General features: G+C 42.8%; 1 protein-coding gene, 1 non-coding gene and 1 pseudogene across 2 annotated transcripts; all 3 read left to right on the top strand.

Moving 5' to 3' along the window:
* The first annotated feature begins 46,144 nt into the window (after positions 1–46,144).
* LOC124550780 (potassium voltage-gated channel protein eag-like) lies at positions 46,145–275,242 on the top strand. Its single transcript, XM_047125504.1, has 14 exons — positions 46,145–46,174; positions 46,917–47,340; positions 108,663–108,866; positions 116,222–116,226; positions 149,038–149,290; positions 156,089–156,285; positions 165,876–166,028; positions 199,561–199,778; positions 214,699–214,924; positions 227,368–227,466; positions 254,922–255,110; positions 268,186–268,263; positions 268,318–268,472; positions 275,074–275,242. Exons 1-14 carry the CDS (start codon positions 46,145–46,147, stop codon positions 275,240–275,242), a joined length of 2,400 nt encoding a protein of 799 aa, XP_046981460.1.
* Positions 152,395–152,512, top strand: LOC124551642 (annotated as a pseudogene).
* Trnat-ugu lies at positions 196,371–196,445 on the top strand. Its single transcript has one exon. It is a non-coding gene; the product is annotated as a tRNA-Thr (tRNA).
* Positions 275,243–288,358: the final 13,116 nt, after the last annotated feature.

Raw genomic sequence — 288,358 nt, 5'->3', positions numbered from 1 at the left:
ACATTAGTGTGACTTGACCACGTACTTTAGTACATTACGGTGTTAGTTAAATACACTCCTTGAAATGGAAAAAAGACACATTGACACCGGTGTGTCAGACCCACCATACTTGCTCCGGACACTGCGAGAGGGCTGTACAAGCAATGATCACACGCACGGCACAGCGGACACACCAGGAACCGCGGTGTTGGCCGTCGAATGGCGCTAGCTGCGCAGCATTTGTGCACCGCCGCCGTCAGTGTCAGCCAGTTTGCCGTGGCATACGGAGCTCCATCGCAGTCTTTAACACTGGTAGCATGCCGCGACAGCGTGGACGTGAACCGAATGTGCAGTTGACGGACTTTGAGCGAGGGCGTATAGTGGGCATGCGGGAGGCCGGGTGGACGTACCGCCGAATTGCTCAACACGTGGGGCGTGATGTCTCCACAGTGCATCGATGTTGTCGCCAGTGGTCGGCGGAAGGTGCACGTGCCCGTCGACCTGGGACCAGACCGCAGCGACGCACGGGTGCACGCCAAGACCGTAGGATCCTACGCAGTGCCGTAGGGGACCGCACCGCCACTTCCCAGCAAATTAGGGACACTGTTGCTCCTGGGGTATCGGCGAGGACCATTCGCAACCGTCTCCATGAAGCTGGGCTACGGTCCCGCACACCGTTAGTCCGTCTTTCGCTCACGCCCCAACTTCGTGCAGCCCGCCTCCAGTGGTGTCGCGACAGGCGTGAATGGAGGGACGAATGGAGACGTGTCGTCTTCAGCGATGAGAGTCGCTTCTGCCTTGGTGCCAATGATGGTCGTATGCGTGTTTGGCGCCGTGCAGGTGAGCGCCACAATCAGGACTGCATACGACCGAGGCACACAGGGCCAACACCCGGCATCATGGTGTGGGGAGCGATCTCCTACACTGGCCGTACACCACTGGTGATCGTCGAGGGGACACTGAATAGTGCACGGTACATCCAAACCGTCATCGAACCCATCGTTCTACCATTCCTAGACCGGCAAGGGAACTTGCTGTTCCAACAGGACAATGCACGTCCGCATGTATCCCGTGCCACCCAACGTGCTCTAGAAGGTGTAAGTCAACTACCCTGGCCAGCAAGATCTCCGGATCTGTCCCCCATTGAGCATGTTTGGGACTGGATGAAGCGTCGTCTCACGCGGTCTGCACGTCCAGCACGAACGCTGGTCCAACTGAGGCGCCAGGTGGAAATGGCATGGCAAGCCGTTACACAGGACTACATCCAGCATCTCTACGATCGTCTCCATGGGAGAATAGCAGCCTGCATTGCTGCGAAAGGTGGATATACACTGTACTAGTGCCGACATTGTGCATGCTCTGTTGCCTGTGTCTATGTGCCTGTGGTTCTGTCAGTGTGATCATGTGATGTATCTGACCCCAGGAATGTGTCAATAAAGTTTCCCTTTCCTGGGACAATGAATTCACGGTGTTCCTATTTCAATTTCCAGGAGTACACTGCTGGCCACCGTAAATGCAACACCAAGAAAGACAAGAGGTAGCACAACAAAATTTATTTTGTAGATAACATGTTGACCAAGTATCAAATGATTACGTTTACAGACGTCTGTGACATGTGCTTCCTGCCAGAATCAGTAGCCAGAGTAGCCGCCATTGTTGGAGATCACCGCTGCCACACGTCTCGGCATTGAGTCAAAGAGACGTTGGATGTGTTCCTGGAGTACAGCAGCCCAAGCAGCTTCCACACGTTGCCAAAGATCATCTGGTGTGGCAGCTGGGGATGTAATCTGGGTCACTCGTTGAGCAACCATGGACCACATGTTTTCTATCGGCGAAAGATCCGGAGAGCGAGCCGGCCAGGGAAGCAATTCAATCTGGTTATTGACGAAGAACCTTTGGACAATGCGTGCCACGTGTGGTCGCGCATTATCCTGTTGAAATATGGCTGTGGCCGAGCCCTGAAAGTAAGGAAGGACAACTGGCTCCAGCACCTCGGATGTGTAGCGCGGGCTATTTAAAGCACCGGCAATGCGTACTAGAGGCGTGCGAGAGTAATATCCAATACCGCCCCACACCATAATAACCGGTGCAAGACCAGTGTGGCGGTGCATAATGCAGCTAGCCGGCCGGTGTGGCCGTGCGGTTCTAAACGCGTTAGTTTGGAACCGCGTGACCGCTACGGTCGCACGTTCGAATCCTGCCTCGGGCATGGATGTGTGTGATGTCCTTAGGTTAGTTAGGTTTAAGTAGTTCTAAGTTCTAGGGGACTGATGATCTCAGTAAGTCCCATAGTGCTCAGAGCCATTTGAACCATAATGCAGCTGTCCAGCATCCTCTCTCCACGGTGTCTCCACACTCGAATCCGACCATCGTGGTGCTGCAGACAGAAGCGTGCCTCGTCAGTGAAGACAACGTCATTCCATTGTGCCGTCCACATCCGTCTGTCATCACACCATTGGCGACGGAGACGTCTGTGGTTCTGCGTCAATGGTAGACGAAGCAATGGACGTCTTGCGGACAGACCACTCTGCTGTAAACGGCGTCGAATGGTACGCGCAGACAGTGGATGATGCGTTACAGACGCAATGTGCTGTGCTGTGGTTCGGGATGTCACTGAGCGATCCGTCACTGCCATGCGCACAATTTGCCTATCAGCACGTGCAGTGGTGCACCGAGGTGAATGCGATCGACCACGTCGGTCCGTCGTACCCTCCTGCATCCAACGGTCACATATCCGCATTACAGTTGTCTGGTTTCGTTCAACACGACTAGCGATTTCTCTGTATGATAATCCACAATCTCGGTAAGCCACTATCCTTCCTCTGTCGAACTCGGATACTTGATCAAACGATGTTCGCTGTTGTCTACGAGGCATAACTGATCGTCTTGTGAAACAAGCACGAGGTAAACACACGTGCCGAACGTACACTCGTCGAAATCGCCAAGCCTTAAATGGCGCTATGAGGTGGCGCCACAGGCGCGCGTGATGTGCGTCTGCGCTGAAATTCTAATCAGTTGCATATCTCATCGCTGCAAACCCATGGTGTAAATTTCACTTGATTCGGATGCTTCCTTCACTGTGTTGCATTTACGGTGGCCAGCAGTGTATAAATAACTTTGTACAAATTGCATGGAACTGCTAATTAAGGAGTTGTACCGCGATAGCGTTGCTAACATAGGTTCTGCTCATTTACGGACTTCCATCCTAAATGGTATCTGGCAGTAGTTACTTAGCACTTCGTGACTCAGCTGGAGTGGATTCACCAAATTCAGCGCTAAGAAAACTTCGAAAAGCAAGTGGATAATAAAAAACTGGCTCTGAGCACTATGGGACTTAACTTCTGAGGTTATCAGTCCCCTAGAACTTAGAACTACTGAAACCTAACTAACCTAAGGATATCACACACATCCATGCCCGAGGCAGGATTCGAACCTGCGGCCGTAGCGGTCGCGCGGTTCCAGACTGTAGCGCCTAGAACCGCTCGGCCACTCCGGCCAGCCAAGTGGATAATAAGCCCTTACTAAACTGCGACCAGCAACAACAGTGATGTACACTGATCCTTCATTAGTTACTGTCTTTCACTTGAAGTATTACTGTAAACAGATGATCATTTGCCTCCCTTTTTCGAGTAAACACTAGTTTCTAGTATGAGCAGGAAATATTTACTCTAGAAATAATTCAAAAGCCAAGATCGCTTAAGTACTGTTTACTGGATAACTGGTTACAACACACTAAAGGTGGCATCATCGGATCTGAATGTAGGTTAACATTTATAAACCATTTGGATATAACGATAAACCAGCTGATATAAGATCATTGTCACAAAAATTAAGAAATAACTGCTCTCGTACTTATTCTTTTCCATAAGATATGTAAATCCGAAGTCAGAAGATAAAACTATTTGCTACATGACGGCGGCTCGACTGACAGCGGTCATCACAAAATGATTTTATATCAGCTGGTCTGCCTCATGTATCGTTATATCCAAATGGGTTATAAATGTTAATCTACATTCAGATCCGATGATGGCGCCTTTAGCGTGTTGGAACCCGTCATCCAGTAGACAGTACTTAAGCGATCTTGGCTTTTGAATTGTTTCTACAACAGAGTGATCGCCCCACTACGCACTGCGTCTTCACTGCAGAATATTTACTACGATGACACAGAACATTGTGACTACTTGTGAGGTTTCCCCCGTTTCGAAGGGTATTTATTTTTTAAAATTTTACGTTTACTGAAATTCGTGTGATATTAGGCTATTGTTGTGGATTGGCAAGAGAGCCAACCCACTATGAGAGGAAGCCGAAAGGCAGGCGTTTCGGCTCACGCAGGCTGGCGTGAGGTCTGGAACAGGACAAGGAAGTTAGACTTTAGCAAAAAAGGACGTAGCTGTTGGAATACTTAACTTTAATCCGTAAATGGTGAATATCGCTCTTGACGGTACATGTTTTACAGCATCAATAGTCACTGGTACTGGCGCCTTGCTAGGTCGTAGCAAATGATGTAGCTGAAGGCTATGCTAACTATCGTCTCGGCAAATGAGAGCGTAATTTGTCAGTGAACCATCGCTAGCAAAGTCGGCTGTACTACTGGGGCGGGTGCTAGGAAGTCTCTCTAGATCTGCCGTGTGGCGGCGCTCGGTCTACAATCACTGATAGTGGCGACACGCGGGTCCGACGTATACTAACGGACCGCGGCCGATTTAAAGGCTACCACCTAGCAAATGTGGTGTCTGGCGGTGACACCACAGCTATCATCACGCACAATTCCAGAAACAATTGCGGAAGTGCATGAAGTCTTTCATAAGGAGGAAAGGCAGACAATCCATGAAATGAAATGATCGTACGGCATTGTTGGCCAGATGACCGCGTGCGGGGTGTTCGGCCGCCGAAATTGCAAGTTCTTTTTAGCTGACGCCACTTCGGCGACTTGCGAGTCACTGATGATGAAAGACACCCAACACCAACTCATCTCGAGGCAGAGAAAATCTCTGACCCCTCCGGGAATCGAACACGGTACCCCGTGCGCGGGAAGCGAGAACGCTACCGCAAGACCACGAGCCGCGGATAGACAATCAATGATGTTTGTGAAACAGTTGGAATTTCGTGTGAATAGCTTATAGGAGGGGCATTCAGTAAGTAATTCACCCCTTTCTCCCTCGGCCAATTTCGGTTGAAAAAATGCGGAATTTGTTGTGGGACATCGTGGAATATTCTCGCTTCAATCCCTTTAGTTTTACGAAATTCCGATAGATGGCGACACTATACATAGCCTCGAAAAGGCGTCTGTGACGGAGATGCGAACCAAGCAGAAAGCTGTCATTGAGTTTCTTCTGGAGGAAAACCAGAGCATCTCAGATATTCATAGGCGCTTGTGGAATCTCTACGCAGACCTGTTAGTGAACAAAAGCAACGGTGAGTCGTTGGGCCACCATCGCAACAAGGTCTCGCAGACCTGACCTATCGCCATCACGCCGGCTGGCCGCACAGTGCTGTGACTCCCGCAGTGCTGGACTTTAGCTTATTCGTCATCACAACAATGCAAATGAATTTCTCCTTCTCCGTGGTAACGCGAGGCTTCATACACGTCTGTGCACCCGAGAGGGGCTCACAAAACTTCACTGCTCTGTTCTTCCTAATCCACTCTACAGCCGGATTCTCGCACCTTACATCTGTCTGGCCCAATGAAGGATGCTTTGCGTGGAAAGCAGTACGTCGCTGATGGGGGAGGTTATTGTGCAGCGAGACTTTCGTTCCGACACCGGCCTGTGGAGTCGTACCACGTGCGCATACAGGTCCTCCCAGTAAGTTGTCATAAGGCCGTTGCACTGAACCGAGATTATGTTGAAAAACAAAATTTTGTAGACAAAAGAGTGGGGAATAACGTGGTGTATTGGAATCCTGATTGGAAACAATTTGCCTTCAGAAAAAGAAGTGTTACATTATTTATTGAATGCTCCTCGTAGTGTATGAAGCTACTAACAATTGGCATGAAGCTACGTGACAGGTGTGTGAACTGAGTAACTACAATACTTGCCGAAACATCGGCTACAGTCCGTAACAACTCGTTTTCTTACGTGCATAGTCATCTACCAGTAAACCTCTAACCCCTGATTCTTTAAAGAATCGACTCCCATGTTTAAAACAGCTTCAAACAACTGATTAATTTTAAATGAGTTAATGTGTTAAATATTTGACTTTAAGCATGTAAGCGAAAGGACTTGGAAGAGCAGTTGAACGGAATGGACAGTGTCTTGAAAGGAGGGTATAAGATGAACATCAACAAAAGCAAAACGAGGTTAATGGAAAGTAGTCGAATTAAGTCGGGTGATGCTGAGGGAATTAGATTAGGAAATGACACTTAAAGTAGTAAAGGAGTTTTGCTATTTTGGGAGCAAAATAACTGATGATGGTTGAAGTAGAGAGGATATAAAATGTAGACTGGCAATGGCAAGGAAAGCGTTTCTGAAGAAGAAAAATTTGTTAACATCGAGTATAGATTTAAATGTCAGAAAATCGTTTCTGAAAGTATCAATATGGAGTGTAGCCATCTACGGAAGTGAAACGTGGATGATAAATAGTTTAGACAAGAAGAGAATAGAAGCTTTCGAAATGTGGTGCTACAGAGGAATGCTGAAGATTAGATGGGTAGAACACATAACTAATGAGGTGATACTGAATAGAATTGGGGAGAAGAGGAGCTTGTGGCACAACTTGACTAGAAGAAGGGATCGGTTGGTAGGACATGTTCTGAGACATCGAGGGATCACCAATTTAGTATTGGAGGGCAGCGAGGAGGGTAAAAATCGTAGAGGGAAACCAAGAGAGGAATACACTTAGCAGATTCAGAAGGATGTAGGTTGCAGTAGGTACTGGGAGATGAAGAAGCTTGCATATGATAGAGTAGCATGGAGAGCTGCATCAAACCAGTCTCAGGACAGAAGACCACAACAACAACAACATGTAAGCGAAAAAAGTGTAGGTAAGATTTGAGATCACGCCGAAAGGTTGTCCCCAAGTGCTCCTATTACGAAACAATGGATGAATATATTCTGGTTAATTTGCTCTTCATTTTAAGGAAAATCTGCTTTTTCACCGTCTTCAGTGTTTATGACGTCATACCTCTTGAATTTTGTGCCGTAGAATGATATAATTTTGCAAGTGCAGTCAACGGTGTATATGGATAGCGTCTTCAAACTGTGTTGTGAGTAGAGTCAGCAGTGACGAAGTAATAAATTAAAAAGTCATGTCTGATACTGAAGTCTGACTGCGTGAACAGGGAAAACATAATAGGCGATGAACTTTTTGCCTCTCATCATTTTGTGAGAAGTGACAGCAAGAAAAAGTATCGCAAAGGTTTGGAATTACGCGTTAAGTTTGTTGCGAGTGGCTAAGTGCTCACGTTGCCAAATACTGAGCGAAAATAGAGAAAGTATTTGTGAGCCGTTTGTTACGCTTCTTCAAGACAAACACATAGTTTCCAACTGCAAAACATACTTGTCTTATTCTGTTACTCTTTTAACACAAGATTTCAACTCTTAATGAGTAGAGTATGACACCATGTAATTTTTTAAAGATTCGATCAACAATTACTCGATTATCGAATTTCAAATTTTTGTTGCCCCGGGTTACTTGTCTAACAGTCCCTGAGACAACAAAAGTTTTCAGTGTCTGATATAATTATGGACCGATTTTAAAAACATTCTTTGCTGTCATACCCTACTCGTTAAGAGGTATAATCTCACGTTAAAAGTTTTTAACAGAATAAATGAAGTATTAAGGTTACAAATAATATCTATGTCTCCAGGAAGTGTTAACTCGAGGTACGCAAAATACTCAGACTATATTCATTATCTATTTAAGAATGAGAGCACTTTAGCGACTTTCGATAAACTTTACACGTAATTTCAAACCATTTCGAGGCTTTTTCTTGCTGACACCCTGCGCAAATCAATGAAAGAAAAAATGCGTACTACGTTTTCGCTGTTCAAGGATTCAAACTTCCGATTATGGCATGTTTATTAGTAATAGTTTTCGAATGTACCACTTCATGTACCCAGTTATATTATAGTGAGATCTGGTGTTATGAGTGTGGTGTAGTGGTTAGCGTCCCTGGCTGGCATGTAGCATGTTACTGGTTCGAACCCAATCACAAGCAATTATTTGTTATTTCGTATTTATCATTTCTGGAAGGTTACTGAAATATCTTATTTTTGTATATGTGTATTATTCGACGGTCGAATATATACTACCATTTTGGAATATTTGGTATTTTGTATAAATATCTGCACTCTCCATAGAGGACATCAGTTCTGTTCTGCTGTAGATTGGTGTTCTTAATAAACGTGATTTCAGTGGTAAGTGTTGTGTTTCACTAATGGCTCAGCTTTCGAATTTGGACGTGAGTGTGGTTACAAAATGACATTTGCCAGTGGAGACGTCGGGTACTTCCAATCATCTAACCGAGCGAGGTGGCGCAGTGGTTAGCACACTGGACTCGCATTCGGGAGGACGACGGTTCAATCCCGCGTCCGGCCATCCTGATTTAGGTTTTCCGTGATTTCTCTAAATCGCTCCAGGCAAATGCCGGGATGGTTCCTTTCAAAGGGCACGGCCGACTTCCTTCCCTGTCCTTCCCTAATCCGATGAGACCGATGACCTCGCTGTCTGGTCTCCTTCCCCAAACCAACCAACCAACCAATCATCTACGCAACTGAGGCTCCAATTAGGCAGCATAAAAGCCGTTGCCTACGCAGACAGGAACAAGAATACCTATAGTACATCGTTCCAACGATCAGACTTGATAAAAGAGGTCATAAGTAACAAGTACCGGCCCTTCTGGTGATGACGTCACAACGACAGAGGACCTCATCATGTGGTTCCAACAAATCGAGGTAATGCAATAAAAAGAAGAGTCGGACGAAAGATCTATGAACGTCTACCCAATGTCGTCCTTACCGCAGTTGTGGAAGAACACCATGAGTTCTCCTGTTTCATGCGCCAGATTAGATTAGATAGTATGGGAAGAGATACAGCAGTTTATGGCATCCAGAAATGCAGGGGTGAGTACGAAAGTGACAGAAACCTTGACTATCGACCCTACACTTCATGAAGCTACAGAGAAAGTCAAGGAAGAGGTGAATCAGTCTTTAGCACCAATCTCCACCACCAGCAGAATTCGCTGTGATGAACGAACAACTCGGCCAACTTGAACGCAACGCCGCCGCTGTCAAAGAACAATCCAACATCCGACCAACGACGTACAAACTACTCCTTCAAGTAAAACACTCCACAGAAGAACAGACATTTGCAGGATGGAGGACAATACGCCAGTCTGTTTTCCCTGTGGACGCTATGGACTTGCCGTGCACTACTGCAGAGAAAGAAGATTGTTCGACATCAACAACCGCAACAGTCTGCCAGTCATCTGCAGACGATTATAGTGGACCTGCAAGACAAAGCTCTTCGCTATACCATGGACGAGGTCGCTCTCCAATGTGCCGGTCCTTATTGCTGTAAAGAGGTACCAGGTGGGGGAGGGGCACCGATGATGAAAATCCTCCATGGCGAAACAATCCAGGCGCTAATCGACTCAGGGGCTTCGTTTTCTGCGGTGCATCATCAGCTAAGGAAGACTATGTTCCGTGATATAAGAGCGCTTGTGTTGAAGGTCACAAATGGGAAATATGTCCAGCTGACAGGAATATGTATTGCAAGGATAACTATCATGACAGAACACTGCTCTCTGAATTTATCGTTTTAACAGAATGTAGTCGTGGTGTTATTCCTGCATGAAGCTTCGTATACAGTTATAGACCGCAGAAGATCAGAACTTCAGCTTGATGAAGCTATTCCAATAAGCATAACAAAGATTGCCATTGTAGACGCTGTTATCCCACACATTGCTAACGAGAAGAGTTTCAGCTGTCAATGTAAATGCATAATTAAACTGTGAAGCTTTTGTCAACTGGAAAAAGCTACTGAGACTCGCAACAGAAATCTACAGGCTTGTGACAGCCATAATCCTTGCGGATAGTCAAGAAGAACTTTTCATATCTGGCAGGAGCAGCCGTAACTCATCCAAGGCCATGTGTGTAATCAGTCCAAGAAGTGTCATCGACGAAGAACCGTGCAATGCTACCACTACAGACAACCCAGGGGAGGAAGCTACTATAGAACTACCAATAGGATCTGGTCTGACTAAGGAACAACGTCGGTGAGTGATTGTCATCCTGCATTAATTTTCGGATGCTTTCGAATTCAGAGTGAAGAAAAGACAGACCAAACGGTCCATGATAGAACAGCATATCAACACTGCACATCACTCACCAATTAGCCAGTACTCATACGGAGAGTGAGAGTTGAATGACAGACAGTGTGGGAGGAAGTGGTGAAGATGCAGCTAGGTGGCATCATTTAACCTTCACTGTCCTCGGTCTTCTCAGGTGGTCCCTGTAAAGGAGGAGGGTGGCACATGGTGATTATTCGTCGACTACCAACGACTGAACAAAATCACGAAGAAAGACATCTATCCACTGCCAAGCATCGATGACATCCTAGACTGCCTGAAAGGGGCAAAGTATTTCTCACCTATGGCAAACCTAGACTGACCGGAAAAAGACAGCCTTCATAATGGTTCAAATGGCTCTGAGCACTATGGGACTCAACTGCTGTGGTCATAAGTCCCCTAGAACTTAGAACTACTTAAACCTAACTAACCTAAGGACAGCACACAACACCCAGCCATCACGAGGCAGAGAAAATCCCTGACCCCGCCGGGAATCGAACCCGGGAACCCGGGCGTGGGAAGCGAGAACGCTACCGCACGACCACGAGATGCGGGCACAGCCTTCATAATACCTGATGGCCTCTAACAGTTCAAACTTGCGGCTTTCAGACTATTAATGTTCCGATCATCTTCGAACATAAGATGGACAGTCTGCTTCGAAACCTTAAATGGATGATGTGTCTTTGCTATCTGGATGACACGGTCGTTTTTTCGAAGGAATTTGAAGAATGTCTAACCTGAATGGCGGTTTGAAGTGTATTCAGCTTGCAGATCTCTGCGTAGATCTGAAAACGTGCCTCTTCGTCGCCCATGAAACAACTTCCTTGCGACGGCTAGTGAACTGGCGATGGAGCCCCTCCTGATGTAATGAGAATAGCAGCAGTCACAGATTTTCCAATTCTTCGCCACATTTGCGATGTCAGAAGTCTTCTCGGAATGTGCTTGCGTTACCAGCGATTCATAAAGGACTTCAGTACCAATGTAAATCCCTTGAAAGAATTACTGCAGGGAGACGCCAAATTTCCATGGAACGAGGCACCAGTAAGATCTTTCCTTGCCCCTATGGAAGCACTAACATCTTCTCCAGTTCTAACATCGTATGACTAGAATGCTGAGACAGAACATCATGTTGACGTTAGCATTTCTATTACAATTTCTGGGAGGTGCTGAAAAGGTGACAGCTTATGCTTCCGGAGTACTCTCAAAGTTCGAGAAGAACTATTCCACAATAGAGAAAGATTGCTTTGAAGTTGTTTGGGGCATCAACAAGTTCCGGCCACATTTATTTGGCAAACTATTCACGTTGTGGTGAATCACCATACTCTGTGCCCAGCTGACTAGTCTGAAGGATCCATTGGGTCAAATGGTAGGACGGCCATTGAGGGTTCAGGAGTATAAGGTCACAATGGTGTACAAAAACAGGTACAACCATAAAGGTACTAACTGCGTTTCACGCAGTCCTTTGGCAGAACAGTAGCATGGGTGCATTAAATGACATTGATGTTGAACAGGAGGAAGATCCAGCATTGCTGACAACCATATAATGGATGGTGAAATTGACCAAAGGAGGATTTCAATAAATAAACGAAATATTGTAAAACTCTGATCTAATGAAACGAAAATGACTGCTCGTCTTCCATCTCATCTGTGGCTACTGATCCCGAAGTATTTTCATGACATTCCAACAACTGTTCATCTGGAATTGATGAAAACTTTAGACAGAATCAGACACAGGTATCACTGACCAAGTATCTAAGGATCCATCGTACACTATATGAATCTCTACAAGAAACGCCAAAGACGAAAGCATGTGCAGCAGTTACCTCTGAGGTATTTGGTACCTCTCCTGCCTGCAGCAACACTATTCCATATTTCGCCCCTTGGTGAGGTCCGCAAAGCCGACAAATGGGAATCGATGGATGATAGTCTGCACTGACTGCCTCACCCGCTATGCTGTCATCAAAGCTGGACCAGCTGTCAAAGTTCTAGAAACTGCTTTCCAGACACGCACCTGCACTATGAACTGTGTGATATGTTGCAGTATCCTGATGATAGATGCCAATGTGTCGAGGGAAAACGATCTTCATGGAGGGGTCGACAAGGTCCTCAAGGATAGATGCATACTTGTGATGATCAATTGTACCTTCCAGAATGACGAAATCGCCCAGAAAGTGCCATGAGAATATTCCCCAGACCAACACTCCCTTTTTCAGCCTGGACCCTTCCGACAATTGTTGCACAGTGTTTCACTTCAGATGTTTCGGGCTGTACACGTCAATGGCTATCTGTATGATGGAGGAAAAAAAGTGATCCTGCTGAAAATGCCACCAGCTGCCACTCAGTTGCATTCGTCACTAATGAACAGCGTTGAGCATGGGCGTATCAACTAGGCACCTGCTGCAGAAGCTTATATGCAGTAAGTTTGCTGAACTGTTGGCAGCCACTTGATTCCTCTGGGCAGTCAGTTGCTCAACATTTGCACATCTATTTATCCCTACACATCTCCACAGCCATCATTCACCTACGTTATCTATTGCCTGTGGTTTAACACATTTGCATCAACTCCAGTTGTGGACAGCGTCATTTTTCCATGCAAACATGGCAGCACGCAAATAGTTTACAAAGTCAGGCATTGCGGAAATGCTTCCACCCTTTGTCCAAAAGCCAATGATCGCGCCCCATTTGACATAAGATAGCCCGCCGTAGTGGCTGAGCGGTTCTAGGCGCTAGAGTCTGAACTGTTGGCAGCCACTTGATTCCTCTGGGAAGTCTGTTGCTCAACATTTGCACATCTATTCATCCCTACACACCTCCACAGCCATCATTCACCTACCTATTGCCTGTGGTGCAACACATTTGTATCAACTCCAGTTGTGGACAGCGTCATTTTTCCATGCAAACATGGCAGCACACAAATAGTTTACAAAGTCAGGCATTTCTGAAATGCTTGCACCCTTTGTCCAAAAGCCAATGCCGGCCGCGGTGGCCGTGCGGTTCTGGCGCTGCAGTCCGGAACTGCGAGGCTGCTACGGTCGCAGGTTCAAATCCTGCCTCGGGCATGGGTGTGTGTGATGTCCTTAGGTTAGTTAGGTTTAAGTAGTTCTAAGTTCTAGGGTACTTATGACCTAAGATGTTGAGTCCCATAGTGCTCAGAGCCATTTTGAACCAAAAGCCAATGATCGCGCCCCGTTTGACATAAGATAGTCGGCCGGAGTGGCTGAGCGGTTCTAGGCGCTAGAGTCTGGAACCGCGCGACCGCTACGGTCGCAGGTTCGATTCCTGCGTCGGGCATGGATGTGTGTGATGTCTTTAGGTTGGTTAGGTTTAAGTAGTTCTAAGTTCTAGGGGACTGATGACCTTAGAAGATAAGTCCCATAGTGCTCAGAGCCATTGACATAATATAGATCGCCCCATCCCCCAACACGCTTTATATACTGCTAGCGCACTGTTAGTGCCTGCCGTCTGTGAGTGGGTATTGCAAGTTGACATCGAACATAGGCAATGGTCCAGTTAATGTGACTGGACCATGTAGATGGAGAATTACTCGAAAAGTTTACGTTTCAAATACATTTATACGAAACAGGACAGTATTATTTTTGTTTGTCCATCCTTCTAAACAAAAGTTTAAGGGCCTTTGACCGTTCACTTATGTAATAAAATGGAACCATTACAATCGTCCTTACGATGTTATTTATTACATAGCTACCACTTTCGGTGCTTCAGTGCACCATCTTCAGATCTTAACTGACGTTTTGGAGGTTAACTCCAATCGCGTACACGGCCAACATCTATGAACTGGTTTTGGCAAACTACCTTTGGTAGCTGATGGTTTTAGACGCAACACCGTTGTTACAGGTGGTCTGCGAAAACCAGTTCACAGATGGTGACCACTGATGAATCGTGTATATGATTGGAGTTAATTTCCCAGTATCAGTTAAGGCCTGAAGATCGAGCACTGAAGCACCGAAACAGGAAGCTGTATAATAAAGGACAGCTGTAGGTGTTCCATTTTATTACAAAGGACAATATTTGAACCTGAAGTCAGTGGCGGGTCGCACCCACATGTCTGAATCAGTTTCCAGTACTAATTACTGCATGTCCTGTATAAACATTCTGCACTTTGGCACCTCTGGGGCCAGCTCTACTCTTGTGGGCCTCTCGTGTCACTTGGTCCTTAAACTGACACTCGAGAATGCCTGTTCTTCCCATGCACTCCAACTCTAGACCAATGTCGCATCTGATGGCCCACAAATCTGAGTATTACACGATTCAGCCAACCAGCCAAATGGAGACCCACAATAAGGCTCCTTTTAAACTCTGCCAGATGCGAGCAACATCGTGTCACTTAAGTACGCAGCATCTCCATGCCCCTCACATAGGTCACTCAATATCAAACACTATTCATGGTCCTTATACACCGTATGAGGCCTGAAAACAATACGAACAACGCTAATGCAATCTTGTGGCCATTCTACCTGTCACACAGAATTGCAACTCTCATTAATTACATATCAGCCGATGTTGCGCATGTGTATGAAGCTACATTGACATCTGACCATGTCTACTAGGTGCTTCACTTTTTGGCATTCAGTGTATATCAAGAAGATGGGGCCATATTTTTATTCATAAGGAAGTTTCGAAATTTCAAATTTCGCTCTCAGATTTTTGTAGATCAATTTGTAGTTATTAATGCAGTTAAGGTAACAACACACGTTTTGATGGAAATACATTTATTAAACACTGAATAAATAAATAAAATACAGCAGAAAACACGAGTGTTTCAGCACGTGATAAGGGCGGGATCGGACTCATTCAAAGAAAGTCATTCACAGATAAAACACATTTTTCACTTATCGAAACTCACCAGTGAAATAAGAAAAAAGGTATCAGAGATTCATACTCTGCAGCGCTAATACAAAGTGGAACATACATTTTACTGTTAGGATTATTAATACAACTTCACTAACTGAAACGAATTGTATCTCCATCCATTCTTGAAGTGTGCTAACGAAACAAACCTACTAAGTTCTGAAGTTGTTTGCCACACCGTAACGCAGGCATAAAGGAATGTTTTGGTATGCAGTGCTTTCAAATGATATATTCCATGATAGTATGTAAATAAACTGAAGTTTAAATTCTTAGGTGGGGATAATAGAATATAAAAATAGGCAAGGTTGTGAATGGGCAAGAAGACCCTTTAAAAACAAGTAACTGTAAAGGTCATGCTTGTGAATAGCAGTGACTTGTGTTCAATGCTGACAGTACAATATGTCACTCAGTCAGGAATGTTCATACTCTCGGTGCGACATTGTGTCACTTTATGAGGATGCCACTATCAGAGACGCTGGATCTCAGTTACATAAATTATCTCCAAGCCACTGTATGGTGCATAGTGGAGGGTACAATTAAGCATTGCTAGTCATTTTCTTCCCTGTACCACTCGCAAATAGAGTGAGGGAAAAGCAACTGTCTATACATCTCCGTATGAGCCCTAATTTATCATATTTCACCTTCGTGGTCATTCGGCGCAATGTATGTTGGCGGAAGTAGAATCATTCGGCAGTCAGCTTCAAATGCCGGTTCTCTAAATTTTCTCAATAGTGATCCTCGAAAAGAACATCATCTTCTTTCCAGGGGTTACCATTTGAGCTCCTGAAGCATCTCCGTAACACTTATGCGTTGCTCGCATCTACCAGTAAGAAATATAACAGCCTGCCTCTGAACTGCTTTGATGTTCTCTTTCAGTCCGACATGGTATGGATCCCATACACTCAAATAGTATTCAAGAAGAGGTCGTACCAGCGTCCTATATGCAGTCTACATATGAATCACACTTACCTAAAACGCGCCCAACAAACTACAGTCCCCACATGCTAGTTTCATTTCATAGCGCTTTGCAACGTTATGCCCAGACATTTACATGACATGAGTGTGTCAAGCAGGACACTAGTAATACTGTATCTGAAGACAACATAGGCCTTTGAGTTCCTGGCATGTGTGGTATCCCCTGTGAATGTGGTGGTATTTATGTACGTCAAACTATTCCCACTGTTGCTGAGCGTTGTGTAAAGCATTCACAGCACGTTGTTGTTGTTGTTGTTGTTGTTATTGTTGCTGTTGTTACTGATGTGATCTTCAGTCCAAAGACTGGTTTGAGGCAGCTCTCTGTGCTACTATATCCTGTACAAGTCTCTTCATCTCCAAATAACTACTGCAAACCACATCCTTCTGAATCAGCTTACTGTATTCATCTCTTGGTCTTCCTCTATGATATTTAACCCCATCATATCCCTCCAGTACTAAACTGGTGATCCCTTGATGTCTCAGAATGTGTCCTATTAACTAATTTCTTCCTCTAGTCCGGTTGTGCCACATATTTCTCTTCTCCCCAATTCTATTCAATACCTCCTCATTAGTTACGTGATCTACCCATCTAACCTTCAGGATTCTTCTGTAACACAACAGTTCAATAGCTTCTATTCGCTTCTTGTCTAAACTTTTTATCATCCATGTTTCACTTCCATACTTGATTACACTCCATAAAAATGCCTTCAGAAAAGACTTCCTGATTCTTAAATCTATCCTAGAGGTTAACAAATTTCACTTCTTCAGAAACACTTTCCTTGGTATTGCCATTCTGCATTTTATATCCCATTTAGTTCAACCAAAATCAGCCCCTTTGCTACCCACATTTCGTAATCTAATTCCCTCAGCATGACCTGATTTAATTCAACTAAATTCCATTATCCTCATTTTGCTTTTGTTCATGTTCCTGTTATATCCACCTTTCAAGACACTGCTTTTCAGCTGCTCTTCCAAGACCTTTACTGTCTCTGAGAGAATTACAATGTCATCTGCAAACCTCAAAGTTTTTATTTCTTGTCACTGAACTATAAATTCAGTTCCAAACTTTTCTTTTAGTTCCTTTACTGCTTGCTCGATGTAGAGATTGAATAACATTGGGGATAAGCTACAATCCTGCTCAGCTCCCTTCTCAGCTACTGTCTCCTCTTTATGCTGCCCAACTCTTATAACTACTACCTGGCTTCTGTACAAATTGTAAGTAGCCTTCCGCTCCCTGTATTTTACCCCTGCCACCTTCAGAATTTGAAACAGAGTGTACCAGTCAACATTGTCAAAAGTTTTCCTTATGTCTACAAATGCTAGAAACGTAGGTTAGCCGTTCCTGAATCTATCTTCCAACATACGTCGTAGGGTCAGTATTGCCTCACGTGTCCAACATTTCAACGGAATCCAAACTGATCTTCCCCGAGGTGGGCTTCTACCAGATTTTCCATTCGTCTGTAAAGAATTGGTGTTAGTATTTTGTCGCCGTGACTTATTAAACTGATACTTTGGTAATTTTCACACCTGTCAGCACCTGCTTTCTTTGGGGTTGGAATTATTATATTCTTCTTGAAGTCAAAGGGTGTTTCGCCTGTGTCATACATCTTGCTCACCAGACGGTAGGGTTTTGTCAGGGCTGGCTCTCCCAAGGCTATTAGTAGTTCTAATGGAATGTTGTCTACTCCTGGGGTCTTGTTTTGACTTAGATCTTTCATTGCTCTGTCAAATTCTTCACGCAGTATCATATCTCCCATTTCATCTTCACCTACGTCCTCTTACATTTCCATATTTCCCTCAAGTACATTGCCCTTGTATAGACCGTCTATATACTCCTTCCAGCTTTCTGCTTTCTCTTCTTTGCTTAGGACTGGTTTTCCATCTGAACTCCTGATATTCATACAGGTCGTTCTCTTTTCTCCAAAGGTGTCTTTAATTTTCCTGTAGGTGGCATCTATCTTTCCCCTAGTGATATATGCTTCTAAATTCTCACATTTGTCCTCTAGCAATTCCTGCTTAGCCATTTTGCACTTTCTGTCAATCTAATTTTTTTATGATTGTATTCCCTTTCACATGCTTCCATTACTGCATTTTTATATTTTCTTCTTTCATCAATTAAATTCAATACCTTTTGTGTCACAGAAGGGTTTCTACTAGCCATGGCACATTACACAGACCGAAACTGAGAAGTTGGCCGTCGGTGAACATTGTCTAGGAAATGGGCATAAAATAAAATTTGAAAGGATTTGAGTTTTGCCTCAGACACCATTCTATAGTGATTCTGTTATAAAAGAAGCAGTCGAAATTAGAATAACAGCAATAATTTTAACAGAGACCAGGGGCACACACTTAGTAGTTGTCGAAATCAGTGTCTCTTTGGATAATGGGGATGAAATCGTCTTCCAAAACCCTCACGTACCGTTCGGTAGTCACCGTGCCATCGAGGAATGTCGCACCGACTATTCCGTGACTGGACGTTGCAACACCACACAGCCACCTGTTGAGGGTGAAGAGGCTTCGTGATCGCGAAGGGCGGATTCTCAGTCCCCAAAATGCGCCGATTTTGCTTATTGTCGAACTTATCCGAATGAAAATGGGCTCCGTGGCTAAACCATACCATAGTAATTCCCATCATGTCCCGCGGCAAATGGTTCAGAAGTTACCACAATTTTATTACATGTAGGTCAGTAATTATCGCCCTGTATCACTCACAATCGTGTTACCCGTTACACACTGCCCAGTGACACCAATGAGATTGATGTGTTGGCAGAAGAGCCAACACCGTATTGCTAGAGGAGGCCGAAATGCACGCGTTTAAGCTCACGCAAACTGGCGTGAGGTTTGGAACAGGACAATGTAATTAATATAGCCAATAAGGTACGTTGCTGCTGGAATACTTAACTTTAATCCATAATTGGTGTACATCGCTCTTGACGGTACATGTTTTACAATCTCAATATTAACTGGTAATGGCGTCTTGCTAGGTCGTAGCAAATGACGTAGCTGAAGGCTATGCTAACTATCGTCTCGGCAAATGAGAGCGTATTTGTCAGTGATCCATTCCTAGCAACGTCGGCTGTACAACTGGGGCGAATGCTAGGACGTCTCTCTAGACCTGCCGTGTGGTGGCGCTCGGTCTGCAATCACTGACAGTGGCGACACGCGGGTCCGACGTACACTAATGGACCGCGGCCGATTTAAAGGCTACCACCTAGCAAGTGTGGTGTCTGGCGGTGACACCACAGAGATCACCACCTATGTTCGCTGCTAACGTACTACGACCACTAACAGACGGCAGTTGGCAGCACTAACAGTGGTAGATACATGAAGCGTGTCGGGGGGACAGTCGTTGTGGCAATGCATCCGACTACCAAAATAGCTTGATCATTACCTTTCGGGCCAAGGGTGGAAGCCTTTCCAAAAACGCTAAGTCTGTAAATTGTACGCCTGCCGCCGTGGTTTTTGATAGCGCCAAAACTGGCGCCGAGGCATCTGTGGTTCAAAATGTTCAAACGTGTGCGAAATCCAATGGGACCAAAGTGCTAAGGTCATCGGTCCCTAGACTTACACACAACCTGAAGTAACGTATGCACGAAGTCGGCATTCCAAAACATCCCAAAAGTGTTCTATAGGATTCAGATAAAGACCCTGTGCAGCCTAGTCCATTACAGGAATTATTGTCGTGTAACGAATCCATCACTGGCCGTTCATTAAGAACAGGTGCTCGACCATGTTGAAGGATGTTATCGCCATCCCTAAATTTCTCTTGAGCAGTGGAAGGCAAGAAGTTGCTTAAAACAGGCCTGTGCTGTGATAGTGCCATGCGAAACAACAAGGGTTGAAAGCCCCCTCCATGAAAAGCACGATCACACCTTAACACCACCGCCTCCGAATTTTACTGTTCGCACTACACATGTAGGCAGATGACGTTCACCCCGTATTCGGCATACCCACACCCTGCCACCGGATCGCCACATTGTGTACCGTGATTCCCTCACTCCACACAACGTTTTTCTACTGTTCAATATTTACGCTCCTTACACCAAACGAGGCGTTGTTTGCCATTTACCAGCGTGATGTGTGGCTTATGAGCATTTGGCGATCTGCGCGCCGGATGGGGATGAAATGATGGTGAAGACAACACAACACCCAGTCCCTGAGTGGAGAAAATCCCCGACCCAGCCTGGAATCGAACCCGGGCCCCTTAGGATGGCAGTCCGTCACGCTGACCATTCAGCCTTCCGGGCGGACTGTTTCTCCTCTGCCCAACGGCCTCTGCCACCAGGACAATGCAACGTATGACTCAGATCGCGAGGTGTGTACGTGGTTCGAAGAGAACCAGAATGAGTTTATCGCACTTCCCTGTCCACCAAACTCCCCAGAGATAAATCCAGTCGAGAATCTGTGGGACCACACCGATCCGGCTGCTCTCGCCATTGATCCTCAACCGAGAGACGTAGTGCAGCTGCCGGCGGACTGGGGTCGGTATGGTTCCATATCCCTGCCAGAACGTCAAGACAGTCTTCCTGCATGTATCGCATCGGTCCGAGCTGCAGAAGGTGGTTATTTAGGCTTTTGACAGGTGGTCCTATTAATGTGACTGCACAATGTAGAATCCCTTTTTCGGATTCCTAAGAGTGGTAGTGAATCATGTCTTGATCCTTCTGTCATGGTCTGCAATTTAATCAGTTGGAGCGAGTAATGTAAATTGGAGAAAGCAGAAATACGTATTATGTTGACGAAAGTATTGATAGGTAAATTAAGAATCTGTAGGTACAGAGGATGAAACTGAAATAAAGCTACCAGCAATTGAGATCTTTCACTCACCGTTTTACCCACGAATCCTGTTGTGTATTTTCCTTCATTTCTTTGTGTTCTTAAAACAGACACACACTCACAGTACGGAAGACGGTAGGGTGCGCAGGGTAGCTGAAATGCATCAAAGATTTTGTGGCAGGAATCAAAAATTGGAGAGAGAAAATATTCTCTTTATTCCTAAGGGGAAAAGTGGGTTGGATACTGATTTTGCAGTTGCAGAAGATGATAAAGGGACGTAATACTCATTTTGGATCTCTCAATAATTTTTAGAAGGTAGCAGGAAGTAGTCTCTATGTCTCTCCTCCAGTTATTCTCTTCAGTTTCCCTCTATCCTACCTTACACTTGTCCTTGATTCTCGCAATTTTTCCTGTGAACTAGGTGTTTCAGCAGGTACTGCGCATCAAGCTGTTTATCGATTTCCTTTCTTTCTACATTTTGTTGGAAATATTAGAGTCATTGTCAATACGAGTCAGTGACAGACATTAATGATGACCGTGTGGCTGCATGCTAGACCACTGGTAGAACAGTCTTCTCCTTCCTACCCTGATGAGACTACGAATGTGTAATATTAGAGATCTCTGCGGGCAGTTGCCATTAATAATCCCCATTTTTCGGTCTGTTTGTAGCTACTGATGTGCTTCACTCTAGATTCAACATTTTTCCCATAAATTTCTTTCTGAACACACGCACGCGCGCACTCACACTCAAGAAACACACACACACACACACACACACACACACACCACACACACACACACACACAGCTAGCCGGAGTGGCCGAGCGATTCTAGACGCTACAGTCTGGAACCGTGCGACCTTAGGTTAGTCCTTAGGTTAGTTCGGTTTAAGTGGTTCTGTTCTAGGGGACTGATGACCTCAGCCGTTAGGTCCCATAGTGCTCAGAGCCATTTGAATTTTGTTAAAAGCACGACATCGCCTGCAGCGCCTCTCCTGACACCGGGACGATACCGGTTGGACCCTAGACGACTGGACAACCGAGGCCTGATTAGATGAGTCCAGATTTCAGCTGGTAAGATCTGTCAGTAGGGTTCGATTGTGGCCCAGATGCCGCGAAGCCACGGATCCAAGTTGTCGACAAGGTACTGTGCAAGATGGTGATGACTCCGTAATTGCCGTCCGGAGTGGCCGAGCGGTTCTAGGCGCTTCAGTCTGGAACCGCGCGACCGCTACGGTCGCAGGGTCGAATCCTGCGTCGGGCATGGATGTGTGCGTCGTCGTTAGCTTAAGTTTAAGTAGTTCTAAGTTCTAGGGGACTGATGACCTCAGATGTTAAGTCCCATAGTGTTCAGAGCCATATGAATTTGAACGTAATGGTGTGGGTTGTATTTATATGGAACGGACTGGATCATTTGGTCCATCTAAACCGATCAATGGATGCAAATGATTATTTTCGGCTACCTGGAAACAATTTGCAGCACTCCATGGACTTCATATTCCCGAACAACGATGCTGCATATCTCAAGACGGCAATAGTTCGTGACTGGTTTGACGAAATCCCTGGACAATTCGAGTGAATGATTTGGCCACTCAGGTCGTCAGACATCAGTCTCATCGAAAATTTACGCGACGCAATTGGGAGGTTAGTTCTTGCACAAAATCCTGCGCTGGCAAAATTTTCGCAGTTATGGACGGCTGTAGAGACGGCATGGCTCAACATCCCTGCAGGAGACCTCCAACGACCAGTCCATGTCAGGTCGAGCTGCTGCATTACACCGGGAAAAAGCAGGTCCGACATGATATTTGGAGGTATCGTGAGTTTTGCTCGGTATGTATATATACGGGACTGATTAAGTCTCTCCGCAGTGCCGTATGATTGTTAGCCGCGCGTGCCGTATGATTGTTCGCCTGCCTGGGTCACTTCCCTTCAAGTGGACTCTCCCAACGTTCCACTGTTTCGTTTATCTCAGCCAGCGTCAGTAGTATCGTTGGTGTTTGTCGCTACGTGTTGACGTGAATTTTAAGTTTAATTCCTTTCTTCCTTTGTTTCGTTTTTGTCACTGTTAAAATGCTAACCATTGAAGAACGTGTGTTTTTAGTCGAACAAGTATTTAAAGCTGGCGGTAAATACACAGTTTCAGTTCGTCAAACATTTAATTCAGTTTTACCCGGACACAACACTCCCACATCGCGATACTGTGCGAGATTTGATTAACAAATTTCGAAGTACGGGTTCAATGACAGATGCACCGAGAAGTGGTCGTCCTTGCGTTTTGTCTGAGGATAAACTAATCGAAATATCCGATAAAATGTCCATGTGTCCGAACATGTCAGTAAGAAAACTCGCCCAGGAAATCGATGTTAGTTCAAAACTGGTTCAAATGGCTCTGAGCACTATGGGACTTAACGTTAATCTGAGGTCATCAGTCCCCTAGAACTTAGAACTATTTAAACGTAACTAACCTAAGGACATCACACACATCCATGCCCGAGGCAGGATTCGAACCTGCGACCGTTGCAGTCGCGCGGTTCTAGATTGAACCGCCTAGAACTGCTCGGCCACTGCGGCCGGCCTCGATGTTAGTGTCGGAACGGCCCACACAGCTGCAAGGAAAAAATTAGAACTTTTCCCATACAAAGTGACAGTCGTGCAAGAACTGGAAAATACTGATCATGGCAAGAGACTGCATTATTGTCAATGGTTCCAAAATTTCGCTCAACAAAATGAAAGGGATATTCTTAATGAAACGTTTTCCACTGATGAGGCGTGGTTTCATTTATCCGGGTACATGAACTCGCAAAACTCTCGTATGTGGAGTATTGCAAATCCATTGTGTATTCATGAGGAACCACTTCATTCTGTGTAAATAGGAGTTTGGATTGCAATTTCTAGACGTCGGATTGTGGGTCCCATATTTTTCAACGAAACAATAAACTGACAATGATACTGCAGAGATATTCTGTACTCATTCATAGGAGAACTTGTGTTAAGTGAAATATTGAACGATTATTTTCAACAAGATAGTGCAACCGCTCATACAGCTCGCGTTTCAATGTCACTGCTTGCTGATGTTTTTGGTGATCGCATAATTTCACAGGGACTTTGGCCTTCACGATCGCCTGACCTAACACCGCCTCACTTTTTCTGCTGGGGTGAAGCGAAAGCAACTGTCTATAAAAACCGTCCAGAATCCATCGATGAGTTGAAAACCGTAATATCCACTTTAACTGCTCCTGTTACAGAAGAAATGTTACGGCTTGTGTGTGGAAACATGATTGGACGAATAGAGTTGTGTATTCAACAACAGGGGGGACATTTTCAACATTTAATGTGAAAATTTGTAAGTAAAATGAATATTAAATAAATTAATAATTTGTTTTTCACTGAGTTTCATTTCGGTATATTCACTGCGGCATACGGCACGCGCGACTAACAATCATACGGCACTGCTGAGAGACTTTTTGAACATCCCTTATGTTTGTAACGACTCACTGAAAACGACATGTTCCCATAACAACACAACAAATATTTCCAGCTCCTTTTATAGAAATTGCATATAGTCACATTTGCACTAATGATGAACGATAATCAAATATGCGTTGGAACAAAAACTTACATGACTTAATTAATGAATTTCTGTAAAATAATTACAGTACAGGGTGTCCGAGAAGTCTTTCGCTGATTACATAAATTGATAACTCAGACTAGAAGTAAGATACAAATATGAAACTGGTGTCTAATTGTTTACAAACTATCTAGGTTTTTTTCACACATCAGTAAACTTCCACATGAGCACCCTTGGTAGCACCGTTGCCGCAGGGTTTCAAGATCTGGTACACGTGTTCGGTAGACCTCGTCCTTGACATAAACCCATAAAAAGAAGTCTAATGGAGTTATGTCAGGAGAGCGTGGAGGCCAAACCGTTGGCCCATCACGACCAATCCATCGCCCAGGGAAGGTCATATCGAGATAGGCACGGACGTCCAAACCCCAATGAGGCGGTGCACCGTCTTGCTGAAACAAGACATCGGAGTGATACTGAAGCAGCTGAGGAACAGCATACAGTTGCAACATGTCCAGATACACTGCAGATGTGGTGGTAGCCTCAGCGAAGAAGAATGGCCCAATAATTCGATCGTGCATAGCGCGCACCAAACATTCACCTTTGGACTGCCTCTGGTGCACTCCGTGACCTCGCCAGGGGGTTGTGAACCCCAAATGCGCACATTATGGCGATTCACTACTCCACTGACAAAAAAGGTCGCTTCGTCGGAAAAGGCAATTCGTCTGAGATAACCATCATCGTCCTCAATACGTGATAGCATTTCGACCGCAAAGTCATATCGACGTGTACTGTCATTGGGCAACAAGGCTTGAACGATTTGCCCTTTGTATGCACGAAGCAATAAACGTTTGTGTAGAATGTCATGGCGAGAGCTTTTTGGCATCTGTAATTCACGTGAGGCCTTGCGCACCGATTTCTTCGGACTTGGCAGAAAAGACTGCCTTACAGATTCCACCTTGTCTGTTGAGGTTCTTGGTCGACCAGACCTCGGAAGGTAAGCAACCGATACTGTGTTCTTGAACTTCTCATACCAGGCTTTAATGCTCTTGACATGAGGTGGATTCCTTCCAAATGCTGTCTGGAAGTGTCTCTGCACTGTGGTTAGTGATCGCGTCTCATGGTACCACAGGACACACTGTGGCTTCTCCTGATTGGTTAACATGGCTTCTTGGGCACTGCACTTCATCCACTACTTACGTACTGCGAACCTAAAACGGAAAAAGAACTTTGGTAATTGTAAACAATTCGACACAAGTTTCATATTTGTATCTTACTTCTAGCCTGTAATCAGGGAAAGACACCGAGCGAGGTGGCGCAGTGGTTCGACACTGGACTCGCATTCGGGAGGACGCGGGCCAATCCCGCGTCCGGCCATCCTGATTTAGGTTTTCCTTGATTTCCCTAAATCACTCCAGGCAAATGCCGGGATGCTTCCTCTGAAAGGGCACGGCCGACTTCCTTCCCCATCCTTCCCTAATCCGATGAGACCGATGACCACGCTGTCTGGTCTCCTTCCCCAAAACAACCAACCAACCAACCAGGGAAAGACTTTTCGGACACCCTTTATTTGTAGTACATGTACATTAAAAACGTCGACCTTATACACTGTTCGGCCACATAAATGCGACCATCGTTCGAAAGCCTGAATCACTAGCTTTTGCAGGCCAGACTGCTGCGAGATGTGTTGGCGGAGAGAGTGCGGGGTTCTGGAAGGTACGGTCAGGGACGTGGAGCCATGCCGACTCCAGTGACGTGGCCAGCTGCACCAGATTTCTCAGCTGAGGATCCATGGCCCGAACAGCCCAGTCGGGGTGGTCCCACCGGTTCTCGATTACGTTTAAATCCGGGGAGTTTGGTGGCTAGGAGAGTACGGTAATCTCATCCTGGGGCTCTTCGAACCATGCGCCTACACTGCGAGCTGTGTGACGCGTTGGATTCCACTGCTGGTAGGTGAGATCTTGCCGAGGAAAAGTAAACTGCATATAGGGGAGGACATGCCCCCGAATGATTGATGTTTACTTTTGTAATTATGAGATCAGCCAGGGAGTGCCATGAAAATATTCCCCAGGCATCAACACTGCTCCTTCTGGCCCAGACCCTTCCAAAGATTGTTGTAGGGTGTCTGCTTTTGCTCCGATGGAACATGAAATGTGATTACCTGAAAAGACCACCTGTTGCCATTCAGTAGATGTCTAGCTGTGGTACTGGCATCCAAATTCTAGTCTTCATCACTGATGAACAGCAACCAGCATGGGTGCACTAACCAAGTGCCTGTTGACAAAGCCCATATACAGCAACTTTTCCTGTACTGTCGCTGAGGAGTCACTGTTGGTAGCCCCGTGTTTCATCTGGATCGTCAGTTGCTCAACAGTTGCACTTCTATTATCAGTAAACTCTTCCGGGCTAAGTTGCCGTGGTCGATCTGTAGAACTTCTTCTCCCTGACGTTTCGTTCTCAACTACGGAGAACATCTTCCGAGGTGAGTCGACGACTGGCTGCTAGGAGCTGGGGCCGCCGCTTATATAGAGATCGTAGGGGGCGCCACCACACGTCACATGGCGTCGATGTGCAGCTATCTCTGGCTATCGTCTGTTCTCTCGATTGCAGGCAATCGATTGTCACGTGATTGATGCAACGTCGACCGCCATATCTTATCCAATTTTAATCCTTCTTCTTTACGATTAAAATTGTATTGATGTTCGTGGATTTCAATTGCCTCTCTATACATACGTGTATAATAGTGCGACGTCCTCGCTAGCACGCTTGTTTCACCAAATTTTATGTCGTGATCTCCATCCTTAAAAACATGTTCCGCTACTGCCGATTTGTCGATATGTCCCAAGCGACAGTTTCTTTTGTGCTCCGTCAACCGTGTATTGATGCTTCTTTTGGTAGTTCCTATGTAAACCCTGCCGCAACTACAGGGAATTTTATATACCCCTGGGGTGGCTAGGGGGTGACGAGCATCTTTTGTTGATCTTAGGCATTCACTAATTTTCTTAGTAGGTCTAAAAATGGTCTCTACCTGAAACTTGGCTAGTACTTTTCCAATGCGATCCGTGATATTATGGATGAACGGAAGAAATACTTTTCCAGCTGATGGTTGTTGCTGTCTCCTATTTTTAGGCATTTTTCTATTTGGATGAAGTGCTCGATTAATCTCGTTTTTTGTGTAACCATTTTTCGCAAAGGCCATTCGTAAATGATTTAATTCTTCTTGTAAGTAGCCTGGTTCACAAATATTATTGGCCCTATCCACTAGTGCTTTTATGACCCCCCTCTTTTGCCTAGGGTGGTGGTTTGAGTTCTTATGGAGGTAGCGATCGGTATGTGTACCTTTCCTGTAGACCTTATGGCCTAAGGTCCCATCCGCCCGTTTGATAACTGATACATCCAAGAAGTTAAGTTGTCCATTCTTCTCCTTCTCCATAGTAAATTTAATCTTTGGGTTGATGCTATTTAAGTGTACCAGAAAATCATTCAAGTCTTCTTCCTCATGATTCCATATTACAAAGGTATCATCCACATACCGATACCACTTCGAGGGGCTTTTTTTGGCCGACTGCAATGCTTGATGTTCAAAATATTCCATGAATAAATTCGCTATTGCGGGACTTAGGGGACTTCCCATGGCTACCCCATCGATCTGTTCATAAAATTCACCATTATACTGAAAATAGGTTGAGGATAGACAGTGTTGGAACAAGGCTACTATATCAGTAGGGAACATATTGGCTATATGGGAGAGAGCTTCATCAACTGGAACCATCGTGAACAAAGACACTATATCAAAACTGACAAGTATGTCATTAGGACCGACAGTAATTTCCCTCAATTTCTCAATGAAGTGTAGAGAGTTTTTAATATGACTCTCAGTTTTGCCTATGTGAGGTTGTAACAAAGAGGCAAGGTGTCTGGCTAGTCCTTGGGTAGGAGCTCCAATTGCGCTGACTATTGGTCTCAAAGGAACATCAGGTTTATGTATCTTTGGTAATCCATATAATCTCGGAGGATAAGCCTCCGTTTCACAAAGATACTTTTTAACTTCTGTAGGAATTGAAGACTGTTTTATCAGACGCTTGGTGGCATTCAGCACATTCGTTGTGGGATCCTTTTTCAACTTCTTGTATGTGCTGGGTTCCAGGAGATCACTGATCTTCTTGTGATAATCCTCAGTATTCATTAAAACAGTAACATTTCCCTTGTCAGCGGCAACTATAATAACATTCTTGTCTGCATTGATCTCCCGCAATGCCTTCCTTTCCCCTTGAGACAGATTGCTGCTGGGTGGCTTAGCTTTGCGTAATATCCTGGAGGTTTCCATTCTAATTTCATCAGCAGAATATGATGGTAACTGACGAATTCCTGCCTCTATATTAGCAATAATGTCCTCCACAGGAATCTTGGATGGAGTTATTGCAAAATTCCCTCCTTTAGACAGAACAGAAAGTTCTTCCTTAGACAATTCTTTTTCCGATAAATTAATAACCGTTTGGGAATTGTTTGGAATCGCTGTTTCCTGTCGACCCTCTTGTAGACGATCAAACTTATCCTTCTGCCTATTGGAAGACACTTCTGCACTAATCTCCATAGATCTAAATGTTAAACTGTCCACTTTGTTCCAATGACAAAACTGCATAGTATTGCTAATAAGTAAATGAAGATTTAGCAGTTGGCCATCACATACCGCCAGTCCTCGTCGTGTCTGATGTATCCGCTCACGTAGTAATGCCAGTTCCATACGAGAATAAATACGGTTAGCTTGTGGCGAATGAAACATTCTTCTCACTTTTAAAAACTTGGGAACTATACCGGTATCACGACAGCGTAGCAGAAAAGTGAGTGAGCAAAGTTGTTGACCTTTCTTCTTGCGTAGGTTCTCCAGTCGTCGTACCCTAGTTGACATTTCCTCCCCGTAGAGGCGTCGAAGGGGAGAAGAAGTTCTACAGATCGACCACGGCAACTTAGCCCGGAAGAGTTTACTGATAAAGACGCCGGCCGTGAAAGCCTACATGGAATGAGTTGCACTTCTATTCGCCAGTACAGATCTCCACAACCGACTTTCACCCCTGTCATTTGTGGTGGAACACAGTTGCCTCATCACTGGTTTTGGACAGCGCCATTTTTCCATGCATGGTATAGTTTAACCACAGCAGCACGCAAACAGTTTACAAAGTTAGCTGTTTCGGAAATACTCCTACCCTTGACCCAAAAACCAATCATCATATCTTTTTGGATGTCAGATAAATTGCTCTGCTTCACTGCACTTTTATCCGCGTCCCCCTGACATGCTTTATGTACCCTCCACTGTTAATGCTGCCACCTTCCGTCTCTGAGTCGTCATTTCACGTTGACTTCAAACATAGGGGGTGGTCACATTAGCGTAACTGGATCGTGTATATGAGAGCTTCGCATCAACTGCTAGAAAGCAACGTGCTCCTAAAAAACTATTTCCGATTGATGACAATTGTATGTAGTCATAGGAATACAGATGCGCGTGCCATAATACACTATTAACTACTTGAAAAATGGTTCAGATGGCTCTGGGCACTATGGGACTTAACTGCTGAGGTCATCAGCCCCTAAGATTACACATTACGTAACCTAAATTATCCTAAGGACAAACACACACATCCATTCCCGAGGGAGGACTCGAATCTCCGCCGGGATCAGCCGCACAGTTCATGACTGCAGCGCCCAAGACCGCTCGGCTAATCCCGCGCGGCTATTAACTACTCCTCTCTAAAGTAAGTTATAATTCTCCTACACCTGATAGCAACGCCACCGTGTTGAATAATGCTTTTCGTGACGCCACAGGACGTCGTGTTACGACTCAAACTCTGCGCAATAGGCTGCATGATGCACAACTTCACTCCGTTTTGCATTAGCTCGGTTCCGAGAGTTCCGGAACCTGTACAGAATGATGGAAAGAGATCAACATAAATATCATTTCCGCCCATTTTATTGCTCATGAAAACCACACATTGCACGTTGTACCACCGTACAGCGAGACTTCAGACGTGGTGGTCCAGGTTGCTGTACACACCGGTACCTCTAATACCCAGTAGCACGTCCTCTTGCATTGATGCATACCTGTATTCGTCGTGGCATACTACCCACAAGTTCATCGAGGCACTGTTGGTTCATGTTGTCCGACTTCTCAACCCCGATTCGGCGTAGATCCCTCAGAGTGGTTGATGGGTCACGTCGTCCATAAACGTCACTAATCAATCTATCCCAGGGATGTTCGATTGGGTTCATGTCTAGAGAACATGCTGACCACTCTAGTCGAGCGATGTCGTTATCCTGATCCTGAAGGATGTCATTCACAAGATGTGCACGATCGGGACGCGAATTGTCGTCCATGAAGACGAATGCCTCGCCAATATGCTGCCGATATTGTTGCACTATCGGTCGGAGGATGGCATTCACGTATCGTACAGCGGTTATGGCGCCTTCCGTGACCACTAGAGGCGTACCTCGCCCCCACATAATGCCACCCCAAAACAAGAGGGAACCTCCACCTTGCTGCACTCTCTGGACAGTGTGTCTGAAGCGTTCAGCCTGACCGGGTTGTCTCCAAACACGTCTCTGACAATTGTCTGGTTGAAGGCATATGCGACACTCATCGGTGATGCCAGTCCTGAGCGGTCCATTCGGCATGTTGTTGGGCACATCTGTACCGCGCTGCATGGTGTCATGGTTGCTAAGGTGGACCTCGCCATGTACGTACGGAGTGAAGTTGTGCATCATGCAGCCTATTGCGCAGAGTTTGAGTCGTAACACGACGTCCTGTGGCATCACGAAAAGCATTATTCAACACGGTGGCGTTGCTATCAGGGTTCCTCCGGGCCATAATGGGTGGGTAGCGCTCATCCACTTCAGTAGCGGTACTTGGGCGGCCTGAGCGAGGCATGTCATCAACAGTTCCTGCCTCTCTGTATCTCCTCCGTGTCCGAACAACATCGCTTTGGTTCACTCTGAGACGCCTGGACAGTTCCCTTGTTGAGAGCCCTTCCTGGCACAAAGTAACAATGCGGACGCGATGGAACCGTGGTATTGACCGTCTAGGCATGGTTGAACTACAGACAACACGAGCCGTGTACCTCCTTCCCGGTGGAGTGACTGGAACTGATCGGCTGTCGGACCCCCTCCGTCTAATAGGCGCTGCTCATACATGGTTGTTTACATGTTTGGGCGGGTTTAGTGACATCTCTGAACATTCAAAGGGGCTGTGTCTGTTATACAGTATTCACAGTCAAACTTTAGGAGTTCTGGGAACTGGGGTGATGCAAAACTTTTTTTGATGTGTGTAGTCTACCTTGGGATATGATGTGTTCTTATATTAAATTCGTTAGTGATACTAATGCATCAAATGTGTAATGCTTCCATTCCAGTTAGTTAAATATGACGTACGGCCGAAATAGTACAATCGTACGTCAATCATCACAAGTATGGACCATTGTCACAATTAAGATTCTAGTCCCAGAGCTACCCAGCGAGAATAAGGTTGAGTGGTTTACTGCATCAGACAAGATGTGATACGATGCCTGAGCTTCCACCACATTAGGAAGGTATGAATGTAGGCCTATGAACACAGATGTTGTTATCTTTGAGAAAGGCAGTGTTCACAGAATACATTTCGTGAAGATATAGAGAAAAATGCAACACTTGGTCAGCAAGAATGTCGAAATGAACGTCCTGGTTCATGTTGAGAGTAAGCTGAGTCTGTGGATCAGAGTCGTGGTAGAGAGTACAACTCCCAAAGCTTAACTGGACCAACTCTGACCGAACTACGCCCTCCACACATTGAGGGGTAAACTCTTCACTGAGATGTCAGTACACTCGACGCCTCCCGTCATTTAAAAAGAGGCGAAGTGGCGACTCTTCAACCACACTAGACGCCACCAGTCACCTACTGTTCCGAAGTGCAGTTATTATAGTCATTGGTACCATAATTTGTACCCACTTCTGTATGTTAGTTGGTGTCTTTCTTTCCATCTAACAGTCTTTCCGTATACAAGGTCGTATCTGCACCACTAAGGGGACTATACCTGTCAGTACAGGCTTCCCGTTTTGCGTGCACATGTCCACACTCCAACACCTGTCCTGCTGCCCAGGCGAAAATAAGCGTTAATGACTTGCTCTCGATACGCGTTGTTGAAGATGCTACTCAGCCTAAAAACATACTACTCTTAATAGCTATAATTATTAGTGTGCAAATGACGTACATCTACATGATTACTCTGCAATTCACATTTAAGTGCTTGGCAGAGGGTTTATCGAACCACAATCATACTATCTCCCTACCATTCCACTCCCGAACAGCGCGTGGGAAAAACGAACACCTAAACCTTTCTGTTCGAGCTCTGATTTCTCTTATTTTATTTTGATGATCATTCCTACCTATGTAGGTTGGGCTCAACAAAATATTTTCGCATTCGGAAGAGAAAGTTGGTGACTGAAATTTCGTAAATAGATCCCGCCGCGACGAAAAACGTCTTTGCTTTAATGACTTCCATCCCAACTCGCGTATCATATCTGCCACACTCTCTCCCCTATTACGCGATAATACAAAACGAGCTGCCATTTTTTGCACCCTTTCGATGTCCTCAGTCAATCCCACCTGGTAAGGATCCCACACCGCGCAGCAATATTCTAACAGAGGATGAACGAGTGTAGTGTAAGCCGTCTCTTTAGTGGACTTTTTGCATCTTCTAAGTGTCCCGCCAGTGAAACGCAACCTTTGGCTCGCCTTCCCCACAATATTATCTATGTGGTCTTTCCAACTGAAGTTGTTCGTAATTTTTACACCCAGGTACTAAGTTGAATTGGCAGCCTTGAGAATTGTAGTATTTATCGAGTAATCGAATTCCAACGGATTTCTTTTGGAACTCATGTGGATCACCTCACACTTTTCGTTATTTAGCGTCAACTGCCACCTGCCACACCATACAGCAATCTTTTCTAAATCGCTTTGAACTGATGCTGGTCTTCGGATGACCTTACTAGACGGTAAATTACAGCATCATCTGCGAATAACCTAAGAGAACTGCTTAGATTGTCACACAGGTCATTTATATAGATCAAGAACATCAGAGGTCCCAGGACGCTTCCCTGGGGAACACCTGATATCACTGCAGTTTTACTCGATGATTTGCCGTCTATTACTACGAACTGCGACCTTCCTGACAGGAAATCACGAATCCAGTCGCACAACTGAGACGATACCCCATAGGCCCGCAGCTTGATTAGAAGTCGCTTGTGAGGAACGGTGTCAAAAGCTTTCCGGAAATCTAGAAATACGGAATCAACTTGAGATCCCCTGTCGATAGCGGCCATTACTTCGTGCGAATAAAGAGCTAGCTGCATTGCACAAGAACGATGTTTCCTGATTACGTATCAATAGATCGTTCCCCTCGAGGTGATTCATTATGTTTGAATACAGTATATGCTCCAAAACCCTACTGCAAACCGACGTCAATGATATAGGTCTGTAGTTCGATGGATTACTCCTACTACCCTTCTTAAACACTGGTGCGACCTGCGCAATTTTCCAATCTGTAGGTACAGATCTATCGGTGAGCGAGCGGTTGTATATGATTGCTAAGTAGGGAGCTATTGTATCAGCGTAATCTGACAGGACCCTAATCGGTATACAATCTGGACCTGAAGACTTACCCGCATCAAGCGATTTGAGTTGCTTCGCAACCCCACCCCTAGGGTATCTACTTCTAAGAAACCCATGCTAGCAGCTGTTCGTGTTTCAAATTCTGGAATATTCCATTCGTCTTCCGTGGTGAAGGAATTTCGGAAAACTGCGTTCAATAACTCCGCTTTAGCGGCACAATCGTCGGTAACAGTACCATCGGCACTGCGCAGCGAAGGTATTGACTGCGTCTTGCCGCTTGTGTACTTTACATACGACCAGAATTTCTTCGGATTTTCTACCAAATTTCGAGACAATGTTTCGTTGTGTAAATACTGATGTTATGTTGTTCCGTACTCTGTCCTAAGTGATGAATAAAAATATCTGCACTTGTATATCTAAAATCTTGTAAGTGCTGTTTGGCCCATTGACGACATTCATCTTTATGTGAGGGGCGTTCAATAAGTAATTCCATACTTTTTTTCTGAAAGCAGGTTGTTGTTTATTCAGGATTCTAAAACAACGTATTAATGCACGCTCTGCTGGTTACAAAACCCTATTTTGCAACATAATTTGTATTCGATATGACAGCCTTACGGCACCTTACTGGGAGGGCTCTATGCCCGCATGGTACCACTATGGTCGACCTCAGAGCGTACGTCATGATGCATCAGTGCGTTCCCCGTCATCCATGTACTGCTTCCAGTGGAGTGCGTCCTTCATTTGACCAAACTGATGGAAGCTGGAAGCTGCGAGATCCGGACTGTAGGAATAAAGGTCCAATGAAGTTCTGTTAGAGGAATACACCTCATTTAATAACAATAATACTGTGATTCTTGAGTTTCTCCGGGGGTATTTGATAATCAAAATATCCACGGGTATGCTGCCGGCCTATAGTGTCCAACGGGCACAATATTTCGGCGATCATACATGTCGCCATCATCAGGTGAACTGACGGACTGAGCTCCTGTGAACGTGCCGGCACGTTCACAGGAGCTCAGTCCGTCAGTTCACCTGATGATGGCGACATGTATGATCGCCGAAATATTGTGCCCGTTGGACACTATAGGCCGGCAGCATACCCGTGGATATTTTGATTAACAATAATACTGATACTAATAGTGTCATTCTGACATACTCAGTATGAAAATTACTGAGTCGTAAACCAAATACCTTTTACAACAATTGAGGTTCCATGCCTTACACTGAATCAAGCACAAGCGAATGTGTAACAGCGAATGAGAATTACCTCTGGTATAAGAGGATGGAACGTAAGTTCCGACTAGTTGCGAAATGGAAATCACAGTGAAAATTCGATGAATCTTTGCACAGATGTGTCGAGCAGTGTCACTAGTATGCCCATAGATCATGTCACATCGTTTGTCACAGTTCTGAGTCTACAGTGAGCATGGAAAGATTCCTAGAAAATAGCATCTCCCACCAAGTATGGGGGCATGGTGAGAGATTTCGCCTGATATCATGCAGCCCACATAGCATAACTGTCACGCGTTTCCTTCCTCATGACAATTCTCGGCTGCACTCTGCAGGGACAAGGATGCTGCTCCTGCAACGTTTTCGATCGGAAGTGTTCATTCAGCTGCCTTATAGCATGGACCTGACTCCTGAGTTTCACCTCTGCTCACATGAACCGCTTGTCTCTGAAGATATTTTGGCACAGACAACGAGCTGTAGATCAGCGCAGAGAATTGTCGGAAAGCACCGGCGGCTGCCTTATATGGCGAGGGTACTGGGAAGTTGGTATAACGCAACGACAAACGTCCAAGTCGGAGTGGAGACTATGTAGAGAAATAGGTGGAAGGTGTAGCTAACTCTTCTAAATACAACACTACTGATTTTCACAGTGGTTTCTATTTCAAGACCAGTCGGACCTTACTTTCAGAATAGTCCTCGTACCTGTAAACGCTAGGCATGCGTGAACAGATGGCACCCGGGGCTCGTTCAGCTCGCGTCCGCTTGTGTTCGCTCGTCTTCTGCTGGTTATCGGTCTCGTAGCGCTCCTTCACAGGAAATTTGTGTCCTCTCCGCTTCTGGGCCAGCAGTACAGGAAGCTTTCGTCTAGTGCCTTGTCTGTTTTTGTTGTTGTAGACATGGACTGCATAGGCAGTGGGGTAGTCTAGAGAGAATGTAACGTTGCTGGTAGAATAATATAGATACCATATGTGCTTCTGCGATTCAAGATATCCACAGCACCTATACCGAAAGAAATGAAATGTGACTGGTAGAAAATTGCAACCACTAAATCCAATGGTGGGCAGGGCGAACTTATTGAACAGAAAAAAAATATTAGTTCAAAAATTGATCAATTTACTGCAAGGAAAGTAAATGAAAAATACATTCTGATATAATAAAAAATTAAAATCACATTTACATTGATGTAATACACCTATGAATAGGACTGTTTGAGTACTACATAATGCATTTGATTCTGGACTTCCCAGTGCTACTTTAAAAGCAAGGTCAGTAATTAGTAGTGACTCCCTTGGTCTCTTTTTCCGTACCAAAATTTTTCAATGAGGATTTAATATTAGAAACAGACAATGAGTTCTTTTTCCGTATTTAGCTGAGACCTGCGAGGTGTGTTCAATAAGTAATGCAACACATTTTTTTTTCTTAAATCAGGTTGGTTTTATTCGGCATTCCAGTACATCATATTATTCCTCATTCTTTTGGCTACGGAACTCTATTTCTTAACATAATCTCCTTTCAGAACGACAGAGTTACACCACTTTACAAGGAAGGCGGGTATGCTCACATGGTATCATTCTACTGATCGACGTCGGGACCAACACCTTGATGCATCAATAACCTCCCCATCATCCACGTAATCCTTCCCGTGGAGTGAATCCTCCATTGGCCCAAACAGATGGAAGCAGTAAGATGCGAGATCCTGGCTGTAGGGTGGATGAGGAAGAACAGTCCAATGAAATTTTTTGAGCCCCTCTTGGGTGCGCAGACTTGAGTCTCACGTTGCGTTATCATACTGAAGGAGACTTTCACTTCAATTTTTGTGGTGACGAAGACGCTGAAGTCGTTTCTTCAGTTTCCCGAGGATAGCACAAGACACTTCCGACTTGATCGTTTCACCATGATGGAGTACGTCAAACAGGATAACCTCTTCAGTGTCCCACAGGACACTGGCTGAGGATGTGGCTTTGAACTTTTTCTTCGGAGGAGACGTGGTGTGGCGCCAGTTCAGAGATTGCCGTTTTGTTTCTGCTTCGAGTTGATGAACTCGTGTTTCATGGTCTGTGTCGATATTCGACAGAAAATTGTCACGATCAGCTTCGTGAGGCGCAGGCATTGCGCACAGATGGTCCTTTGTTGCTCTTTATGGTGTTCTCTTAGGTATCGAGAAACCCTCTGGGCACACATGTCTGAGTACCCCAACTGGTGGATGAATATATCAGCACTACCAACTGAGACGTCCAGTTGCGCAGCGAGGCGTTTGTGATCCGTGGATCACTTCGAACGAGACTGTCAGCTGCAGGACTCACAGCTGTGAGGGTCATCTGTGCGGAGTCACTTGCGCGCCACGAAGCTGATCGTGACAATTTTCTATCCAATTTCGGCATAGGCGATGAAACATGAGTTCATCCTCCGGCAGGTTTGAGCGACCTTGTTGCGTTGATGACAGACGCCTCACCCAACGACCAACCGCGCTTTTCTTCACTGCCAGGTCTCCATACACATTCTGCAATCGCCTATAAAAATCCGCAATGGTCTGACCTGCTGCCAAAAGAAACTCAGTGACAACTTTCTGCTTGGAACTCAACTCCATTACACACACCCTTTTAAAGGCTGCTTCATGAGACTATAAGGGCTGAAGTGGGAAAATTTCAAGATTTTCCACAAGAAAATCAGGACTTTTTTTTTTCAACCGAAAATGACCGAGAAAAAAATGTGATATTGCATTACTTATTGAAGGCCACGCCTACGAAACAAAAATGGCTTTGTCCGAGATACACGACTCCTGATGTCTAGTGAAAGCATTTCCCTTTGCAGTGCTCGCTCGAAACCTGGTTGTGATGGACCTACATTCACTGACCGCAGCAATGGCAGTTGGATCTGAAGCAGACTATGACTGACGAGGCGTGACACTCGTCTGCGTTCCCTACCGGTTAGGGTCTTTTTACTGCCACTGTTCGTACGCCTTCCTACACCAGTGTGTGTTTACAACAGTTCTTGTAGACAGGTTTGGCACTGCTCGCTGATACACCAAGAAATCGAGCAACTTCATTCACACCGTCGTCATGGGTACTACCTAACTTGAGAGCTCCTTGCTGGCATTTTGTCGTGTCCCCGCACTTCACCAGCATGAATTGCACCGGTTGGGTAATAATACGGAAACACAGAAAATATACACCACATTACCATGCCTAATGCGGTGTAGAGAACTCGGTGGCTTTCAAAACGACTTCTCGTCGTGTCGATATGGATAAGTACAGGTCCTCTATGACTTTGAAGGGTCTGTTACTCCATTCTCAAAATAATGGGAAGTTGAGGTAACGATGATGGGGATGGCTAGCGATTGCTCGCGCTTCTGTCAAAATGAGACCATAGAGCACAATATTATTGAGGTCTGATGACTGTGGTGGCCAGGAGAGAAGCGAAAATTCATCCTTGTGCTCACAGAGCCAGTCCTGGAAGATTCGATCTTTGTGAGCAGGGGACCTGCCATCTTAGAAGACAGCATCTTCATTGTGCCATTGGATGGAGCTGATAGCCAAAAAAGGTCACATAATACGACCTTGCAGAGTAATCATAGAGTCCTTGTTGGAATTCAATGATATTTCTGTTCAAATCATCACCGATACCATTCCCCCTGCCATGTGTCACTGCTGGGAAGTACACTCAGCCACAAGTTGGAAACAGCGTGAAACAAGACTAATCCAACCAAATTATTTTCTTACATTTCTCCAGTGTCCAGGTTTTATGGCTTCAGCACCGTGTTCTCCTGTTACGGCCATTTCGTCACATGCGTGGTTTTGGAATTCCAGCTCGCCTTTCAGTTTCAGGCAACGGCCTTGCCGCTGTGGATACATCGGTTTCCGTGAGAACACCAAAGTTGAGCGCTATTGGGTGTGGCCGGCACTTGGATGGGTGACCGTCCGGCCGTCCATGCGCTGTTGACATTTTTTGGGGTGCACTCAGCCTCGTGGTGTCACTTGAGGAGCTACTTGACCTAATAGTGGCGGCTCCAGCCACAGAAAACCATCATAACGATCGGGAGAGCAGTGTGCTGACCATACGCCCCTCCTTCCCGCATCCTCAACTGAGGATGACACGGCGGTCGGATGGTCCCGATGGGCCACTTGTGGCATGAAGACGGAGTGCTTGCAGTTCCCAGCTTATAGAGCTGCCTTTGTATTGATACGGTGCTGGAAGGGTTCGATAGTGCGACTTTCAGTTCTGAAGCGACATTTGCAACTGTCGTCACAGTTCGCTTTGATGGACGTCCTTCATGGTTGTACCATATACACTATCGACCGCGTTATGACTTAGCTTTCCTTGTATGTGTCATAAATATTCGATATGTATTTACGTATTACATTGTTTTATCTCGCTCCGGAGTTTGTACTCTAGTGGTAAAAAACGCATGTCTACATAGATTAACTGTGCAGAGAAATGCATGCTTCACATAGTTCAAGGTTCAAGCCGTGGATTTTTTTACAAAAAATTATTTAAGAGACAGTAAAGTAAATTAGACACTCTTATGTCTAAGGTGGGCAGCAGTCTTCGGCTATTTGCTGATGATGCTGTGGTGTACGGTAAGGTGTCGGAGTTGCATGATTGTAGGAGAATGCAATATGGCTTAGACAATATTTCTGGTTGGTGTGATGAATGGCAGCCAGCTCTAAATGTGGAAAAATACAAGTCACAACGAATGAGTAAAAACATCAGACCTGGAATGTTCGGATACAGCATTAGTACTGTCCTGCTTGACACAGTCAAGTCGTTTAAATATCTGGGCGTAGCGTTGCAAAGCGATATGAAATGGAATGAACATCTGAGGACTGTGGCAGAGAAGGCGGGTGGCTGACTTTGGTTTATTGTGAGAATTTTAGGACAATGTGATTCACATGTAAAGGAGACCGCATATAGGGCGCTGGTGCGACCTATTCTTGAGTACTGCTCGAGTGTTTTGGATCTGTACCAGGTTGTATTGAAGGAAGACATTGAAGCAGTTCAGAGGTGGGCTGCTAGATTTGTTACCGTTAGGTTCGAATAACACATAAGTGTCAGGGAGATGCTTCACGAACTCAAATGTGAAACCATGGAAGGAAGGGGACGTTCTGTTTCGGAAACACTATTGACAAAATTTAGAAAACCGTCATTTGAATCTGAGTGCCGAGCGGTTCTACTGCCGGCAACATGCATTGTGCGTAAGGACCGCGAAGATAAGGTACTAGAAATTAGGGCTCCTACGGAGGCATATAGATAGTCATTTTTCCCTCGATTTATTTGTGAATGGAACAGGGCAGGGAATGAGTAGTAATGCTACATGGTACCCACTGCCACGCACCGTGAGGTGGCTTGCGGAGTATGTGTGTTGAAGATGATGTTCCTAAACGTTCACTTTCTCAAACTCTGGATGAATATAGTCTGGGTAATTGGCACGCCTGAGTTACGGTGGCTCAAGACATGTATGCAGAGGATAGTATTTTGTGCATATCCGTTATCCTTGATTAAGAATAAAATTGTTTATCAAATGTTTATGTTTTAAATCCGTTTGTTAGTTTAAAATGTCTTCAGGGGGTTGTATTGTGCGTATGTCGATTTCTAGCTCTTCAAGTATTATACAAGTAAAACCTTTAAGTAATATTTGTAAAATGAGCGTACTAGAGATAGAAATCTGCATACACACAACACAGTTTTATTGAATTCCTAACCAAACATAATGGATAGACACAGACTAATACCGCCAGACGTGTGGATCGCTCGTTTCACAATTTCCGCAAACTTGTCATTTTGACGTCACACACAATATCGACGACCGCATGATCGGCTATCGACTATCGTTAGCATTCGATACGGGCATCTCACAAAATTTCATGCCCGCGTACCGGACGTTTACAAAAGCACGTCTTCTTGGAATGATTTATTACAATTATTGCTACAGTATAATATCACGTAATTATTTATCGACGGTTACTGCCTTCATATGAGACTGCTCACTTAGGAGTGAATTATTATCGTCAAGTAATTTACAAATTACGAATGAAAAAGGCTTGTTTTATAATTTGCAGTATGCCGTTTCAGTGTAACGGAGAATTGGAAATTTATCACAAACATATCACTATCATTATTAATTGTCACTTCATAACGCATCGATGATACAAGCCTTAAGACAGAATACGATAAGCAAGGCGGAGGTTAGCATGGCATGGTTTTGTGCAAGCGTAATGAATATCGTCGTGCTATCCGGTGTCGTAAGTTCTTGTTTCGCATTCTGTTAACATGGAATGTTTTCCATTCTAGCGTTTTAACACGTTCTCTTACTCTCTTATGAGTGTAATACAAATATGTTCTGCAATACTGGATATTATTTATATTCAGTCTGATGTTAGAAGGAAGGATGAAATAAATTTTTAGCGATTTCGAAGTATGTGGTTAGTTAGGAACTTATGAGGGCATCTTAAATTTCTGAAACTGAAGCGAGCAACAACAAAATTCAAATTCTTCCTTCACACAAATATTTGGTTCTTTATTGCCGAATATGTATGGCCTCTCGAGTGTGTGGTTAGACAGGAACCTAAGAGGACAGCATAAATTGCTGCGAGTGAATCGAGGAGCAGTAATATTAATATTCTCCCTTGTCATAAAGTTGATAGCCGATCATGCGGGCGTCAGTATAGCGCGTGACGTCAAAATGACGTCACGTTTGGGGGAGCTGTTGTGAAACGAACATTACCCCAGACACCTCGATTACAAAGTCATACATACAGACAGAAATTATGACAGCAACACATCATGGCAACTGCAACCATATAGCATATTTAGCCAACTGCCAATCTCTAAAATCTGATGATAAAACACCGAATTATTAAAATTAAAAGAAAGGGCCGTTAACAACGGAAGCAAACCACAGCACAGCTTTTATAGTAAGAGTCTTAAAACCTATACCACGTCGTAATACAGTACAGTCACAGCGACCATTGATGATGTATGTACGTAGGAACAAATTTGTAATTCTGAAAATGTGATGAACCAACTTTATAATAAAACAGAGAATGTTAAAAAATGGTTCAAATGGCTCTGAGCACTGTGGGACTTAACATCTGAGGTCATCAGTCCCCTAGAACTTAAAACTACTTAAACTTAACTAACCTAAGGACATCACACTCATCCATGCCCGAGGCAGGATTCGAACCTGCGACCGTAGCGGTCGCGCGGTTCCAGACTGAAGCGCCTAGAACCGCTCGGCCACAAAGGCTGGCAGAAAATGTTATGTGACTGGTAGATCGTCTGAAGATGGATTCTAGCTGAAATGAATCCATCGTAATAAATACATCTTTAAACTACTACAGAGGAAATCAGGATTTTATTACCTAATATCCATTACCTTTGTTTTCCTTTTATTGTTGTTCGTCTTATAATGCCTCTTTCAAGAAATTTAGGAAGTTGAATTACTGTTTCTTTTAGTGATGACGGGTTTTGATCTGACTGGCTGATAATCTTCAGATCTAGCGTTTCGTAGTACAGGGATATCGAACATATACAGAAGAACAGCACGAGTGGCCACAGGACTGTTTGACTCCAAAGAGTCTGTCACGAAAATGGTGAGAAAGCTAAATTCGCAGGCTCTTGAAGTTCAACACTAATTATCCATCCTTAAAAAATTTCAAGAACCAGTAGTAAGTGAAGAACATGAGGATCCACTCAAATTTATCCAAATGGGAACAAGATTCTAAAATTGCCATTTTTATGTTACTGATTCGATGTCTGAGGATGTGACCTTACCCAAGAACTAAATGTGACATAGATTACACAAAACGTATTGTACCTCAAACAACTGATAGGCATCCACCGAAACTTCATAAGTGGCTTATTATCATACCAAAATGGTAAGCATATTTTATTAATACCGTACATCTTTTTATACGCTAAACGTGAATATGGATGCCACTATTTTGATTCAACGATCGGATATTACATCCTTATGATTGCACCCAACGTATTGAAATAATCTTTAATAACATATATATTTCATCATAAAAATAAAATTTTGGTTTTGGTTGAAAATAAAAATTCTAAAAAAGAAAAAAGTAAGGACGACTGAGAAAATCCGGTTGGTTAGCAATATAAACAGTCAAGAAAAACTGCCAAATTAATACTCCTGAAAAAGTAGAACGAGAAATACACTTTTAGAAACACTGATAGCTCTGAACCATGCTAAATCTGCGATTTAGTATAATCGCAGGCAATTATTACAAGCAATACGCAAAAACTTTGATGAATTCTATACCGCCAGAGGGTTGGGTTAGGTTGGGTTGGGTTGGGTTGGGTTGGGTTGGGTTTTTTGGGGGAAGAGACCACACAGCGAGGTCATCGGTCTCATCGGATTAGGGAAGGAAGTCGGCCGTGCCCTTTCAAAGGAACCATCCCGGAATTCGCCTGGAGCGATTTTAGGGAAATCACGGAAAACCTAAATCAGGATAGCCGGACGCGGGATTGAACCGTCGTCCTCCCGAATGCGAGTCCAGTGTGCTAACCACCGTGCCACCTCACTCGGTTATACTACCAGACTTCAGAAGAAGGCAAGTGCTCCTCCATCTTGACATCTATCCCTGCTCAATCCCCACCGCCCCTCAGCACCTTACAGAAGCCCCTGGTGGAGATATATTCAGAGGCTACTGCTGTGTAGGTTTGAAGGCAAGATTAGTGTGATTACAGCAGGCACGGAGGCATTTAAGGAATCATTATTACTGCGCTCCATACGCCATTGGAATGGGAAGGAACTCTCTGCCATGCACTTCGCAGTGGTCTTGAAGCTTCTGGATGAAGACAGACAAATTAGATAAAAGGAACATAACTGCAGTTTCCTTCTAAACCATCTTAGTCAGGTTTCCTCTAATGATTCGTACGACGATTTAGTTTAAGATCCATTGCAGCCTATCATTTCCAGATTTTCAAATTGACACTTTCTAACAGCACTGCACAGGTCCGATGGACACTATCTGATCAAAAATATCCGGACACCTATTAGCGGACATCAATATGGGGCATGTCCACCGTTCGCGTTTGAAACGGTTAGAACTCTGCCCGGAACACACTCAGTTAGGCATCTGGACGTCTGTGGAGGAATGGCAGCCCAGACTTTCTCAAGACCCTAAAGAAGGAAGTGCAGTGATGTTGGACACTGGGTTCTGGAGTGAAGTCGACATTCTGATTTATCCCAAAGATATTCCATTGGATTCAGTTCAGGACTCTGGATTGGTTGGTTGATTTGGGCAGAGAGGACCACAGAGTAAGGCCATTGGTCCCATCAGATTGTGGAAGGAAGTCGACCGTGCTCTTTCAGAAGAACTGTCTTGGTATTCGCCTGAAGCGGGACTCTGGACAGGCCAACCCGTTTCAGAAATACTGTTGTCCACAAATCATTCCATCATACATGTTGCTTTACGACATGCTCATACAAGCAATCATCGACTGAACTCTTCCTCCGCTGTATGCAGTACGCAATTCTGTAACATATATTCATATCCTACTGCGTTTAGTGTTCCTTTAAGAACAATGTTCAGTCTGTAACCGCGTGACCACTACGGTATCAGGTTCGAATCCTGCCTTGGGCATGGATGTGTGTGAGGTCCTTAGGTTAGTTAGGTTTAAGTAGTTCTAAGTTCTAGGGGCTGATGACCACAGATGTTAAGTCCCATAGTGCTCAGAGCCATTTGAACCATAAGAACAATGAGGGTACTACACTCTCATCACGATAAACATCCCCAAGCTTTAACACCAGCTCCTCTGTAGTTAACTTTTGGCATTGGACCAATGGCAGGCAACATTCTCCGGGCATTCGCCAAACAGAAGCCCTTCCCTCTGACTGCCTCTGGGTAAAGCACGATTCATCACTCGATTCCAGCCATCGATTGTCCACTGGCTTCGCTCTTCACACCACCTCAAGCGTCGTTTAGCACTGATTATGGAAATGTTTGCCTCGTGAAGAGTTGCTCGAGCGTAGTACCCCGCCATTTTTTAACTTCCTACACGAAGTTATGGTAGCACTTTTGAACTCACGAGTTACTTCTTCTGCTCATTTCAAACGATTTCTTAACAATCACCATCCGCAATGGTGGACGGTCGCTGTCCATCAGATATGAGGAGTGCCTGGTCTTGCTTTAGCTATGGTTGTTCCTTTGCGTTTCGACTTCACATTCGCATCATCAGCAGTTGACATGGGCTGCTCTAGAAAGGTTTAAATGTGTCTGACGGATTTGTTACTCAGATGACATGTGATTAGTAGCCCATGTTTGATGTCAACGGGCCCTCCTGATCGACACAAAAAGTGGTTCAAATGGCTCTGAGTACTATGAGACTTAACATCTGAAGTCATCAGTCCCCTAGAACTTAGAACTACTTATACCTCACACACACCCATGCCAGAGGCAGGATTCGAACCTGTGACCGTAGCGGTCGCGCTGTTCCAGACCGAAGCGCCTAGAACCGCTCGGTCACCGACACACAATGCTGTTATTGCTCCTCTACTGACTCTCCCAATACTGACCGCTTCCTTTTACCTGTGTATTGGCGTGTCCACCCATCTGGTTGCCAGTTCCACATTACACAGGGGTGTCCAGATACCTTTGATCAGATACTGTATGTATGTAAAAATGGATAAATTACATAAAACGGAAATACTAATATTTTCTTGTACACAATAGTGGCCGGGTTTCTTCTGATGATGCATGCTAGGATTTCGTTTAAGGTCGACTGGACTCCATCACTTTAGAACTGACAGTTCATAAAATATTTTTTGTAAGCACTCTTGTACAGCCTCTGTATATTTAAAGAATGGTACCATGACACCACCAGAAGCTGGAGTGATGTGCGTTTGTTTACGGACAAACCTTTCTGGCGAAGTAGCCATCTTCATGTCATCGATACAATTGTATCAAGTTAAAGGAAAGTTTCTTGACAGCAAGGAACCCTATTCAACAAGATCTCTTGCTATTTGTGACTTGAATACAGCTGCTTTATTGGGAAGGTTTGTGTGCAAATAAATACACATCACAGCAACTGTCGCTAGTTTCATCATCCCATTCTTTAATCTTTGTGAAAGACTGGGGAAGGCCACATCAAACAACTTTGCTCAGGTCGACTATGCAAGATATCCTGAATTTGATCATACAATGAAGGGCTTCACGACCAGACAGCTGCTGGTGAATCTTATCGGTTGAGCAGTCGTGCTCCATGAAACTTTTTCATTCCTGACACTTCGTCAGCTTCAGCTGGTCCATCTGAGTTCTGCCGACCTCTGAAGATGTCCAGCGAAGCTCTGTATGGGACGTCGCCAACGAAAAAGGTTCATGACTCACAACAAACATATAGCCTGGAAGATTCACAAGCAGCTAGGTCCTCATCTGCCCCAACACTCATTCTCTGAGAATGATTACGACTTTGGCTACTTCATCCTCTAATTGTGCCAGTTTCCCCTTCACGTGCTACACACCTTCACAAAGCACACACATATACATATACACACGATAGAGATAAGTGGTTGACCCGAGAGCTGGCCGGGGCCCCGGGCAGAGAATTTCCCCGCGGACAGTGGTGGTTGCCGCTTGTGCGCAGGGCATCGGCAGCCTGTTCAGTGCGCTGAAGGTGGTACGCCTGCTGCGGCTGGGCCGCGTGGTGCGGAAGCTCGACCGCTACCTGGAGTACGGCGCGGCCATGTTGATATTGCTGCTGTGCTTCTACATGCTGGTGGCGCACTGGCTCGCGTGCATCTGGTACTCGATCGGGCGGTCGGACGCGGACAACGGCGTCCAGTTCTCGTGGCTGTGGAAGCTGGCCAACGTCACGCAGACGCCCTACTCCTACGTCTGGAGCAACGACTCGGGCTCCCCGGAGCTCGTCAACGGGCCGTCGCGCAAGACCATGTACGTGACGGCGCTCTACTTCACCATGACCTGCATGACCAGCGTCGGGTTCGGCAACGTCGCCGCCGAGACCGACAACGAGAAGATCTTCACCATCTGCATGATGATCATCGCCGGTAAGTCAGCGCTGCCTCTTTCTTACCTCTATCACAAACTTTGAGGTATTATTGATGTTGTGGTCTTCAGTCCTGAGACTGATTTGATGCAGCTCTCCATGCTACTCTATCCTGTGCAAGCTTCTTCATCTCCCAATACGTACTGCAGCCTACAGCCTTCTGAATCTGTTTAGTGTATTCATCTCTTGGTCTCCCTCTACGATTTTTACCCTCCACACTGCCCTCCAATACTAAATTGGTGATCCCTTGATGCCTCAGAACGTCTTAACAACCGATCCCTTCTTCTTGTCAAGTTGTGCCACAAACTCCTCACCAATCCTGTTCAATATCTCCTCATTAGTTATGTGATCTACCCATTTAATCTTTATCATTCTTCTGTAGCACCACATTTCGAAAGCTTCTATTCTCTTCTTGTCTAAACTATTTATCGTCCACGTTTCACTTCCATACATGGCTACACTCCATACAAATACTTTCAGAAACGACTTCCTGACACTTAAATCTATACTCGATGTTAACAAATTTCTCTTCTTCAGAAACGCTTTTCTTGCCATTTCTAGTCTACTTCGACCATTGTCAGTTATTTTGCTCCCCAAAATAGCTAAACTCCTTTACTACTTGAAGTGTCTCATTTCCTAATCTGATTCCCTCAGCATCACCTGACTTAATTCGAATACATTCCATTATCCTCGTTTTGCTTTTGTTGATGTTCATCTTATATCCTCCCTTCAAGACACTGTCCATTCCGTTCAACTGCTCTTCCAAGTCCTTTGCTGTCTCTGACAGAATTACAATGTCATCGGCGAACCTTAAAGTTTTTATTTCTTCTCCATGGATTTTAATACCTACTCCGAACTTTTCTTTTGTTTCCTTTACTTCTTGCTCAATATACAGATTGAATAACATCGGGGACAGGCTACAACCCTGTCTCACTCCCTTCCCAACCACTGCTTCCCTTTCATGTACCTCGACTCTTATAAGTGCCATCAGGTTTCTGTACAAATTGCAAATAGCCTTTTTCTCCCTGTAGTTTACGCCTGCCACCTTCAGAATTTGAAAGAGAGTATTCCAGTCAACATTGTCAAAAGCTTTCTCCAAGTCTACAAATGCTAGAAACGTAGGTTTGCCTTTTCTTAATCTAGCTTCTAAGATAAGTCGTAGGATCAGTATTGCCTCACGTGTTTCCATATTTCCACGGAATCCAAACTGATCTTCCCCGAGGTCGGCTTCTACCAGTTTTTCCATTCGTCTGTAAAGAATTCGCGTTAGTATTTTGCAGCCGTGACTTATTAAACTGATAGTTCGGTAATTTTCACATCTGTCAAAACCTGCTTGCTTTGGTATTATTATTGTGCTTGTTAAGTGATTTATTAGTCTCTTTTATATCTTCAACATGTAAACTGAAAGTGTGGCGACTCGTTGAGCAAGGGCGGATGTCTAAGGCTTCCATTCAGTCCCTTGTTGACCAAACCGGTGTCGCAGTAGAACATAGCAAAACCAAAGCCGAAGTTTTAAATTTCACAAGAGAATCGTACAAAAACACCGTCATTTGACCAATGGACAGACTCGTGTGTGGATGACACAGTAATAAGCATACCTGCTGTAGCGAAACACCTGAAGGATTTTTAGAATGAGATTTTCACTCTACGGCGGAGTGTGCGCTGATATGAAACTTCCTGGTAGATTAAAACTATGTGCTGGACCGAGACTCGAACTCGCGACCTTTACCTTTCACGGGCATGTGCTTTACCAACTGAGCTACCCAAGCACGACTCACGTCCCCTCCTCACACCTTTACTTCTGCCAGTATCTCAGTCTCCTGCCTCCCAAACTTAACAGAAGCTCTCCTGCAAACCTTGCACAACTAGCACTCCTGGAAAAAAGGATATTGCGGAGACATGGCTTAGCCAAAGCCTGGGGGATGTTTCCAGAATGAGATTTTCACTCTGCATCGGAGAGTGCGCTGATATGAAACTTCCTGACAGATTAAAACTGTGTGCCGGACCGAGACTCGAACTCGGGACCTCTGCCTTTCACGGGCAAGTGCTCCACCACTGAGCTACCCAAGCACGACTCACGCCCCGTCCTCACAGCTTTGCAGCAGAGCTTCTGTGAAGTTTGGACGGTAGGAGACGAGATACTGGCAGAAGTAAAGCTGTGACGACGGGGCGTGAGTCGTGCTTGGGTAGAGCACTTCCCCGCGAAAGGCAAAGGTCTCGATTTCGAGTCTCGGTCCGGCACACAGTTTTAATCTGCCAGGAAGTTTCACTGTATTTTTTTTCTTCAACAATTCTTTTTTGAACATAATGGCAATTACACGCACGAAAGAATGGTGTTTTATCTACACACCCAATTTTCCACGTAATCTTCATCCAGTTTTATGGCCTTCCTCCAGCATGAAACAAGGCTGTGTATGACATGTCGGTACCAATCCTTGTCCTGGTGGCGGAGCCAGTTTTTCACTTTGTGAATCACCTCCCCACCGTTCTCAAAAAGTCTTCCATGAATGGCATCCTTTAATGGCCCAAACAAGTGGGAGTCCCAGGGAGCTAGGTCAGGTGTGACAGCCGTGGCTGATCTCCCCGACTGTTGCAAAAATTTGGAGTTCCGCCGGACCGCCTTCTGATGACCTCACCCTCCGTGACCAGAGACTAACTGTACGTCTGCCAACAGCAAATGCTCCAAAGACTTTGCACAATCATTTGTGAATATTCCCCACAATTTCTTTCTCTACAGTGAGAAATTCAATCACGGCACGTTGCTTGTAACGTACATCACCTACGGACGCCACTTTGGAACTGTCCTGCAGCTACGCTATCTGTCGGAAGTGACGGAAACTTTGCACGCTTACTCAGGGACTTCAGATAATACAGACGTAACGTTTCGCAATCTTAGCATTGTTTTCGGCTGAGAAAAGAAAATGTGGTGCATTACTTTCTGGGCAACCCTCTTAAATCACCAGGTCCGGATGGAACCACGGTTCTATTGTGCAAAGGGTACTCTATGGCACTTGCCCCTCACCTAGCTTGCACTTATCGTGAATTTCTCGCCCAGCGCAAAGTCCCAAGCGACTGGAAAACAGCGCAGGTGACTCCAGTATATAAAAAGATTAAAAGAATGGAGCCACATAATTGCAGACCAATATCCCCAACTTCGGTTTGCTGCAGAATCCTTGAAAATATTCCCAGTGCGAATATAAGGAGACTGACAAGCTTATGTCCACGAATCAGCGTGCTTTTAGAAAGAATTGATTTTGAGAAATTCAGCTTACCCATTTCTCACATTGTACACTGAGAACTGTGGATGAAGGGCAACAGGCAGATTCCATATTTCTAGATTTCCGGAAGGCATTTGACACAGTGCCCCATTGTAGGATGTTAACGAAGGTACGAGCATCTGGAATAAATTCACACATACGTGAGTGGCTCGAAGACTTCTTAAGTAATAGAAGCCCGTATGTTGTCATCGCCGGCGAGTGGTCATCAGATACAAGGGTTTCACCTAGAGTGTCACAGAGGAGTGTGATAGGACTGCTGCTGTTCTCTACATCCATAAATGATTTGGCAGACGGGGTGGCCAGCAGTGTGCGGTTATTTGCTGATAATGCCTTGGTGTACGGTGAGGTGTCGAATTAGAGTGATTGTGGGGAGAGACAAGACGACTAAGACAAAACTTCCAGTTAGTGTAATGAGTGGCAGCTAGCTCTAAATGTAGAGAAATGTAAGTTAATGGTGATGAGTAGAAAGATCAAACCTGTAATATTCGGATACAGTGTCCTACATGACACAGTCATTTAAATATCTGCGCGAACGTTGTAAAGAGATATGAGATGGAATGAGCATGTGAAAACTTTGGTAGGGAAGGCGAATGGGAGAATTTTAGGAAAAAGAGGTTCACCTGTAAAGGAGACCGCTTATAGGACGCTGGTGCGACCTAGTCTTGGTGGTGGTGGTGGTGGTTAGTGTTTAACGTCCCGTCGACAACGAGGTATTAGAGACGGAGCGCAAGCTCGGGTTAGGGAAGGACTGGGAAGGAAATCGGCCGTGCCCTTTCAAAGGAACCATCCCGGCATTTGCCTGAAGCGATTTAGGGAAATCACGGAAAACCTAAATCAGGATGGCTGGAGACGGGATTGAACCGTCGTCCTCCCGAATGTGAGTCCAGTGTGCTAACCTAGTCTTGAGTACTGCTCGAGTATTTGGGATCCGTACCAGGTGAAGGAAAACATGAAAGCATTTCAGAGGCGGGCTGCTACATTTGTTACCGGTAGGCTCGCAAAACACGTAAGTAGGAACTCAATTGGGGATCCCTGGGAGGAAGGCGACGTTCTTCTCGACAGAGAAATAGATCTTAAATTAATTTTTCCCTGAGACATTTAAGTCTCTAATTTATCTAGGATAACACTGGAAGCTGAAGAAGTGAATTAAAATTTGCGCTACGGCCGAGACTGTGTGTTCTTGTTTACTAGGCACATATGCCGACCATTACACCACCACAGCATTATGGTCAATATAGCTGTACGAACTACCGAAGTTAAATACTCTCCCCAACAAAAAAACTAATTCACATCTCCCCTTATATTGTCACTATTACCAGGGCTCTCCGACATTGGAATAGCACCCCAGAGTTTGTGTTGGGGGGGGGGGGGGGGGGTATTTGTCTTGGGTAGTTCGTGCAGCTATGTTGACCATAATGTTGTGATTGTGTAATGGTCAACATATCTGCCTAGTGAGTTAGAAGACCCGGGTTCGAGTCCCGGCCGCAGCACAATTTTTAATTCACTTCTTCAGCTTCCAACGTTACTGATGAGAAAGTTTAGAGAACCAGTATTTGAACATACATTGCGTGTAAGGATCGCGAAGATAAGATACGAGAAATTAGGACTCAGAGAGGGATGCAGACAGTCGCTCCATTTGGGAGTAGAACAGGAAAGGAAATGACAAGTTGTGCTCAGGATATTCACCGCCACGCACCATACGGTGACTTGCTGAGTATCTATACTAATGTAGATGCAGACGTTCATGAAACTGGCCGAAAATGACAATTTTCAATTTATATTTCATTTATTACTGGAATTCATGGACAATAATTTCCGATGAAATCGCATGCGAAGTGCCTGAAAAATAATTACACATGTGGTGCGACCTTCCTGTCACGCCCACTTTTGGAAGCAACGCATCAATCCTAGCTCGGTGAACTACGATTCTGAGAGTTGCATTCACACGGAGAGACTTCAGAATTCTATCCTGGATCCCATTTACAGGTTTATGAGCGATCCTAAACTTCTAAAAATGTGTGTTCACGGCAAAATTCAGTATCCAAATGGGTCTCTGAATGCACTCATATAGAAATGATGCTGTAAAAGCACATTTTCATCTGCTACAGCTGTCAGAACTGCAACTTATGATGCATTTCTTGTATTTAGTGATAGGAACATAGTAAGGGTGAAGGTGTCAGAGAGAATGGGCTTTGAGATAGAAAAATTTACTCATCTTGAGAAAAATAGACTCACAACTGTTTGTTTTTAAATTTTGTACTTTTTTCTCAGAGTCTGTTAAGGCTATAATTATGACATTTTGCACACTTATTTCTATAAAACCAATAAATGTTTCAACAGTAAATTTTGAAGTTCTGAGTGTAAGCTGTGATATGGGACAAAGTGCTTGGAATTTTGCATGAATTTTATATTATACTTGCAGAATTTTAATTAAAACATTATTAAAATTCTGCTGTTCGATATATTCAAAAAACCTCAGGAGAAATCTCACTATATGCAATGAGATTAAACAGAGAAAATTTTGTAGAAATCTCTTGAATTGGTTCTGAGAGAAAGGTACATATATTACTCTTTTAAAATAAAGTTTTTTAAATCCATAAAAAATTCAGAATAGATATAATCCAAGGAACTTAACAGTAAATGTGTCGATTTCTTGTAGAGCAAGGTACGAACTCTACATTGTCGTATCTTCAAAATTGTGGATTTGGTACATGTTTTAAATAGTGTGTGTTTATCATGAAAGGCTCGCCTTAAGACAGTGGAATAGTATTTGGGACTACCAAAGTGGACTTGTCTTTGGGACTGAGTGAGCAGGAACAGAGGTATTTGCGTTCGGGACTGATGAAAGTGAATATGTCTTCAGGATCAAGTGACCAGGCGCAGAGGTTAAGGCACTCAATTTGTTTTTACGATTGCTCAAAGTGGATTTGCCTTCAGGGTTGTGTAAGAAGGCACGTATAGTACAGAGCGACCCAAAAGTCCGTTGACATTTGAAAATTCAATACTTCACGGAATAGTGTAGACAGAGAGGTAAAAACTGACACGCACATGTGATATCACATTGAATCCAAAAGAATCTGGACAAAACGATCAATAGATTGCGCTTCATATGATACAAAAGCAATAATGAGAATAACAATTGATTTTTAACAACTACGATGTTCTTTATAAGAAATGCTCAACATGTGGGTCGTCATTCATCAACAATATCCGTAGTCGAGGGACAATGTTGTGAACAGCATTGTACAGTATATCAGTAGGTATGGTGAAAAATTGCCATCGGATGTTGCCTTTTAGCATTCCTAATGATGTCGGACAATCGTGGTAGACTTGTGATTACAGGTAACCTCATGACCAACAATCACATGGATTGAGGTCTGGGGACCTGGCAGACCAAGCATGATCAAAGCGACAGCTCAGCAAGCGATCCTGATCAAACGATGTGTACGAGAGATCTTTCACACGATTATTAACATTGAGTGGAGCGCCATCCTACACAATAGTCGATCCTTCAAGAAAATGCTTATCAACCAGGCCAGGGATGATGGGACTCTATAACATATTGGCATATCTCGCACCTGTCACACAGACACAATTCTCGTCACATGGCACCACTAATGTGTACCTGTCCAGTGCCACATGGTGACCAGTTTTTGTACTAGTTTCCGGTTTCAATTAAACCTCATTTTGTTTCAAACATCTGTGTCAGTTTTTTCCTCCCTACCTATGTCGCTCTGTGAATTAGTGCATTTTCAAATGTTAACGATTTTTGGGTCACCCTGTATTTGTATCTGAGACTGTGTGAGTTGGATCAGTACTTAAGGTACTGGACTTGAATTTTGGATATGGTTAGCAGGTAAAAAGGCACAGAACTTGAATTCAGGCCTGGGTAGTGGTAGAGTAAGGCAGGCGCCAGTCCATTTTGTTAGTGCGGGTTGCCTACATCCAGAGCAGGTATGCATTCAGGGGAAAACCTATTTTTCTCCTTTGATCTACAGGTACTTAACCTATTGTTCTGCTAAAAACGTTACGTACCTGTCAATCAAAGGAGAACAGTAGGTTTGCCCCTAAGTGCAAGTTGTAGAGCAAGGTAGGTGCCAGTCCATTTTGTTAGTGCAGGTTGCCTACATCATGGCCAGGTATGCCCTTAGGGGCAAACCTATTATCTCTGTTGATTGACAGGTACATAACCTTTTTAGCAGAACAATAGGTTAAGTACCTGTCGATCAAAGGAGCACAATAGGTTAAGCACCTTTCAAGCAATGGAGAATAACGGGTTGGCCCCTGAGTGCATACTTGCCTCTGATGCAGACAAAATGGACTGGCACCCGCCTTGCACTGCAGACTGGCGCCTGCCTTGCTCTACTACTCTGGGTAAGATGGAGCAATGATTAAGGGACTGTATATGCATTCTGCATTGTGTGAGTAGGATCAATGAGTAAGGCACTGCGCTTGTATTTTGCACTGAGGAAGGTGAATTGGGGACAGATTTAGTAGACACACTGATTAAGGCATTGGACTTGTATTTGGCATTCAAGGAGGTGTTAGTGGTTAACTCATTGGTCATTATTAAGAAGTAAGTGACATCCAGCGGCAGCTAGGGTACTCCAAATGTGCTTTAACTGAATGAGCTTTTCACAGACAAATTTCCTTAACGTCTGTGAAAAGAAGTTTGAAAACGACAGCCCTGACAGTCGCCACATGAATGGCCTCATCCAAATCATTGCCAGAAGAAATATTAGTCATTCCTTTAAAAGAGCATGCAGGATCTCCTTGGAGTGATGTAGATAATGCAAAACTGCTCTCCTCCAGCTCTGATATAAGACGTGGCAGTGAAGAGGTATGTGCCAGCAGGTTATACTTAGTGTTCCAAGTGCTGCAGCATGGGTTGTATAAGTCGCAGGACGCTGAAACGTCATATGTATGTTCATTAACTGGTGCTCTCACGTACTATGCTGAAAAAATTAATAGCTCTGCTTCCTGCCGCCAAGTGAAAATATGACGCTGTAAGCTGTCAGAATGTGAAACGTTTCCTGTTTTGATTCCGGTATACTGTTTGTTGCTTGGTGACATGTTAATTTCTTTTGTGAAGCAACTGTTGATGTAAAGGGTTAAGAAGGTGAAAGTTTTCCATACAAAATGCACTGATTCTTGAGAATAAAGAGCGTGCACTGCTGGTGAAGATGTTTTACCAGAACAGCAGCAAATAACGCGCTGGAAGAAATAGGTGCAAGAGCTGAGGGATGTGGTCCATTCCCATGGCAGATTTTGATGAAGCATCTGTAGCTTTAGCTGACTGTGCAGCACATCCCTGAAATTGTGCAGCCAATACTCTAGCTGTGTCATGGGAGTTGTGTATTATTTTACACTGGTATCCCTACAATATGCAAAATGTGCACCAAATGAATTCCCAAGGTAGGCTTCAGTACCATGACTTTGCCTTTGTTTTTTGACACGCTTGGAAATGGGTGACATGTGGCTGGGGAATGTTGTTCGGATGGACGAGGCTCATTTTTACTCTGCACAGGCCATGAATGCACAGAACTGTCGCATATGGGATTCTACTATGTCACATATTGTGCAAGATTCAGAATGTGCACCAAGTGAATCCCCAAATAGGCTTCAAGGCTGTGACTTTGCTCTTTGTTTTTTGCCATGCTTGGAAGTGGATGACATGAGGCTGGGGAGTGTTCTTTGGATGGACGAGGCACATTCTTACTATATACATGCCATGAAAACACAGAACTCTCACATATGCCATATGTTGACGCTGCACTCAGTTTATGTGACTGCATGGTGTGGCGTCATAAGCTCCTTCATTCTCAGTCCGTTTTTCTTTGAGGAGACGAAACGCGCACATTACAAGAACTGCCTTGTGCAAAACGTAATTCCAGTTAAGCGAGAACGCAACTGTGTCCACATCAATGTTTTCAGGCAGGCTCGGTGATACTACATATTGATCGCCAGGTGAAAGAGTTAAATCGAGAAATCTTCGGCAACGACCAAGTCATCTGTAGGCAATTTCCAGATGTTTCGCCTTCCAGATCTCCCTGCCTAAATCCATGTGATTTCTGGTTGTGGTGATAGCTGAAACATCGTGTCTGCCAGGGATGTATCTGGACTCTTCCTCATCTGAGGGATAGCATGCAATGGCATATTACTCGGATTACATCAGATATGCTGCGAGCAACTGTCAGCCATGCTGTTCTAGCGTCCCCCTTCCTAATCGGCCTAATGGATTGTGATATAATTGACCGTGATCGCATATGCCTAATGAAATTTTACAATGGGTAAGGCTATCATTGCCGAAGGAAAATAATACCGATTAGTAGCAGGAAAGTGTACAACAGATACTTCTGAAGGAGGAACCTATTCTAAACCTGGTCTAAATACTGATAATAAATTTGAAATGGGTGGAATCAAGTGCAATCACTCACGAACCACACAGGGAGAAAAAGGGTACCACGTAGTATTTAATACAAAAAAACACTCATTAGCAAAACAAGGATACTTAAACAGTCGCCAGCCCACTAGGGCAATGAATATCCAGAATCCTAATAAACGTAATAGCAAAGAAAATTAGGCAAATAATCACTGGCATGGCAACAGAAGGTTGTCACACTTTTCACAACACAACAGTTCACGAGGAAATACTAAATGAATCAGAAAGCAGTGAGCTTGCATTTGCTTAATCTGAAATACTAAATTTTGAAAGCAACGTTAAAAAAATGGCTCTAAGCACTATGGGACTTAACACCTGAGGTCATCAGTCCCCTAGACTTAGAACTGCTTAAACCTAACTAAGAACATCACGCACATCCATGCCAGAGGCAGGATTCGAATATGCGACCTTAGCAGCAGCGTGGTTCAGGACTGAAGCGTCCAGAACCGCTCGGTCACAGCGGCCGGCTGAAAGCAAGGTTAAATAAAGTTGTTGGTTAATAAAATAAAGGACTGTAACAGAAATTTGTTACATGAAAAATGATTTTTAGTAACCTCAGAGTAACTGTGGTGTGCGTACTGTGAGACCTTCGGTACACACACCATCAGATTATTTGACTTGTCGCTCTAACGAAGTAGGCGAGTGTCAGCAATATGTCTCATGGTCTTATCGTGGCGTGTTTATCTTCTGCCGTTAGGTCAGACGATAGAAATGCCACTTGCACGCTTAGAGTAGCAGATTGACGGTGACCAACTTTAAACAGAACTTGATTAATTTTCACACACATTTACTGAAATAATAACAAGCATAAACATTACTTAACTTGATTCTCGATGCTATTTACAATTGACAATCTGAAGTTCCTTTGCTCTTGGTACGTTAACCTTATTCTCACATATTTCTGATACTTGTCAAAGTGTCTATACATTTATCTTCATGGTTATGTACAGGAATATGGTAATCTTATTAGGCACAGACTGAAACTTGACTATAGACTGGTATAGACTAATGCAGACTCGTACAGACTGGTGCAGACAAATGCAGACTGACTAATCGGAGGTCTGTACCTCGAGCGTTCAGGTATCACTGCGTGAGTGTGACCCGCGAGGAGAAAAGCTTCTACGTTAGCAGCAATCTCATTGGCTGCGTTACATATTAATATGTGGATCGGCGGACGCAGAATTTGGTCCGTCTCTAAGGCAGTGCCATCTTGTAGTGCGGAGACAGACAAGCGCTGTGCCTGCGCTGTTGTGCTTAGTGAGGCGTGCTCTAGTGGCAAAGTTGTGTACGCGCTGACTACGCAGAACTATGTACACAACAGTAACTTAACGCAAAATTTGGAAAAAGGCGAGCAGTTTACTTTCAGTTATTGAAATTTATTTTACTTTTAAAATAAGATCAATAAAATACCTATCAAGTCAGCAGAAGTCACTCGCTAAGCTGGATACAAAATAAATGAAACTCCGCGCTCTTAATTTGTGCCATATCTTTAGCTATTAGTGTTGCCAGTGAAATTTTACGTTACTTTGAGTGAAGTTAATAGTTCAAATTGCAAATCCGTTAAGCTTCTCTTACACAATACAAGAATGAACAGTCACTGAGGAAGCAATATTTAGACTGCAACTGGTCATTGGCAGACAAACAAAACTGGCAGTAAATAGTTAATCAATTTTCACATTTCTGCGACACTCGGTGATTGCATGGAAAGGGAAGCTTGGACACATGAGGGCAATGACACCAAAGGAGCCCTACAAGTTTTAACTATTAGAGGTTATTATTCAAGAAAGTTAGTCAAAGTCTGTGAAAGAAATGCCACTTGGTAATGCCTGTACAATATTAGTTGTACTGTCATAGTTAACAGTCTAACGATGTTGTACTCTGTGGACGACGAAAAATGTAGCTGACGACAGTGCTGAGCTGCTGCTGGTTGACAACCACGAGTCGTCTCCAGAGCTGCGGATGATTATGGGACAGGCAGCAGCTGGGATTGCAGCCTCCTCTGCCTGCCCACTCTTACCGTGCTCCCAGTAGTTGCAGGTTAACAAAAGTAGGTGCGCCTATGTTGGCGCGATCATAGCTGCACGCCGCTTCCGCTGGAGCACCCAACAAACACTTCGACATACTTTCATGACTCACGCTGCTCTACTTCCTCTCTGCTCGCTGCGCGCCAGAGACTCTCCGTACGCAAAGATAAACAACGGCACAGCTACTGCCATTTTGTCGTTGCTATCAGCACGCTTAAACAAAGTTCCCTTGTCTATGACCCAGCAATTAACAATATTTACATTATAAATACAATCAGTTATATACATTCACAAATCAATGCATTATTACGTCCATTACGTATTAAATATAGTTTATGAAATAAAGCTTTCAGATTCAGAATCGGCAGTATATTACAATTTATTACCAGAAGGAGTATATAGAGGGTCTATACAAGGGCGATGTACTTGAGGACAATATTATGGAAATGGAAGAGGATGTAGATGAAGATGAAATGGGAGAAATGATACTGCGAGAAGAGTTTGACAGAGCACTGAAAGACCTGAGTCGAAACAAGGCCCCAGGAGTAGACAACATTACATTAGAAGTACTGACGGCCTTGGGAGAGCCAGTCCTGACAAAACTCTACCATCTGGTGAGCAAGATGAATGAGACAGGCGAAATTCCCTCAGACTTCAAGAAGAATATAATAATTCCAATCCCAAAGAAAGCAGGTGTTGACCGATGTGAAAATTATCAAACTATCAGTTTAATAAGTCACAGCTGCCAAATACTAACGCGAATTCTTTACAGACGAATAGAAAACCTGGTAGAAGCCGACCTCGGGGAAGATCAGTTTGGATTCCATAGAAATGTTGGAACACGTGAGGCAATACTGACCTTACGAGCCGGCCAGAGTGGCCAAGCGGTTCTAGGCGCTACAGTCTGGAACCGCGCGACCGCTACGGTCCATTTGAACCATTTGATCTTACGACTTATCTTAGAAGAAAGATTAAGGAAAGGAAAACGTACGTTTCTAGCATTTGTAGACTTAGAGAAAGCTTTTGACAATGTTGACTGGAATGCTGTCTTTCAAATACTAAAGGTGGCAGGGGTAAAATACAGGGACCGAAAGGCTATTTACAATTTGTACAGAAACCAGATGGCAGTTTTAAGAGTCGATGGGCACGAAAGGGAAGCAGTGGTTGTTATTCAATCTGCATACTGAGCAAGGAAACAAAAGAAAAATTCGGAGTAGGTATTAAAATCCATGGAGAATAAATAAAAACTTTGAGGTCGCCGATGACATTGTAATTCTGTCAGGGACAGCAAAGGACTTGGAAGAGCAGTTGAACGGAATGGACAGTGTCTTGAAAGGCGGATATAAGATGAACATCAACAAAAGCAAAACGAGGATAATGGAATGTAGTCGAATTAAGTCGGGTGATGCCGAGGGAATTAGATTAGGAAATGAGACACTTAAAGTAGTAAAGGAGTTTTGCTATTTGGGGAGAAAAATAACTGACGATGGTCCAAGTAGACTGGAAATGGCAAGGAAAGCGTTTCTGAAGAAGAGAAATTTGTTAACATCGAGTATAGATTTAAGTGTCTGGAAGTCGTTTCTGAAAGTATTTGTATGGAGCGTAGCCATGAATGGAAGTGAAACATGGACGATAACTAGTTTAGAGAAGAGGAGAATGGAAGCTTCCGAAATGTGGTGCTACAGAAGAATGCTGAAGATTAGATGGTTAGGTCATATAACTAATGAGGAGATATTGAATAGAATTGGGGAGAAGAGTTGTTTGTGGCACAACTGACAACAAGAAGGTACCGGTTGGTAGGACATGTTCTGAGGCAACAGGGGATCACAAATTTAGCATTGGAGGGTAAAAATCGTAGAGGGAGCCCATGAGATGAATACACTAAGCAGATTCAGAAGCATGTAGGTTGCAGTAAGTACTGGGAGATGAAGAAGCTTGCACAGGATAGAGTAGCATGGAGAGCTGCTTCAAACCAGTCTCAGGACTGAAGACCACAACAACAACAATTAAATGGCGAAAAATTTTGGATGGTGCAGATGGTATTTTATTTGCTTTTTCGGTGTTACACTGTCTGACGGATGCAACATGTTGCTGAATCAAGGGACCATATTGAACACTTGATCATTATCTTAATAAACATGCTACAACAATCATTATTAAAGTGTTTCATCATTCCTCTCTTTTTCCTGCACCCACACCACATTCTGACTGCTCAAAACACTACGTTTTCACCTGGTGAGAGAATATTATTTTTGTCAGCATACTCCCGCGAGCGCACTGACTAATCAATACACCTACTGTGTTCCAGCATCCTGCAAAGTATACAGGCCACACTGCAGCACTCATAACTCACTCAGTTTAATTGTAACTACCCAGTACGTTCCAACTGGTTGCATACAATCAGAAATGGGCACAGGTCTCTGTGAGGAGCAGAATGGGAGAGGAGTTCTCACGTATGGACATACCCATGGCCACCCTTTGGCTGAAGAAGCCTGAGTTCATGGTGTAAGAACTCAAACTGCCCAATATGCCTTCAAGGAATGATATGCCACTTGCAGCCAATTAACATGACATATGAGCGCTGGTCACTAAAAGACCCTAATAGACAGGTACCAGAGATGAGTGTCACGTCTTGTCAGAGGCATTCGGTTTCAAACCGGACAGGGATTGTTTCTGCCAGTGAGTGCAGGTAAGTCGCAATGAGTTCCTGAGCGGACACTGCGAAGATCTGTATGCAACTCACATTTGGAGTCCAATACCTTTCGGAAGACCATTACTCACATCAGCACATAAAACTGGATATCTTCTGTGCACAAAACAACAGGGAGGCATGCAGTGTGGTCCAACAGGTTGCGATTGTGTGTCTTTCCAAATTATGCTAAGTATGGAATCCACCAAAGACCCAATTTGACCGAATTTTATCACAGTAAATGTGCCGGTAAGCCCAGTAAACCGGTATGGAAATTTTAATTCTAACAAGGCTTGGGTAACGGCTGTAAATTTAAGATCTGACTGGCCATCATATGCACCAGAATTGGAATCCGCCGAGACTGAAGGCGCTTTTCGGGGTATCAGTATCGGCTCTGGAAAAAACAAGTGATCATTAGGGAGCATATCTCTCGCCAGGGGTCGAACTCGTCTATAAATGTGTGAGGCGCATAATACCCTACAGTCTGGTTGGAGTCCAGCCAGAGAGCATAACATCACAGAGTCTGAATAACGCATCCGGATCTGTTGTCGAAATATAGTCCATAAAACTGAATCAACAGTTTAGCAGTACCCGCAGAAGCACACCATCAGTCAGTCACATCGAGGAAAGCTGGAAAGATTCATTCACATTTATTTATTTATTGTTCAGCTGCTGTCTTCTACCTGTTGAAGCCCGCAGCTTTCCTGAGTTCCTTATCCCAGCTATCAGGTGGCCTCCCTGGTAGTCTTCGTTTTTCTCTGGGATTCCACTCTAAAACTGATTTTATCCATCTTCCATCCTTCGTTCGTACAATATGAGCTGCCCAGTGCCATTTTAGCGTCTTAACTCTTCTATAAAACGGGATGTTTGTCGTGTTTTCCCATCTATGTCCTTGCTATGTAAGACAATTCCTGACTACTGAGACTGCTATTTTTCGTTTGGTGCTGGCTGTTCCTTTCTGCTGATTTATTGGGCACTGCTACATCCTCTGCTAGTTGTGAAATACCCCTGCATCCGCTGTATGTTATCTCACTTATTGGTTTTTGCAAGGGATATTTTCCGGAACAGACTTACTTCCTGAGTCCACGTGTGGCTCGTTTTATCATTCCGGTTGCCCATGCCCTTTGTTATATGTATGTAATGCCTCTCATCTCGCCATCTTACGTAATTATTTCCGACAAGCTGCCCGTTTCACCTAAGCTGGAAAGTTCCTTGGGGGTGTGGATATGCTTTTTCCCCCTTTTTGCCGTCCTCATGATGTTCACGATGCAAGTTGTCCCTCATAGATCCATAACACGGTGTTGGATCCTTATCACACAGGATTCAAGGAGAACACTGAAAAAAACCGAGCGAGATGGTGCAGTGTTTAGGACCTACACAAGGAAAAATGAAACGTCGTGATAAAATAAGAGAAATCAAAGATCTCCCGAAAAATGTAGGTGTTTATTTATTTGCACATGGCGTTCGAGAGTGGGATGGTAGGGAACAAATCTGAGAGTGGTGTTATGCAACCTATGTCAAACATATACATGCCATTGCAGAGGAATCATGTAGATGAACACTTCAAGCTCAGACTCAGTGTATATGAGATTCATATCTACCTGTAATGGAGGGAGTGCAAGGAGCACAGCAACATATTCATGGTTCAGGAGACAACAGGTGTTCTTAGTATGTGCAGCGATGAAGAGCAAAATTATGTTTCATACCTTGAGTTACCTGGAGCAAATTGTGTGTAAATCAAAGAGCATTTTGCAGTAGTGACCATCCGAATGAGGCAGAGCAGTTCTTAAGATGCTGACATCATATTCGGTAGGATGAAGTTTCCTTTCTCCAGCCACCCTGATTTAGGCTTTCCGTAGTTTACTTAAATATTTTGAGGCAAATGTCGGGATGGTTCCTCCATCAAAGTCAGGGTCGACTTCTTGCCCCGTCCTCATCAAATCATATTTGTACGAGAGATGTTCAGTAAGTAATGCATCACTTCTTTTTCTGCAAGCAGGTTGGTTTTATTCAGGATTCCAATATATTACAGGGCGGCGCACGAAATGTGTTACCAATTGTTTCTTTTACAATTTACGACGCACATTAGATATCCCGCTGGGGTCTCTATAGCAGCACCAGCAGAGCTTGGAAAAACAAGTAACTTACGAAATGACGTGTAATTCACGATACTGCCGCTAGGAGACTAGTAAATAGCAATGACTGACAATGGAACATTGACGACACAGCAACGATCGGCAATTGTGTTACTTTTTCATGACGCGAAAAGCCTTGTTGTGACTCAGAGGCGCTTTCGACAACAGTTTAACGCACGATGGGTCCCTTGTAAGAAGACCATCCACAGGTTGTACGATAAATTTGTACAGGAAGGAACAGTATTGGAAGCGAAGCGACCTCGGCCTAAGCCTGTTTATTCGCCGGAGAATATTGAAGCGGTACGAGTTGCTGTACAGAGAAGTCCCGGGAAATCGTGTAGAAAGGCAGCAGTGCAACTGGGAATATCCAGACGCTCCGTTCAACGCATTCTTAAAAGTGACCTCCATACGTACCCATACAAGATGACCTGTGCACAGAAGCTCACTGAAGAACACAAGCAGCAGAGACTACTGTTTGCTCAGTGGGCGGAGGATACGGAAGAAACTCTCAACAACGTTTGGTTTTTAGACGAGGCGCATTTTCATTTAGACGGTGTGGTTAAAAAACAAAATGTACGCTTTTGGGCCACTGAAAACCCACAAGCGCTTCATGAACGACAACATTATGCTCCGAGGATTACAGCGTGGGCAGCAATTTCCAGTCACGGACTTATTGGACCCTTTTTCTTTGAAGAAACTGTGAACAGAGAGCGTTATTTGAGCATGCTTCGCAATAGCTTCATTCGACAACTTGCTACTGCCTTGCACTTCAACACGCAGTGGTTCATGCAAGATGGAGCAAGGCCACATACTGCAAACACTGTGTTGGAGTTTTTACACGAGCATTTCGACATGCGGATCATTTCACTCAGGTTTCCAGGTCGCTTCAATGGCGGACAAAATCGGCCCCCCAGTAGTCCAGACCTCAATCTATGTGACTTTTTTCTTTGGGGGTACCTAAAGGAAAATTTTTTCCAGAAACGTCCACGTGATTTAATGGAGCTCAGAAGACTTATTCTTCAAGCTTGCAGTGAAATTACGGAAGACATGTGCCGTAGGGTAATCACTAACTTCAGTGTTCGTTTGAAGGAAGTTAGGAAACGAAATGGTGGACATATTGAGCATGTGCTGAGTTAGAACAAATCTCCATGGACGGCTCTTCATTGTAGTAAATGTTCCTTTCAGATTGTATTGAGATCGAAGTTTATATTCAAAAACAAAATGGTAACACATTTCGTGTGCCACCATGTATATCATTCTCCACTCTTTTGGCTACAAAACCTTATTTTTCAACACAATCTCCGTTCTCCTCAATGGTCGACTGTCCCTGTCAGTCAGTCTATGGGGACTTCCTGGTCTCGGTACAGCTGTGGCTATTCCTCAGCATTTCCACTTCACAGTCACATCACCAGCATTTCAACTTGGGCAGCTGTAGAAGGGCTGAAATATCTCTGTCACTCAGGTGACATCAATTGACTAATCCATGTTCCCCTCCTCCCTTTATGTGGCCGGGGCAGCTTGTCTTCATATGTACGTGGAGGGGTCGATTCGGCATTACATAGAGGTGTCCACAAACTTTCAATGAGGTAGTAAAAGTAAACCGTATGTGTATGGGAAAGTTACCCATTTAAGTTGCTGTCCACTGTACAGAACGACATTCTCAAGAGTGTTCTATAAAATAGTTCTGGCGATGTGTGATGTAGCAGCCCTTTTTCTGTTTTCGCTTTTTCGTCTAATAGGTGAAAGTTTGATTTTATTTTTTACACATTGAGTGTCATTGAAGGGTTTTACTTTTATTTAATATTGTCTCGGCCAAGTATCAGTTTGATTACTTTTAAAACCCAATGTTAAACGTGGGTCACTACACGTATAGTCTTCCCAACTCTGAGAGAAAAAATCTTTAGTAGCTTTACTATCAATGTTTACAGAGGACGATACTTGAACCTTTCGTTCAATTGTTTTAGTTACGAATCGCTAGTTTGTTCTTGGCATAGATCACGTAACCTTAACGTTTATTAATCTAAATTAAATTAATGTTCAAGACTTGTATTATGTTTCAAATTAACAACGTCAGTTTATTGACAAGAATTATTAATAAACAGGTTCACTCGTACGATCTCATTCAAAGAAGTTTTTTAATTAGATGTCTAAGCAGGATTCCCGTTAACATCAGAGATGTTAGATAATATCCTGTCACTTTTGGTGAATAAGTCATTTCTATTTAATATCCGCAAACTGTCATTAACTATGATCAATAGTCGCGTGAAGTCAAAGTTTCCCATTATCACAATTCAAAGTCCGAATCCGCTTACAATTCTCAATTCAGTAAAGCGTTTAAATATTCACACGAATTGACATTAAAGCCAAAGATATTACTATTCACCTTCCCGTTTATCTAATCTGATAAATGTCCAAATTAAAGTCTTGAATTGACAATCCTCAAAAACAATCTCGTCACGATCTATTCTTGATTCCCGTTTAATAAAGTCCCAATTATTGTTCTCTAAAGCTGTACGTCCTAAATAACTTCCGAAGTAGAACAGACTAGAGACTGGAGTATCGTAATTACAACGTATGGCTATTTGTACGCTAATAAACACTATCTTTGGTGTCCCAGACCTACGTTCTGTGACTATAATATTGATTTTCTTACGTATTGGAATTTTAATATTTTCTACCGTTTTTCCCCCTTCCCATGTTTCTAAAAATTATAATTAAATTTTCCTTTTCTTTTCTTTTGCTTTCTATACTAGATATTTCTCTCTATTTGTTTTTTATTTATTTTTCGTAATTACTACTTGTGGAGGGACTTGGGTCAATTTGTGAATTGATATTTTAAGGATATGGGTGCTAATTTGGAAGCTACTTTTGTTTTTTCAACACCGAGAGGTGCTGTGAGACTTCACATGCTTCAATTTTAAGGAGAATAAATTATATAACGGCTGTAGCGGCTACATTGTTCAGACTTCCATAGCATTTTTTATAATACAAATAAAAATACAGGAACGTATTCCTCAATACTCTTTACCACCTTTGTGATCAAGACAAAACTATACTTTCATTCTCGGCACATTTCGGTTTAATGGTGGCGGCAGCTAGACACAAAACAGTCGTGGCCCGAACTCTCAAGCGGAATGCACTCAAAGGGCAGCCGCAAGTGAGTGACGTCACCAGCCACAAGGCATTCGAGACAAAGCGAGCCAGTCCGCGCGGCGGCTTCTCCATCGTTCCGCGTTCGACAGTGCTATAAATGAAAGTCAAGGCGTGCGGCAGATTCAAATTACTATTTTGTACAGAGCTTTATGAGGAGCCGATTGTCGGGTGATTTTTTATTTTGCCTGAAGTCTGGACATCGTATGAAATGTCGCGAAAATCCAGACGCATCCTGACCATATGGCAACCCAAAGTTTTATGTATGGTAGACAGCAGATTTTATTTGCTCCTCGTAAATTATTACTACATATGTTGTCGTTGTGGTGGTCTTCAGTCCTGAGACTGGTTTGATGCAGCTCCCCATGCTACTCTATCCTGTGCAAGCTTCTTCATCTCCCAGTACCTACTGGAACCTACATCCTTCTGAATCTGCTTAGTGTATTCATCTCTTGGTCTCCCTCTACGATTTTTACCCTTCACGCTGCCCTCCGATGCTAAATTTGTAATCCCTTGATGCCTCAGAACTTGTCCTACCAACCGATCACTTCTTCTAGTCAAGCTGTGCTCTTCTCCCCAATCCTATTCAATATCTCTTCATTAGTTATATGATCTACCCATCTAATCTTCAGCATTCTTCTGTAGCACCACATTTCGAAAGCTTCTATTCTCTTCTTGTCCAAACTAGTTATCGTCCATGTTTCACTTCCATACATGGCTACACTCCATACAAATACTTTCAGAAACGACTTCCTGGCACTTAAACCTGTACTTGATGTTAACAAACTCCTCTTGTTCAGCAACGGTTTCCTTGCCATCGCCAGTCTACATTTTATATCCTCTCTACTTCGACCATCATCAGTTATTTTGCTCCTCAAATAGCAAAACTTCTATACTACTTTAAGTGTCTCATTTCCTAATCCAATTCCCTTAGCATCACCCGACTTAATTCGACTATATTCCATTATCCTCGTTTTGCTTTTGTTGATGTTCATCTTATATCCTCCTTTCAATACACTGTCCATTCCGTTCAACTTCTCTTCCCAGTCCTTTGCTGTCTCTGACAGAATTATAATGTCATCGGCGAATCTCAAAGTTTTTATTTATTCTCCATGGATTTTAATACCTACTCCGAATTTTTCTTTTGTTTCCTTCACTGCTTGCTCAATATACAGATTGAATACCGGGGAGAGGCTACAACCCTGTCTCGCTTCCTTCCCAACCACTGCTTCCCCTTTCGTGCCCCTCGAGTCTTATAACTGCCATCTGGTTTCTGTACAAATTGTAAATAGCCTTTCGCTCACTGTATTTTACCCCTGCCACCTTCAGAATTTGAAAGAGAGTATTCCAGTCAATATTGTCTAAAGCTTTCTCTAAGTCTACAAATGCTAGAAACAAAGTATTAAATAAAAATGAAATAGCCGGCAGTTGTGGCCGAGCGGTTCTAGGCACTTCAGCCCGGAACCACGCTGCTGCTATGGTCGCAGGTTCGAATCTTGCTTCGATCACGGATGTTTGTGATGTCCGTAGGTTAGCAAGGTTTAAGTAGTTCTAAGTCTGACTGTTCCAAGAGACTGTTTCCAAGAACTGTATTTTAAATACAATTTTTCCGTGCATTTTCTTGCTTTGAGGGAAGCAAACTCATTGATTGTGTTAGTGAAGTCAAGGTACGAGAAGTATCGCATTCTGTCGCCAACACAGTTAAATTTCATTTGAGCTAGAATAACAACAAAATATCTGATACATAAGAAAGGCCCTCTTCTAGCGAGATGCTTGAGTAATACGGGGCAGAACATACATGGAGGTGACAAAACTCGTGGGCTAGCGATATGCTTATATACAGACGGCGGTAGTATCGTGAACACCAGATGTGAAACGGCAGTGTATTGGCGGAGCTGTCACTTTTACTCAGGTGTTTTACGTGGAAACGTTTCCGACGCCATTACGGCCACACGTAGGCAATTAACAGACTTTGAACGCGGAGTGGTAATGGGAGCTAGAAGCGTGGGACACTCCATTCGGAAATTGTTAGGGAATTCAACATTTCGAGACACACAGTGTCAAGTGTGTGTCGAGAATACCAAAGTTCAGCCGTCACCACAGACAACGCAGTGGCTGACGGTATTTGCGTATAAATTTTAATGCTGCACTGTGTCATCAAAAGTATCCGGACACCCCCCAAAACAAAATGGTTCAAATGGCTCTGAGCACTATGGGACTCAACTGCTGCGGTCATTAGTCCCCTAGAACTTAGAACTAGTTAAACCTAACTAACCTAAGGACATCACAAACATCCATGCCCGAGGCAGGATTCGAACCTGCGACCGTAGCGGTCTTGCGGTTCCAGACTGCAGCGCCTTTAACCGCACGACCACTTCGGCCGGCCCCCAAAACATACTTTTTCATAGTAGGTACCTTATGCTGCCGCCTACTGCCAGGTATTCCATATAAGCGACCCCAGTAGTCATTAGACATCGTCAGAAAGTAGAATGGGGCGCTCCGCGGAACTCACGGACATGGAATGTTGTCAGCTGCTTGGGTGTCACTTGTGTCATACGTCTGAACACGAGGTTCTCACACGCATGAGCATCCCTAGGTTCACTGTTTCCGATGTGATAGTGAAGTGGAAACGTGAAGGGACACACACAGCACAAAAGCTTACAGCCCGACCTCGTCTTTTGACTGTCAGGGACCGCCGACAGTTGAAGAGGATCGTAATGTGTAATAGGCAGATATCTATCCAGACTATCACACAGGAATTCTATCGCATTCGGAAGGACGACGGTTCAATCCCGCGTCCGTCCATCCTGATTTAGGTTTTCCGTGATTTCCCTAAACGCTCCAGGCAAATGCCGGGATGGTTCCTTTCAAAGGGCACGGCCGACTTCCTTCCCTATCCTTCCCTAATCCGATGAGACCGATGGCCTCGCTGTCAGGTCTCCTTCCCAAAAACAACCAACCAACCAGGAATTCTAAACTGCATGAGGATCCACAGCTAGTACTATGACAGTTAGGCGAAAACGTGGATTTCATGGTCGAGCGGCTGCTCATAAGCAACACATCACGCCGGTAAATGGCAAACGACGCCTCGCTTGCTGTAAGGGGCGTAAACATTGAACGCTTGAACAATGGAAAAACGTTGTGTGGAGTCACGAATCACGGTACACAATGTGGCGATCCGATGGCAGGGCGTGGGCATGGCGAATGCCCGGTGAACGTTATCTGCCATCGTGTGTAGTGCCAACAGTAAAATTTGGAGACGGTAGAGTTATTGTGTGGTCGTGTTTTTCATGCAGGGGGCTTGCACACCTTGTTGTTTTGCGTGGCACTATCACAGCACAGGCCTACACTGATGTTTTAAGCACGTTCTTGCTTCCCACTGTTGAAGAGCAGTTCGGGAATGGTGATTGCATCTTTCAACACAATCGAGGACCTGTTCATAATGCACGGCCTGTGGCGGAGTGGTTATACAATAACATCCCTGAAATGGACTGGCCAGCATAGAGTACTGTCCTGAAGCCTATAGAACACTTTGGAATGCTTTGGCACACCGACTTCGTGCCAAACCTCACCGACCGACATCAATACCTCTCCTCAGTGCAGCACTGCGTGAAGAATGGACTGCCACACCCCAAAAAACCATCCAACACCCGATTGAACTTATGCCTGCGAGAGTGGAAGCTGTCATCAAGGTTGAGGGTGGACCAATACCATACTGAAGTCCAGTATTACCGATGGAAGGCCCCACGAACTTATTAGTAATTTTCAGGCAGGTGTCCGGATACTAACGTTCCGTGAAATAAGCGCAGAAATCAATGTTGGACGTACGACGAACATATTCGTTAGGACAGTGCATAGAATGGTAGCAGACGACTGACGTGAGTGCCTTTGCTTAACAGCACGACATCGCTGCAGCGCTTCTGGAGTCGTGACATTATCGATTGGACCCTAATATGACAGGAAAACCGTGGTCTGGTCAGATAAGTCTCGATTTCAGTTGGTAAGAGCTGATGGCGGCCATCGAGTGTGGCGCGGACCCCACGAAGCCGTGGACCCAATTTGTCATCAAGGCAGTGTGAAACCTGGTGTTGGCTCCAAGTCATGTGGGCTGTGGTGACGTGGAATGGGCTGCGCCCTTTGGTCCATCTGAACCGAACATTCACTGGAAATGGTTATGCTCAGCTACCTGGAGACAACTTGCAGCCATTCATGGATTTCATGTTCCCAAACAACGATGGAATTTTTATAGGTGACAACACACTATGTCACCTAGCCAAAATTATTCGCGATTGGTTTGAAGAACTTCTGTGCAGTTCAAGCGAATAATTTCCCCATCCAGATCGCCCGATATGAATCCCGTCATACATACACGGGACGTAATCTAGCGGTCATTTCGTGCACAACATCCTGCACCGGCGACACTTTCGCAATTATGGAGGGGTATAGGATGAACAGATAGAGAAAGTGTATGAGGATATTGAAAGCGTAATGCAGTATGTAAAGGGGGACGAAAATCTAATAGTCATGGGCGACTGGAATGCAGTTGCAGGGGAAGGAGTAGAAGAAAATGTTACAGGAGAATATGTGCTTGGGATAAGGAATGAAAGAGGAGAAAGACTAATTGAGTTCTGTAACAAGTTTCAGCTAGTAATAGCGAATACCCTGTTCAAGAATCACAAGAGGAGGAGGTATACTTGGAAAAGGCCGGGAGATACGGGAAGATTTCAATTACATTACATCATGGTCAGACAGAGATTCCGAAATCAGATACTGGACTGTAAGGCGTACCCAGGAGCAGATATAGACTCAGATCACAATATAGTAGTGATGAAGAGTAGGCTGAAGTTCAAGACATTAGTCAGGAAGAATCAATACGCAAAGAAGTGGGATACGGAAGTACTATGGAATGACGAGATACGTTTGAAGTTCTCTAACGCTATAGATACAGCAATAAGGAATAGCGCAGTAGGCAGTACAGTTGAAGAGGAATGGACATCTCTAAAAAGGCCCATCACAGAAGTTGGGAAGGAAAACATAGGTACAAAGAAGGTAGCTGCGAAGAAACCATGGGTAACAGAAGAAATACTTCAGTTGATTGATGAAAGGAGGAAGTACAAACATGTTCCGGGAAAACCAGGAATACTGAAATACAAGTCGCTGAGGAATGAAATAAATAGGAAGTGCAGGGAAGCTAAGACGAAATGGCTGCAGGAAAAATGTGAAGACATCGAAAAAGATATGATTGTCGGAAGGACAGACTCAGCATAGAGGAAAGTCAAAACAACCTTTGGTGACATTAAAAGCAACGGTGGTAACATTAAGAGTGCAACGGGAATTCCACTGTTAAATGCAGAGGAGAGAGCAGATAGGTGGAAAGAATACATTGAAAGCCTCTATGTGGGTGAAGAGTTGTCAGATGTGATAGAAGAAGAAACAGGAGTCGATTTAGAAGAGATAGGGGATCCAATATTAGAATCGGAATTTAAAAGAGCTTTGGAGGACTTACGGTCAAATAAGGCAGAAGGGATAGATAACATTCCATCAGAATTTCTAAAATCATTGGGGGAAGTGGCAACAAAACGACTATTCACGTTGGTGTGTAGAATATATGAGTCTGCCCACATACCATCTGACTTTCGGAAAAGCATCATCCACACAATTCCGAAGACGGCAAGTGCTGACAAGTGTGAGAATTATCGCACAATCAGCTTAACAGCTCATGCATCGAAGCTGCTTACAAGAATAATATACAGAAGAATGGGAAAGAAAATTGAGAATGCGCTAGGTGACGATCAGTTTGGCTTTAGGAAAAGTAAAGGGACGAGAGAGGCAATTCTGACGTTACGGCTACTAATGGAAGCAAGGCTAAAGAAAAATCAAGACACTTTCATAGGATTTGTCGACCTGGAAAAAGCGTTCAACAATATAAAATGGTGCAAGCTGTTCGAGATTCTGAAAAAAGTAGGGGTAAGCTATAGGGAGAGACGGGTCATATACAATATGTACAACAACCAAGAGGAAATAATAAGAGTGGACGATCAAGAACGAAGTGCTCGTATTAAGAAGGGTGTAAGACAAGGCTGTAGCCTTTCGCCCCTACTCTTCAATCTGTATATCGAGGAAGCAATGATGGAAATAAAAGAAAGGTTCAGGAGTGGAATTAAAATACAAGGTGAAAGGATATTAATGATACGATTCGCTGATGACATCGCTATCCTGAGTGAAAGTGAAGAAGAATTAAATGATCTGCTGAACGGAATGAACAGTCTAATGAGTACACAGTATGGTTTGAGCGTAAATCGGAGAAAGACGAAGGTAATGAGAAGTAGTAGAAATGAGAACAGCGAGAAACTTAACATCAGGATTGATGGTCACGAAGTCAATGAAGTTAAGGAATTCTGCTACCTAGGCAGTAAAATAACCAATGACGGATGGAGCAAGGAGGACATCAAAAGCAGACTCGCTATGGGAAAAAAGGCATTCCTGGCCAAGAGAAGTCTACTAATATCAAATACCGGCCTTAATTTGAGGAAGAAATTTCTGAGGATGTACGTCTGGAGTACAGCATTGTATGGTAGTGAAACAGGGACTGTGGGAAAACCGGAAGAGAAGAGAATCGAAGCATTTGAGATGTGGTGCTATAGACGAATGTTGAAAATTAGGTGGACTGATAAGGTAAGGAATGAGGAGGTTCTATGCAGAATCGGAGAGGAAAGGAATATGTGGAAAACACTGATAAGGAGAAGGGACAGGATGATAGGACATCTGCTAAGACATGAGGGAATGACTTCCATGGTACTAGAGGGAGCTGTAGAGAGCAGAAACTGTAGAGGAAGACAGAGATTGGAATACGTCAAGCAAATAATGTAGGACGTAGGTTGCAAGTGCTACTCTGAGATGAAGAGGTTAGCACAGGAAAGGAATTCGTGGCGGGCCGCATCAAACCAGTCAGTAGACTGATGAACAAAAAAAAAAAAAAAAGGATCAGTCGGCAGCTCGTGGTCGTGCGGTAGCGTTCTCGCTTCCCGCGCCCGGGTTCCCGGGTTGGATTCCCGGCGGGATCAGGGATTTTCTCTGCCTCGTGATGACTTGATGACTGGGTGTTGTGTGCTGTCCTTAGGTTAGTTAGGTTTAGGTAGTTCTAAGATCTATGGGACTGATGACCATAGATGTTAAGTCCCATAGTGCTCAGAGCCATTTGAACCATATAGGATCAGTGTTTCTGCAGGAGATTTCCAATGACTTGTTGAGTTTACTCCACGTCTAATTATTCGATCATGCCGGGCAAAAGGAGGTCCGACAAGAGATTACGAGGTATCCCTCGACTTTTGTCACCTCACTGAAGTTTTGTTTCATTTGAATACAGGAGGTTTCAAGCTAGGTGAAATAAGTATAGCTGTTTAGGGGCACAATGACTAACAACTCCCTTAGAATTATTAATCAGCCAGAGAAAGTTTATTCATGCACGCTTTCTTATTTACGCATCAGATTGTAACAGTTAAAAGTAGGGAGCAGCAAGAGGACTGGCTGGAGGGGCGAGTGAAAAACTTGTCCCCACCACTTTTTTGCTTGCATCTTCTCGCTACAATAATCGAAAAGAAACGGTAACGTTCGGAAAAATAGCATATTTGCTTCATCACTCGCTCGCCAGCCTTCGATGTCCTACAATGCCGAACGACATAGCAACAAGATTTCCATTGTTGAACATGAGCAGCTGTGTGAATGAAGCCCACTGTTGCCACATAAATCACGTTAGCAACATACTACGATTTGGTAGTAGTTTACTTTTATGATATAACTAGCTGATTACCTGGCGTTGCCAGGGTACGTATTTATTCCAATCTTCTATTAGTCCAACTCCTCTTCTTTCCTTTCTCTGTCCAATCTTCGCTCCCCTCTCTCTGTACATCTCTTCCTCTTCCCTTGTTCATTTCCTCCTCCCCTTCTCTCTGTCTCCCTCTTGCTGTCCGTCTTCTCTCCGCCCCTCTCTGTCCATCTCTTTCTCTTCCCTCTCTGTACATCTCTACATCTCCTGCTCCCCCCCCCCCCCCCAATCCTTCACTTCCTCCTACTTGTCTCTGCCCATCTTCTCCTCTTTTTCGTTCTGTGTATATCTTCTCCTTCCCCCTCTGCTCATCTGCTCCTCTCTCCTCTACATCGCCTCCTCCTCCCCTCTTTGTCTGTCTCTCTCTCTCTCTCTCTCTTTCTCTTCATCTTTTCTCCTTCTCTCTCTATCTATCTACTCCTCCCCCCTCTCGCTGTCCATCTCTTTCTTCCCCTCCTCTGTCCATCACTTTCTCCCACACCTCTGTCTCCCCCATCTCTGTCGATCTCTTCCTCTTCCCAATAAGTATATTCCCCTCCTCCATTCTCTGATTATCTCCTCCTCCGCTGTAACTGTGTCCAATTCCTCCTGTCCCCTCTCTCTGTCCATGTCATCCTTCCCCTTTTCTCTCCACATTATCACTGCTACCTGAGTACGAGGTTGCTAGTTCTACCACAGTATTTCTTTCCAGACAGTAAGCAGTGTGTGCACCATTCATGGGTACAGGCATATGCCTGGGAAAACCGAACAGTTAAAACCAATGCCGGCATTTTAGCTTTGAATAACCGGTATTTTTCGCTATCGTTTGGTTTCAGTTATAACAGGTGTTTTCTGTTTTTACTTATAACAGAATAAAAAACCGAAATATCTTTAAGCCACAGCAGCAGTGCTAATTGTTTTGGTTTTTAAATAAATCTTCTTTTGAAAAAGGAGAAATTTTTTTTATAAGATTTACATTTGTTTGAAACATTGCATCATTATAGAAAACGGAAAAAGCAATCAACGCAATTTCAATACTATGCCGACAGAAACAAGCAAGAAACACATGGCAGAAGAATTGCTTCAGCATTTCGCAGACAGTGATGTCTCTGTTGCCATGTGTCGTGGCTTGAGCTACGTGCGTGCGTGTAGCGTGCAAGACTTGCCCCTACCTGGTCTATGCGACAGTTTTTCGCCGTCTTCGCCGGACATCCGTTGTATTGCTGGATGGCTCCAGTGCTAGCCTGGAAATATTTCTGTGAAGTGACCTAAGAAATGGTTCAAATGGCTCTGAGCACTATGGGCCTTAACATCTATGGTCATCAGTCCCCTACAACTTAGAACTACTTAAACCTAACTAACCTATGGACATCACACACATCCATGCCCGAGGCAGGATTCGAACCTGCGACCGTAGCGGTCACGCGGTTCCAGACTGAAGCGCCCAGAACCGCACGGCCACACCGGTCGGCCGAAGTGACGTAAGAATGGAGTACAGTAGAGTCCCGTTAATTCGAACTAATTGGGACCGGACCTTGTTTGGATTACCGAATTGTTCGGATTAGCTAGAATTACGGTGACGAGTTTCTAGAATTAAGTATTCCAAGCAGATAAGTAGGTACACCATGGTAACACATGCGAACAAGCGCGGGAACAATGGCTCACTCTCACTCCCTGCCCTTGTTGTTGTGCATTGTTGAGACCTTTGTAGTGTCTGAGGTCAGTGCACTGCCAGTTGGCTCGCAAAGCGCTTGGTTATGTTAGTTATCGATCACTGGCACGCGTAACAGTTGTATTGTATTCGTTCAGGTGTAGTGGTGTACGTATTTTCGTCATGAGTAAACGGAAACATACAACGTTAGCTCTCAAAGAAAAACTGAATGCTTTGAAGTGGATAGACAATGGTGGGAATGTATCTAAACTGGCAACGGAACTGGGTGTTGGTGTAGCAACCATTTGTGATTGGAAGAAGAACCGAGTGAAGCTTGAACAGTCCTGTGCAACGTCTTCGGGAAAAACACTCGAAATTCGGCAGACTTTGAAACAGTCCAAGTACGATAAAGTAGATGAAGCTCTTTTCCTTTGGTTTACGCAGGAAAGAGAAAGTGGAACTCCTATGAGTGGAGCACTGGTTCAGGAGAAGGCTGTTTGCTTGAACAAGTTAATGAATGATTCAAATGGCTCTGAGCACTATGGGACTTAACATCTGAGGTCATCAGTCCCCTAGAACTTAGAACTACTTAAACCTAACTAACCTAAGGACATCACACACATCCATGCCCAAGGCAGGATTCGAACCTGCGACCGTAGCAGCAGCGCGGTTCCAGACTGAAGCACCTAGAACCGCTCGGCCACAGCGGCCGGCTAATGAATGGTAATGAGTCTTTTAATGCGAGTACGGGTTGGTTGGACAGATTCAAAAAAACGTCCTGGAATCCGTCAGCTAAAAATTACTATAGAGAAGCTTTCTTGTGACCGTGATGCAGCGAAGGAATACTTAGGTTAGTTTGAAAAAATGATAAGAACGGGAAACTATTCTCCCAAACAAATTTATAACGCTGACGAGACTGGCCTTAATCTTAGGGCATTGCCAACACAAAGCCTGACATCAAAACCAGAAGACCATGCTCCTGGTTTTAAAATGTGCAAAGACCGTGTCACTTTATTAGCGTGCAGCAACGCTGCTGGTAATCACAAGCTGCCTTTAATGCTGATCGGCAAACTTGCTGGGCCCAGAGCGCAACATGAAGTCCCTATCGCAACCAGAAAAAAGCTCTGCAGTTTCGTTTTCAAGCAACTCAGTGTTCATGACATATCGGTTGAACTACGTGTGGAACAATAATATAATTTTGTAGGTACATTCAGCGGCATATGTGGATACTGTCTGTGAAATGTGTTGCGGATACAGTTTGTAGTAAAGAAATAATACAGGGTGATTCAAAAAGAATTCCACAACTTTAGAAATGTGTATTTAATGAAAGAAACATAATATAACCTTCTGTTATACATCATTACAAAGAGTATTTAAAAAGGTTTTTTTTCACTCAAAAACAAGTTCAGAGATGTTCAATATGGCCCCCTCCAGACACTCGAGCAATATCAACCCGATACTCCAACTCGTTCCACACTCTCTGTAGCATATCAGGCGTAACAGTTTGGATAGCTGCTGTTATTTCTCGTTTCAAATCATCAATGGTGGCTGGGAGAGGTGGCCGAAACACCATATCCTTAACATACCCCCATAAGAAAAAATCGCAGGGGGTAAGATCAGGGCTTCTTGGAGGCCAGTGATGAAGTGCTCTGTCACGGGCTGCCTGGCGGCCGATCCATCGCCTCGGGTAGTTGACGTTCAGGTAGTTACGGACAGATAAGTGCCAATGTGGTGGCGCTCCATCCTGCTGAAATATGAATTGTTGTGCTTCTTGTTCGAGCTGAGGGAACAGCCAATTCTCTAACATCTCCAGATACTGTAGTCCAGTTACAGTAGCACCTTCGAAGAAAAAGGGACCAAAAACTTTATTGGCTGAAATGGCACAGAAAACGTTCACCTTAGGCGAGTCACGTTCATACTGAGTAGTTTCCCGCGGATCCTCAGTGCCCCATATACAGACATTGTGACGGTTGACTTTCCCGTTAGTGTGGAAAGTTGCTTCATCACTAAACACAATCTTTGAAACGAAAGATTCATCTGTTTCTATTTGAGCAAGGATAAAATCACAGAAATCGATTCTTTTAATCTTATCAGCTGCAGACAGTGCTTGAACCAATTTCAGACGATAAGGTTTCATAACTAACCTTTTTCGTAGGACTCTCCATACAGTTGATTGTGGAATTTGCGGCTCTCTGCTAGCTCTGCGAGTCGATTTTCCTGGGCTGCGAACAAATGCTTGCTGGATGCGTGCTACATTTTCATCACTCGTTCTCGGCCGTCCAGAACTTTCCCCTTTGCACAAACACCCATTCTCTGTATACTGTTTATACCAACGTTTAATACACCACCTATCAGGAGGTTTAACACCATACTTCGTTCGAAATGCGCGCTGAACAACTGTCGTCGATTCACTTCTGCCGTACTCAATAACACAAAAAGCTTTCTGTTGAGCGGTCGCCATCTTAGCATCAACTGACGCTGACGCTTAGTCAACAGCGCCTCAAGCGAACAAATGTACAACTAAATGAAACTTTATAGCTCCCTTAATTCGCCGACAGATAGTGCTTAGCTCTGCCTTTTGTCGTTGCAGAGTTTTAAATTCCTAAAGTTGTGGTATTCTTTTTGAATCACCCTGTAAATTAAAAATTCATGACTGATGCGGATGTTGCGTCGAACTTTGTTCTGTGACGATTGTGAGCGAGAAGAAGTTGAATAAAGGTTTCAAATAAGGTGTGAAGTTGGTTGCAAGTCACTAAGTGCTCTTATTTTCAAATACTATATTAAAATAGTCTGGCTGTATACACGACATGGACTACACTGCTTTGTCGCCAACAACTCCTGTGATTTAATGGTGGTTCTTACTCCCACATGAAGTCTTTCCAGACAGTTAAGTGATGTACGTATGAAGTTTGGCTGAAATCGGTCCAAGGGTTTAAGAAGAGAGGTCGAACATACGTACATACACAGCTATATATGTACACCAGACAACAGAGAGTCCATGTTGGAATATCAACATTATCATGAAAAGGATAGACATCTACTAACTATAAGAGAGACACGTTGAGTTGCAGGCAGGCATGGCGGAAAGGGTTTTGATCAAAGCAAGAAAAACATACACATTCACACAAGAGTTTCGATCAGAGGAAGAAAAATATACACATTCGCGCAAGCAAGCATGCTTCATACACATGAGACCAGTGTCCAGGCTCTAGTTGCAGCGGCCAGAGATAGCAGTTGTGTGTGTGTGTGTGTGTTTGCTAAAGAAGACTTTGACTGAAAGCCCGTATGTAACGTTCTTTTCATCAAACCTGTCTGCAGCTCAACATATCATCTTTACATTGAGTAGCAATCTATTTGGAATTTTGGTGGGAATTTAAAAAATGACGGGAAGTTCTTTGTCCTAGGGCTCTGCAGACGGCCCATTCCCATCCGTCACACTTCAAGTTTTTAAGAAACTGTGTCGTTTTGGAAGAAACTCGAGGGAAAAGCCACTTGTAGTAAGCAAAAGATAGGCACACGAGGAGTGGGAAAACTTACGTACCTCTCCCACTTAATTCTTTAACTGTCTTGCTTTCTCTTTTTTTTTCTTTTTGGTCAATTTTAGCGTCCCCTCTGCTTCCTCCTTCTACCCTATAGGCGGGCATTTCGAATTTTGTCAGGAATTTAAAAAATGGCAGGAATATCTTTGTCCTAGGGCTGTGCAGACGGCCCGTCCCCACCCCTCACCTGGGAATTAGCGGATAGTTAAGAAACAGCAGAGCCCAAAGCCCTTTCTGGGATTCAAACCCCAGTCCTTCTAGCAGACGGAAAGTTCAAGTGCACCCCCCCCCCCCCTCCCCGAGCACATGGAAACTGTATTGTCCAGATGCAGGAGATGAAGCTGAGGTTGATAAACTGAAGTAAAGATAGGTCCTAATTACATAGTTAATCATAAAGATCAGTCTTAAATACAGAACTGTATGCAGAGCACTCCACAAGGCGTACCTAAAATCGCAATGGAGTTAAAAAATTGACGATGCCTTACAACTTTTGTTATCCTGCTGGGAAAAAATTTCGCAATACCACTTGAAACTAGTGGCAGACATACTGAAACTCTACCCTTCACCTAAAAGCTGGCTGGACAAAGGCTGGAATGAAGGTACCATCGTTATTTTTTAGCTGGAAATATGTTCGACTGATGAGATGCTGGTGTTGGACAGAGAAGAGTCGAGTCAGTGTATTGCCTGTAAGCACACAGCTGAGGAGTGTATCTATCACTGTTTGATGTCAGAGTCCGTTACATACGCCTCCCGCTGCTGCTTGACAATCAGCCTGCAGCTCAAGTAATCGAATACACCCTACCACAATTGATGAAAAGTGCTACACTGTCGTAATTACACATTGAAATTGTTGTGAAAGTAACCAGCACCCATAATCAATACATCATAATGCAACACATGCACTGGGGACTGGGGAAAATCGTTGTCCCAAGAGACTGCAACAGGAGAAAAGGGTGGGAGCTGAATGCCCATTCTCCTCGATGTACGTTCACGAACTGTCGAGATTAGGGCCACTCTTACCTTCCACCATAACTCCCCCTGCCTTCCTCTATTCACCGTAGATGGGGATACAGGCTTCTTCAAATGTCCAGTTGCTACCATTTCCACACGGTGTCTATGTTGAACGCAGCTTCCTACTAATCTTCAACCGGCAGAGCACATGCGTGTGTGGTCAAGGCAGTGGCTCTGTGCTAGCACAAAAGGCCATAGCGTTCTCTGAACAAAGCGTGATAAATGACCGGCACCTTGAGTACAACTTGCTCATTCATCTAAAACGTAGCCGCGCCCTGGCCAGTCCACAGCTGCCTCGAGCAAAAACACACACACACACACACACTCACACTTTACCCCCTTCCCCACCCACAACTGTATGCCTTTCTGCGGTAGAGAACACTTTTATTTAATGTCAATGCATCTCCTGTCAGCGAGCATCTGTCAAAAAACGAAAACACTACCGCAATGAAAATAAATATCCTCTAGATGCAGTACATATTCTTTTAGTTTTATGAGCAAAATTGGTGTAGTTTTTATGTTCGACTGCACACCACTGTCATCAATTACATATGACCAAACTGCAAAGTTCAGAGTGATTTTATAAGTTTGATGGATAAAATTACAAGGCTTGAGAGCATCCTTCATGTTGAAATCAGTGTCTGTAAATTCTCATGTAAATGTATATTACAAACGTTTTAGACATGTGAAACAACATTACAGAATAGAGCCTTGGTACCATTTGCTCACATGCCAAAAATATACACAGTCATTTTATATTCAACAACAAGAAGCTGTAATTCAAGAGAACATCACTGTTTCGTGCACTATGGCATTGTACCAGTGTGATGCTATATTGCATTTGCATTTACGAAACAAATAGTGAGAGCATGTCTTGTAACAGAAGCTCATAACATCATTTAGTAGAGAACCCTGTAGGATTCCTCTGATACATTGAAAACAGATAGCATATGTGTGATAACACCTGACAATTTTTGCTCCATAACTCGCCTCTGGTGACTTGTACTTAAAGTTTCTGTTATCCAGCAGATAATCATTTGCAATAGCAGCTGATTCTTGTGTTCTAGTTTCGTAGGTAATTTGATCATCACAGCATAGCCGGTTTCAAGAAATCTACGTGCATATTGGAACAACACTATCATTTCTAGGTTCCGCAGTGAGCTGTAGTTCAAGTGCTATCCGCTTTGTAACTAGTGTTTATGAAGTATGGAATAACACAGGACTTGCAGTAACACGCATTTTTAAACACACAGTTGTGAGGATAATAATAAAAAAGTTTTGATTCCATGAGAATACAAGCAGTCAATTTCTATTAATTTTATGAGCAAATTCGGTGTAGTTTGATAGCATTATGTGTGCTCAAATTACAAATTGTCATCACAAGGCAATTACATTCATTTTAAACATATGAAATACTGAACATTATCAGTCATTTAGTATGTTCGGAGCTCTCCTCATCGTTATTTTTTAACATTCAGAGTAGGTAGAAAATTATGAACTATCTGAATTCAAACTTTAACAAGTCATACCACTCCTTGTAAAAGAAACTCCTATAAGATTTTATCCCACTTTCTTCTGATACATCGAGAAAGAAAATCTGTCGGTATGTTGACACTGAGCATATTATGTATATACATTTAACTCCATTGGAGCAGGTGGCCAGTGTTCCAAGTCACTTGCACAGATCTCTGTAAAGTTTTGTCACCTGTACTGGAGGAAGACTATAGCCAACAGACCATCAATCACAAGAGAGGGTTTTTGCGCTGTTCTTTCATAAGCAGTTTATTACGTTGGTTTCCAGGTGTAACACATCCAAGCAGTGTATCACTATTGCTTTGTACACCTCCATACAGACTGTTTTTCTACCATGACTTCGAGGTCTGTGTGAGGTACTAAACTGATATTAATGCATCTCGATCCGTTGGCTCTCACAGAAAGCTGAACATCACATGGTGTAAACTATACAGCTCCAACAACACACAGCATGGTAAAAATAAAACACAGGGTGATGTTTCTCATTGACAAAAATTTGGAAGAGAGCGCAATATATGGAAACTGGATTAGTTTGTGGCAGTGTAGAGCGTTTCCAAATAGCTGTCTGAAGGTGATGATCTATAAAGTTAATCTTATCATCCGCAGTGACAGGGTAGCTGATGTCTGTGTTCCATTTCGAAGAGGATTGTTTCCTCATTTTATAGTCATGCACAGAATTATTATCCTGGTGTTGACCATCATAAGACGTGCTGTTCATAACACATGTGAGGTAGTAGAAAAAAAGAGGTACTGTTACCTAATTTGTGACAAAAGATTTGGAGAGTTTCGTAGCATATGGTAATAGGATGAGTCTGCAGAATTGATGGATGCTTACAAATAACTGTCTGAAGGTTACAATCTCTACATTTAACCCCATTCTTCACAATGACATGTAGCAGATATACAGTTCTCCACCAAGCCACTTTCCATCTCAAACAAATGGTGTCAGTCAGTCAATATGTTGTAATCAACAGCATACTAGTCGACGGAAGGGATGAGAAAGGCACCACTGGTATGGGATAATGTACTGTAATAAGCACCACAGTTGATAGCATGATCAGTTTCAGCAATTTTACCAGTTTTTCTGTAATTTCAAGGCCAACTAGTGATACGGCAGAATGTTACCCAGTCGCTAATTCACCCCCTTCACTACTTTGCAAGTACCATGTACTAGACTGCAAATGTAGATAGGTGACCGTGCAGTACATCCATTCCAGACAGTGTCCTGTACCGATGGACTTAGCTTACCTACATATTTCCAGCACATCGATTATAGTGCACTATGTACGATTACAACTGGACATCTTTACATGCATGGATGGGAGTCACAGCGGATTCTCGCATTCATGGGATAAAGTTGGAGATTGACAGGTCCCCCCATATTGACCTTGACCAATTCTCCCTGCAACACAGTCGCCAATTTAATCTGTAATTAACTAGAAGTATAACCTCTACATTCCATGCCTTGTGAAGGAACAGAGTGAGCAGTGTCTGTAAGTGCTGTTCAGTGAAGACTGTTCTGCACCATTCTTACTCGTGGCACACATCTAAGTGCACAAGATCTCTCCAGATGCATGCATGTCCACTTCAGTCTGGACCCCCGCTGCTGCTACCGTCGCAGGTTCGAATCCTGCCTCGGGCATGGATCTGTATGATGTCCTTAGGTTAGTTAGGTTTAATTAGTTCTAAGTCTATGGGGCTGATGACCTCACATGTTAAGTCCCACAGTGCTTAGAGCCATTTGAACCATTTGAACCAGCATGTATGTCAAGGAAGAGAGTGTTGTTGTGATCTAACAGATGGTTAACAAGAAATAAGCTGTCAATACATCATGGAGTTGCAGATGGATGGAGTCTGAAACAATTCACGTAAATCAACAATGCTATCAATTCTGAAGTCTTATTCGAGTGTGTGGAGTCAGTACCAAAAAGGTATCAGCATGAGAGAACTGATCAAAGAGCTTAAACACACACTCCTATCACTATACGTTTCTGTGTCTAAAAATTGTTAAAGCTATTTGGTTTCCAAAGTATTAGTCATGCGGAATGAAATGTTCTTAATACTCTAATGAAGGATATATTTGTCCAACATCGAACATGCAATCGCCCTGCAAGTTTCGTGCCACAATTACCACAGTGACAAACTTCAACATGGTAAAACTATTCCCTTCTACACTATTCTGATGTCCTAGGAAGTAACCAAGCTTTTCCTCCTTATGAAGGCATAGTCTGCATATTTGCACTGAAATGAGGACTGACACATTGTTGAATGAACCATTCGCAGAAGTGTACCCGTGGAGGCCAATCAGCTGCTGATAGTGCCTGCACACGCTGTACATGGTACGGAAACAACTGGTTCTCCCGTAGCATTCTCCATACAGTGACGTGGTCAACGTTACCTTGTACAGCAGCAACTTCTCTGACGCTGACATTAGGGTTATCGTCCACTGCACGAAGAATTGCCTCGTCCATTGCAGATGTCCTCGTCGTTCTAGGTCTCCCCCAGTCGTGAGTCATAGGCTGGAATGTTCCGTGCTCCCTAAGACGCCGATCAATTGCTTCGAACGTCTTCCTGTCGGGACACCTTCGTTCTGCAAATCTGTCTCGATACAAACGTACCGCGCCACGGCTATTGCCCCGTGCTAATCCATACATGAAATGGGCATCTGCCAACTCCGCATTTGTTAACATTGCACTCACTGCAAAACCACGTTCCTGATGAACACTAACCTGTTGATGCTACGTACTGATGTGCTTGATGCTAGTACTGTAGAGCAATGAGTCGCATGTCAACACAAGCACCGAAGTCAACATTACCTTCCTTCAATTGGGCCAACTGGCGGTGAATCGAGGAAGTACAGTACATACTGAGGAAACTAAAATGAGCTCTAACATGGAAATTAAGCGTTTTCGGACACATATCCACATAACATCTTTTCTTTATTTGTGTGTGAGGAATGTTTCCTGAAAGTTTGGCCGTACCTTTTTGTAACAGCCTGTATATTCTACTACATGTGTGAAAACACAGTTCTGGATTGGCATATGGGTGTTTCACCTGATTTAGTGGAATGCATCTGTGTATAACTTATATCGCCTTTGTTGAAGTATGTTACGAAAGTTCAAATAGTTTACATGGGGATGGTGAAAACCGAATGCAGACAGAGCACAATTTTTTGGCTCTTCTCGGTCTTGAGTGACCAGGTACCCCAACCCACCTCACTTTCCAGCATTTCGTGGTATTTTTTTCTAATTTTGACTATTCTCGGTCAATTTACATAATTTTGCAATTTTTGAACAATTTTACATATTTCGTCGTATGTTCCTCACTTTTTCCGTGTTTCCCATCATATTCTCATAATTATACAATGTTTCCCTTGATTTTTACAGTTTTTATGTTATTTTTTCAGTAGCTTTCGGTATGTATATGGTTATGTGCTGGCAGACCCACATGTTCTTTGATTTCTTACAAGAATTTTTGCGTGTCCTATACACCAGCCTACTAGAAAATCCTATGAATTCCCCTCTTCTCCATGATATACGTGCATGCATTTCGTAGGGAAATCATGAAAAGGATAGTAACACTCAACTTGTACCTAGATGAGGCTAAACAAGTGTTGCATATTGGAAACTCGAAGTCTGGAAACAATTCCGTGTACTTGCTCTTGATGGAAACTGAATGTCTGGCACAGGTCTACATTTGCATTTGACTTCCATTCTACTGTGTAGTGACCTACAACAGGGAGCTGACTCGTGTACAGAGTTGATTTCCGATTCTCCTCTGATATTTTTCCAATAAGTGTACGCTCTTTTTGCTTAGCAGATGAGCTTAGCTACTTTTCTTTATACCTTATAGCTCTGATACTTTCTCATAGCCCTGTCAGGACATTTACAAACTTTAGATTTTGGGCACATTTCTTTTAATCGTAGTAATAAGTTATTCATTGGTTGATAGTGTGTTGACTGCTCTTACCATCCTGGAATGAGAGTTTCCCTTCTCTGCACGTACGGAGTGCACACACACGGCAGCATAATTTATAGATGAACAATTAACAAGTTACGCATTTGAACCGCAATTGTCCATTGCTGACAGCTCTACACACACATGTATACAGACAATGCATACTATCGATGACGAAATCTCGATTTCAACCACTTGTACGTTATTTTCGACTTTGCAACAACGCTGCAAACAGCGAAAAACTCTTCACAAAACGATTCTGTAGGGAATGTAAATACTTTTAAACTCATCTTTCGATGAAAGTTACATTACCGATATTTCATAACAGTATTGACTAGATATGTCAGTAATAACAACAAACTAAGGCTTCTGACTGCGCCTATCACACCTCCCTTTACATTCTTAATGATCCACAATCACGGCACTGTACTCAAATGCACCCAGTCACTCACAACCAAATATTCTGGAGATGCTGTGCATTTGCTCTATTTTCCATATGTCTATGTCTATGCGGGAGTCGTGGATGCCTCCAATAAACCGGACCTATTTCTCTCACTGGTGGATCCACCTTTCAACCATAACCTGGAATCCTGCATAGCAGATCATCCTCTACAACCGTTCCATACATAACACATGTTAGCTCCACCATCGAACCCTGTCCCAGGCACAGCACATTGTGGATCCACATCTGGATACTGTTCCCGATTTAACACGGGGTGGATCCACGTTCTAACACAAAGTCAGGCCTACCCTTGGTCATGGGATCTATTGGTTTATCACCTCGAGCAACAGATACACATCAATAGTGCCTTCTAGTGAGGAACAGTTCAGTCATTTCCTAGTTTATGCTCTACAATCATTTCTCTCATGCTGGTACCTTCTTGGTACTGATCACAGACACTGGAATAGGAGTTCAGAAGTAATAGCACAGTTGATTTACATAAAATGTTTCAAACTCCACCCCTCTGGAGCTCCATCACACATAAACAACACATTTCACAACACATTTCTTCTTGACTGTTTGTTATATCACTGCAACACCCTCATGCCTGTTATACACTGACAAGGGGTGGTATTACTGTCCTTGACATGCATGCAACTGGAGAGAACTTGTGCACTTGGATGGGTATCATAGGTCATATTGGTGGGGAACAATCTCTGTGTGCAACAGTTATGGACACAGTTCATTCTGTTCCTTCACGAGACATGGAATGTAGAGTGTATAGTACCCTCGTACTTCTGGTCAGTTGTAGATTAAATTGGCGACTGTGTTGCAAGGAGGACTGGTCAAGGACAATGAGGGGGATCTGTCAATCTCCAACTTTATCCTATGAATGCAAGAATACCCTGTGACTCCCATCCACACGTGGAAAGATGGTCAGTTGTAAACGTAAATTCTGCACTATGATCAATGTGATAGAAACGTGTATATAACCTAACTGCATCGGTATAGCGTGCTGTCTGGCATAATTTGATGCATATAAGCAAATGGACATACTACACAGTCATCCGTTTACATTCGCAATGTAGATAATATGGTGCTTGCAGACTAGTGGAGGGATGATATAGCGATGATATATTGAAAAGCATTCTGCTGTGTCATTGGCTGGCGTTGAAATTATGGACAACTGGTAAACTAGCTAAAATTGATTGTGCTATTAACTGCAGTGCATATTACAGTACATTGTTCCATAGTAACAGCAGTGTCTTCCCTACCCCATCAGTCCACTGGTATACTGTTGATTTTACCACATATTGTTGGACTGACACCACTTGTTTGAGATGGAGTGAGCTGTGTTGAAGCGCTGGATATCTGCTACTTGTCACTGTGGTGCGTGGGATTTAAATGTAGAGGTCATCACCTTCAGACAGTAGTTTGGAAGCGCTCCTAAGTACTGCAGAATCGTCCTATTTCCCTGTGCTACAACGCGCTCGAGTTTTGTTTTTCCATAAATGAGATAACAGTACCTCCTTTTATCTCTACTACCCTGCACATTTTGTGAACAGCGCCTTTCAGCGATGGTCAACGCCAGGACAGTAATCATGTACATGACTGCAAAATGAGGAAACAGTCCTCTTCAAGATGGAACATTCAGATATCTGCTACCCCGTTGCTGTGGAAGATGAGATTAACTGTACATGTCATCACCTTCGGATAGGTGTGTGCAAATGCTTTACAATGCTGCTAACTCTTCCAGTTTCTGTATATTGCGATGCCTTTAACATTTTTGTCAATGAGAAACATCGCCTCTCTATTTCATTTCTGCCATTCTGTCTGTTGAGGGGCCTGCAGTGTTCAGCTTTCTGTGAGAACTAATGGTTCAAAATGTGTTAATGTCAGTTTAGCACCTGACACAGACATCCAAGTCATAGTAGGAAAACAAAGTGCCTGGCAGTGTACAAAGCTGTAGTCATACACTGCTTGGATGTGTTACACTTGAAAAACTAAGTATTAAACTACTTGTGAAAGTACAACATAGGAACCGTCTCTTGTGACTGATAGTCTATTGGCTATGGTCTTCCTCCAGTAGAGATGACAAAAGTTTACAGAGGTCTATGCAAGTGATTTCGACCTCTGGCCACCTGCTCCAATGGAGCAGTAAAATGCTCAATGTCAACATGCAGTGGTATTCGTTGTTCGATATATCGGAAGACCGATTCACGATCAAATCTTATAGGGGGTTCTATTACAAGGAGTGGTATGACTGGTTACGGTTTGGATGTAGATAGTTTGTGGTTTTGTACCTACTCTGGATGTTACAAAATAACCATGAGGACTTCTCATGAATGTACAAATGACTGTATAGAGGCTCATCTGTATCGATATTTTGTATATCTGAAATGAATGTAATGCCCTTGTCCATGACAGTTTGTAATTTGTACACAATGAATGCTCTCAAACTACACCGATTTTGCTCATAAAACTAACAGAAATCGACTGTATCAATTCTCATAGAATCATGACTATTTTTATGTTATCATCACGACTGTGTGTCTAAAAATAGGTGTTACTACAAGTGCTTTATTATTCCATACTGCATAACCGCTAATTGCAAAGTAGACACCACTTGAATTGTAGCTCATTCTGGTATCTAGAAATGACAATGTTGTTCCGAAAATGTGAGTTCTGTGATGATCAAAGTGCTTACAAAATTAGAACTCGAGAATCTGCTGCTGTTGTGAATGATTGTCTGCTGGATGACAGTAACTTTACAGACAGGTCGCTACTACAGGCGAGTTATGGAGCAAAATATGTCAGATGTCATCATAAATACAATATTTGGTTTTGATGTATCAGAGGAACCTTATACGGTTCTCTACTAGATGATGTCAGGAGGTTCTGTAACAAGACATGATCTCACAATTTGTTTGGTAAATACCAGTGCGATATAGCATCGCACTGGTAAAACTGTACTTGCCATAATGTACAAAACAGCAATTTCCTCTTGAATTATAGCTTGTTGTTCTTGAACGTAAAATAATTGTGTTTTCTCTGCCATGTGAGCAAATGGTATCAAGGTCTGCATTGGGTAACGGTATTCCACGTGTCTGAAACGTCTGTAATACACATGTGCATATCAGTTCATTTACAGACTATGATTTAAATATAAGGTACATTCTTAAGCCTAAAATTCGTGAAAGACATCACTCCGACCTATTCAGTTAGGTCATCTGTAATTGGCGGCAGTGCTATAGTTTTTTCCCCTTTTGTGGGATGTAGCAAAATAATGGCAAGTGGGGGGAGACAGAAATGCGAATTGTATCCTGCAGATCCCAAAGAAAGCAGGTGTTGACAGATGTGAAAATTACCGAACTATCAGTTTAATAAGTCACGGCTGCAAAATACTAACGCGAATTCTTCACAGACGAATGGAAAAACTGGTAGAAGCCGACCTCGTGGTAGATCAGTTTGGATTCCGTAGAAATGTTGGAACACGTGAGGCAATACTGACCTTACGACTTATTTTAGAAGAAAGATTAAGGAAAGGCAAACCTACGTTTCTAGCATTTGTAGACTTAGAGAAAGCTTTTGACAATGTTGACTGGAATACTCTCTTTCAAATTCTGAAGGTGGCAGGGGTAAAATACAGGGAGCGAAAGGCCATTTACAATTTGTAAAGAAACCAGATGGCTGTTATGAGTCGAGGGGCATGAAAGGGAAGCAGTGGTTGGGAAGGGAGTGAGACAGGGTTGTAGCCTGTCCCCGATGTTATTCAATCTGTGTATTGAGCAAGTAGTAAAGGAAACAAAAGAAAAATTCGGAGTAGGTATAAAAATCCATGGAGAAGAGATAAAAACTTTGAGGTTCGCCGGTGACATTGTAATTCTGTCATAGACAGCAAAGGACTTGGAAGAGCAGTTGAACGGAATGGACAGTGTCTTGAAAGGAGGATATAAGATGAACATCAACAAAAGCAAAACGAGGATAATGGAATGTAGTCGAATTAAATCGGGCGATGCTGAGGGAATTAGATTAAGAAATGAGACACTTAAAGGAGTAAAGGAGTTTTGCTACTTGGGGAGCAAAATAACTGATGATGGTGGAAGTAAAGAAGATATAAAATGTAGACTGGCAATGGCAAGGAAAGCGTTTCTGAAGAAGAGAAATTTGTTAACATCGAGTATAGATTTAAGTGTCAGGAAGTCGTTTCTGAAAGTATTTGCATGGAGTGTAGCCATGTATGGAAGTGAAACATGGACAATAAATAGTTTAGACAAGAAGAGAATAGAAGCTTTCGAAATGTGGTGCTACAGAAGAATGCCGAAGATTAGATGGATAGATCACATAACTAATGAGGAGGTATTGAACAGAATTGGGGAGGAGTTTGTGGCACAACTGGACAAGGAGGGACTGGTTGGTAGGGTATGTTCTGAGGCACCAAGGGATCACCAATTTAGCATTGGAGGGCAGCGTGGAGGGCAAAAATCGTAGAGGGAGACCAAGAGATGAATACACTAAGCAGATTCAGAAGGATGTAGATTGCAGTAGGTACTGGGAGATGAAGAAGCTTGCACAGGATAGAGTAGCATGGAGAGCTGCATCAAACCAGTCTCAGGACTGAAGACCACAACAACAGTTGAACTTAAGAACTATATCGATTTTCCTCATAAAACTAAAAGAATATGGACAGCACCTCTTTATGTGGAAAGAAGACATTTTTTACCATTGAAATTGTGTTTTCTTTTATCTGTATAATTGTCCCTCGCTTATAAAAGGTGCTTTGCTATTCTTTGGAGAATAGCGTGCGGTTGGGGGCGGATGTTGGTCCAGTGTGTGTGTTTGTGTTTGTGTGTGTGTGTGTGTGTGTGTGTGTGTGTGTGTGTGGTCGCCCGAGGCAGCTGTGCTCTGGCCAGGCATGACTACATTTTAAATGAACAAGCATGTTGCACTCGGGGTGCCCATCATTTACCTCGCCTTCTTCAGGGTGCATTACAGCCTTTTGTGTTACCAAAGAGCTGCCACCTGGTCTGCTGGTTGAGGACCCTGGCACTATAACGGCGGAAGGCTGCATTCAGCATAGGCGCCCTGTGTAAGCAGTAGAAGTTGGCCCTCACCTATGGTGAGGAGAGGGAGGCAAAGGTAGTGACGTGAGGGAGTGAGAGTGGCTCTAATTTAAATAGTTCATGACTGTACATCGAGGAGAATGCACATTGAACTGCCACCCCTCTCTCAAAATGTTCAAATGTGTGTGAAATCTTATGGGACTTAACTGCTAAGGTCATCAGTCCCTAAGCTTACACACTACTTAACCTAAATTATCCTATGGACAAACACACACACCCATGCCCGAGGGACGACTCGAACCTCCTCCGGGACCAGCCGCACAGTCCATGACTGCAGCGCCCGAGACCGCTCGGCTAATCCCGCGCGGCCACCCCTCTCTCTTGTTGCAAATCTCTTGGGATGACGATTTTTCCCAGTCCCCAGTACATGTGTTGCATTATGACCTGTTGATTACTAGAGCTGTTTTTTTTCATGATAATTTCGATGTATAATCAGAACAGTGAAGCATTTTCCATAAGTTGTGGTACAATGTATTGGCTTTCCTGAATTTCGACTACCTGAGCTTCAAGGTGATTGTCATGCAGTGCAGGGAGAGGCGTCTGTAGCGAACTCCGATGTCAAAGAGTGATACATACAGTCCTCAGCTGTGTGCCTACAGGCAATACGCTAACTGAACTCCTTTCTGTCCAATACTACCATCACACCAGTTGAACATATTTCCTTCCAAAAAACAGCGATGGTAACTTCCACTCCGGCCATTTTTCCCACCAGCTTGTAGGTGAAGGGTAGGGTTCGAGTGTGTGGCTGCAACTAGTTTTGACGGAATTAGGAATTTTTTTCCATCAGGATAACACCAATTGTATGGTATCGTCAATTTTGGAACTATATTGCGACTTTAGTTGTTCTTTGTGTAGCGCTATACATATAGGTATATAATTAGGACTGATAATTATGAATAATTGCGTAATTAGGTCCGGCCTTTTCTTCAGTTTCCAACCAAAATAAAGTACACTAACCTAACCTTCCTGTCCTGCATCTGGACAGTTTCCATGTGTTGGGGGATGCACTTGCGCTTTGTGTTCAGAGGGACCAGTGTCTGAGTCTCAGAAAGAGCTCTGCCGTTTTTTAATTCTGCCCCCCCCCTCCCCAATTCCCAGGTGTGGGATGCATTGGGAAGTCAGCACAGCCTGGGCCAAGGGGTTCCCACCATTTCTTTTAAATTCCCATCAATATTCGAAATTTCCCCCAAAGAGATGGGGACTCCTGTGCTGGCTGGCGAGAATACATGACATCATCCAGAGGTGGGGTGGCGGGTGGGGTCAGGGGTTAATTAATTGATCGATTTAATTAATTTGAATATCAATGTGATATCAAAAATGCTCCAGGAGCACCATGTCCCTAGTACTTTGCCGACTTGCTACAGTCTATCTCACAATGCTCACTTTGAGCTTTGTCAGTGTGCGCATTGCCTCTCTGCTGCAATTAGAATTGTCAGCGCAGTAAGTTGCTCGTTGGATTGATATAAAGCACACTGACGTCATTCGGACTTTCAGCTGCTGTTTCGAGACAGAGATCTGCTTCTCCTCTATCACCTGCAGTCAACAATGCCTGCTGGTTACTGCAATCTGCAACGCTTTCATCGCACGTGCACCGAATAGAACGCAACAGAACGGTACTCTGCTAGTTTTGAAGCAAATGTGAGACGCTTGTGTCCACCCAAAAAATACTCTGACGTCTCCATGCGATCAGTTTCAACGCTGAGAGACACTATGTGGATCACTTCCTACCTGTATCGAAGGGAGGAACTGGTTGTCCTAATGGAGGGCCGGCTATGGCGTGCTAAACCACACACGTGCCAGACCTGCGGGCTGAGGATCTTGCTGTCTCGACTTTGCACGGCACTGTCAGAAGTACCCAGTACAGCGCGACGATCCATTTTCCGGTCGGCACAACTCTCTCCAGTTCGGGAGAATTGTGACGTAGTGTACTAACCGTTTTGATGACATTTCCAATCTGACATTTGTTTTAGAATTTTCTTCTAGACCTATTGTCGTTTCAGTTGACTCCCCCCCCCCCCCCCCCCTGTGCATGTGGAGATGGACTGTCTGATTGCAGCGTAATTCCCAGTTTAAAGACAAATCCTTTTACATTAAAATTGTCCAGGTCGCCTACATTCTTTTCTCAGCTGGAGTTTCGACGTCTCCATAATCAGGTTAAAAAAATGCTACAGTATTTCGATGAACATAGGTGTGTGAAAGATCTGTTTTCTATTATGAAACTACATAAGTCACGATTACATGGAAACATGAATGCGAAAGTCTTTGGAACTGTTTGCATTTGTCCATACGCCAACATTTTGTACCAGTTGTGGCTTTCAGTCCGAAGACTGGTTTCATGCAACTCTCCATGCTACCCTAGCCTGCACAGGCCTCTTCATCTCCGAGTAGGTAATGCAACCTACATCCTTCTAATGTGCTTCATCTCCCTCTACTATTTGTACCACTTGCACTTCGCTCCAATACTAACTTGGTGGTCTCTTGATGTTTCAGAATGTGTCCTATGAAGTGATCCCTTCTTCTTGTCAGTCTGTGCCACAAATTTCTTTTCTCCCCAATTCTGTTCAGTACCTCCTCATTAGTTATGGGATCTATGCATCTGACATTCAGCGTCCTGGTAGCACCACATTTCAAAAGCTTCTGTTCTCTTCTTGTATGTACTGTTGATCGTCCATGTTTCACTGCCATACATGGTTACACTACATAAATATAATTTCAGAAAAGACTTCATTGACACTTAAATCTATATTTAATTTTAGTAAATTTCTCTTCTTCAGTAACGCTTTCCTTTCCATTGCCAGTCTCCATTTTATATCCTCTCTACTTCGGCTATAAGCAGTTATTTTGCTGTGTAAGTAACAAAACTCGTCTGCTATTTTAAGTGCCTCGTTTCCCAACATAATTCCCTCAGCAACACCTGATATAATTCGATTGCATTCAATTATCCTAGTTTTGCTTTTCTTAATGATCAACCTGTATCTTACTTCTCAGAGACTACCCATTCCGTTCAAATGCTCTTCTACGATATTTACAGTTTCTGACAGAAATACAGTCTCATTTTCAAACCTCAGGTTCTTATTTCCTCTCCCTGGACTTTAATTCCTACTCCAAATTTATCTTTGATTTCCTTTACTGCTTGCTCATAGTACAGCTTGAATAACATCGGGCCCGGCCGCGGTGGCCGAGCGGTTCTAGGCGCTTCAGTCCGGAACCGCGCTGCTGCTACGGTCGCGGGTTCGAATCCTGCCCCGGGTATTGATGTGTGTGATGTCCTTAGGTTAGGTTTAAATAGTTCTAAGTCTAGCGGACGGATGACCTCTGATGTCAAGTGCCATAGTGATTAGAGCCATTTGAACCAACAATATCTGGGGTAGGCTCTCTTCTCAACCATTGCTTCCCTTTCGTGCCCGTCGACTCTTATAAATGCTATCTGATTTCTGTACAAGTAATCTTTCGCTCCCTGTATTTTAGCCCTGCCGTCTTCAGAATTTCAAAGAGAGTACTCCAGTCAACATTGTGAAAAGCTTTCTTCCTACAAGTTCTATAAAAGTGGGTTTGCCTTTCCTTTACCTACGGTCATAGGTTCAGCATTGCCTCACGTGTTCCTACATTTCTCCAGTATCCTTGTATCAGTTAACAGCTACATTACGTCTTCAACAATCCGAAAATAGTTCAATAGTAATAAAAAACTATTTTGTTTGTGATCTGTGTTGTTGAGAAATGTGAGATATAAAACCAAGCCTTATGCATTGCAACTGCGGAGCCATTTAAATGCGGAGTGTTCACTGTTGCCCCCCCCTCCCCTCCCCCACTCCGACAGCATGCCGCGGCGGCGGGGATGTGTGCAGCCATACTCTATTCATCACAAGATTAAACTTGATGTAGACAAACACAAACACGATGATTGCTCAGAAGCCGTAGCACACGTACACTGATGTTGTTGCGCTCTTGGAAGTAGGTCCTACTTATGTATTAGATATTTTATTATTAAGTTACGTCAAACGAAACTGAGATATTCTAATATATTAAGAGCGGTCAACATTTTTCTTAATCACGTTTTAGCTTTGTAGTTTTTATTTCAAAAATCGTGTACGGTCACAGTCTCTGTACCATTGTGCTCCAATTGTCGCGCTGTTAGTACGCAGTATGTAAAAGACTGAGGCTGCTTCCTGCTCCGTAGTGAAACACGCTTGTAGAACACGGTTGAAAAGTGTCGAGAAATAAGTTACTCTTAATGGTTTTCATAAATTTACAGAAAAAATCGGCTTTGAAGTTTTCCGAGGGACTGTATTTGATGAAGTTGATATACAAATACACACTGGATGTATAGCGGAATCGGTAGTGTTGTAGCTTGATGATCTAATACAGTTCATGGATCGCTGGTTGAAGTTTCGCCTTGTTCTTCGTTATCCACCGTTCAATTTCAAATACTTACGTCCTGTAATTGGAAAATTCATCATTTTTCATTAATAATGCATGCCTTCTTGTTTCTAATTACATTACTGCACGCGAAATTTATGTTTTTATTGCAAATATGAGCCTTAATGATCGATATTTTATGAAAGATTGTTAATAGAGGTTGTTAAATTAAGAAAAAATAACAATTTAGGACAAAAATGAAAAACCATATTCTCATTATTTGGACTATGCCCATTGTTTTATACCACAGATGTAGTCTCTCACGAACCAAGTGTCGTAGAAGCATTTTCACAGCATCGAGCACATCATACGAATGCTGTATTTTTACATTTGCCACTGTACCACTACAGTATGAACCCAACGGAACTGATCTGGAGCCAAGCTGCTGGATTTGGCCCGAGAAGTAACAAGACTGTTAAGCTACCAGACGTACTGGAACTAACGCACGCAGCTTTTTCGTATGTCACTCTCGAACGCTGGCGGATTAATAGAACAGCACCTCATGAGATGCGGCGCCTGGGTGGATTCGTGGCTTCTGTTGTTAATCGACTCGTTATCAACGTAGCAGATTATAGTTCCAGAACTGAAATGTATTTCTCGGTTTCGGATAAGGAAGGAGCTAAGAGATGACCAGACGACTGACTGTAATTAATACCTTCTGTGGCTTCAGTATTTAACAGTACGGTGAAATCCCTACAGTATGCTTTTGAGTCACACGTAGCTTACTCAGAAAAATTACCCTGGGTTTAAGTTAGGAATTTTCATCACTCTTGTCTGCAATTAGAAAACTACGTAAGTTGAGAACGAGAGCATTTTATGCTTTCCGTCTGGTTACCTAAGAAGCGGGTGGTAGTGCTGGAGATTTGACGAATATTATTTAATTCTCTTTAAACATTAAATGACATTCGAAGCTATATTGTTTCTTTGCCCGTCTCTTTTTACGTCTGAACTGCCGGGAGTTTTGACGAATATTATTTAATTCTCTTTAAACTTTAAATGACGTTCGAAGCTATATTGTTTCTTTGCCCGTCTCTTTTTACGTCTGAACTGCAGCTGCTCGCAGTATTGCCGGTTACTTTGACCAGCTGGCTGACCAGCGCTGTCCATGTTAAATGCGCCGGTAATGCTGTAGTCCCGCATTATCGCTCAGTCTATGTGCGTGTAACTCAGCATAAAACTTATCCTTACGATAGTACTTACGACTGAGATGGCTGCACGATCTCTTTCATTGTGATAGCAAGTGGTAACGGTTCACTGAGACATCATGTCTTGGGTATCAATGGCATGTCCACTACTGTAGTGTGCGAAAAATGGAGGCAAGTGAAGAACTGGAATGGAATTTATTTCAATGGCGTCAGGTTCTCTGTAACGAACTGCATCGCTCATCTGACGTCTGACGATCGTCATAGAAGGGTGTGAAAGTTATCAGGGACAGCCCTATGGCTTCAGTAGGGAGGTCGGTCGGTCGTATTTCCAGCCAAAACGGTGTACATATGTCGGACACCTCTCACTGTTTTTTGAGTCATCAGTCTTCTGACTGGTTGGATGTGGCCTACCACGAATTCCTCTCTTGTGAAAACCTATTCATCTCAGAGTAGCACTTTCACTCTACATCCTCAATTATTTGTTGAATATATTCCAGTCTCTGTCTTCCTCTACAGTTCTTACCCTCTACAGCTCCCTCTAGTATCACTGAGGTTATTCCCTGATTCCTTAATGCCTGTCCTGTCATCCTGTCCCTTTTTCTTGTCGCTGATTTCCATATGTTCGGTTCTTCACTGATTATGCGAGCAAAGTTTCCATTCCCTGTCTCGCCAGTCTGCCTAAATTTTAACGTTCTTCTGCAGAAGACTGTCTTCTGTTCAGCTTTTTCCACAGACCATGACTCACTACCTTACAGAGTTGTGCTGCGGACTACATTCTCAGAAAATTCTTCTTCAGATTAAGGCCGACTACCAAGCCTTCCCATGGCCAGGAATGCACTCTGCGCCTATTCTAATGTCCTCTTTGTTTCCTCTTCCATGTGTTATTTTGTTTCCAAGGTAGCAGAATACCGTCACCCTCTGTGGTCTCCAACTTTGATCTGAAGGTTATTACTAATCTCATTTCTGCTACTCTGGCCGGCCGAAGTGGGCGTGCGGTTAAAGGCGCTGCAGTATGGAACCGCAAGACCGCTACGGTCGCAGGTTCGAATCCTGCCTCGGGCATGGATGTGTGTGATGTCCTTAGGTTAGTTAGGTTTAAATAGTTCTAAATTCTAGGGGACTAATGACCTCAGCAGTTGAGTCCCATAGTGCTCAGAGCCATTTGAGCCTGCTACTCTGAAATTACTTCAGTCTCCCTTCGGTTCACTTTGAATCCATGTTCTGTTCTCATCACACCGTTAATTCCATTCAACATGAACTGCAAGTCTTCATCATTTTCACTGAGGTTAGCAATGCCATTAGCAAATCTTATCATTCCTATTCTTTAAGTCTGAATTTTAATCCCATCATTGAAGCTTTCTTTTATTTCTGTTGCCTATTCTTCGATGTATGGACTGAAGGAGTGAAAGACATTGTGAACGCTCGTGTTTGTTTTCCGCTCTTCAGTTACTGTTATTTGTATTTTGCCTTTTATACTGAGATGTTCCCCGCACCTCCTTGTGTTGTGGCTTTGTATGTGTGAGTGATTGTGTATGTGTTCTGTTGTAGTGAATACATACACCGTTGGTGGGACACAGCGCGATGGGTGAAACTGCTTTCATTCTACACCCTTCCGTTGTTATGGCTATCTGATCCAGCTGCTGCAGATGCTGTATTGAAGCTGAAAGTGTTAATCAAAGTTGCGGAGAAATATTCATCGGGGCTCTGTTTCATAGCAATCAGATTTGCCTTCAGTTCTTAGAAACATTGGTGGAAAAAAAAAATCCGTGAAATCGCTTCTTTTGCGAAGAAAGCATCAAATTATTTAATTAGAACTGAACGCTCCCGTCGGAATTGTTCTCGAGCTGGTATTCATTAATAGATCACACTTGAGTATACGTCCTTTGTGGAAATAACATGAACCTTTCTGAAATGAACGAAGTTTTATTGACCTTAGTGTCAATGAAATTCTTCTCGCACATGAATTAGCGATTCTCTATCTTATATACAGATGTATGTACAAATTTCCTTCAAAATCTTCGATGGCACTGATTTACATTACACAATAAAGAACAGACTGCTCTCTCCCATGAAATTAAATCTTAACAAGAACTAAAACTTACTCAAGGTTGCTACACAGAAGGTTGGGCCAATGTGTTCGGCAGCGATCGGGCGCTTCCGTGTGACGTCACTGTCGAGAAGCGTCAGCAGCGCGAGACGTTCGCATACGGCACTATTGCGCTTAAACTAACATTAATTTACGGAAAGTGAAGGGCAATATAATGAATTATGGATTCGATCGGAGCTTACCAGTACAGGGACTGAATGTTAATACCTGCTACGACTGTGAAACTCATATATTGTCTTTCTGGTAATGACAAAAGCAAAACTACGGATTTGTGGCTCCCCCTCAATTTATATTATATTACTCAATGTTTTTTGTTAGATAACAACAATCTGGTATGCTTCAGTCCCTTTTTATATATTTTACAATTTTTAATAGTACTGGAAACGCAACAATTACAAGAGCTTTCAGTTTACAAAACACATTTTGTGCATCACAGTCGGCAAAGGTGTGTACCATCTTTTTCATGTAGGTATTAAGCAGCAACCGTACGACCGTACGTCTAGTTAGCTGATACAGAAGCCCGGTTTAATGAACTCACATTCAAAAATTTTAAAAAGAATTTAAATACCTTAATCAGATCTGCAGGGGAATGCAGAAGCTCTCCACCTGTGTGCTGCTTTCTGCTGCTGCTGTTTGGCCCTCTGTGCCTTTGCAGATGTGTTGCACTGCCTTATCCGGATGAAGGTTCTGGTTTTAGCGTACACTGTGATGACCTCTTGCGGAATAGTTGTAAACTTCCCAATTAAAAGTCTCGTCAGGTTTCTGATCACATTGCCGTCTTTACACAGACTGCTGCCATGAAAATTTAAAAAAAGCACCTCTCACTGCTTAACAACATCAAACCACTCATCTGAAGGGATGATTAAGCCACCACGAGACACTTTCTCAATCCACCCAGAACGTGCATGGTCTTTCGACACTTCGAGTGTCTTACCACTAGGATGACCAAGTGATTTGTCAATGGAGACGCACCTGGAGGCAATATATCTAGCGATGTAGCGGAGACCTTCTAGAGAACACTCTGAATCTTCTATCAAAGGTGGAACAATTAAGTGATGTAGTGTAATGTCCCTCATTTGTTGATCACCTTCTATCATTGACAACGCTTCCTCAATGCCCGGCACAAGTCCTGTAAACAGGTTGGAAGTCAAATAATTTGTATGAGTGTCCGCTGAGACTGGACAAGAACTGCGTAACTGAATGTCAGCAATACTTTTGTTCATAACTAAAATACGCAAACGGCTTTTAAATTCCACTGGTGAGGGATGATCATAGACTCTGCCAATTGCTCTTATCTGGGAAAATAAATTTTCAAGGCAGTCTCGGTTGAACATTGAGGTCAATCATACTTCAAACCGTTTTAAATCCGAAAAACAACCCAGCAGTGACCGAATCGAGGTGAGTAATCCCTTTTGGAAAGGAAGTAAAGTTTTATGATTTCCCACTCTCATTTTTTCACAGACGGAGTAGAATCTGCGGACAAAGATGCCACTATCAACACCTCATTGAATCTGAACAAGGTCGTGTAATAGGACTACGAGAAGCTGTATGTAACTTCTGCGATACGCCGGGAAGTCTGGACAGGAATGTAGCCACTGTACATGATTGGTGGCAGCGTTGGTCGCAGGAATGTACGGTCTCAAGAAGAACGGGCTCGGACGGCCATGTACCACTTCCGAGAGGAAGTACTGCCCCATCGTACTGCATCTGCAACATGAATCTCAGCAGTAGTTGCCTCCGCCGTGACACGGCCAGCTGTTACAAATCGATTACTTCAAGAGATCCGAGCCAGACGCCCTGTAACGTTCCTTCTACTGACCCCAAATCTTCGCCGTCAAGTCAGAGCTCGTTGGAGGGCAGGGTCGATTTCAGTTGTGTTTTCTGATGAACACTGGTTCTGTCTCGGTGCCAGTGATGGCCATGTGTTGATTAGCTGGAGATCAGCTGAGAGCCTGCAACCAGTCTAGACACACTGGATCTACATCTGGAGTTATGGTCAGCAGTGAGGTTTCGTATGACAGCAGGAGCACATTCGTGGTTATCACAAACACTCTGACTGCAAATTTGTACGTCAGTCTGTTGATTCGACCTGTTGTGCTGTCGATCATGAACACCATTCCAGAGAGTGTTTTCCTACAGGATAACGCTCGACCACATACCGCTGTTGTAACCCAACATGCTGTACAGTGTGTCGACATGTTGTCTTGGCCTGTTCGATCACCAGGTCTGCCTACAGTCGAGTACATATTGGACAGCATCGGACGACAACGTCATCCACAAACAGCATTAACTGTCCCTGTGCTGACTGACCATGTGCAAGAGGCATGGATGTCCGCCCGACATACTGACATACGTCACTTTTACAACACAATCAAGCACGTCTGCATGCTCCCATTCAACATTCCGGTGGTTACAACGGTTATTAACATACCAGCATTTGACATTTTGAATGTCTTATCTCACGCTTACATTATCCTGTGATTTTGCAATATTAACCACTTGAAAATGTTATGTGGACAAATGTATCCCCGGAATTTCATTACTCTACATTAATTACTTTTTGGTGTTGCGATTTTCTTCCGATAGCAGAGGTTGAAAATACCGCTTAAGTTGTAAATTACTTTATTTTCACACGACCGGTTTCGGACTGTTATAAGCCCATCCTCAGGTATCGTCTTGGAAATATCAAAAGACGGGAGATAATTTTCACACGCCGCAACACACATAAAAAAAGAAAAACAAATTTTTCCAAAAAGTTTTAAAAAACTTTTAAAAACATTTCGTAACCGCCGGTCGGGCTAGGTGCTATGAAACCTATGTCAATGTGCAAGTGGCACCAGACAGTATACGGACGACTGCCTGGGTAATGAAATATACAAATAACAGCGGGACACTTAACGCTGTGCTGTGGTCCCTGAGCGCCGCGTGTACAAGCTGAGGTGCGGTGTGCTGCCTATGGGCGCAGAACAGGGAGTAGCGGATACGAACGAGGAGGCGAATAGTAAACCAGAGTGGCAATAAAAGTGCTGCCATCTATTGACGGAGAGAAGAACGCGGGGCCACTAGCCCGGCCGTTCACAATTTGAATTTAGTGGTTTACATTTAAAATGAAGAAAAAATAAAAAATTACATACAAATAACACACGATATAAGCTAAAAGTGCATTATGCGTAGGAAAGGAGCGTATTGAACTGGTCGGTCCAGAACTGTAGTAAAACTGAGTGGAAGGTACGATATAAAATTATTATATAAACCGTAAAGCGCAATGAAACTTTCTCCTCTGTTATGCCAGCGTAGCTTGGATTTCCGCCCCTCCCCGGTTCTATAAAGCCCTCCAAATCCTCAAACGCCATGCGTTCCACCTCGCCTTCTTCATCTGTCTTCCGTCTCCCACGCACATCCTCTACGACCTCGTCCCCTTCCCCCACCTTCTTCTTTTCCTTGAACACATCCGCACATTATATATTCTCCACCGCCTTGATCCCCCTCACCCCCTGGTGTCTCCCTTCCTCTCCACCCCCAACCAGTTGCTGCATCTTCACCGTTGTGTCCCACCCTCTCTCCTTTCCCAACGCAGCTTCCACCGTCTACCCCTCCCAGATGATGAGCTTCGCCCTGACATCTACCCTTCCTATCAAATCTACCCCTATCGTCCTCCTGCCTCCTCCTCAGGGCCCCCTCTCCTCCCCCTCCCTTCTCCTGAGCGGCTTGCCCCCCCTACCCTGCCTCCCTCTCTTGTGCTCCCCTTCAGTCTCTCTGCACTCCCTCCTGCCCTGTCTTCCCTCTTCATCTCCTGCCCCACCTGTCTCCTGCCTCTTCGTGTACCCGCTGACGCCCCTACTCTCTCCATCCCGCCACTTCCCCTGCTGCCCCTTGCTCTCCCCTCCTTTCCCATCATCTCTGACCTTTCACTCGGCGGGTCACACCAGGCAGTTTTATTCTTCGTCATGTGTGCTACAAGTGGGTTTTAAGTGTGTTGTTCTGGAGTGTTTTTAATACTTTGGCCGACTTTTAACCTGTGCATGCCCATTCAGTTTCTTCTCTGCGTTTTAAGAATCGCCAACTGTGTTTTTTAACTTTCTGGTGACTTTTTTACCTGTCCACCATCAACGTCTCCATGTCAGTCTATTTTTACCTCCATTTTCTCCCGTTACTCTGTTTTATGTTCCCCTTTTTCATCACCCTATGTATGTAACATTTATTCTTCGTTTAGTTGTCACGTCACTCAGCTGAAGAGCGGCAGCTTGTGCCTCTGACAGCCCTCCCCTGCCCATATGGGGCTGGGGAATGAAATCACAATAAAGAAAAAAAATGAAACTATCCTTTCACATGAGTGTCAGACAAGTCCGACAGTGTGGAAGGTGACAATCGGAACCCACCTGCCTCACCCAGTTAATTCTTAAACGGTCTTTCTTTTCTTTTTCAGTTTTTTCTCCTCTTCTAAGCCTGCGCCCGTGGTGGGGTGTTTCTCACCACCCCTCGATGTGACCATATTTTGAACACGCCTTTATTTTCTTTATTGAATTTTTTGTATTTCAAGGCTTAATCTTTTCCCAATGAATCAAGCCCACACACGCTAGTACACGTTTAGAGGGCGCAGATCCATTTTTCAGGATTTACCGTTGGCAAACTTAAGTTTTAAAGCCGACTGTTAAGCTAACTATACGTCCTAAGCTAGACCGGAAGACCAACATCGAACCAATGCCGTGGATTCCCATTACTGTGATAACTCCATTGGGACGTAAGGGCACTACGGCGCCATTGCTCGGCTTGCGTTTCTATCATACTGTATTTGGTTGCTGTTAGCTGACAAACCAATTTTCATCATACCATAAACCTATAGTGCATGTATGCAAATGAAATACACTTTGAACAATTAACGGACCCTTTTATCGAAATAAATGATAAATCTTTCTGTTTATTGGTCCATGATGCCTTGCTGCAAGAGAATCATTGGATTTTTGATTGGATTTTTTAAAATGATAATTTGTTGTCAAAAATAAAATGCTTCAGCATCTCTGTTTAAATTGGTCTTAACTTTTTCTCTAATATCATCTACTTCACATAATGGCATCTTTTTCACTACGTACATGGCCACAGCATCTTGTCTGTACGGAGTCGAGAATGGAACAGCTGCTAAATACAAAATACATGTGCGAGAGATCATGATAAGTACTCCCACGTATTTCAGTGTTTTACTACGGTTCTGGGATTCATATAATTTCTTTTCATTCAAAATTAATACATTAACTAGCTTTTCTGACCATACATTGTTGTGGCTCAGTTTGGTAAAATGAATGAAAAAACGAATACCAAAAGTATAGTTCTTTAACATGTATCGGGAGTGGACATAAGTCCTTATCTCCTTCTCTCTCCCGTCTCTGTCCATCACCTTCTTCCTTCTCGTTGTTCATCTCCTCTTCCTACCCCCCTCCCTCTGTCCATACTTCATCCTCCATTCTCTGTCCATCTTTACTTCCCTCCCTCTCCATCTCCTCCTGTTCCCTCTGTCTCCCTCTCTCTCTGTCCATCACCTCCTCACCTCTTTCTGTGTCCATCTTCTCCTCCTCCGCCCCCCGCCCTCTCTCTCTCTCTCTCTCTCTCTCTCTCTCTCTCTCTCTCTCTCTCTCTCTCTCTCTCTCCACCTCCTCTTGCCCCCACTCTCTTTCCATGTCCTCCCTCCCGATTTTTATCTCCATTTCCTCCCACTCGTCTGTCCATCTCCTGTCCCCCCCCCCCCCCCCTTTTCTCTGACACTGAGCCTTTTTATTGTTATTACATACTCAGATGCTGCACTAGTATTATATTCGTAAGCTGATAGTATATATAATACATATACGAGGGTTGGAACTTCAATAATGGCAACTATTTATTTACAGCTCGTACAAAATAGATACGTATTTCAAAGTTTTACTGATCTTCTAAGTAGTCACCAGCATTGTGTGTAACCCGTTGCCAGCGATGTGGAAGTCGTAGGATACTCTTAGTAGTGCCAGTTGTGTTGAGAGTTCGAGCGGCGCGGTCTATAGCCCGACGAATTTGTAACAGTTCTGAATCGAATGCCGTGAAATGTTTCCTTCGGTTTAGAAATCGAGTTGAACGTACGAGGGCTAAGTCAGGGCAGGGTAGTAGGTGGTAAAAGAGCTTAGCAGCCCCATCAGTCAAACAAATCAGTAACAGCTTGCACTGTACGTGCTTGAGAATTGTCCTGCAAAATGGTCAAGTCCTGCAGAAAGTGTCATCACTTCTGTCTCTACGCTGTTCATTTTTGGAACACAACCTACGCCCAGCTTGACTTGCTAGGCACAAAATTCAACTTTCTCCTGAGTAGCTTATGAAAATATTGGCGTTGTTGATTAAAACATATTACTGACAGCAAGGAGCTGTAGCCACTTCCGTTACAATGAAAATTCAAATATTTTCGTATTCTATTGTAAACTATATGTAAAACATACAATGTTCAAATAACATTACGTTTTAAATACAGGGTATTGATCACACGTGGCCATGAAGAATGATAATTATTGGGGTAAAAGCGCCCTCTAATGTTACTGGAAATGTTAGTTTCTCAATTTAAAAAAAAAAGTGACAAAATTATTATGTATAGATTGAAAATGAAGGTAGGAGTACTTTTCGTGAGTTAATAGTAATACAAAATGTAGGTGGAAAATGTGTCAGAGTAATACAGCTGATGTTCTATTGTATTGTGTATTAAACCGGGGACTAGAAACGACGAAGAGGCTTCGTCTCACCATAGCCCTCAGTGGTTGACACCCGACAACAGACCACAGCAGTCCACCCACCCCACCGCTGCACCACACCGAACCCAGGGCTATTCTGCAGTTCGGACCCCAGTAGACCCGCCTGCCGAACGTCTCAAACCAGACGAGTGTAACCCCAAATGTTTGCGTGGTAGAGTAATTATGGTGTACGCGTATGTGGAGACAGTGTTTGCGCAGCAATCGCCGACATAGTGTAACTGAGGCGGAATAAGGGGAAGCAGCCCGCATTCGCCGAGGTAGATGGAAAACCGCCTTAAAAACCATCCACAGCCAGGCCGGCACTCCGGACCTGGAGACTAATCCCCAGGGAGAATTCGCGCTGGGGACGGCTACGCCTTCCAGCTCGGGAAGTAGCGCGTTAGACCGCTCCGCTAGCCGGGCGTGCTGACGTTCTATTGCTTATGAAACCTTCCCGTCTCCTCTGTATCTCTTTTATTACGCAACCTTCCCTTTTATACAAGAACCTACGAAACCTTCCCTTCTAAAATAACCTATGAAACCTTCACTTAGGATTTCTATCTCTTTCTTAATAATAAAAAATGAAATCTTCCCTTTGAAATTAATTCTCTTTCTCAATATTCGCATACAAATTTAAATGCTGCTTATTAAAAGACATTTTCTGATTATTTCGACGAAACATAGAATGTGTCGTCGTCGTGGCCCTCAGTCGTTACCTGCAATAACCAAAAACTGTTCCTTACCTTTTTCACTGTTACTGGATCGCCATCTGACTGCTACATCGAACTGCGACATGAATATACTTACCCTGTTTTACTATACTCTATTAATTGCTCGTGGGCTTTCATAATAAGTGGCGGTATTTATTACCAAAGCTGACGTTATTCTTTAATAGCAAAGCTGACGTTATTCTTTAATTAATTTGACTGAAGTTACGTAATTCATAGTTAAACTTTTTCTTGACAACAATAAAATTTAGAAAAGTTTTACGTTGACGGTTTTTGGGATGGATTATAATCAGAAATGCAATACTGCTGGCAAAAATTACTTATATTCTAAATGAAATGATTTTACAAACTTTCAAATGGGACTTACTTTTTACAATAATCTTACAACTAGCATTGCGCAAACATACCTTCAGTAGTCTTGAGTTTCTCAGAAGATTAATTCAATAATATTAGTTCCTCTTATGATAATAGTTAGCTGATGTCTCTGTACATCCGTTTATAATCTCTTGTAAATCATAGCTAGTGGCTGGTAGGCACACCGCTCCTCTCAACCTCTCGCTTCAGACCTGCTACCGACTCGCTTCACATCTCGCTTACTACTGACTTCCCACGAACGCTAAAGTGCGGTCTCTCCTGCCAACAATGCTTTCTGGTGCAGACAATCCCTGCTACCATTACAAAATGTATCAATGCTAGGTCTTTCCCGCTCTTTTTTTAAAATGTATCCATACGCTGTCTCCCCTGCCCTTTTTAAAATTATATCAATGTGGGGTCTCTCTTGCCAACAATGCTTTGGTGCAGATATTCCCTGCTACCACAATTATTTCCAGCATGACAAATATTAATTATTCCTACTTAATCCTATTAATAACATATAAACATCTTTCATAAATTGTGGTTTGACACTAGACAATAGTAATATACACGTCTTACACTTATATCAAAAATCTCTCTTGAGATATTCCTTCTGAATCGAAATAAATGTAGATCATAACTAGTTTCATTACAAAGGACATGCATCGGTATCGTATTAACTGTTCTGCTTCCAAGAAATTTAATATTCGTAATATCTGCATTAATCAATAACATGAGTTAAGTAGTGTGCCGCGCGGGATTAGCCGAGCGGTCTCAGGCGCTGCAGTCATGGACTGTGCGGCCGGTCCCGGCGGAGGTTCGAGTCCTCCCTCGGGCATGGGTGTATGTGTTTGTCGGTAGGTTAATTTAGGTTAAGTAGTGTGTAAGCTTAGGGACTGATGATCTTAGCAGTTAAGTCCCATAAGATTTCACACACTTTTTTGTTTTTTTGTTTAGCAGTGGGTGGAATAAAGCCTGTGCGGTATGTGTGAATTCTCGTAATCACTCGCGCCAACAATTAACGTCATTTCGCACTGCTCTCTCTTGACCCACAGCGCTGCTGTACGCCACCATCTTCGGTCACGTGACGACCATCATCCAGCAGATGACGTCGGCGACGGCCAAGTACCACGACATGCTGAACAACGTGCGGGAGTTCATGAAGCTGCACGAGGTGCCCAAGGCGCTGAGCGAGCGCGTCATGGACTACGTCGTCTCCACCTGGGCCATGACCAAGGGGCTGGACACCGACAAGGTGAGTCCCCGCACACCGACACGTGCTGCGCACAAGTACGTAGTGAGTTACATCGACATCCGACCGTGTCTTCTTACAAGTATTTTTAACTAAAGTTCAGTCTTGATCACAACACTTATCTCGCAATAACATAGGTGACCGGTTTCGGTTATATTTATATAACCAACTTCAGACCTGTGAATTAAGTTTAGAAAACACTAGAAAACAATCTTAAAATAAAATGAAAGTGTCTAATGACGACAAATTTTTAACAAGATAAAATAAAACTATTATACCCATGGCTTCCTTGGAGGATGGAAGGCGGAGCTCTCCTCAGCTGCTACGAAGTCAACTGATGGTTGTGAGTGCTGAGCATGAGCTTAAATATGCAGAGGTTCTGCCTACTTCCTCTCACACTACTTCACAACTGCCAATCAGCGTTCATAATATGACGCTATCGTCAAAGTATAAAAATACGAAATACACTAATAACATAAAATTGATTCATTTAAAATGTCTGATTAACAGATAGTATGTGTAGAACTTATTTATATTTTATATAAAAATGGTAAACTACGATGTGTAATAGCTGTGCCCTCCCTGGGCAACCTTAATACTATTACAGTGTCAGTTAAATCAAAGATGTAGAAGTCCGTGGAGTTGTGGTATACATCGATTATACCGGGTCGCCTACATCACAATTGCATCTTTGATGGATGTTGCAGAATCGTCTTACTTAAACTGTAATTTTCATAGTAACATTCTTTATAACAGTAGGGTAGCAGCCAGGAGTATGTTCCGCATTATGTTTGTCTGAATAACTGATTAGACCGCTGATTAAATATTTAGAACTCATCGATCTAATAGTTTTTATAATAATCAATTTCAGTTCAATAAAAATTTTATATGTTATATAGCACATTTTTCATACATAGCTTTTGCCATGGGTATAAATAATCTTATATTTTAATACGAAAGAGTAGGTGCATCTTCATTATAAAATTTCGTCAAAAAGCTCGTAAAAATATTTTTTGTAAAAATCTAATTGTTCATTGAGCAGCATTGATGATTTGGTTTTCAAATGAGCATATATCTCGATTTCTTCTAAGATATTCATAAGTAAGCCTTTATTTGCATAATGAAGAACTTGTAGAGTCTGCTCTACTGTCCCCTCAGCATGATTATTGAATGTTATGTGATGGCCAAATACAGATTTTGTTCGTGAGGTACCCGACGTATGTTCTTTGTACCCTACTGCAAAATTACGACTTGTTTGGCCGATATGTATTTTCTCACAGCCTCTACATTGGATCTTATACACTCCTGATCTGGTAAATTTTTCATTATCTTTACTTATGGTATGACCTAATTTTTGTTGTAAAGTATTGTCAGTTGTGGATGCTATTGCTATTCCAGAATTTTTGAATAAATTAGTAATTCTATCTGATATGTTTCCCATATATGGCATCTTCATATATTTTGGGTTACCTATTGTGGATTACTTTGTGGTTGTTGCACTTTATTAAAAATGATATCTTCCTGTCGTGTATCGAAAGAGTTGGTTTTCGCAATTACAAGGAACCACTTGAGTATGAGGTCGCTAAATGATGCTTACGGCTTTCGACGCCCCACATACTGTCTACCATGCAACCGCAATATTGCGTGTTAATGGCAACAGGGGGCGGAACTGTAGGTAGCCAGTAGTGAGCACAGTATGAGTCTACTGGGTGCAGCTGAACTGCTGTCGCCGAGTAACCGACCACAGTGCAAGCGTTAGCGGTGTTGATATAAAGCAGATCAATTCCAACGATAAACAAAATAAACATTGCATTATATCTGCAGCAACAGTTGTCGAAGTTGACATTTCGTCAGATACAGTTCCGCACTGTCGCCTGATAAACAAAGTAAGGGCCTACGGAATATCAGACCAGCTGTGTGGCTGGATTGAAGAGTTTTTAGCAAACAGAACACAGCATGTTGTTCTCAATGGAGAGACGTCTACAGACTTTAAAGTAACCTCTGGCGTGCCACAGGGGAGTGTTATGGGACCATTGCTTTTCACAATATACATGAATGACCTCGTAGATAGTGTCGGAAGTTCCATGCGGCTTTTCGCGGATGATGCTGTAGTATAAAGAGAAGTTTCAGCATTAGAAAATTGTAGCGAAATGCAGGAAGGTTTGCAGCGGATAGGCACTTGGTGCAGGGAGTGGCAACTGACCCTTAACATAGAAAAATGTAATGTATTGCGAATACATAGAAAGACGGATCCTTTATTGTATGATTATATGATAGCGGAACAAATACTGGTAGCAGTTACTTCTGTAAAATATCTGGGAGTATGCGTGCGGAACGATTTGAAGTGGAATGATGATATAAAATTAATTGTTGGTAAGGCGAGTACCAGGTTGAGATTCATTGGGAGAGTCCTTAGAAAATGTAGTCCATCAACAAAGGAGGTGGCTTACAAAGAGCGGCGCGTTTCGTCACAGGGTTATTTGGTAAGCGTGATAGCGTTACGGAGATGTTTAGCAAACTCAAGTGGCAGACTCTGCAAGAGAGGCGCTCTGCATCGTGGTGTAGCTTGCTGTCCACGTTTCGAGAGGGTGAGTTTCTGGATGAGGTATCGAATATATTTCTTCCCCCTACTTATACCTCCCGAGGAGATCACGAATGTGAAATTAGAGGGATTCGAACGCGCACAGAGGCTTTCCGGCAGTCGTTCTTCCCGCGAACCATACGCGACTGGAACAGCAAAGGGAGGTAATGACAGTGGCTTGCGGGATGTAGATGTAGATGTAGATATAGAAAGGAACCCAAGGGATTTCTCAGAGTGGAAAAGAAATGCCAGATGAAATATTTGCACATCTGCGAGATGAGTCAGTGGAATGTGTAGAAAAAAAAAAAAAGGTTCAAATGGCTCTGAGGACTATGGGACTTAACATCTATGGTCATCAGTCCCCTAGAACTTAGGACTACTTAAACCTAACTAACCTAAGGACATCACACAACACCCAGTCATCACGAGGCAGAGAAAATCCCTGACCCCGCCGGGAATGTGTAGCATTGTATCCGCTTGCTTGTGCGGACAATGTGCAGTTGGAGTACAACGATGACGATACGTGCTTAACGAGTCAAAATGATATTGAAACACGTGTCGAGCCGCGCTGGTCATCACGCTTGTTTTGGACAACTATGGTACGAGCACTGCTTTTGACCAATAGCTTGTTCAAATAATTTGCTTTTGCTTGATTCCTGGTTTGTGTATAAAAATCATACTTCCTTGGAGCAAGCTATCCCTCCTGAAAAGTGTGGTGACATTGTAGTTCACACCAACTGGAACCGCTGCACAAATTAAGCCATTGGATGTTTCTGTGCCTGTAAAACATATTATCTGCAGCTACGCCTTAAACGACTGATTGTTTCGCGTTCGGCTGCATGCCACCACATTCTGTCAGTCCTCATCACCCCGTTACACCAGTGTGATTCTATATGCATTATCTTAAGAGAGGAAACCCAGCTGAACGCCCTGGACTGTTTGCGACTCGCATGAAGTTCGCCTTCGATCTTGATGGTGCGAACCTTTGTGATCACTGCGACGCGCCATTTTTATTTCGGTGTTCATGGTACAAGTTAGTGGTTTATTTTGAACATTTCTTCAATGCTGACGACCTCCGTTTCATGAAGTGTAATACATACATCACACAGAAGGTTGATCTCTGCACTCCCGGACTCTCATTTTCTGTCGTCCTCCTCGTGCACATGGTGGGTCATTAGCAGCTAACATTTTTCCTGTCAACTGGTAATACAACACTTTCAAATTAGCCGTATTGAAGATGGAACTTGCGACCTCGTACTCAAGTGATTCCTTGTAGCCGGCCGGAGTGGCCGAGCGGTTCTAGGCGCTACAGTCTGGAACCGCGCGACCGCTACGGTCTCAGGTTCGAATCCTGCCTCGGGCATGGATGTGTGTCATGTCCTTAGGTTGGTTAGGTTTAAGTAGTTCTAAGTTCTAGGGGACTGATGACCTCAGAAGTTAAGTCCCATAGTGCTAAGAGCCATTTCAACCATTTTGATTCGTTGTAAGTGCTTATCTTTTTTTTTGTCAGGTAAAGTATCATTACAAAAATCAAGGAACACAGAGTGTGAACTGTGAAATACGCCAGCGAAGAATAAGAGCAACTGGTGAGTGCATTGCAGCTAACACTTCGGCAACGGTAACACATAAGAAACATTTATCGGGCAGCTTGCACGTACGAGTGGGATCAGCTAGAGCAGAGTCTAACAAATACTGCATTCCAACACGTTCCATTCTTTTCAAATTTCGTTCCATCAACAGCGTTATATCAGTGAATTTCGAAATCGATTACAGTTCTCCGAATGGTGTCTACGAAAGATGGAAAATGATGCGGCGTTTCTGTGTAACGGTTTGTTTAAGGATGATGTATACCTACAAGTCATTGGCGAATATCTTCTCAGTATCCTCTACTAGTCAGTTGAAAACCTACGCTAGCAGGAGAAAACAGATAAACAATATACAGTGTGTGGAGTTTACAGGAACCGCATCATTGGCCACTGTTTTATTGATAGAGCGTTAAATAGCTACAAGTGTCCGTAGTTCCTAAACGAAAAGCTGCCGCAGTCATTGGAAGACATTTCATTGGATATAAGGCAACATATGTGGCACCAGCATGACGTACGTCCCTCCTATTCGGCGTGAATAAATGCAGGCCTCCTAAAAAGAAGGTACAATATATTGATGGAAGACCAATGATGATACGACTGAAGGGTAATTCAAAAGATTTGGTGTTAATACAGGTATATATGCCAATCAGCCAGCATAGAGATGAGCAAGTGGAAGAATATTATGAGAAAATACAGGAACTCATCGAGAAGTAAAATAGAAATGCCTGCATTATCATCGTGGGGGACTGGAAGAGAGTAAGATACAGTAGGAAATTTGGATTACGGATAATAAATGAGAGAGGTGAACGAATAATTAGTTTCTGTAAAGAAAATTCATTAGCTGTGGGTAAAAAATTATTTGAACTACATCCTGATAGAAAAAATATTTAAGAACTGTTTGAAGAATGCCAAAGCTTATCCAGGAGCGGATATAAATTCATACCACAACCTAGTAGTCGGAGAAATACAAGTGAATTGAAAATCGTCTGGAGAGGTAAAGCAAAAGAAAGACTAAACATACAAAGACTCAAAGAGGTAGGAAAGGCATCAGATTTGGAAAGCAGATTTATGGAAAAAAGGGAAAGAGGTAGTGTTGATGAAAGTGTTAATTACAAATGGATAAAAATGAGGGAAGGACTCATGGACTCAGCCAAAGAAGTATTAGGAATTAGAGTATCCCAAAGTACCAGGAAAGAATGGATAACAGAAAAATGTTGAAAAAGATGGAAGAGCGGAGAAAGTGGAAACATGTAGAAATGAAGACGGCAAAATGAGATACAGGAAACTGAATAACGAATTAAGGAGGGAAACTGAAGAAGCAAGGGAAAATGGATGAAACAGAAATGCGACGAAATGGAGAAAATAGAGGAAGAGGGAAAGTATGAAATGTTGTGTGGACTGGCTAGTGAGATAGTTTTTGAACGTAAAGGAAAGAGGAATAACATGGAAATAGAATGAGCGGATGGTACTCTAATAGAAGAATCACAGGAGGTTTTGAACAGATGGCAAGAATACACTGAATGTCTGTATAAGGAGGATGAAATACAAAGCGAAATTAAGGTTGAAGAGGAGCAACATCTGACGGAAGATGGGATTCACCATCTTGGAAGCAGAAGTAGAAAATGTGCTGAAGGAGATAAAGAACAGGAAGGTATGTGGAATTGATGCTTTGCCAGCACAACTGTTGAAGAGTCTGGGAAACAAGGCAACAAAAGAAACAGTCTGGCTCTGTAACGAGATATATGACAAAGGGGAATGGCCTCAGAACTTCTTGCAACTGTTATGATACCAATAGAGAAAAAGAGAAACACTAAAAAAATGTGAAGAGTATAGGACCATCAGTCAAATTTCTCGTGCAGCTAAAAGTCTTGCTGAGAGTGTTGAATAGAAGGCTATATGGCAAGCTGGATAGAGGGATTGCAGAGGAGCAGTTCGGATTTAGAAGAGGAAAAGGAACAAGAGATGCTATTGGCCTGTTAAGAACTATCGGGGAATGATATATGGAAAAAGGTAGAGGAATCGTTGCTGTTTTTATAGTTTTAGTAAAGGCTTTTACAGAGTTCAGTGGAACAAGCTGATGGATATTTTGAAGAGGAAAAAAGTAAAATGGAAAGAGAGACGACTGATACAGAATCTATATTTACATGAGAAAATGAAGAAAAGGATTGGAAATGAAATGTCAGAAGGAAGCAGCATTGGGCGAGGTGTTACACAAGGCTGTTGCCTTTCCCCACTGTTGTTTAACGCGTACCTTGAAGAGATTGTTGCGAGAGGCTTAGATGGGAAAAGAGGAATATGTATTGGTGGAAAGATTTGCTGATGACATAGTATTAATGGCAGAAATAGTGTTGGCAGTGAATAACATGCGGGAAGAGCTGAATGAAGCTTGTGTGGAGTATGGGATGCAAATAAACACAGCAAAAACAACGAGTATAGTCATCAGTGTAAGACGCAGACTGTCCAATATTAAAATAGGACAGTCTACCATTAGCCAAGTAAGTGCATTTAAATATCTTGGAAGCACAATAACTGAAGACCTGAGGTGTCACCAGGAGCTGGAAACTCGATTTGCTATAGCGAAGGAGGCATTCAACAGAAAGAGGAGACTCTTTATGTGGCAAATTAGATAAAGATCTAAGGAAAAGGCTTGGTAAATGTTTTGTCTGGTGTGTCGCACTATATGGGGCAGAAACATGGACTCTGAGACGAGAGGATGAAAAAAGGTTAGAGGCATTTGAGATGTGGATGTGGAGGAAAATGGAGAGAATAAGCTGGATGGCTGGATGGAAAGAGTGAGTAATGAAAGAGTATTGGAAACGTTTGGTGAGAGAAGATGTCTGCTGAAGGTTGTAACAGAAAGGAAAAATAACTGGATGGGTCATTCATTGAGAAGGGAGTGCTTGCTAGCAGATGCTTTGGGAGGTTTGGTTTGTGGGAGAAGACTGAGAGGAAGGAGGAGGTACAAAATAGACGACATAAAGGGAAGGGGAAATTATGCAGACCTGGAGAGGATCGCAGAAGACCGGACAGCGTGGAGAACTACCATGTGAAAACCTGCCTTTTGGCAGAACACTGATGAATGATGATAAAAGAACATGTGAAAATTGTTGGCTGAGTCGGTGGCGAAATTAACATGACTTGCATGGCCATTATACCTGTAACATCAAGACTCTCATCTATGAAGAAAATTAAAAGATGAAGTCTACCAGGAAACACCTACGGCTGCCGAAGGTATGAAATGCTGCGTGACCTGAGCCTGTACTGCAAAAGTCCAGATGAAATTCGATATCCAGTTTTGGCCGCCAAGAATCGCTTTGTAGCATGCAACAATGGCCGAGGTCTTGCACTTGATATATCAGTTGTAACAATAAACATAGGGACCGTACCTGTGTTAACGTGTTTGCTAACGTTTGGCACAGCAGAGCAGAAGTTTGTGGGACCGCTTCTTTTGACGGTGGATAGTTCCGTAGTTTGCTGCGATCTTATGCTGTTAATGTTTAAACAAGTTCCATACATGTTAAATCGTTGAAGTTTCTTTCGAAAGCTTTTTTTAATGTGCTACAGAAAAAGTGCACCGATCTTCCTTTTAAAAAAACAAAAAATTAAGTGTGGTGTCATACAGGATGACAGTTATTGACTTATATGGGAAAAAAGTAAATTAGTTACAAACTACGGCGTGCACACCCTTAATTCAACACGTAAACGTCACTACAGATATTTGCATTTAGGTTATGACATGTTTGATATGCCTGCCATCACTGGTGATTTTTTTATTCATTTATTCGTATAGCTAGGGCCCCCCGTCGGGCAGACCGTTCGCCGGGTGCCGGTCTTTCAATGTGACGCCACTTCGGCGACCTGCAGTCGATGATGATGATAGGATGATGATGAGGACAGCACAACACCCAGTCCCAAGTCCCCGACCCAGCCAGTAATCGAACCCGGGCCCAGAGGATTGACAATCCGTCACGCTGACCAGTCAGCTACCGGGGACGGGCATAACTGGTGATGATCTGGTTCAGACGAATAGCGAAATTTTGCATGACCCACTGAAGTTTCGGGACATCGATGCTGTCGGCAACCTCCTAAATGGCTGTTTTCAGCTCAGTAATGGTTTTGGGGTTATTGCTGTACACGTTGTCTTTAATATAGCCCCATAAAAAGGCGTCGCATGTGTTCAGACCCGGAGAATATGGCGGTCAATCGAGGACCATGCCAGTGGCCCCTGTGTACCCCACAGAAATGCGCTCCCCAAAAGCTCCTCCAGGACATCAAACACGCTCCTGCTTCCATGGCATTGAGCTCCCTCCTGAACGAACTACATTTTGTCGAAATCAGGGTCACTTTGGATAATAAGGATGAAATCATCTTCGAAAACTTTTGCGTACCATTCGGTAGTCACCGTGGCGTCAACGAATATCGCACCGTTTATTCCGTGACTAGACATTTCAGACCACAGAGTCATCCGTTGAGGGTGAAAAGACTTGTCGATAGTGAAATGCGGATTCTCAGTTGCTGTGGCCTTCCCCACCAGACATGACGGCGCCTACAGTATCAGCAACCAAACTGACAGCTGGAAGCCGCGGGTTGCCCGCTTCGCAGACACACCGAAGCACTACACAACCGACAGGCAATATTGATGAACGGCCACAACAACAACAACAACACAGCAAAGACACCAGCGGCCACCAGGGGCCACTACCGGCCCACATAAACATAATGAAGAGGTCGCTGCAGATCCCGGAACTATTTTCACACGTCAAACCACGTGATGGGAAATACTTCCGAGGGACTCATCCGCCGAAGCGCTATAAAGGCTGGCGCTTGGCCGCACATCGGCAGTTCATCGACCGCTAGCAGACGTGAGTAGCTGCCGCCCCGGCAGCCCGGCTGGGATCTTCTCGCTGATCTGTGGATTAGGCTTGGTATATCGGAGAAGTCTCTGGCGGAAATTATTTCAGTTGTTTTCTATATTATTCTTGTATGTTGTTGTGATTCGAAGACGGATCACTGTTTTGTGATGGTGTTATACTTGGAGAATTTGTTTTGGTTAATTGAACAGTCCAATAAATTGTTTTCGGACTTTGATCGTTAGTTTCTTTTGCTTACGCAGACATATCATCAGCCCCTCATGTGGGAGCTTGCCCAGTCGTTGCTTATAGGGTGCCTAAAGGATGCTGCGTTCTCGGAATGCTATTCAACAATTCAAAGAAATGACATTAGTAGTTTTATTTCTAGAAAGCAAATTGACAATGCTTAACTTTCACTGCAGCAAATGTCGCTAGCGAGAGGCAACATGAAAACAGTCAAGTTCTTGCTATACACAGTCCAAGTAAGCACTTGATAGGGATCACGACAATCTGATAGCGTAGCACAAATGTCAGTTGCAAACTGGGCCGACCTGAGCCGCCGAGGTCAGCAAGAGCGACGCTTATATCCACTTCTTCCAGGTGTCGCTCTTGGCGCGGCGCTGTCCAATTCCGAGCACCACTGGCCGACGTTTCCTCACCTTCCCTGGTCTTGTATTCCGCATCTTTGTTCCGGTGCTTTTGGTTACGCCAGGACACCTCAAATGCACCAATTGTGCGTATTGACGAACCCATCCAAATGAAGATAACTTCGTCGATAAACGAAACCATATTCACATCACTAATTCCCATCATGTTCCGAGGCCAACCATGCAGTTCGAACGTCCTGACGCAAACCAGTCAGAAGTTATCACGATTTTATTTCATATAGGTCAATAATTGTCACCCTGTAATTTGGCTTTTATAGATGGTGTAAATACTGCTGAAGATGGTCACAGGAAGTTTGGTGTAATAAAAAACTGTGAACTTCTCCCATAAGCAGAGACAGTTAAACCCTGAACCTTAAAGCTATGCGATAAGTGTATTTCTTATGCCCCAGAAAACAATTTGGGAAAGCAGTCTGGCTAGGAAAGTTAAATAGTAATACAATGCTGAAAAGGATTATGTGAACACGTGCTTCAGCGCACGGTATGTTGAATCTATTTTGATACAGGCGGCACCTGTGGTCTTATTGCATGACTTTAGATCTTCGCTTTCAGTGTAGGCGACAATTAAAAACATTTGCCCTCTATTGGTTGTATTTCAGGGTGTTACAAAAAGATACGGCCAAACTTTCAGGAAACATTCCTAACACACAAAGAAAGAAAATATGCTATGTGGACATGTGTCCGGAAACGCTTACTTTCCATGTTAGAGCTCATTTTATTACTTCTCTTCAATTCACATTAATCATGGAATGGAAACACACAGCAACAGAACGTACCAACGTGACTTCAAACACTTTGTTACAGGAAATGTTCAAAATGTCTTCCGTTAGCGAGGATACATGCATCCACCCTCCGTCGCATGGAATCCCTGATGCGCTGATGCAGCCCTGGAGAATGGCGTATTGTATCACAGCCGTCCACAATACGAGCACGAAGAGTCTCTACATTTGGTACTGTGGTTGCGTAGACAAGAGCTTTCAAATGCTCCCATAAATGAAAGTCAAGAGGGTTGAGGTCAGGAGAGCGTGGAGGCCATGGACTTGGTCCGTCTCTACCAATCCATCGGTCACCGAATCTGTTGTTGAGAAGCATACGAACACTTCGACTGAAATGTGCAGGAGCTCCATCTTGCATGAACCACATGTTGTGTCGTACTTGTAAAGGCACATGTTCTAGCAGCACAGGTGGAGTATCCCGTATGAAATCATGATAACGTGCTCTATTGAGCGTAGGTGGAAGAACATGGGGCCCAATCAAGACATCACCAACAATGCCTGCCCAAACGTTCACAGAAAATCTGTGTTGATGACGTGATTGCACAATTGCGTGCGGATTCTCGTCAGCCCACACATGTTGATTGTGAAAATTTACCATTTGATCACGTTGGAATGAAGCCTCATCTGTAAAGAGAACATTTGCACTGAAATGACGATTCACACAATGTTGGATGAACCATTCGCAGAAGTGTACCCGTGGAGGCCAATCAGCTGCTGATAGTGCCTGCACACGCTGTACATGGTACGGAAATAACTGGTTCTCCCGTAGCACTCTCAATACAGTGACGTGGTCGACGTTACCTCGTACAGCAGCAACTTCTCTGACGCTGACATTAGGGTTATCGTCAACTGCACGAAGAATTGCCTCGTCCATTGCAGGTGTTCTCGTCGTTCTAGGTCTTCCCCAGTCGCGAGTCATAGGCTGGAATGTTCCGTGCTCCCTAAGACGCCGATCAATTGCTTCGAACGTCTTCCTGTCGGGTCACCTTCGTTCTGGAAATCTGTCTCGATACAAACGTACCGCGCCACGGCTATTGCCCCGTGCTAATCCATACATCAAATGGGCATCTGCCAACTCCGCATTTGTAAACATTGCACTGACTGCAAAACCACGTTCGTGATGAACACTAACCTGTTGATGCTACGTACTGATGTGCTCGATGCTAGTACTGTAGAGCAATGAGTCGTATGTCAACACAAGCACCGAAGTCAACATTACCTTCCTTCAATTGGGCCAACTGGCGGTGAATCGAGGAAGTACAATACATACTGACGAAACTAAAATGAGCTCTAACATGGAAATTAAGCGTTTCCAGACACATGTCCACATAACATCTTTACTTTATTTGTGTGTGAGGAATGTTTCCTGAAAGTTTGGCCATACCTTTTTGTAACACCCTGTACATTACTTTGTCAGACGACCCTCAGAAGGAAGTGAGTGCCGGTGTCCCAGTGTTTTCTACTGAGCTACGCAAACGGCTGTTGTCAGTTGTGGACGTTGTATTCAAGCAAGCACGTGCAATGCGGCATCTTAATGCAGGGCAGGTTGCAAGGGCGATCTGTTGATCAAAACAGGATGGACGTTGGGTCCTGTTGCTACAGACACCGATCAGATAACAATGTCTCTCCATGTGTCGTCCGTACGTTGTAGGCACGCTACAGGGAGGCAGGTCAGTGCACAAACCGAGGTGGACACGGTCGCTGACGCATTACAACCTCACATGAAGACCGATACCTGTCCACGTCTGCGTTGCGACGTCGTGCGGATACCGACATAGTACTGCAGGACGGTCTCAAGAGGGCCACTGGAGCCGCTGTGTCCGATCAGACTTTAATGAACAGCTTACGACCGAGACGTGCTGTTCGAGTACCTCGCTTGACACGACAATATGTTGTAGCTCGCCTTCAGTTCTGCTCTTTTCCTGTCAACACGCAACTTCGTCACTGGCGAAATTTGTTTTTCACAGACGAGTCTAATCGTACTCTGACGCTAGCTGACGGCCGTGTTCGTGTGCGCAGAGATCCGTGGTGAGCGGTAACTGTTTCTGAAGTTCTGTGTTGTTATGGGGAGGCTTCATTGTTGACAGCCGTAGGGATCCTGTTTGTCGACGGTCGCTTTACCACCGAGCAGGTCCTCTTGGACCGCGTGGTGGCTGCTGCATATGGCGGTGGTTCTGAATTCATTCTAATGCCAGGACCGCGACACCAAGTGTTCAAACAAGGCGATTTTCTCATCGGAAAGGATTTAGGATACGCCGCCCTGAGAGTCAAAACGAAAAGGCGTTCGTATGAAATGTGTCAGCAAAACTATCCCTTCCCTTGGGGTATTCATGTACACATTTGGCGGTCGAAAACGACAGTTCACAGTGTGATGTGCAAAGAGCGACGTTATTGAAAATCTTTGACTCTGCTGACGACCCGTCATACGATTCAACCTGTCTGAGAAGATGCCGGGACTGGAACGTGAGCTGACCCCCCCCCCTCCCCCCACTTGGAGTTTAGCCTGACTGCACTAGAGGCCCACCTCTCAAAACAATTCCACAAAATTTGAAGTCCTTCTAAAACAGGAAAGTGTGTTTAGCATTCCTGTTTCACGCTCTTTTATGGTGTGCTCAGAGGGGATGCGACATTGAACATACGCGTGAATGAAGCGGCAAACAGTACCTCTATGACCCTGAAGTTCGGCGAATGCCGGACATTTGCCACACCGGACATTTGCCGCACTTGCCCCTTCGCCAGGTAGCGATCCCTCAGGTAAGGGCCGCCCTTCCTCGTACTTCTTCTGTCCGCTTTCAAACCGCCGTCTCCACATCTTACTCGATACAACCAGTACGTAAGGGACCTTCTTCTTCGACATCTTGGCCAAATACAGAGCTTCTTTTCCGAAATCGAAATATTCATAACTTTTTGGAAACGAAAGCAATACCGACGATTATGTCAGTATGTAGTTAGTTTTGCCAAGCATAAATATAGATCCCTCTGTCTGTAGGGTAGCTTCTTTTCACGCTTACTGATGGCGATGAAAACAGTCCATCGGCATGGGAGCAACAAGAAAGGAACGATGTAAAGAGAATGCGAATGTACGCTAATCATTTCTTTTTGATCACTGCATTTGTGCCTACTTTAATTACTACAGCTGCATGCCCAAAAGACAATAAGGAAAGCAGAAATGGGTATGTGAATGTTTGAAAAGAAAACGACATAGTCCATATTAATTTACTCTCTAAAATCCGATATCCCTTGCGGCGAGACATTAGTTAATAAAGTGTAGCGGGACAATGTTGAAAACATGACTGAAAGTACGTTCATAAACAAAGAACATCTACGGTTGACATGTCATCTAAAGACGACGTAAAATTTTAAAATGTTAGAAATAAGGAAATGAAGTAATACGGGATGCTATGCTTGTAACTTACGTTGTTGTTCTACATTGTTTAGCTCTGGTATTTACAGGGTCACAGAGCAAGCATCCGAGGTTGTGGTGGGAAAAGCCATAATTGTAATGATCTCCACTACAACACAAACAAGAAGCAAAACTTCAGGAAAAATAATGTAACGTGTGTTGCAGCTCACAAGCGGCATTGAAGCAGATAGTTCCTGTGACCTAGTATGGCAGAGGTTATATTCGACAACGGGAATAAATTAATAACTGGCTCCTTTTACCGACCCCCGGTCTCAGATGAAACAGTTGCTGAAAATTTCAAAGAAAACTGGAGTCTCATCGCAATTACCTATCCCTACTCCTACAATTATAGTTGGCAGTGACTTCAATCTACCTTCCGTATGTTGACAAAAATATATTTTCAGACCCTATTGTAGATAGAAAACAACTTCCGTAATTGTTCTAAATGCTTTTTTTTAATAATTAGTTCACGAGGCCAGTCAAATTGTAAATGGTTACGAAAACACTCTTGACCTCTTAGCCACAAATAATTCTGAGCATCACGACGCATACAGGGATTGGTGAACACACAGTCGTAGGAAGGCTCAATTTCGTAACAAAGCAATTCACCAAAAGTAAACGCGAAATATATCTATCTATAAAAGCAACTAAAAATTCGGTTGACGTCTTTCTAAGAGACAGTCTCCAATCCTTCCAAACTATGTAAGTGACGACCAAATGTGGCTTAAGTTCAAGGAAATAGTATCAACAGCACTCGAGAGATTCATACCAAAGAAATTAATAACGGACGGAACTGATTCCCCACGGTACACAAAACACGACAGAAAGCTGCTGCAGGGGCACCGGAAAAGGCACGTATAATTTAGATGAGCGCAAAATCTCCAAGATTGGTTAAGTTTTACTGTGGCTCGCAATTTGGTGCGGATTTCAATGCGAGATGCATTTAATCGTTTCCACAACGAAACTCTCTCTAGAAATGTGGCGGCAAATCCAAAGAGATTCTGGTCCTATGTTAAGTAAACCAGCGGAAGGCCTCAGTAAGTACCTTTACTGTGTGACAGCGATGAGGAGGACGAGGGGGAGACAGGGGACCCAACCCTTCGGAGTAGGTAAAACCGTGGCAAATGTCCGGCGTGGCAAATGTCCACACACCAAGTTCGGCAACACTCTCCGTACCACCCGTGCACCTTTGCTGTGCAGTTTAAAGACGTTTTTGTACAGAGACAGTCGTTCATGATTGCTAGCCACCTGTGCGACTGGAAACCGTTTCGACAACACTCCGCTGAATAGCGCTATGTCGCTGAACTAGCGTCTGTTGGCCGCATGGGAAACCTGAGGAATGTCAAATGGGATATCTGTTACGCCAGCGGCTAGAAATCAGTGAATGGCTGTGTCATTACAGGGATATTCCTAAGGTGCCCAACAAATGTGCACAGGTGGTATCAAGAGTGTTGCCGAACTGAGGGGATGGCGGTCTTTGCCGCTTTAATTACGCGAGTGTCAGCGTCACACCACAGAAGAGCGTGAAACAGGAATGCTGGAAAAACGTAACACACTTTACTGCTTCAGATAAAACTTCAAATTTCGTCGAATGGTTTTGTAAGGTCTCTAGTGGTTCCACGCTGTGTACCAGAGAAAAAATTGCTGTCACACCAAACTCCAAAGGGGTCAAGTCACTTTCCGTGAAGTTGCAGTTCCACAATCTGCTTAGAAAGGTTTAATCCTCCCGCGGGTGTCAGCAGAGCTAAAGATTTTCATGAACGTCGCTCTGTTGCAAATCACACTCCAAACTGTCGTTTTCGACCGCCAGTTGCCTGCAAATGAACACCCTAAAGGAGTAGGGGGTAGTTTTATTTACACACTTCCACCAACTCCCGACGACTTTTCGTGTCGACTCTGAACGGCGGCCTTATCTGAAATGTTTCCCTCGGACACTCATAAGAAAACAGCGTGACTTCAACGCTAGGTGTAGCGGTTCTGCCCAGCACAGAGGCGTCAAGACAATGCGTGGGATGTGACGGTCTTCTCTTCGTGTGACTCGTCAAAGGTGGCTTTCAGCAGAACAGTTGTGAAATTTGGCGTCAGTGTGGTATCATTAATCCACCATACAGCTCACATGAACTTCTGAGCTCTGGCGTTTTATCGCATGTGTCGGCACCTTGCTATTCGAAGGGTCGCCGAGCGCGTGAGTGACGTCAGAGGGCGCCATGCTTTCGCACCATTACAGAGGGACGTTGTAGGCACCTTTGATCCAATTTCACACTTCTAAATTGCAATGGGCAATTGTGAAGCGGGTGTGTGATGTCCTTAGGTTAGTTAGTTTTAAGTAGTTCTAAGTCCTAGGGGACTGATGACCTCAGAAGTTAAGTCCCATAGTGCTCAGAGCCATTTGAACCAGTATACTAATTAAACGTAAGTCAAGAATTGTGGCAGATAAATGACTTGTAATTTTGGAAACGGAAATTGCAGCAATGAAAAATACAATAGGTGAAAATTTGGTTCTGCTGAAAATATGAATGTACGAGGGCTATAGGTCTATTTGGGACCGATCGGTCGCGAAGTGGGAATCACAGTCAAAATCAAAAGTATTTATATGCAATTACCTACACCTGCCAGCCACTTCTCTGCATGTCGCTGCTCTGGCTTAGACATTTGTCGTAGTAATGTTCAACTTTCCAGTAGCCTCGTCATAGTAGGCAGCCGCCTGTTCTTTCCGCCAGTTCCCTACGATGGTCTACAACTCGTTGTCTATGTCAAAACGTTGTCTTTATATCCTGCGGTTCACTTAACTGTAGGTGACAGTCATAAGGAGCCTAGTCCGGGTTGTGTGATCAGGGGCTGCGTGTGCGACCGAGAATCATTATGAAGAAGGAAAACCGCCACAGTTGTGTTACGTGGGTTGCATGAAATCAGGTGAAATTTCTCACCATGCACTCATAATTGGCGAGAGACACTATTTTCTAGGGTTCTACACGTGCTCGGTGCGCGGTCACAACTGAAAAGACCGACATGACGTGATCGATAGGCATATTATAGATACAACACGCCTGTGTAAAGCTTCATCAGACATTCACTGAGGTTTTGATTTCACGACCTGTGCGACCTCATACACGAATAGGCCTCGTATTACTCCAGTTGAGGATGGATGGAACCTAGAAACACGTCTTGGCAGAAAATAATGGTATAGAAAAATTTGACTGATTGATGTATTTCTTGAAGAGATTAAAAATTACTTACCAGCGTCAGTTAAGGGGGGTAGGACGTCAAACGAGCCGACTTGGACCAGGAGAGGCATCACAGGGCATTTTAATTTCCACTGTCTATACTTTTACAAATAAATTTATCAAACTTTGTCAGCATGACCAGGAAGGATTCAGGATTCACACCCATTGCAGTGGAAGTTCGAAAACGTAACACAACAAATTTTTTTACTTGCAAAATTTGATCATTTTTTCACTTACTAATGGCTGCATTTGTTGCTATAGGTACACATTTCTTCATAAGTTAGAGACATTCTTCGATGAATTTTGCACAGCATACATACCATACTCACAGGTGTATGAAACTCTAGAATTTATTTAATTTATGAAAAAACGAACGAACTGTTATATTTTAAACTTCATGTTTAGAAAAAACACAAATTTTATAGTTAATTACCTCAATTTTTACCACAGTTTTTAATAGATTTGGAAAATTGTAGAGTTTCATGCACCTTTAAGTATAGTTGCATGGGGGCTTAATTATATAAATATGAAAATAATTTCAATTTTTTGATTTAGTATCTGTCTGTCCGATTACGAAGTCTCGTAAACGGTTGGCCCTAGTTTTAGTACGCAATCTGACTGCATAGAATAACGACAAAGAATGAAATGAAAGTTTCCGTTAATACAATCAATTAATTAAGTCCCCAGCAACTATAAAACCTACGAACCCAACAAAGCACAAGTATAATTGTTCTGTGTGTGGAAGTGTGATTCAACGTACACATCTGGCACGGTTCTTCTTCAATAAGACAAGAAATTTTAAATACCATTTATACTGAAGTAATTAAAAAAAATAGAAATACTATAATTGCGCAAAAAAACCAGAATTACGCTCTAATACAAGAACACGAGCCAGATGCTTTGTTGACTGGACCTGTAATGACGCATTATTCAAGACATTGAAATAATGAAAAGAAACCGAGTTTTGTTACCTTCATATATATTGACGAAAAGCACTCTAATCATTACAACATCTCCATTAGAACAACATCTGCTGTCTAGCCCATCAAATAACTGCATAAAACATGGAACAAGCACTCACTACTACGACATCTCGACAAGAACCTTTCACTACCACATCTCAGCAAGCACTGCCTACTACGAGTCCTCGACAAGCGCTGCACTCCGCTACCTCTCAATAATCACTACCTACTACGAGTTCTCAACAAGCACTGCCAGTGGAGGCGGCTGAATAATACTCTTTGGCGCGATCTCTGGCGCTGTGGCTCAGTGTAGCCACCTTTCATATGCCCTTCCTCCACGGGCCGGAATTTGATGGTATTTTTGCCAGCATTTGTGGTGAAAATACCACCAAATTCGTCAAAAAAAAAAACAGACAAAAATAAAAGATAATATTAATACGTAAATATCACATAATTAGATAAAATTTCGGCTTTGCACTGACCTTTCAATAACCTAATATATGAAATACAGTAAGCAATACAAATTCTTTCATACATGTGACTTTACATAATAGTTTACACAATACACAAAAAATCAGTTTATACAAATGTTCACATAACATGCTTTCCATGATTAAAAAAAAAAAACAAGTAGTTGATAGTTCCAGCAGTAGCATCCAGCAATGGTCAACAGGTGCAAATACCAACAAGTGACATCATTTTAGTAGAAGCAGTCCGTCAGTGGCACCCAGCAATGTTGAACAGGTGCAGACACCAACAAGTGACATTATTTCAATAGATGCAGTCCATCAGTGGCACCAAGCAATGTTGAGCAGGTGCAGACACCAACAAGTGACATTATTTCAATAGATGCAGTCCATCAGTGGCACCCAGTAATGTTGAACAGGTGCAGACACCAACAAGTGACATTATTTCAGTAGAAGCAGTTCATCAGTGGCACCCAGCAATGTTGACAGGTGCATACACCAACAAGTGACATTATCTCAGTAGAAGCAGTTCATCAGTGGCACCCAGTAATGTTGAGCAGGTGCAGACACCAACAAGTGACATTATCTCAGTAGAAGCAGTTCCATTAGTGACACGCAGCAATGTTGAACAGGTGCAGACATCAACAAGTGACATTATTTCAGTAGAAGTAGTTCCATTAGTGGCACCCAGCAATGTTGAACAGGTGCAGACACCAACAAGTGACATCATTCAGCAGAAACAGTTCCATTAGTGGCACCCAGCAATGTTGAGCAGGTGCAGACAGCAGTCCATAATATTCACTATCACTAATCACACTGTTCATCAGATTTTATAAGCAGAAATTAAACATGTCCTAGTGGCACCAATCATGTAGAAAAAGTACAAGTAACAGTCCATAATATTCACTATCACTGATCACACAGTTCATCAGCAGAAATTAAACATTTCTAAGTGGCACCCATTATGTTGAAAAAGTGCAGGTAACAGTCCATAATATTCACCATCACTAATCAGACAGTTCAGGCATGAACAATAGTTTGAATGCACACACAATTGCTTTTACAAAATTATTATCAATGCTCTTACACTAAACATACAAATTATAAGAAACACACAAATGATATCAGATAATTATCATATTAACTAATACAATACACAAATATCAGTAAACCTATAATATTTATGGGTGTCAGTGCAAGCCACAACAAACAAGTAAAATAATATTTAGGAGATAGGTCGGTACCAAATTTTGGATAGGAAAGGAAAACACACAAAACACACTCACTCATCTTTCATCCACTACTGTGTAATTGAATAGTGTTAACTGTGTAAATGCAATTCTGTCAAAATTTGATGTTCGACATGTGTATCAAGTAGTAGTGGCAGCAATGTATAACAGTCAATAATAGTTAAGTCAACGTCATAGTCATCATGTCAAGACCAATGTTTGCCAAGCCGGATCAAAATGTACAGTTGCTGAACAACTGTCAGTGTGCCAAGATATGCAATTACTTCCTCTCTCCAAAAGAAGTATATACTGCTTAGTGATTTAACAAAGTGTGTGTATAGACAATCTTCCTTCTACTTGAGTGTTCTAGTCTGCTATCTTCATCCTCCTTGTTCCATATAACCAACAAAAAAAATATGCTCCTCACTTACTTTACCTCTTATCCACCAAAACTCCAATAATCATCAGCTTCACACAATCTCAATACCTCAATAATACCTCTTCACATAATCTCAATACCTCAATAATACCTCTTCAGTACGTCGATGCATATAAACCTTAGCACCAATATCATTTCACTTCCATAACAACTCTTTCCTCTAGTCAGTCTCCTCGAACAAGTACAGATAAAATCCTAGTGCAAACTTCAGTTCATCATCCCATACAACCGAAGACACAATGTCCACACACAACCTCTGTGTAGTCCACCTGAGCCAAATCTTCTACTCATTATGAATGATAAAATACATTTTGGTTACCTTGTCCATCATTAAACAAAAGAAATGCATACATGACCTCTAACAGTCTTTAGTTCGAATAACTCTCAGTAATTAAGTACGATTACGGAGTGTGAATGATCATAATATTTCACAATGTGTACACCACTTCAAGAATCATGGCAGAAGCAAACATGTGGAGTATTTTTTGTCTCAAGTGTCACTTCCTATTTCAATTGCTCACGAAGAATGCAGTGTAATGACTGTCAATGGTCTAAACCTAATGTTGGTATGTCATGTCGTTAGCTTCCTTTCTATTAGCACAAATTTATACAGATTCCATAAAACCTCCAGCTCATGTGACTTCTATGAAGTTTCTTGTACTAATGTCGTTCGTCGAATTATAGCAGTTCATTTTCTTAACTTAAAAATATAAGGCACTGAGCGTAAGCAAAACATGCAATAGCGAGTAAATATACCAGTAGAGAACAGAATGTCAACAAGTGGATGCAGCACAATTCCTACAACGAGGCTCTGCCAAGCGAACAATCTATAATTAATACCATAGTGTGACCTAAACTCCATGTTCATACACAGTATGTGAGCATTTCTATATACCTAATTGAAGAGTAATTATGACAACAAACAGAAATGTGTAAATATGCAATCCATACGCAAAGCAGCAAATATATATCTTACATAATAAATAGGTCATTAGCATCATATCAACATAAGCAAATAAATGTTCATATGTAATCTTAATAAGTAAACATGAAGGCGCAAGCAAATAAATCACAAAGTATAACTTACATACCTAACCACATCAGCACAATTTATCAGGTGACAATTGTAATTTAAATAAATAAGCACAGCAGCACATAATAGAGAAATAAGACATCAGTGAAAAAGCAGTGCAGCTAAGCGATGCATAATATACACAAGTAACAACCCTGTCCATTAATAAAACATTGTCAAATTCAGCAAATGTACGCAAGCACGTCGCTTCACAAGTAAATTCATAGAACATAAAATTTAGCACAAAGTATAAATCACGTAATCGCGAGCAGCAAATTACGTCTCTAGTACGTACCTAAGCGGAAATATGTTTCCTGAAAAATAAACTCAATTAATCGTTACCTTTTTAGTTTATTAGTTTCTTCTTCGAATTTACATTCTTCCTGATATTTTCTCGATAGCAAGTCGTCTTAACGTCGGACACACACAGAATTTACCTGAAGTTCTTAAATATTTTATAGAACCGTACCCTGAAAAATACTGAACGTTAATAACATAATTCATCAAGTCACTATAGCTTTATACTGAATTTAGTCGGAGAAATTAGACTGTGTATTTGTTTACGGCTGTCAGTGCATTCGCACTGAGCGCTCGATCAGCTGTAGGCGCGTGACGTAGGAAGTAATTGTTTGCGGTCAACGACTGCCTTGTGCGGCGCGCAGACTTGACTGTTGCTTTGAGTATGTGCCGCCGCCGTAACACGGCGCGATATCCTTGCATTCTCCGTGTGTTTACATGTAACTGTTAGTTTCTCAAAAGTATGTCATTCCACAAAAATTTTAACGTTAGATATATGATGTATTCCCTTAGAGCGCCGAGATTTAAGAGTTTCTACTTCGACAGTGTTATCATGTATAATTTTGCGAACTCTATATGGACCGTTATAAAGCAGAAAAAATTTGCGACACAAGCCTTTTCCTTTGTGAGACAAACGATGAGACTTAATTAACACCTTCTGACCAACTGACAAGGTTTTTTTAAACGACCAGGACGCTTAGCTGATTTCTCTCTTCTAGCAGCCGCAGATGCAATATTTTGTAGAGCCAGATTGACAACTTCAGAATGCCGCAGTTTCCTTGTAGGCGGAAAAGGAACGATTTCAGAAATGCGATTTGTCGGTGCTTTGTTTTTTTAATATCAGTATAGGCGGTAAAGAAGTTGAATCATTAGGAAGTTCATTCAGAATGTTTTGAAAAATATGAAGATACTGATCCCAAGTTCTGTGATTCTGATGACAATAAAGACGACACAATTTATTGATTTCCTTCATCCATCTCTCTGAAGCGTTAGATTGAGGGTGAAAAAGTGAAATGAAAATTGGTTTAATCTTACGACGCCGTAGAGTACGAAGCCAAATTTTAGAACAAACCTGTGATCCATTATCTGATATAACCTTATCAACATGACCAACTTCTTTAAGAAAATGTTTGATGAATGCATTAGATACTAAACGAGCTGTTGCTTTGCGCAAAGGTGTAAAACACACATATTTTGATGTCAATTCCACTGCTACGAAAATGTACGCAAAACCATTCGTAGAACGAACCTCTGGACCGATCAAATCAACTGCAGCCATGTCCTTTAATTTTGCTGGAATGATAGGAAACAATGGTGCTCTATGAGAAATAGTTGGCGGCTTAGCCTTTTGACATAATTTGAATTTGGCAAGAACAGATCGAATACGTTTTTCCATATTACTGAAGTAGCAATTTTCTCGTAATTTATGGAAGCATTTTCTGGGACCAAAGTGTGCATAACTGAAATGTGTGTACCATATCAATTTATTGACCCACTCATCAGGAATACAAACTAACCAAACAGAGTTGTCGACCGATTTTCGTTTAAAAAGAATGTCATTGCGAACTAAATAATGCTGTCTAATCGCTACGCTTCTTTCTCCTCCACTTCTCCTTAATATCCTTCCAGATTGGATCCTTATTTTGCTCCTTAGCGATGTCCTGGAGCGAAGACGAAATAAAGTTCTCAAACGCAACACCTTGAATATACATCAAACAATAATTGTTTTCTATGCAGTCCTCTTCAGCACTTTGTTTCAAACCCACAGGTGCACGTGATGAAGCACCAGCAACAATATTTGAAGAACCCTGTATGTAAACAATACTAAAATCAAATTCCTGTAGATACAGCGCCCATCGTGACAATCTGCCGTGAGTTAATTTTGTCGACATAAGAAATTCCAGAGCCCGATGATCGGTGTAAACCTTAGTATTCTGCCATACAAAAATGTGCGAAATTTTGTGAAAGCCCATACAACAGCCAAAGCTTCAAGTTCCGTAATCGAATAGTTCTTTTCTGATTTAGAGAGAACACGACTTCCAAATGCAATAGTCTTCTGTACTACAACGCCGTTTTCTTCTATCTCTTGAAATAAGTGTGCACCTAGGCCCTTGTATGATGAGTCCGTCGCCAAACAAAAATCTTTAGATAAATCCGGATGTGAAAGAAGTGGAGCAGCAACTAAAGCATCACGAAGTTGTTCAAATTCTGATTGAGCTTCCTCATCCCAACACCAATTAGATTTCTTTCCAGATAGTTCACATAAACGAGGTGTGGCCAAATCGTCCAATCTAACAAAGCGTCTAAGAAAATTACAGACACCAAGGAAACTATGAACCTCACGTTTTGTTGTAGGAACAGCATAATTACGAATAGCGTCTAATTTTTCTGGATCAGGAAGAATACCTTCTGTAGAAATAATGTGACCGAGAAATTTCACCTGAGAACGACCAAATTCAGATTTTTCCAACTTCACTGTAATGCCAACTTTTGCAAAAATACGTAATAATGAATCCAAAATTTTGTTGTGCTCACTCCAAGAATGTTTAGCAATAAGAATATCGTCAACATATGAAGTAATATTGTCACGAAGATAAACAGGTAAAATTTCGTTTAAACTACGAATGAATACTGCTGAAGGTACAATAAGTCCAAATGGTAATTTCCGAAATCTCTTTTGGGTAAAATAGTCATATCCGGTTATTCTTTAACGACTCTATAGATAGATTGATAGTTGAAGAGTTGTTTTGACAGATGCAAAGAATATTAAAAGAGTAGGCAGCGGTGCAGAAAACTAAAAGGGAAATAGCACCACTACAGCTCGGGGCCCTATGCACGCTACGGCACATATTCACTTAGTGTAGTGAATCCCCTGAGGACTTTAATAGCCTCACATAATTTCCAGTTTGTGACTTAGTGGCCAATTTGGTGGAAGTGCGTACATAAATTGATCTAACCATGAATATGGATGTATGTCATTCTTGGAATTGCGAAAGATCTTAAATTTCCGAACAGTCAAGAAGTGTTTATAGTCAAAGTTTTCTCCTCGTGGCGACAAAGACCTACCGCGACTGTTCCAGTCCGAAAGTCGATTATTGTCAAGTTCACGCGCCTGGCGCTCTCTTGTTGCTTCTCGTAAATGAAATAGATTATTTTCTTCAAACCCCTCTGCTATCTGTGATTCTAAATTTCTTCTACTGTCTTTTCCTACAATTTCGCCTTCGATTTGTTTGACTTGCTTTCGTAATGCCTCAACTTCCCTTTTAACGCGTTCATTAAATTTTCCTTGATTTTCAACATGTTTATTTGTGTTCTGATACTCTTCGGTTTCTGCAAATGGCAATGGTGCTGTATCATCTGAATCTCTGTCCCCATTTAAACTAAGACTTGTCAATTTGTCTTACATCTCCTCAACTCTTTCCGATAAGTCACCTATTTTTTCTTTCTGTTTATTTACGTCTTCCGTAAGTGTCGCGACTCGGGTTTCAGTATTGACACATTTGGTAGTTAACTGTTCATATTGTTGTGTTAGGTTATTTAATCTGTCATTTGGTACGGATTCCTCGATTCTCTCAAATATTTCCTCCTTATCGTGTGCACGTTGTAAATTTAACTCTGAAAATTTCTGTACTATCACGCGATCTCTTTCTTCCTGTTCTCTATCCTGTTCCTTTTGTCTAATCTCTACTGCAATTAATCTATTATTGTGAGCATTCAAAATCGGTTGTACTTCTTCTCTGATTTCTTTCTTTAATTCATCTTTCATATTTTTGAAACATGTCCCTATTCGTGAGTCTAACCGTGTTTCCATTGTTTCCATCTCTATTTCTAAACGTGTTGCCACTGTTTTTAATTCAGATCCTAACCGTGTTTCCATTGTCCCCATCTGTGTTTTTAATTCAGATCTAAACTGTGTTTCCATTGTTCCCATATCAGTTTTTAATTCAGATCCCAAAGTTCCCATCTCGGTTTTAATTGTTCCTATCTCTGTTTTAATTGTTCCTATTTGTGATCCCAGTGAGTCTAACCGTGTTTCCATTGTTCCCCTATCTGTTTTTAATTCAGATCGTAAATTTAATATTGCACTCATCAACTGCTCCATATTAACTTGTTCGAAATTCTTTTCGCCCCTAACATTTCCCGCAAAACCAGTTTCCTTCGTCATAGCTGTAAAGTTATCTGTGTTCGATACTATTCCAGAATCTTCTATCGTTAATATCGTATTCTGTGAATTTTCTGATTGAGAAAAATTTTGTAATGGTTCCGGACTATCTTCCCGAATTATTAAATTGTTTTCCACTTCATTATTCATGATACTGTTTTCCTCTGTTGGCGAGTTCGCCATGTTAACAATTTCGTCATTCTCACTATCCATCATTTTTGCCTTTTTCATCGATCGCGTAATCATTTACAAAACATACAAAACTCGTCACTATATGAAAATTACACACAATGACACTATACCTCCAACAATATCATTCACACGAAAGGCTTCCCTCAACCACGATTAACGAACAATAGAAGAATGACAATTACCAAATCTACACATGCAATATAGACTACAATTACTAAACTACAAATTACAACAATACTACTGTCTACTATTTTTACGATCAGAAGAATTCCAAGGGACGATCCGAAGCAGCGGTCGCCACGTGCATGCGGGCTTAATTATATAAATATGAAAATAATTTTAATGTTTTGATTTAGTAGCTGTCTGTCCGATTACGAAGTCTCGTAAACGGTTGGCCCTAGTTTTAGTACGCAATCTGACTGCATAGAATAACGACAAAGAATGAAATGAAAGTTTCCGTTAATACAATCAATTAATTAAGTCCCCAGCAACTATAAAACCTACGAACCCAACAAAGCACAAGTATAATTGTTCTGTGTGTGGAAGTGTGATTCAACGTACACATCTGGCACGGTTCTTCTTCAATAAGACAAGAAATTTTAAATACCATTTATACTGAAGTAATTAAAAAAAATAGAAATACTATAATTGCGCAAAAAAAACCAGAATTACACTCTAATACAAGAACACGAGCCAGATGCTTTGTTGACTGGACCTGTAATGACGCATTATTCAAGACATTGAAATAATGAAAAAAAAACCGAATTTTGTTACCTTCATATATATTGACGAAAAGCACTCTAATCATTACAACATCTCCATTAGAACAACATCTGCTGTCTAGCCCATCAAATAACTGCATAAAACATGGAACAAGCACTCACTACTACGACATCTCGACAAGAACCTTTCACTACCACATCTCAGCAAGCACTGCCTACTACGAGTCCTCGACAAGCACTGCACTCCGCTACCTCTCAATAATCACTGCCTACTACGAGTTCTCAACAAGCACTGCCAGTGGAGGCGGCTGAATAATACTCTTTGGCGCGATCTCTGGCGCTGTGGCTCAGTGTAGCCACCTTTCATAGTTTGTATGTTGTGCAAAGTTCATCGAAGAATCTCTCTTACTTATGAAGTAAAGTCTACCTACAGCAACAAATGCTGCCATTAGTAAGTGAAAAAATGAAGAAATTCCACATGTAAAAAAAATTATTTCGTGTGTTTTCGAACTTCCACTGCTAAGAGTGTGAATTCTGAATCCTTCATGGTTATGCTGACAAAGTTTTATGAATTTATTTGTAAAAGTATAGACAGTGGAAATTAAAATGTTCAGTGGTGCCTCTCCTGCTCCAAGTCGGCCCGTTTGACGTCCTACCCCCCTTAATTTGCCATCTTGCCCTCTGTAACTTCGCAATTAGTGAATCCCGATATACATTCTAAGAAAAAAGTAACCCCACGAGGAAGATATTATCCGAAGGCGACGGAATCGATACAGTTTCAGAAAATTAGGTGATCTATTCAAGAGAAAGTGTTTCACAAATTGAGAAAGTCAGAAACGCGTTGGTTCAAGTCTGGCCCTTATGCGACAGGTTATTCTGCTTGAGATTGATTGGTAGAGTTGTTGGTTGGTTGTTCTGCTCAGGGGTATCGGGCCGAACTCTGCCCCATTGGCGCGTTATATCGCCGTAATCCCGAGCTTGTTGGAGGGGCCTGCCATAATGCTCCAAACGTCGTTGTGCAGAGATCTGGCCACCTAGCTGGCCAAGGTAGGGTTGGCAAGCACCAATACAATCAGTAGAAACTGTCGTCTTCTGCGGACAGGCATTATCTTGCTGAAATGCAAGGCAGCGTGGCTTGTCATGCGCTTCAAAATTAGGATTACAATGTCGTCGAAGAACCTCTGTGCTGTAAGGATGCGGCGGATGACAATCACACGTGTCCTGCTATGAAGTGAAATGGTAGCCCAGACCCACAGTCTCGATTGTCGGGCCGTATGGCGGATGACAGCTAGGCTGGTGCCCCACCGCTGTCCAGGGCGTCTCCAGACACGTCTTTTCTGGTCATTGGGGTGTGGAATCTCAATAACTGGAGTTTTGACTTCAGTGATGAGTACCGCTTTGAACTGTGCCCGGACGACCGGCGAAGGTGTGTCTGAAAATACACCAGACAGAGGTAGGGTGCCAATCTGCCTATTCAAATGGTTGAGATGGCTCTAAGCACTATCGGGCTTAACATCTGAGGTCATCAGTCCCCTAGAACTTAGAACTACTTAAACCTAACTAACCTAAGGACATCACACACATCCATGCCCGAGGCAGGATTCGAACCTGCGACCGTAGCAGCAGCGCGGTTCCACACTGAACCGCCTAGAACCCCTCGGCCACAGCAGCCGTCCAATCTGACTGTCACCTGTCGTACGAGTTATGGCCTGGGGTGCCATTTCTTTTCATAGCAGATTCTCTTTTTTTTTTGTCATCTGCTGCATCTTTCCAGCATAGCAGTTGTGGCGAAATAAATAAAAAAAATTAAATTTATTGATTTTTTGAAAAGAAAAAAAATTATGGATATGGAACTGTAACTTTAGAATTTTGGACAGGCTTTTTTACGGACTTTATTGACCGGCTTGAAAGCGGACAAATTCAGTGCTGCGTGATATTTGTCTGTAATATAATTTACAATTCCGATTAATTACATTTTTGAATTCTACGTCATTGTTGATTTAATCAGAGCTCTCACCTTAGACGTAGAATTAGTCCTTCTGCCACAATATTAATGCATTAGTCGCCATCGATGTTCTTCTCTTTGTTGACCGTGTGTGTCTTCCTGAGTCGGTTTACTTCACGAAGACGGTGGAAACCAAGGAATACAATGCTACGTCGCTTTAAATAATTATCCTAAAACTTAGATACTTGTCACTATTTTTTTTATTCACAAGACAATAAGACTTGCTCTGCTCGTCGCACAAACCATAAATACTAACAAGATGGCTGCCTTTCCGCACACATCAAAAATTACGTCCATCCCCTTCAAGGTAACAATCGAAAGTGTCAACTCCTTCTTAGAGTATGAAACAAAAGAGAATCCAATATGAACATTACAGAGAATAGTTTCTGCATCCCTCTCAATTTAAGCTTTGGCGCAGCCGTTAAGGTATTGTATGTCTCTGCGTCGGAATGTGTCATTACACAGTACGTCGACGATATTCTACACTCCGTTTTGTTGCCCTTCTTGGCAATCCACCCTGTGCTTATATTTGAGCAAGATAATGCTCGCCAGCACCGGACGAGAGGTTCTACTTCTTGTCTCCGGGCGCCAGCAAGCTCGGGAATTTGGCGATCCAACCGACAACTGGACAGAGTTTGCCACGGTATCTCTCACTGGGACATCCAACAACTCTGTCAGTCAGTACCTAGCCAAACAACTTCTTGCGTAAGGACGAGATGTGAACCAACGCGTTACTAATTCGATCAGTTTGTGAAGCTGTTTCTCTTAAGTAAATCATTCAATTTTTTGTGAAAAGGTAACTACTTGTTTTTCTGTACAGGTACATTTACCGATGTCCGCTCCATTCGGATAATTTCTCGCGATCAGTCTTTCTCAACGTAACTAGGGTTGTCTGTCATAGTTGCCTCACCCCGTATTTCATGCTAGTGGAGCTGCTGTTTATTGAGAGGTAAGTGCTTTCCCAAAAAATACGAGGGTCGTCCACAAAGTAAGTTCCGTTTCTATTTCTATCCGCGGCAGCGCTACGATCGCAGTTCCGAGCATGCGCGGCAGTTTCTCTCACCTAAGGAGAAGACATGTACGCCATTTTCAGATCGCTGCTGCCGACGTGTGCTTTGTAGTACTTCTTTATGATGTCAGCCGTAATTAAAAATGCCGCCGCGTGTGAAATCCGGCGGGGGAAGGAGGTTTGTTTCTGCTGGGTGCCGGGGCACGTGGGTATTAGGGGAAACGAACTGGCGGATGTGGCTGCCAATGATGCATGTTCCCTCCCTCACGTTGTTGAATGTGCCGTCCCCCTCCATGCTGTTACTTCTCTCCTGCGTTTTCGTGTTATGCGTCAATGGGAAGAGGAGTGGCTGGCAGTCGGTGACAATAAGCTGCGTCTGGTCAAGGCCACCACGCGGCCATGGCGTACGTCCTACCAGTCGTGCAGGCGGGATGAGGTTCTCCTCACTCGCCTCCGCATCGGGCACAGTCCCTTAACGCACGGTTTTTTACTCCGGCGGGAGGACCCCCCAATCTGCAATGCTTGTGGCGTCCAGATTACTGCCCGCCACATTTTACTTGACTGCCTTTTATTCTCTGACCACAGGGAGGTGGTTTCTTTGCCACCGGATTTGCCTTCTATTTTGCAAGACGACGCAACGACTGCGGTTAAGGTCTTACGGTTTTGTGTCCTGTCCAATTTGTTGCCTCGGATTTTAGGGAGAGGGTTTTAATGTGCTGCTGGGTGACTGGCTCACCCAGGCTTTAGGTAAGAGGTCCGCCAGTCACGAATACCTCCTTGTTTCCCTTCGGTTTCTGTCCTCCTTTCCTTGTGTTTCCCTTCCTTTTTTAGTGCGTTTCTTCTCCTCTTGTTTTGCCTCTGTATGTGAGGATTTGGAACTGCGTCAGGTATGTGTCTTTTAGCCGTTCTCCTTGTTCGCTGTCCGTCTTCGCCCCTTCTCCGCATGTGTTCCTGTTTCTATGCGTTTGGGCGCTGATGACCACGCTGTTTAGCGCCCGAAAACCTCAAACCACACACACACACACACACACACACACACACCGCGTGTGAAATCAGATCTGTGGTTCGTTTTCTAAATGCAAAGGAAGTTAAACCAATGGAAATTCATGGGCGAATCTGCGAGGTTTGCGGAAAAAATACTACGAGTGATTCAATGGTTAGAAGATAGATCAGACTGTTCAATGAAGGACGTGATCAAGTGCACGATGAAGAACGAAGTGGACGTCCGTCTGTGGTTACTGATCAACTGGTTCACACAATTGAACAGAAGATTAAGCACAGCCGTAAGTTTGCGCAGCTATGGAAGTTTCGCAAATCTCACGAACACTAATTCATGAAATTGTTACTGAAAAACTGAAATTTCGAAACATTTCTCTCGTTGGGTACCCAAAATTCTTACTAAACAACACAAAAAACAACGGATGGGCAGTGAACTTCAGTTTTTGACACGCTGCAATGAAGAAGGCGATGGTTTTCTTACACCTAAAATCTGTCCTTGGTGGTCAACACTTCAACGATGATGACGAGCTGAAAGAACATGTTACCACATGGTAGAATACACAGGCGGCAACCTTCTATGAAGATGGCATACAAAAACTTGTGCCACGCTATAACAAGTGCCTACAAAATTTCGGAAGCTATGTAAAAAAGTAGTTTAACAGTTGTACATTTTTGTACAATAAGTATTTTTCCTGTATCTGCACACGTTTGTTTTATATAACCAAACGGAACTTACTTTGTGGACATACCTCGTAACAGCTCCAGAGGTATGTATTTGACAGTGTGGCTTGGTGCACAGTGTTAAAATGCCAGAATGTGAATGCAAAGATCGGGGGAATGATGGACGGTCGTCATGGGATTTTTATCTGTCACTTATCACTTCTATTACTTTTGGTGTGTTGCTCTGAAAACATGCTGAGTTGCCCCGTTATTCAGATACACGCTAAACCGTATTCCCCACAACTGGTCGGGCAAGGGCATATCTCCTGTAGTGCGATCTTGCCTAGAAAAGCAGTGTGACGTTCATTCCAACCTTAGACCGTAAATGATATAGACCACGCATTGCGTGTTTACATTGATGACTTGTACTGACATCCGTTCGCAACTGACTTACGGAATAGTGTTCAGTTTATCTATTAATTACTGTAGTTTCTTCGAGAGTTTCTTTATCACGGTGGTAAAATGTTGAGTAGCGTTTGACTGCAAAGAAAGACATGTGACAGGAACATATATTTCGTTCCACAAGCGAATTTGTTTTAAAAGCTCTAAGCAATTTTACGAACATATTTTTCGAGATTAAGTCAGTGAACTCACACGCTGAAGCTAATGAGTGGTACCGTTGTCAAGGAGACGAGAGTCGCTTCTGTTTGAGAGTACTTATTTGTCTATAAATAATACGAACTGAATGATAATGGTCGTTACATACCTATCAAGTAAAAATACGCCTGTCTTCAGATCTCGTTGAAAGACAACAGCATCTTAACATCGTACTCTGTACAAGATGTTTCTGTACAATCAAAGTTTTCTGTTATGTTATGTTTCTTACGTTAATATTGTTTCTGTATCTGTACTGGATTAAGCAAAACTCATTAAACAGAAACCCTAGTTTTTCCTAAAAACCGAGGATTATGGATAGAAACGGACGTTATTTCTTACTAAAACATAATAAACCATTGCATACGAACTATCGAGAAATCGTCAGAAAACTGAACGTTTCTTGCCATACTGAAATTTTATCACTAAAGTTAAAATTTTCTGGGTTGTTTGGCCGCCTCATCTTTCCTCTAAAATAATAGACATGTCGATCCCTCTGCCGAGATCTTCATCAGGATCTCCCAGTGTTCACTATTACTAGAACACCGGAAGATCTTGAAGAAGATCCCGGCAGAAAGGTCGAAACGACGATTATTTTAAAGGAAATGTGATGCAGCCTAACAACTCAATATGTTAACTGTAGTGACAATGTCCACGAAAGCCTGCAAACTTAAGAAGCATAACTCCGCTGCTTTACAAAGGAAGAGCTATCAATAAAATGTTTTAAACTGTTTGTCACCATTTAAACTGCCTAAATGTTGAAGCGATAACTGTCGCAGTAATTTCGTGAATGTCTGACGAAATAGGTTAACCGTACTACTACATGTGTACTACTGACACAAAAAGTCTTTCAATTGTTGAAAAACAGTGTTTGACTTCAGTTAATATGAGAAAAGCTGTAACTGTCGCTTCTACTATGCATTGGCCATCATGACTTGAACTCCGGTTTTTGCAAACTTCGATGTTGGTTCCAACTCTTACTGCGAAAGAGATATCGACGTGCACGGTAAATACATTGACGTCAGAAACAGCCTGCAAAGCTTATAAGAGCGTTGGAGAGTAGGTTGTGGTGATAAACAATTCCTGAGAAAAAATAGGTATATTGCGCGGTTTCCGAGTTAATTAGCATTGAAATTACCCAGTCAGGTCATTGCGCGCGGCAAATTCAAGCGGCCCACCAGGTACAACTAGTGTCAGTCAATGGCGTAGATGAAAAAATGAAATGATCGTATGGCATTGTTGGCTGGAACGTCCCATTCGGGTTTGGCCGCCAAGTTCAAGTCTTGTATCAGTCGGCGCCACATTGGGCGACTTGTGGCCGACGCTGAGGATGAAATGATGAGGACAGCACAACACGACTCCCAGTCCAACCTAGCCGGGAATCGAACCCGGGCCCAGTGCCGGGGAGGCAAGCACGTTAACCTCTCAGCTAAACAGGCGGACAGCGTAGATGATGGCGAACGAGACTGCTCAGCCTTTGACTCGGGTTCGATTCTTACTACCGTCCCATGTCTAATTTTTGTATCGCTCTCTTGTTCGGTTTTAAGAAACCAAACAAAAGCCACTTTTGTCGATACCGTCTCTGGTGGCCGCTAGAATTTGCGCCCGCAATGGCCCGATTGGCTAATTTCAATGCTAATTAATTCGGAAATGGGGCTTCTTACCGTAACTATTTTCTAAACAATTATTTCACAGCAAAATGTTCCCTGCAGCTCCCTTACAAGCTTTCCAGACTCTTTCTGACAACACTGTATGTCTATAGTAGCTTAAAACCTGCTGCTTCACTTGCGTTTGCGTAGTAATTACAACAAAAATATTTTTATAAACGTATATTAGGCCCACTAAAGGAATAACGTAGTAAAGAGTCGTTTGTTTTTCTATGCAGTTCTGATAAAGCCAATTTTTCGTGGTAAATGTAAAATAGCTCTGTTTGAAGTCGACAAATTGCTATATCTTCTAATCATTTCACGCTCGTTAAGGCCATACAAGCACGCTTTTCCGAATATGCTTCTGACCAAAAAGTGACTGTTGTAGCTGCAGTCAGATGTTTTTGTTCATCCTGCATTTCAAGACACTTTCATCCCATAACACATATTTCTTTATTTCTAACCGAAATGTCAAATGCCAACTTTCATAGAGGTAGTTTTAATTTAACGAAATATTTTCATTAATTTTTTCGTCCCCAGTTTGCCCATTTAGGGGTTGAATTTCCAAAAACACTTTCTAACCGACAAGCTAAATAGAAATTTTCACAGATGTAGCTTAAAACGCTTTAGTAGTTTTTTAATGATGACTATTAATTGGATATAGTTGCTGATCAGTTCAAAGAAAACTTGAGTCTCATTTAAAATAAGTACCCCGCTCATACAAGTCTGTGGTGACTTTAATCTACCCTCGATATACTGGAAAGGTTATACGTTTAAAGCCGGCGGTAGGCATAAAACGTCATCCGAAATTGTAGTGAATGCTTTCTCAGAAAATTATTTTCAACAATTAGTTCATGAGCCCACTCGAAGCGTAAATGGTTGCGAAATCAACAAATAATCCTGCCCAAATAGTGAATATTGTGACGAATGCAAGGATTACCGACCACAAGGCAGTTGCTGCTAGGGTGAATACCGTAACACCTACAATCATCAAAAAGAAACGCAAAGTATATCTATTTACAAACGCTGATAAAAATGCTCTTAACGCCTTTTTAAGAGACAGTCTTCACTTCTTCCGATCTGATCATGTTGTGGAATATTTTCAAAGAGATAGTATCGACAGCAATTGAGACAAAAGAAATGGCTCTGAGCATTATGGGACTTAACATCTGAGGTCATCAGTCCCCTAGAATTTAGAACTACTTAAACCTAACTAACCTAAGAACATCACACACATCCATGCTCGAGGCAGGATTCGAACCTGCGACCATAGCGGTCGCGCGGTTCCAGATAAATTTCGTTTACGTGATAAGTCACACAACTATGAAGGCTGCAAATTCAACTAAATACTTAGGGATTACAATTACAAATAACCTAAATTGAAACGATCACATAGATAATATTGTGGGTAGAGCAAACCAAAGACTGCGATTCATTGGCAGAGCACTTAGATGGTGCAACAGGTCTACCAAAGAGACTGCTTACACTACGCTTGTCCGCCCTATTCTGGAGTATTGTTGTGCGGTGTGGGATCCGCATCAGGTGGGACTGACGGATGACATCGAAAAAGTACAAAGAAGGGCAGCTCGTTTTGTATTATCGTGAAGTAGGGGAAATAGTGCCACAGACATGATACGTGAATTGGATTGGCAATCACTAAAACAAAGGCGTTTTTCGTTGCGACGGGATCTTCTCATGAAATTTCAATCACCAGTTTTCTCCTCCTATTGCGAAAACATTCTGTTGGCACCCATCAACACAGGGAGAAATGATCATCACGATAAAATAAGAGAAATCAGGGCTCGCACAGAAAAATTTAAGTGCCCGGTTTTCTGCGTGCCGTTCGAGAGTGAGCTTGAGACAGCTTGAAGGTGGTTCATTAAACCCTCTGCCAGGTAGTTTTCTGTGAATAGGAGGGTAATCACATAGATGTAGATGTAGATGTAGATGTAGATGTAGATGTAGACTTATTTTGAAAAAAAAAACTCAGCCACTATTTCACCCCCTTAGGGTTTGAATTTCCAAAACTACTGAAATATGTATTTTTTTTCGTTTCTGACCGAGAAATCACGAATTTTCATAATTGTAACCTGAAAATTGGCTTAACAGCGACTGTATAAGTTTAATAAACAGAGTAGGTACATATAACAGAGACTTAAGTCGTCAATAATGTACTGTCCTTCAGTATTTACAACAGTGTGCCAACGCTGGGGTAACTTTTAGATTCTGCGTCTATAGAAATCTCGTGGTTTTGAGGCGAAGAACTCGCCATGTTCGGAGCGCATTTTCACCCGGAAAGGAAGTTCCTTGAAGGTCGTTAGACAAAGAGCGGAACAAGTGAAAACCTGAGAGTTCAAGATCAGAAGAATAAGGTGGGTGCAGAATGACTCACCAATCTAACTCTTCCATAGTGTTTTCTGTCAGTCTAGCAGAATTCGGGCGGGCGTGATCGTGGAGTAGCTTCACTTCACGCAGTCTTCCTGGTCGTTACCCTTGTATTGCGTCAGCTTGACGTCTCAGCTGTTGACAATAAGTGTCAGCAGTGATGGTTTTACCTCGGGGAAGCGATTCGTAATACTCCACATCGTCACTGTTCCACCAGATGCATAACATTATCTTTTGTGGATGTGCACAGATCTTTGTACGGTGAGTTTCTGCTATGTTTGGGCCTAACCGTTCCTGCCTTTTCCTTATGCTAGGATAGACACCATTTCTCGTCACCAGTAACGGTACAGGATAGGAATGGTTCGCGTTATTCACGACCCAATTGATGACAAGCAAGCAGAGATGCACGTATGGCAACCAGCTGAATTTTGTGATTTTGGCTTGAAGCATCCGGTACCCATTCTCGCGTCCGTCGGCCGTCGTAATTTAATATATTATTATTGTTATTATTATTTTTTGATTGTTGCCGACTTACGTGGTGGGCCTTGATAAAAATGATATTTCATTCAATTTTGATTTACGATTAAATGCTTTCCTGAAGTTATCCTTTTTAACAATATTAATCTCAAATTATTTGTTACGTTTTAAATGTCTCTTCTTTATAAATACTGTTTTTTAAGTCTTTTCGTAATATAGCACTGGGGACGCTATACCATGCACGTGATTTTTGAATCTTTACCAATGCATGCATATGTCACACGATGGAGCAATCATCACAGTTCATCACATCTGTCATTTCTCGAATACACTGACGTGGATGACTGTGGATCGATGCGTTTAAACGAACTTCATCAAACCCTGAAAGTCTTCCTGAACGTATAGGGTTACTGATGCCAAAACGACCCTTCTTGAAACGAGAAAATCCTTTTCTTGTCGTACTCCGACGAATGGCGTTATCCTAATAATCGGGGCAAATGTTTCTGGGTGACTCCGCTGTTGCAAACCATCTATAGAACACAGAAGAATACGTCGGAAATGTTCCGATTTCTCCACTTGGCACTCTATTTTCTAGCACCCACAGGTCCACTCAGTAAATCATAATGACAAAATTACAATATGTAATCTCAATTGGCAACAGTGAACTACGAGGCGTGTTTTTTTTAAGTAAGTACTGTTTTGAAATTAAAAACGACGTGCTAAGATATCTCAATAATTTTATTTTTACGTGAAAGCCTGTACCTTAATCTACGCACTGACGCCATTACAGTCTGATTCTTCCTTGTTTGCGTTGTGTACTGAGTGTTTAAGATGCCTCCGATAATCGTGAGTCCCACCGACTGTAAAGTAAGTGTCATAAGATTTCTTAGTGCTAAAGGCCTAAAACCGATCGTTATTCATCGTGAGATCTGTGCAGTTTACTGAGAAAACATTATGAGTGATGGAATGGCAAGAAAGTGGGTAAGAGCATTTAAAGATGGCCGCACAAATGTGCATGATGAACAACGAAGTGGGCGTCCTTCGGTCGTTAATGAAAGTGGACAATAAGGTGAGAGAAAAAAGACGCTTTGCGATTTCCTCCTTGCGGGATGACTCTCCTAACGTTTCTCGTAATGTTTTGTATGGCATTTTGACCGAGCACTTGAATTACCGAAAATTGTTTTCACGTTGGGTACCGAAAATGTTGACGGATGTGCACAAAACGAAACGCTTAGACAGCGCATTGACTTTCGTTGAGCGGTACCACAACGACGGTGATGATTTCTTAAGCCAAATTGTTACGGGCGATGAAACATGGGTGGCCTACGTCACACCAGAATCAAAGCACCAGTTCATGGAAGTTGAGCAAGGGCATCGTTTTGCTGCAAGACAATGCCCGTCCGCATGTGGCGAATCAGACCAAAGATCTCATCACACCTTTTCTATGGGAAACTCTACATCATCCTCCGTACAGCCCCGATCTTGCGCTCAGTGACTACCATCTGTTCCTGCACTTGAAGAAACCCCTGGGCGGTCAGCGTATTCAAGACGATGACGAAGTCAAAACAGCGGTGATGCGGTGGTTAACAAGTCAAGGGCCAGACTTCTGTGAGGAGGGTATTAAAAAACTGATACAACGTTATGACAAGTGCCTCAATATTGACGGAAATTATGGAGAAAAGTAGATTAAGGTACAGGCTTTCATGTAAAAATAAAATTATTGAGATATCTTAGCACGTCTTTTTTTAATTTCAAAACGGTACTTACTTAAAAAACACGCCTCGTACAAATAAAAACTAACAATCGATAAATAAAGCCATAACAATCGGAATACCGACATGCAAAACAAAGACGCTACCAACTTTTTCACCAACGTAATATATATATATATATATATATATATATATATATATATATATATATATATATATATATATATATATACCTTTGATCCGCTGTTTCACCTCCTTGGGGTGGAATGTCGAACAACCCTTTCTTAAAAGATGCCTACAGTATGCGAACAACGTGCATGGAGGCTTAATTAAAAAGAAAAGGGACTAATATTAATGAATAAATGCAATAATTTTAGTAGCTGTGTGACCGGTTACGAAGTCTCGTAACCGGTTGGCCCTGACTAGTATTAGCACGCTATCTGACTGCATAAAATGAAAATAAAGAATGACAAGGAATTTCCTTGAACACAATTGATTAATTAAGTCCCCTGCAACTATAAAAGCTACGAAACAACAAAGCACAAGTGTAACTGTTCTGTGTGCGGTAGTATGACTCAACGTACATGTATCTGGCTCGGTTCTTTCTCAATACGACACAATATTTTAAACGCCATTTACAATGAACTAATTGAAAAACCAGAAATACGATAATTTCACATAGAAAGCAGAATTACAAGTATAATAAATGAACACGAGCCAGTTGCTTTGTTGACTGTACCTGTGAGCAAGAGGGATTGTCATTAAAGCTGTAAAACCTTTTTACCTCATTATATATTGACCAAAACATTCCATTACACCAGCATCATAAATCAAAAGCCCATCTCCTTTCTCAAATATATTCTGTCAATTGCAACTTCTTCCATCTATACATTACACCAACTGAACAGCGTCTACTCTCTCGCCCAACAGAACAACAACAACCCTCGACATCCTCTGAACTACCACTGCCCAGTGGAGGCGGCGGAATAATAATCTTTGGCGCAATCTCTGGCGCTGTGAGTCGGTGTAGCCACCTTTCAAACGTCCTTACCATACTTGAAGTTTCTGTCCTTAGCAATTTGGGCTGGACAGTGATGAGTCAGTTTTTTCATTTATTCGTATGGCTAGGGCCCCCCATCAGGGAGACCATTCACTGGGTGCCGGTCTGTCAATTTGACGTACTTCGGCGACCTGCAGTCGGTGAGGATGATAGGATGATGATGAGGACAGCGCAACATGAAATCCCCGGGCGGAGAAAATTCCACGACCCAGTCGGGAATCCAACCCGGGCCTAAAGGATTGACAATCCGTCACGCTGACCATTCAGCTAGCGGGGGTGGACGACGAGTCAGTGAATCATTCAGGACATTTCTGTTTGTATGTTGTTGTTGTTGTTGTTGTGGTCTTCAGTCCTGAGACTGGTTTGATGCAGCTCTCCAAGCTAATCTATCCTGTGCAAGCTGCTTCGTCTCCCAGTACGTACTGCAGCCTACATCCTTCTGAATAGAACGCCAGTTTTCTTTCTCCTGATAACGACGTCCTCTTGAGTAGTCCCCGCCCGGAGATCCGAATGGGGGACTATTTTACCTCCGGAATATTTTACCCAAGCGGACGCCATCATCATTTACTCATACAGTAAAGCTGCATGCCCTCGGGAAAAATTACGGCTGTAGTTTCCCCTTGCTTTCAGCCGTTCGCAGTACCAGAACAGCAAGGCCATTTTGGTTAGTGTTACAAGACCAGATCAGTCAATCATCCAGACTGTTGCCCCTGCAACTACTGAAAAGGCTGCTGCCCCTCTTCAGGAACCACACGTTTGTCTGGCCTCTCAACAGATACGGCTGTCTGTTTCGCTGAAGCACGAAAGCCTCCTCACAAACGGCAAGGTCTATGGTTCATGGAAGGGTCTGTTTGTATATAGAGATAGATCTGTCGTCTAAAGTTCCATTCTTCGGACAGATGACATCTTGACCGCTACTGGGACCCTCCCGCTGTGCTGTGCAGGTGCTCAACTACTGCCCGAAGGACATGAAGGCGGACATCTGCGTGCACCTGAACCGCAAGGTGTTCAACGAGCACCCCGCCTTCCGGCTGGCCAGCGACGGCTGCCTGCGAGCGCTCGCCATGCACTTCACCATGAGCCACTCGGCGCCGGGGGACCTGCTCTACCACACGGGCGAGTCCATAGACTCGCTCTGCTTCATCGTCACCGGCTCGCTCGAGGTCATCCAGGACGACGAGGTCGTCGCCATCCTCGGTAAGTCGCGCTCCTCTGACGTATAAGCAGGCTCTTTCCCATCAGTCTTCCGACTGGTTCGCTGCACCCCGCCAAGAATTCCTCTCCAGTGCCAACCTATTCGTTTCTGACAGTGGGACCATCAGACCTATTAATCAAGGATTTTGACGAGTCTCAGATATGTTGTAGATCAGGGGTCTCCAAACTACGGCCCGCGGGCCCAAACCGGCCCGCGAGGGCCGGCAAATCGGCCCGCATTAGCTGGCCGGACATCCCTGGTATCCGGCCCGCCAAATATATGAGGTGCTACCTATACTGCCAACAATTGAGTTTCGAGACCTATCGCGACCAATACATCGCGACGTTGTCGGAGCTCTATCTTTACAAAGCGGAAGGTCATGGTTAAACTTGTGGCTATCCACAATAAACAGACAGACCATGCTTCGTGCGATAGTGAAAAAAAAAAAGAACGGTTAACAGACTAGTTTGGCGAAAACATTTTAAGTAAAAAAATTCTTTGCATTTTATTCTACTCACGAGTCTGGTGCAAGTCTTTCAGACGGACGCTACTTCGGCGACTAGCCTTAGTAATCAATCATTATGGAAGATGCTTCTGAAGCGAAGTTTCTCTTTCTTTTGATTACGTCGTAAAATACATACAGAATGTGCAGTGAAATCCTTTTTTGTCGGTGAAATTCGCCAGAATAAAAAACGCCAGAATTTCGGTCAGGTACGTCCACCAATCAAAATTATGTAATTAAACAAAAATCGTAGTTCGTTTCAGTGCTAGCTATTCCCACAACCTTAGATTTTTGCGATTCATCTTTCCTTTAGCCTTACATTACGGTGATCATGAAGTGCTAGGGTGCTTTAATCCCACTAGATAGATCTTGGCCCTTATGACTTCGTGGAGGAGTCAATGTGAACCGCGGACTAAAAAGTTTGGAGACCCCTGTTGTAGATGAATCTGTCCTGAATACCTCACTAGCGGCTTTTCGTGCGACGGCCCTTATTTTAAGAGAAAATAGATGTTGAAGTTTTGTGCGTACCTCCTACACCTGTAACGTAACTCATGTTAAACGATCGCCGTGAAGGGTGGCCTCGTGGTCTAGGTTGCCTTGCCACGGTTCGCATGATTTCCACAGTCGGAGGTTCGAGTCCTCCCTCGCAAAGGGGTGTGTTAGCGGAAGTTAGTTTAAGTAGTGTGTAAACCTAGGGACAGATGACATCAGCAGTTTGGATCCATAGGACCATATCACAAATTTCCATGTTGCGATCAAGCGGATAAGACTCGTGGCTGGCGGAACAAGTTCAAATCCAGCCTGTGTACTTCTTATTTTTTTGTGTTTCATCATGCATTATGTCACTAAACAGTATACGTCATGAACAGTTACGCAAAAGAGCCATTTTCGCCATAATCATTTCATTAGTAAATTCAATGATTATAGCAAACTTTCTCCAGATATGTATTACTTTTGTTGCAGAATAGAATACGGGAATAACGTTACTTGTTACTCCCTTCCGTCGTTTACTGTGCTAGGACATAATTCCGGATGGTATTTGTTGCAGAAGCATCTGAAACACAAATTTGTAGAGCACCATGCACATTTAGTGTAAGCTACTGCATTCCGGCACAAAGATTTTTTTGGAAGCGACATTGAAAAACATATTTCGTTAAAATTCAAAAAATGGTTTCCTTCAATCAGCTTCGATACGATCCTCGCGTACTTGATCAATCCTGTTAAAACAGGTGCACTGTCCTGATGCAGAATTAAAGAATGTATTTTTACGCAACCTTGTCTCGAACGATTTCGCTATTAGTCTGTAGCAAGTTGGGGGTAGTTTAATCTTACTGTAGGAAAATTTTAACCTGTAATTCTTCAGATTCTCCCGGCGTACTTCATGACGAAAGAGTTCACAAGAGTGCACAATATTTCGGCAAGCTGCCAGGTTGCCATCATCAGGTGCCTGTAAGGGCTGCTGCACTGTGTCAGGTATTAACGCTAGTTTTTGAAAAAAATAGTAATTATTGGTAAACTTATGTAATCACTGTTATAGTCTTTCGAAATAGTGATAACAGTAGCGATCTTTTAAAAATAGTTTAATTTCGCTTAGAAACACTTACGTAGAATATGATTATGATGCTGTATTATTGCCGCATACCTACATCAATTCAGCGTGGATTGTTTCAGTGTTGTTCAAATGCGGCACACTAATTTTTACCCGATACACTCCTCTTTATGAGTAGGCAGTGTTACTTTGTCTTGACTACCATAACTGCGCAATACAGTTCTGCGCACAATTCAACTTTTAGACCAGGGGTGGCCACCCCGCGGCCCGCAGGACGCATGGGGCACTAGGGGCTCTAATTTTTGGGTCGCTGAGTTGTTTCATATGAAAGAAAACTAACTTTTATGTCACGCAAAACCCCCAAAGACACGTTCTATCAAACGCCTTTCGTATCATATCGAGTTACACTAGGAATATATAAGTTCATTAATTTATTTAACGCTAGATTTTAATCTATATTCCTATTCAAAAAATATCACTACGCTGGATTTATTTTGAAAAAAACCGCACGCCATCATGAAGAAGATACACTACGCCTTTGCGATATCCAACTAACAATGAGCTGTGGTACGGACTGCGCAACCGGATACGTTTGTTGCGTTGCACAAGTGGGACGAGTGCCAGACAGCCGAGTCATTCCATACTTAATTTTACTGCAAACTCACAACAGTACCGCCCATAGAGTTACGGCCCTTCACGTGTATATGTGGTGCACATCCGATCGTGATACACCTTAATCATCACTTCAAGTAAGTAAAGCCATCTTTTATCTTTTTTACAATTTTGTGCTGTTTGTCTTTAATTTTAGTAGCCATGTATTTATGTATGTATTCAGTTATGATGAGTAGCTACACCAATCGACATTAGCAATGGTTCCTTCCTCAGTATCTTCGTTGAATTTTAGTAGTACAAAACAAATATACAATTAATTGTAATAATGCGTTTTCACCGGTGACATTAAGGATTCTGCATTACAAAAATAGAAAAGGGACCTTCCTAGTGCAACTGCATCCACCTGTCTTTCTCTCTTATTTGCAGCAAATAATAGCGTTATCTCCAACGGCCTTGCCGCAGTGGTAACACCGGTTCCCGTCAGATCACCGAAGTTAAGCGCTGTCGGGCTGGGCTAGCACTTGGATGGATGACCATCCGGTCTGCCGAGCGCTGTTGGCAAGCGGGGTGCACTCAGCCCTTGTGAGGCAAACTGAGGAGCTACTTGATTGACAAGCAACGGCTTCGGTCTCGTAAACTGACATACGGCCGGAAGAGCGGTGTGCTGACCACATGCCCCTCCAATCCGCATCCAGTGACGCCTGTGGGCTGAGGATGACACGGCGGCCAGTCGGTATCGTTGGGCCTTCATAGCCTGTTTGGGAGGGGCTTAGTTTAGTTTAATAGTGTTATCGAATTGAAATGTAAAATAGTTTTAAGAAACAATAATAACAAAAGGAGTTTAAATGGTGGCCGAAATTTTAAAGTAAGGCTGCTAGGTTAAGTGAAGCGTACGTAATTTTTTACATTTATGATAAATGACGTTCAGAATTAATACATCAGTGCCATAAAGCATTTGAATACTACTGTCAAAAAGCTTCTGTAAAGTTTGGAAGGTAGGAGACGAGATACTGGCAGAAGTAAAGCTGTGAGTACGGGGCGTGAGTCGTGCTTCGGTAGCTCAGATGGTACAGCACTTGCCCGCGAAAGGCAAAGGTCCCGAGTTCGAGTCTCGGTCGGGCACACAGTTTTAATCTGGCAGGAAGTTTCTTAATCATATTGGTCTGGAAGAGTGCTATAAAACATATTACAAGAAATATCCAGTGTTTTACAAACATGCTGTAATAATGATTTCATTATTTGGAAACACGTATATGAACAGCTTTCTAGTCAGATGAATTACATCAAATCACAAACGAGAACACGAATTATTGATGTTCTTCTGGAAAAATCTTTGCGTGTAGCAACAACTTCAGTTGACATCAACATTGACTCACTTAATTCACTCGAACAAAGCCACTAATATTGTATTTAATTAAATAGTGTCAGTGGAATAACAAGATTTCCGATGTGAAGAAACATCACACCAGTTGCGACGAAAAACAATTTTTAACGCAACTAGTTTGCTATTTCTTCACATCTACATTCTTCAAAAACAGTTGCTGAAAATGACGACAAAATCTAAAAGACGGGGCGGTGGGCGAAGAAGTGTGAGGGGAAATTCTGACGTCATCGGCGCTCGGCGGTACCGACAGAAATTGCAGCTTTTAACTTCACCATGCAATACAGACACTACAACTGCTAGGTCGCTGGCGTTTGCAGAAATGATAAAAACAGGGAAGTCGACATGAAGTGTTCCGGACAAATCCGATATGTGACGAAACCCAACGACGGACAGCATTACACTATTTATTGCGCCACTGACATGCAGTTAACCATTGTTAGCAAGGGGTTATCGCCAAGCGTCAACGTGAATTGTTTTCCATTCAATTCCTTCTCTAAGGGTATAGGCAGACTGCTAGCTTGTTGGTGTACAGAGTATCTAACAATAAATCAGTACTTAAATTTTCACATCTAAAACCAGCACGATATTTACAATGTGCAACCTGTATTTTTATAACCAGGTCGATATTTTTTCCGCTGATATATCGGTGCTTTTTTCAATATATTGAAATATCAATAACGATAATTCTTAAATATCGATATACCAGATTTCCAATATTTTTAATACATCAACAGTCCTAGGCACCAGTCCATACGCAGCAATTTAGCCTTACTTTAAAATCTCGGCCACCATTTCAACTCCTTTTGTTATTATTGTTTCTTAAAACTATTTTACATTTCAATTCGACAACACTATTAAACTAAACTAAGCTCCTCCCAAACAGGCTATGAAGGCCCAACGATACCGACTGGCCGCCGTGTGATCTGCCAGCTTGCGGAATACCTTTAAAGCAAGTTGTCATCAACTAGGCGACGGATATCCAAGAAATAGGTGCTCGTTAAGGGTCTCTCTCTTGCCCTTTCTTCATGTGAGTGTGAATTTCTTTCTCTTCATAAACGTCCATAAAGCAGGCGTTCGTCATTGTATGAAGTATTACCTGGTTGTTTTTGATTCCGTATACCTTGTGACTATCTTGTACAAAGTGAGCTGCGAATGTGCTTCCGATGTTCCTTTTTTCGTTTTAATTCCTTGTGTTCCATATATTGCGTTTTGAAATTTCTTCCAGTTTCTCTACAGTATAACGTACATTGTATATTATTTCTGAACTTATGCTATACAAATATAAGGATTGCCTCTCATCTCCTAGTATGTAATACATTATCTACCCACATCAAAAAAAGTTTTGCATCACCTCAGTTCAAAGAGTTCCGGAACCTGTGCAGAATATTGCAATAGTGGATCAACATAAATATCATTTCCATCCTTTTTATTGCTCATGAAATCCACGTGGCATGTTGTACCACCATACAGCGACACCTTCACAGGTGGTGGTCAAGATTTCTATACACAACCGTTCCTCTGATACCCAGTAGCACGTCCTCTTGCGTTGATGCAGGCCTGTGTTTGTCGTGGCATACTATCCAGAAGTTCATCAAGGGACTGTTGGTCCAAATTGTCCCACTCCTCAATGGCCATTCGGCGTAGGTTCCACAGAGAGGTTAGTGGGTCACGTCGTCCATAAAGAGCCCTTTTCCATCTATCCCAGTTATGTTCAATAGCGTTCATGTCTGGAGAACATGCTGGCTACTCTAATCAAGCGATGTCTCTACCCTGAAGGAAGCCATTCACAACATGTGCACGTTGGGGGCGCGAATTGTCGTCTATGAAGACGAATGCCTTACCAACATGCTGCCGATATGGTTGCACTATCGGTCAGAGGACGGCATTCACGTATCGTACAGCCGTTACGGCGCCTTCCATGACCACCAGTGGCATACGTCGGCTCCACATAATGCCACCACAAAACAGCAGGCAACCTCCACCCTGCCGCACTCGCTGGACAGTGTGTCTAAGGCGTTCAGCCTGACCGGGTTGCCACAAAACAAGCCCCCGACGGAGGTCTGGTTGAAGATATATGCGACACTCATCGATGAAGAGAACGTGATGACAATCGTGAGCAATCCATTCGGCATGTAGTTGGGCCCATCTGTACCGCGGTGCATAGTGTCGTGGTTGCAAAGATGGACCTCGCCATGGACGTCGGGAGTGAAGTTGTGCAGCATGCAGGGGGTGGTCTGAGCGAGGCACGTCATCGACAGTTCCTGTCTCTCTGCATCTCCTCCATGTCCGAATAACCTCGCTTTGTTTCACTACTAGACGCCTGGACAGTTCCCTTGTTGAGAGCCCTTCCTGGCACAAAGTAACAATGCGGACGCGGTCAAACCGCAGTATTGGCCGTCTAGGTATGGTTGAACTACAGACAACACAAGCCGTGTACCTCCTTCCTGGTGGAATGACTGGACCTGATCGGCTGTCGGATCCCCTCCATCTAATAGGCGCTGCTCATGCATGGTTGTTTACATCTTTGGGCGGGTTTAGAGACATTTCTGAACAGTCAGAGGGACTGTGTCTGTGATACAATATGAACAGTTAATGTCTAACTTCAGGAGTTCTGGGAACCGGAGTGATAAAAACTTTTTTTTAAGTGTGTATAATTAAAGGCGTCATGTAACTTGCAAGATAGAAAAGTTCTGTCTAAATAAAGTTGTATATTGACTGTCTAGTTGTTCATGTATCTGGTTGGTGGCCGACAGGCAAGGGCGACGTGTTCGGCGACTCCTTCTGGAAGGACAGCGCCGTGGGGCAGTCGGCGGCCAACGTGCGGGCGCTCACGTACTGCGACCTGCACACCATCAAGCGCGACAAGCTGCTGGAGGTGCTCGACTTCTACCAGGCGTTCGCCAACTCCTTCGCCCGCAACCTCGTGCTCACCTACAACCTCAGGCATCGGGTGAGTCACGGCTCACATGCTTACCCGCTGGTTGCACGGTGAACCATACGGGTTGAAGCAAATGAGAAAGGACAACCCAAATATAGGTTGTTTAAAAGAAAGTATAAGTTTCCCTATGGGTACCACGGAAATGATCGTATGGTACTTTTTACTGGGAAGCCACATCTGGACTTGTTTGCCTGCCTAGTGCAAGTCTAAAATCCAATAATACAACATACTGCTGACAACACTAAACGCCAAGCATAAAATAACCCCAGTAAGAAACATAACATACACTTTACACAAAGAAGAAGAAGGCCAGTGCGTGGAACCGCTGCAAACTTTTATTTGTTTCAGTTGGTAGAATTGACGTAGTTTGCAGATGATACAAACACTATCGTGAAGCCAAACAAGGTAGCCTCGACAGAAGTCTGAAGTTTTTGTGGAGGTCAGTGACTGCCTTTTGTACAAAGGGTGTAGTTTCGAACTCTGAAAAAACACAGCTAATCCATTTTTGTACTATCAACAACGTCCCACTTACTGTTAACCATATATACCAACAACAAATAATAAACAGGGTAGGTGTGCATGTTGGTGAGAATCCATAAACTAGACCTTGTCAAAAGTTTTGGTTGCCGTAAGAGTAGCTGCCAACGTTGGTGATTTACAAGTCAGTAATTTAATACATTTTCCTTATTGTCATTCACTGATCTCTTACGGCGTAACTTTCTAGTATACCTTCTCAATTAGACAAAGAGGTAGTCATTGCATCGAAGAAAGTAATTAGAATTGTGAGTGGGTTTCACATACATGTAACTGTCATCTCCTTAAGCAATTGGGAGTATTAACGACAGATTCACAACGCATTCATTCTCTTATGAAATTTGTTAGCAACAGCCCAACTGAGTTTAGGAATAACAGAGACATTCACAAATACAACACTAGAAGGGTAAAGGTTCATTGAATTTTTGTCACAAGAAGAGGTGACTTGTGCAGCTATAAAAATGTTTGACGATCTAATCACGGAAATAAAATGTCTAAAAGGTAGTAGAATGGTTTGAAAAAGCAGATTAAAGACGTTTCTTTATAATAATTCCCTCTATAAAAACTGGAATAGCCATTTATACAGAAAAAAAATTGTAAATGTACAAAAAAATGGTTCAAATGGCTCTGAGCACTATGGGACTTAACATCTGTGGTCATCAGTCCCCTAGAACTTAGAACTACTGAAACCTAACTAACCTAAGGACATCACACACATCCGTGCCCGAGGCAGGATTCGAACCTGCGACCGTAGCAGTCGCGCGGTTCCGGACTGAGCGCCTAGAAGCGCTAGACCACCGCGGCTGGCTGTAAATGTACAGTATATAGCCATACAGAGATATTCATCTGTTTTTAAATATCTCTTCTTTGTCTGTTCAGTAGAAACATTCCACATCATAATTTCTACATCTACATGTCGCTTCTGCAGTTCACGCTTAAGTGCCCTGCACAGTGTTCCTCGAACATACGTGCACCGTAATCCATTGTATAGTGTCTGGTGGAGGCTACCGTGTACGACTACTAGTTATTTGCTTTCCGGTTCCTCTCGCAAGTAGACCGAGGGAAAAAGGACTGTCTGTATGCCTCCAATCTTTATAATTAGCAACCAATGCTGTACAATCGCAATAAAGTCATGAGATGTTCAATCGACTCTTTTATTAGAACATGTTACGCGTTTCGGAATTACACCCATCTTCAGACATCACCAACTCCTTCCTAACCAACCAGGCGTACACCCTTGACACCTCAAAGAATGTGTCGAATAACATTGGACAGTTTCTTTGACTTGTCAAGTCTGTACGCCTGGTTGGTTAGGAAGGAGATGAAGTTTGTGATGTCTGAAGATGGGTGTAATCCCGAAACGCGTAACATGTTGTAACAAAAGAGTCGATTGAACATCTCATCACTTTATTGCGATTGAAAAGCATTGGTTGCAAATTATAAAGATAAAAATGATCGCAGGTGTCAGACGGGATTTTATGTCCTGTGTATCTCGCATTTCATCTTCGTGATCCTTACGCGAAGTGTACGTTGGCGGCAGTAGACTCGCTCTACAGCCAGCCTCACATGTTTGTTCTTTAAATTTTCTCAGTAGTGCTCCTCGAAAAGAACGTCGCCTTACCTCCAGTGTGCCGGCCGAAGTGGCCGTGCGGTTCTAGGCGCTGCAGTCTGGAACCGCGAGACCGCTACGGTCGCAGGTTCGAATCCTGCCTCGGGCATGGATGTGTGTGATGTTCTTAGGTTAGTTAGGTTTAACAAGTTCTAAGTTCTAGGGGACTAATGACCTCAGAAGTCGAGTCCCATAGTGCTCAGAGCCATTTGAACCATTTACCTCCAGTGATTCTCATATGTTTCTGAAGCATCTCGGTAATACTGGCGTGCTGCTCGAACCTACTGGTAAAAAATCTAGCAGCCAGCCTCTGAATTGTGTTGATGTCTTTCTTTAATCCGACCTTGTGCGGATCCCAAACAATCGAACAGCACTAAAGAATGGATCCCACAAGCATTAGAGTGTTAAGATCATTTCATTTCGCATTACTAATACTTTGAAAACCAAATAGCTTTAACAATGTTTAGGAACAGGAACGTATAGCCATAGAAGTGTGTGTTTAATCTCTCTGATCAGTTCTCACATGCTGATACTTTTTTGGTGCTGACTCCACACACTCGAATAAGACTTCTGAATTGATAGCATTGTTGATTTACGTGAATTGTTTCAGACTCCATCCATCTGCAACTCCATGATATATAAACCGCATATTTCTTGTTAACCATCTGTTAGATCACAGCAACACTCTCCTCCTTGACACACATGCTGGTTCAAATGGCTCTAAGCACTGTGGGACGTAACATCTGAGGTCCGAGGTAGGATTCAAACCTGCGACCGTAGCAGCAGCGCGGTTCCGGACTGAAGTGGACATGAATGCATCTGGAGAGATCTCGTGCACTTAGATGTGTGCCACGAGTAAGAATGGTGCAGAACAATCTTCGCTGAAGAGCAGTTACAGACACTGCTCACTCTGTTCCTTCACAAGGCATGGAATGTAGCGGATATAGTACCCTAATACTTCTAGTTAATTTCAGATTAAATTGGCAACTGTGTTGCAGGGAGGACTGATCAAGGACAATGTGGAGGGACCTGTCAATCTCCAGATTTATCCTACGAATGCGAGAATACGCTGTGACTCTCATCCATACACGTAAAGATGTCCAGTTGTAATCGTACGTAGTGCACCATAATCGATGTGCTGGAAATATGTAGGTAACTTAAGTGCATCGGTACAGGACGCTGTCAGGTATACTTAGGTGTATATGAGCGAATGGATGTACTAAATTGGTTCAAATGGCTCTGAGCACTATGGGACTCAACTGCTGAGGTTATTAGTCCCCTAGAACTTAGAACTAGTTAAACCTAACTAACCTAAGGACATCACAAACATCCATGCCCGAGGCAGGATTCGTACCTGCGACCGTAGCGGTCTTGCGGTTCCAGACTGCAGCGCCTTTAACCGCACGGCCACTTCGGCCGGCGAATGGATGTACTGCACGGTCATCTAACTGCATTTGCAGTCTAGTACGAGGGCAGTTCAATAAGTAATGCAACACATTTTTTTTTCTGAAACAGGGGTTGTTTTATTCAGCATTGAAATACACCAGGTTATTCCCCAATCTTTTAGCTACACAACACTATTTTTCAACGTAATCTCCATTCAATGCTACGGCCTTACGCCACCTTGATATGAGGGCGTGTATGCCTGCACGGTACCATTCCACTGGTCGATGTCGGAGCCAACGTCGTACTGCATCAATAAGTTCTTCATCATCCGCGTAGTGCCTCCCACGGATTGCGTCCTTCATTGGGCCAAACATATGGAAATCCGACGGTGCGAGATCGGGGCTGTAGGGTGCACGAGGAAGAACAGTCCACTGAAGTTTTTTGAGCTCCTCTCGGGTGCGAAGACTTGTGTGAGGTCTTGCGTTGTCATGAAGAAGGAGAAGTTCGTTCAGATTTTTGTGCCTACGAACACGCTGAAGTCGTTTCTTCAATTTCTGAAGAGTAGCACAATACACTCCAGAGTTGATCGTTTGACCATGGGGAAGGACATCGAACAGAATAACCCCTTCAGCGTCCCAGAAGACTGTAACCATGAATTTACCGGCTGAGGGTATGGCTTTAAACTTTTTCTTGGTAGGGGAGTGGGTGTGGCGCCACTCCATTGATTGCCGTTTTGTTTCAGGTTCGAAGCGATGAACCCATGTTTCATCGCCTGTAACAATCTTTGACAAGAAATTGTCACCCTCAGCCACATGACGAGCAAGCAATTCCGCACAGATGGTTCTCCATTGCTCTTTATGGTGTTCGGTTAGACAACGAGGGACCCAGCGGGAACAAACCTTTGAATATCCCAACTGGTGAACAATTGTGACAGCACTACCAACAGAGATGTCAAGTTGAGCACTGAGTTGTTTGATGGTGATCCGTCGATCATCTCGAACGAGTGTGTTCGCACGCTCCGCCATTGCAGGAGTCACAGCTGTGCACGGCCGGCCCGCACGCGGGAGATCAGACAGTCTTGCTTGACCTTGCGGCGGTGATGACACACGCTTTGCCCAACGACTCACCGTGCATTTGTCCACTGCCAGATCACCGTAGACATTCTGCAAGCGCCTATGAATATCTGAGATGCCCTGGTTTTCCGCCAAAAGAAACTCGATCACTGCCCGTTGTTTGCAACGCACATCCGTTACAGACGCCATTTTAACAGCTCCGTACAGCGCTGCCACCTGTCGGAAGTCAATGAAACTATACGAGACGAAGCGGGAATGTTTGAAAATATTCCACAAGAAATTTCCGGTTTTTTCAACCAAAATTGGCCGAGAAAAAAGATGTGTTGCATTACTTATTGAACTGCCCTCGTACATGATACTTGGAAAGTAGTGAAGGGGGTGATTTAGCGATTGGGAAACATCCTTCCGTTATCACTGGTTGGCCTTGAAATTACAGAACAACTGGTAAAACTACTAAAACTGATTATGCTATTAAATGGTTCAAATGGCTCTGAGCACTATGGCACTTAACTTCTGAGGTCATCAGTCCCCTAGAACTTAGAACTACTTAAACCTAACTAACCTAAGGACATCACACACATCCATGCCCGAGACAGGACTCGAACCTGCGACCGTAGCAGTCACTCGGCTCCAGACTGTAGCGCCTAGAACCGCACGGCCACTCTGGCCGGCCCCACAATCATTCTATAAGCGGTCTCGTTTGTCACGTTTTTTCCTGAGTTCCTGCCAATAAACCGAGTTGGCCATTTGCCTTCCCTACTACCGTGCACACGTGCTCGTTCCATTCTATATCGCTTTGCAGCATTACGCTCACATATCCATCCGACGCGGCTCTGTGAGCCAGGACTCTACTAATGCTGTATTCGAACATTACACGTTTGTTTTTCCTTCTCAGCTGCATTAACTTACATTTTATCTACATTTAGAGCTACCTGCCATTTATCACAGCGCATTGAAATACTGTCTAAATCATCTCGTGTCGTCCTGTAGTCACACAACGATGACACTTTCTCGTACACTACAGCGCCACCAGCAAAAAACCGCAAATGCTGCCCTCCCTGTCCGTCAGATTATTTATATATATAGAAAACACACTTCCCTATGGCACGCCTCACGATACGCTTGTCTCTGATGAACACTCGTTGTCGAGGACAACTTACTGGGTTCTGTTACTTAAGAAGTCTTTTAGCCACTCACCGAAACTATTCCGTATGCTCGGGCCTTCGTTAACAGTCTTCAGTGTGGCATCGTGAATGCGATCTATTGAAACGTAACTAACTCTAACGTAAGGTATCTACATCTACATCTACATCTACATTTATACCCCGCAAGCCACCCAACGGTGTGTGGCGGAGGGCACTTTACGTGCCACTGTCATTACCTCCCTTTCCTGTTCCAGTCGCGTATGGTTCGCGGGAAGAACGACTGTCTGAAAGCCTCCGTGCGCGCTCTAATCTCTCTAATTTTACATTCGTGATCTCCTCGGGAGGTATAAGTAGGGGGAAGCAATATATTCGATACCTCATCCAGAAACGCACCCTCTCGAAAACTGGACAACAAGCTACACCGCGATGCAGAGCGCCTCTCTTGCAGAGTCTGCCACTTGAGTTCGTTAAACAACTCCGTAACGCTATCACGGTTACCAAATAACCCTGTGACGAAACGCGCCGCTCTTCTTTGGATCTTCTCTATCTCCTCCGTCAACCCGATCTGGTAGGGATCCCACACTGATGAGCAATACTCAAGTATAGGTCGAACGAGTGTTTTGTAAGCCGCCTCCATTGTTGATGGACTACATTTTCTAAGGACTCTCCCAATGAATCTCAACCTGGTACCCGCCTTACCAACAATTAATTTTATATGATCATTCCACTTCAAATCGTTCCGCACGCATACTCCCAGATGTTTTACAGAAGTAACTGCTACCAGTGTTTGTTCCGCTATCATATAATCATACAATAAAGGATTCTTCTTTCTATGTATTCGCAATACATTACATTTGTGTATGTTAAGGGTCAGTTGCCACTCCCTGCACCAAGTGCCTATCCGCTGCAGATCTTCCTGCATTTCGCTACAATTTTCTAATGCTGCAACTTCTCTGTATACTACAGCATCATCCGCGAAAAGCCGCATGGGACTTCCGACACTATCTACTAGGTCATTTATAAATATTGTGAAAAGCAATGGTCCCATAACACTCCCCTGTGGCACGCCAGAGGTTACTTTAACGTCTGTAGACGTCTCTCCATTGAGAACAACATGCTGTGTTCTGTTTGTTAAAAACTCTTCAATCCAGCCACACAGCTGGTCTGATATTCCGTTACCAATTTCTGATTAGTCATTGAACGCTAGGTAATGGATTGATCACTTTAGGCTGGTAATGGGGAAGACGAATTACTTCATTTCACTGTAAGAATTTTGAGAAGTGTAGATCATCTAACAGGGAGACGGTGTATAGAACGCTAGTGCGACCCATTTTTTAATACTGCTCAAGTGTTTGGGATCCCCACCATGTCGGATTAAAAGAGGCCGTCAAAGCAGTTCAGAGGCATGCCACTAGATTTGTTACCGGTAGGTTCGATTAGCACGCAGGTATTAGGGAAATGCTTTGGCAACTAAAATGGGAATCCCTGGAGTGAAGGAAAAGCTCTTTTCACGACACACTGTTGAGGAAATTCAGAGAACCGGCATTTGAGACCGACTGCAGAACGATCCTATTGCCGCCAACATACATTTCGCGTAAGAACTACGAACGTAGGAAAAATTGGGGCTCATACGATTGCTTGTAGACAGTCGTTTTTCCCTCACCCTATTTTCGAGTGGAACAGGGAAGGAAATAACTAGTAATGGTACACGACACCATCTGCCATGAAACGCACCGTGCATGGTGGAATGTGTGTAGATGTAGATGTTATAAAGGCGTTTATAACTTACTTAAGTTGTTTAATGTTTAAGACATAATGTTGCTAACATTGTGTCATCCGCTTCTGTGACCCATTTTTGTATTATTTTGTTTCGGCATGTTGGTCCAATGGTCGTTACTTTTCCCAGTAGCGGTTTCCGCCAGTACAATGGCAATGAACGGCGATTTAAATTGATAGGTTTCATTCTTATATTAGAAAATATCGCTGAAGTTCCAGCTTCTTCCCATTTCCAAGATTTCTCAGTAAGTATTTATGTACTTACTTATTTCTTTACATTACAATTTTATTTTTGCGTTCACATTAAATAAAATACCGTTTTCTCTCATCTTCGTACTCATTTTCTTTGTTCCTCCTTGCAGTTTCCTTACGTCATACGGGGTAACTTTGTACAACTTTTTACATTTTTTAAATATACTGAACAAAAATAAATTACACATCGCAACCGAAATTTTAATATTTTACATTTGTAGTTACTGAGTGCGTGGAAAAGTCAAAACGTATGCTGATTATACCCTATTAAACTGAAAATTCAGTTTTAATACTGGTATGAAGTTATATTGTCATTCAAGATAACTTTAGACCAGTCTTAAAAAAACAAATAATTTTTCCTATAACTAATGCTCTGGGTAAATTCGAATCGCGTCGCAAGGCATTCAGGTGTTCACAAGAGGTAAAAACAGACAGTATTAGGTACTGCAGTTTTACTTTGAAATATCAAGATATTCGTATCGACCTGACACTGATCAATTTAAGTCAATGTCATCAGAAGTTGTCTTCAGAGTCAACCCAATTAAAGAATAATCACAAGCCGAAGAACTTGTTGACAGTTGGAAGCGCAACTGATATAGTAACTAGTAAACACAGAGAGGATAAAAATATTACCTTTACTACAAAATAATTCAGTTAGGTGTAGCAGCAGCCATTTGAAACAAAATGTGGTAAGTGGTACAAAAACACCCAGACAGTCTAAAAGCTACCCTGACTGTATCTGTTGCTGCCATTTTCCTTCCCTGTTCCTACCACTCCTTTCACCTTTCTGTTACTTTCCATGTTTTCTTTCAACATTTCTTTTGCTCCTATTTACATTCCTCCCCCTGGTCCTCTGCCCTCTTCCCTACCACTGAGCAACTCGACGCAGTGGTACAACTGTTGTCTGCTGTTCAGCAACACAGCGATTCAAATTTCCACCCAGATGGAGATTTCCCGTGATTTCCCTTTGTTGCGAATGCTGAGATGATTCCCTTAAAACGGAACGGTTGATTCTCTTCCCTATCCTTTCCTAATCTCTTAATCTGTCTCCTTTCCTTATTCTGTCTCTCTTCCCCTTGTCTTCCTCTTCCTACCCATTTTCTTCCATTCTTTTCCCATTTCCTGTCCCCTCCTGTCTGATATTCTTCCTTTTTCCTTTTCATTTTCTTCATGCCTCTTTCCCATAACTTTGTTTTCCTTCCCATTTTCTTTCTGTTTCATTCCTATTTTGTTTGTTGTTGTCTCACAATTTCTATCCTGTGCCTTCTCATTTTCTTTCCTCTCACACCAAATGTTATGCCCTCTTTCCATCATTTCTCACCTTCTTCCTTCTATTCCTTTTCACTTCTTCTCTTACTTCTTGTGTAACCTTTTCACGTCTCTTGTTGTTCCTCTTTATATTCCTCCTAATGGGCCCCCTCCTCTCTCGTCCCCTCCCACTCCGCCAAGCGAGGTAGCGCAGTGCTACAACATTGTTCTTGTATTTGGAAGTGCTGTGGTTCAAACCCCCATTTGGACGTCTAGATTCTTCCATTAATTCCTGATGTTCTGGGTGGTTCCTGTGAAAGGCCACAGCCAACTCCCTGCCCCCATGTTTCCCAAACTGAGTTCATTATTCATTTCTAATGACCCTATGGGCTACAGGACATTTAAAGACTTACTCTTCCTTTTTCCGTTTCCCTTTGACCTCTACTTTCTTCGCCGCTTCTGGAGCCTGTTGACACTTCCAATCCCCTTCTTCAGCTTCGTTAGGCGTCCCTGTCACCCACCATAGCTGTAGTTCCCAGACGCGTGCTGGCTCTGGCACTGTGTGGCTGGCTGTTGCAGCTGATCTTCCGGAAGGTGGCGGACGTGCGCCGCGAGAAGGAGCTGGCCGAGCGGCGGAAGAACGAGCCGCAGCTGGACCAGAGCCAGGACCACCTGGTGCGCAAGATCTTCTCCAAGTTCCGCCGCGACCGCGCCGCCGCCCAGCACCAGCAGGTGAGCCCAGCGTCCCCTACTCCGTGCGCCTGCACTACACTGCATTATCCACTAGGCTAGTAAATAAATTATTGTACTGCAGGTTTCGGTTACAAACCATCATCTGGAGCCTGCGTCATCATAATTGCAGCGTCAATCGCAAATGTGACTACAATCTCAAAAATAAAATGTAAATGGCAAGCGCCATACACTGTAGTATTTACGAAACTGAAGCAAAAACACCTTACATATTACGAAAATGGAAACTTAGGATTGCAACTACTGACACGTTTATTGAAAAAAAATTTGTTAGTCGGATTCAAGTTGGAAAAAAAATTACAGCCTTTTAGAAACCGACAAGGAAGGCATCATATAGATAATGTATAAACCTGTTTACGGCATAGTAGTGACAAGAATACCGAATACAAAGAGCAACCACTCGAATAAAGACATTCCAACTACACCTGAAGATATACGAGAGAGAATTCTCAGACAATGTGCTTCGATAAGTGCCGAAGTGATAAAGAATATCACTCAGTCCATGATAAGAAGATTCCAGCACTGCATTGATACCAATGGTCAACACTTCGAACACCTTCTGTAAATGGACGTTCATGCTACCTTTTTTACCTTCGTTGACCTTCAAAGCCCTTACTGTTGTACATCATTGGATTCGTATCGACAGCCGCTATCAGAAAACAAGTTCCAAACTATAGCATCTCGTTTAAAAAACAAAGTTGACCTTCATAATTCTGACGCGAGCCAACCCAGCAACAAAAAACCAACGTCATACTGTGGCCCCCGTTGTCCCATGCAACATTTGTCCCAAAAACTTTACTATATATGCCACAGAACAAATTCTTTTAACAAACACTGAGTGTTCGAATCTTTCTTTCTTTCTTTCTTTCGCTTTTGCCTTTTCCCACAGTGAGGCAGGGTCGGCACAGTTAATCGTATTTGGATTTGGCAATGTTAGTGGAAGGGGTGGCCGATGCCCTTCCTGCCCCACTACCACCCCCCTCCCCCCGGACAGAAGTAGTGTACCCCATCATCTGTCTGCGACTAGTGTAATCCATGGAATAGTACGAAAGTGTTCAAATGTCTGCGAGCAGTGTAACTGAGGCGGGATGTGGGGACCAGCCCAGTATTCACCTAGGGGATGTGGAAAACCGCCTAAAAACCACATCCAGGCTGGCCGGCACACCGGCCATCGACTTTAATCCGCTGGGCGGATTTGATCCAGAACCGGCGCGCCTACCCGAGGCCAAGAGGCAGCTCATTAGCGCTCTCGGCTAACCTGGCGGGTAAGTATTCGAATATCAATAGCGTTAAGAGCTGTATCCAGAGCAGATAATGTAACTCATAATTAGAACAACAAACTAAAATGCATGTATGTATTCTGTAGCGGCCTAATTATGGACCTGCCAAAAACAGTTGAGCACTGATCGTTATATAAACTTTGTATCTGTACTTCATCACATTTTGCAGAAATTCTGGAGGATCCTGTCACTTGGCCTGCCTTACAATTGTGTTCGGTTCTAGAATGTCACTCCATCTATACGTATTTAATGACCATGTCTCTCTTTAACTTCCTCTTAACACTGTACTACTTTAAGCCATATATTTCCATACACCGTGTAATAAGTGTATTGGGAAAGTATTTTTAATTTTTTATGTCTGAGCTGTTCTTCTATGGTTGGTATCTTTATCCTCTAGTTATCTTCACTTATGCATTATCTTAGTAATGGCATATTCTACATGACTTCTGTAAGATACCAGTTTATACTGGATTTTGCTTAGCATAAAAATGGAAACAGTAGGTAAGACGTAAAACGTAAGACATGGTACTCGTGGAGCTGGTATGTGACTACCCGGACATATGTGTACTGATTCCTTATGGCTGTATTGGTACTCTGATTCCTTCATATTTTTCTATGTTATCATGCGTGGTTTCAGTAATGAGGTATCAGAAAGCACGGGCAACAGTGTGATTCGCGTCGTAAGACAGACAGTTATCACCTCAAAAGGAACGAGTATGGATCGACGTATTCCATACTGAGCTGTCACTTGAAAGTAGCATAATAAGCTGATATCTCGATCATGCTAAATAAATACGTTACATAACAGTCCTGGCGGTAAATGGTGTTCTTCTCAAATTAGTGTACAGAGTTACCGCCTCTGGCAACAATATTGGCTCCACTCCAGCTGGAAATCTAGTCAGACTGAGCTTAAGTGACTGACCTGGGTCGCCTATTCCGTATTGCTTCAACTATGCATCAGAGTTCATCAGTCACAGTGGCTTGTGGATGTTGACTTCCCAGTCTCTTGGCAACACGATTCCGGGTGTTTTTAATTGGTGAAAGATCTGGAGAACGTACTGGCCAGGACCACGTTGGAATACAGCAAGGGAGACATGCGGTCTTGTGTTAACGTCTTGAAAGATTCCATATATATTGAAAATACAACACCAGGAAAGTTACCAAATAACGAAATATTACGAACAGGTTTGTAAAGTACTCGTCTTTTCTCTGCGGCTTCACATGCATATGAATTAGACACATACATTGAACACACCACCCACTCCCTCTCTCTCTCTGTCCACCTCTTCCCCCTGTGTACATTTCTTCCTCCCACCTCTATCTGTCTATCTCCTCCTTCCCATTCTCTCTCTCTCTCTTTCTCTCTCTCTCTCTCTCTCTCTCTCTCTCTCTCTGTGTGTGTGTGTATCTCTATCTCTTCCTCCCCTTTGTCCATTTTTTCATCCCCTCTACCTGACCATAACCTCATCCTCCTCCCTCTGACTCTATCCTCTCCTGCTCTTTCTTTCTGACTCCATCTCTGCCTCCAGCCCATCCTTTCCACCTTACCACTACTCCTCTATATCGCCCACCTGCGTCATACATCTCCCCCTCCTCTCCTCTCTCTGCTCATCTCCTTCTCCCTCCAACACTGTCCATACCATCCTATATCCATCTCAAGCTGTCCCCAGCTATATGCATCAGCATGTGTAGCCCCTGCAACAGTTCAGTAAAGAAGGTCGATACTACACTCACAACATACATGTCATTCAGAGCAGGTTATGCGCCAGGGGCTTGAAATGAGTTATTTGCCCCTGATGCACAGGTCACCATGCAAAGCATGTCAGTAAAGCAGGCCGACAAAGCAGGTTGATACTGCCACAACATGCCTGTTGTGCACAACAGGCTACACATCAGGAGCTAGAAAAAACACTTTTTACCGTATCTCTGCTCCTATTGAAGCTAGGTGGGCGTAGACCCTACAGTGTTGATAGTCGTGAGCCTACTTTTCCTGTGCGAAATTTGGTTGAAATCGATCCATAGGTTTTAGAGGAGGTCGTGTACACACACATACACACACACACACACACACACACACACACACACACACAAACACACACACACACATACACACACACACACACAGATAGTAAGATAGTAAGAAGAATACATGATTAAATATGTACATGATTTGGGGGTACACAGAGTGCAAAAGCTATTGCACAGAGCTGTTATCTCTGGCAGCAACAGTTATAACATGACAGTCCACCAAGTCAAACTGAACATTGATGACAGATCCAGGCACGCCATTCCTTGCTGCTTAAACTCGACATCAAAGTTGCAAGCAGTGGTGTCCCAGTCTCTTGACAACCCTTGACCAAATTTTTTCTGTGGCTCAGAGATCTTGAGATTGTGCTGACCAGGTCAAAAGTCGAATATACTCTTTATCGACGTGGTCTTGTATTACTTTCTTAAAAAATAATGTCGTGGAGGCCTTGAAGATAAAGCAAAGCCACTGCCCTTAACATGACAGAAATGTAAGGGCTGCTGTCCAAGTTACCAGCTATGGAAACCAGAGGTGACTGTGTGGGGTGTGCATGGGTGCCTCACACCATCATACCATATTTACTCTGGACACGACCTTACAGTTTCTGGCAGAAGTCACACCTTCTTTTCACCCAGTTTCTGTTCCATGCATGAAAAGTAGCCGATGATGAACCTACTCAGGAGCTGTTACGCCTGAGAGTCACTTCATTGTACATAGTTGAATTTTTTAAAGTTCTACTCAGGGGTCTCAGAGCAGAGAATGCCAGCTGTGGGCTTGTGTGTCACCAGAACGTCGGCAAGGTGTGTCGCCAATGTAATGGGCGTCAGGGCACGATGTAAGCATCACTGTCACAGGATCTCGGAGCGAGGGATACCCACACGCAAATGCTGCAGTGCTACATGACGAGGTAGTATGAAGTAACACTCTGAACTTCAGCGCCAGAGCGCCACTGCAGTAGTCATACGTTGCAGAAAGACCCCAGCTCAGCGACCCATAATAATTACTGGATTATCACAGCGAGGCAATTAGTGCTTACGAGACTAATAAACGAGGTAAAATGTAAATACACCCAGAGTCACTTCATCGTAGGTTTTCGCACCTCAAAGACTCATCCAGTTGAGCTGCCACTCTGTCCACATTTCTAAAACCAGAGAGAATGAATTTATTGAGTTTCAGTGGAACCACGATAAGCTGTTAAATGATGGCCTGCCAGCTACCTGCTTGGTGACTTCAACGCCAAGGTGCACCTCACCTAGTGCATACCATAGTTGTGGTCTGCCGTCACTGCCAAGTGGGACACCATGGGTTTGGACTGGTTGCGGCTAGCCCTCCTCTGAGGGTCCACCACAGATGATGATCTCCACAGACTCCCAACTGACACGTGAACACCTGCTGCAGCCTTGATCATCCATGGTGCACGATCGGGGCCTACTCTTCACGATAACTGAAATCTGGGACCACACAGTTGGCTGTCCTCACCTCCTCAAATTAGCATGTGACAGGCTGACTACGAGAGGTGTGAGCCACACTGAACCACAAAACCTCTGTGCGCATAACAACTTCCCATCGCAACTCTGCCACCAGCGCAGCATGCAGCCGCGTCTCACCAAAGTTTGTCTGGACGTTACGACTTGCAGATGAGGCATCATCACTTCTTCGCTGCATGCGCTTACGTCCGGCCCTGAGGCACTTCATAACTGTGTAAACTGGTTTTCCAATGGTGTACAGGTACCGTCTTTGACTAGTAATCAGATCGTCCTGATTCAAATGGTTCAAATGGTTCTGAGCACTATGGGACTCAACTTCTGAGGTCATTAGTCCCCTAGAACTTAGAACTAGTTAAACCTAACGAACCTAAGGACATCACAAACATCCATGCCCGAGGCAGGATTCGAACCTGCGACCGTAGCGGCCTTGCGGTTCCAGACTGCAGCGCCTTTAACCGCACGGCCACTTCGGCCGGCTCCTGATTCACAGGTTCGAACCCCACCATTGCTTAAATTTTGAATAAAAATTATCAACAAACGTGGCTGAAGACTTCTGGCATAAGAAGTCAACCTAGTTCTGCTGACGGGTTGTCAAAGAGTGTGAAGCAACGGACAGAGGTTTAGGGTATCCTCTTGCCCTTGGGGTGGGAAACTGCCTCTAAAAGTTGAAAGAATCAGCAATGATCAACGGCATGAGGGCGCAGAAGGGGATGGAAATCACTGCATTAAGTCCACATCGTGTGTATCCACAGGACATGTGGTCTGTGACTAAAAAAAAGAGTCATGATGATCTTTCCATTGGCGAAAGCTTCCGGTCTAGTTTCCCATTCCTATCTCTGGGAGGGAAGTGACCATGAGGAAAAGATCGAATAACAAACGAAAGGATTACGTACTCCGAGTTGGGCTATGGAATTTCAGAACGCGGTGGAGAAGCTAGAGGATATGAAAAGGAAAATGCTAAAGCTAGATCAGGTATAGTGGGGGTCAGTGAAGTGAAATGTGAAATGGGAAGAAGAGAAGGATTTCTGGTCACACGAGTATAGGGTAATATAGACAGCAGCAGAAAATGGTATAACGCAGTAGGATTCGTTACGAATACGAAAGTTAGACAGACAGTGAGCTGCTGTGAACAGTTCAGTAATAGGCTTGTTCTCCTCATAATTGACAGCAAACCAACACCAACAACAATTGTTCACGTAAACATGCTGATATCGCAGGTGTGATAGGAAAAGTTCGTCAAAGGAGATTAAAATCTAACATTCATGGGGAATTGCAAATTGCATGTAGGGGAAGGAATTTGAGCTTGGTAGTAGTAATGGGAGAAGTCAAAGACTATTTGAGTTCTACAATAAATTTCAGCTAGTAATGGCGAATACTCTGTTCAAGAACTACAAGGGCAAGAGGTATACTCGCAAAAAGACGGGAGACACGGGAAGACTCCAGTTGGATTACATCATGGTCGGACGGAAATTCGCAAATCAGATATTGGATTATAACATGCATCCAAGAGTAGATATAGACTAAGATCATAAGTAATGGTGAAGAGTGGGCTGAAGTTTAAGGGACTAATAGGGAAGAATCAGTGCGCAAAAACGTCGGATATGAAGATACCAAGGAATGAAGAGATAAGCTTGAAGTTCTCTGCGATAATTAATAGCTCAGTAAGCAGTTCAGTGTAAGGTAGTCGGCATCTCTTAAAATGTCAATCACAGAAGCTGCAATGAAAAATAAAAGAAGAAGAAGGTAGCTGCGAAGAAACCGTGAGTAACAGAACAAATACTTCAGTTGATCGGCGAAAGAAGGAAGTACAAAAATGTCCTGGGAAATTCAGGAGCACAGAAATACAAGTCACTCAGAAATGAAATAAATAGGAAGCGTAGGGAAGCTAAGGTGAAAACGTTGAATGAATTTTGTTAAAAAAATCGAAAAAGGAGTCATTGTCGGAAGAACTAAGTATATAGAAAAGTCAAAACAGCTTTCGCTGAAATTAAAAGCAAAGGCGGTACATTACCAGTGCAATGGGATTTCCACTGTTAAGTGCAGAAGAGAGACGGGTAGGTGGAAACAGTAGATTGAAGGCGTACGTGACAAGGGAGGCTTGTCTGCCGGCTTGATAGAAGTAACAAGAGACGACAGGGAAGGGATAGAACTTGAAAGGGCTTTGCTAGGCTTAAGATCGAATAAGGTGGAAGGGATGGATAACATTCCATCAAAATTTCTAAAATCATTAGGGAAGTGGGAACAAAACGACTGTTCGTCATCCACATATTTCCGAAGATTACAAGAGCCAACAAGTGCGATAATTATCGCACAATCAGCTTAATAGCTCATACATTCAAGTTACCCGCAAGAATAATACACAGCAGAATGGAAATGAAAATTGAGGATGTGTTTGGCGACGATCAGTTAGGATCATGTAAGGGAACGGCATCAGAAAGGCAATTCTGACATTGCGTCTGCTAACGAAAGCAAGGCTGAAGAATACTTAAGACAGCTTCGTAAGATTTCCCAACTTGGGAAAAGCGTTTGACAATGTAAAATGGCGCAAGGCAAAATAGGGGTAAGCTATAGGGAAAGACGGGTAGTATACAATATGTACAAAAACCAAGACGGAGCAATAAGACTGGAAGACAAACTTCTCGCATTAAAAATGATGTAAAATAGGAATGTGGCCGAGCGGTTGTAGGCACTTCAGTCCGGAACCGCGCGACTTATACGGTCGCAGGTTCGAATCCTGCCTCGGGCATGGATGTGTGTGATGTCCTTAGGTTAGTTAGGTTTAAATAGTTCTAAGTTCTAGGGGACTGATGACCTCAGATGTTAACTACCATAGTGCTCAGAGCCATTTGAACCATTTTGATAGCTATGTTATCTTTCGCCCTCCAGTTTAATCTGCATATTAAAGAAGCAATGACGGAAATAAAAGAAAGGTTCAAGAGTGGCATTAAAATTCAAGGCAAAGGGATGTCAACGATAAGATTCGTTGATGACATTGCTATCGTCAGTGAAAGTGAAGAAGAATTGCAGGATGCGTTTAGTGAAATGAATTTTAGTGAAATGAATTTTAATGCGAGAAGTTTGTCTTCCAGTCTTATTGCTCCGTCTTGGTTCTTATACATATTGTATACTGCCCGTCTTTCCCTATAGCTTACCCCTATTTTTCTTGCGCCATTTTACATTTTCGAACGCTTTTCCCAAGTCGAGAAATCCTATGAACGTGCCTTGATGTAGATTGAGAATAAATTGAAAAAAAAAAACGAAAGTAATGTGAAGTACCAGAAATGAAAACAGTGAGAAACTTAACATCAGGATTGATGGTCACGAATTACCTAGGCAGCAAAATAACCAATGACAGACGGCTCAAGCAGGACATCCAAACCAGACCAGCACTGGTAAAGGGTGCATTCCTGACCGAGACAAGTATATTATTATCAAACATAGTCCTTAATTTTAGGAAGAAATTTTGCGAGAATGTAAGTCTGGAGCACAGCATTATATGGTAGTGGGACATGGACTGTGGAAAAACCGGAACAGAAGGGAATCGACGCATGCGAGATGTGGCGCTACAGACGAATGTTGAAATTAGGTAGACTGATAAGGCAAGGAATGACGATGTTCTGCAGAGAAACGGTGAGGAAAGGAATATATAGAAAACACTGACAATAAGGAGGGACAAGATGGTAGGACATCCGTTTAGACATCTGGGGATTACTTCCATGAAACTAGAGGGAGCTGTAGACGGTAAAAACTGTGAAGGAAGCCAGAGATTGAAGTAGATCCAGCAAATAATTGAGGACATAGGTTGCAACTGCTGCTCTGACATGAAAAGGTTGGCGCAGGAGAGCAGTTCGTGATGGGCCGCCCAAAACATTCAGGAGGCTGGATACTCAAACAGAGAAACTCAGTGTTAGAAATAAATGTTGTTAGGGAGACCATCGTGTCACTTACTCATCCAGATGTAAACTGGACCATTCTGCCACACTCCGTGTGCCGCCTCCTGCACAGTGACGCCAGCTCCCCGGGTCGTAACATTGCTGTCAAGAAGTGTTCGCAACACAGCTGTAATTTATTTGCTAATCTCGTGAACGTCGGGTGAAGCGCACAGGAAGAGTGTCAAAGAGGTTCTGGAAGCTACCGGCAGAGATGTGTAGCCATGCTGAGTCGAGTGCCGTGGTCATTTGCGCTAGGTATGTTGGTCGAGGAAATTGGGAGTGTGTGACATGTTCCCAGACTCTCCTAAGAATGTACAGGGTGATTCAAAAAGAATACCACAACTTTAGGAATTTAAAACTCTGCAACGACAAAAGGCAGAGCTAAGCACTATCTGTCGGCGAATTAAGGGAGCTATAAAGTTTCATTTAGTTGTACATTTGTTCGCCATTTCAGCCAATAAAGTTTTTGGTCCCTTTTTCTTCGAAGGTGCTACTGTAGCTGGACTACAGTGTCTGGAGATGTTAGAGAATTGGCTGTTCCCTCAGCTCGAACAAGAAGCACAACAATTCATATTTCAGCAGGATGGAGCGCCACCACATTGGCACTTATCTGTCCGTAACTACCTGAACGTCAACTACCCGAGGCGATGAATCGGCCGTCAGGCAGCCCGTGACAGAGCACTTCATCACTGGCCTCCAAGAAGCCCTGATCTTACCCCCTGCGATTTTTTCTTATGGGGGTATGTTAAGGATATGGTGTTTCGGCCACCTCTCCCAGCCACCATTGATGATTTGAAACGAGAAATAACAGCAGCTATCCAAACTGTTACGCCTGATATGCTACAGAGAGTGTGGAACGAGTTGGAGTATCGGGTTGATATTGCTCGTGTGTCTGGAGGGGGCCATATTGAACATCTCTGAACTTGTTTTTGAGTGAAAAAAAACCTTTTTAAATACTCTTTGTAATGAAGTATAACAGAAGGTTATATTATATTTCTTTCATTAAATACACATTTTTAAAGTTGTGGTATTCTTTTTGAATCACCCTGTATACTCTCAGAATTTCAACAGTAAACCTCTGTGTGATGCACGACGCCTCTCTTGTAGTGTCTGCACCTGTCGTTGGTTCAGCAAGCCCGCAATGCTCCCGCCTTCACTAAGCAATCTCGTGACAAAATGCGCTACTCTTCGTTTCATATTCTCCGACTGTTCTACACTACTGGCCATTAAAATTCCTACACCAAGAAGAAACGCAGATGATAAACGGGTATTCGTTGGACAAATATATTATACTAGAACTGACATGTGATTACATTTTCACGCAATTTGGGTGCATAGATCTTGAGAAATCAGTGCCCAGAACAACCACCTCTGGCCGTAATAACGGCCTTGATACGCCTGGGCATTGAGTCAAACAGAACTTGGATGGCGTGTACGATACAGCTGTCCGTGCAGCTTCAACACGATACCATAGTTCATCAAGAGTAGTGACTGGCGTATTGTGACGAGCCAGTTGCTCGGCCACCATTGACCAGACGTTTTCAGTTGGTGAGAGATCTGGAGAATGTGCTGGCCAGGGCAGCAGTCGAACATTTTCTGTATCCAGAAAGGCCCGTACAGGACCTGCAACATGCGATCTTGCATTATGCTGCTGAAATGTAGGGTTTCGAAGGGATCGAATGAAGGGTAGAGCCACGGGTCGTAACACAGCTGAAATGTAACGTCCACTGTTCAAAGTGCCGTCAATGCGAACAAGAGGTGACCGAGACGTGTAACCAATGGCACCCCATACCATCACGCCGGGTGATACGCCAGTATGGCGATGACGAATACACGCTTTCAATGTGCGTTCACCGCGATGTCGCCAAACACGGATGCGGCAATCATAATGCTGTAAACAGAACCTGGATTCATCCGAAAAAATGACGTTTTGCCATTCGGGCACCCAGGTTCGTCGTTGAGTACACCATCGCAGGCGCTCCTGTCTGTGATGCAGCGTCTAGGTAACAGCAGCCATGGTCTCCGAGCTGATAGTCCATGCTGCTGCAAACGTCGTCTAACTGTTCGTGTAGATGAAACTTCCTGGCAGATGGTTGTTGTCTTGCAAACGTCCCCATCTGTTGACTCAGGGAGCGAGACGTGGCTGCACGATCCGTTGCAGCCATGCGGATAAGATGCCTGTCATCTCGACTGCTAGTGATACGAGGCCGTTGGGATCCAGCACGGCTTTCCGTATTACCCTCCTGAACCCACCGATTCCATATTCTGCTAACAGTCATTGGATCTCGACCAACGCGAGCAGCATTGTCGCGATACTATAAACCGCAATCGCGATAGGCTCCAATCCGACCTTTATCAAAGTCGGAAACGTGATGGTACGCATTTCTCCTCCTTACACGAGTCATCACGACACCGTTTCACCACGCAACGCCGGTCAACTGCTGTTTGTGTATGAGAAATCGGTTGGAAACTTTCTCATATCAGCACGTTGTAGGTGTCGCCACCGGCGCCTTCCTTGTGTGAACGCTCTGAAAAGCTAATCATTTGCATATGACAGCATCTTCTTCCTGTCGGATAAATTTCGCGCCTGTAGCACGTCATCTTCGTGGTGTAGCAATTTTAACGGCCAGTAGTGTATTAATCCAACGACTATGGTGAATGCAGTCTGGCACGTTCGGTCTCTCCAGAGCGCTCCCACACTTTGGTGCTGTACAGAGAACAAGGACTCTTGTGAGAACACGTGGTGCGTCTCCTGTATCTAGTTCTGTCGTTGGACGCACCATTGTTGGCGCGCATCTCCAGATGCGGCGCTGAGGCAAGCTGTAACAATGGCCACCGTTGTGACAGTGATGCTCCAGACGTTGCCGCACTGTCTGTGTGGAAACGTGTCTTGCTTCAAAGAAGCCAGTTTTCTGACTGAGATACGTGGCGTGTCCTTATAAACCCACACGGCCGAGGACCGGAACGTCTGTCCTCTCGGTCGCTAGTCGCGTGGGGCCGTTGAAGTCCCGTGTGGAGTTGAGTATGACCCTCCTGAACCCATCGAATCCCAATTCGCAAAACAGTCATGGGATCGCGAGCAAAGGAAGCAGCAATAGCACATAACGATACTCTGAACTTTTGGAAGATCTTGATTCTGCCGCTGTCGATTTCCAACATGTACTGCTGGATGTTTCTCCTTCATACACACGGCACAACACTATCTTATCCCAACCTACAATGATTAAAACACGATTTGTGAATCATGCCGATGCTACTATCTGCCTTGTATGGTGCTGCAGAAATAATGATCTTTTATAAGGGATGCCCCATTTATCTTGACCATCCTAAATAACTGTTTGTCCAGATGCAAATTGCAAAATGTTTCAAGCAAATGTTCTTTAGCCGTCAGGGGGCATCAATCAGCATGACTGCCTCCGCTATACCTTTTTTTTTTTCAAAGATATGAAAAGCGGTATGACTTCTTTAAATGGCACCCTGTATTTTTTATTTGGTAATTCATTTCCTCTCCTAAAGACCTATTCAAAAATGTATCACAGTGTACCATTCACTGAAGCACACCGTTATTAATTACATAAGACAAGACTGACGTTTACACTCTCAGCGCTTAGTGCAGGTACTCGGAGTTATGGAACACAACCACGTGCTGACGATCACACAGGACAAATGTAAACATAAGTAGAATGCACACCCGTCATTCCGTCAACCATCGTCAGTTGAAGAATTGTGTGTGTAGAATGTACACCAATGAAGAGAAGGTAGAAATGCTACTCATCTATGGATAATGAAAGTTATCAGAACGGTAATAGCAATACTGTTTTCTTACGTGCGGGTACATTTAGTACAGTAGTTTAGTCCTTTTAAATACTGTTGTGTAGAGTAGGCATACAGTAAAGGCTGTCCTTCCTACAAAGTGCATCGCCATAACGTTTCTTTTGTTGTTGTTGAAGGAAGGCGAAATGCTACGCAGGCAGCGGAACTGTACAGAGAGCGATATCCTGACAAGAACCCACCATCACGACGGATGTTTTTTCGTCTTGTTGCGACCCGTCAGGTAACGGGAAGTTTCAACCCATGACAACGCAATCATAGCACTCGCACAGATGAAGCTGCCGAAGTTACTGTTCTCGCTTCCGTTGCTATGATTTCACATGTGAGCACACGACAGCTTGAACACGAGATTGGAATTTCTGAAACCAGTGTACATCATATTCTAACACGTCACCGGTTTCATCCTTTTCATGTACACCTACATCAAGAATTACTTGGGAATGATTTCCAGAATCGTGTACAGTTCTGTCAGTCGGCACAGCAGCAAATCCTCGCCAACCAGAACTTCTTCTCCAATGTTCTATTTACCGATGAATGTTCCTTCTCAAACAAAGGACAGGTAAATACAAGGAAAATGCATTATTGATCTACATCTACATCTACATCCATACTCCGCAAGCCACCTGACGATGTGTGGCGGAGGGTACCTTGAGTCCCTCTATCGGTTTTCCCTTCTATTCCAGTCTCGTATCGTTCATGGAAAGAAGGATTGTCGGTATGCCTCTGTGTGGGCTCTAATCTCTCTGATTTTATCCTCATGGTCTCTTCGCGAGATATATGTAGGAGGAAGCAATATACTGCTTGACTCCTCGGTGAACGTATGTTCTCCAAACTTCAACAAAAGCCCGTACCGGGCTACTAAGCGTCTCTCCTGCAGAGTCTTCCAATGGAGTTTATCTATCATCTCCGTAACGCTTTCGCGATTAGTAAATGATACTGTGACGAAGCGCGCTGCTCTCCGTTGGATCTTCTCTGTCTCTTCTGTCAACCCTATCTGGTACGGATCCCACACTGCTGAGCAGTAGTCAAGCAGTGGGCGAACAAGCGTACTGTAACCTACTTCCTTTGTTTTCGGATTGCATTTCCTTAGGATTATTCCAATGAATCTCAGTCTGGCATCTGCTTTACCGACGATCAACTTTATATGATCATTCCATTTTAAATCACTCCTAATGCGTACTCCCAGATAATTTATGGAATTAACTACTTCCAGTTGCTGACCTGCTATATTGTAGCTAAATGATAAGGGAGCTTTCTTTCTATGTATTCGCAGCACAGCATCAGTAAACTTCCGATGTCATCCACAAGGTCATTTATGTCTATTGTGAATAGCAACGGTCCTACGACACTCCCCTGCGGCACACCTGAAATCACTCTTACTTCGGAAGACTTCTCTCCATTGAGAATGACATGCTGCGTTCTGTTATCTAGGAACTCCTCAACCCAATCACACAATTGGTCTGATAGTCCAGATGCTCTTACTTCGTTCATTAAAAGACTGTGGGGAACTAAATCGAACGCCTTGCGGAAGTCGAGAAACACGGCATCTACCTGGGAACCCGTGTCTATGGCCCGTCTCGTGGACGAATAGCGCGACCTGGGTTTCACATGATCCTCTTTTTCGAAACCCATGCTGATTCCTACAGAGTAGATTTCTAGTCTCCAGAAAAGTCGTTACACTCGAACATAATACGTCTTGCAAAATTCTACAACTGATCGACGTTAGAGATATAGGTCTATAGTTCTATACATCTGTTCGATGTCCCTTCTTGAAAACGGGGATGACCTGCGCCCTTTTCCAATCCTTTGGAACGCTACGCTCTTCTAGAGATCTGCGGTATACCGCTGCAAGAAGGGGGGCAAGTTCCTTCGCGTACTCTGTGTAAAATCGAACTGGTATCCCATCAGGTCCAGCGGCCTTTCCTCTTTTGAGCGATTTTAATTGTTTCTCTATCCATGTGTCGTCTATTTCGATATCTACAATTTTGTCATCTGTGCGACAATCTAGAGAAGGAACTACAGTGCAGTCTTCCTCTGTGAAACAGCTTTGGTAAAAGACATTTAGTATTTTGGCCTTTAGTCTGTCATCCTCTGTTTCAGTACCATTTTGGTCACAGAGTGTCTGGACATTTTGTTTTGATCCACCTACCGCTTTGACATAAGACCAAAATTTCTTAGGGTTTTCTGCCAATTCAGTACATAGTACTTTACTTTGGAATTCATTGAACGCCTCTCGCATAGCCCTCCTCACACTACATTTGCGTTCGCGTAATTTTTGTTTGTCTGCAAGTCTTTGGTTGTGTTTATGTTTGCTGTGAAGTTCCCTTTGCTTCCGCAGCAGTTTTCTAACTCGGTTGTTGTACCACGGGGCTCTTTTCCATCTCTTACGATCTTGCTTGGCACATACTCATCTAACGCATATTGTATGATGGTTTTGAACTTTATCCACTGATCCCCAACACTATCTGTACTTGAGACAAAACTTTTGTGTTGAGCCGTCAGGTACAATGAATTCTGCTTTTTGTCACTTTTGCTAAACAGAAAAATCTTCCTACCTTTTTTAATATTTCTATTTACGGCTGAAATCATCGATGCAGTAACCGCTTTATGACCGCTGATTCTCTGTTCTGCGTTAACTGTTTCAAATAGTTCGGGTCTGTTTGTCACCAGAAGGTCTAATATGTTATCGCCACGAGTCGGTTCTCTGTTTAACTGCTCAAGGTAGTTTTCAGATAAAGCACTTTAAAAAAATCCAGCGACAACCCACGATGGCTTAGACAGGTGGAACATCAGCGTCAGTGGAGAGTTAACGTCTGGTGTGGGATGCTTGGTACTACAATTATTGTCCATTATTTCATCAATGGTAGACTAATCGGCACAGCGTATGCCAACTTCCTCAGAGGAATTCTTCCTTCTCTCCTGGATGAAGTGCCGCTAAGAACCAGAATGCTTACGTGGTATCAACACGATGGATGCCCAGCAGGTAATGCCTTGCGTGCACGTCGTGTTCTGAACCGAAGGTATCCTGCCAGATGGATTGCTCGAGGAGGAACAATTACTTGACCTGTTAGGGCTACTGATTTAAATCCTCTGGACTTTTTTCTTTAGGGATGCATTAAAGACTTTGTCTATCGCGATATTCCAACAACTCCAGAGGACATGAAAGAATGTATCGTGCTTGCTTGTAATTCTCTTCAGCAGGCAACACTGGAAGCAGTAAATATTTCTTTCATTCAACGAGTGCACCAGTGTATCGGCGTTCAGGGTCACCACTTGGAGCAACTTTGAATGTTCTACTCCTGGGCGATGGTACAGGAGAGTCAAAGTAAATTTTGTGTTATGTTTTTACTTGGTTTTCATCTGTTTTCTGACAACTCCAGCAAGTGGACGAGTTTGTGATCCCGGGCTCAAAGTCAATGTTGTGTTACGTAATTAATAACGTGAATGTTACACTGTGATACATTTTTGAATAGATCTTTAGGAGAGGAAATAAATTACCCCATAAAAATACAGGGTGCCATTTAAAGAACACATACAGCTTTTCATATCTTTGTAAAAAACAAAGTTACAGCGAAGGCAATCATGCTGACTGATGCCTCTTTGACGACTAAAGAACATTTGCTTGATCCATTTTGTAATTTGCATCTGGACAAACAGTTATTTAGGGTGGTCAAGATAAACGGGACGCCCTGTATATCCAAACATGTAGCACATTTCATGACGATTTGACGTTCGTTGGACGTCGTCGTGATGCTGTTGGAATTCTAAAGGCTAGCAGTGTAAAAGTACACGGTCCACACCCACTAGTGTGACCACATCTGTGTTCGACGTCAGTGTACAATGACCACTCATAGATGGCTGGTGGCAGCACTAGCAATGAACTGTGTGCGAAGAACGTTGGAGGGACGCGGACAACAGTACAGTCGCTGTAATAAGGAAACGTATAGATTTATCTGAAGTCCAAAAGGGCAAGATTCATTGGCTTTAGGGTCAATGGTGGAAGCTAAGTTTGTAAACTGTTCATATGCCGCTGTGGCTAAAGTATACCGTGGGTGGCAAAATGCCGCCAAGTCAACTGTAGCTATAAATGATAGCGGTGAACGATGGTTGCAGAGATGTGTACGGGCGAATAGACGTGCGACTGTTGAGCAACTGACAGCCCAAATGAACCAAGGGGCTACCCCAACAGTGTCTGCTCAACGACCAATCTGCAGACGTTGCTGCGCATTGACCTCCACAGCGGGTGCCTGGTTCACACACCCATGCTGAACATGTTCACTGAGTGGCGGCAGATGACATTTTCAAAGGAATCACGTTTTACGCTCCATCGGACAGATGGCCGTCGGCGTGTACGGCGTGAAACGTCTGAAAGCAACACCCTGCAACAATTGTCGGAAGATTCCACGCCAGAGGACACTCCCTGGGTGATCTCATCATTCTGGAAGGCGCAACTGTTCAAGACAATTTTGCATCTGTTCTTGGGAACCATGTCCACCCCTACATGCAGTTTGTTTTTCTTCAGCACGATGGCATCTAGCAGTAGGACAATGCAGAGTGTCACATAGTCTTTGTGTACGTGCATTATTCCAAGAGCACCAGGATGACTTTACCGTACTCCCCTTACCACTAAACTCTCCCCGGATATAAATCCGATGGAAAATTTACGAAAGGACCTCGATCGGGCCGTCCCCGCCATGGATCCTCAGCCAAGATACGTAGCACAGCTGACCACGGCACTCGAGTCAGCATGGCTCCACATCTCTGCAGGTACTTACCAGAACCTCATTGACTTGCTTCCTGTAGATCTCGCAGGAGTTAATGTGACTGTGCAGTGTATATTTTGCATATGAAAGTAGTGATTGCTTTCTTTTGTATAAGATATAGGGTAGCTCATGGGAAGCAGTACATATCCATTTTGCTTACCGAATGGGGTGGCGCAGTTGCTATCACACTGCATTCGCATTCGGGAGGACGACGGTTCAAACCCGCGTCCGACCATCCTGATTTAAGTTTTCCGTGATTTCCCTAAATTGCTTCAGGCAAATGTCGGGATTGCTCCTTTGAAATGGCACAGCCGACTTCCTTCCCCATCCTTTTCTAATCCACCGGGGCTGATGACCTCGCTGTTTGGTCCCCGTCCCCAAATTAACCAACCAACTAACAGTTTGATTATTATGAGTGTTAGAGTAATTTACACCATTATAACCTACAGATAACTGCTTTACACACACTTCCATTACCTAAAACTCAAACACAATTTTACTCGTATTTCGTAAAAAATACTGTACATCGCACGAATGGCTCCCATCATTGACGATCGCATGCTGAAGATGTCCGTGGAGGCTTCTCGTTACGTCCTCAGTCATCTCTTGAGGCATTGTCTCTGTCTCTTCCTGGATTTCGGCTCTCATCAGTGTTGTGGAATTACCATAAAAAACTATGTTCTTCAGACGACTCCACGAAGTAAAAATCAGGGACTGAAAGGTGAGGTGACGTCGCTGGTTATGGGATAGCACCGAATCGTGAGAGTAATCGAGCTGCCAAATGGCGCCTACTGTAGGCACTGAATTAAGGGCAGTGCAGGCTGTAGCCTGATCTTGCAAAAACCATATGTCGTTTAGTCGCCAATGCCCAATTATTAATCATGACCGCATACCGCTAAAAATTGACATTCTCTGGCCCAGCGATTCCAGTGGACTGTCGAACAACACACCAGGCGATGAGCTTCGCACTATCGAGGGCCTTTTCCTGAATGAGCTTGTCGTTTGTGTCCGCGGAAATATCGGAAGTTTTATTTACTGACAAACCCATTAAGATGAAAATGTGCCTCATCAGACATCACAAGGTTTCTCAGAAATGCTTCATTCTGCTCAGTTCTGTCCAGTAATTATGTGCAGAAATTGCTCCTACTCACTTTCTTTGCCGCCCGTGACTATTGAGGTACTTGCAGCTTATAAGGACGAAACTTTAAATGCTGTTTCACAGCCGTCGGAAAAGATGTGCAAGAGACTTGTATTGTTCTGAAATGTCGACGGACAGATCGGTATGGACATCGTTGCAAAGCTACAGGAACTCGTTGGATTTTTCCGGCTTCTAAACTGTCATTTCACGTCCATTTGGTTACAGAACACGTCCCACACCTTTGTTTTATCGAAATGGATGTCCTCTTGTGTGGAACACGCAAATGGCTGTCTCTTCTGCAGCACCTTGCACATTATACAGTCACAACACTTTGCACATGACACGAACTGCTCCACTGCTTCTTTTATTTGTTAGTGTTCTAAGGCTATGACATAGTCGCTTATGACCTCAGTTGTTTTTTCACACTAAAACAAAACCCAAACGAACTACCTCAATACGCACGTGCACTGACCGACGTTCCATATTGAACAGAATGGCATACTAGATGGGTCCACCCAGGTGCGGTAGATGGCGCGAGCACATATACATCTTGGCAGGGTGGTCAACTGAGAAATGTACCACTTCCCGTGGGCCACTCTGTAGAACCCGCCGTTGCAGGCTGCTTTGTAGTGTTTTGGTCTAACTTTGGAACGCAATATAGAAGCGATTCTGGACTCGTCATGTTCTTGGGAGGATCCGGCCGTATATGACACGAGATGTCTAAATTACTGACCGGTAGTTTGTGGGTGTGGCGTGCAGTAGCGTCCCAGACATCAGCGTGAATTCACTGCTCTGCTCTTCAAACTACTGTAACACGATTCTGGCCTTGTGAGATGGAAGGTTGTCCCGCTGGACAATGCCACCGATGTCAGGGCAAGATATCAGGCAAGAACAGATGAAGTGGTCTGCAGTTATGCTCACTTAGTGCACAGCTGCGATTGTGCCTTCGATTACTGCCACAGGTCCCATGGAAACCCAGATCAATGTTCCGCATAGCGTGATACTGCCTCCAGTGACAGGTGTCCGTAACGCGGTGTATGTTTCGAGCATTGCACTCTGCCGTCATATGTTCCACAGACCACTGGCTATCCTGCTTTGCAGTGTAGACTAGTTTTGTACCTCCACGTTCCGTGATAAAGTGTCCACGTCTGAGAGCCTATCCCCTACTCGGAGAGCCCTAACATTCTGTCCGTCACCAAAGTACCTTATGTCAGCGTGGCCCATATCATTGCTAGGATGATTCACCATTTGTCCCTAGACCCTGCTCTGCGTATACACTCATATACCTCTGATGTTTCTTAATAACAAATTCAAAAAAAGTATGTACCGTACCTCATTAAAATAGCTTTTATAAATTTTGAGTGTCAATTTCAGGAAAATTGTCGATGCTAAGGATTTTCGTTAGAGTTTTAAGATTTGACACACTAAAAATAACAGTTGTTATCAGTTTAATAAGCCACGGCTGCAAAATACTAACACGAATTCTTTGCAGACGAATGGAAAAACTGGTAGAAGCCGACCTCGGGGAAGGTCAGTTTGGATTCCGTACAAATGTTGGAAAACGTGGGGCAATACTGACTCTACGACTTATCGTAGAAAATAGATTAACGAAAGGCAGACCTACCTTTCTAGCATTTTTAGACTTAGAGAAGGCTTTTGACAATATTGATTCGAATACTCTGTTTCAAATTCTAAAGGTGGCAAGGGTAAAATACAGGGAGGGAAAGGCTATTTACTATTTGTACAGAAACCAGATGGCAGTTATAAGAGTCTAGGGATATGAAAGAGAAGCAGTGGTTGGGAAGGGAGTGAGACAGGGTTGTGGCCTCTCCCCAATGCTATTTAATCTGTATATTGAGCAAGCAGTAAAGGAAACAAAAGAAAAGTTCAGAGCAGGTATTAAAATCAATGGAGAAGAAATAAAACTTTGAGGTTCGCCGATGACATTGTAATTCTGTCAGAGACAGCAATGGACTTGGAAGAGCTGCTGAACGGAATGGACAGTGTCTTGAAAGGAGGATATAAGATGAACATCAACCAAAGTAAAACGAGGATAATGGAGTGTAGTCGAATTAAGTCGGGTGATGCTGAGGGAATCAGATCAGGAAATGAGACACTTAAAGTAGTAAAGGAGTTTTGCTGTCTGGGGATCCAAATAACTGATCATGGTCGAAGTAGAGAGGATATAAAATATAGACTGACAATGGCAAGGAAAGCGTTTCGGAAGAAGAGAAATTTGTTGACATCGAGTATAGATTTAAGTGTCAGGAAGTCGTTTCTGAAAGTATTTCTATGGAGTGTAGCCATATATGGAACTGAAACGTGGATGATAAATAGTTTATACAAGAAGAGAATAGAAGCTTTCGAAATGTGGTGCTACAGAAGAATGCTGAAGATTAGATGAATAGATCACATAACTAATAAGAAGGTATTGAATAGAATTGAGGAGAAGAGGAGTATGTGGCACAACTTGACTAGAAGAAGGGATCAGTCGGTAGGACATGTTCTGAGGCATCAAGGGATCACCAATTAGTATTGGAGGACAGCGTGGGGGTAAAAAATCACCTGTTGGCGGTTTTAAAACTGGGTTGTTTTGGAAATCAGCGTTATGCAAATACAATTACTTTATTTTTATATCAACCCAGACGTGTTTCGACACCAATGTGTCATCTTCTGTGAGTCAAATATTTATTTCTGTGTAGTACAATATCACATTTGTGATAATTTAACTGCTGTAGGCCTAAGAAATACAATATTTGCAATTTGCTTCGTTTTGTTTAGATACTAACCTTAAAATTACATCGCTAACTGAACTGTATTATTATACATCAATTCTAGTGCTGGTTTTCGTATTTTTTTTTTTTTGACAGCATGTCATCTCCAAACTAGCCATGAAGAAATTATTGCGTATTTTGGAGAGCTGTTTCGAAGAGGTTATGTACGTTTCTGTACCTTCATTTTCCGTTCTGTTTCGTGCCCCTGGTTGTTGTCTCAATCAAATGGTATTTAGTTCATTGTTTTCTCTCAGTTTGTCACAAACTTCCGCTCACTACTCCACCTCACATGCACTTACACAAAATGTGGCGAAATGTGACCCGATCAGGCACTTCTGACAACACACTCAGGGAGAGATGTCTTGTTATTGTCGTTGAAGTAGGTTGCAGCAGGTACTGGCAGATGAAGAAGCTAGCACAGGATAGAGTAGCATGGAGAGCAGCATCAAACCAGTCTCAGGACTGAAGACCACCACAACAACAACAACAACAACAATCAGTTTCGTTAAAAACCTATTTTCATTACTTGTGTGCGTTATCGGTAAGTATAAAAGGCGGTCAAACAGTTGCCATTCGAAGGACGTGCAGTCCAGAACTGCTATGCCATAGCAGTGTTGAGACAATCATCTAATCAACAAATTGACCCCACTTTTAATGTGTCCTTTTAATGGTATTACTGCTAGCTATTAATTGACGTATTACTTTCTGACAGTATAGACTGTAAGGTTTCGCTGCTTTCCAAGTCGATCAGTAACGAGAGCTTGTAAATAGGAGTGGCCCATGTGCATGTTCTTTTAACAGATGACTGTAGCGCGTTGTTCCACGTTGCCAGTTATATATCCCCACTAAATTTAAAACTTATTTGCCACTCATGTAAAAGGAAAGTTTCATTGCGTTTACGGTTTATATAATAATTTTATATCGCAACTTCCACTCAGTTTACCACAGTTCTGGACCGACCTGTTCATTACACTCCTTTACTATGCGTAATGCACTTTTAACTTATATCGTATATTTTTACATAATTTTGTTTTTTATTCATCAGACATTTAAAATTGCTAATCAACAGTTGACAACTAATCGAGGTTTACATTACATAAGATCTGTGAGCACAGAGCACAACTTAATCATAGCTAACACTTGGTTCAAGAATCATGAAAGGAGGTTGTATACATGGAAGAATCCTGGAGATACTGACAGGTTTCAGATAGATTATATAATGGTAAGACAGAGATTTAGGAACCAGTTTTTAAATTGTGGGACATTTCCAGAGGCAGATGTGGACTCTGACCACAATCTGTTTGTTATTAACTGTAGATTAAAACTGAAGAAACTGCAAAAAGGTGGGAATTTAAGGAGATGGGACCTGGATAAACTGACTAAACCAGAGGTTGTACAGAGTTTCAGGGAGATAATAGGGGAACAATTGACAAGAATAGGGGGAAGAAATACAGTAGAAGAAGAATGGATAGCTTTGAGGGATGAAGTAGTGAAGGAAGCAGAGGATCAAGTAGGTAAGAAGGCAAGGGCTAGTAGAACTCCTTGGGTAACAGAAGAGATATTGAATTTAATTGATGAAAGGAGAAAATATAAAAATGCAGTAAATGAAGCAGGCAAAAAGGAATACAAACGTCTCAAAAATGAGATTGACAGGAAGTGCAAAATGGCTAAACAGGGATGGCTGGAGGACAAATCTAAGGACATAGAGGCTTATCTCACTAGGGGTAAGATAGATACTGCCTACAGGAAAATTAAAGAGACTTTTGGAGAAAAGAGAACCACTAGTATTAATATCAAGAGCTCAGATGGAAACCCTGTTCTAAGCAAAGAAGGGAAAGCAGAAAGGTGGAAGGAGTATATAGAGGGTCTGTACAAGGGCGATGTACTTGGGGACAATATTATTAAAGTGGAAGAGGATGTAGATAAAGATGAAATGGGAGATACGATACTGCGTGAAGAGTTTGACAGAGCACTGAAAGACCTGAGTCGAAACAAGGCCCCAGGAGTAGACAACATTCCATTAGAACTACTGACAGCCTTGGGAGAGCCAGTCATGACAAAACTCTACCATCTGGTGAGCAAGATGTATGAGACAGGCGAAATATCCTCAGACTTCAAGAAGAATATAATAAATCCAATCCCAAAGAAAGCAGGTGTTGACAGATGTGAAAATTACCGAACTATCAGTTTAATAAGTCACAGCTGCAAAATACTAACGCGAATTCTTTACAGACGAATGGAAAAACTGGTAGAAGCCGACCTCGAGGAAGATCAGTGTGGATTCCGTAGAAATATGGGAACACGTGAGGCAATACTGACCCTACGGCTTATCTTAGAAGAAAGATTAAGGAAAGGCAAACCTACGTTTCTAGCAGTTGTAGACTTAGAGAAAGCATTTGACAATGTTAACTGGAACACTCTCTTTCAAATTCTGTAGGTGGCAGGGGTAAACTACAGGGAACGAAAGGCTATTTACAGTTTGTACTGAAACCAGATGGCAATTATAAGAGTCGAGGGACATGAAAGGGAAGCAGTGGTTGGGAAGGGAGTGAGACAGTGTTGTAGCCTCTCCCCGATGTTATTCAATCTTTATATTCAGCAAGCGGTGAAGGAAACAGAAGAAAATTTCGGAGTAGGTATAAAAATCCATGGAGAAGTAATAAAAACTTTGAGGTTTGCCAATGACAATGTAATTCTGTCAGAGACAGCAAAGGACTTGGAAGAGCAGTTGAACGGAATGGATAGTGTTTGGAAGGAGGATATAAGATGAACATCAACAGAAGCAAAACGAGGATAATGGAATGTAGTCGAATTAAGTCGGGTGATGCTGAGGGAATTAGATTAGGAAATGAGACACTTAAAGTAGTAAAGGAGTTTTGCTATTTGGGGAGCAAAATAACTTATGATGGTCGCAGTAGAGAGGATATAAAATGTAGACTGGCAATGGCAAGGAAAGCATTTCTGAAGAAGAGAAATTTGTTAACATCGAGTATAGATTTAAGTGCCAGGAAGTCATTTCTGAAAGTATTTGTATGGAGTGTGGCCATGTATGGAAGTGAAACATGGACGATAAATAGTTTTTGGCAAGAAGAGAATAGAAACTTTCGAAATGTGGTGCTACAGAAGAATGCTGAAGATTAGATGGGTAGATCACGTAACTAATGAGGAGGTATTGAATAGGATTGGGGAGAAGAGAAGTTTGTGGCGCAACTTGACTAGAAGAAGGGTTCGGTTGGTAGGACATATCCTGAGGCATCAAGGGATCACCAATTTAATATTGGAGGGCAGCGTGGAAGGTAAAAATGGTAGAGGCAGACCAAGAGATGAATACACTAAGCAGATTCAAAAGGATGTAGGTTCCAGTAGGTAATGGGAGATGAAGCAGCTTGCACAGGATAGAGTAGCATAGAGATCTGCATCCAACCAGTCTCGGGACTGAAGACCACAACAACAACAACAAGATCTGTGAACACAAGTTTCACAGCACCTAGCCCGACCGGCGGTTTCGAAAAGTTTTTAAACCTTTTTAGATAAAACATTGTTTTTAGACTTTTGTGTGAGTTGCGGCGTGTGAAAATTATCTCTTTTCTGCTATTTCCGGTATGACACCTGAGGAAGGGCTGATAACAGTCCGAAACCGGTCGTGTGAAAATAAAGTACTTTACAACTGAAGCATTATTTTCAACTTCTGCTGTTATCAAATGAGTGCAAAGAGGAGCAACAGGCTGTTATCCTTCTCTTGGATGCCGAAAGACAGGCATCGGTAGACAGCCATTGGAGAATGAAGAAAGTATAAGGGGGAGCACGTATGTTGCAAACTGCCGTTGTGGAATGTTGTGCCAAGTTCTGCACAGGTCGCCGTTCGACACAAGGCGCCAGTCGATCTGGTAGACCGCTTCATCCATTACGGAAATGTAGGAGAGGCTCCAGCACCCACTATATTGCCCTGATCTCTCCCCACGCGATTATCACTTCTTCAGTCCCTTAAAAAAAGGCCCTTAAAGAAGGCCTTGAAGGGGAGACGATTGCTGTTAGACGAGGATGTGCAGCATTTACAGATTTCTTCACATAGCAGGTCACGTTGTTTTACCAAACAGATATCTTCTGTCGGGTGCGTCGGCGAGATGATTGTCTCAACACTCACACGTATTTTTCGTGAGATGTACCGGGTGATCAAAAAGTCAGTATAAATTTGAAAACTGGATAAAGCACGGAATAATGTAGATAGAGAGGTATGAATTGACACACATGCTTGAAATGACATGGGGTTTTATTAGAACCAAAAAAATAGAAACGTTCAAAAAATGTCCCACAGATACCGCTTCATCTGATCAGAATAGCAATAATGAGCGTAACAAAGTAAGACAAAGCAAAGATGATGTTCTTTACAGGAAATGCTCAATATATCCACCATCATTCCTCAACAATAGCTGTAGTCGAGGAATAATGTTGTGAACAGCACTGTAAAGCATGTCCGGAGTTATGGTGAGGCATTGGCGTCGGATGTTGTCTTTCAGCATCCCTAGAGATGTCGGTCGATCACGATACACTTGCGACTTCAGGTAACCCCAAAACCAATAATCGCACGGACTGACGCCTGGGGATCTGGGAGGCCAAGCATGACGAAAGTGGCGGCTGAGCACACGATCATCACCAAACGACGCGCGCAAGAGATCTTTCACGCGTCTAGCAATATGGGGTGGAGCGCCATCCTGCATAAACATCGTACGTTCCAGCGGGTGTTTATCAGCCAGGCTGGGGATGCGATTCTGTAACATTCGCCCGTCACGGTAGCAGTTACAAAACCAGAATCACGCATTTCCTCGAAGAAAAATGGCCGGATAACGGCAGATGTGGTAAATCCAACCCATACCGTGACTTTCTCGTCTTACAATGGAGTTTCCACGATAGTTATGGGATTTTCGGTAGCCCAAATTCTGCAGATGTGGGTGTTGACAGACCCTCCGAGCGTGAAATGAGCTTCGTCGGTCCTCAACACGTTACTCAACCAATCGTTACCTTCCGCCATCTTTTGAAACGCCCACACCGCAAATGCCCTCCGCTTCACTAAATCGCCAAGTAACAGTTCATGATGCCGATGGATTTTGTACGGATAGCATCGGAGGGTACGCCTAAGTGTCAAGCAAACAGTGGTGTATCGAATGCCGGTGCGTCGTGCGACTGCGACTGACTTCCCCGTCTCCATTTCTTCCTGAACTGTCTCAGGAGCATTACGCCTTGTGCTCGGTCGGCCACTACGGGGTCTATCGTCTAAAAAACCCGTGGCCTCGGAATCATTCTCGCCACAGCTGCATTTGTCACCGGACCTATACCCGTTCGAATCCCCTTCCTATGGCGATAGGATCGTAACGCTGAACTAGCACATTCCCCATTCTGATAATACAGCTTCAGTAAAAGCGCGTTTTCAGGTAACGTCAACATGCTGCGACTGCTGGCGCATCTGATTCTCTCTCTTTTTTTTGTTTTTCTTTATTGTTATTTTCAAACCCGTACAAACAGGCAGGCTGTCAGCAGCATGTTACGCCGCTCTTCAGCCATAGAGTAGATAAATAAAGAACAGAAAGAATACACAGATGTGACATAACAGTCGGTAATAAAACAGTAGACACATAAAGACAAACACGGAGCCGTTCACACACGACGATAATCCACACTGCAAACTGTTGTCACGACGCACTAACACTGAAGATGGCGATGGAACAGGTGAACGATGGAGTGTGACGGTGAACACTGAACACTAAACACGACGACACACACGAGACACTGATGGCGATGATCTCTGGCGCGCGAATGTCCACTTAGCGTGTGCGAGTCTGGGGACCTGCCAAGAGGGGAAGAAGGGTGAGGTGGGGGAGAGGGGAGAACAAGGATGCAATTTCTGAGGAGAAGAGGGGGAGGAGGAGAGGGACAGGGGAGGGAAGCCCGGGGGAGGAGTGGGGAGAAATTGAGGAGGGAGGGAAGAGGGAGAGAAGGGTGGGAGGGTGCCCAAAGGGGCAAAAAAACGGAAGAGGGAGGGAGGATCAAAGTTGGTAGGAGGGGTAGATGGAGTGGATGAGGGCATCATCAGGGAGAGGGACCTGGCGGAAGCCACCTTGGGAGAGGGTAAGGAGGGTGGAGAGATGGAGACCGGGTGGGACGTGGGAATACAGGCGCGGCAGCGGGCGGGGGTGGGAGAGGATCGGGGAAACTAGTGGGTGAGGAGGATCGAGTTTATGGGAGGTGTACAGGATCCGTATCCTTTCAAGGAAAAGGAGGTGGTGGGGGAAGGGGAGGAGATCATACAGGATCCACGTGGGGGAGGGGAGACGGATGCGATAGGCGAGGCGGAGAGCATGGCATTCAAGGATTTGGAGGGATTTGTAAAAGATAGGGGGGCGGAGATCCAAGCTGGATGGGCATAACATAGGGCGGATGAGGGATTTATAGGTGTGGAGGATGGTGGAGGGGTCCAGACCCCACGTACGGCCGGAGAGGAGCTTGAGGAGACAGAGTCGGGAGCGTGCCTTGGCTTGGATTGTCCGGAGGTGGGGAGTCCAGGAGAGGCGACGGTCGAGGGTGACGCCAAGGTACTTAAGGGTGGGAGTGAGGGCGATAGGACGGTCATAGACGGTGAGATAGAAATCAAGGAGGCGGAAGGAAGGGGTGGTTTTGCCTACAATGATCGCCTGGGTTTTGGAGGGATTGACCTTGAGCAACCACTGGTTGCACCAGGCGGTGAACCGGTCAAGATGGGATTGGAGAAGGTGTTGGGAGCGCTGCAGGGTGGGGGCAAAGGCAAGGAAGGCGGTGTCATCGGCAAACTGTAGAAGGTGGACGGGGGGTGACGGCGGCGGCATGTCCGCCGTGTACAAAAGGTACAGAAGGGGGGAGAGGACGGTGCCTTGGGGCACACCGGCGGAGGGGAAAAAGGTGTAGGAATCTGTGTTATGGACGGTGACATAGGAAGGACGGCGGGAGAGAAAGTAGCCGATCAGACGGACGTAGTTAATGGGAAGGGGAAGGTTTGGAGCTTGAAGAGGAGACCGGAATGCCATACGCGCTCATAAGCACGTTCGAGGTCCAGGGAGAGGAAGATTGCGGAGCGACGGGAATGAAGCTGTTCGGAAAGGAGGTGAGTGAGGTGCAGGAGAAGGTCGTCGGAAGAGAAGGACGGCCGAAAGCCACACTGGGTAACGGGAAGGAGGCGGTGCTGACGGAGATGCTGGTGGATGCGTCAGGTGAGGATAGACTCCAGGACCTTGCTGAAGACGATTCTCTCTCTCATTACAGCTCCTTTTACACATGATTGTCATGCGCAGTCACTGACGTTTTGCTGTCCGGCGCCATCTGTCGGACATTTTGTGAACTTGATTTTTTTTTGTTCTAATAAAACCCCATGTCATTCCAAGCATGTGTGTCAGTTTTTATCTCTCTACCTACATTATTCCGTGGTTTATTAAGTTTTCAAATTTATACTGACTTTTTGGTCACCCAGTATATTCCCTACTCTGGCAGTCGTCCGTAGTACTGTCTGGTGCCACTTGCGCGTTCACGTACGTTTAACAGCACCTAGCCCGACCGGCAAATTCGAAATGTTTTTTGAAAGTTTTTAAAACTTTTTAGAAAAAAATTGTTTTTAATTTTATATGCGTTTTGCGGCCTGTGAAAATTATTTTCCGTCTTTCGCTATTTCCAGCACGACACCTGAGGATGGGCTTGTAACAGTCCGAAATCGGTCGTGTGAAAATAATTTACAACGGAAGCGGTATTTTCAACCTCTGTTATAATGCTCAGTTGCGGATGTTCTTCCAACAGGGTTGTTGGTTCATTTTGTAATAAAGTCGTTACCCCACATATGTCGGAAAGGCACCGAATGCTAAACTGATCCATTGCCTACATGTCAGTGTATATACAGTGAGGCGACAAATGTCATGGGATACCTCCTAACATCGTGTCCACGCTTCCTTTTTCCCGGAGCTGTGCCGCAACTAGACGTGGCATGGGCTCAACTAGTCATCGGAGTCCCCTGCAGTATCATTGAGCCATGCTGCCTCTATAGTCGTCCATAATCTCGAAAGTGTCCCCGGTGCGAGATTTTGTGCAGGAACTGACCTCTCGATTATGTAATGATAATTAAATGGGCACCCTACCTGCAAACAGGCGTTGATATACTTCATTGGGGACATGCTGACAATGTGTGCCCCGACCGGGACTCGAACCCGGGATCTCCTACTTACATGGCAGACGCTCTATCCATCTGAGCCACCGCGGTCAGCGTCTGCAGGGACTTATCCCTTGCACGCTCCCCGTGAGACCCCACATTCCCAACATGTCCACACCACTACATTCGTAGTGCGCCTAATAGACGTTTGCCCATCATACTCATTACTCGTGGCTACCAAGTCCCGTACGAGTTCGGGCATAGCGTGTGCGTTCGCACAAGAAGGTCAATGACCGGGAAGCCACATTTTAACTATATATGACGGTAATATGTTCCCGAAAGAACAGTTACCGTGGATGACCATGCAGCTTTGCTAGAAATGAAATGATAATTAAATGGACACCCTAGCTGCAAACAGGCGTTGTTGTACTTCATTGGGGACATGTTGAAGTCGTGCAAGGGATAAGTCCCTGCAGACGCACTATCCTCTGTGCCCGCGGTGGCTCAGATGGATAGAGCGTCTGCCACATAAGCAGGAGATCCCGGGTTCGAGTCCCGGTCTGGGCACACATTTTCAACATGTCCCCAATGAAGTACATCAACGCCTGTTTGCAGCTAGGGTGCCCATTTAATTATCATTTCATTTCTAGCAAAGCTGCATGGTCATCCACGGTAACTGTTCTTTCGGGAACAGATACTACCGTCATATATAGTTAAAAAGTGGCTTTCCGGTCATTGACCTTCTCGTGCGAACGCACACGCTATGCCCAAACTCGTACGGGACTTGGTAGATTAATCTGCCACGAGTAATGAGTATGATGGGCAAACGTCTATTAGGCGCACTACGAATGTAGTGGTGTGGACATGTTGGGAATGTGGATCTCACGGGGAGCGTGCAAGGGATAAGTCCCTGCAGTCGCACTATCCTCTGTGCCCGCGGTGGCTCAGATGGATAGAGTGTCTGCCATGTAAGCAGGAGATCCCGGGTTCGAGTCCCGGACGGGGCACACATTTTCAACATGTCCCCAATGAAGTACATCAACGCCTGTTTGCAGGTAGGGTGCCCATTTAATTATCATTTCATTTCTAACAAAGCTGCATGGTCATCCACAGTAACTGTTCTTTCGGGAACAGATACTACCGCCATATATAGTCTCGATTATTTCCCGTAAATGTTCGATCGGATCTGGGTGGTGAAATCATTCATTGGAATGGTCCAGAGTGTTCTTCATAGCAATCACAGACAATTATGGCCTGGTGACATGGCCCATTGGCATCCATTTCAGTTACATCATTGTTTGGGAACTTGAAGTCCATGAATGGCTACGAATGGTCTCCAAGTAGCCAAGTAACCATTTCAAGTCAATGATCAGTTCAGTTGCACTGGAAGATGCATTCCACACCTTGTAAACAAAGTCGATAGCATTACGAAGCCACCATCATTTTGCAGACTTCAGTCCATGGCTTCGTTGGGTCTCCCCCATACTCCGACCCTATCATCGGCTCTTACCAACTGAAATCGGGACTCATCTGATCAGGCCGCGGTCTTCCAGTTGTCTAGGGGCCAACCGAGAGGGTCAGGAGCCCAGGAGAGGCACAGCAGGCGATGTTGTGCTTTTAGCAAAAGTGCTCGCGTTGGTCGTCTGCTGTTACAGCCCTCTAACGCCAAATTTCGCCGCACTGTGCTGGCAGACACGTTCTTTGCAGGCCCCACCTTGATTTATGCGGTTATTTCATCCAGTGTTTCTTGTCTGGTAGCACTGTCAACTCTACACAAATGCTGCTGCTTTCGGTCGTTAAGTGATGCCGTCGGCCGTTTCAATCTCGATGGTGAGAGGTAATGCCTAAAATTTGGTATTCTTGTCACACTATTGGCACTGTGGGTCTTGGGTATTGAATCCCCTGACGATTTCCGAAATGGAGTGTTCCATGCCTCCAGCTCTATCTACAACCCTGTGTTCGAAGTGTGGTGTCACCGCCAGACACCACACTTGCTAGGTGGTAGCCTTTAAATCGGCCGTGGTCCGTTAGTATACGTCGGGCCCGCGTGTCGCCACTATCAGTGATTGCAGACCGAGCGCCGCCACACAGCAGGTCTAGTCTAGAGAGACTCCCTAGCACTCGCCCAGTTGTACAGCCGACTTTGCTAGCGATTGTTCACTGTCTACATACGCTCTCATTTGCCGAGACGACAGTTTAGCATAGCCTTCAGCTACGTCATTTGCTACGACCTAGCAAGGCGCCATATACAGTTACTAGAATGTCTTCTGAACAGATAATATTGTGAATCATGTACCGTCAAGAGCGACGTTCATCATTAATGGATTAAAGTTAAGTATGAAACTAATTACGTCCGCTTTCTGAATTCTAATTCCTTGTCATGTTCCAGACCCCACATCAGTATAGTTCTTCCCTCCTCACGCCAGCCTGCGTTAGCTAAAACGCGTGCATTTCGGCCTCCTCTAGTAACACGGTGTTGGCTCTTCTGCCAACACAACACGAAGTCCGTTGATACTCGTCGTGTGGCCGCAGTCGGTCGGAAACCGTTTCACATGAATCACCTGAGTACCAGTGACAGCTCCGCTAATGCACTGCCTTTTTACGAGGTACATTCAAGTTCTAAGGCCTCCGATTTTTTTTACTCCGGACTTGAAATAGATAGAAACATGCGCATTGTTTTAAAATGAGCTTGCGTTCATTGTCAATACGTCCCAGAGATGGCAGCACCGTACGGCAGATGGAATTTTACCGCCAGCGGCGAGAATGAGAACTGTTTTAAATACTTAAAATGGCGACGTTTTCCTTACTTGAACAGCGTGCAATCATTCGTTTTCTGAATTTGCGTGGTGTGAAACCAATTGAAATTCATCGACAGTTGAAGGAGACATGTGGTGATGGAGTTATGGATGTGTCGAAAGTACGTTCATGGGTGCAACAGTTTAATGAAGGCAGAACATCGTGTGACAACAAACCGAAACAACCTCAGGCTCGCACAAGCCGGTCTGACGACACGATCGAGAAAGTGGAGAGAATTGTTTTGGGGGATCGCCAAATGACTGTTGAACAGATCACCTCCAGAGTTGGCATTTCTGTGGGTTCTGTGCACGCAATCCTGCATGACGACCTGAAAATGCGAAAAGTGTCATCCAGGTGGGTGCCACGAATGCTGACGGACGACCACATGGCTGCCCGTGTGGCATGTTGCCAAGCAATGTTCACGCACAACGACAGCATGAATGGGACTTTCTTTTCGTTGGTCGTGACAATGGATGAGACGTGGATGCCATTTTTCAATCCAGAAACAAAGCGCCAGTCAGCTCAATGGAAGCACACAGATTCACCGCCACCAAAAAAATTTCGGGTAACCGCCAGTGCTGAAAAAATGATGGTGTCCATGTTCTGGGACAGCGTGGGGGTAATCCTTACCCATTGCGTTCCAGAGGGCACTACGGTAACAGGTGCATCCTACGAAAATGTTTTGAAGAACAAATTCCTTCCAGCACTGCAACAAAAACGTCCGGGAAGGGCTGCGCGTGTGCTGTTTCACCAAGACAACACACCCGCACATCGAGCTAATGTTACGCAACAGTTTCTTCGTGATAACAACTTTGAAGTGATTCCTCATGCTCCCTACTCACCTGAACTGGCTCCTAGTGATTTTTGGCTTTTTCCAACTCCATGGCCGCACATTCAGCAGCCATGCTGCTATTGCCTCAGCGATTTTCCAGTGGTCAAAACAGACTCATAAAGAAGCCTTCGCCGCTGCCATGGAATCATGGCGTCAACGTTGTGAAAAATGTGTACGTCTGCAGGGCGATTACGTCGAGAAGTGACGCCAGTTTCATCGATTTCGGGTGAGTAGTTAATTAGAAAAAAAATCGGAGGCCTTAGAACTTGAATGCACCTCGTATACCATGTATACTCGATACTGCCGCCTTCATTGTAATTGGATATCACTATTCCATAACGTTTGTCACTTCAGTGCATAGCTTGTAACAGCGAAACTACGACCTCTCGGTGCTGCTAGATGGGCGGTTATAAATACAGAGCTGCACATCAGTAAATAAGTAGGTCCATCACAGGGACGCGCTAGCATGTGACTGTGTGTGATGGCGTGTGCAGGCGCTGCCGCCGCCGTCGCCGACGACGACGGACGTGGAGAAGGGCGAGGGCGGCGTCACGACGCCCTCCGGGGACGCCTCCTGCTCGTCGCCGGCGCTGCGCGTCCCCAAGCTGTCCAGCGTCGCCGAGCGCCACGACTCCTCCTCCACCAACGCCGCCAGCTCCAGCAACACCAATGGGGCCAAGCCGCACCGGCCCACCACCATACGTGCCTCCAGGTACATTTCCAAGCACATTACTCACCTATACACTAAACTAAACCTGTCCGAACAGGGCTCTTGAGGCCCAGAGGTACCGACCGACCGCCGAGTCGTCCTCAGGCGGCAGGTGTCACTGGATGCGATATGGAGGGGCGTGTGATCAGCACATTGCTCTCCCAGCCGTTGTCAGATCTCATGGCTACTTCTCAACTGGCTTCCCAAGGGCTGAGTGGACCCCAACAACACTCCCCTACCAGATAGTAAATATCAGCAACGGTATCTTTGCCCATCGCCACACCTGTGTGTATATGTATATATAACACAATCATAGCCACTGTGTCTAGGCACACCAGCAGACATAACTGTGGGTTCCCAGAAGGTCACGTACCTGCAGGTGTAAAATCACAGCTCATCAACATGCATCTATGTAGGTACCCAACACAAAACTCACCTACCATTACCAAATTACGGGTACCATCTTATTGGCCACCACCATACCGGGTGATCCAAAAGCCAGTATAAATTTGAAAACTTAATAAACCACGGATTAATGTAGATAGAGATGTAAAAATTGACACACATTCTTGCAAGGACATGGGGTTTTATTAGAACAAAAAAAAAAAAAAAACCATATTGCTAGACGCGTGAAAGATCTCTTGCGCGCGTCGTTTGGTGATGATCGTGTGCTCAGCCGCCACTTTCGTCATGCTCGGCCTCCCAAGTCCCGAGACATCAGTCGCAAGTGTATCATAATCGACCGACATCTCTAGGGGTGCTGAAAGACAACATCCGACGCCAATGCCTCACCATAACTCCAGACATGCTTTACAGTGCTGGTCACAACATTATTCCTCGACTACAGCTATTGTTGAGGAATGATGATGGATATATTGAGCATTTCCTGTAAAGAACATCATCTTTGCTTTTGTCTTACTTTGTTACGCTAATTATTGCTATTCTGATCAGATGAAGCGCTATCTGTCGGACATTTTTTGAACGTTTGTATTTTTTTGGTTCTAATAAAACCCCATGTCATTCCAAGCACGTGTGTCAATTTGTACCTCTCTATCTACATTATTCCGTGATTTATTCAGTTTTTAAATTTATACTGACTTTTTGATCACCCGGTACATGCCTCCATGTGCCCAACAGGTCACTTACCTACTGGAATCAAATCACAGCAGCTATTTCTTGTTTCACAAGGATACATGCTTTTAGGTACCCAACACAAAGCTCACCTTCTTGTACCACATTGCAGGTGTCTTGTACCATGACAGACGACTCCAGGTGCCCAACAGTTCACTTGCCTACCAGTACCAAATTACGGGGACTGTCTCTTTTCCGACCACCCTACATGTTTCTGGGTGCCAAAGGTTTCTGTCACCTACCAAGGCGGCTTTCTTCTGGCCCACTACCAGGTATTCAGCATGTCACTTACCTAGTGGTACCAAATCATAGTGATTGTCTCTTAGCCCACCACCATACATGCATCTGGATTTCCAAAACATCACTAACCTCCTGGTATCAAATCACAGTGACTGTACATTGCTCTCTAAGCACCTAACGCAAAAGACATTGCTGGTACCAAATCACAGGCACTGTCGCATGGTCCACTACACATGTCTTCTGGTGCCCAACGGGTCACATACCTACTAGTGTCAAATCATGGCAACTGCATCTTAGGTCTTACCATGTATGCCTCTAAATACACAACAAAAAGCTCATCCTCTGGCACCGAGTTGTGGCCACGCCTCACCGTCGACCACCATACAAGTCTCCAGGTGACAAACATGTCACTTACATACTAGAAAACGATTATCTGGACCACCACTTGATCCACCACCATAAAAGCATCTCCTTACATGCCTCTGGGTCGCCACAACAACACTTAGTTCCAAGTACAAATTTTCAGAGACTGTCTCATGGCCTACAAACATTCATGCTCGTGCCGAAGTTAGTGTCTTAGAAAGCCCAAGTTTTAACAGGTCGTTCCTTTTTCCTCCTCGCCTCTGTTAACTCTTTTCCTCGCTGCATTATTTTTTATCTCTCACTGCCTCATTGCTCTTATCTCCATCTTACTGTTTCTTTCTTATAACTGTACGTTTGAATATTGTTATTCCACAGTCTTCAGTTTTTCATTAGCCCTCCTTAACTGTTTAGTTTACCCCACGATTTTCTCCCATCTAATCATTGTCTTTTCAGTCTTCCCATTGCTTTTCCTCACTTCCGCAGATCTTCCTTCTGATATCTGCCTTGAATTTTCCTAATCTCATAATTGTCTCCCTTTTTTCCTACTCTATATGTAGTCCTCTTCCTCTCATTTTTATTTTTCACACTTACATAAATTTTCTGTAAGCCCATACTGAGTTATGTGTAAGTTAGTGGATCCATTTTCAAGAGAGACATTCAAATACTCGTACATTTATTCAAATTAAGTTTTTTGATTTCCGTACACCCACAGAACAAATGACAGTACAGTACAAAGCCTCTTCCAGTGTAAGCTCATGTTTCACCTTTAATGACGATATCGCCAACAAAATATTGATTCCTAATCTTCCTTCATTGTTTCTTACCGCTCCTTATTTGTTTCTTTCTCGGAAATTCATTGTTTCTTCTTCAAAAAATTTTTGCAACACAGAAACATCATTACGTTTTTCTTCGTAACTGCATAGCTTTTATCTCCCGTTCACACTCTACTATTTCAGTCTCTTCATTATTTACTTTGTTCTCCATTGTTTGTTTCCCGAAAGCTCTCTGTTTATTTCCTACTCCCATATTCTTTCCTCTTACTCCTAGATCAGTTGTTTACCGTTAATACATTTTATGAAGGTTGCATTAAACGAACAGCTGCCGAAGACCGTGCCGACACATTGTTTGCCTTAATTGATTTTGTTACGTAACTGAAACTGATGTTGAGAGTGTATCGACACGATTTGTTTGGCTTTAATTGTCTCTTTTACAGTCTTCTGACTGGTTTGATGCTGCTTGCCACGGATTACTGTCCAGTAATGTCCTCTTCATCTCAGAATAATCTTGCTATTCACGTCCTCAGTTATCTGCTGGATGTATTCCAGTGTTTGTCTTCCTGTACAGTTTTTGCCCTCTACAGACCCCTCCAATAACGTGGAAGTTATTCCCTGATGTCTTAACAGGTGTCCTATCTTCCTAGCCCTTCTTCTTCTCAATGTTTTCCTTTCTTTGGCGATTCTGTGGAGTACCTCCTCATTCCTTACCTTATCAGTCCACCTAACTTTCAACATTCTTCTATAGCACCGCATCTCAAAGGCATCGATTCTCTTCTATTGCGGTTTACCCACGGTCCATGTCTCGCTACCATACAATGCTGTGCCCCAGACGTTCATTCTCAGGAATTTCTTTCTCGCATTATGACCTATGTTCGATACTAATAGACTCCTCTTGGCCAGAAATCTTTTGGTACACCCAGAACTCACTGATCAGAACCCAGAGCGCACTTCCCGCTCACGTAGAAGCTTTAAATCTGGCAAGAAACAAGTTTTTTCATTACAAGTAAAGAAGGAAAAAAACAGAAAATTATTAATTTACAACTATGTCACACGAAAGACATAGACTATTTGTCGGTTGTTATTTGTCTATCTGTCCGTCTGTTAAGACACATTTTCTCATGAATGGCTAGATGTATCAAGCTAAATTTATGTCAGATACTAAGGTCTATGGTTCCTTGGCGTTGTGAATAAATTTCAGCTTTTAAGTCAGTGCTGTCCAAAGATAAGGCCATTTGTGTCACACATTTTAATATTCGCAAACTCACTCATCAAAACCTGTAGAGTACTTCCCCTTGACTTGCAATGGTTAAGTTTTGTCAGGAAGCAAGGTTTCGCGGTTCAAGTAAAGGAAAAAATACGAAAACTGTTAATTTGTAATTACGTGACACTTTTGTTATCCCTCTTGTCTTTCCCTCTGTCTGTCTGTATGTCTGTTTTCTCTTCTCAGGAATGGGTGGACGCGTCAAATTGAAATCTGTGACGTACTAAGCTCTACAGTCCGTTTGCAGAGTAAAACATTTAATCTCTTAAGCCAGTGACATCAAATGGTACGGATATTTGTGTCACATATTTTGATACTCGCAAAGTCACTCATCAAAACCTATTTACTACTTCCCCTTGACCTAGAATAATGAAAATAGACAGGTAGCAACGTTACATGGTACAAATGAACTAACAAATTTGGAAATTGTGTATTTGTAATTACATCACAGAACAAAATATTTTTGGTGTTGTTATTTGTCGTATGTCTGTCTCTCTCTGTGTCTGTTGAGGCTCCTTTCTGTTATAAACTGGTAGACGTATCAAGCTGATAATTATGTCATATATTAAGATCTATTGCCCCTTAGAGGTGCGAAAACTTTAAGCTTGCAAGTCAATCCAGTCGAAAGATACAGTGATTTGTCTCAAATACTTTGATATCTTGGCAGTATCGATAACAGGCGAAAAACGTCGTAATTATTGGAACACAGGATTGGTGAACCGTCTAAATACGTTCATAACTAATTTTGTAGGGAACCCCGGGTGCACGTGTTCTATGTTTTCGTTTACGAGTATCCTTGCAAGGCTGACTCTTTGCGTTCTCAAGAGCTATGGTGCTAGGCTTGGCCATATGCTCGATTGGCTGACTCATATTCTTCTTATGGACAAACAAATTATTCTTCACCATCATTGTGAAATATTTTTGTACAGCCCACCAATTCGCATGGTAGGAAAGGAATTACGTCGCTGGGCAAACTCCATGTCGCCATTTAGCAACAGATATCCCGTGTCCTGTCCATCATTTGTCAGCTCTTCCTCCTCTGATGACATCTTCTTTCCAGGTCTGAGATCGTTCCCCCCCTTGGTTTGAGAGCAGACTCAGACAGTAAAGAGGCTTTTGTAAGAAGCGTCTCGTCGTCTGAGACACAGCAAACGTCTCGTCTCCAGTTTGACAAAGTGTACAAGTTATTTGAACCTGCGCCCCTTCCACAATTCTCACAAACACAAAAAATAATTATGGGGGCGGGGAGGAAGGGGGGGTGGACAGCGTCCCCTCTTTCGTCGGCTTCAGCCTCTGCCTCCCATAGGAGCAGCCAGGGTCCAGGGACGGCGACACCCCTATCTTCAGATCCATTGTGACGTCTGATGACGAATGCATTAAAACATACATCGTGTTGTCATTTATAACATATCCTGATTTGTCTAGTTACCAAGTGGAAGGTCATTAATTGCATATACTACGGGCCATTAAAATTGCTACACCAAAAAGAAATGCAGATGATACACGGGTATTCATTAGACAAATATATTGTAGTAGAACTGACATGTGATTACATTTTCACGCAATTTGGGTGCATAGATCCTGAGAAATCACTACTCAGAACTACCTCTGGCTGCAATAACGGCCTTGATACGCCTGGACATAGAGTCTAACAGATCTTGGATGGCGTGTACATGTACAGCTGTCCATGTAGCTTCAACACGATACCACAGTTCTTCGAGAGTAGTAACTGGCGTATTGTGAGAAGCCAGTTACTCGGCCACCATTGACCAGACTTTTCAATTCGTGAGAAATCCGGAAAATGTGCTGCCCAGGGCAGCAGTCGAACATTTTCTGTATGCAGAAAGGCCCGTACAGGACCTTCAACATGCGGTCGTGCATTATCCTGCTAAAATGTAGGGTTTCGCAGGGACCGAATCAAGGGTAGAGCCAGGGGTCGTAACACATCTGAAATGTAACGTCCACTGTTCAAAGTGCCCTCAATGCGAACAAGAGGTGACCGAGACGTGTAACCAATGGCACCCCATACCATCACGCCGGATGATACGCCAGTATAGCGATGACGAATACACGCTTCCATGTGCGTTCACCGCGATGTCGCCAAACACGGATGCGACCATCATGATGCTGTAAACAGAACCTGAATTCATCCGAAGAAAATGACGTTTTGCCATTCGTGCACCAAGGTTCGTCTTTGAGTACACCATCGCAGGCGCTCCTGTCTGTGATGCAGCGTCAATGGTAACCGCAGCCATGGTCTCCGAGCTGATAGTCCATGCTGCTGCAAACGTCGTCGAACTGTTCGTGCAGATGGTTGTTGTCTTGCAAACGTTCCCATCTCTTGACTCCGGGATCGAGAAGTGGCTGCACGATCCGTTACAGCCATGCGGATAAGATGCCTGTCATCTCGATTGCTAGTGATGCGGGGCTGTTAGGATCCAGCACGGCGCTCCGTATTACCCTCCTGAACCCACTGATTCCATATTGTGCTAACACTCATTGGATCTTAACCAATGCGAGCAGCAATGTCGCGATACGATAAACCGCAAGCGCGATAGGCTCCAATGCGCATTTCTCCCTTACACAAGGCATCACAACAACGTATCACCAGGCAACGCCGGTCAACTGCTGTTTGTGTATGACTAATCGGTTGGAAACTTTCCTCATGTCAGCACGTTGTAGGTGTCGCCACCGGCGCCAACCTTGTGTGAATGCTTTGAAAAGCTAATCATTTGGCTATCACAGCATCGTCTTCGTGTCGGTTAAATTTCGCGTCTGTAGCACGTCATCTTCGTGGCGTAGCAATTGTAATGGCCGGTAGTTTACATCTGACGAAAAATACGTAGGTAGCTTATTTCTGTGCTGGACGTGATCTATTGTATGTCATCTCTCATAAAATTCCGATCGTTGAAAAGCTACAAACGGTAATACACTGTCCGGTCACGTTAATGTGATCACCTGTCAGGAGCCCGAATAACCACCTTTTGCAGTGCAGAGTGCTGCGAGACCTGCAGGAAGAGAATCAGTGAGGCTCTGGAAAAAAAATGGTTCAAATGACTCTAAGCAGTATCGGACCTAACATCTGAGGTCATCAGTCCCTTAGACTTAGAACTACTTGCCCCATGCGGTTGGCCGTGCAGTCCAACGCACGGCTTTCCGGGCGGGAAGGAGCGCCTGGTCCCCGGCACCAATCCACCCGGCGGATTTGTGTCGAGGTCCGGTGAACCGGTCAGTCTGTGGATGGTTTTTAGGCGGTTTTCCATCTGCCTCGGCAAATGTGGGCTGGTTCTCCTTATTCTGCCTCAGCTACACTATGTCGGCGATTGCTGCGCAAACAACGTCTCCACGTACGCGTACACCACCTTTACTCTACCACGCAAACATATTGGTTACACTCGTCTGGTGTGAGAAGTTCCCTGGGGGGGTCCGCCGGGGGTCGAACCGCACAATAACCCTGTGTTCGGTGTGGGGCGGCGGAGCGGCGAAGTGGACTGCGGTAGTCGTCGTCGGGTTGCGGACTACTGCGGCTGCGGCGGGGACGCAGCCTCTCCGTCGTTTCTAGGTCCCCAGTTAACATAACGTAACATAGAACTACTTAAACCTAACTAAGGACATCACACACATCCATGCCAGAGGCAGGATTCGAATATCCGACCGTAGCGGCAGCGCCATTCCGGACTGAAGCGTCTAGAACCGCTCGATACAGCGGCCGGCGAGGCTCTGGAAAGTACCGACAGGAATGTACAGCCACTCCAACTTCAGTGGCGTTGACAACTGGTCCAAGTTTCTCGATTGAGGATTCACGGCGCAAACAGCCCGATTTAGGTGGTCCCATATATTCTACATCGGATTTAAATCTCGGGGACGGGAGTATGGTGAACTTATACTGGAGCGTTTCAAACCACGCACATACACTGCGAGCTGTGTGACACGTTCCGTTGTCCTGCTGGTAGATGCAACCGAAGAAACAGACTGATTGTAGGGGGGTGCACATGGTCCCGGAGGATAGATGCATACTTGTGATCGTCCGTTGTACCTTCCAGAATGACGATGTCACCCACAGACCATAACGCTTCCTCCTCCCTTGTTTTAAGACGTTCCACGCTGAAACTGCCAATGGCCATCTGTCCAATGTTGCGTAAAACGAGATTCATTTAAAAATCTACCCGTCGGCACTCAGTGGGCATTCAGATGCGGTATTTGCGTGCAAATTCCAGCCTTCATTGCTGATCAACAGCAGTCCGCATGAGTGGACGAAACAGGTGCCTGGTGCAATGGCCTATATGCAATAACGTTTGCTGAACTGTCGTTGAGGAGACACGGTACGTCAGGGGGGTCAGTTCCTCAGCAGTTGCACGTCTACTCGCCCGTACACTTCTCTGCAGGAGTCGTTCGTTCCCATCATCTATGGCCAGTCGTGTATCACAGTTGCCCCGACGCCAGTGTTGCATAGCACCATTTTGACATGCATGGTACACGCTAACCATGGCAGCATGCAAATAGTTTAAAACTTAGCCGTTTTGTAAATGCTTCCATCTTGGCCCAAAAGCCAATCATCATGCCCTTTTTGGATATCACATAAATAGCTGCTTTCCACATTACGACAACAATTGCACTGTTTTCCGTGTCCTCCAGTCACGATTTAAGTACCCTCCACCGCTAGTCCTACCACCAGACGTATGTGACTGGTTATTGCACGCTGAAGTCGAACATAAGCAATGGTAAGATTAATGTGGCTGGACAGCATGTATGTAACATTCAGATGGGTGAAATTACACAGTTCTGCCGGAGCCAAGGTAGCCCCTGAGGGCCCGCGACCCGTATAACACCACAGAGGATGGGGTTGTCTTTGTCCAAGGCGAACCAAAAGCACCATGGTAAACACCGGCTATTTACATACAAGATAATGGAAACAGACATTATGAGCACTACTTCCTGAGGGGGAGCTCGAGCCACAGCCTGCAGGAAGTATCACTAAGCCTATACCTGACTGGCTGGAGACAGCTGTTTAGGTCCTAGAACCAACCTCGAAGTTCAGTTCACTCCAGATGCCGACCTCGTGGACTTTGACCGCTGAAGATTACGTCTTCATCTCTGAACTGGACTTTTACTAGTGTGTGTGTGTGTGTGTGTGTGTGTGTGTGTTTGTGTTACCACGAACCCTTGTGGAAAATTGGAAGTGAACTTTTGTTTGCCTCAGTTAAGAGACTTTTACTGGCGTTGTTATTGTTACCTTTCTTTTGTTGTTCAGTCATCAACATTGTAAACTTACATAAATGAAAGTGGTGTTTCTGAAAAATTGCGAATTGTCAGTCACAACACAATCAGCCATTTGACTGGATGACGGCGTATACGAACACAACCAATAACTTAGTGTAACAAGAAATAGGATTTATCCATCAGGCAACACGTTCCCACTGACCCACGGTACAATTTGGATGATCCCATCCCCAAGTGACATCGTCATTCACGAACTCGCTGAGCCAACATTGGAACAAGAAGGGGTTGGCTGCAGCAAAGCCAGTATTGACAATGTATAGGAACTGTGTGCTTCGAAACCCTTATGCTTGCACTGGCATTGTTATCGGCCTTCCGATCTGCCACAGATCATCTGTTCTCCTGCTGTACGGATTGGGTGGGCTTCCAACCTCCACATTCTGTGATCAGGCATGCACATCCTCCCAGGCATGGTGTCACCATCCTTCAACTGCTTCCCATAGATGCTCACACGTGAACAGCCGGACGAGTTTCCCCGTTTCCGAGATGTTCATTCTCAGTCAACAGGCCATGTCATTCTGTCAGTTGTCAAGGTAACTTGTATGCCTACATCTGCATCTACATACATACTCCGCGATCCACAGTACGGTGCGTGGCGGAGGGTACCTCGTACTAGCATCTTCTCTCCCTATTCCACTCCCAAACAGAATGAGGGAAAAATGACTGCCTATGTGCCTCTGTACGAGCCCTAATCTCTCATATCTTATCTTTGTGGTTTTTCCGCAAAACGTAAGTTGGCGGCAATAAAATTGTTCTGCAGTCAGCCTCAAACGCTGCTTCTCTAAATTTCCTCAGTAGCGATTCGCAAAAAGAACGCCTCCTTTCCTCCAGAGACTCCCACTCGAGTTCCTGAAGCATTTCCGTAACACTCGCGTGGTGATCTAACCTACCAGTAGCAAATCTAGCAGCCCGCCTCTGAGTTGCTTCTATGTCCTCCCTCAATCCGACCTGATAGGGATCCCAAACGCTCGAGCAGTACTCAAGAATAGGTCGTATTAGTGTTTTATAAACCGTCTCCTTTACAGATGAACCACATCTTCCCATAATTCTACCAATGAACCGAAGACGACTATCCACCTTCCCCACAGCTACCATTACATGCTTGTCCCACTTCATATCGCTCTGCAATGTTACGTCCAAATATGTAATCGAGGTGACTGTGTCAAGGGCTACACTACTAATGGAGTATTCAAACATTACGGAATTCTTTTTCCTATTCATCTGCATTAATTTACATTTATCTGTATTTAGAGTTAGCTGCCATCCTTTACACCAATCACAAATCCTGTCCAAGTCATCTTGTATCCTCCTACAATCACTCAACGACGACACCTTCCCGTACACCATAGCATCATCAGCAAACAGCTGCAAATTGCTATCCACCCTATCCAAAAGATCATTTATGTAGATAGAAAACAACAGCGGACCTGCCACACTTCCCTGGGGCACTCCAGATGGTACTCTCACCTCCGATGAACACTCACCATCGAGGACAACGTACTGGGTTCTACTACTTAAGAAGTCATCGAGCCAGTTGCATATTTGGGAACCAATCCCATACGCTCGTACTTTAGTTAGGAGTCTGCAGTGGGGCACCGAGTCAAACGCTTTCCGGAAGTCAAGGAGTATGGCATCCGTCTGATACGCTTCATCCATGGTTCGCAAGATATCATGTGAAAATAGGGCGAGTTGCGTTTCGCAGAAGCGATGCTTTCTAAAGCCGTGTTGATGCATGGACAGCAACTTCTCTGTCTCAAGGAAATTCATTATATTCGAACTGAGAATATGTTCGAGAATCCTGCAACAAACCAATGTTAAGGATATTGCTCTGTAATTTTGAGGATCCGTCCTTCTATCCTTCTTATATGTCAGTGCAGTTCCACATTTGCGGCCCATTTAACAAGTACCCGGAACACCACCAGGCGTCATTCGGTATCACAGTAGGCACTGATCATAACTTATTTGCGAAGTACAGTAACAGTTGACAGCATCAGTACACTGTAAAAAAAAAAAAAGGACGATGCACCATGAAGTAGTTATGCATATCGGGCATTGCTCAAACATTGATGTTCAAACAGGTATCAGTGGAAAAAGCAAAATTCTAAACTGTGGCTGCTGGTGGATGAATGTCTGATGTTGCACTGCAATTTCAACGCGCCACTGGCAAGGATAGTAAACAGGGGACATGTCGACAGCAGGGCGTAAGGAGTTTACAATTTTAATTCTGTACACTGAGTTAGACAGTGATTTTGCTTCGCAGACAGGCGCCTAAACAATATACACAGATGCCAGTATTTCAGAGAGAACGTGTGATTGGGCTCAAAGAAGCAGTTGGAGTAATCGGCAAATTGGTCGACATTTGAATAGGAGAGATGCCAGTATTCAACGATGTTGGCAGGAATGGTTGAACCATTTCCAAACGCAGCGTCAAAAATGAAGCGGTCTACCCAGAGAGGCGACAGAACGAGAGGACTGACAGAACGAGAGGACTGAGCAAACTTCAGACCCCTTGATTCATCCGATGTGCGACTGACGCTTCGCTGATTACAAGGACCATTAATAGGCGGCTCAGAGAAAGGCCGATGAGGTCACGCCGCCCATTTCGCTGTCTACCATTGGCCTCTGTACACCAACAAGACCGTTTTCAGCGGTGTTGGACACAATCGTACTGGAATCGCGTTGACTGAGTAGAATTGCCTTCAGTGGTAAGTCCAGCTTAGCACTGAGCCCCTATGACCAGCGATGAAACACAAACCTGACTGTAGCCCACTGTACGGCCCAACAAGCAGGTAGGTCCGGCGTGCCATTTCCTTTCGTAGCACGATCCCTTTGGTTGTCATCTGCGGCACCCTTGCAGCACAACGTAAAGTCGGCGATATTCTGCTCCCCCTTTTGCTGTCCTTCGTGGCAAGACATCCTGGTCTTACATTTCAGCAATATAATGTCTTCCCGATTTTCTATTGTTTGTCTTCATGCTTGCCAAAACCAACCTTAGCCAGGAAGCTCGCCGGATCTCTCTGCAGTTGAGTCGATTTGGAGCAATATGGAGAGGGCCCTGTAGCCAGCTCGGGATTTTGACGATCTAAAGCGCAAATTAGATAGAATCTGGCACGATGTCCCTTTGGAGGACAATCATTAAGTCTGTTACTTAATGCCAAGCCAAATAACTGCTTCTATAAGGGCTGGAACTGGATAAATGAGTTATTGACTTTCTCAAATCATCCATTTTTTTTTAAAATTGTAATTATTTGTTTGTCTGTCATTTACATCACATCTACCGACATCCACCCCATTCGGACAATACGGAAATTTTTGAAGTTTGTGGTAAGTTCCTATCAGATCAAACAGCTGAAGTCATCGGTCCCTAGGCTTACACATTACTGAATCTAACTTGAATTAACTTACGCTAAGGACAACACACACACACACACACACACACACACACACACACACACACACACACACACACACGTGCCCAAGCGAGGACTCGAACCTCCGATGGGGGAGCCGCGTGAGCATTGGCAAGGCGCGTGTCTACCCCGTGCAGCCGGATAGTTCCTTAGTGATGCGTCGTTGTTTTTTCTGTCTTAGTGTGTATCATTGATATTAAAAGAAGAACTGCAATGACTAACCAAGCCATCAGAACTAAAAGTAATCATCTTATGTAGAACTAAGATTGAAAGTCATCAAGAGATTTATTTGGAGCATTTTAAACGGTGGTACTGAAGGGTAACTCAAGGGTAAATGGTAAGTTAGAAGCAATAGATATGTAAATATAGAGAAGGGCCACAGTAACATCCAGGACTGAAAGTGAATCTAATGAATAAATACTACAAGAAATTAAAGAGAAAAGGACATTGACTAACATGATACAGAGAAGAAAAAAACATAATGAAGTGAACAACTAATTCGACATAAGACCTTCATAAAAAAAATACTGAAAAAATATTCAGGACGCAGACCCAGAATATGCATATTGGGAAGAGTTATCGGTGGAATGAATTGCAGTAATGCACTTAAATGGTAAAGATGGTGCGAGAGAGAGAAAGATTGCTGTAAAATCCAGGAGTTGAATTTAGTGTCTGTGATCATGATATCTGCATTCATTCTTTGGGTGACCAGTTTGATCACCATTGCCATCTGCTTGACTTTTTTATAGGCTACCAATTGCACACAGTGACTCAATGAACAGTACTTTGCCTCTATCACAACGCCAGCTTTTCTTTGTATAGTCAGCTATGTGCCAAATATCCATTGGCTTTTATTTATTTATACCAGTGGTATTTAGAGTCCTTGCAGTTGTACTTTTTATTTTATTTTGATCTTTATCTTGTGTCTGCACGGTCGATTTCAAGACAGTAACGTCTCCTCAAGTACTGTTAGGTGTGCTTCGTGAATCGAATGCTGTAAGTAGTACATTTCCGTATTTAAGATACCTCCCTTAATCAGACGACCAAATCAGTACTTATGCCTTTCGTTTCATGCAGCAAACCTAAGAGGTAGCACATTATTGGCATTTCCATTGTTAGAATGATATTTTGAGTACTTATGGCAATCAACTCATAATGCACACTTAACAGGTACCTGAAGGTGAGACATTATTGTCTTGAAATCGATTCTCCATTCATGAGATGAAAATAAAAAAAAAGAAAATACAGTCGTTGTTGTTGTTGTGGTCGTCAGTCTTGAGACTGGTTTGATGCAGCTCTCCATGCTACTCTATCCTGTGCAAGCTTCTTGATCTCCCAGTACTTACTACAACCTACGTCCTTCTGAATCTGCTTAGTGTATTCATCTCTCGGTCTCTCTCTACGATTTTTACCCTCCGATCTGCCCTCCAATGCTAAATTTGTGATCCGTTTATGCCTCAGAACATGTCCTACCAACCGGCCCCTTCTTCTTGTCAAGTCGTGCCGCAAACTCCTCCCCAATTCTGTTCAATACCTCCTCATTAGTTATGTGATCTGCCCATGTAATCTTCAGCGTTCTTCTGTAGCACCACATTTCGAAATCTTCTATTCTCTTCTTGTCCAAACTATTTATCATCCATGTTTCACTTCCATACATGGCTACACTCCATACAAATACTTTCAGAAACGACTTCCTGATACTTAAATCTATACTTGATGTTAACAAATTTCTCTTCTTCAGAAACGCTTCCCTTGCCATTGCTAGTCTACATTTATATGCTCTCTACTTCGACCATCATCAGTTATTTTGCTCCCCAAATAGCAAAACTCTTTACTACTTTAAGTGTCTCATTTCCTAATCTAATTCCCTCAGCATTACCTGACTTAATTCGACTACATTCCATTATCCTCGTTTTGCTTTTGTTGATGTTTATCTTATACAGTCGTAATGAAATTAATTTTCATGAAATATACTCGCAAATTGCGAGTGTGGTACCATAACAGCTGTACAGTTTGCTGGAAGCATATTAAAATTTGTGCCTGATCAAGACTTGAAACCAGATTTCCCACTCGTCGCAAGTGGTTTGCACTGATCATTTCGTTTTTGTGAGCGCACTTCCAGGACCGTCTCAAATCTCCACATGTCTAAGAATCTGCTTCCCACAGCGCTTGCTCAGTTATGTGACTCACAGGGTGAGACTTATTTTATTTTTCTCGTCATGTTTCGTTGGCTTTGGCATGAAATACATTAATGCAATGTCTGTATTTCACAGTCTCTTTATGGGCCGATGCATGCATGGATGACCAAAGGAACATTGCATCAAACTATACAACACTATTAAGTACATACATGTGTGTTGGAAGGAGCATTTTATCAGACTATACAGACACTGCCAAATAGAGACATTGCAGTAATGAAATTGATTTTCATTGGAATAAACAGTTTGCTCTGTTCCCTTGGGCAGGTGGGGACGCCTGCTGGGGTCCAGCGGCGGGAGTGTCGACTCGTCCGACGCGGGCAGTAGTTCGGCCGCAGCGGCGCTGATGTCGCGCTCGCTGTCCATCCGAGGTGACCACCACGGCGGAAGTGGCGCTGGCGGCGCGCAGGCCAAAAATGGCGGCGCTTCCTCTTCCGGTGGGGCGCCCGGCTCGTCTTCCTCGCTCGGAGGCAACGGAGGCTCGGGGAATAAGGTAACACCGACATCCACGTGATCTTTAGCAATCTCACACATATCCATATTTCTGTCATACTGGGCATTGAATCTTACGTCAAACTCGTATGCTGGGTGGCATTTGGCTGAGTCTCTGGTGCCACATACTGTGAACAGCCACCTCATCAGTCTTCTCAGCACTCCATCCATGGTTCTGGATTGAGTTATGCAATGTGGAATATCATAGCCACTGACAGTGGAAAGTTGAACACAAGCAGAATTACAAGTTCTATGGTTAAATGAAAATGTCACAAAAGGATTTAGCTTCACAGTGTTAATGGTGGCGGTATTTCTGTATATTCAGAATGCCAGTAGTAAAATCTGGTAGCAGAACTTGCTCCACAAAACGTTTATATGAACATCTATATCAGATGTGTTGTGTACATAGTTCCGCGTAGTCAGCGCGTACACAACTTTCCCAGTAGAGCGCGCCCCGCTAAGCACAACAGCGCAGGCGCAGCGCCCGGCCGTCTCTGCACTACGAGATGGCACTGCCTTAGAGACGGACCAAATTCTGCTTCCGCCAATCCTCGTATTAATATATAACGTAGCCAATGAGATTGCTGGTAATGTAGAACCTTTTCTCCTCGCAGATCACACGCGCGCAGTGATACATGAACACGCAAGGTATTGTAACGTGTGTACAGACCTCCGATTAGTCAGTCTGCATTTGTCTGTACCAGTCTGCATTTGTCTGTACCAGTCTGCATTTGTCTGTAGCAGTCTATAGTCAAGTTTCAGTCTGCGCCTAATAAGATTACCATATTACTGTACATAGCCATGAAGATAAATGAATAGACACTTTGTCAAGTATCAGAGACATGGGAGAATAAGATTAACATACCAAGACCAAAGGAACTTGAAATTGTCCAGAATCAAGTTACGTAATGTCTATGCTTGTTATTATTTTAATAAATGTGTGTGAAAATTAATCCAGTTCTGTTTAAAGATGGTCACCGTCAATCTGCTACTCTAAGAGTGCAAGTGGCATTTCTATCGTCTGATTTAATGGCAGAAGATAAACATGCCACGATAAGACCACGAGACATATTGCTGACACTCGCCTACTTCGTTAGAGTGACAAGTCAAATAATCTGATGGTGTGTGTATGGAAGGTGTTGCAGTGTGCACACCACATTATGTCTATCTTAAACTGGTCAACAAGTTTAACCAGAAGAGGCCCTTCTCATTGTCCAAACAGGGGATATGATCCTGCTTTAAATTCACATCATTGGGCATGCCACAGGCCTCAGTCTTATCAGCTGTGCCCATTGTATTAGTGACATGCTGCTGACAGGGCTAGTTTTACCACTGGCTGCAAAAAAGGTCACCTAATAAACTATGTTGCACAACAAATCAACAAGACAGTCAAGCGGCACATGGCCAATAAGATCGCACTTGATGCTGACAAGACAACCGCTACATAACTCTCCAACGGCAGACCATCCTACGAGGCAATGTTACCATTAATAGCAACCGAATTCCATGGCAGTCAGTCACAAGGCACCTTGGATGGATTCCAAACTCGTTTTCCACCGTCACACAGAACACACCTACTGTTATGAATTGCAACAAAGTCTAAATTACTGCAGTAGGAAGTAGATGCTACTACACATAGAAACAAACTGTTAGGAATTTATTAGAACTTGAGCATGGTAAAGACTTAACTTTGAAAACAACTATTGTCCACATATTGGTACTGCCGCTGGTATTTACAACATTCAGCACTTCATTCATTGCAGAATGATAGTTTCACCTCAAAGTACAGTTGTCTATAATCAATTGTCTGGAACTTGATTGAAAGTAATTATTAACTCTTCTATTAGCATGCAGCCGGATCTGTACTCAGATGATACTGTTGTTCTAAGCAATTGTTACAAGAGGTCACTGATTACATACAGGCTGGGCTGAGTGGCACTGCACTCAGTCGTAAATGAGGTTCTGGCTGCAGTGGCGTAAGGAAGCACACGGGGGCATGTGTGCATCAATGTCTGTGATTCTTTGATGCATCTTGCAGCGGTTGTCTTTACTTGTGGTACTGTTGTGCGATACCAACCTTTGTATCCGACCTTTTTCTGCAGATGATACCACAGTTAGACGGAGCTCAAGTTGACGATGGCGTTGTGTGCCTTCTTCATTAGTGGGGGCCTGAGGCTCCAAACGACCTAACCACACTATCATAATGTAAACTTTACCTTTTGGTTCCACAACATGGGCAATGATTAATGTCACTAGAGCACAGGCTCTCCAAGGCATACAAAACAAGGTGGTTCATTGGAGTCTCCACGCATCGCTGTTAACGGTGGTTACAGCATTATATGAGGAAACGGAAATTCCTGAAATCAATCATTGGGGAGATAGTGTGATAGCTGTATCAAAAGGTGGGTTGAGGCCTATGAAACATCGGAAGCATGCACCTTTGAGACTGGTACCGTTACCTCATACTCTTAGTGCTGTAGGAAGAATCCAACTCGGCTCATGGGTAATTCATACGATCATCGTTGAGTATCGCTCTCGGGAGGCTGACCATGCACCAACTCCATCATAGGGCTGTAAGGAAATCCAAGTTCCACCTGCTACACTTTCAGAGCGAAATAAAGTAAAGCAAAGTAATAAGAAATTAGGTTTTTTCGCCAATCCATGTAGATCAGTCCCGCTGGTGGTACTGTGCTCTCGGATCAGCAAAACACACATTCACGCAAGGAAAGCTACTCTGTGAGAGATGGAGATGACAGTCGTGGTTTCCCTCATTTGATAGCTGAAATGTGCGCCATATTGCATTAAAACTGCAGTATCATGCAGACAGCTTAGGACACGCAATTAGCATGAAGTGTACTTCAGGGCCCAGCCTGATTAATGTGACCATCTGTCAAAAGTCTGAATAGGCTTACGCAAACTGCTGCAAGAAAGTCGTTCCCGTTGTAGAAGGTACTGACAGGGATGTGGAGCCATACCGACTATTGTCGTGCAGAGCTGCGGTAGATTTCTTGACTGTCACGCCAATCATACCTTCTGAAATGACGAGATTACCAGGGGAAAGCCACTCAGACATTTCGCGGATCATAACGCTCGTTACTCCATCCTACTCCATTCTGACAACTGTTGCATGGTGTTTGCTTTCAGTCTGTATAAGCTATATAACACATCAAGTGTCTGGCGTAATGGTTAGATCGGTTACTGCTGCTACAATGGCAGGTTATCAAGATTTAAGTCAGTTTAAACGTGGTGTTATAGTCGGCGCACGAACGATGGGACACAGCATTTCGGAGGTAGCGATGAAATAGAGATTTTCCAATACGACCATTTCACGAGTGTCCCGTGAACATCAGGAATCCGATAAAATATCAGGTGTCCGACATCGCTGCGATCGGATAAACATCCTGCAAGAACGGTAACAACGACAACCGAAGAGAATCGTTCAGCGTGATAGAAGTGCAACTCTTCTCCAAATTTCGATGCTGAGCCATCAATAAGTGTCAGCGTGCGTACGATTCAACGATACATAATCGATATGGAGTTTTGAAGTCGAAGGCCCATTCGTGTACCCTTGATGACACCACGACACAAAGCCTTACGCCTCACCTGGGCCCGTCAACACTGACGTTGGACTGCTGATGACTGGAAACACGTTGCCTGGTAAAAGGTGTCTCGTTTCAAATGATATCGAGTGGAGGGACGTGTACGGCTATGGAGACAACCTCATGAATCCATGGACCCTGCATGTCAGCAGGGGACTGTTGAAACTGATGGGGGTCCTGTAATGGTGTGAGGCGTGTGATGTTGGAGTGACATGGGACCCCTGACACGTCTAGATACGACTCTGACACGTACATAAGCGCCCTGTCTGATCACCTGTATCCATTCCTGTTCCATTGTGCATTTCGACGGACTTGGGCAATTACAACAAGACAATGCGACACCCCACACGTCCAGAATTGCTACAGAGTGGCTATAGAAACACTCTTGTGAGTTTCAACCCTTCTGCTGGTCACCAGTCTCTCAAGACTTGGACACTATTGAGCATAGCTGGAATGCCTTGCAACGTGCTGTTCAGAAAATATTTTCACCCCTAGTACTCTTACGGATTTAGGACAGCCCTGCAGGATTCATCGTGTCAGTTCCCTCCAGCACTATTCTGACATTACTCAAGTCCATGCCAGGTCGTATTGCGTGCTCGCGGGGGCCTGCACGATTTTGGGCAAGTGTACCAGTTGCTTTGGCTCTTCAGTCTATAGCCTCATAAGCATTAAGCCCAAGGCAAAATGCTGCCTGCTACAGGCTTGCACAAACAGCTTTAAATAAATACCTTGGCAGTTCCGGGATTCTCTTCTGGTTTGGCTGTCAGAGTACCCAGCATTGCCGAGATTGGTACTCATTTCAGTTCTATTAGTCCATCTTCTCCTTCTCCCTCTCTCCATCCATCTCCTCTGGACCCTTCTCTGTCTCCTCAAATGGTTCAAATGGCTCTGAACACTATGGGACTTAACTTCTAAGGTCATCAGTCCCCTAGAACTTAGAACTACTTAAACCTAACTAACCTAAGGACATCACACACATCCATGCCCGAGGCAGGATTCTAACCTGCGACCGTAGCGGTCGCGCGGTTCCGGACTGTAGCGCCTAGAACCAATCGGGCACTCCGTCCGGCTCTATCTCCTCATCTGCCTCTTCCCTTTCTTTGTCCACGACTCCCTCGCCCTCTCTCTGTCCATATCCCCCTTCCCCACCTACATGTGCCCATTTCTCTCGTCCCCTCTTCCTGCCCATCTCCTCCTCGTCTTTCCACATAAGTACCACCGCCCCAGTAGCATGTTGATCTCTCTTATCCCCAGAATGTTTCTTTCCAGACAGTAACTAATGTGTGTAACAACTTTGGGGTTTAGGAGTAGTTTTTTACCCACCGCTTTGCACATATATGCTAATGTCACAAGTATGTAACGTATCTTTACATATATTATCCTGCAGTTTCGTTTCCACGCAGCTGAAGGCTTATGATGTCATATCTTCTGAACTATGTGTCGTACAATGATATAGTTGTGCAGACACATTCAGTAGTATATGAGAACACTGTCCGCAAAATTTGGTGTGAATATTGGTAATAGGAAATATGTAATATATTAAAACGTCATGCCTGATGCTACAGTTTTACTGCATGAACAGCGAAAATGTAGCAGCGGATATGTGTTCTTATTTTTTGTGAAGGTTGTCGGCCGAAAAAAGTTTCATAAAGGTTTTAAATTACGCGTTAAGTTTGCTTCAAGTACCTGAGTACTCCCATTCTCAAATAGTGGATGAATAAAGTCTTAGTATTCGTGCGTCGTGGGGTACACTTCCGTTTCACCCCCCTCCCCCTTTGGTTGGTCAGTGATTCTTAGATTTCTTATCCCCACAGCGGTTCTTTCCAGGCAGTAAGGGTCCATGTGTACCAAGCTTGGTAGAAACCGGTCGAGTGGTTTCGGAGGATATGTAGAACATTCATACATACGTTTTGCTGACATTTCTGGGGATCTATATTTCTGTAATCCTATTTTGATGAAATAAAGTGTATATGTTGCTCCAGGCTACGTTCCAGTTACCTAAAAATTCGGTGAAAATTTGTGAGGTAGTTCCAGATTTTAGCGTGTTCAAGCAGACAGACAGACACTTTGGTTTTATAGTTTTGTTGTAAGTATAGAAGATGTAGATAAAATATATGTACCATTTTAACTAACGTTATTTCTGCAGAATGCCAGATAGTAATTTGGTAGTTACCGTTTTACTGCTTGATCAGGTAAAAGGTTACAAATAACTTCTCAAATATTGTATTTACATTTCTTTCTATAAACCGTTTTTAAAGGGTGCAGAATTACCTTCTCCTCCATTAATTCCCCTTTCACAGTACACGGTGCAACGGTCTGGAACAGAATGTAACAGTTCAACAAAAATATGTATAAAGCGTTTTCTATGCACCTATCAGACCGAAATCCGCTTTTATCCATCACTTCTAGTTTTTTAACAAAAAGTCATTTACATTTCACGAATTTCGCTGAATCGAGTACAGGTACTGAAACAATATGACATCAATAATTAATTTTCAAATACATGATGTGGTGTCACCGCCAGACACCACACTTGCTAGGTGGTAGCCTTTAAATCGGCCGCGGTCCGTTAGTATACGTCGGACCCGCGTGTCGCCACTGTCAGTGATTGCAGACCGAGCGCCGCCACACGGCAGGTCTAGAGAGACTTCCTAGCACTCGCCCCAGTTGTACAGCCGACTTTGCTAGCGATGGTTCACTGACAAATTACGCTCTCATTTGCCGAGACGATAGTTAGCATAGCCTTCAGCTACGTCATTTGCTACGACCTAGCAAGGCGCCATTACCAGTCACTATTGATGCTGTAAAACATGTACCGTCAAGAGCGATGTTCACCAATTATGAATTAAAGTTAAGTATTCCAGCAGCTACGTACTTTATTTGCTAGTCTCAATTACTTTACCTGTTCCAGACCTCACGCCAGCCTGCGTGAGCTAAAACGCGTGCCTTTCGGCTTCCTCATAGTGGCTTGGCTGTCTTGCCAGGCCACAACACATGTAATACATCCAAAGTTGTGGGTTTGTATCTTGAAATAAGGTTCTTTTCTTTATAGTCTTTTGTCAGGAACTATACCCAGTTTCAGTTACATCTCGTTTAAGGTGTCATGGTCATATGTAAGCACTAAGACACAAGCAATACCTTCACTGCGTTATGACAGCGATAATGATACCGATGACGCCGTTAGCAAAGCAGGGTGTCCCGAAATTTCTTCGCCAAAGAACATACCGTAAATATTCCAGAATTCGAATCAAGAACAGTTGGTCATGTAATTTAGAACCAGGCCCTTTGTGTGGCGAAACAGCGTAAGTTACTTTAGAGGCATTCAGCAGATGCACTACCACAAGAAATCCTAGTCGGCCTCGTGACTACCTAGGAAGCATATTCCAGAGCATGTTTTGCCGTCCGTTATGATCACAGAAACTATCAAAAACCATGTCCCGTCTTTTTAATGTTCACGGAACCATCATAAATCGCGGTGACTTCTGTTTGGTTATTGTCTTTGAATAAAAGTGTCATCCTGTTCGTCTCATTGGGCATTTCTTTCAGTCACCTTCTGTATTATGCTGTAGCGGTTCTTTCTGTGTTCCAAGTTTGGTCGAGCTATGTTACTTGTGAGTGACACAGCATGCGAAAGTTACTCTCGTCCTTAAGTTTTGCACACCAGCGTACATGTATCATTTTAATCCAAGGGATTATTTTGGAAAGTTTGGTGTTGCCACACTATTGAAAATAGTTTTGTCTGGCTTGTATGAAATTATTGTTAGCAGGTTGGTCCGATATCCATATTGAAAGCTTTTCCTGAAAAAGGAGAATATGGCAATAAAAAATATTGTACAGTTTCAGTGTAAGGAAGTCTTTTCGGAAAGTTAAGGGCGCCCAGAAAGCAGGGATGAATATTAAAGTGCTACAGAACGTACAAAATTTGTTGAAAATGTAATGCTTCTTTTACAAACACATTAAGTAACTTATTCCTTTTACGTATGAAAAATTATATTCTCCATATGATCACATTAGACCGCGCAGCAACGAGCAAGGCATTCAAGTAATCTATGCCGGCCGCTGTGACAGAGCGGTTCTAGGCGCTTCAGTCCGCAACCGCAATGCTGCTCCGATCGCAGGTTCGAATCCTGCCTTGGGGATGGATGTGTGTGATGTCCTTAGGTTAGTTAGGTTTAAGTAGTTCTAAGTTCTAGGGGACTGATGACCTCAGCTGTTAAGTCCCATAGTGCTCAGAGCCATTTGAACGATTTTGAAGTTCTCGATGACGCGTTCACAAACATCTGTTGGGAAGCCGTTAATAACCCTTTTAATTTCATCCTTCAGCCGGTGTATTGCTTGTGGTTTATTCACGTACACTTCTGATTACACAAATCCCCACAAAAAAGTCACGAAGTGTAAGATCACGTGATCTGGGAGCCCGTTCCTGGTTGCCACGCAAGGAGATAATTTTTTGAGGAAACTTTTAATACGGCAGAGCAATCGTTTCACGGGATGTGTGACATGTCGCACCATCTTGGTGAGACCAAAAATCATTTTCATAAACAAGAGAGAAAAGCCAATCAGAAAGCATGTTTCGGTAAAGATCGCCGTTCACAATGACAGCAGCTCCCTAATCATTTTCAAAATACTACTGGCCGATAGCTCCTCGTGCCCAGAACCCACACCACACATATATACTAATATGGTATCTGTTCTTTCGGACATGATACCATCTCAGTATATATATAGTTAAGGCTCACCAGCCACTTGACCATCTTCTTCTGTGCGAATGCACAAACAGTGCCCGATCTCTTACGGGAATCGGCAACGCGCCGCGAGTAATGAGTATAATGGGTGGGGGCACTACGAATGTAGTGCAGCACAATACGTGGAGAATGTGGGTTTCCCGGGGGGCGTGCCAGAGGTAAATGCCTGCAGTCGCGCTATCCTCTGTGTCCTCGGTGGCTCAGATCGGACGACCCCTTGTGTCCGACATGCTCAGTCGTTGACTCGGATGCACACCGGCTGACGTGTGCCGCGACCAGCGAGTGCTGGCTACTGACGGAGCGCATGCTGGCATTACTCTTGCGGCGATTGCCGGAGTCTATCTCCCCTGATGATGTATTGCGCCCCGACGGCGTATACCTTCCATCAACCAGGACGAACACCGTTAACTGTCTAAAGGGCATGGCCCTTTACTACATATTTTGCGATTATCCCAAAGGCACACTCGACTTTTGGTCCCTACTGGTGACGACACATACAGCTTTCAGCCGCCACCCGAAGTACAGAACTCGTTTCGCAAATTATTTAGGTTCATTATTTGCGGATCCTCCTGCTCACTGGGGCGTTCCGGGTATGAGACGCTGAAAATGAAGAAGAATCCTGGAGCATATTGATCCTCTACGGACGGAATAGGGGGGAACCCCTCCCAACAGACGAGAAGACGGCTACGGCAGTTGTACGATCTTTCTTTGTAATGAAACAAAAATAAATCTATAAATAAAATACAAAATGAAAATTAAAAAGAAAGTTCTAAAAATTAAATAAATAAATAAATAAAACAACATCGACAAACCCACTACATCCTCTTCCTGATTCTTCGATCCTCGAAAAAAAAAAAAAATAGATAGAGCGTCTGCCATGTATGCAGGAGACCCCGGGTTCGAGTCCCGGTCAGGGCACACATTTTCATCTGTCTCGTTGACGTAAGTCAACGCCTGTAAGCAGCTAAGGGTGTTAATTTCATTGTAATTCCACACCACACAGTCGTGCGTTGTGAATGCATCTCACCTTCCACAGTCACTCGCACACTTTCGTGACCCCAAATTGTGCAGTACTGCTTATTGACATACCCAATGAGGTGCAAGTGCGCCTTATCTGAAAAAAATTATTCTTTTTGTAAAGTTATCGTTCTTGTCAAGACAAGTTCCATTGAGCAAATCGATGTCTCATTCCATGATCTGCAACCTTCAACTCTTTCTTCTTTTTTTTTTTTTTTTTTTTTTTTTTTTTTTTTTTTTTTTTTTTTTAAGAGGATTTCGTGCAGTGAACTTGGTGATAAATTCAGTTGTTGAGCTCGTCGGACCGATTTTCTGTCACGTGCTACAGCAATGTTTCCCTGCAGGGGCGATTCTAGAAGTCGGTCAAGGGGGCGGGGAGCGGGTTTGGGGGAATGGAATATGGCTTAACAAAAGGAAAGTTGGGGTCCTCTACCGACAAATTGGTAAAATTTTGTGATGCTTAAAGTAGTTTTTGGTAACTCTTTATGAGTTCAGGGTAAAAATTGTGCATTAATAAATAATAAGACACCTACTTTAAGTTAAATGATATTTATTGGTTTAGGTAGTAAGCTATTTGCTGCTCTTATTTTTTTGTTAAAATGTGTTTGGAATACGTTGCAACCTACGTTGTTACACAATTATAATAAAAATCATTGAATCTGTTGGCGTAATATATTCGCTGATTTCTGAAATCATTTTATCGAGTGTAATGTGATACTCCATGGGGGGGGTGGGGGAGGGCTATAGCCCCCATAGCCCTCCCCCCTTGCCACCGCCCCTGTTTCCCGGTGTTCGAACAGAACGCGGTCGTCCTGTTTTCTTAACGTTTGAAACAGATCTTGTAGTCTCAAACCTCCAGTTGGAGCTGCACTTCGGCCGTGTGTCACAGGCAATTAAAAATGGTTGCCGTGAGACATTTACTGTTTTTGTAATAACTTTTTATTATTTGGATACGTTGCTTAGTCGTCATCTGCTCCATGAAGAAAATAAACATCAAACAACGATGCTCACTACAAAAAGCTAGCAGGGCAGGACAGCAGGATGGGAAGGACAGCAGATAACAAACATGAAGAAAATACGGCTATCGACCGTCGTATGACAAAATGGCGCAAAATTCCAAGTCGTTCTTACGTCGCAGACACCCCAGTAGCTATTGCAAGTCCAATGGATTTATGTTGCGTAGTACATACAAGAGTGCCAACAGTCTTGCCGCAATGGCAATACCGGTTCCCGCCAGATCACGGAAGTTAAACGCGAAAACCCGTTATTTAAGCTTAAAGTGAATAACAGTATAGATAAGAAGAAAAAAGAGAATTTTGAAAGCGTATTGTTGGAGAAGAATATTGGTGATTAGGTGGGTAGATTGGATAATTAATGAAAAAGTGCTGAGTTGAAATGGGAGAAAATAAATTTTGTGGCAGGACTTGACTAAAAGATAGGACACATTTTCGACCTTCAACTAATATTTAATTTGGAAATCACGAGAAGTTTGAGGGATAAAACTGCAGAGGCAGACCAACGCTTGACTCTAGTAAACAGGTTAAAAAGGATGTAGTTTGCCGGAGTTGTGCAAAGATGAAGAGGCCCACCAGGAAAGACCTAGGGTCTAGAGTTGCATCAACCCATTCGGACAAAGGACCGCAGCGACATTAAAAAACAATTTCGAGTAACAGCCTCACTGGGAGTCTTACAAAGCGAAATTCAGGTATCAGTGTACCCATTCTGATTGAGGCATTCTCTGATTTCGGTAAATCAGCTTCTTGCAGGAAGGACAAATAAACTACTGCTCCATTTATTATGATCTGTTTATCAACTGATCGTTAAGCGTCAGTTTATGGCATTGTATTTCTTTAGAATCTAAAATCCATCTCGAGATTCTTCGCATCAGGTCTGGGACATGGTTTTCATGTAGTCTTTGATACTGTAATTCGTGTAGTTTTTAGTTTTAGTGAAAGATACGTGACAGACAGGTAAGTCACACAAAACATTTTTTGTATCTGTAGTTATTGTTTTTGCACATTCTACCACATTCGGGCATTGAGACCAAAAATGGACTTTTTCTATAAGTAAGACAAGTTCAGGGAGAAGAAATAAACACATGGAGGTTCTCTGATGACAGTGTAATTCTGTCAGAGATAACAAGAGACTTTGAAGAGCAGCTGAACAGATTGGATATTATCTTGCACAGAGATTGTAGGATGAAAACCAGCAAAAGTAAAAGAAGAGTAGTGGAATGTACTCGAAGTAAATCAGGGGATGCTGACGGGATTAGATTAGGAAATGAGACACTGAAAGTAGCAGATGAACTTTGAAATATCGGTAGCAAAATAACTGATGATGCACGATGTAGAGAGGATATAAAATACGCAGTGGCTGTTACCACAACTAGTATTTATGAAAAAGAGGAATTTTTTAACATTTAATATGAATTGAAGCGTTAAGAAATCTTTTCTGGATGTCTTTGGAGTGTAGCCTTGAAGGAACGTCAAACGTAGACATAGGCAGTTCAGACAGCGGGACTGAAGATTTTGAAATGTGGTGCTACAGAAAAATACTGAAGATTAGATCGGTGTACATAGAAACTAAACAGGAGGCACTGAATCGAGATGGGGAAAAAAGAAATGTATACAACAACATGATTATGAATCAGTTGATCGGACACACCTTCTAAGGCCTTTGGTGATGAAAAAGATTGCAGATGACAAAAATTTCAGATCGACACCAATACTTGTATATAGTCAACAGGTTCTAATGGATGTGGGTTGCAATAGTTATGCAGAGCTGAAGAGACAGTACAGGATAGATTAGCGTAGAGATCTGGGTCAGATTAGTCTTCAGACTAAAGATAACAACAATACATTCTTAATTTTGCAGACAACAGCAAAGAATAATTTGTAATGATTGTAAAGTCTTCTTGAAACGTTACAATTATTGTGTTATGAAATACCCTTTTGCCTCTGTTTTATGGAATAGATCATCTGTGTTAGAATAAAAGTAACGTAACAATTGCTCCTACTTTGCTACTGAAAGACGTAGCTAAACGAGTGGGCGAATGTCACACACAGTAACTGTTTTGTACGCAGGTGTTCCCGAAGCTGCCGAAACCGATGACGAGGCAGGACACGATGGAGGAAATCGTCGAGATCGAAGACCGTTACAACCGTCCAGGAAGCCTTCGTAAGGTAAAGCCCGGATCTGTACGGTTACAGTTGTATAGAGAAATTTTTCTCTTTAAGTGTCTTCTGTATCTGTCACTTAACATCGTATAAACCTCTCTGTTTCATGGATGTGTAGTAAGAACTCTTTAAAAAATTGTCGAACGTTGATTCTTTTGTTAGTGACTGCCGCAACTAGCCAAAAGTTCCTTTAAAATGCGTTATTTCAATTCCATAACCAGTTTTATCCTGTTGTTGTTGAGTTCTTCAGTCCTGAGACTGCTTTGATGCAGCCCTTCCTTGCTACTCTATCCTGTGCAAGCTTCTTCATCTCCCAGTACCTACTGCAACCTACATCCTTCTGAATCTGCTTAGTGTATTCGTCTCTTGGTCTCCCTCTACGATTTTTACCCTCCACGCTGCCCTCCAATGCTAAATTTGTGATCCCCTGATGCCTCAGAACATGTCCTACCAACCGGTCCCGTCTTCTTGTCAAGTTGTGCCACAAACCCCTCTTCTCCCCAATTCTGTTCAATACCTCCTCATTAGTTATGTGATCTACCCATCTAATCTTCAGCATTCTTCTGTAGCACCACATTCCGAAAGCTTCTATTCTCTTCTTGTCCAAACTATTTATCGTCCATGTTTCACTTCCATACATGGCTACACTCCATACAAATACTTTCAGAAACGACTTCCTGACACTTAAATCTATACTCGATGTTAACAAATTTCTCTTCTTCAGAAACGCTTTCCTTGCCATTGCCAGTCTACATTTTATATCCTCTCTACTCGACCATCATCAGTTATTTTGCTCCCCAAATAGCAAAACTCCTTTACTGCTTTAAGTGCCTCATTTCATAATCTAATTCCCTCAGCATCACCCGACTTAATTCGATTACATTCCATTATCCTCGTTTTGCTTTTGTTGATGTTCATCTTATATCCTCCTTTCAATACACTGTCCATTCCGTTCAACTGCTCTTCCAAGTCCTTTGCAATGTCATCGGTGAACCTCGAAGTTTTTATTTATTTTAATACCTACTCCGAATTTTTCTTTTGTTTCCTTTACTGCTTGCTCAATATACAGATTGAATAACATCGGGGAGAGGCTACAACCCTGTCTTACTCCCTTCCCAACAACTGCTTCCCTTCCATGCCCCTCGACTCTTATAACTGCCATCTGGTTTTTGTACAGATTGTAAATAGCCTTTCTCTCCCTGTATTTTACCCCTGCCACCTTCAGAATTTGAGAGTATTCCAGTCAACATTGTCAAAAGCTTTCTCTAAGTCTACAAATGCTAGAAACGTAGGTTTGCCTTTCCTGAATCTTTCTTCTAAGGTAAGTCGTAAGGTCAGTATTGCCTTTTTAGCCTACCATACCCATTTTGCTATGGTTAATATCTCCAATTACATTGATACTTCGGTCAGCACCGTGTCGTCTGCTCCTGCAATGTGTTCCAGTGGACAGCGATTTGTTTAGTCGTGGCCCTTACGGCTTTCATGATCGGTTAATAAACTGCTGCATTAGAAACACCACACATTTTGTAAATAACTCGCAGAGGCACACATTATAATATTCTTAATGTCAATTTGAGCGTCATATTTGTGCCTCACGCTCGATATTTAAGAATACAAGAAATCTTAATTTTGAAATGTGCCTTAATTCAGCTTCTATGCTTATCGAAGATAAAGCTGAGACTCAGTATGACACCAAGAAAATGTAATTACATTAGATTAGTAGAAAAACTACGCTTAAGGTACAGGCTGGATTTCCCCATTATCAGAGAGCCTCGACAATACTGACGGTTTAAGGAGGGTAAAATCAAGATGAGATATTTGTAAATTGAGGTTTGAGGTAAGTAAAACACTTGACTACGGTGTTCCATGCAGCTGTGGTATACGTAATGTCAGGGTGGTGTAGTGGATAGCATACCTGTTCAGTAAGCAGAAGACGAGGGTTCAAGTGCTCCTCGTATAAATTTTAATTCATTACTTTAGCTTGTATCCTTATCGAAGGTAAAGTCGAGACACAATGCTAATTAACTCGGAAACGGAGCACCGTATCGAATGTTTTCTCCTAACATTTATTTCTCAGCACAATCTACCCCGCAACATCCTCACAAGCTTTTCAGAACATTTCTGGCTATCCTGTAGAAGGGAAAGCGCGTATAGAAGACTAATTCGACCCGTTCTTCAGTCATGCTAGTCTTTTGGGATACCAGCCAGGTAAAATTAAATTAAGACATCAAACCTTTTCAGAGGCTTGCTGTTAGATTTGTTAGCAGTTAAGTTCCGTCAACACATGGGTGTTCTGCAGATGCTTTACAAACTCAAATGGAAATCTCTGGAAGCAAGATGACATTCTTTTCGCGAAACATTATTGAAAAATTTTAGAGAACTGGCATTTGGAGCTAACTGCAGAATGCTTCTACTACCGCCAACATACTGACAGTGCTACGAGTGGGCTGTATACATCGTAGGACGCTGAAACATCGTAGATACGGTCATTAGTCTGCTGCTTGCGGAGTATGCTGGAAAAGAACAGTAGTTCACTATTCCGCCACCAGGTGAAAATATGGCGCTGTAAGCACACAAAATATGAAATGTTTACTGTTTCGATATCAGTATGCTGGTTGTCACTTGCGACGCACGATGATTTTTTTTTCGAAGTGTTTTGGTGTAAATAGTTAAGGAGGTTAAGGTTCTCCATAGGAAACTCAATGGCTACTGAGAAGAAAGACTGCCCACTGCCTGTAAAGGTGTTTTATCAGGACAACAGCAACAGCAGCGCTGCATTGTGGGAATAACGCCGACAAAAATAGCTGCGAAGAGGCCCCATGTCAATGAAAGGGCTAAAGAATATGTTCAACGAATTTGAAGAAACGGGTGCAGTAGGGAAAGAGAAGCAGCCCATTCCCATGTCAGTTGTTGATGAAGTTGCTGTAGCTGCAGCCGACTGGGCAGCTCATGCCTCGGGTTCTGCAGCCAGTGCTAAAGCTCTGTCATGGGAATCAGTTTCTCCGCTGGTCAACATTACGGCGCATTTTACACAGGATCAGAATGTGCGCGGAAAGAAGCCTCAAGGTAGGCTATAACGCCGCGACGTTATCCTTCGTTTTTTGGCACACGTGTAAGTGGATGACATGTTTCCGGGGAATATTCTTTGAATGGAGAAGACACATTTTACTCTGCACGGTGCCGCGAATGCACAGAACTGTCGTATATGAGGTTCCACTCCACCACATGTTGTACAGTAACTTCCATGCACTCAGCTTATGTGAGAGTGCGGAGTGGTTTTAGAGGGTCTTTCCTTCTCGGTCCGTTTTTCTTCGAGAAAATGACACCTCGTGGGCCTGTTAGTTGTACAGGGACATCTGCAGGTTCTAAGGACCTCCTCATGCAACACGTGATTCTAGCTTTGCAACAATGCAACTGTGTCCACACCCCTATTTTCTTGCAAGATCGGGCGACACCAAATGTCGCTCGCCAGGTGAAAGATTTGCTTCGAGAAACTTTCATCTGTAGGCAATTTCAAGCTGGGTGGCCTTCCATATTTCCCCGACCTAAATCCGTGAGAGTTCCGGTTGTGGGCCGCGTGGGGTAGCCGCGCGGTCTAGGGCGCCTTGCCACGGTTCGGGTTCGCGCGGCTCCCCCCGTCGGAGGTTCTCCTCCATGCATGGATGCATGTGTCGTCTTTAGCGTAAGTTATTTTACATTAGATTAAGTAGTGTGTAAGCGTAGGGACCGATGATCTCAGCAGCTTGGTCCCATCGGGACTTACCACCACCACTGCCACCAGTGTGATTGCGGGGTTATCTGAAAGATCATGTCTATCAGTATGTATCCGGACCTCTCCTGGTCTGAACGGTGGCATACATCGACACACCGGGCATGCTGTGAGCAATAGTCAAACATGCTGTGCTAGAGTGCAGCATGTTGCTGAGATGGGGTACCATACTGGACAGATGCTGTAGGCCCTAACTAGTCACCATATCCTTATAAACGTGCCACAACCGCCATTATCGTTGTTGGTCGTTCCTCCCCTTTTCCTGCAATCACACCGGATTTTGTATGTTGACAGCACCAAATTTTCACGTGGTGGCAGAAAGTGGAAGTTCACTACTGGCCATTCAAATTGCTACACCACGAAGGTGACGTGCTACAGATGTGAAATTTAACCAACAGGAAGAAGATGCTGTGATATGCAAATGATTAGCTTTTCAGAGCATTCACACAACATTGGCGCCGGCGGCGACACCTACAACCTGCTGACATGATTAAAGTTTCCAACCGATTTCTCATACACAAACAGCAGTTGACCGGCGTTGCCTGGTGAAACGTTGTTGTGATGCATCGTGTTTGGCTACATCGCGGTGAACGCACTTTGGAAGCGTGTATTCGTCATCACCATACTGGCGTATCATCCGGCGTGATGGTATGGGGTGCCATTGGTTACACGTCTCGGTCACCTCTTGTTCGAATTGACGGTACTTTGAACAATGGACATGACATTTCAGATGTGTTACGACCCGTGGCTCTGCCCTTCATTCGATCCCTGTGAAATCCTGCATTTGAGCAGGATAATGCACGACCGCATGTTGCAGGTCCTGTACGCGCCTTTCTGGATACAGAAATTGTTCGACTGCTGCCCTGGCCAGGACATTTTCCAGATTTCTCACCAATTGAAAACGTCTGGTCAATGGTGGCCGAGCAACTGGCTCGTCACAATACGCCAGTCACTACTCTTGATGAACTGTGGTATCGTGTTGCAGCTGCATGGGCAGCTGTACCTGTACACGCCATCCAAGCTCTGTTTGCCTCAATGCCCAGGCGTATCAAGGCCGTTATTACGGCCAGAGGTAGTTGTTCTGGGTACTGATTTCTCAGGATCTATGCACCCAAATTGCATGAAAGTATGATCACATGTCAGTTCTAGTATAATATATTTGTCCAATGAATACCCCTTTATCATCTGCATTTCTTCTTGGTGTAGCAATTTTAATGGCGAAAATACGTTGCTGCGGTAATGGACTCTCGAGTCCGGTATGACCAGTGAGTAAGTAGGTAAGTAAGTAAATAAGTAGTGTAAAATTTTTTATCATACTCAACGGAGGCGCCATTTAATGTGTGTACCTGCGATGCTCCCACATCCTGTGATGCTTACAGTCCAGACTCGGAACACCGTAAATTTAATTATGAACACCCAGTACATTTCGTGTAAGGACTGTAAAGACAGGATAAGAGAAATTAGGGCTCGTACACGGGCTACTAGACGGTCGTTTTAGCCTCACTTCATTTACGAGTAGAACCGGAAATTAAATGACTAGTACTGGTACAAAGTACGCTCCTCCAGGCACTGTGTTTGTGGAGCATGGATGTAAATATAGACTTCTTTCTCTAAAAGGTTGTAACCTCCCCACCGCAATTTTTTAAAAGAAAATAATATAGCAATACTTAATAGAAATGGGAGCCAAGTGTAACCTCCCTACAAAAATTTTAAAAGAAAAGGACGATACTAATTAGAAATGCTGATGCACATGGCTCTATGCGTAACCTGCCCACAATCAAATGTACTGACAATGGCAACAAATGTGAAATTCGCAATCTGACTCAATTATAAATCCTTCAAAAAATTAAAGTCCATTCAGTGACAAGAAAATTCAATTAAACCGAAATATCGGTCTTTGGCCCTGTGTAAAAACAATCAGAATTAAAGTCTTACCTCAGAATAAATGGATGTCACATATCTGCTCTTGTTGTTGCGCACCACTTGGAGGAACTACATTGCAAATAATAATATTCTCCTTTTTTTTGTAATTCTAGTGAAATTTTTCTTCAAAAGGAAGTGGAATGAAATGGGAAGTGCAACGAGATCTTTAGTTCAAAAAAAATTAAACTTTTGAGAAAATGCTTTTGAAATAAAAAATTATTATTGGGAGACTTGTTGGAGAATAATTACAATAAATAAAATTTTTCATTATCTAATGATTATATTAATTAACAGTATACCTTATTCCTCATCTTGACCATTGTTGCCGACCGCCTACATCACACAACCGCACTGGGCTGCTACTACTGACCGACCGCTCTGCATGACGACTACAGACTGAGTACTGCTCTCAACTAGACAGAGCTACAGACTCGCAACGACTGACTGACTGCTACTCTGCATAGCGACAACTAACTCGCAAAGACTACTACTGACTGAGAACCGCTCGCAACACTCGCGCGGTCAAGCGCATACTCTCTGGTCACAGATGCTACAATGCCTCGCCATCGCTGCTGCGTTACATACGTGTTTCATAACCCTCCACTCGGGGGGCAAAAATTTGGCAGCGATGGTGAGTCATTTGGACTTGCCAAGCGCGGCAAAATTTTTCTTTAATTAACAAAATCCTACAACTTACAGAATATTTAAATGTTGTGCACACGCACTAAGTACAAAATATATCAGACAAGGACAATATGTGAATACTAAACATAGTAGCAAATCAGAAAAAAGTATATACAAACTTTTTGACAGATAAAGTGCACAGGCACTGAAAAAATTCTTTAGCATATGCAGAACAAATAAACAGACTGGCAAGAATAATTAGATGTAGTACATAAAGTAAATGTTGTGCACACGCACTAAGTACAAAATATATCAGACAAAGACAAAATGTGAGTACAAAACATAGTAGCAAATCAGAAAAGTATATACAAATTATTTGACAGATAACAAAGTGCACAGGCACTGAAAAAATTCTTTAGCATATTCAGAACAAATAAACAGACTGGCAAAAAATATTATGTTGACAAGTGTACACGCACTGAAAAATGTCTTTAGCATTTTCACAACAAATAAACATAATGGCAAAAAAAAATTCATGTCCAAAGTGCACATGCACTGAAAAATGTCTTTAGTATTTTCACAACAAATAAACATAATGGCAAACATCATGTCGACCAGTGACATAAGTGTACTCACACTGGAGTTTAGCGAATCGAAAAATGTATAACCTATGAACATAAATGATGTTACCAAAAAAAAATTTTTTCTTTATGTGACAAGAATCAGGATAGGAAAGGGAAGGATTGCATCATGGTTGTAGCACTTTAGATTGCACACAGCTGCTCTGAAAGTCCATATCTTTCCACAGTAGTACAACACCAAGTGACACAACTTGAAGTTCTTTTCCCATCAGAATTTATCAGTGTAGCCAAGACACTGAACTGTCGTAGTAATGTTCCATGTTTTCATTTTGGCAGTACATTAGGTACACCAAACAGTGGGACCATAATAATGTCTTCATCGCTCATGGTGGTGGACAGCATGTCGTGTCAACACCACACTCTTACAAGGCACACCAACGTAGAATTAGTGCAAAACCAAATATAGTGCTCCATGATCACTGGGATAAACAGGACAAATGGACATTGCAGTAATTCAGGGTAGTCAGCTTATGAGGTGAAGGACATCAAGTCACATAATATTGACAATTACAGTCTTCATTGATAGTTCGTGGCATTCATAGCCCAGTTATTGAACATTTCTGTACCAAGTATGTAGTATTACAGAAAAATGTTCATTAATTGTTTTACATAGAATCAGTAGCCTTCTTTTCCTGGTTACAAAATATTATGAAATAATCGCATTCTTTTCAGTTACAGAGTATAATTAAGAATCATTAACCTTCTCCTAATTACAGTTAATTAATCATTTGTCATTCCAATCTATTAAGAATCATTAGCCTTCTTCTAATTACAAAGCATTATTAAACAATCACATTTATTTCCAATTACAAAGTATGAACATTGAAAACAAGAGTTAATTAATGGCATAATTAATAACAATTTCGTTGATTGACATTAATTATTGGCACTCAGTGGCCATCAAGTATTGAATAGAATAAAACATAGTTCATCATTCAGTATTATTCAGATCATTACAAAGTCATTATTAAAAATCAGTTAATTACAGTCAAATCATTAGTAATCACAGGCATTACAATAAACAGTGGCAGTTATTAGCTAGTGACAAAGCATTATTTTGAATATAGTCTCATTAAGAGGTCATTACTCGAGTGACATGCTATTCAGAGTTGATCAGTATTATTCAGAATTATCATAAACTAGTGACATTATGTGGGACTGGTAATACATTTTTTGGTAGCAATGCATTGCGTTGGGATCGATAATTAATTGCTGAGGCATAATACTTTTTGCTTTTGACCTATTGCTGCAAATGAGGATAGGTAACGTCATTCGTCATGAGTCAGCTGTAGCAAGATTATGTAACAAGGCAGTACATGTGATCACATTTATAAATGATAAACACAAATGGGTAAAAAATATAAAAATGCAAGTACTAGAACAGGTATAATAAGTAACAGGTTTAGTAAGTGTCATGAAAAACTTCTCCTGGAAAAAATACAAAAACGGATTATTGACCTGAAAGAAGAAACGCACACTATGCTGAAAAGTAGTGAACTTCGAATTAACAAGTAGTGAAATGTGTATAAAATGTGTTCCATAGCTGTCCTTTCCAAAACTTTCCGTCATCCTACTATGCAATGTAACACCTGCTGTCAAAGCAAACCGCAACAAAAACTTAAATAACTACGTGGCATAAAGAAAAAAAAAAAAAAAAACTTCATTATCCATATCATCATAACTTCACCATTATCATCACCTGTAAAGAAAAACTTCATTATTCATAATACCATTTCCTTCATCATTATTCATCAGTATTCACTATCATCTGCAAAAAAATCACTTCATTACTCATTACCTAACTATTCCTTATCTCTAGCATATTTCATCACTAAAACTAAGATGTGTAGTTCTCTCTGACAGCCTGCATCAATCACCTTGTATTCTGAAAGAAAAAATTAGTTAAGACTGCTATTCTGTGATGAGTATAGTATAGTCTTGTTAATGCTTGTTAATCCTGATCCCTTTACTCTTCCTCATAAAGTTATTGCATCTCCTTTCGTTTATTCCGTAGGTGAAATTCCCATTTATGTTAAATTTATTTCTTAGAATCATCATTCCTTTCTGAAATTGATGAACAAAGATTAATGTCTTGCATTTAAATCCTATACCCACTAAATAATGACTGGTTTATGGTGACACAATTAACCATACAGCATAACATGACAGAAAACGTAATATGTCCAAGACATTGACAGTGTTCGGATGCGAAAAAATGTACACAGAATAATACAATACAGTAGCAAAAAAAATGTGAAACAGTCACGATGTTGAGATGTCATAAGGCAAAAAAAAAATGTCAAAGTCGACTGGTGTGTGTTATATCTTAACTATTTCATAGTGCATACAAACAAAACTGGAGTACAGTCATATACACAAAAAAATGGAAAATGTGCACGGTCTGATGTGTAACGACAAGAAAAGCGACCTGCTAACCTTACCTTGCCGGGCACTTGCCAAAAAAAAAAAATACGATAATCATCAATAAGTAGTCACATAAATATAATTGCAGAAATAGTCGTAAATGTGTAAATTCATCTGGAAAAATATGCACGGTCTGATGTGTAACGACAAGAAAAGCGACCTGCTAACCTTACCTTGCCGGGCACTTGCCAAGAAAAAAAAATACGATAATCATCAATAATTAGTCAGGTGAATTAATTGCATTAGTAAATGGCATCATAGTGTGTTGAATCATACAGTGGTTTCACTCAATAAACGGTTTAATGTTTGAGATATGGTGATTGCCTTTCGATTTTCTGGTTCTCAAAGTTTCGACGTGTACAACATTGGGGTGAGGGATACTGCGAATCCGATACGGACCTGCGTATAGAAGTTCAAATTTACTGCACTTACCTTTTAATTTGCTGGATAAATAGTGTGTACGTACTAATATCTTCTGTCCAACGTGAAAGTCGCGGCGTGTACAAACCTGTTTTTGCTGTCTTCTCCGGCGCTCTGCGGCACGTTTGATGTTGTTCAGCGCAATGTCAATTATTTCATGGTGTCGTAGGCGACGATTTTTGGGGAATTCTATTAATTCTTTAATTTTGTTCGGTGGTTCAACGTTTTTCAGTATAACAGTCGGAGATAGCATAGTGGATTCATTTGGAATGGAATTAATTACATCTTGGAATGAGAGTATGTGTGTATCCCAATCAATATGTCTTTTGTGGCAGTATATTCTGCACAGCTTACCAATTTCCTTCATTAATCTTTCACAAGGGTTCGAAGAAGCGTGGTACTTGGATATATAGATCGGAGAAATGTTTCTAGCTCGTAACATGCGTGTCCATACACTACTACGAAATTGAGATCCATTATCAGAAATTACTTTCATTACATGCCCTACATGAAATAGAAAATGTTTTACAAATGCTTTCGAAACAGTTTTAGCAGTAGCTTTGCGTAACGGAGTGAAAGTAACAAATTTTGAAGTGAGCTCAACAGCGACAAAAATGTAGCAAAAACCTCTGTTAGTTCTCGGAATCGGACCAAAAATATCTACTGCGGCCATGTGTCTTAATTTCACAGGTATAATGGGATATAAAGGAGGAATATGTGAAGTGGTGTCTGATTTAGCTTTCTGGCAAATTTTACAAGACGCTAAAACTCGTCGTATACGTTTTTCCATGTTGGTAAAATAACAGTTCTGTCTCAGTATAAGAAAACATTTTCGTGCTCCGTAATGTGCGTAACTTAAATGAGTGTACCAAATTAGTTTGTTAACCAGTTCGTCAGGAATGCATAATAACCAAATGTTGCTGTCAGGATGAGAGCGGCGAAACAGAATGTCATTGCGTACTGTGTAGTGGTTCCTAATCGTAACATTTTTCCTATCTTGCCAAAGGTGTTTAATTTCTTTCCACACATTGTCCTTATTTTGTTCTTGTGCTATGTCCTGTAATGACGATGAAATAAAATTTTCAAATGCAACCTGCTGAATGTACATGACACTGAAATTTGCTTTGCAGAAGTTGGTTGCTACGTCTTGCTGATTGTTACTGAGAGAACGCGATAGTGCGTCTGCTATAACATTTTGCGTACCGGGAATGTGAACTATTGTAAAATTAAATTCCTGTAAATATAGTTTCCATCTGCTTAACCTGTCGTGAGTGAATTTAGCTGAAAGTAAAAATTGTATCGCTCTATGGTCTGTGTAGACGGTGGTATGTCTGCCGTAAAGAAAGTGCCTAAACCTCGTGAAAGCCCATACAACACATAATGTTTCAAGTTCTGTAACAGAATAATTTCTCTCAGCAGGTGACAAAATGCGACTTGCAAATGCGATGTTTTTAATTACTGTAGAACCATCTTCTTCAATTTCCTGAAAAATATGTACACCTAAAGCGGTGTTAGAGCTGTCAGTGGCAATGGAAAAATTTCTGGTGAGATCTGGGTGCGATAAAAGTAGAGCATTCAATAAAGCATGTTTCAAATAACATTCTCGTGAACAAAATTCTGCGTGTCAAAAGTAATGTTTGCGTTACTGTAGTATGCAATCTGTGCTGTATCTGGTTAAATTCTATCGTTCGTCCTGTTATTTACGGGAGGATGCTGTGGCGTATCCACTATATGAACTGTTCTGTTATTTCTTACTGACGTGTTACGCTATGGATGACACCTATTGTCTGTTCCATTCATGATTATTTGTTGTTGCTGATGTTGTTGCTGCTCATAAGATCGACTGTTATTAAATGTACGCTGAAAATTGTGCTCATCATTCTTTTTACGTCTGTCCTAATAATCATTCCTATACGGTGTATTGCGATAGGAATTGAAATAGAGTGTTGTCTGTACGTAGTTATTTCTTTGCTGCCATGCGTTACTATTTGTTGGCGCTGAGACTATACATGCACGCGGCGAAACATTAAAGTTTGGTTGACCTTGTAGACTGCATTGTTGGTTAGGTATGCTAAGCGGCTGACTTTCATGCTATTGTGGTGAAAAACATCTATTGTTACAAAAATATGGTTCCGACTGCTCAAAATTTTATACATACTGATGATTACGATTTTATCTGTAATTAAAATTACGGCGGTACTGGAGTGCCTACTGAAAATTGTCACATTCGGTAAAAGATTTGTCGTATCCGGTTTTCATTACATACGTTTCTTAATACTAGGTAGAGCAATAGTTAAAGAGCAGTTTGGATAGATATAAAGGATAGTAGAAGAGAAGGCAGCAGTGCAGAAAACTAAAGATGAAACAGCACTACTACAGCTCGGGGCCCTATGCTCGCTACGGCACATATTCATTAAAGCGTAATGAATCCCCTGAGGTCCATTACGCACTGCAAATAAATTTTAGCTTTTGTGTTACAGGCAATAGCGGTAAAATTTCAAAGGCAAATTGTTGTATTCGTGCTAATTCAAATTTCTTCATTACAGGCAATGCTGTTGTAAATACAACAATAAATTGTCGCATCTGGTTCAAAGCTAGTTTCTCCATTACCGATAATAGCGGTGAATGTACAAAGATAAATTGTCGTATACAGTGCAAATCGTGTATCTGTGTTCTGTCATTATTAAATTCCTTACATTTTCTTACAAATGCAAACTGCTTATTATCAACGTTCTCGTCACTGAATTTGAGAACACGTTCGGGTTTGTGTGTGAATCTGTTCGTCTGTGTCATTTCGGATTTCAAGTTGCGTAGCTTTTCAGATTTTAAGTCGCGTGGCTTTTCGGATTTTAAGTCGCGTAGTTGCTGTAAATTGCTCACATTATACACGCTGCGTGACTCTGACACATGTTCATAAAGTGGCGTCTGTTGTGTATTATTAACAGAAGTGTTTTTCATTTCTGTTACTTCTTGTTGTAAATTTGATAACTTCCTACGTAACGTGTTGTTAGATGAATCGATCTCATTAACTGTCTGCTGTAAATTTTGAAATTCAGGCGTTTGGATAAATGAAACCGGTGCAGTATCGTCTGATTTATTGTCATTAGTATTTTCGATAGCATCAATACGACTGGCCAATTCATCACATTTTTCAGTCAGTATTTTAACCTGATCATCGGTTTTAGAATCAGACGCATTAATCTGTTTTTGCAACTTGCGCGTAGTTTCGCTCAGTTTTTTAACATCAACTTTGATAACATCACAATCCTGTGTTAGATCTAGTTGTTCGAATCTATCTGTCACTGTTTGAATATTTACTGTGTGTGTATCCGTTTTTGCTTTAAGATCAGAAATTTCATCCCGTAATTCCGCGTTCAATTGTTCTATGGTATTAATTTTGTCGGACACTGTAGTAATATTATTGTCTACATACGTCTTCGCTTTCGCGAATATTTTACGTTTGTCCTCTTGTCTCTGTGCAGTGATTGTTTCCATGACTTGTCGTTTTACTTTGTTTTGATCTTGAATAAATCTGCGGAAACGCGTATCACTGTTCTGTATGTGCTGACTAAAGCGCTCGTTAATCTGAGTGTTCTGCTGTTCGAATTTCGCGTCTATCTTTGCGTCCATAGTGCGCGAAAGTTCTACCGTCATTGCTTTAAACTCGTCCCGTAATTGTGCAGCTTTTTCAGAGCATTGTTTAGCGACTCCGCTAATTTCGTCTCTGAGTGTTTCTGTTGCGGCTGTTTGCATTTCTCTTAATTCTTGCGCAACAGACTTAATTTCTTCGCTATTTTTTTGAGAACAAGCCTCAATTTCCACGCGCAATTGTTCCTTAGTGTCATGCCACTGCGCGGCAACGTCTCTAATTTGTTCACTAAGCTGTCTGTTATCTTCCCTAAGTTGTTTGAAATTTTCACTCTGTTGTTTATTATCTTCCCTAAGTTGTATCAGTATTGCCATAATTGGATCCGAGCCAAAATTACCATTTCTATTATCTGTACTGTTCAATAGTGGATCTGGAATTGTTTCACTTTCTGTAACCATTTGGTCATTCTGAAATTTACAAAAAGGTTTGCCAGTCAAATGTATACTATCAGTCATTGTTTCGGAATTAAATACATCTGTCCTACTTTGTGTGATCTGTTCATTTTCATTAGACAGATTTGACTGTACATTACTTGAATTTTCCAAATCGGGTGTGTTAAGCTCTACAGCGCTCATTACCATAGAGCATTCTGCGTCATCAATTGTCGTCAAGTTAACAGACGAGACAATTGAGTTCGTTTGTTCATCATTAAGGTGAAAGTCATCATTAGTGGTTGGAATGCACTGATTGTTAGTGAACGCAGGATTGTCATCATTACGTTGCGTATCACAATTACTATCGGTCACGTTGTTTAAGTCGGTAATTTCATTCACAATACTTCGCGATACACTATTCACAGTCTTTCGCGGCATTTTTACAATAGTCAAAATTTTTCACAAAGCAAATAAGCACAATGCAAAAGCAACACACAAATACAACAAAGCAGCAAATTGCCGTTGACCTGTAGAAAGAAAGTCACAATATTATTAAAAGCGTTGCGCCAAATCCTAATTATCTAAGCAAATAAGAGCAGATATCTGACTGTCGCTCAAAAGACTCTCAACGAAATACGATCCTGGACTGGGTGTCGCCAAGTGTAACCTCCCCACCGCAATTTTTTAAAAGAAAATAATATAGCAATACTTAATAGAAATGGGAGCCAAGTGTAACCTCCCTACAAAAATTTTAAAAGAAAAGGACGATACTAATTAGAAATGCTGATGCACATGGCTCTATGCGTAACCTGCCCACAATCAAATGTACTGACAATGGCAACAAATGTGAAATTCGCAATCTGACTCAATTATAAATCCTTCAAAAAATTAAAGTCCATTCAGTGACAAGAAAATTCAATTAAACCGAAATATCGGTCTTTGGCCCTGTGTAAAAACAATCAGAATTAAAGTCTTACCTCAGAATAAATGGATGTCACATATCTGCTCTTGTTGTTGCGCACCACTTGGAGGAACTACATTGCAAATAATAATATTCTCCTTTTTTTTGTAATTCTAGTGAAATTTTTCTTCAAAAGGAAGTGGAATGAAATGGGAAGTGCAACGAGATCTTTAGTTCAAAAAAAATTAAACTTTTGAGAAAATGCTTTTGAAATAAAAAATTATTATTGGGAGACTTGTTGGAGAATAATTACAATAAATAAAATTTTTCATTATCTAATGATTATATTAATTAACAGTATACCTTATTCCTCATCTTGACCATTGTTGCCGACCGCCTACATCACACAACCGCACTGGGCTGCTACTACTGACCGACCGCTCTGCATGACGACTACAGACTGAGTACTGCTCTCAACTAGACAGAGCTACAGACTCGCAACGACTGACTGACTGCTACTCTGCATAGCGACAACTAACTCGCAAAGACTACTACTGACTGAGAACCGCTCGCAACACTCGCGCGGTCAAGCGCATACTCTCTGGTCACAGATGCTACAATGCCTCGCCATCGCTGCTGCGTTACATACGTGTTTCAAGGTTTACAGTTTCCAGATACCCGAACAAAAAAATTCTTCCATTTATTGTAATTAGAGTTATTTACATATAATTACGCCGAGGTATTCTTGTAGCTTGACTAACTGAAAGTGTCATTCGTAAATCTTAGTGTATAAATCCATTACATTTTTTGCGTTTCGTGAAATGTAAAATTTTACTTCTGCACTAAGAGATCTTTGGAAGTTTTTATAAGAGGCTGTTATTTGTCATGATACAGTGAGTATTGCAAAAATTTTTAACGGTTGAATTTTGCTGTTACGTCGTTTGTGGAAGACCGTAACTAATACTATGTGACATGGCTGTAGCCTATCCCATGTGTTGATGAATCTCTGCACAAAGCAGACACTAAAGTAGACTAAGGAGAAATTTGGAAAAGAAATTATAGTTGAGAGAGAAGAAATACGAACTTATGTTTGCCGTTTCGATGGTGAGACATTTTTTAGCTAGATTGTCAGTGAAACCTCGCCTTTGTGATTCCTTTTCATTTGTGTACGATTACGTGTTTACAGTTCTTAACCCTTCTCTCGGATCTCGACTTAATAGTAGTTGATCTTCAACTGACTAAATCGTTTCCTCGGAAAAATTATGCTCTTTCAAGAGTACCTGGATATTCGTGTCAGACATACGAGCGTCGTTCACAGATCATCTTTCTTGACGTACTTTTATTGATTCAAAAAGCAACTACACAGTTCGAGACACAGAGCTGTTCTTTACGAGCTGTTAAGAGCAAATGTATAAGTTTTTAATAAGAAGTACAGATTTTAGTACAAACAGTGATGTGAAGGCGCCGGCACCTTACCCTGACTGCCTGTTCTGCGCACATTTTCAGAGGTCTGTTCTGCTTGACCATGCGGCCTTGTGACCGCTATCCGAATGTTCGTTAGATTATTGCGTAAAAATTTGAAGTAAATTGCTCACGAATTTTCTGAGATTTTGGAAACAACTTTTCCCCTTTATACAGGGTGGCCAGAAACAGTCTGGAAATCTTGTAAGGGTGTTGCAGAGTATGCTGTGCTGAGAAATAATTTTTGAGAAAAAAATCGATACGTTGTGCCGTTTCCGAGTTAATTAGCACTGAAGTTAACCAATAAGGGCGCTGAGCGCGCAAATTCAAGAGACCTGCCAAATACAATTAACGTCAGTCGTTCTCAGGGCGTAGATGATAGCGCACGAAAGTGCTCAGCCTGTGGCTCGGGTTCGATCCTCACTGCCGTCCCTCGTCCAATTTCTGCACCGCTCTCTTGTTCGGTTTTAGAAAAACAAACGAAAGACACGTTTGGCTCCAACGTCTGTGGAGGTCCGATTGAATTTGCGCGCGGAACGGCCTGATTGGCTGACTCCAGTATAACTAACTCGGAAACGGAGAACCGTATCGAAAGATGAAAAGGTTCGCATTGGAGAGGAATTCGTTGTGAGCCGCATCAAATCAGCCCAGAAGGCGGAAAAACTGATGAAATAACTCCATAGAACTGGACGAGTCAGCTTTATCTGATAATAAAGCTTTGTTATTGGCATATATTAGTTTTCTTATGAAACACTACTTCCGCGAAGAAATACAATTCGTGGGAACTGTGACAACAGACACTGAAGGTGAATCAGTATTTAAAATTTTGAAAGATTATTTCATGGAAAAAGTGATCGCATAATGAAATATAACACCAGCTGCAGCAGTGCAGGAACCTACCATGTGTGGGCGCTGTAGCGAATTTATAAGGCAGTTAAAACGAAACGTACCGGAAGTGTTTACAATACACCACAGCACCCATCGGCAATATGTAGCAACCAAAAATCTGAGAGGTAAATTGTTTCAGTTTGTCGTTGATGCAGCACATAAAATTCGAAACAATGTGTTGAATTCTGAGTTACGTGCGCCATTAAGTGAAGAAAATGAAGGGAACTGTGATGGCTCACTCCTTCACAAAAAAGTATGTTGACTGTCAAAAGGCTTATGTTAACAAGATTCTTCTCATTTTTGGGACAGTTTTAGATTTTCTGGATGCTAAAGATCCAATTTCAAAAGAAAATTTAGTCAACTGAAAACTGGAAATTGCTTACTTAACAGAACCGTTAACTAAATTTAATGGTTAACTTGCAGTTACAAGGTGACAGTCTAAATCTGATAAAAACAACACCCATTATTTCAGCTATTGTTACCAGAACTGAACTAATGAAGCAAAACATAGGAGGGGCAGACTTTCCCAGTTTGTCACAGTCAACCTGCCAAGATGGCGCTTGAACCTACGTTCAACATTTAAATGTCCTTCACACAGACTTTGAACAGGTCTCAGAATGTTTTACTATGGAAATACCACAGCAGATTATTTTAAACCACATAGTAATATTAGAGGAACACATGTACTCGAATTACAAGAACAACTGATCGGAATGAACAGTAGCGAAGAATTTAAGATGCAGTTTAGAAAAGGGTTTCAGGAATAGAATTCTGGCTTCAAAATGACAATCGTGTTACTTGTACTGTGCTATGGACCATCGTGAGAGAGTTTTTGAAATCTTTTCGATTTTCATAATTCGCGGAAAAGGGTTTCAGAGCGGTGGTCAGTCTTTTTTTGTCTTTCTTCTTCTAAAATAATTTTTTTAAAATGAATTCTAAAAGAACTGAAATGATGGGTTCCGTTTATATTAGATTTATACTGTCACCTTGTAACTGCAAGTTAATCATTAAATTTAGTAAACAGTTATGTTAAGTAAGCAATTTCCGGTTTCCAGTTGATTAAATTTTCTTTCGAAATTCGATCTATAGCATCCATAAAATGTAAAACCGTCCCAAAAATGAGAAGAATCTTTCTAAGATAAGCCTTTTGACAGCCAACATACTTCTTTATGAAGGAGTGATCCATCAATGTTTTTCTTCATTTTCTTCACTTACTGGCGCATGTAACCCAGAAATCAACGCGTTGGTTCGAATTTTATCTGCCGTATCAACGACAAACTGAAACAATTTACCACTCAGATTTTTCGCAGCTACAATATTGCCGATGGGTGCCGCACGTTTTGTTTTAAACGCCTTATAAATTCACTGCAGCACTGTTGCAGTTGGTATTACATTTCATAATGGGATCACTTTTTCCATGAAATAATATTTCAAAATTTTAAATACTGATTCGCCTTCCAGTCTCTCTTGTCACAATTCCCACGAATTGTGTTTCTTCGCGAAAGTATTCTTCCGTAAGAAAATTATGTATGCCAGTAACAAAGCCTTATCATTGGATAAAGCTGACTCGTCCAGTCCTATGCAGAAGCCGACCGTTTACAGATAATTACACAAGTTGCTTTCAGAATCAACACTTATTTCATCAGTTTTCCGCCTTCTGAGCTGGTTCGATGTGGCCCACAACGAATTCCTCTTCAGTGCGAACCATTTCATCTCAGAGTAGCATTCGCAACTTAAGTCCTTAATTATTTGCTGGATGTATCCCAGTCTCTGTCTTCATCTATAGATTGTACCCTCTGCAGCTCCCTCTAGCACCTTGGAAGTTATTCCGTGATGTATTAACAACCGTCCTATCCTCCTGTACCTTCTCCTTGTCAGTGTTTTCTACTTATTCCGTTCCTCGCCGATTCTTTATAGAACCTCCTCGTTCCTAATTTTATCACTCCACCTAATTTTCAACAGCCTTCTGTAGCACCACATCTGAAATGCTTTGATTCTCTTATTTTCCAGTTTCCCTACAATCCATCTTTCACTAACATACAATTCTTTGTTCCAAAGGTACATTCTCAGAAATTCCTTTCTCAAATTAAGATCTATGCTTGATACTAACAGGCTTCTCTCGCCCGTTTTACCAGGACTAGTCTGCTTTTTATGTGCATCTTGCTCCCTCCGACATGCGTTATTTTGCTATCTAGGTAGCAGAATTACTAAATTTCACCTACTTCGTGATCCCCAATTCTGATGTTGAGTTTCTCGCTGTTCTCACTTCTGCTACTTCTCATTACTTTCGTCTTTCTTCGATTTACTCTCAATTCATATTCTATACTCATTAGACTGTTCATTCCATTCAACGGATCACGCAACCCTTCTTCACTTTCAGTGAGGACAGCAATTTCATCAGCGAATCTTATCACTGATATCCTTTCACCTCGAATTTTAATCCATGTCTTGAACTTTTCATTTATTTCCATCATTACTTCCTCGATGAACAGATTGAACAGTAGGGCGAAAGACTAAACCCCTGTCTTACATCCTTTTTAAACCATGTACTTCGTTCTTGGTCTTCCACACTTATTGTTCCCTCTTAGCTTATACATTGTATATTACCTGTCTTTCCTATACCTTACCCATATTTTTCTTAGTATTTCAAACATCTTAGACAATTTTACGTCGTCGAACGCTTTTTGCAGGTCGTTAAATGGCATGAACGTTCTCGATTTTTCTGTAGTTTGCTTCCATTATCAACCGCAACATCAGAACTGGCTCTCTGGTACCTTTACCCTTCCTAAAGCCAAACTTATATCATCAAACAGATACTCAACTGTCTTTTCAATTCTTCTTTTTATTACTTTTCTCCGCAAATTGGATGCAATAGGTGTTAAACTGAATGTGCGATATTTCTTGCATTTCTCGGCTCTTGAGGCCCTAGGAGTTGTGTGGATAATGTTTCTCCGAAAATCTGATGGTGTATCGCCAGTCTCATACATTCTGCACATTGTCAGTAGTCATTTGGTTGCCACTTCCCCCAGTTATTTTAGAAATTATGATGGAATATTATCTTTCCATTCCAACTTATTCCATTTTAAGTCTTCCAGAGCTCTTCTAAATTCTGATTCTGACACTGGATTCAGTATCTTATCCCTATCAACTTGCGTTTTTCTTCTATTGCGCGAATAGACGAGTATTCCCCCAAACAGAGGCCTTCAATGTATTCTTTCGAACTATCCGCTCTCTCCTCTGCATTTAAGAGTGGAATTTCCATGCACTCTTAATGTTACCGCCTGTACTGTTGTTACCACCGAAGGTTGTTTTGTCTTTTCTGTATGCTGAGTCAATCCTTTTGACAACTATTTACTTTTTTATTTTTTTACTTTTTTCACGTACCTTGTTACCTTAGCTTCCCAGTACTTCCTATTTATTTCATTCCTAAGTGGTTTGTATTTCCATATTCCTAAATACCACTGTACGTTCTTCAACTTCCTTCTTTCGTCGGTCAACTGTGGTATTTGTTCTGTTATTAATGGTTTCTTCGCAGTTACCTACGTTTTTCTCGCCAACTTCCGTGACTTTCCTGTTTAGAGATGTCCATTCCTCTTCAACCAAACTGCCTAAGGAGCTATTCAATACCAGAGTACCATAGCCTCAGAGTACTTCAAGCGCATCTCTTCATTCGTTAGTAATTCCGTATACCCCCTCTTTGCGCATTAATTCTTCCTGACTACTCTCTTGAACTTCAGCCTAATGTTCATCATTACTAAATTGTATCTGTCTATATGTGCACCTCGGTACGCCTTACAATCCATTGTCCGACTTCGGAATCTGCCTGGCCGTGATATAATCTAACTCAAATCTTCCTGTATCTACCGGCCTTTTACAAGTGCAGGTCCTCCTCGTGTTATTCTTGTACGGAATGTTCATTGTTACCATCTGAAATTTACTGTAGAACACAATTAGTATTTCTTCTCTCTCATTTGTATTTCACCAATACGTCATTGAATTGTGCTGTTACTCAAAGAGTTTATTCTGAGTATTTAATAAGCAAGTTTGTGTAGAACAGTTTTTGAAATCTCTTCAGTGACTGGCAAAATGAACTGTTCCCCGAGAGCATACCGTTCTCCGATGTTCCTATAACCATCACCACCACTCAATGGGGTCGAAACGACAATACTGTCTACCATGGGTCTCTTTAGAAGCTTTTCCTGAACTATTTGAAAGTATTTCAAATCTTTCACCTGTTTTATGAGAGTGATGCATTTTCAGATGATACTTTAGTTAGAATGCTTTGATAGCGTCATTATTTAACACTTCGTTCTATAAAAGATGCATAGATAATATTTTCTTTGGCAACGATGGAATGAAGACCAAATTTATATAATCAGTGCTTTACTGTCTACATTTCTTTTTTAGATTCAGCCATTTTTATGCATCACTTCACTGTGGTTAAAAAATAATGTATTTAAGTAAGTATGATAAGACATAGCACTCAAAATCAACCCTCTGACCCCAAGTATTGATCAGCTTGTCGCTACGCAACCGAAGTAACTATGAGAGCGTGCTGAAAAGCACTGCCTCCTAATATTTTATGTGAAAACTCTTAAAGCTTTTTAAATAAAACAAACGTTACTAACATTCTACATATATATTCTTCATGTTAACATATTTGCAGCCCTCTGCCGCTACAGGGCTCCAAATAGTAACATGTAACATAGCAATGTGTGACGTAACTGTCGGACATTTTAATTTGCCGGATAGAGACTGGGAGACTCAAACGTTCATAACGGGTGGCAGGGACAAAGAATCCAGTGAAATCTTTTAAAGTGCTTTATCTGAAAACTACCTTGAGCAGTTAGAGAACCGACTCGTGGCGGTAACATATTAGACCTTCTGGTGACAAACAGACCCGAACTATTTGAAACAGTTAACGCAGAACAGGGAATCAGCGAGCATAAAGCGGTTACTGCATCGATGATTTCAGCCGTAAATAGAAATATTAAAAAAGGTCGGAAGATTTTTCTGTTTAGCAAAAGTGACAAAAAAAAAACAGATTTCAGAGTACCTGATGGCTTAACACAAAAGTTTTGTCTCAAGTACAGATAGTGTTGAGGATCAGTGGACAAAGTTCAAAACCATCGTACAATATGCGTTAGATGAGTATGTGCGAAGCAAGATCGTAAGAGATGGAAAAGAGCCACCGTGGTACAACAATCGAGTTAGAAAACTGCTGCCGAAACAAAGTGAACTTCACAGCAAACGTAAACATAGCCAAAGCCTTGCAGACAAACAAAAATTACGCGAACGCAAATGTAGTGTGAGGAGGGCTATGCGGGAGGCGTTCAATGAATTCCAAAGTAAAGTTCTATCTACTGACTTGGGACAAAATCCTAATAAATTTTGGTCTTATGTCAAAACGGTAGGTGGATCAAAACAAAATGTCCAGACATTATGTGACCAAAATGGTACTGAAATAGAGGATGACAGACTAAAGGCCTAAATACTAAATGTCTTTTTCCAAAGCTGTTTCACAGAGGAAGACCGCACTGTAGTTCCTTCTCTAGATTGTCGCACAGATGACAAAATGGTAGATGTCGAAATAGACGACAGAGGGATAGAGAAGCAATTAAAATCGCTCAAAAGAGGAAAGGCCGCTGGACCTGATGGGATACCAGTTCGATTTTACACAGAATACGCGAAGGAACTTGCCCCCCTTCTTGCAGCGTTGTACCGTAGGTCTCTAGAAGAGCGTGGCGTTTCAAAGGATTGGAAAAGGGCACACGTCATCTCCGTTTTCAAGAAGGGACGTCGAACAGATGTGCAGAACTATAGACCTATATCTCTAACGTCTAACAGTTGTAGAATTTTGGAACACGTATTATATTCGAGTATAATGACTTTTCTGGAGACTAGAAATCTACTCTGTAGGAATCAGCATGGGTTTCGAAAAAGACGATCGTGTGAAAGCCAGCTCGCGCTCTTCGTCCACGAGACTCAGAGGGCCCTAGACACGGGTTCCCAGGTAGATGCCGTGTTTCTCGACTTCCGCAAAGCGTTCGATACAGTTTCCCACAGTCTTTTAATGAACAAAGTAAGAGCATCTGGACTATCAGACCAATTGTGTGATTGGATTCAGGAGTTCCTAGATAACAGAACGCAGCATGTCATTCTCAATGGAGAGAAGTCTTTCGAAGTAAGAGTGATTTCAGGTGTGCCGCAGGGGAGTGTCGAAGGACCGTTGCTATTCACAATATACATAAATGACCTTGTGGATAACATCGGAAGTTTACTGAGGCTTTTTGCGGATGATGCTGTGCTGCGAATACATAGAAAGAAAGTTCACTTATCATTTAGCTACAATATAGCAGGCCAGCAACTGGAAGCAGTTAATCCCATAAATTATCTGGGAGTATGCATTAGGAGTGATTTAAAATGAAATGATCATATAAAGTTGATCGTCGGTAAAGCAGATGCCAGACTGAGATTCATTGGAATAATCCTAAGGAAATGCAATCCGAAAACAAAGGAAGTAGGTTACAGTACGCTTGTTCGCCCACTGCTTGAATACTGCTCAGCAGTGTGGGATCCGTACCAGATAGGGTTAATAGAAGAGACAGAGAAGATCCAACGGAGAGCTGCGCGCTTCGTCACAGGATCATTTACTAATCGCGAAAGCGTTACGGAGATGATAGATAAACTCCAGTGGAAGACTCTACAGGAGAGACGCTCAGTAGCTCGGTAGGGGCTTTTGTTGAAGTTTGGAGAACATACGTTCACCGAGGAGTCAAGCAGTATATTGCTTCCTCCTACGTATATCTCGCGAAGAGAGCATGAGGATAAAATCAGAGAGATTAGAGCCCACACAGAGGCATACCGACAATCCTTCTTTCCACGAACGATACGAGACTGGAATAGAAGGGAAATCCGATAGAGGGACTCAAGGTACCCTCCACCACACAACGTCAGGTGGCTTGCGGGATATGGATGTGGATGTAGATGTAGATGTAGATGCATTACAAGTAGCATCTTATGATGTAATTTCGAATTCGAAAAGTTTGCCCACACATGTGGACATCTGCAGCAATCCGACGCCTTGTTGGGAGGACGGCAGTTCAAGACGCGTCCGGCCATCCTGATTTAGGTTTCCCGTGATTTCCCTAAATCGCTCCAGGCAAATGCCGGGATGTTTCCTTTGAAAGAGCACGGCCGACTTCCTTCCCCATCCCTCCCTAATCCGATGAGACCGATGACCTCGCTGTCCGGTCTCCTCCCCCAAACAACCCAACCCGAACCCCGATGCCTTGGGTTTGCTTTCATCGATCATCTTCCATACCGTCCCGCCTTGTCACCACCCGATTTCCTTCTGTTTATAAAACTTGAAGGACACTTTCGACGACTTCACTTTGATAGTGGTGAAGCGCTACAAGCAGAGGTGGGGTTGTGGCTCTGTGAACCTCAGAGTCGAACTGTCTACAGTGATTGTATCAATAAACCGCTCCCTCGTTGGGACAAACATGTTTAACGTCAGGGTGACTAAGTTGAGAAATAAATATGTGGATATGAAGAATAAAGATGTAAAATGTTTATTTAAATAGCTTTAAGAGTTTTCACATAAAAATTTGGAGGTATTACTTGTCAGCACACCCTCATACGAACGTAAAATCTGGCACTGATAAACAATATGACACAGATTTTTTTTTTTAGTCGTCAGTCTTCTGACGGGTTTTTTTCACATACTCCTTTCCTCTCCCATTCTGCGCAGAACCTTCTCATTCCTTACGTTATCGGTCCACCTAACTTTCAACATTCGTCTGCAGCACTACATCTCAAATGCTTCGATTATCTTCTGTTCCGGTTTTCCCACAGTCCATGTTTCACTACCATACAATGCGGTACTCGAGACGTACATCCTCAGAAATTTCTTCCTCAAATTAAGGCCGGTATTTGATATTAGTAGACTTCTCTTGGCCAGAAATGCCTTTTTTGCCATAGCGAGTCTGCTTTTGATGTCCTCCTTGCTCCGTCCGTCATAGGTTATTTTACTGCCTAGGTAGCAGAATTCCTTAACTTCATTGACTTCGTGACCATCAATCCTGATGTTACGTTTTTCGCTGTTCTCATTTCTACTACTTCTCATTACCTTCGTCTTTCTCCGATTTATTCTCAAACCATACTGTGTACTCATTAGACTGTTCATTCCGTTCAGCACATCATTTATTTCTTCTTCACTTTCACTCAGGATAGCAATGTCATCAGCGAATCGTATCATTGATATCCTTTCACCTTGTATTTTAATTCCACTCCTGAACCTTTTTTTTATTTCCATCATTCCTTTTTCGAAGTACATATTGAATAGTACACCCCTGTCTTATACCCGTTTTTAATCCGATGACTTCATTCTTGGTCTTCCATTCTTATTTTTCCTTTTCGGCACCTGTGCATATTGTGTATTACCCGCCTCTCCCTAGAGCTTACCCATATTTTCTCACAATTTCGAACATCTTGCACCTTTTCACATTGTTGAACGCTTTTTCTAGGTCGACAAATCCTATGAACGATTCTTGATTTTTCTTTAGTCTTGCTTCTATTATCAACGGAAAGGTCAGAATTGCCTTTCTCGTGCCTTTACCTTTCTTAAAGCCAAACTGATCGTCATGTAACACATCCTCAGTTTCCTCTTCCAGGCTTGTGTATATTATTCGTGTCAGCAACTTGGATGCATGAGCTGTTAAGCTGATCTTTGGATAATTCTCGCAATTGTGAGCTCTTGCAGTCTTCGGGATTGTGTGGGCGATATTTTTCCAAAAGTCAGACGGTATATTGCCAGACTCATACATTCTACACATCAACGTAGATAGTCATTTTGTTGCTATTTCCCTTAACGATTTAAGAAATTCTGAAGGAATGTTATCGATCGATCCCTTCTTCCTTATTTGATCTTAAGTCCTTTAAAGTTCTCTTACATTCTGATTCTAGTACTGGATCCCCTATCTCTTCTAAATCGATTCATGTTCCTTCTTCAATCACATCAGACAAACCTTTCCCCTACATTCACTTTAGGTAACTATAGTCTGTTGACAAAGGGATGAACGGGGGTTCCCTTGTTCTGGATCGATAGACATCAACAGAAGTCTGCAGACTTCGGCCCACTCAGAGAAGTAACACAGAAACTTGTGTGTGTAGCCACTGCGAAGTGACGTTACAAATTAATAAATCTCTACTTCAGAGAGGAAGCTGTTCCTGAGTCATCACTGGCAGCGCCAGGATATCGTTCGCTATCTTCAGAGAAAGGTCGATGAATGTTGCGGGCAGAAAATCTAAAATAGAGAGTTGTTCCACCCTCTCTCTTAGTCAGTGATATGTGCAGTGATGTGCACGTGAGCAAGTATCATCTCTGTGAGAATTCAGAATTTTGGTAGCGACTTGCCCAAATGAGATCCACTCTTGTGGACCCCCAGTTACACCCAGTGCACCTCCATTCTTTTTTTTTTCGTCTATATTGATCAGGTTCAGGTTGCAGTCGACCGCTGGAGGTGGATATAGACCACTGTGGGAATCATTTATCTAAACTGAAGCCGTGCGAGGTAGGTTCGAGTCCTCCCTCAGGCATGGGTGTGTGTGTTGTCCTTAGCGAGAGTTATTTTAAGTTAGATTAAGTAGTGTGTAAGCCTATGGGTCGATGGCCTCAGCAGTTTGGTCCCATAGGAACTCACTACAAATTTCCAATTTTCTAAAGTGAAGCATCGTAAACAGACAAGTCATCTGCATCCTTGAAGTATCTTATGTCATAAGACCACTCAAAGTAGCCTTACGTATTTTCTATTATTGTACCATAAAAGGAACTCTGAAACATGCTACATCATAGAATGTCTTAAGTTTCGTTCTTAATCACTGCACTAAATCTTTAACCCATGTTGTTCTGGTATCAAATCTAACTACACAATATGTTCCAATGTTTTTCATTATTATTAAACCTACTTACATAATTATTGCTAAATCTGTGTCTAAAAGTCATAAAGGTATAGTTATGTGGGTGTTCGGGTGCAGATTTGGCCGTTTTGCCAGGGATGCATTGGGGCTTTGCTAATGTCATGTGACAGCGGCACATTAAGCACTAAATGTGAGCTGGAGATTGCAGCGCTTTGCAGGTCGTATCTTTTGTCATGTGAAAGCAATATCTTTAGTGAGAACTGTGAGCTGGTGATGTTGCTGCTTTACAGGTGATGTCATTTGACAGCCATATCTTTTGTCATATGACAGCGGTATCATTAGTGACAACTGTGAGTTGGTGACGTTGCTGCTGTACAAGTGGTATCATGTGACAGCCATATCTCTTGTCATGTGACAGCAGTACCTTGAGTGAGAACCGTGAGCTGGTGACGTCGGCACTTTACAGGTGGAGTCGTGTGACAGCGGCATGGTCCGCAGTGTGGAGCAGAGGCTGAACGACCCCCCACCCACGCCTCACCCCGTCGTCTCAGGGGTGGCCGCCATGCTGCCTCCGGCAGAGTACAAGGACCTCGTGGCCAACATCATGGACTTCAAGGTCGACGTCAAACTCGAGGTCCAGCGGTTACACCAGAAGGTAAGCACTGCATCAGATAGCCATCAGGGTTGGCTATGGAAGCTAGTACTGCACACAAAAACATTGCCCAATTGAACTGGTAAAGTTGTGATATACACGGTCACTTACATTGTTGCAGCCACTTTTTCTCTCATTTCTTACTTAGATAATGTACAACTTATTTATTCTCATTTGCTGTACATACTATGCAACCAGCACCGTACTGCATAAATGGCGCATTATTAAAATAATTTTGCTTGCCTACATAATAGTGATAACAGATCCCAACAACACATCACGGTAAACAGGCTATACATGTAATTACTCGTATTTCACATTACTGACAGTAAATTGTTCACAATAATTTTTTCTAAATGGATGTTGCAATGTAATCATCTGGATGTGCCTAGACTTCCATAACATATATATGAAGCTAGATGCGGTACGTAACAGGGATAAGTGCAGATAGTTTTGTATTTGATATGTTAATATCTATACAGATTGGTGTGTTGGTTGTTTTTTATCTGTGTTGAGCAATCTTCCCATAAACAAGCTACAAACTTTATGATCTGATGTTTTCTGCGCCACTAAGTGGACTACACCTGTTAGTATAGACTGCCCGCTATGCGAGCATGTATCCACACTTCAACATCTGACCTTCTTCCCAGGGGATAATAAGCATCAATTGCTTGTTCTTGCTACACGTAGTGCAAGGTATTAACCACCTTGAAAACATATCACTTGTAACAGCTGCAGCCTGTTAGTATAGATTGACCGTTTTGAGACCATACATCCACACTTCAATAACTGACCTGCTTCCCAGGGTACAATAAACATTAATGGCTTGCTCATGCGACACATAGTGGGAAGTATTAATCAACTTGAAAACGTATGACTTGTAATAGCTATAATTATTAGTCTGAAAATGATGTAAATACTTATGTAATGTTGTTCATTATACTGTCCTCGGTCACCAACAGAAATATCTGCACTTATGCACGTTACACACAGTATATAGTGATGAACACGAAAATAGATATACCATGAAACACCAGTCCAATAATTATTAGTATTTATTAAACATTGTGGAGGTGTTTGTCACATAGCTGGTATTAAATTATTCAGAACTGATGTCCTTCTTCAACGTTGAGTATGATTTGTATTCATGAAGAACTAAGGTTTTCCTTCAACGTCCTGTATGAGTTTTATTAATGCTGGCTGCTGAGTGGATGTTAGCATGAGTGGGTGCTACCACTGCATTCCAGACATGCTTTATGGACAACGCAAGGGACCAGATGGGCTTTCGTGGTGTGAATCATATTTCGGGGTTTTGCATTTTCCTGCGGAATATGCCATTATATGCCCTCCTCATGGACGCTATGACAACAGGATTCACCATTCTTGACACACTGGCGAGAATTATGCTTCTGTTCAACAACTACCATGTCAGTCCTCTTGTTGTGTCCCATATTTCCCACCCAAGAACTCTGGGAACAATGGAGGTATGGGTCTCGAGAATCGTTGCTTCCTGTGACCTTTTGTTAGTCGTCTCCAGACATGTTGCCATCAATCTGACCACCTCAGATGGAAGCGATACTCATCGCTGAACACCACAAACTGCCACTCAGTGCCCTAGTTGAACCTGACTCTACGCTATGCCTGTCTCTGTCGTCTGTAGAATGGTGTAAGCAGTGAACGACACATAGCAAATCGATATGTCAACCCAGTTTCCAGGAGTCTGTTCCCAACTGTTCGTGCTGACACTCGGCCTGTAACATTTGCCCAAATCTCAGTTGTTGTTGTCTGTACATTTGTCAGAGTCAGTCTAACAATACTACAGGGTGTAATTCTTCTTTGTGGACACATACGAGATCTTGCCATGCTGTCGTCCTTGCTTCACCTTGCCCCCAATCGATCTGCAGTCTTTGCACGACGGTCGACTGTTCGTGTGATGTGTCAGCACAATTACCCCAGGTCCCTCATGCCAATCATTAAACATTTCTCAAGAACTGGAAGATGACGATATGCTGCATGTGTATGTTTTCTAAGCATGTTGTGCTACAATTGCCTACTGAATATTTCCAGTACCGTTAGACTAGCCCAATAGTAATCATGTATCACACCATTCTTCATTTGTAGGAATGGGTTTTCTCTGTACTGCAAAAAAAACTTGAGTATGTGTGAAACATGAATAACATATCCGACTTTCCGACTTGCATGGAAAATATGGGGTATTCGTTTGGTGGCGTTTGGTGAAAGTCCTCATGGTGTAATGCTTTCCATATGAGTCAGTGTAAGTTTGAAACAATCCTCATAAAAGATTCAATACTAGCACCCCACCCATCCCAGAACTAAAAATATACCACTGCATAGAAATGACATTACCAAACCATTGTACTTAATTCCCATCAGCTATTCAACATCAATCCTTTATCCTAATGTCACTGACTCGAAATTCCTTTGGCTGAAAACCTTATTCTTCAATTGAAAAATTACCTTCCTAGCCTAAGCATATATAAAAAAGTATTTGCTCTTGAGCTTCAAAAGAAACTTCCAGAGTCATTAATACTCTCCATCCATGATTAGCTTCACGTGGTTTTCCATGAACTTTCATATTAGAGCTCATGTCGGCACGAACTGGCGAAGAATGCTTCAATGCAAAACATATGTATGATGTACATGATTTCGACCGTACCACTCCTGTCTATGATGAACTATCATGGCTACAGGCTGATAAGTGTAGAGATTATCATATCCTGTGTCTGCTGTATCGTCTTCTCAATCATTGCACTGCTTCCTACTTATCTGCAACCCTTACACTACTGTCTGAAAAATACAGCAAAAAATACTCATTTCCAACAAAGTAAAATACTCTGTTCCACTACACAAGACTATCATGTTCTCTAAATCATTTTCTGTATACGGAATCTGACTCTGGAACAATATTCCTCAAAATGTAATAGAAATTAAAATCCTTTCAAACTTCAAAAAATACCTAATGGTCCACTTTCATCACAATAGCTCTCTCTTGCTGCAGCTCACTGTAGCCAACCCTCACACCCACACCAATTTTTTATTTATTTATTTACACGTCAAGTTCCGTAGGACCAAATTGAGGAGCGAATCTCCAAGGTCATGGAACGTGTCAGTACATGAAATTACAACAAAAAAGTAATAAAAGATAAAAATAAATCTTTATGAACCCGAAAAAGTCAGTCCATAACTTTAAGTAAACGCAATCGACAATGCAATAAGAATCAGCTTAATTTTTCAAGGAACTCTTCAGTTTAGATTTGAAAGCGCGTCGATTACTGCTAAGATTTTTTAATTCGAGTGGCAGCTTATTGAAAATGGATGCAGCAGCCTACTGCACACATTTTTGCACAAGGGTTAAGGAAGTCCCATCCAAATGCAGGTTTGATTTCTTCCGAGTATGAACCGAGTGAAAGCTGATTATTCTTGGGAATAAGCTCATATTTTTAACAAGAAATGACAGTAAGGGATATATATATATTGAGAGGCCAATGTCAAAATACCCAGACTCGTGAACAGGGGTCGACAAGAGGTTGGTGAACTTACACCACCTATTGCCCGAACCTCCCGTTTCTGAGCCAAAAATATCCTCCTGAATGGGAAGAGTTACCACAAAATGCAATACCATACGACATAAGCGAATGAAAATAAACAAAGTAGACTAATTTTCCTGTCGAACTATCACTCACTTCTGATAACGTTCGAACAGTAATAATGGCAGTATTAAGTCTTTGAACAAGATCCTGAACGTGAGCTTTCCACGACAGCTTACTATCTAGAATGAGAATTTCCACTCTGCAGCGGAGTGTGCGCTGATATGAAACTTCCTGGCAGATTAAAACTGTGTGCCCGACCGAGACTCGAACTCGGGACCTTTGCCTTTCGCGGGCAAGTGCTCCACCAACTGAGCTACCGAAGCACACAGTTTTAATCTGCCAGGAAGTTTCATATCAGCGCACACTCCGCTGCAGAGTGAAAATCTCATTCTGGAAACATCCCCCAGGCTGTGGCTAAGCCATGTCTCCTCAATATCCTTTCTTTCAGGAGAGCTAGTTCTGCAAGGTTCGCAGGAGAGCTTCTGTAAGGTTTGGAAGGTAGGAGACGAGGTACTGGCAGAAGTAAAGCTGTGAGTACCGGGCGTGAGTCGTGCTTCGGTAGCTCAGTTGGTAGAGCACTTGCCCGCGAAAGGCAAAGGTCCGGAGTTCGAGTCTCAGTCAGGCACACAGTTTTAGTCTGCCAGGAAGTTTCATAGCTTACTGTCTATTTGAACACCTAGAAATTTGAGCTGTACAGTTTCACTAATCATATGCCCATTCTGTGAAATTAAAACTTCAGGTTTTGTCGAATTGTGTGTTAGAAACTGTAAAAACTGAGTCTTACTGTGATTTAGCGTTAGTTTATTTTCTACAAGCCATGAACTTAGGTCATGTACTGCATTATTTGAAACCGAGCCAGTGTTGCACACAACATCCTTCACTGGAATGTCACGCCTAACGGCCTGGGTTCGATTCCCGGCCGGGTCGGAGATTTTCTGGGTGTTGTGTTGCCCTTATCATCATTCTTTTATCCCCATCCACACGCAAGTCAACTCGAAAGACTTGTACCAGGCGAACGGTCTACCTGACAGGAGGCCCTAGCCACATTACATTTCCATTTATTATTATTACTATTGTTGTGGTTGTTACTATTATTATTATTACAGCAAATTATTACTTTTGTTAGCAATGGATATAATTAGTGTCGAGTTTATCATGTATTAACTAATTATATCATTGTTAAATCCTCCATTGTTTTTCATCATTATTAGTGTTATTATGATTATTATTATTGTTATTGCAGTTTATTGTTTTTATTAATAGTGCAAATTATAATTATTGTGACATGTAATTTTTGTGTTTCTCCTGATCAGACATAAGAAAGGGCATTAAGGTCCTAATGTGTTTGTGCTAAATAAGAAAAAAACAATAATTAATAAAAAAATGAACAGTTACCAGCTATACCCCAGAAATAACCCTGTTAATACTAAATAATAGTAAATTCCCAGATTCTGATATCTTCTCCTTCTAGCTGCATAGTTTGAGAATTTGAATGATTCTTTTAGCAGAAAGATGATGTCTATATGAGTACATGATTAGTGTTAACCTTAATGAACACATTAAATTTTACTTTCTGCTCGTGCAGCTATACTTAAAGGGCTCATGCAGCTACACTTAAATGGTAGTGTTTTTTTACAGGCTATCAGTTTCTAAACAGAAAACTGTCTATGGACAGAAGAAATTATTCCGTATGTTAAATTTAAAACTTGCTCTGCTACCTGTCAGGCATTTTATGTTATTGGGAAAATGATCTAAAATTTTTGTTACTGTGTATTGGAGTCCTTTCTGAGCCACTGACAGCTTTAATAATGGGTAATGAAGATATTTTCTCTTCTATTGTTGTTGGTATGGACATCACTGTTCTTCTCAAATTGTGATGGATTATTTACAATGAGTTTCATCAACAAATATCTTTATTGTGACTTATTTCCAGTTGTAACCACTGGCCGCCAAGCATTATTGCTTCATCTCACTCCCAAAGTTCTATTCAGCCTTCTGACCCTCACTTATGTATTTGAGAAAGTTGTTTCTGATATCAGAGACGACGAGATTGAGTAAGACTTCTTACAAAACCTAATTTATAGATCCACAAGGCTATCCAAATTGAGAATGACTCATATCTGACATTTTTTGGTTCCACATTTACAGAATCTTTTTCAATTGTCAATCATATAATTAACAATAGTGGCCTAATTTACCTTTAAAAACTCCAAATAGAACAATTGTTACCGTAAACCCATTCATACCATTCTCTAAAATGCCTAACCTGCAGTGTGTGCCTCACCTGATAAACTCCTCCCACTTACATTGTGAAGTTAATCATTTGAAACAATGACCTAGCTTTCAATCCCCTAGTTTTACTCACAAATGATATAGTTTAAATTATTTCACTGTTTGCATGATTCATTGGTTTTAAAAAAGGTCTACATATTAGCATATGGTCACTAAATCTCTTGTTTCTAGGTTACTGTTTTAATTTTTTTATTGTTTTCAGCAATTTTAGTGATATTGTTTTCACTCTTCTGCACCTATCCTTCATAGACAATTACTGCCCTCTCACGTCCTAACCTTTCCTTAACCTACGAGACATTGGAACAATGTCGATTGATTAGTTACATTTTTGAAGTGCACTGTAACAATGATCAGCAAGATTTGTATGGTTTTACCAATACAGATGTGAATTTTATCTTTTATTGGTTTCTCATGGCTGCTATTTCTTAGTGCCTCCTCAACATTGTGTAACAAGTGAGTGTAAATAATTCGTTGTAAGGTAGTGACCTATTTTTCATTCATCCCCAATACGGTCGGAGGAAGGCAACGGCAAACCACCTCCATTAGGACCTTGCCTAATACGGCGATGCTGGGTCACCCACATCGCTCCCCTACGCTCTGTCAAGAAGCATGGGACTTCATTTCGATTTCCATTCCAAAAGAAAACTATTGTATCACATCTCATACCCTCGCTAGTCAGGTTCATGATCAGCTGCTTATTATTTCGCCAATGCTCATAGTTATTGTGATATTTGTATGTTACGTAAAGTACTGCGCGAAATTGAAATATTTTGCAGTGAAAAATAGGGGTTGCTGTTTTTTAGCTTTCTGTGGATTTTGGACTGTACAATGTGTCTATAAATAAAATGCACGTACGCACAGAGGCCCCCGTGAGCTGGAACTACAGTATGGCAGAGAAACTTTGTAGATATTGTACTGCATTAACGCAGAACGAACTGACGCTGGAAAAAAAATGAGATCTAAGTTTGGTCACCAGGTGCAAATCTGGCGATGTGAGTGCAAGAAAGACGTATAGAATTGTTTCCACATGTAGTGGATTAGGAACAGACTTGGGGAGAAAAGGTCAAACAAGTTGATTTCATTATTAAACGCCGCTTACACATTTCGTTCAATATGAGCAGATGCTTCATCCATAAAATGACGTGATCAGTTGCTCGCAGCAGTTCCAGTGGATTCTCAGCAACGTGATCTTGTTCACTGGCCTTCAGATAAGGTAGAGACCGAACGTGTCCCTGTTATTCATTTAAATACTCCCGCAGCCAAAAGCCGCATGGATTCCGGTCAGGTGATATTGCAAACCATAGATCTTGGAAAAAACTTTGAAGGTAACACGCTTTTGGGAGGCTGCATTAAGCAGATTTTTCACTTGGCGAGTGACATGAGGTGTTGCCGCATCTTGCAAGAGAACAGTGACCTCCACACAGTTACGTTCTTCCAATGCAGGAATCACACGTTGTACACGGAGCTCGCGGTAACTCGCAGACGTCTCGTCACACCTGACAGACCCTCTGGGTGTGTTCTCTTCAAAGAACAACGGACCGAGTATAAAGGTGCTCGTGAAGCAACACCACACACTCACATACACTCTTCATGCACAACATGCGGTTCAACAGTACTCGAAATTCGGCCGTTCTGTGTTTGCACCCCACCATGTAGCGTAAAAAAATGTGGTTCATCACTCCATAGAATGTTGCCCAGCTTTTATATGTGCTAACGTCCGCCTCCGTAGCGTAGCCGTAGCACTACCGCCTACCATGCGGGGTCCCGGGTTCGATTCCCGAGAGAGGACTGGGTTGTGTGTCCTTCATTATCATTTTCATCATCATTGACTCGCAAGTCGCCGATGTGGCGTCACCTAAAAAGGACTTAACCATACGTCGGCCGAACTCCCCCGAATGGGGCCTCCCAGACAACAATTCCATACGATCATTTCCATTTTTCCATGTGTGCCAACAACCGAAGAGCAAATTTAGAAAGTTGCTGGGGATTGTAAGGTTTCGGTTGCTGTGCTGTCTGGATCTTGTACGGGTACCAGTGTAAAACGAACCACAAAACTTTCCGTCCTGTTGATCGTGCACTCGGCTGTTCTCATGACTTTGCACGAGCGAGGAACATCCTGCATGCTCGGTTACAGCAAGAGTGACCTCATCCGTAACTTCCATCGGGACAGGACGCCTGCCTCTCCCAGGTGCCACACCAAGCTGACTCGAGCTTTTCAGTTTCACTATCATCTTCTACACTCCTGGAAATTGAAATAAGAACACCGTGAATTCATTGTCCCAGGAAGGGGAAACTTTATTGACACTTTCCTGGGGTCAGATACATCACATGATCACACTGACAGAACCACAGGCACATAGACACAGGCAACAGAGCATGCACAATGTCGGCACTAGTACAGTGTATATCCACCTTTCGCAGCAATGCAGGCTGCTATTCTCCCATGGAGACGATCGTAGAGATGCTGGATGTAGTCCTGTGGAACGGCTTGCCATGCCATTACCACCTGGCGCCTCAGTTGGACCAGCGTTCGTGCTGGACGTGCAGACCGCGTGAGACGACGCTTCATCCAGTCCCAAACATGCTCAATGGGGGACAGATCCGGAGATCTTGCTGGCCAGGGTAGTTGACTTACACCTTCTAGAGCACGTTGGGTGGCACGGGATACATGCGGACGTGCATTGTCCTGTTGGAACAGCAAGTTCCCTTGCCGGTCTAGGAATGGTAGAACGATGGGTTCGAAGACGGTTTGGATGTACCGTGCACTATTCAGTGTCCCCTCGACGATCACCAGTGGTGTACGGCCAGTGTAGGACATCGCTCCCCACACCATGATGCCGGGTGTTGGCCCTGTGTGCCTCGGTCGTATGCAGTCCTGATTGTGGCGCTCACCTGCACGGCGCCAAACACGCATACGACCATCATTGGCACCAAGGCAGAAGCGACTCTCATCGCTGAAGACGACACGTCTCCATTCGTCCCTCCATTCACGCCTGTCGCGACACCACTGGAGGCGGGCTGCACGATGTTGGGGCGTGAGCGGAAGACGGCCTAACGGTGTGCGGGACCGTAGCCCAGCTTCATGGAGACGGTTGCGAATGGTCCTCGCCGATACCCCAGGAGCAACAGTGTCCCTAATTTGCTGGGAAGTGGCGGTGCGGTCCCCTACGGCACTGCATAGGATCCTACGGTCTTGGCGTGCATCCGTGCGTCGCTGCGGTCCGGTCCCAGGTCGACGGGCACGTGCACCTTCCGCCGACCACTGGCGACAACATCGATGTGCTGTGGAGACCTCACGTCCCACGTGTTGAGCAATTCGGCGGTACGTCCACCCGGCCTCCCGCATGCCCACTATACGCCCTCGCTCAAAGTCCGTCAACTGCACATACGGTTCACGTCCACGCTGTCGCGGCATGCTACCAGTGTTAAAGACTGCGATGGAGCTCCGTATGCCACGGCAAACTGGCTGACACTGACGGCGGCGGTGCACAAATGCTGCGCAGCTAGCGCCATTCGACGGCCAACACCGCGGTTCCTGGTGTGTCCGTTGTGCCGTGCGTGTGATCATTGCTTGTACAGCCCTCTCACAGTGACCGGAGCAAGTATGGTGGGTCTGACACACCGGTGTCAATGTGTTCTTTTTTCCATTTCCAGGAGTGTATAAACCACTGAATGACATCGGGTTTCTCCTCAGACCTTTCAATCGGCGATACTCTCTCACTGGAGCACTGTAATTGCCGACGTTGACACAAACAGTTTTACTGACAGCGCAAGGATTCTCTTCTCGATTGCCATACTGTTCACTCACGTTATGAGTCGTGAAATGACGCCATGGATTTCATACCGTCATATATACAGCATACAGCACTAGATTAGCACCTGATGGGCAAAACTGAAACGAATTTTTTCAGGTTAAACAGGTTCTGCACATCGATACATTAGCATATCTACCAAGTTTCCCTGCCGTACGATAATTACAACCCACACTGGATACCTCAGATTAGCTGCACTTTGATTATAATCTTCCGGTACTTTGCTGCATTCGAAACGCAGATATATTTAATTTTTTCTTAATCTTCTGAGACGAGACCTATATATCTATCTCGAGATAATGGATCGTTCGTAGTGCACTCACTTCCGACCGTTTCCACAAAGAATGGAGTGAAACCGAAATATTCGTAACACTCCTCATATCTGATAAACGGTTCGAGCTATCGAAACATGTTTTTGGCAAATCATGCCACTGAAATTGGAGAGTATTTTGCCATACAGTTAATTAACATCAGAAGCTTTCTTAACCGCATTTTTCAGTAAAAATGTAAATTTGTTTACTTGCCATCGATAGCTGACGAAATAACAACTAATGTGGTTTTACAATAACGTAAATGATGGAACCACACGTTTATTTGTATATCCCTGACTTTTCCTAAATGGTTTGTTTAATAATACACTTTTTACGATCCTATTGCATTTGCAATTACAGCTGTATTAGCGTCTTGATTAGGTGAAACTGCGTAAAATACACTGTGTTATTGGAGAAGAAGCTAATTTTTAGATGACAATAGGAATAACAAAACAGATTTATAAATCACACGAAAATAAATCGTTCCTTGTGCTGCAGTTTCACCGTAATCACAGCAGTCGTAAATATTACGAAATATTTTCGCATTCTGCAACTATGCATCATGTCAGCTGTTTGCGATACATGAAATTTGTGACGAGCTCGCACTCGAACATAGACTTCCCATTTATCGGGAGCAGTCGCCTTAACCACTCCGGCTGTCCGAGAAAGCCTCCAGGACCGCTCCAGGTTGCCGTATGTTAGCAAGTCACAACCTGTATGCTCGCACAATTCGTGATTCCCGCATATGGAGACATATCTCATATCGTCATTTTAGCATGTTGAGGCATGGATACGTCATTGGTGGTTACATTGCATGCGTTTATACAGTGTATTTTCACAATACAATGCTATTCGGACTTGAATACGTGTCCAAAGAGCAATGTATTGTAATGATACAGACAGTGGATAAACACGTACAATGTAACCATCAATGATGTATCGTTGGCCAGATGTCCTAAAATGAGGATGTAAGATTTGTCTCCCTGTAGGGGAATCATTAATTGTGCCAACATAAGGGTTGTGGCAATAAAACGACTATTCACGTTGGTGTATAGAATGTACGAGTCTGGTGATATACTATCTGACTTTCGGAAAAGCAAGATCCACACAATTCCGAAGACTACAAGGGCCTACAAGTGCCAGAATTACTGCACAATCAGCTGAACGGATCATGCATCCAAGTTGCCGACAAGAATAGTATACACAAGAATGAAAAAGAAAATTAAGTATCTGTTAGATGGTGTTACGTTTGGCGTTAGGACGAGGCAGTTGTGGTGTTGTAGTTGATAATGGAAGTAAGACTAAAGAAAAATCGAGACACGTTTATAGGATTTGTCGACTTGGAGAAAGCGTTCGACGATGTCAAATAGAGCAAGATGTTCGAAATTCTAAGAAAAATAGCGGTAAGCTACAGGGAAAGACGGATAATATACATTGTGTACAAGAGCCAAGAGAGAACAATAATAGAACGAGACGCTCGAATTAAAACGTGTGTAAGACAGGGAGTATTCTTTCACCTCTACTGTTCAATCTATGTCGCGAAGAAGCAATGACGGAAATAAAATGTTCAAGCGTGGTATCAAAATTCAAGGAGAAAGGATGTCAGTGATACGATTCGCTCATGACATTTGTATCCTCACTGGAAGTGAAGAAGAATTACAGGATCTACTGACTGGAATGGACAGTCCAATGAGTACAGAATATGGACTGAGAGTAAATCAAAGAAAGACGAAATTAATGAGAAGTAGCGTAATTGAGAACAGCGAAGAGCTTAACATCAGTATTGGTGATCATGAAGTAGATGAAGTTCAAGAATTCTGCTACCTAGGCAACAAAATAACACATGGCGGACGGACAAAGGAGGACATAGAAAGCAGATCTGCAGCGCTGGATAGCCGCGCGGTCTAAAGCGCCTTGTCATGGCTCAATTGGCTCTGAGCACTATGGGACTCAACTGCTGTGGTCCCCTAGAGCTTAGAACTACTTAAACCTAACTAACCTAAGGACATCACACACATCCATGCCCGAGGCAGGATTCGAACCTGCGACCGTAGCGGTCGTGCGGTTCCAGACTGTAGCGCCTTTAACCGCTCGGCCACTCCGGCCGGCGCCTTGTCATGGTCCGCGCGGCTCCTCCCGGTAATCCAACGGGTATGTGTGTGTGTGTGTGTGTGTGTGTGTGTGTGTGTGTGTATGTGTGTCGTCCTTAGCGTATGTTAGTTAGGTTAGATTAATTAGTGTGAAAGCTTAGGGACCGATGACAGATGACCAGCACTGGCAAAAAGGGAATCCCTGGCAAAGGGAAGTGTACTAGTATCAAATATAGGCCTTAACTTGAGGAAGAAATTTCTGAGAATGTATGTCTGGACCACAACAATTGTATGGTAGTGAAACATGGACTGCGGAAAAACTGGAAAAGAAATGAATGGAAGCTTTTCAGAGGTGACGCTACAGAAGAATATTGAAAATTAGGTGGACTGATAAGGTAAGGAATTAAGAGGTACTACGCAAAATAGGAGAGGAACTGTCAAGGAGGAAGAACGGAATGGTTAAAGGGAGCTGCAGAGGGTAAAATCTATAGAGGGAAACGGAACTTGGAATGCATTCAGCAAGTAATTGAGTATGTGGGTTGCAAGTGCTACTGTGAGATGAAGAGGTTGGTGCAGAAGAGAAATTCGTGGCGGGACGCATCAAACCAGTTACGAAAATGAAAAAGAAAAAGAAAAGGTTGTGCGTATGTGATATATGGAATTTTGGATCGGTACTGGAGGTACGATCGGATGCAGAAGTGGTTAGGCCGACTGCTTGTGATGAGCGAGAAATGCAGGTGCGAGTCCCTGTCAGGCAAAAATTTCCTTGTGTCGCAAACAGCCAACATCAGTGCGAGGTCGCACAACGCGAAACTATTTCATAGTGTTCCGCTTCAGAAGTGCACCGACCCCACCACTACCGTCGTTCCCTCCCAGCTAGGAGCCAAGTAACACTGTACGCCCTGTACTGTCCACCGTCCGGCGTACCAGAGCGCAGTGAGCAGCAATGCGGCACTGTCCAGGTGGGCCGCATGGAGGAGATGCTGGCCGAGATCGTGCAGAGGCTCGGCCCCGCCCCCACCCCCGCCCCCGCGCCGGAGGCGGCCGCCCCCGACGCGGCGGCTGGAGGAGCGTCGGCGGCGGACGTGTCGCAGGTGAGCCTCCAGCCCAAGCCGCAGCAACAGTCTGCCACGCCCACCTCGTCCTCGTCGTCTTCTGGCGGCGGCGGCGGCGGGGGCGGAGCCACCATCCCGGTACCAGTCAGCGGGGGTGGAAACGGCGTGGGAGGCCTCGTTCTCAGGAAAAGGAGGTGGGTACCCACAGCCACGCCCACAGCTGTCACATAGTTAATGCCCCACACACTGCCAACTCACTTTAGTCGCACCTTCCACGCCAGCAACTTCCTCAGCCCTTTAATTTCTTTCCCTGTCTGGCCTGTAAATTCGCAAGAAACATCTCTTCATTTCTCGCTAAAGAAGACTCATCTTTTAATGTTTATACATTAATGGTCAATTTCTCACTGTTGTGTGTCAAATCTTGTAATATACACTTATTGTAAGCTTTCATTTTCGAACAAACAGAAAGTTTAGGGCAGTTTTGTCAAATAAAGAATTGGAGACTGTGGCTATTATATGAAATAAATTGTTAGAGGCGTACAGCAACATGCCACAAGCTGGTTTTAGGTTATGTTATTCAAAAAGTACTCTTACCTGTTTCGATTTGACACAATTAATCGTCACACGGCTTCCGTGTTTTCGTCAAAACAAACGATGCGTCGGTTTACTGGCGAGCTGCCAACGATAAACGGTAATACACAATTACAAACGTGTAGCAAAGATGGTTGTGCTACAGATTTGTGTTAGAATACAACTTACGTGAAATTCCCATCTGGCTCATTCGTTTTTTGCAGTTTTCTTCCAACGAAATATATGCAAAGATGTTCGTATTTTCACCATCACATACGTCGGTTTGCATCGTAAAACTATTATATAGTTTAGTCACAAAACGAATTTCCAACGTGCACCACGTGTTTTGATTCAAACCTATGAAAACAATTACAGAATTTACATAATGCAGCCGCGCGGGGTAGCCGTGCGGTCTAGGGCGCCTTGTCGGAGGTTCGAGTCCTCCATCGGGCAGGGGAGTGTGTGATGTCTTCAGCGTAAGTTAGTTGAAGTAGTGTGTAAGCTTAGGGACCGATGACGTCAGCAGTGTGGTCCCATAAAACTTATCATAAATTTCCAAATTTACAGAGTACACGGGTGTCAAAGACGCTGCGATACAATGAGGCAAAGGTATGGCTTTTTCAGAAAGGACGCCTAAATTATATTTGTGTTAAACTGAAGAAGTTCTTTACGTTAAGTGTAGGGCATTAAATACAGGCAGATAATTACTGTGTTGCAAACTTCTTTCATACAACGATAGATAAATAAATGTGGGTAAGAAAGTGTGTGATATCCTTAGGTGCTATTTGAAGAGTGATCATGGAAATATATTAAAATTTATTAATATTTAGTTTCGTAAATAATGTTGGCTATTATAGAGACATGCAATATTGTACGATATTTTACTTGATATGCAACAGGTGTCTATATTGGAGTGTGGAAAACAGTTCCAGGAAGTCTGACAGGAAATGAGTGTTACAAACTGCGTCTGCTCGTCAAGGATATTGTCAGGGGAACCGTTTTCTGTGTGTTTATTTCTATTTGCTCTAACAGATTCACAGTGGCTCCTTTTTTTGCTAACTGTAATATTTTCTCTCAGCGTTTCTCACTGAATGGTTTTCTTCTGCAGTGTGGACTGCAAATGTGTATTTGTTCAAGTTTCCTAGTCTAAACCGTCAAGGTGGCCTTTGTGCCTAATTTCGAATCCTCCGCCTATCTGACCAATGTAGAATTTCAGCCACACATCAGATTGGAGCTTGTATATTGCTGTTCTACGCTGAGTCGAAACGTCTGGGTCTGTTTGCCACCACCATATCTAAGATGTCATCTTCATGAGTCTGTTCTCCAATTAACTCCTGAAGATAATTTTCAGATAAGGCACTTGGAACAATTTCATATGATGCACTATACCACAAAATCAAACTCGAGGCTTTGTGTTTCGGGATAGTAGTTCTGCAACTGTATAGCACTGAGTTTAGTTGTACCGTTCAAGTACGAGGTGCGTTCAAGTTCTAAGGCCTCCGATTTTTTTTCTCCGGACTGGAAAGAGATAGAAACATGCGCATTGTTTTAAAATGAGGCCGTGTTCATTGTCAATACGTCCCAGAGATGGCAGCACCGTACGGCAGATGGAATTTTACCGCCAGCAGCGAGAATGAGAACTGTTTTAAATACTTAAAATGGCGACGTTTTCCTTACTTGAACAGCGTGCAATCATTCGTTTTCTGAATTTGCGTGGTGTGAAACCAATTGAAATTCATCAACAGCTGAAGGAGACATGTGGTGATTGAGTTATGGATGTGTCGAAAGTGCGTTCGTGGGTGCGAAAGTTTAATGAAGGCAGAACATCATGTGACAACAAACCGAAACAACCTCGGGCTCGCACAAGCCGGTCTGACGACACGATCGAGAAAGTGGAGAGAATTGTTTTGGGGGATCGCCGAATGACTGTAGAACAGATCGCCTCCAGAGTTGGCATTTCTGTGGGTTCTATGCACGCAATCCTGCATGACGACCTGAAAATGCGAAAAGTGTCTTCCAGGTGGGTGCCACGAATGCTGACGGACGACCGCATGGCTGCCCATGTGGCATGTTGCCAAGCAATGTTCACGCACAACGACAGCATGAATGGGACTTTCTTTTCGTCGGTTGTGACAATGGATCAGACGTGGATGCCATTTTTCAATCCAGAAACAAAGCGCCAGTCAGCTCAATGGAAGCACACAGATTCACCGCCACCAAAAAAATTTCGGGTAACCGCCAGTGCTGAAAAAATGATGGTGTCCATGTTCTGGGACAGCGAGGGCGTAATCCTTACCCATTGCGTTTCAAAGGGCACTACGGTAACAGGTGCATCCTACGAAAATGTTTTGAAGAACAAATTCCTTCCTGCACTGCAACAAAAATGTCCGGGAACGGCTGCGCGTGTGCTGTTTCACCGAGACAACGCACCCGCACATCGAGCTAACGTTACGCAACAGTTTCTTCGTGATAACAACTTTGAAGTGATTCCTCATGCTCCCTACTCACCTGACCTGGCTCCTAGTGACTTTTGGCTTTTTCCAACAATGAAAGACACTCTCCGTGGCCGCACATTCACCAGCCATGCTGCTATTGCCTCAGCGATTTTACAGTGGTCAAAACAAACTCCTAAAGAAGCCTTCGCCGCTGCCGTGGAATCATGGCGTCAGCGTTGTGAAAAATGTGTACGCCTGCAGGGCGATTACATCGAGAAGTAACGCCAGTTTCATCGATTTCGGGTGAGTAGTTAATTAGAAAAAAAATCGGAGGCCTTAGAACTTGAATGCACCTCGTATACCAGTACACTGTCTTATGAATCATAGAACTTGTTGCGCACAGTTTGACTTTCTTGTAAAAATCCGTTCGTGCTCTTTGGCATCAAGTTGTATGAGTACTAGGGGATGGAGATCTCTGAGCAGCACGTTGCAAGGCATCCCAGATATCCTCAATAACGTTCATATCTGGGGAGTTTGGTGGCCAGCGGAAGTATTTAAATTCAGAAGAGTGTTCCTGGAGCCACTCTGTAGCAATTCACGATGTGTTGGGTATCGCATAGTCCCGCTGGAATTGCCCAAGTCCATCGGAATGCACAGTGGATATGAATGGATGCAGACAGGATGATTACGTCCATGTCACCTGTCAGATTCGTATCTAGACTTATTAGCGACCCCATATCACTCCAGCTGCACACGCCCCACACCATTATAGAGCCACCACCGTCTTGAACAGTCCCCGGCTGATATACAGCGTCTATTGATTCTTGAGTTTGTCTCCATACCCTACACGTCCATCCGCTCGATACAATCTGAAACGAGACTCGTACGACCAGGCAACATGTTTACAGACATCAATAGTCCAATGTCGGTGTTGATGGACCCGGGCGAGCCGTAAAGTTTTGTAGCGTGCAGTCACACGAGTGGGCCTTAGGCTCCCAAAGCCCATGTCGATGACTTGTTGATGGCCCATCATTGAAATCTGCAGCAATTTGCGGAAGGGTTGCACTTGTGTCATGCTGAACGGTTCTCTTTAGTCGTCGTTGGTCTCGTTCTTGCAGTATCTTTCTCCGGTCGCAGCGATATCGGAGATTTGGGGTTTTACCGGATTCCTCATATTGACGGCACACGCGTGAAATGGTTGTACAGAAAAATACCTACTTCGTCGCTACCTCGGATATGCTGTGCCCCATCGCTCGTGCGCCGACTATAACACCACGTTCAGACTCACTTAAATCTTGATAACGTGCCATTGTAGCAGCAGTAACCGATCTAACAACTGCACCAGACACTTGTCTTATATAGGTGTTGCCAACCGCAGTGCCGTATTCTGCCAGTTTACGTATCTCGGTATCTGAATACACATGCCTATACCAGTTTCTTCGGCGCTTCAGTGCATATTGCTTCCTCCTGCGTATAATTCCATAAGATCAGGGAGATAAAATTAAAGAGTTTCGAGCCCACACGGAGGCTTACTGGCAATCGTTCTTCCCTCGCACTATTCGAAACTGGAAAAGGAAAGGGACAAGTGACAGTAGTACACAAAGTACCCTCCGCCTAACACCGGAAGGTCACTTGCGGAGTATAGAAGTAGGTGTAGGCGTAGCCACAAGTCACGAAAAGTCAGGTACAGCAATGATGACATGGTGTATTACTTTATTGCTGTGGCAGATTTCTGTTGACAGCCATAGGGCACACATAATGTAAGGAAACTGGTCAGGTGTGAGAATGACTCATGCATGGAGGGTTCTGCATAAGGTTAATTACGTACATAGACAGTTCATCTAATTTGTGAACTCTCGACAGTTTTTCCCTGTTATCCACATTCATACTGGTAAGACATCGAACCCAATCAGTCCAAGACGTTCGAGAATTTTTAATTTTAATGTCGGACAGTAAATGACAAAAGAAGTATAATTGAAAATTAACAATTTTATAATTTTTTTTTCCTTTACTTGTACTGTGAAATCTAGGTTCCTGCTGAATTCTAGGTAAATGGGAAATAGGCTACGGGTCTTTTTTTGTTTGTAGTTATCAATATACAGGGTGTTTCAAAAATGACTGGTATATTTGAAACGGCATTAAAAACTAAACGAGCAGCGATTGACATACACCGTTTGTTGGAATATGCTTGGGACAACAGCACATTTTCAGGCAGACAAACTTTCGAAATTACAGTAGTTACAATTTACAACAACAGATGGCGCTGCAAGTGATGTGAAAGATATAGAAGACAACGCAGTCTGTGGGTGCGCCATTCTGTACGTCGTCTTTCTGCTGTAAGCGTGTGCTGTTCACAACGTGCAAGTGTGCTGTAGACAACATGGTTTATTCCTTAGAACAGAGGATTTTTCTGGTGTTGGAATTCCACCGCCTAGAACACAGTGTTGTTGCAACAAGATGAAGTTTTCAACGGAGGTTTAATGTAACCAAAGGACCGAAAAGCGATACAATAAAGGATCTGTTTGAAAAATTTCAACGGACTGGGAACGTGACGGATGAATGTGCTGGAAAGGTTTGACGACCGCGGTAGGCAACCACAGAGGGCAACGCGCAGCTAGTGCAGCAGGTGATCCAACAGCGGCCTCGGGTTTCCGTTCGCCGTGTTGCAGCTGCGGTCCAAATGACGCCAACGTCCACATATCGTCTCATGCGCCAGAGTTTACACCTCTATCCATACAAAATTCAAACGCGGCAACCCCTCAGCGCCGCTACCATTGCTGCACGAGAGACATTCGCTAACGATATAGTGCACAGGATTGATGATGGCGATATGCATGTGGGCAGCATTTGGTTTACTGACGAAGCTTATTTTTACCTGGACGGCTTCGTCAATAAACAGAACTGGCGCATATGGGGAACCGAAAAGCCCCATGTTGCAGTCCCATCGTCCCTGCATCCTCAAAAAGTACTGGTCTGGGCCGCCATTTCTTCCAAAGGAATCATTGGCCCATTTTTCAGATCCGAAACGATTACTGCATCACGCTATCTGGACATTCTTCGTGAATTTGTGGCGGTACAAACTGCCTTAGACGGCACTGCGAACACCTCGTGGTTTATGCAAGATGGTGCCCGGCCACATCGCACGGCCGACGTCTTTAATTTCCTGAATGAATATTTCGATGATCGTGTGATTGCTTTGGGCTATCCGAAACATACAGGAGGTGGCGTGGATTGGTCTCCCTATTCGCCAGACATGAACCCCTGTGACTTCTTTCTGTGGGGACACTTGAAAGACCAGGTGTACCGCCAGAATCCAGAAACAACTGAACAGCTGAAGCAGTACATCTCATCTGCATGTGAAGCCATTCCGCCAGACACGTTGTCAAAGGTTTCGGGTAATTTCGTTCAGAGACTACGCCATATTATTGCTACGCATGGTGGATATGTGGAAAATATCGTACTATAGAGCTTCCCAGATCGCAGCGCCATCTGTTGTTGAAAATTGTAACTACTGTAATTTCGAAAGTTTGTCTGCCTGAAAATGTACTGTTGTCCCAAGCATATTGAAACAAACGGTGTATTTCTATCGCTGCTCGTTTAGTTTTTATTGCCGTTTCAAATATACCGGTCATTTTTGAAACACCCTGTATGTGACATAAAGGCCGTATCTTTTGACTGGATTGAGTTATTTGTCAGGCATTCTATTTAACCAGAACCAGATAACCCCAAGTATTCGAAAAGTAATGTAATGCCAGCACAGCGGACTTGTGACCCTCTGCTGTGCACACAGGTCCAAGTCCAGGAACAAGGGCGCTGCTCCCGGGGTGCCCACCACGAGCTCGCCGAGGACTTCCCCGACGGAGACGACGAGGATGCTGCCGCCCACGGAGGAGGCGGACTCGGGGGCCTCGTCCGAGGAGAAGAGGTCCTCGTACCGCCGCTCCAGGGAGTTCCTGTAGCGACTGTCTGCCCAGCTGCCTCGTGCGGACCAGCCCTGAGCGAGGGCAGCGCCCGCCCGTCACCCGACAGCTGGTGCCCGGCTCCGGGTCGCGTCACGGTATCCCGAGTGCCTCCACCTCAGTCGCCTTGCCGTTGGGTCCAGAAAGTGTGATGTGAACGGTCAAAGTAGGATTTCACCACCTTGAGCTTCTACGCAAAGCCAACATCTGAACCCAAGTTCGCAGTGATAATCTGTGGAACTGTGTCGCCTCATCAAGTTGGGATTAGGTTCGTGGTTATGATAACTGCTCTCCTGGGTAAATATTTCTTGGATTTCTTGCCACATCAGGCTTTCTTTACTCAAGCTTTCAACGACTTCCTCTGCCTTCATCGTCACGAGTTCACCACTGTTCTAATAGACCATGTGGTAAAATCGAAGGTATCTGGCCGAATTATGTCGTCCAAATTCTACCACAAATTAGTCAGTGTCTATGATGGAGGAACAATAGAAGCAATACTGATTCCATCAGATGTTAGAGAACTCTGCATACTTCCCTGTAGCCTTTCAGGATTGAATGCCCATCTCCATGTAGTTACCATCCTCGTTAAAGATATTATTACACATTCTGATTGCAATATCTTCTTTGATTGCAGGATTCCAGTAGTTAGTAAAAGGCAGCCGTGGTCTCATTGTTCCCAGTTACCTGTGTGCAGGATCTCTTTCATTTTCTAGGATGATCATGAAATAGATTGAATATCTTGTCTACCCAGGACTGCTCCGCAGAAAGAATAGAGTTCTATTGGCTTATAATCTTGTGATGATTGAGCGTCTCTGTGTTTTCATTTCTTAGCGATAGTTAATCTAACACCTCATTCATTTGCTTCCGCAACACTTTCCCAGGTACCTGATTACAGAATCTAGGTGGTCCTTGTCAAAAAAAGTTCCAGCTTTGTGTATCATTGTGCTTAAAACTGCTCTGTTTTGGTCTCAATGGTGAAAGCTGACTAATCTATCATCAAACGGAATCTGAATCGCTATCAATTTTCCTCCACCATGAACATCTCAGGTAGTACGAGAACTTCCAACTCCTTTACTCTGTGGTTTGACAGATAGAATTCCAGTAGTTACGTACAAAAGTATCACAAGACATCAAGTGTGGAGAAACATGTATCACAAAATGTCACCTCGAGAAACCTTCGTAGGCGTTGCTACTCCCTACCCACTTCCTTGTTCATTTTTATTGTCACTCCTTGTCTTCATGGCTATATAGCTGGAATACATTCCATTCACAAGTACATCAATTTCAGGATTTGTGGCTCCAAATCGGTGGTTAACTTATACATCTCCATATGAGCAATAAGGTAGACACCTATTGTTGATGAGTTGACAACATTTAATTGACTGTAGAATGAAGATGTAGGTAAAACTAAAATATGATCTTCTGACAAGGAAACATTACTTACGTTCGTTCTGCAGTTGATAGTGTGACATAAGAGGTATATAAGTTATGACTGAAAAGCTGAATCACCTCAAGAGCAACTACCCAATGATCTGGAGGGCAAATGATATGTCAGTTCTGAAACAGGAAGGCTAAGATTCATTTAACAGTTTTATGGCACCACATTACTTTAACTGCAGAAGTTACCTTGTGAAAGAAACATCCATCCAATATGTATCTTTCTTTTCAAATGTGTTAACTCAACTTACAGCCTTATTTTGCAACTTAAATGGGCTCTTATCTCTTGTTTATAGCATTTGTTGCAAGTTTCTGGCTTTTTTATCATTACTTGTTTGGAACTACAGTTGAGTGTATTTTGGTTGCAAATGGAGAGATACTATTGCAGTTTAGTGTGTCCCCTACATATTTCAGCTATCAGACGTGGTACAAAATAAAGTAAAAAATAATCTCACCACCAAGCACACCTTGCAGTATTACTACACTGTAACGTGATGCAGATCATCAGCAATTCTTCAAAAAAAGAATTGGTTTTATTTAATGTGGCTGAGTCCACTGAAGCTCAAGGTGAATTAGCGTGAAAAAATTCTGTTACAATATGTACTGATCGGTGCAGTGGAAATACTTATTAGATTTTACGAATCTAGGTAATGCATTCTCTATCATCAGGAACACCTGATGCCACAGTGAATAAATGACGATTCCATTAAATACATTTGCTTGTAACTGGTGCTGAAAGTCTCAGAAGTTACGGGAAAAAATTGTAAATTGTGAAACTTCTTGCTAATGGTGCCTGCTGCAGGGTACCAAATGCCTTAAATCATGTAGACTTGGCTCGTTTAAGTCGAGCCTTCTGAGCAGAAATAATTTTTTTTTCTTGTGTTGATTTGCTAGGTTATCAGACGTGTTTCCATGTTTGGTGGACATTAACATTACTTTCGTGCTTCAGTGAAGATGAGAGTGGTAACTGCTACAGTATGTGGCTACAATTGCAATAGTGAAGAAACTTGTTTTAGTTTTAATAAACAAGCGTCCATTGGATGTGTACCTGTTGTAGGTGAAGAAATATATGTTACTGGAGAGGTTTTCTGTAATAGATAACCTGAAGAAAGTGTATGCTCTACATGCTGTAATTCAACATGTTAAGTCATATTTTTTCTATAACAATTGCAAATTGTGAGAGAAGTTTTTGACATATGGATCATTTTTACTTTATGCATAAAATTTCATTGGTGTGAAACTGAGGTTTGTGTGGCTGACGATAATACATAAAGTAATTCATTAAGCAGACATCCATTTGTTATGCACATTCCTTGTTATATTTCTTATTTTACGACTTTAGAAGCAGAAGTAAGCTTTTAGCAATAACAAAAAGTGTTCCAAAAAGATCTAGACTGTGCTTTGCAGGAAGAGTACAGACTTTATACTTAAGGTGATGGGAAGTAGATCAATTTAAGAAATGAAGTGATGGCAAACCTTTTTTAAAACTATCATGATTTGAATCTCTTTTGTGACTCTTTTAATTTCTATTTCCTTATGTTACAAAGGGAACTCGTTCCTATCTTTGTGGCCATGCTTGTTTTCAGATTTCATAAATTATGTGCAGTATAATTATAAAATTTGAAGACAGTCTATGACATTCCAAATTTGGACCTGAAAATAGCACTGAGTATGAGACTGACGGAATATATTTATTTTATTGTTCTAAGTAGTGAATAATATCTTTATACCATTAAAAATTTGCTCAGTTTTTGCAATAGCATTTAGTGAAACATTTGTAGAGTAATACAGTTACTTTAAACTCAGCAGTTAATACATCAAGCTTGCTTCTTTTTGTCATTTTATCTTGTTGAGAATATAGCTGGTGGTTTACAGTTTGAGATGTAATGATGACAGTGGTAGATCAGGACATAAAAATATTAGCTATAAGAGAAAGAAACACTGAGAATGAAATATTAAAAGGTAGATTATACCTAGGGAAATTTTTGGCACACTTTTATAGCTAGGAACATCAGATTCTTTGCTAAAGATTAAGTATGTAGGCCAGAAACAATTTTAAAATATTCACACTAGTGAAGTTGATACTCCGGTAAGAGGTATTCATCACAAATGTATAGAAAGTAAGCTATTTCCATCGTTCAGATAGAAAACCAAAATTTGTTGCTCTCTGTATGGAAATGCCTACACTGTTTGTTGTAACAGTCTTCTGAGAAAACAGCCAAAAAGTGTGTATTCCATCTTCTGTAAATTCTTCTCCATCACAGCAATATCACTCCAAAATAAAGATTTTCTGGGATTATGGTTACAGAAAGTACTTAATTACAATTATGAATGTGTTCTGAAGACCATAAATGAAACTATCTTTGAATTCGATTGTTCTGCAAAGACAGAGGTTTTTTTTCTTGTGATACCTGCGAATGTGAAATTTCTTTTTGTTTACTTTTTGATAGATATTTGGTGTCAGTCTTTCTCAATTTCCTTATGTAATGCTAAAAACTTGCTACTTCCAAAATAAACACATTTCTGGAGTATCAACTTTCTGAAAAGTGCTTTAAATTTATTTAGAATTTTTTCTGTAGCTACTAGCAGGTTAATTCCACAGATATTATATACAATTGGAGAAAATTTCATTTTATCTTTATATTTTTGAGATTACATTTTACTGAAGTGAACCACAGTATAATGTTCACAGATCAGTTTCAAAATATGAGATATTGTGGCTTTTCACAAATGTTAACTATTGTCATAGCAATATTGTAGATTTACAAATGAAATCATTAGTATGAAAGTAACAAGTGTGTTGTAGAGCACACTCCACAAAGGTGTGCACATGTGATAACCATAGTTGACTTTCGGTAAGTATAGAACTGCAGAGACATTTGGAAAAATATTTTCTTCTCTCCTCATATTTTATATTCCATAACAAAACAACACATTTAATCACAATAATTATGTAATATTCAAAGTAATTCAGCTTGTATGAGCAACAGGATAATTTGCATACTTTGTAGTAATAAGAGAGGTTGTTATATATTTTTGATAGGAAGAGACTAAAGAATTTATGTTATGCTGGATGTTCATTTTCCTTTAACAAGAAGTGCTGTTCCAGTACTGAAACTGAAATGCTACATCTTTTTAAGTAAACATATTCCTACTTTCCACTGTTTATTGACTATTCTAGAGAAGATATTCAGGACAGCGTAAGGCAATATTGTAAGAATCACAATGAAGAAATGTCCACTTATGAGAAAAGGATGCATTACTAATGTGTTATGTTGAGCATGCAGAGAACTCATATTCTCTCTAATAGGGCCTTTATTATTCTTAATAACATGATGCTAATTTGTGAAATTTCAAGCTGTGATATTCATGATAGTATTATCTATATAAGTATTATGTTTCAGTTCTTTGGCTTCCAGGTATTGTTTAACTTTGTAATGTCTTTTTGATTCCACAGACTAGTTAATGATAAAGTACTTGAAGGATAATTTGTGTTATATTCCTATGAACTCCATATTTCATAGCAAACCATAACATCTCTAACATCAAATAATCATGACCACTAATAACAGCTTACCTTGAATAACCACATAGATACAACATATGTTATGTCAGATAATAATGCATACACATGTTAAGGATTGCTGTGATAATTTGGTTTATTTATCATCCCAAATAACATATAGTAATATAAAATATTGTGAAGCTCAGGAACAGAATTTACTGCTTAGCTTAATTTTCATCATTTTGTTGTATTACAATCGATATGATTTATTAAATGTTACTATCTAAGTCCAGCGCTTTTGAAATATCAAACATATCACTATTGTTCCAGCATACTGCCAAATGATTGGAATAGATTTCAAAAATATGGATTGTAGCTCTGGATTATGCTATGAGATGCGGACTGGCCATTTTTATATCTTATAACTTCAACAAAAACCGGTTTAAAAATAAAAGAAGGAATGCAATATATTAAAAAGTATACTTTTCTGATATTGAACATGTATTCAGTGAAAGAAATGTCACAGAAATAAATCTTTTGTTAATACAGGTGAATATGTAACTTGATATTTGAAATCTTGTATTGCAGTAAGATAAAAATGTTGCTATGAAGGGAAGTGTAAGTATTTTATTATTTTCTGCTGATGGCATTTTGAATCTGGACTTTTAAACACATGCAACATCTTGTTGCTATGTGTTTTACCGGTAACTTGTTTCCCTGTTCTTTGGAAATCAATTTATGGAGGAAAACCTTGATTAATTTCTTGTATGATCACAATTTCCTTTTTACACTGTTCTATGTGTTAATTTAAACCTAGATTGATTTTATGGTGCTTTTTCATTAACACAAGGAACTTGAGGTACTCTGCTAGTGTGAAATTATGAATCAAATAACTGTCCTAAAAGAAGTAATGTGCAAAATAAAAACTTCATAGCACATGGAACCCTTACAAAATAAAATTCACAGCAAGCTATTTGCATGCACAGTTTGGCAGAAACTGAATTTTCCACATCTCCTGTTTAAAATTGTAGCTGTTAATAAATTGTCTAACTATGCAAATGAAACTGCTAAGAGACTGTTCACTTAATTGTATACAGAATCTTATCTTCCACTTTAAATTTTGCTACCATACTTGTAACAACGAAAAAGCTGAATATTTATGAGAAGCAAACTTGGTCTCTTCTCTAATAGATTGAAGGATCACTCTATTCCTTGTTACTGTACTGCTGTAAATGCCTTAGAATGCATGGTACTGTAACTCTCACGAGTACAAGAGAAACTATGCTGAAAATTGTTGACTGTGTACAGAAATTTCTCTGTAAATAACCATGCAACTGTTTATTAATAAACGCTATTTCTTCTTAGGACTTGAATGTAATTATTTCTGTGACACACAATGATCCAATAATAATTTATATTGCCATTTAGGTAAGTCATATTATTATTCAACTATTCAATTCAGAAAATTTCTTACCTGTATTCTTTTACTATTATTATAACATATCTTAGAGAGGTCAATCCATGAAAAAAATTAAAATCTGTCATGTATAGTACTTAAATCAAAGATAAGATTACAAATGAGGCCACTGGGAGGATATAAGCGTCAGTCAAAGCTTACACACGTTCCAACTGCTGTATTTATAATCCAGCCACCAACAGAAACTAGTGACATAATTCAAACTTCATATTTTTTCTTTCACCAGCATAGTTGTTTTATACACCATGAACAGAGTTCTAGCCAATGTAGTTCCCTAGCAACATTGCAAATGTATGCAATGGAAATCCATATGTTCACTTGAAATCACGAAATTTTTGAAATTTATACATATATTAAAAACCATAAGTGGTACTTATCATGTTCAAAAATTTTGTAAGTGGGATGGACAAATGCTTCATCAGACTATTAAAACAAAACTACACTGTAAATGAAATAACAAGGCTATCCATGTCACATCACTCTGAAAACAATAATGAATTTTATATGTGAACCAAAAAAAAGAAGAGAAATAAAGCAAAATTAATACAACTTAGTAAGTAGCATCTTAAAAAAATTAAAAGTTTAGAACTTAATAAGTCATGCTGATACTGAAGAAAAACACGGTAAAGAGTTAAAAAGAACAAAAACTGTAAATAACAAAAAAGGTGGTTCAGCAAATCAACACCTACTGAGTAAAGCAGCAAAATGTTTGTAATGCAAAACTATGTTCATATGCAGAAAACTGTGACATACTACATGAAACAACAAAAATAAATCAAGGTGAATAAGGCCAAAATGAACAAGGAAGAGTAAATAAGATATAATATTTTGATATAACTCTAAGCAAGGGGCTGCATACATAGGAAATGGTGAAACACTTGAATACTAGAGTGTAACAAAATTGTTATGACAAAACAAACTCACTGAAAAATTTCAATTACATTACAAAACAATCAAGACAAAAATTAATTCAAAATTGGAAATACAAAAGTGATCAAATTTAGGAAAACAAAATGAGAAGGAAAATAATTGCAAATTCGCAAAATACAGGTGGTAACATTAGAAACTACAAATAACTAGTACAAATAAATCAAAGAACTGAAAACTATACTACTATAGAACAAAGCAAAAATACAGAAAAGCAAAATATACCATAATAAGAAAGTTGAAATCAACATGAAGCAAGTATAAAACAATATTAGACTGAAAGGGATCAAAGAATTACTAAAAGTTTTTAAGCCATCAGTCTTTTGATGGGTTTGACGTGGCCTACCATGAATTATTCTCTTGTGCAAACCGTTTCGTATCAAAATAGCACTTGAATCCTAGGTCCTCAATTACTTGCTGGACATGTTCCAATTTCTGTCTTCTTTTATAGTTTTTACACTCTGTTATTAGTTATTACCAAGCTAAGCTTTCTACACAAACATGGGAAATGGAAAAAACAATTGCCAGAAGTCAAAAAACAAATAAAATACCAGTAAATTTATCAGAAAACAAGATAAAAGTTACATTAGATTACATCAGTTGTAACTAGTATTAAGAACAAATAAGAAATATCAGGTAGATTGAAATTATGGAACATACAAAAGCACAATGATGTAAAAAAGTGATAGAGGAACCTAAACCAAATTGGAAGTGAAACTATAAGGAGATAACCAATCAAAAATTATTAAATGAATAAAACACAGAAGTAACATTACAATTAGCTGATACAGTATTATAAAAAATAACAAAAATTTGAGAATAAAGTAAAATCTATAGTCGATAACAACTAACCAGGAAAGGAAACAAGATTTTATATGAAATGGAAAGATATATTACACATTGATCTTGCACCACACAATATGACATAAACAAATATAAAAATTAACAAACAGGTTCAAATTTGACTCAGAATGTTAAAGGTAATTGTCAAGCTAAACATCACACTCAAAGCATGTCATCAAAGACTATAAAATGAAAGTAATAGAATGTAAAATATTGTATTTTATTAGAAGATAATCCAAAAGAGTAAGCTAAAAGATGGATTGTTGCAAAACAAGCGTAAATGGAAATGATGCAGAAAATTCATAAAAGAAACTGTCAGATTCTAATAGCATCAAGAATGACAAAATATTTGGAATACATGTAAACAGATAGGTAACAAGCGACAAATATGAAAAAAAAAACAAATGAAAATTAAAATGGAAAGATCCAAATATCAATAAATAAATAAAAAAAACACAAAAAGGGCAAGTGATGATCAAAACATGTGAGTCAATAGAAAAATAAAAACTAATGCAGATCAAGAATTAGCAAAAATTTTTAAACAGATAAAAATAAAGAAACATACTAAAGAAACGGAAAAAATTTGAAGAGGTAAGGAATCTAAATTAAATAAATAAGAAGTAACACATATAAAATGGTATAATCAAATGCAAAGAAAAGCAGTGAAGCATAAAAAATATGATAACTCAGTAATATTGCAGTAATAATAGACAGATGACAAAATATGAAAAGCCAAAGATTACAAATCTGACAGAAAGAGATGAAGATAACTGAAAAAAATACAAAACTGAAATCGTTAATCATAGCAGTGCAAAACAGGTCCAAAATGTCTGAGCTGCACAAAGATGACAAGATCAAACAAAATTGTTATAAAATTCAAAAGCATCCCAAATAAAATAAAACATAAAATAATATACATGTTAGATTTATTAAAATGAATTATGTAATACAATATGAAACAAAACAAATATAACAACAAATAAAAGAAACTCAAACCAAACTAAATGGTTAAAACTATTATGAAAACATTATGCAATAACAGAACAACCTCACCTTTCCAAAAAAAGTTTTCAATTTTGCAAAGACTTCAAAGGATAGAAACAGAGTCAAAACAGATAATAGACTATGAAAAGGATAATATAATCAAAGACATGGAACTGAATTACAACATAAAATTTAAGTTAACTTCTTCATTATTTAAAGGTGGCATAAGAACCAACAGAATCAACCAAACTAGAAATAACAGGTGAATAAACACATATACTATATGAATATGTATACCATATGAACCATATGAAAAAGTGAGACTGCAGATTTAAAAACACAGTTTTAATCTAGTGAAAAATAACTGGTAAAACTATAACTAAGCTACTAAAATAGCAACAATAAGTCACCTCACACTTAAGGTAAACATCGAAAGATAAAATTATTGTGCTATAGAATTAATGAAGGAGCAGGTAACTAACCACATTAATCCTAGAATGGACGGGCTGGGTCTCTCAGACCTATGGGGATTTAGTTTTAAGAATATCCACAAGAGTACACTACTTTCGAGTCAGCCATCCATTGTAGGTTTCAGTTAACATTCCTAGAGGATACTGCTTTTTGTTTGTGAGCCAGCTCGTCCGTTTACTTTAGCTTTTTCTGCGTATGCATACTTCTTGTTATACTGACTGAGAGCAATAAAACTGCTCGAAAATGGCCTGGCAGCGACCTCTAAGTGATGAAGAAATTGAAAAACTGTTATTAGAAAGTGATAATGATGATTCAGACGTAGATCCTGATTGTATTTCCGAAAGTTATCACAACACAGAAAGCGAAATGAACGACGAACAACTGGACAGCGAAGACAACGTCGCTATTCCTGCGAGAAACGTGATTACACTCACTAATACATGTCGAGATTTTGTATCAACTACTGTGGTTGGTTCCAGTCCCTCTTCCAGTTAATCATCACATTACTATTTGCCGAGAGATGGACGAACTAAATGGCAGAAAAAGGTTCCCAATCAAAATGTATGTACTAGATCACACAATGTAATTACACATTTACCTGGTGTCAGTGGGGAAGCCAGAAATGCTAACAACATTGTCGAGGCCTGGAAGCCGTTCATTGACGACGATTTGTTCGATTTGATAATAGAGAGCACAAGTACTTACATAGATCATGTAAAACCACTTTATAGAAGTGACCCAAATACTGCAAGGAACTTGAAAAAAGAGGAGTTCCAAGTATTTTGGGGCGTTCTTCACGAAGGCAAAATGAATATGGAAGAATCTTGGGACATTTGTGGCACAGGGACAGAAATCTTTCCTCCAAGTATGTCACTGCGAAGATTCCGTTTTCTTCTGAGATGTGTTAGGTTAGATAATATTCACACAAGAGAGGAGCGTAAAAAAGTGATGAAGTGGCTCGTGTATGTGATGATGTCTAAGGATTCATAAAAAACTGCACAAGGCATTACACCACAAGTGAATACATTACAATGGACGAGATGTTTCTATCTTTTCGGGGACGTTGTTCTTGCAGAATGTACATTCCTTCTAAACCCGGAAAGTATGGGATCAAAATATTTATCTTGGTAGATGCAAAAACATACTACGTAAAAAACTTGGAAGTGTATGTAGGGCAACAACCTCCAGGTTTCTTCCATGTGAGTAATGCAGCTGACGATGTTGTGCTCAGACTTGTGGAGCCAGTGAAGGGAACAGGAAGGAATATTACCCTTGACAACTGGTTCACAAGCTGCACTCTTGCAAGAAAACTGCTCGCAGACTGCAACCTTACACTCGTTGGAACACTGCGCAAAAATAAAAGAGAAATTCCATTGGAATTCTTGCCTCACAAAAAAAGAGAAATACATCGTCCATATTAGCATTTTGCGAAAATTTCACATTGGTGTCATATGTGCCAAAGAAAAATAAATGTGTAATTTTGCTGTCTTCAGTCCATACAAACAGTAAAATCGATGAAGAAACCGGTAATATGAAGAAGCCGGAAATGATTACATTCTACAATTCAACAAAGAGTGGAGTGGACGTGGTTGATGCCATGTGCTCAGAATATAACGTTGGAAGGCAAACAAGACGCTGGCCATTGTGTATGTTTTATGCCATTCTGAACATTGCTGGTATAAATGCATTTGTGGTATACAAAGCAAACACAGGACTGGATATTTCAAGAAGGATATTTCGCAAGCAACTCTGTTTGGAACTCATAAAACCACACATAGCACAGAGAGATAACCAGAAGAATTTCCTGAGCAAAATTCGACAGCTGGCGGCATGTCTATTTGAGATTACCATTGACAAGGAAGTCGTTCCAGAAGGAAAACGAGGTCGTTGTTATAAATTCAAAGACAATAAAACAAAATATTTTTGTAAAAGTTGTGGAAAGTGGCTGTGTCTCTCCCATACTGTAAAGTTATGTAAAGATTGTGCAGAAAATACAGATCAGTAATATGGATATCTTAACAAGAGACCATTTTTTATTAGATTATGCCATGCACTAAAATGTGTAATATTTTGTTCTAGCGTGCTTCACAATCCTAATTTCATAACTTGTGAGGACGTGAACACTCAAAAATAAAATAAAACTGTTTTAAATGTTCAAGAACGTTTTTAAATACTGAATAATTTTACTTTCAGATTTTCAGAGAAATACGACGTTATTTTCAAAGAAATGTATGGTAAATTTAAATATTAATAAACAGTAAAAGAAGTATAGCAGCCCTGGTGTTGAAAATTTAAGTCTTACTTATTCTGGAACGTAAATAAAACGGTGGGTCTGTCAGACCCAGCCCGTCATTTGTGTTACTTTTTTTTGCCCGTCCGTTCTAAGGTTAAATGAAAACAAAATACAGAAGAAAGTTAGATCATGTAAATACTGTTTAGAACCCAAACAGTAACAGAAAAGGTAAAATGAAGCAAAAGAGCTACATAAAACCAGAACAAGGACAACATATAAAAAACACAAATTATGCCAAAATGATCTCAAACACAAAAAATTATTTCAGACAAAATCTGAACAACAAAGATCACAGCTACTCAAGCAACTGAAGCAACAAGAGAAAGAAGGAAAGGAAACTCAAATAATTAAATAAACACGAATAAAAATATAAATAAACCAATCTGAAGAATCCAGATGTGATGAAAAGCCAGACATTGTATGAATGCCAAGATAGTCTAAAACAGAATAGTGAAATAATGTCCAAGCTATGTCTTTTATGAGATGTTGCAGCCATTTTAATGCACTCAATAACTGATTTTATTCTTGACCACCACACTTATTTAATTTTATTCTGCCTTATGGACTTTATGCCTTACACCGTTCTCAAAGTCCCTACAAGATAAATATGTGAAAAGGTATCAGAGCAAAAGCAAGACTACAGTTACCTAAAATGTTCTTGTTACAGCACTCAGTGAAAATATCAATAAAAATTACATAAAACAGACATCATAAAAAACAAGGAAATCTAGAATGTATCAAATACATATAACACACACAACAAAAAAGGTTTTGCATCACCTCAGTTTCGAGAGTTCCGAAACCTGTACAGAAAATTGCAATAGAGATCAACATAAACATCATTTCCGCCCTTTTTATTGCTCATGGATATCACAAATTGCATGTTGTGCCACCATACAGCGAGACCTTCAGAGGTGGTGATCCAGACTGCTGTACACACCGGTACCTCTAATACCCAGTAGCACGTCATCTTGAATTGATGCGTGCTGTATTCGTCGTGGTGTATTATCCACAAGCTCATCAAGGCACTGTTGGTCAAAAATGTCCCACTCCTCCACAGCAATTCGGTGTAGATCGCTCAGAGTGGTTGGTGGGTCACGTCATCCATAAACAGTCCTTTTCAATGTATCCCAGGCATGTTCGATATGGGTCATGACAGGGTAACATGCTGGCCCCTCT

The sequence above is a fragment of the Schistocerca americana genome, chromosome 9 (genome assembly GCF_021461395.2).
Source record: "Schistocerca americana isolate TAMUIC-IGC-003095 chromosome 9, iqSchAmer2.1, whole genome shotgun sequence".
In the NCBI taxonomy this organism is placed as follows: domain Eukaryota; kingdom Metazoa; phylum Arthropoda; class Insecta; order Orthoptera; family Acrididae; genus Schistocerca; species Schistocerca americana.
The sequence above is the reverse complement of the archived record's forward strand: the minus strand, read 5'-3'. Positions and strand labels throughout refer to the sequence as shown.

Excerpts from the sequence above, each read along its gene's own strand:
- LOC124550780 (XM_047125504.1), top strand. The coding sequence starts at position 46,145 with ATGACACCACCAGAAGCTGGAGTGATGTGC. Across the intron at positions 149,291-156,088 it reads CGAGGTCGTCGCCATCCTCG|GCAAGGGCGACGTGTTCGGC; the intron begins GTAAGTCGCGCT and ends GGTGGCCGACAG. Across the intron at positions 268,264-268,317 it reads CCCCCGCCCCCGCGCCGGAG|GTGAGCCTCCAGCCCAAGCC; the intron begins GCGGCCGCCCCC and ends GACGTGTCGCAG.